Below are 288,358 nucleotides of genomic sequence, written 5' to 3' on the forward strand. Positions count from 1 at the left end.
TAAACTTTTCTAAACTGTAAGTAAATATGCAATAAACACTTTTATGCAGTTAATAAGAAGAAATCTATAAATTTGTCCTCAGAAAAAGTATTGCTGTAGGGTCAGTGGGCCGAGCTGGGGGGGTGATCCCTATTCTTACCGCGCAAAGATGACACAGAGACAAGATGGAGGCAGGTACTGGGTGCAACAGGTCCAAGTTTATTTCTTTACTTGCCGTCCGCCTGACGGCCTCCGCAGCACACCGCACGTTTCTTCACTTATTGGCCCTCCGTTTCTAGAGCCGTTTACACACCGTACTTTTACAATAGGGACGTACATATGCGTACCGTCCCTCCTTCACTTGTTTGACGCTCCTGACAGGTCCGCCACTGTGGCCGCCCTAGGCCCAATAACCAACAGCGCTTTCACTGGTCAGTCGTCGTGTCAAATACGGTATATAGCACTCACTGCCTCGTCTCTTCTGCGGTATCTTCCTGTCAGGACCACCCCCCTGACGTTCTCTCTCCTCAGTCCCCCTGGTAAGATTCTCCTCAGAGCGCAAAGACTGTCACAGTCCTCCTGTCACCTGAGCTCCCCCTGGGGACTGGAACTTTCTGGAACCCTCCCTCAATATTTATAGCTCTCCCGGTTCCTTGAAACTGTCACTCCAACTGTCACTCCGCCCCCCATGACCAACGGTTTCTAAAGCCCTAAGCTGATGTCACGTCCTTTGCTCACACTCCACCCTGCCATCTAATGGTCATCCCAAGGTACTGCACGTCACCTACACTTTCCTAGCTGTTTCCCACTATATTACTGACACCTACCTAAACTGTGCAAACCTATCTTTCTCCATTCTGACACGTCCGCCCGTACGTCAGGTCACCTTCCCCACACTCTCCCTTCCTTTGTCCATTGTCGTCCTCGACAATCGTCATCCCTGCCTTCATCGTTCTGAAGCTACACCTACATTCTGTTGTCGGACCAGCTCTTGAGCCAAACCCACTATCTGTGGGGGCCGAACCATACTGGGAGCACTATGCTCTGAGCAGCCTACTGCTACTCACCAGCGCGCACGCCACATGACAACGTCTTTCAAATTGGGCTAGGTACACCCATATTCTCTCTATGGCATGTACCTTCCCCTACTCTCACCTTCCACCATTCGGTACGCCATGATCGAGGTCTCTTACCTTCCAGATCATTACCAGCGCCCGCCTTCCTCCTTCAGGGGTGTCCGTGGTGTTGGGGACCTGACCTAGGACGGCTGTCTTCCTCACGTCTTCCAACTCATTTTCCTTTCTTTCAATAACATGTCATGGTCGGCGTCCCGGTCTCCCAGACCTCCTCAACTCTAAGATCCCTACCGGATCTCACACTTTCCTTTGGTCCCGCAGACCTTCCCTTACCCGGACTTGTTGCATTTTACTTTGGCATATTATACATTAAACAACTTTTATAATAGCACAAGTACCCATTTTTATATTCTTTTTTTTTCATTTTCTTTTGCTTCTAAAACCAACATATAACAAAAAACATTGCATGTCTTCTTTCTCCCCCCTTCCTTGGACCTGAACACTCCTCCACTTTTCCGTATCCCCGTTCTGTCAAGTTTCAAATCAGTAAATAACATCCTGTAAGAGGAACATACTAAAAACAAACTCAGCACATAAAACATTTTTTTTTTTTTAAACTAGAACTGTTCTCCAGAACCTGCACTACAGTGCACCGAACTCTCAACAGTCTACTTCACTACGCAGTGGCTAGTAGTGAGGGACCCCACAGCCGTGGAGCCCCGGGGATACTGAGGGTGTCCATTCAAGTCCTCTTCTTTTCCATGCCGGCCTCTCCTTGAGTGTGGAGCAGGTTCCACACTTCCTGCTCCCGGGCCTTCTTCTTCCTGATCACCACCGCTACCCACACGGAGGAAACAGCACGGGCCCTGGAGTCCGGTGGGCGGGACTCCGCTGAAAAAGACCGCAAGACAGAAACGGCTGAAGATTTCTGTGGCCCAGCAGCCGCTGGGGTCAGGTGGCAAATGGGGACAACCGGGTCCTCGGGGGCTGGAATCACAGGGCCCGCTAAGTCAGCCGCAGCCGACTCCAGCAGCGGCATAACCGCGGCCTCAGGACAGGCCGCATCCACTACTTCCAACGGAGCCGGAGTAACGGCCGATTTCAACGATGCAGCTGCTATTAGCAGGGAAAGCACAGACTCCGGGCGGGGTAGTTCGGGGACATGAGCGGGGTCCTCACTCAGCTCCGCATACACCACGGGGCCCGTGGTAACTAGGCCTTCCGGTGCGCAGGGGGCTGCGTGCTGCAGCAGAAAGGTAGGGGCCGCTTGCGGAGGCACAGGTAGGGCCGGGGGTACTCTCACCTTCCCCGGCGCTGCGGCCTCCGTCCCATCATCACGCGGTTTCCCCCGCAGCCTCCGTTCCTTGCTCCACTGTCCCGCGGGTTTTTCCCCTAAACTCGGGGGCTCCGCTGAGAAGTCCTCTGCTGGTATTGGTGGTGGCCGTTCTCGCTGACTCCGCTCCCCAGCTCAGCATCCCGCTGCTCTCCCGTGGCTCTGAGGGCGACTTCTGGCACAGCTCCATCCCCTGCCGCCACTGCCACTCTAGGCGGCCGATGCCCCGACACCTGCAGAGTCTCATACCGTCCGTTGGGCAGCACTCGAATGGCATCAGACAGCCTCAGCCAAGTTTTTCTTCTGTGCCACTCCCTCTGTGAGGTGAGGTGTCAGGGTCAGGGTCCAATATATGGAAGCGTCGATTTCCAGGCACATACTGCTTCCTTTTGGGGTACGCTGGAGGGGGTCCCAGTCCATTCAACACGTCTGCAAACACCCGGACCTCTCCTCTGCGCTGAAGCAACACCGCCATACTGCACAGTACCTGGTACCGCCCCGGATCCTCTGCTGGCCACACAGATCCGCCACAGCGCTTCCCATTTGTATTCCACAGGTAGGTCATTTGTAATCCACAGGTAATTGTAATTCAAACAGAGTAGTCCAAGTCCTTTTCCATTCTTTGAGGCAGGTCTGCCGCAGAAGATGGGGTATTAGCGGCGGCGATCCTGCCGACTACGCCAAATGTAGGGTCGGTGGGCCGAGCTGGGGGGGTGATCCCTATTCTTACCGCGCAAAGATGACACAGAGACAAGATGGAGGCAGGTACTGGGTGCAAGAGATCCAAGTTTATTTCTTTACTTGCCGTCCGCCTGACGGCCTCCGCAGCACACCGCACGTTTCTTCACTTATCGGCCCTCCGTTTCTAGAGCCGTTTACACACCGTACTTTTACAATAGGGACGTACATATGCGTACCGTCCCTCCTTCACTTGTTTGATGCTCCTGACAGGTCTGCCACTGTGGCCGCCCTAGGCCCAATAACCAACAGCGCTTTCACTGGTCAGTCGTCGTGTCAAATACGGTATATAGCACTCACTGCCTCGTCTCTTCTGCGGTATCTTCCTGTCAGGACCACCCCCCTGACGTTCTCTCTCCTCAGTCCCCCTGGTAAGATTCTCCTCAGAGCGCAAAGACTGTCACAGTCCTCCTGTCACCTGAGCTCCCCCTGGGGACTGGAACTTTCTGGAACCCTCCCTCAATATTTATAGCTCTCCCGGTTCCTTGAAACTGTCACTCCAACTGTCACTCCGCCCCCCATGACCAACGGTTTCTAAAGCCCTAAGCTGATGTCACGTCCTTTGCTCACACTCCACCCTGCCATCTAATGGTCATCCCAAGGTACTGCACGTCACCTACACTTTCCTAGCTGTTTCCCACTATATTACTGACACCTACCTAAACTGTGCAAACCTATCTTTCTCCATTCTGACACGTCCGCCCGTACGTCAGGTCACCTTCCCCACATTGCCTCTGTCAGATCCTCCTTCATGGATGCCCTCAAATCTGATCTAATTATTTTGAGAGCAGAGAACAACCTCTCTACACTAACTTGTGTTGGTGGCAAAGCAGTAACCACTTGGGCAACATCTCTGACAATGTCAGGATACAGAGGAATCGCTTGTTGCACTGTTATTTTTGATGAACGGTCAAATTTCTCAATTTCTTTTAGTGCACATGAAAAATTCTGCTGAAATGTACTGGCTGTGTTCCTTGATGGGGATGACTCTTCTTCTATGCGGGAACGCTTTGTACGGTCCTTGTGATCCAAATATTTTTCGAAATTAAATTCTTCATCAGTTGATGATGAGGGTGAAGATGTGGCAGGACGACCAAATTCTTCTTGTTCCTCCTGACTGTTCTGCAACCCTTTCATCCTTACTGCTATTTCAAACAGAGCTTCTTTTCCTTTACTTAGCTGTTGATCATCTAGAAGAATCCGATGCATTGGGTCTACATAAACCGCTGCCAAAAGAATGTTATTTTGTAATAGTAGCTCCTCTCTCCGTTTCATTGATGTAGCAATGCCACTTGCAATTAACCCTCCTCTTTGGGACAGGCGAAACATCAGGTTCTTCCACTCCTTTAAGAAAATACCTGGAGTTAAGTCCTCTGCTTGTAATTTTTTAGTCACTGTAAATGGGTGCTCTAGCAATTTTTCCAGCTCAGTCACCTGATTCCACTGACTTTCATTTAGCGTCAGTTGAGGGTTAGCCATGTCTACAAGAAAGGTTTTCAGTTCAACCAAGCGATGAATCATTAAGTAAGTACTGCCCCATCGTGTGGCTTGATCAATAATTGCCCCTTTTCCAGCACGTCTCTTCAAAATTGAGTCAGCTTTAGGGGTTCTGGCAACAGTAGCCAATTTTCTCACCTTGCCATTCAGTGCAGCAGCATGTCCTTCTTGCAGACTGTCTCTTATAGCCAGCTGTAGCGTATGCACAACACAGCGCACGTGATGAATGAAAGAACATATTGACACAGTTTCAACAAGATCATCTAAACTATCATGTTGCTGTTCATCTAAAGCAACTTCAGTTTGCTCCTCAGTTACAATACTGTGTTCCTCTATTTCAAACATTTCTGTGTCTGTGGACCCAGAATGTTCTTCTAGCTGCTGGTCACCATCATTACTCTCATTCATTAGCTTAATAGTACTTATCATATTTGAAGCATTGTCAGTTATGACAGAAAGAACTTGCGCTTTTTTAAGTTCATAGTCTTGCAGAACCTTTTCCACCAAGACCTGGAGAAACTCACTGGTGTGATGAGCTTTGGTGTCTTGTACTGCCAATGTCTTGGTAACTATTTCATTTTTGTCACAAACAAATCGGACATTGATGGTAAAATAGTTCACTCTGTGACGTGTGCAGGCATCCATTTTAAGAAACAGAAAGTGTCCCTTGAGAGTTTTTTTAAGTTCTTCCTTTTGTTTAAAAGCTTCTTCAATTACTAATTTTCTAATACTCGCTCTCTCCAGAGAAACACCAAGCTTGCGGGCCATTTCCCCATTCAGACACATAAAAGCTGGTCGTGAAAATAATGAAATAGGCACACTATCCTTTACAACAAGCTCTATGATCTGTTTTTTAAATGTATCTACTGTCATTGTCACAGTAACTTTGTCACTGACAAAATATCTTGCAACTGATGGCTGCAAAGTTCTCTGCTCCTTTGTTTGGCTGGAAGAGCTGGGCACTGGTTCATTGGTTTGGATGCAGTCTTTCTCATCCACTGCTTTCAGTACTTCTGGATGAAAGCGCTGTAAATGTCTCTTTAGATTAGAAGCTCTGGTAGGAGCATTTTTATCTTTGCCTGAATATGCACTCATCTTGGCTTCACAGCATTTGTTTTCGTCTGGATCATTTGTCATACACTGACAGACATAATGTTTTCTATCTTGAGTGATGGTGAAATGTTCAAATACAGCTGATTTAATGTGATGCTTCTTTGACATTCTCAGGTTTTTAATTCTGCATTCACAATCCAAATGACAATTGTTTTTCCTAAAAACAATTGTACAAAATTATTGCCAGGTCGTACAACTGATATAGTGGTCAGTAATACTGTTATTATTCCTCATGTACTCACAGTTAACTGATGCAAAGTTTGTTGAAAGGATAATACTTCTTACAGTCTTCCTCTTCTGAGTAGCAGGCAGCTGTGAGATGCTAGGAAGATGCACACCTAGTATGATCTAGTCTAGAGGAGGAGCTTTACTACTAAGAATTTGCAACACATTTTCACTTTCAGTTTCATACATTGTAAGTAGGGGGGTTGGGGCAGCATGAGGTTAACCAAGTATAAGATTAGATAAGGGCAGTGGAGAACAGTGACACACAAGAAGTAAGAAATGTCTCTATCTCCAGCAGAACTGCTTATCACTGTTGTTCATAGTTTGATAGAACATATATATTTGAGTAACATTTATAAAATTCATATGAAAGTTCAGTTATGAAATATTAATACATTTTTTTTAAAGCTGGAGTCGGAGTCGGTACATTTCTACCGACTCCAACCAAAACTGACTCCGACTCCGACTCCACAGCCCTGGTTTGGAGAACCCCTGTTGTGCCAAAAAAGTGGAAACCCCCTAAGTGACTCCATTTTAGGAACTTATCTAGATCTGTGGTGAGTACCTTGGACCCCAGGTGCTTCATAGAAGTTTATAACATTGAGAAGTGAAAGTTTAAAAAAAACAACAATAAAAAAACAATTTCCCCAGCCTGAACTTCCTCTTCATGATTGATTTGTCCGAAAGCAGAAACAGTGACGCCAGCGCTGATTGGGCGCCGGCGTCATATGTCGCAACACCGCATGAGAGTCCTGGGGAGAGCGAGTGCTTGACCTTGGAGGGGAGTATAGACTTCATTATTTTATCGGGGCCATTTTGATCAAGAAGGGGTTGTCCTAGTAATGGACAATTCCTTTAAAGAGAATAAAAAGAAATAGGCCTAACACAATCCTTGTGGTCTCCACTCTTTGCTTAGCCCATTTAGAGAATGTACCATTTATAACGACTGTTTTCTGCCTCTTAACCATGAGCTTAGTTCTTGCAACCAGTGGAAACCAGATTGGAGAAGTATGGCCAGAAGTAGTTTGTGGAAGAATTGTGGCCAAAAAGGCATACTATCAACATGAAAACAAGGCCAAGTGACACAACTATGCAAGAAAATATGGGAACTGGGATGCAGAAAACTTGCAGTAGCTGCCCTGAATTCGTAAGTCAAAGTGTGAAATATTTGACTGTAAAGCCATGTTCACCCCTTCAATATTTAGTGAGTATTTTACTTTAGTATAGTCCCAGCAGAAAAGCCAGCAGATGAACGGCAAACTAGGGCACACAAATCACCACTATTAACAGACGGAGCTATTTATCTGAAGTAATGCGGTATGCAGTTCAGTCAAAAAACGGAGGTGCTTGCATGAACAAACATCCAATGCATCCAATGTATAGTAGAAGAAATGCAGCACTCACCAGTTAAACTGAAAAATTGTGCATCTTTTTTCACATAAATTCCATCAACAGGTTTATGGACAAGCAGAACTTAGAGGAATGCTAGGGGAGAGAGGTGCCAGACAACGTCCGTTTCGCAATTACTTGCTTCTACGGGTCCAGGTGAGGGACTTCAGTAAGCCAAAACCACTAATGGAACAATCAGATGAAAAGTATAATACAAACACATCACCACTTCTCTATTTATCACCCACTCCTGGTATTGGATTATAAACGCTGATATAAAAAACTCACAAAATATTCAACGTAGTCTAACAGAAAGCAGTTTGTTTATGAAGGGCTGGAGAGCAGTACAATAATGAGTGTCTGCAGGCAACAGTGAAGTATGGGTGAGGGTTCTTGCACGTTTGGGTCTGCATTTTAGTCAGTTGAGCTGTGGATTTGGTCAGAATCAATGGTGTACTAAATCCATAGAAATAGAGGCAGATACTTATCCAACATGCAATATCATCAGGGAGACTTTGATTGTCCTCTTGCAGAATAAATTTGGTTGCAATGACAACAAACATACTGCCAATGTCATAGACAGCGCAAGAAAAAGGTGTGAAAAATGCTCCGAAGTAAGACTGCTTTAAAAATATAGAATAGTTTATATAAAGTTTTTTAAATTTAGTATTTAAAAAAATATTGTTTTTAGTTGCCATGTTCTGAAAGCCATCAACAATTTATTTATTCATCTATAGACATGTATAAGGGCTTGTTTTTTATGTGGGATGAGCTAGCTTTTATTGGTACCATTTTGGGGTATGGCTTTCTGAACTGTTTTTAATCCAAGTGTAATGCAAGTGATTGAGAGAGACCCCTTACATAGACCCATGGACAAAAAACTTGTTGCAATAGATTCCCCTCCAGACATCTACTAGGAGGTCGGTCCCTTGTTTGTTAGAGGTTGGATGATCAGTATGAGTGATATTATCCATAAAGGATACCCAGGACACGTAGAGAAACACAATCAGAAAAAAAAGAAACTTCATTGATCAATTACTCTTTCTTACAATGACAGACACCAAAGTTTTATGAAGGAGAATCCCTTTTATTATAACTTATAAAGAACAAAGAAATCACACGGCATCCATCATACAAAATCCACTGGCCTATTTTGTGTAACAAGTGCTGGAATTTAAATTGCCTTCTTCCTTAATACATAGTCAGTTAAGAAATCAAAGGGACCATTTAGTGAGATTAAACATGTCCCAAAATCATTGGATAGACAGATTTTGGCTCATATAGGAAAGGTTGGTATACAAAGAGTGATCTATGGAATTGTGCAAGTGGTCCACCAATATTGAAGGAAAAAATCCCCAACGCAATTTTTTCACCACACTTATAAAATATCAACCATTTTTCTGAGCTGTAAATCCTTGTTTTGTGATATATCTGTGATTGTGTTCTCACAAAATTTGTACAGTATGTGGGCAAAACTTTAGAATTAACCCCTTAAGCCCCAAGGGTGGTTTGCACGTTAATGACCAGGTCAATTTTTACAATTCTGACCACTGTCCCTTTATGAGGTAATAACTCTGAAACGCTTTCATGGATCCCGGTGATTCTGACATTGTTTTCTCGTGACATATTGTACTTCATGTTAGTGGTAAAATTTCATTCAAATAACGTGCGTTTATTTGTGAAAAAAATGGAACTTGGGAGAAAATTTTGAAATTTTCCAACTTTGAACTTTTATGCCCTTAAATCACAAAGATACGGCACACAAAAAACTTAATAAATAACATTTCCCACATGTTTACTTTACATCAGCACAATTTTGGAACCAAAATTTTTTTTTGTTAGGAAGTTATAAGGGTTAAAAATTGACCAGCGATTTCTCATTTTTGCAACACCATTTTATTTTTAGGGACCGCATCACATTTGAAGCCACTTTGAGGGGTCTATATGATAGAAAATACCCAAAAGTGACACCATTCTAAAAACTGCCCCCTTAAGGTGCTCAAAACCACATTCAAGAAGTTTATTAACCCTTTAGGTGCGTCACAGGAATTTTTTGAATATTTAAAAAAAAATTAACATTTAACTTTTTTTCACTAAAAAAATAATTCAGGTTCAATTTTTTTTATTTTACTAAGGCTAACAGGAGAAATTGGACTGCAAAAGTTAATGTGCAATTTGTCCTGAGTACGCTGATACCTGATATGTGGGGGGGAACCACTGTTTCGGCGCATGGCAGACCTCAGTAGGGAAGGAGCGCCGCTTGACTTTTTCAATGCAAAATTGGCTGGAATTCAGATTGGATGCCATGTCGCGTTTGGAGAGCCCCTGATGTACCTAAACAGTGGAAACCCCCCCAAGTGACCCCATTTTGGAAACTCGACCCCCCAAGGAACTTATCTAGATATGTGGTGAGAACTTTGAACCCACAAGGGCTTCACAGAAGTTTATAACGTACAGCGGTACAATTAAAAAATCATATTTTTTCCACAAAAATGATCTTTTCACCCCCAATTTTTAATTTTCCAAGGGTAACAGGACCCTAAACGTTATTGTGCAATTTGTCCTGAGTACGCTGATACCCCATATGTGGGTGTAAATGACTATTTGGGCGCATAGCAGAGCTCGGAAGGGAAGCAGCGCCAATTGACGTTTTTGGAGGAATTGAGATCGGACACCATGTCGCGATTGGAAAACCCCTGATGTACCAAAACAGTGGAAACCCCCCACAAATGACACCATTTTGGAATCTAGACCCCCAAGGAACTTATCTAGATGTGTGGTGAGAACTTTGAACCCCCAAGGGCTTCACAGAAGTTTATAACATACAGCCGTACAATTAAAAAATCATTTTTTCCACAAAAATGATCTTTTCACCCTCAATTCTTATTTTTCCAAGAGTAACAGGACCCTAAAAGATATTGTGCAATTTGTCCTGAGTGCGCTGATACCCCACATGTGGGGGTAAACCACTATTTGGGCGCATGGCAGAGCTCGGAAGGGAAGCAGCGCCATTTGACGTTTTTGGCTGGAATTGAGATCGGACACCATGTCGCGTTTGGAAAGCCCCTGATGTGCCAAAACAGTAGAAACCCCCCTCCAAATGACACCATTTTGGAAACTAGACCCCCCAAGGAACTTATCTAGATGTGTGGTGAGCACTTTGAACCCCCAGTGCTTCACAGAAGTTTATAACGCCCGGGTGTGAAAATAAAAAAATTGTATTTTTTCCACAAACATGATCTTTTAGTCACCAATTTTTTCAGTTTCCCAAGGGTACCAGGAGAAATTGGACCCCAAAAGTTGTTGTCCAATTTGTCCTGAGTACGCTGACACCCCATATGTCAGAGAAAACTAATGTATGGGGACACGTCGGGGCTCGGAAGGGAAGTAGTGACGTTTTGGAATGCAGACTTTGATGGAATGGTCTGCGGGTGTCAATTTGCCTTTGGAGAGCCCCTAATGTACCTAAACAGTGGAAACCCCCACAAGTGACCTCATTTTGGAAACTAGACCCCCTAAGGAACTTATCTAGATGTGTGGTGAGCACTTTGAACCCACAAGGGCTTCACAGAAGTTTATAATGCCCAGGCATGAAAATAAAAAATCGTATTTTTTCCACAAACATGATCAATTAGTCTCCAAATTTTTTATTTTCCCAAGGGTAACAGGAGAAATTGGACCCCAAAAGTTGTTGTCCAATTTGTCCTGAGTACGCTGATACCTCATATGTGGGAGAAAACTACTGTATGGGCACACGTCGGGGCTCGGAAGGGAAGTAGTGACGTTTTGGAATGCAGACTTTGATGGATTGGTCTGCGGGTGTCATGTGCGTTTGGAGAGCCCCTGATGTACCTAAACTATTGAAACTCCCCACAATTGACCCCATTTTGGAAACTAGACCCCCCACGGAACTTATCTAGATGTGTGGTGAGCACTTTGAACCCCCAAGTGCTTCACAGAAGTTTATAACGCCTGGGCGTGAAAATAAAAAAAACATTATTTTTCCACAAAAATGATATTTTTGCCCCCAATTTTTTATTTTCCTAAGGGTAACAGGAGAAATTGGACCCCAAAAGTTGTTTTGTAATTTGTCCTGAGTAGGCTGACACCCCATATGTGGGGGTAAAACACTGTTTGGGCGCATGGCAGAGCTTGGAAGGGAAGGAGCATCATTTGACTTTTTCAACGCAGAATTGGCTGGAATTGAGATCAGACGCCATGTTGCATTTGGAGAGCACCTGATGTGCCCAAACAGTGGAAACCCCCCAATTATAACACCAACCCTAACCCCAACACACCCCTAACCCTAACCCTAGCCCTAACCCTAACGGGAAAATGGAAATAAATACATTTTCTTTTAGTTTTATTATTTTTCCCTAACTAAGGGGGTGATAACGGGGGGTTTGATTTACTATTTATGCCGGTTTTTATATTTGGCAGCTGTCATACGCTAAAAGACGCTTTTTATTGTAAAAATAGTTTTTGTATCACCACATATTGAGAGCTATAATTTTTCCGTATTTTGACCCACCGAGTCATGTGAGGTCTTATTCTTTGCAGGACGAGTTGACGTTTTTATTGTTACCATTTTCGGGCACGTGACATTTTTTGATCACTTTTTATTCCGATTTTTGGGACGCAGAATGAACAAAAACCAGCGTTTCATGAATTTCTTTTGGGGGGGTGCGTTTACACCGTTCCGCGTGCGGTAAAATTGATAAAGCGGTTTTCTTCTTCGGGTCGCTACGGTTACAGCGATACCTCATTTTAGGTCTTTTTTTATGTTTTGTCGGTTTTTTGCAATGAAAACAATTTTGTATAAAAAATAATTATTTTTGCATCGCTTTATTCTGCGAGCTATAACTTTTTTATTTTTTTGCGGATGACGCTGTATGGCAGCTTGTTTTTTGCGGGACAAGATGATGTTTTCAGCGGTACCATGGATATTTATATGCGTCTTTTTGATCGCGCGTTATTGCATTTTTTGTTCGGTGGTATGATAATAAATCATTATTTTTTGCTTTGTTTTTTATTTTTTAAGGGGTTTGCTAAAGGGGTTAACTAATGGGACAGTTTTATAGGACGGGTCGCTACGGACGCGGCGATACCAAATATGTCTACCTTTATTGTTCGTTTTTTTTATTTTGAAAAAATGGGTTTATTGGGGAATATTTTTTTTAAATTATTTTTAACTTTTTTTTTTTTTTTTTTTTAACTTTATTACATAGTCCCTTGTGGGACCATCCACCGTCCTGTGACAGATCGCTGATCTGTCATGTCACAGATCACTGTGACAGATCAGCAATCTGTCACAGGCAGTTCTGCAGACTTCCTCATGCCTGCGCTTTGCAGGCAGTGAGGAAGTCAGCTCCCTACAGGCCCCCGTCGCCATCTTGGATCCGGAGGCCTGTAGGGAAGGAGTCCCCCGCAGCAGCGCTGCACATTGCACTGCCGTGGGGGGCTCAGGGAAGCCCGGAGGGAGCCCCCTCCCTGCCGATGCTTCCCTTTAACCCCGGTACACCGCGATCGTGTTTGACCACGGTGTACAAGGGGTTAACGTGTCGGGGGCGGTCCGTGACCGCCCCTGACACATTGTGCCGGGTGTCAGCTGTGATAATCAGCTGACACCCGGACGCGATCAGCGGCGCTCACCACGTGGGCGCCGCTGATCTCATTAGACGTACTATCCCGTCCCTGGGGATTAAGTCCCAGGGCACATGGACGGGATAGTACGTCTAATGGCAGAAAGGGGTTAAAGACATAAAATTACTGATACATGATTCATACTAAGTGAGTGTATGTTGTTGTCTTCAATATCCAGAAGCATGGCATATGGAGCAACTACTGGATCTCTAGATCGTTGATTTGTACCACCACTATCTTGAAGCAGAGTGGGTGACTATACTGTAGGCGATGTTACTAGAAGGTCTCTTATAGAATTGTGCACTTACACAGAATTTTCTCTTTAATTTTTTTTAATTGATTACAGGAGATTATTGCAGCTAAACAAGAACATTGAGTTTCCTTTTATTATACTTAACCCTTTTCTGCCAAATATTTATATATATATATATATATATATATATATATATATATATACACACACACACTACCGTTTAAAAGTTTGGGGTCACCCAGACAATTTTGTTTTCCATGAAAACTTATACTTTTATTAATCAAATGAGCTGCCAAATTAATTTAACTCCCACAAGTTGGTTTGGCTTGATGGGCACTTTTTGGGTACCATACGGTCAAGCTGCTCCCACAACAGCTCAATGGGGATGAGATCTGGTGACTGCGCTGGCCACTCCATTACAGATAGAATACCAGCTGCCTTCTTCTTCCCTAAATAGTTCTTGCAGAATTTGAAGGTGTGCTTTGGGTCATTGTCCTGTTCTAGGATGAAATTGGCTTCAATCAAGCCCTGTCCACAGGTTATGGCATAGCTTTGCAAAATGGAGTGATGGCCTTCCTTATTCAAAATCCCTTTTACCTTGTACAAATCTTCCACTTTACCAGCACCAAAGCAACCCCAGACCATCACATTACCTCCACCATGCTTGACAGATGGCATCAGGCACTCTTTCAGCATCTTTTCAGTTATTCTGTGTCTCATAAATGTTCTTCTACGTGATCCAAACACCTCAAACTTGGATTTGCCTGTTCATAACACACTTTACCAATCTTCCTCTGTCCAATGTCTGTGTTCTTTTGTCCATATTAATCTTTTACTTTTATTAGCCAGTCTCAGATATGGCTTTTTCTTTGTCACTGGGTCCTGAAGGCCAGCATCCCGGAGTCGCCCCTTCACTGTTGACACTGGCGTTTTGCGTGTACTATTTAACGAAGCTCCCAGTTGAGGACCTGTGAGGCGTCGATTTCTCATACAGACTCTAATGTACTTGTCTTGTTGCTCAGTTGTGCAGCGGGGCCTCCCACTTCTTTCTACTCTGGTTAAAGCCTTCAAATAGAGAAACCCAAGATCACCTCCAATTGAAGTACAGATCAACACCAGAGCATTCAAATAGTTAAATATTATTTCTTTTATTAGTACAAAAGTCAAACATTTAAAAGACATACATGTTCCCAAGATCAGTGCAAGAAAAGGGACCAACAACTCCCATTATATATATATTTTGCTGCATAGTATTGAACCTCATAGCTGGTAAGCAATCCATTTGTATATGCTGCTAGAAACCTATACTAAAGTGTCTGCTGTTCAATAAAACGTGCACAGTATATTCACTACACAGCACAAGCCCATAGGCTAAGATAAACACTAGCCTGGGCTATCCAAATGCTAGACCAAAAATCAGTTTATAATTTGTAACAACATAGAAGGTATATCTATGTTAACTAATTAGCGTTAAAGCTACTGAGGCCATTACCTGGATCCTGGCAGCGTTAGTAAGAGTCACATGGGAGACAGATCCCTCCACCCCGACGTGCACGTTTCGCCCAGCTTCCTCGGGGGGCGTGTCTAGGCCGTGGGTGTGTGAAGTTAAAATACCAGCCTCAGCCAATCAGAAGGAATCTATCTCCCACGCTTCAACCAATGAGCCAGGCTCTTTCAAAAAGCACTATAGGGATGGTTGTATGGCGCATGCGCCGATCGCGCTCCACTCCACTTAACTAATATGACATCCTGCCGCGGTCACAATGAATGGCCTCCTATCCCCCATCATATAACCAATGCTGCGGGACGAGCACCATCAGTGTAAATGCCCACGGCACGCATGTCAGGAGGGTGCCGATCCGTGCATGCGCACTCCAACCCTGAGCTGCTCATATTTTAGGCCCACATAACTAAACGGCTGAAGCAAAGATCGGTAAACTAATCATTCTAAAGCCTAAATGACCTTTGTATGTGTACACAATACATCTATAATAATCCGAACAAAAGGATTTTCTAATATAAACGTGTTTGATATAAATGTACAATTCATAGATGTCACGGGAAATAAACCAATCACCTTTCTTTGCTATGTTTATGGATAAGGGATTGCAAGAGGCAAATATACTTTATCAATAAATAGCACATCACATTAAATATCTATCAAAGTATGCCCCATGCTAAATATTAACAATTATTACAACAGTTGTGCAAAATTAACCAATCACCAAATAAGACAATGGAATCTTGGGATGATGTGGTGTTTAAGATGGCGGACAAAGGGGGTAATATAGTGATCTGGCCAAATTGCATGTATATCATGCAGGTGGAGAAACTATTGAACAACAAGGACTGTTATAGACAGCTAACGTTTAATCCCTCAGTGAAGTTTCAACAGGAGTTAATTGAGATCTTGGAAACCGCACTTGAACACCACATCATTCCCAAAAGATTGGTTGACATTTTTTAAGACAATGAAACCTAAGTTGCCAACCTTCTACTTGATTCCCAAAGTCCACAAGGATATTCAAAATCCCCCCCGGAAGACCAATTGTTTCTAGTAATGATGGTCTTTGTGAAATCATTTGTGATGTTGTGGATTATTTTCTGAAGCCATTGGTCCAGGAGTTGCCTTCATGTATTAGAGATACAACAGCGGCTTTAAACCATTTCAATCAGGTTCAATTGAGTGATGATATGTTACTCGTAACAGCCGATGTGGAGGCGCTTTATTTTTCTATTCGACATGAAGATGGTATTAGAGCAGTCCAATGGTTTCTTAAATCGAGCAACATACCGAAATCTATGGCTGAATTGCTTATCCAATTATTGGATTTTGTACTTAAACACAATGTTTTTACATTTAATAAAAAAATCTATTTACAAATACAGGGGACTGCGATGGGGGCCTCTTGTGCCCCCTCGTACGCTAATTTATTTTTGGGGTTTTGGGAGCGGGAGATATTTCTTGATGATGCTATCTATACCAGGGATGAAGCAGATCCATAATTGGATCAGGTTCATTGATGACGTACTGTTTATTTGGGAGGGTTCGATGGATGAACTGAATGAGACAATGAAGGTCCTTAATGTTAATCCGTACAATATTCGTCTGACACATAAGTTTGGTCGAAGTATTGAATTTTTGGATATTCTCATTTCAGCATCTGATGATGGAGTTCTTTCCACGACTGTATTTCGTAAAAAAACAGCTACTAATTCCCTCTTGCATGCGGAATCCTTTCATCCGAAAACTTTGATACAAGGAATTCCGATTGGCCAGTTTTTACGCATTAAACGCATTTGCTCAGATGACCATCAGTTTGAATTACAAGCCAAGGAATTATCACAACGTTTCAAAGAACGCAATTATAGTCATAGGAGTATTCGCAAAGGTTACAATAGAGCAAAACAGATGCCGAGGGATTCTCTATTGTGCAGGGCACAGAATAATCACTCATTTGGGAATAAGGTGAGGTTTATAACTACGTTCCATGATCAATGGAGCGAATGTAGGAATATTCTAAACAAACATTGGAATGTGCTATTGAGTGATCCGACTTTAAGTAAAATTCTGGATCCATATCCTTCAATGGTAGCAAGACGTTCGCGGACATTACGTGATTGTCTGGTGCATAGCCACTACGAATTTAATAAAAGGATAAAATCTACGATGTGTGACAATCCTGGCTTTTTTCCATATGGGGTCTGCAAGGCTTGTGCTAATTTGATCAGGGCAAACACTTTTAAGAATTTCAATGGCTCCAAATCTTTTGAAATTCGAAGACTTTTAACATGTTCAAGCAAAGGGGTGATATATCATGCCACGTGCCGGTGCAATAAAGTGTATGTGGGCCTAACCACTCGCGAATTGAAAATTCGCACAAGAGAACATTGCTTAGACATAGAAAAGGCCAAAACAGTTGAGGATGAGAGTGCTCTCAAAACATTACCGAGACATTTTAAGAGATATCATGAATGCAAGGCACATTTGTTGAAAATTAAAGGTATTGACTGCATTGTATTAAATTCTAGAGGAGGAGATTTAGGTAAAGAACTTGCCAAATTAGAGTGTAGGTGGATATTTAAATTGGGTACACTGCAACCACAAGGTCTTAATGAGAATGCTGGTTTTGGTGCGTTTCTATAGGACATTATTGGGTTTTCTCCTGATTAATTTTAGGGTTGGGGTGTTTTTATTGTTTATGTTGTAGTTGTACTTACCCTTTTTTTCTGTTTTAATTTTTGGGTTTTGTGGTACGAGCCTCATTCAAGATGAAAGGAGAGTTTTGGGAAAAGCCTATAAGCAAGATGTCGGAATCCATCTGAGTGAAGCCATATTGAAAATGGATTGATACAGGATCATCTACGTAGGATTTTTTCCTGCTTTTCGTATTTGGTGGACCTTGCTCGTTTATCGGAACATTGTGGCTTCAGAATTTAGTATTTTGGGATGCTTCGATATTTTTTCCAATATTTTGGTGATTGGTTAATTTTGCACAACTGTTGTAATAATTGTTAATATTTAGCATGAGGCATACTTTGATAGATATTTAATGTGATGTGCTATTTATTGATAAAGTATATTTGCCTCTTGCAATCCCTTATCCATAAACATAGCAAAGAAAGCTGATTGGTTTATTTCCCGTGACATCTATGAATTGTACATTTATATCAAACACGTTTATATTAGAAAATCCTTTTGTTCGGATTATTATAGATGTATTGTGTACACATACAAAGGTCATTTAGGCTTTAGAATGATTAGTTTACCGATCTTTGCTTCAGCCGTTTAGTTATGTGGGCCTAAAATATGAGTTCAGGGTTGGAGTGCACATGCGCAGATCGGCACCCTCCTGACATGCGTGCCATGGGCATTTACACTGATGGTGCTCGTCCCGCAGCATTGGTTATATGACGGGGGATAGGAGGCCATTCATTGTGACCGCGGCAGGATGTCATATTAGTTAAGTGGAGTGGAGCGCGATCGGCGCATGCGCCATACAACCATCCCTATAGTGCTTTTTGAAAGAGCCTGGCTCATTGGTTGAAGCGTGGGAGATAGATTCCTTCTGATTGGCTGAGGCTGGTATTTTAACTTCACACACCCACGGCCTAGACACGCCCCCCGAGGAAGCTGGGCGAAACGTGCACGTCGGGGTGGAGGGATCTGTCTCCTATGTGACTCTTACTAACGCTGCCAGGATCCAGGTAATGGCCTCAGTAGCTTTAACGCTAATTAGTTAACATAGATATACCTTCTATGTTGTTACAAATTATAAACTGATTTTTGGTCTAGCATTTGGATAGCCCAGGCTAGTGTTTATCTTAGCCTATGGGCTTGTGCTGTGTAGTGAATATACTGTGCACGTTTTATTGAACAGCAGACACTTTAGTATAGGTTTCTAGCAGCATATACAAATGGATTGCTTACCAGCTATGAGGTTCAATACTATGCAGCATAATATATATAATGGGAGTTGTTGGTCCCTTTTCTTGCACTGATCTTGGGAACATGTATGTTTTTTAAATGTTTGACTTTTGTACTAATAAAAGAAATAATATTTTACTATTTGAATGCTCTGGTGTTGATCTGTACTTCAATTGGAGGTGATCTTGGGTTTCTCTATTTGATTGCTTTGTGAGCATTACTTTCGATAATTGTTGGCTGGTTTAGCATTATCTGGTTAAAGCCTGTTTGTGCTCTCCTTTGAAGGGAGTAGTGCACACCGTTGTAGGAAATCTTCAGTTTCTTGGCAATCTCTCGCATGGAATAACCTTAATTTCTAAAAAGAATAGACTGTTGAGTTTCTCATGAAAGTTCTTTTTTTCTGGCCCTTTTGGGAGTTTAATGGAACCAACAAATGTAATACTCCAGATTCTCAACTAGCTCAAAGGAAGGTCAGGTTTATAGCTTCTCTAATCAGCCAAAATATTTTAAGCTGTCCTAACATACTTGCACAAGGGTTTTCAAGAGTATTCTAAAAATCCATTAGCCTTCTTACACAGTTAGCAAACACAAAGTACCATAAGAACACTAGAGTGATGGTTGTGGGAAATGGGCCTCTATACACCTATGAAGATATTGCATTACAAACCAGACATTTGCAGCTAGAATAGTCATTTACCACATTAACAGTATGTTTCTGAATCATTTAATGTTAGCTTCATTGGAAAAAAAACTGCTTTTCTTTCAAAAATAAGTAAATTTTTAAGTGACTCTAAACTTTTGAACGGTAGTGTATATCTATAATATAACGGGCTAAGCGTCACTCTGTCCGAAGCCTTTATAGATTGCGCAAGCGTGATGCGCCTGCGCAGTCTGGCTCCAGATAGTGATGCACCCCCCCAGGAGATCGCGGAAGACGCCCCCCCTGCCGGCACGGCACCTTACCGATTCGATGTGGCCGCGGGGTCTTGTGTCTTGCTGTGATGACAGGAGGGCGGGCTGTTGCTTTGGAAGCGGCGCATGCGCAGTCCGTGCTTTCCGCCGCCATTCTGGGGAAGGCACTGCAGTGTCTTCAAGGCAATGGCACCGGAAAGAGAGGAATGCGCAGGCGCCAATTCCGGAGTAACAACTCGCCCTCTCCTGTCATCACAGCAGGCACAAAAGATTACCGGGGTATTCGCCGTGAAGTCGAGACGGCGGTTTGTGGCGCCGAAATCGGGCGCCAATTACGGCCGCACAATCCCACACTCCTAAGACCTGGATCGGGGGATGAGGGAGCACCATGCATACCAGGATAGGGTATGAGGGGACCATGCATACCAGGATGGGGGGTGAGAGGACCATGAATATCAGGATAGGGATGAAGTACCATGCATACCAGGATTGGGGGAGGAGGGGTACCCTGCATACCAGGATAGGGGGTGAGGGGACCATACATACCAGGATAGGGATGAGGGAGTATCATGCATGCCAGGATTGGGGGAAGAGAGGTACCATGCATACCAAGATAGGGGGTGAGGGTGATATGAATGATATTGATATGGCACACAGAATGCGTGTCTTCATCTTAATTGTTCTGCTTCCAAACTGAATGTGGGGTCTTACGGCCAGAGAAATCGGGACAAATGCAAGCAATTGTCTCTCAAATGATTTCTGATTTATTTCCAGAAGTGTACATTTTATAGCAAAAATCGAGCTGTCTCATTGCATTACATCATGGGTTCTTTCCAAATTACTGATTTCCCCAAATAGCAAATTATTACTGATCTCATATGTCCTATATCTACTATATAATCATTATGCAACTGATTATTGTTTCTGGCCTAGCCTAACCCAGTTTTGATGAGACTAGGTGGATACAGAAATACAGAAATAAGTCTTAGAGAATCAGAAGTATCTTAAAGCTATATGATTCTAATATTTGAGCAAAGCGTCCATATAGTGGTATAATTTTGATTCTTGTATATGGGTCGCCCTCGCACACACAGGGCAGCGGGATACTCGGTACCGGGCCGGTGTCAGGCGGGAATGTGTCACAGCAGCGGTGACCCGGTCCGTGGCCCTGGGCGCCCAATATCAATGGCGGTGATGTTAATGGTGTTAAAGTTTATTAGATTAGCTCGTGACGCCACCCGTGGTGTTTGGCAAGTAAGGTGTTGAGCCAACGCTGCATGCAGATCTGCTGGGACTGATGGTGTGGTGCAGCAACGATGGTGTAGCTCCCCACAGGTGGAGCTGTAGTCCCAGGGCAGTGTAGGTGCAATGGATGAGGAGAGGCACAGAATGGTATGGATGCTGGTTACCAGGTGTAGTGGTGCGGGAATAACTGGAGGACACCAGAGTGTGCGGTTCCAAAGCTTTACTCTCTGTTTGCAGTTCACACAACTGCCTGCCTCCGTACTGTGTTCTCCAGGTCAGGGCTCCAGCCAACCTCCAGGCAGGATAGGATTCTCCCTTCCACACTCCGCCAACATGTACCTTACTGAACGACTCCTCCAATGCGCCTGTAGGTGCGAAGCACTCCAGTACTTAGTTACCCTGGAATGCCTCTCTCTAGGTGTTCCTAGTCTTTACTTGTATGACAGACAGCTGTAGCCTGCTTCGGGGACTCCACTCTGCGTCCCGGCTCTCTATTCAGTTGCTGTTGTGTCCCAAGCCTATGATGGGAGCAAGGCGTTAGCGGCTCACTACTCCTCCGGTGTCTGTTGCCGGACATAAAGATCCAATCAACCTCGGGGACCGGGCCCCGGCCTTTGCGCTCTCTGGACTGGAAGGGTTCTCTATCTTTCTTCAACCAGCTTCCCACCGTCCTTCTATTCTCATTCGTTCCGATCTGTTCTCTCTCTTATGGAAGGTTAGGTTATTAATCTTATCAGTCTCTATCTCTGGTCTTTCTTGTGCCAGCAGCCCAGATCACTGGGACCTGCTGCAGCACGTCCCTCAGACACCCATCTTCTCTCTCCTCTAACCAACTACCCAACTGTCCAACTGCTCTCTAACTTTCACTCTTCCCACTTTTATATATCATCTCACTCCACCCGCCTCCCAGCACATCTCGTGTTACGAAGCAGGGTTCCACGAGGGGTGCTCTGCTAACCCCCAGCCTGAAGCTGTTGGTGGCCCCACTGAACTATCCTTTGTGTGGAATGCAGGTGTGGAGCGTGGTCAGGAGTTCCCACCTTACCTGGATGGTGGGGCACTACACCTTAGGAGAAGGTGCAGTACCTCTGTGGAGACTGAAGCCTCAGGGGCGCCACATATACATTCATATGCCATATATTCTCCCCTTAACAGTCCCTCCTTTGGAAATATGCAAAATCAAAATCCTAATCTCGTCGAACCTATCGATCTTTCCTCCCGGCCTACCTATCTCAACAATGCTGGAACCTAATTAACTAATCTTCACCATATACACGAGACAACCCATCTCTAGTAGATGAACCCCCTCCTAACGGACTTTGCACAGGAGGAAGTCAGATCCTGGACTATCCCTTGTTAGTTTGCTTCAGGCAGGCATATTCCGGAGGTGGATATGGCATTCTTCTCATGGGTTCATAGGAGTATCTTTCATATAGGGGATCTTCAAAGTCGGCATGCATAGTCATTACTGTGGTTTCCATGGTCATCGTCATCATTTTCTTAAGGCATGGAGCTATGCAGCATAGAATTAAGGAAAATATGATCAAAGGACATAAAATAACTATTGCAAACTTAATGGGTCAATAATTGCCTTTATGGCATCCCCAGTGTATTTTACAAACCATTGTTGATTATTGTATAAATAGTTTATCCACTTTGCATTCTTATTTATGGGGATGGTGGGTTTAAACACATGTATTGTCTCGTTTTCGACTTTGAATTTGTCAGGTGCTCCCTGTGTGCCCCCACTAATATCTATACTTCTTAGCCAAAATTTACCTTTTGTGTCACCATTTTCCCTCCCAAGTTTAGTACTTGAGCCTAGTACATATAACCCTTGGTTATTCTCTGAGGGGTTCTCAATGATGAGGTACACAACTATACACCCCTTCTTGGGGCAGTGGGTGGCAGGGAAGGGTAGGCCTGGAAGGGCTGTCTGGTCTTTAAAAGGGGCTTTGGACAGAGTCATGCAGCTTAATAGGCTTATTACCAATTTGTCCCTTTGCTGTAGGTCCTGGACTGGTTGATGTCTCCAGTCACATTCACCAGTGTGCCACCCAACAAGTGACCAATCCTCACAGTTTGTCACTACTACTGAAACAGGGGAAGGTTCACAGATGAATTGTGTACTTAACCCGATATCAAACTGTACCATGGGGCCTGGACATTCTACTATGAGACAGTAGTCAAATTGATATGTTACTCTTGGGGTGGAGACATTATACCAGAATGTCAGTATACCCTTCTCATGAGTGACTACCCCTTGGTGACTGACTACCCCTTGAGCTAGGAAAAGGATAAGTGCCAGACGGATGAAGAGTGGCAGCCGCTACTGGACTCTGGATCTGGCATCTCCTTGCAGTGGGAAGCGTGGACACATGGACTGCTGTGATAGTTGACAGGACTTGGAACGGGCTGTCATCTCTAGGCTCAAGGGTACGTCTGTTGAACCTCTTGGTGATGAGGGCTCAGTCATTGGGCAGAATCTGGTGGGATCCTAGGTCCTGTGGATCTGGGATGGATAAAAAACTCAAAAATCTATTTTAGTCACATGTTTTTAAACTTAGTCTGCATATAAACAAACAAAATATAATCCTAAACTGTGAATATTTACAGGTAGGATCTTATAGGGCTGAGTTTTGTTGGACCTGCTATTATGTGTGTGTATTTGTGCATGTGTGTGACCCAAGGGAAAGACTAAACTCTTATGCTATGACTCCCCTGTTTCCTGTATAGCATCAAGTATGTAGAGTTTTGTTCGAGACCTTAAATTTTCCTTGTTCATTCTTAGACGTATTTCATCCTGTGTGACTTCATCTTAGGTCCATTTCTTCTTTTCTTCCTTGGATACTTGTTTCTGGAGTGTCAGAACATCTTTTTCCAGGGTTATCCCTTTTCCTCTGTTTCTGTGTCAAGCAGTATTACTGCTGCTTCTTTTGCTGTTACTTCAACTAGTCTGTTGCCCACTGCTTCCCTTGAAGTGTCTCCAGTGTGTGTGCTTTTACCACCGCAACTCTTCCTGGCATCAACAAGGACTCCATTAGTTCTTGTATGGCTTTGTGGTGTCTGACCGGCGTTCCGTAAGCCATGATGAATTCTTTTCCCCTCCAGATTGGTCATATCTTCATGTTGAGTGGACCTCTTGTATGCTTCTGCCAAGGCCCGCAGTCCTGCCTTTTGGTGTAGGCAGTGGTTTTGCTGGCAGCACGTATCTTCTGTGGCTATTGCTATACCAGTGTGCAAACGGCCTTTTTGGTCTGCATACCTTGGTATATCCACAAAGAGCATCAGGTCAGGATCTTCCAGGTGTTCTCTTGCCTCATGACAGCGAGACAATCGCGTTGAGCCATTTCAGAGGCAACTACCTCTTCCACTAATGTGTCAGAGATGTGGTTTTCATCCTCCATCTTCCACCCCCCTTTGGCAGAGATAGGAGAGTAGCTGGACAGCACATCTGGAGATGGTGACGTTGTCTGGGAGCAGAGTAGGGCATTGCAGACAGGTGCTTTGGGCCAGCATCTTCAATTGGCGACCCATAAAAATATCAGAAGCTTTGTCCAGCACAGGTGGGTTGCAAACACGGCTCTCATGCAGGTTGGGACTCCACGAGCCACTGGGTCAAATCTTGGAGAGTAGTAATCAGGAGGGCATTGTTTTCCTCCGTGAAGCTGTGTCAGGACTCCAGTTGCATGGTTAGGTTTCTTCATGACAAACAGACAAAACAGTTCGGTATAGCCTGGCAGTCCTAGAGCTGTGAAAATGTGATTGCAGTTTAGCATTTAAAACCCATTGATGCCTTCTTTGGTTAACCTTAAAATAGTTATAAAAAGGTTGCATGTGTAGAAGAGCAGTATTGGCTTTGCTGTCTTCAGTCAGGGGAAGAGGTCATCCATGTACTGTAAGAGAGTGGCAGTGGGATGTGTCCTCTTCCAGGGCTCCAGGACCGTGGTCATGGCTCAGGTGAACATAGAGGGGCTATGTTGTGTCCCTTAAGACATCATAGTCCAAGTATATTGCTGGCCCTCATGTGTGAAAACAAACAGGTAGTGGCTTGCATCATGTAGAGGTAAACTGAAGAAAGCATTGGCCAGGTCAATCACCGTAAACCATCGAAAAATAAATAGAATTGATTAAAACAGAGTGTGTGGGTTTGGCACCATAGATGTGTCCAGTACTATAACTTCATTGACAGCACATAAGTCATGTATCATCCATAACTTCATAAAAATAATTGCAGATTGTGAAAGGAAAAATGAGTATTGCAATTTCCTTGGTAGCAGGGCTACTGACTTCAGCCCCACCTTTACAAACTGGATTTTCAGCCTGCCAATATTTAGTCTGGGATTAGTCCCATAAGTTCAACGCCCACATGATCTACAGATGTGTCCTGTAAAGAGGAGGGACTGCGTACTTCAGCAGCAGATAGATCAATGTCCCTGATTACACTTCTGATTGCATCGGGACCCACCAGGAATTTGAGCGGAATATCGTCAACCTCTGTCTGGGTGAGAGATGTTGTTTCTCTATTGTATTTTTGTGGGGGGGGCTGTAAGAGTATACGTACTTTCATGGGTTGTGGACTCAGTATGCCAGTACCCTATTAAAATCTAAAACTCAATATTGGTGGGCGTCAAAGTTTCTTCCAACTGGTGACTAATTTGCATTTGAAATCTGAGATCCAGAAACTTTTTGTTACATCAGTGGAAGAAACTATCCACAGGTTCTCCTTTTCCCTGCATGACATCCTGGAGAATGGGGGTCTGGCAAGCTGCTTACTAGGGTATCTGTCTCCTGGTATTTCCGGGAGTCCTTGCGTGGAGTAGATTGTGTACAAAAGTATGAACTTTGAGGCTTAAAAGATGATGATGATGATGATGATTATGTCCCCACACCATATAGCGATACTGTAGATTATCAGTCTGAGCTATTTATTTCCTGTCTTCTCCTGTTCTGTTTCATTATATACCTCCATGTCATATTCATCTTTTTCTTCATTATTCTTTTCATAAACTACATTAATTAATGGAACTATAATAGATGCTGGACAGGATGTAACATAAGGCGTGCCGTCTATATAAATAGTTGGACAGAGAGTAAGACTACTTGGATTGGTCATCTGACAGTCAGAACAAGTCTCATAATATTCTGAATTCTGCATTTGACAGCTGGCACACGTCCAGTCATCGGGAATGTATATAGAAGTATAAATGATGTTGCAACTGACACATCTTCCTGTGTAAATATTTGTTTTGCATAAAATTCAGCAATCTTGTTATATTCCTTCCCTCATGCCTTTTTTTCCTAACTTTCTCTGCCATCTTATAAAATGCTTCAGGGTCCTGTAACACCTCATAATACCTGAGGCTGGGACGCTGCTCTCTACTCATTAACACATTCTTCCATGCCTTCTTATCTAATGCTCCTCCCCTCGTGATCAGAGGGTTTCTTAACATACATTTTCTTTCCTCAATCCACCATGGGTCATATCCGTCTTATAGATATCAACTGACTGCTCCCACCCATTCTATTATCTGAATTCTGAATGCGTCTGAGGGACATGTGTGTGCGTCTTGAGACAAATTCTCACGGGATTATAAACAGTTGGATATGTGACTGTAAAGGCTGTATGTACTCCTTATGTCCGAGTAAAGGGGTCTTCAGTGAACATAGTGATGTCTAGCTATCTTGAACACAGTAATAAGGTGGCCACTTGCAAGTAGTTCTCCTATTTGATTCTCCTATGAAGAGTGGCATCATGGGCTCCTGAAAACAACAAAATGATCTGAAAACAAAGATTATTCAACATAGCTTTTCAGGGGAAGGATTCAAAAAGTTGTCTCAGAGATTTAACCTGTCAGTTTCCACTGTGAGGAACATAGTAAGGAAATGGAAGAACACAGGTACAGTTCTTGTTAAGCCCAGAAGTGGCAGGCCAAGAAAAATATCAGAAAGGCAGAGAAGAATGGTGAGAACAGTCAAGGACAATCCACAGACCACCTCCAAAGACCTGCAGCATCATCTTGCTGCAGATGGTGTCACTGTGCATCGGTCAACAATACAGCGCACTTTGCACAAGGAGAAGCTGTATGGGAGAGTGATGCGAAAGAAGCCGTTTCTGCAAGCACGCCACAAACAGAGTCGCCTGAGGTATGCAAAAGCACATTTGGACAAGCCAGTTACATTTTGGAAGAAGGTCCTGTGGACTGATGAAACAAAGATTGAGTTGTTTGGTCATACAAAAAGGCGCTATGCATGGAGGCTAAAAAACACAGCATTCCAAGAAAAACACTTGCTACCCACAGTAAAATTTGGTGGAGGTTCCATCATGCTTTGGGGCTGTGTGGCCAATGCCGGCACCGGGAATCTTGTTAAAGTTGAGGGTCGCATGGATTCAACTCAGTATCAGCAGATTCTTGACAATAATGTGCAAGAATCTGTGATGAAGTTGAAGTTACACAGGGGATGGATATTTCAGCAAGACAATGATCCAAAACACCGCTCCAAATCTACTCAGGCATTCATGCAGAGGAACATTTACAATGTTCTGGAATGGCCATCCCAGTCCCCAGACCTGAATATCATTGAACATCTGTGGGATGATTTGAATCGGGCTGTCCATGCTCGGTGACCATCAAACTTAACTGAACTAGAATTGTTTTGTAAACAGGAATTGTCACAAATACCTTCATCCAGGATCCAGGAACTCATTAATAGCTACAGGAAGCGACTAGAGGCTGTTATTTTTGCAAAAGGAGGACCTACGAAATATTAATGTCACTTTTATGTTGAGGTGCCCATACTTTTGCACCGGTCAAATTTTGTTTAAATACAGATTGCACATTTTCTGTTAGTACAATAAACCTCATTTGAATCCAGAAATATAACTGAGTCCATCAGTTATTAGATACATGAAACTGAAATAGCTGTTGCAAAAACCAAAATTGTTATAAAGAAAAAAGGTTAACATTAATAGGGGTGCCCAAACTTTAGCATATGACTGTATATACATATATAAAATGCATTCAAAAATTTTAACCACATGCTAGTATGCCTCCTGCCGGCAAATCATAAACACTACAAAAGACAGAATGAATTTAAAACTGGCACTGACATCAAATACTGCGAATCTTTGACACCAAAACACTTCACAATTTACCTATCTATATGCCAGCCTGATTTGTAGAGATTAAAAATCTACACCTGGGCAAACCATACTTTTCAGGGAGAGAGCAATCACTCAGTCACATCAACACGGTAATTGAAATTACCCTTCCACCCGTTTAGAATAAAACCTATAAACCTATGCTGCAGCTAAAACACCATCATCTTAGCTAGATGATGTCCGGTGGGAAACCTGCAAGAAGTCACCAACCACTTAGAGGTTGGAAAATCACTCACAGTAATCAAGCCCCTACTCCCACTTACTCACTGGGAGAGACACAGTTCAGACTTCTGCGATCATCGGTCAAACCGAGAGCAGGACCGGAACCAGAGTGACAGTGAATTTGCTCAATACGTCTCCCTATCTTTTTCTTTCTCTTTTCCTTTCCAGGCTGGCTGAGGTAACAATCACATATGCAAACAACCAAAACAGCAAAGCAGAGAGGCAAAGCAGATAGGGCAGACAATTAAGGAAATCGTGACCAGGGTGGGTTTTTGGTGCTAGGACTTGTCAGATTGGTCACTATGTCCGAATCTGACAGCCGACTAACCTTTATCTCAGCACAGAAACACTGGAGGGTTATAGGTAAGATAAATGATTTTCTTACCTAGTAGGAGGTGCACATCTCCACCCTCGAGTGGTCCAGTCCAAGATTGGAGGTCTTCTTTGCAGTTGGTCAGGTTCGAACTTTCGTCCTAGCCCCTCGTTGGACGTCAAATGATATGAATGATATTGATATGGCACACAGAATGCGTGTTTCTTCATCTTAATTGTTCTGCTTCCAAATTGAATGTGGGGTCTTACGGCCAGAGAAATCGGGACAAATGCAAGCAATTGTCTCTCAAATGATTTCTGATATATTTCCAGAAGTGTACAACATTTTATAGCAAAAATCGAGCTGTCTCATTGCATTACATCATGGGTTCTTTCCAAATTACTGATTACCCCAAATAGCAAATTATTACTGATCTCATATGATCTCATATGTCCTATATCTACTATATAATCATTATGCAACTGATTATTGTTTCTGGCCTAGCCTAACCCAGTTTCGATGAGACTAGGTGGATACAGAAATAAGTCTTAGAGAATCAGAAGTATCTTATAGCTATATGATTCTAATATTTGAGCAAAGCGTCCACATAGTGGTATAATTTTGATTCTTGTATATATTCATATGCTATATATTCTCCCCTTAACAAGGGGACCATGCATACCAGGATAGGGATGAGGGAGTGCCATGCATACCAGGATTGGGGGGTGAGAGGACTATGCATACCAGGATTGGGGGATGAGAGGACCATGCATACCAGGATAAGGGGTGAGGGGGCCATGCATACCAGGATTGGGGGATGAGGGGTACCATGCATACCAGGATAGGGGGGTGAGAGGACCATGCATACCAGGATTGGGGGATGAGGGGGATCATGCATACCAGGATAAGGGGTGAGGGGGCCATGCATACCAGGATAGGGGGTGAGGGGACCATACATACCAGGATTGGGGGTGAGGGGACCGTGCATACCAGGATAAGGGGTGAGGGGGCCGTGCATACCAGGATAGGTGGTGAGGGGACCATACATACCAGGATAGGGGGGTGAGAGGACCATGCATACCGGGATTGGGGAATGAGGGGTACCATGCATACCAGGATTGGGGGATGAGGGGAATATGCATATCAGGATAAGGGGTGAGGGAGCCATGCATACCAGGATAGGGGGTGAGGGGACCATATATACCAGGATAGGGGGTGAGGGGACCATGCATACCAGGATAGGGGGTGAGGGGACCATGCATACCAGGATAGGGATGAGGGAGTACCATGCATACCAGGATTGGGGGGTGAGGGGACCATGCATACCAGGATGAAGAATGGGGAGCCATGCATACCAGGATTGGGGGGTGAGGGTACCATGCATACCAGGATAGGAATGAGGGGTGCCATGCATGCCAGGATGGGAGACCATATACCAATAAAAAATGCTCGCCACCCGGGCGTAGAACGGGTTCATGGCTAATGTGTATATATATATATATATATATATATACATACACACACACACATACACACACACACACACACACACACACACACACACATATATTTTATTTTTTTTCAAAACTCAGTTGTATGAAGTGGGCTCAGGATCATAGCTCGCTCCATATGCAGTGTGACTTGGCTGCAATATGTAGCTGCGCTCCTGCTGCAATAGCATTAGAAAGACTTCCAATCCTGCTTTCTAGATGCCAAACTATTGACTGTGGAATCTAAAAGATTAGACCAAGGTATGGGGTTCCCAGTTGCTTCCTCAAAACATAATTGAGAGGGATGATGGGTTGTCATGATAGCTGATTTTTTTACCATGATTTTGGGAGGTGGTAATTTGCAGTAAAACCAAGTTTGTACACTACTGCCCCTCAGCCAGAACATGTAGACACCCTAGTGATTTATTTACACTTGAAGCTTTGCAAATATGGGTATGTATGGACAGATGGGTTTGAATCCTTCATCATGACAACAGTGCTTTTTCTGGATTTATACACTTCAAAAAATAAGTAACTTTGCCTTCACTTTAGCTTATTTATGGTTCGTTTCCATTTATATTCCTCGTCTACAAATTGTGTGTGTAAATACGACTTTCTAGCTGATTATTCATATATAATGACACTACAGAACACTAATGATATCTGAGTGGGCTTGTTGGATTTGAGCAAGTCCAAGTCCTTTGTTTCACCAAGGCTGTGAAAAAAGCTCATTTTAGTATCCAAAAACATTTTTCAGAAAAGCGCAAATACAAATACAACATATTCATTTGTAACATGGTTTAGGAAAATAAGCAAGTGAAAAAAAAGTCGGCTTTTTGTATGGTGTGAATTTAAACTACAAACTTCAGTGTTGCGATTTCTTTATATATTTTATACAGCATCTTCTAATGTAAACAATGTATAAGTAGGTGTCCATACACTCTTTCATTCATAATTACAGCTCCTATTGATTTGTATAGGCCCAGACTGAATCTATGTAGTGTCCAATATATTGAGGCACATTAACATTTTTCATATATATATATATATATATATATATATATATATATATATATATATATATATATATATATATATATATATATATAATCTCATTCTAGGCTCCAGTTACTGCCTCATGTAGGCACCATACAGTAGCACAACAAGTCTATTATTACAGTCCGTACTGTGGAACTGCAGGAACTTATTAAGCTATTGAAGAGGATGCTCCAGCATGCGGCTTATTACACAGCAATGCAAGATAACCACAAGCATGGGCATTGAACATGGGTCAGACAAGGGAATTTAAGACTAAAACTTGGATATTGTTATAATGGTATTCAAATTTTTTATGGGATTTTTATGAAGTTCACAGCAAATTAAACAAAGATCATCAATTCTATCATGTACAACTGTAAATTAGGATTTGTCTAAAGTTCTCGACCACTACGTACAAATGTAAAAGCAGTTTATATACACTCCTTTTTACTAGAATAAGACTAGGGTTTCATAGCTTTGCTTCTGAGTCAAGGTAAGGTAGGACTGAACCTCATTGCTTCTCTGTGAGAACTGCGCAAGTTACCTTGCAGACATGCATCACAAACTGACCATGTAATTTGCATTTTTTTCCATAGGTAAAAAAACAATTAAAGTCTTGTTGCCTTGACTTTTGGCTGACGTCACAGGAACAGGCGATCGGTTATCATTCCTCTGATGCAGCAGGTTCTACTAGGTACTTGTACGATAGGACAACCATTACCTAAGAAAGAGAAGCACAAAAGATGCAACGATAAAGTTATGTTTTTCGTCAGATGAATTTCCTAAATTGCTCTCTTTGCTAGGTTTTCTTGTTCTAATTTATTTTTTTTTTTCACAATATATTGTAGTTTGTCTTGGAAATTGCTATTCAAGGGGTGCAATTTCCACAGTGTCAGGATTTCACTTTGCTGGCAGCTTCAGCGACTACCAACTTCCCTTCCTGCTTTTCGTAGCGTTCTATTGAAAGACATGAACAAGCAGCTAGTTGCCACGTTACCGCAACTTTACAAATCGCATACTTGTGGTCATGTCATAACTGCTACAGAGTGGAATGCAGATAGTGTGCAAGTCGAAACTTTAACTTTGTTTGTAACCGTACAACTCATTTAGTTTCCTTAGATGCTGCTGCAGATGCCGAGCTACCCCAGGTGACGCCGCTTCTGGAAAACGCTGGTGCTCATTTCCCTGGAGCAGCTTTGCCATCATTCTTGTGACAGAGCTTTTACTCTATACTGTCAAGTATTGACAGCAGATGGCTCCCACTACGATGAGCATGTCACTTTTTAATCACTTCATGGTTTCCAAACCCTGGATCGGTTAAAAGATAGGACATGTGTTGGAACATGTACACAGCAATGTTGTCCAGACAATGCTTGTTCATTTTATGGGGCACTTTCGCTGTGTGCACATAACCTTAAAAGTGTTGATTTTCAGACTTTCTGGATTATAACTTGCTAGATTAAATCAAGATATGCCCACTAATATTTGACTTCCAGACAGTGAAATTGGTTTATAATAAACTATTAAAACAAAATTAAAAAATCTAAATGAAGGGAAATATAACGATTTGCTCACCGAACCAAAATAAAATGCAATATTTTTGTTACTTACACTGATTAAAAGAAGCAGACCCATCATAGTTCCCAGCATAATATACAAATTTTGTGTTAAACCTGCTGCCCAGAGTGGTCCCAAAATAGTAGCCACACCCCCAACTGATCGTCGTAGCCCATGATTGAACCCTACAAAGCCATGAGAAAATACAAAAATGGAAAATACCTGTCATTGTCATTTCCAACTGAGTCCATCTTATACAAGCACAGCCTACAGTATAAATCCATAATAAACATTAGATAATATACTGCCGCGTTCTGAATCTTATAGGAGATATTTATGTAAATGAAAATGTGATATTCCTTAATACACACCAAAATAAAGGATACGTAGTAGTTTACCATGCCATTATATGCAGCTAAAAGTTAGAACAAGCAGGATGTGATGCAAACTGGACCTTTTTCTGTATGCAACTTGTACATGCAGTGTGTAGAAGGACGTTCACACTGTTGCCATTTCACAGATGAAACCCAAGAAAAAAACAAAATGAGCAAATACCCTATAGTAAGTGAAGAATATTGGAGACATTTCCATGTCAATCATCTGTATCCTATTTGGCATAGAATTGTGGAGACCCCGTCAGCACGTGCTGTGGTGACATGACACCTGGCCAGCTTCAAACAAAGGGATTCACATCCCCTACCAACTGGCTGGTATGCATCCTTCTACAGGAAGACCCCCTGTGAATCCAAGCCATGCAGCCTGATTCCTTTGTTCATCCAACTAAGATTTCATGAAGGAGTTATGGAACTACTATACATCCTAGCTATAAATCGTGTATATTTCCGAGATCACAAGCGCCTGCCTGGGTCTCGATTCATTCTAACACGCACGGGAAGGGAGATACATAGGACAGCCACTAGCAGCTAGGTAGCAAAATTGTGTTTAGTCTCTAAGTAGTAGAGGCCCAGTCGGATCCGATGGAGCCAGAACCACTGCTCTAGGACCAACTAGAAAAAAAGTTATCTTTCATAGATTTTGGGAGATTTTTGTCACAGTAAGTATATAGTAATAGTACATGTAAACAACATACTGTACTTAGTTAACATTATTTTGACTATAAAGCTTCCAATGGGCAGGTGTCTGAACAGTCAGGTCTGTATCCTGTTCCACCCTTATCTATATTGAGGTTGGCTGACAAGGTGAGGTTTTAATACTAGAGATAAAAATGGGATCATCCTGATTGTGTACACCTTATCACAGTGGGATGGCTTTTATGCTTTTTGTTTTAATCAAAATTATGTTAGCTAAGTACTTTATTATTTACATGTACTATTAACTTACTGGAGGGTATATACTAATTCTTTTTTCTTGGATTCTGTCTGTGAAATGGCCATCGTGTAAACTACACAATGCATGTATATCAACTTATGCTCGGACTCATTTCTTTGGTTATGCTTCATACAGGACCGTGTAGCTCCTATCCTCTGTCCTACTTTGTGATAGAGAATATATTACTCATGAAGAGACGTGTGAGACCCACACCATCTAATAGCACCAGTCAAGATTCAACAGTCATTATTAAATACCAATGAAAAAGATTAGAAAAGGATAATGATAGGTACAGTGAAATGAAAACTTAAAAGGGGTCTGTTTTCCTACTTTTATATCGAACTAGAACAGACAAGTGGCATAACATTGAGCTCCAAGGTACCTCCTATTGAGTTTACCATCAGGAATCTATTACTTGACTACCATTACAAATGCATTAAGGGGGGTTCGTTGAGCAAATTATATTGATGATGTACTGTATCTTCAAGATAGGTCATCAATAAGAGATTGGTGTAGGTCCTTGCCACCTTGTCGCTTTTCAATGTATTGTGTATAATGGCGATTGAGATTGAATGCATCCATGTAAAAAATAGCATATACATAGAAATTCCATAAGTTCACGAATATAAAATACAATTACGCTACAAATACAGATTTAGCTTATACTTGTACCCCCACTTCGGAATTCATTGGATCTTTTGATACATCAAATATATAGTGATGTTTTAGTTTGTGAGAAAGCATTGTTTATCAAATAGGATATGGAAGCAATGAGGTTATGCAGGAGTCTATGTAGGTTACCATGTTGGACGCAAGCCGCAGTTTGTTTCCCCCACTCATGTACAGTAGATGTGGAATCCATAAGATATAACGTACTGTATAGGACTACACTGGTTGCTGCCATGTGTGAAAGCAATCTGCTAACAAACGGTATTTGTTATATGTGAGGACAGCTTGAAACATAATAGTAGAGAAAATAAAAATCAATAGTAATATGAATACACAGAATATTCATAAAAAGATTACCATGAAAGGAATAATGGATCTTTATCTGAAGACTAAGCTTCAAGGTCCTGAAGCAGATCCTTTATCACTAATCTGTACACACAAAACCTTGTTCAGTCATCTCATAAGTCTTTCATGTTTTAGTATGACTTCACATTTACACCATTTACTTATAGTACTACTTAATGTTTTACAGATATTCCACCATAAAATGTTAATATTTTCCTTGCCCACGATAAATTCCATTTCAGCAATCTACTTACTGTACATATTTTAACTGAAAGCACTCTATGTAAGGAAAATATCTAACAATTATACTTGTGACCGTTAAATCATACAGTGCAAAGATCACTCATACAATGAAGATCGCCCCTCTCTGGGAAGATAAACCACAAAAGCACTTCTATAAAACTTTATACTCTGACCCTTGGCTGAGTGTGTCTGACCCTGTTGTGCCTGTGATATTGTCTGCTAGTCTGGTTCTGATCTGGTTCCGTCCCCGTTGTGATTCTTGCCTGCCATTTCTGTACCATTTATTGCCAGTCCTGGTTAACTCATCTCTTGCTACGTTCTGACTACCCTTCTGACTGCCCCTGTGTACTGCGCCGACCTCTCTGTGTTTTGACCTTGGCGTGTGTGACTACGTTATCTCTGCTTCCCCTTTAACATCCCTGGGACCTCCGCTCCTTCCCGAAGGTGCCCGCGGAGCCACAGCAAGCCTGCACTGTCTCCCCTCACAGCGGCGCTAGGCTCCACCCATCTCCTCTGACTCTGTCACGTGACGCAGGTCCTGTCTGCCCTCTCCCGCGAGCAGCTAGCTGCCTCTGCACCGCTAATACCGCTCGCATCCGCTGCTACCCGGGGTGCCACGGGCTTACCCCTGGCACCAGACGTCCACGTCAGCCTCCTGCATTGCCGCCGGTGAGTTCCCGTCGGGCAGCGGGTCCTGACACTTTGAAGGGGGTGGGAGTCGGATGTGGCTCGCGACACTCTCTCAGTGCTGAATGTGGTTTGTGACCCACTCTCTAAACTGAATGTTGCTCTAAAGGTCAGAAAGGTTGGGGACCGCTGGTCTAGCAGATTCTCTTATCATGGATTAATTACCACATGTATAAAAGTCTCAGTTTCTTTAGGCAGAAGAAAACTGAACACAGTCCCTACAATAAAAATATTCATTGAGAATTTGGATTTTCCTAAGACTTTGTTAAAATATCTAGAAGTATGCAGAAACTGAGGTGCTTTATTGTAAGGAAAAGCAAAATGTTCACCCGCATCTTCAAAAAAGGTGGTGTTCAGATATGTGCATACACCATTTATCAGCTTACACAAAAGACTTTGCAAGTCATTCATCAATATCCAAAAGGATCCCAATCAATCAGCACTATATAACACAAATATGTTGCATAAGGGTCATAAAGGCCATTAGCACATATATGTAATTATAAAATAAGTGCTAATCTAAGTGCAAGATTTAGGTCAAAGAAATACAAAATGCCATATACCAATTACACCTCAAAGACATATTAATAGTGAATTTAGATTGTGAGCCCCAATGGGGACAGTGATGAGGTCTGTAAAGCGCTGTGGAATAAATGGTGTTATATAATGGCGCTATATAAGTGAGTAAAATAATAATTAATACCCTGATCACAGTGTTGCCATGATGTCTGTCTTCATAGTGGGAGTTGCGCTTTTGCTCTTTTAGACACAGTAGGCATCCCTGGTCCAGATACTCTCGTAGCAGAGCGATCGCTTCCTGTTATTGGAGCGCATGCGTTGGCATTCAGCATGGTGCTCAGCATTTGCTTTGATCATAATGCCGTGTACCTACCTCCTCCTGAACATTTTGACAACCGCTGGTAATTCACTACTTTTTAATTACAGTACTTGGTATATATACAGTTGTGGCCAAAAGTATTGACACCCCTGTAATTTTGTCAGATAATACTCAGTTTCTTCCTGAAAATGATTGCAAACACAAATTCTTTGGTATTATTATCTTCATTTATTTTGTCTTAAATGAAAAAACACAAAAGAGAATGAAGAAAAAAGCAAAACATTGATCATTTCACACAAAACTCCAAAAAATGGGCCAGACAAAAGTATTGGCACCCTCAGCCTAATACTTGGTTGCACAACCTTTAGCCAAAATAACTGCGACCAACCGCTTCCGGTAACCATCAATGAGTTTCTTACAATGCTGTGCTGGAATTTTAGACCATTCTTCTTTGGCAAACTGCTCCAGGTCCCTGATATTAGAAGGGTGCCTTCTCCAAACTGCCATTTTTAGATCTCTCCACAGGTATTCTATGGGATTCAGGTCTGGACTCATTGCTGGCCACCTTAGAAGTCTCCAGTGCTTTCTCTCAAACCATTTTCTAGTGCTTTTTGAAGTGTGTTTTGGGTCATTGTCCTGCTGGAAGACCCATGACCTCTGAGGGAGACCCAGCTTTCTCACACTGTGCCCTACATTATGCTGCAAAATTTGTTGGCAGTCTTCTGACTTCATAAAGCCATGCACACGGTCAAGCAGTCCAGTGCCAGAGGCAGCAAAGCAACCCCAAAACATCAGGGAACCTCCGCCATGTTTGACTGTAGGGACTGTGTTCTTTTCTTTGAATGCCTCCTTTTTACTCCTGTAATCTCTATGTTGATGCCTTTGCCCAAAAAGCTCTACTTTTGTCTCATCTGACCAGAGAACTGTTAATTACACAAATTAGAGAAGCATCACATGACTTTTCGAACAGTGCCAATACTTTTTTCCACCCTCTTTTTTATGTTTGGTGTGGAATTATATCCAACTTGGCTTTAGGACAATTCTTTTTGTGTTTTTTCATTTAAGACAAATTAAATGAAGATAATAATACCAAAGAATTTGTGTTTGCAATCATTTTCAGGAAGAAACTGAGTATTATCTGACAGAATTGCAGGGGTGTCAATACTTTTGGCCACAACTGTAGTTTGCTGGCACTGTGTTTCTCAAGCACTTTCCCTGATGAAGCTGTGTTCCACACACGTGGGCTGTCTGGAATAATCTGTACCATGGCTCCTTATGGGTGACATTATTTGTCTCTAGCATCTCTTTATTTCATCTTTCCATGCATTATTCTAGTGTTGGATTATGATAATAGTGGATGAGAGGAATTTAAGTATTTTATACCCTTAGTGACCAGGGCATTTTTTTTTTTTTAATTGTGACTAGTTTCACTTTATGTGGTAATAACTCTGGAACGCTTCAAAAAATCATAGTGATTTTGAGATTATTTTTTGTGGCACATTATATTGGATGATAATGGTACATTTAGGTTGATAAGTGTTAGTGTGTATTTATAGAAAATAATGTCATTCATATAACTTGCATTTATTTGTGAAAAAAACGGAAATTTTGCAAAAATTTTGAAAATTTCGCAATTTTCCAACTTTGAATTTTTATGCTCTTAAATCACAGAGATATGGCACACAAAAAACTTAATAAGTAACATTTCCCATATGTTTGCTTTACATCAGCACAATTTGGGAACCAAAATTTTTTTGTTAGGAAGTTATAAGGGTTAAAAATTGACCAGCGATTTCTCATTTTTACAACACCATATTATTTTTAGGGACATCACATTTGAAGTCACTTTGAGGGGTCTATATGATAGAAAATACCCAAAAGAGACACCATTCTAAAAACTGCACTCCTCAAGGTGCTCAAAACCACATTCAAGAAGTTTATTAACCCTTCAGGTGCTTCACAGGAATTTTTTGAATGTTTAAAAAACAAAAATGAAAATGTAACTTTTTTTTTTTTTTAAATTACTTCAGGTTCAATTTTTTATTTTACCAAGGGTAACAGGAGAAATTGGACTGGAAAAGTTAGTGTGCAATTTGTCCTGAGTACGCCGATACCTGATATGTGGAGGGAACCACTGTTTCGGCGCATGGCAGAGCTCTGAAGGAAGCAGCGCCATTTGACTTTTTCACTGCAAAATGGGCTGGAATTCAGATCGGATGGCATGTCAAGTTTGTTTGGACAGCTCCTGATGTGCCTAAACAGTGGAAACCCCCCACAAGTGACCCCATTTTGGAAACTAGACCCCCCAAGGAACTTATCTAGATATGTGGTGAGCACTTTGAACCCCCAAGGGCTTCACACAAGTTTATAACGTACAGCCGTACAATTAAAAAATCATTTTTTCCACAAAAATGATCTTTTCACCCCCAATTTTTATTTTCCCAAGAGTAACAGGACCCCAAGTTATTGTGCAATTTGTCCTGAGTACACTGATACCCCATATGTGGGGGTAAACCACTATTTGGGCGCATGGCAGAGCTCGGAAGGAAGCAGCGCCATTTGACTTTTTTGGCTGGAATTGAGATTGGACACCATGTCATGTTTGGAAAGCCCCTGATGTGCCAAATCAGTGGAAACTCCCCAATTCTAACTCCAACCCTAACCCCAACACACCCCTAACCCTAATCTCAGCCCTAACCCTAGCCCTAACCCTAGCCCTACCCCTAATAGGAAAATGGAAATAAATACTTTTTTTTATTTTATTATTTTTCCCTAACTAAGGGGGTGATAAAGGAGGGTTTGATTTACTATTTATAGCGGGTTTTTATTTTTGGCTATTGTAAAAATAGTTTATGCATCACCACATTTTGAGAGCTATAATTTTTCCATATTTTGACCCACCGAGTCATGTGAGGTTTTATTTTTTGCCGGTCGAGTTGACGTTTTTATTGGTACCATTTTCGGGCACGTGACATTTTTTGATCACCTTTTATTCCGATTTTTGGAACGCAGAATGAACAAAAAACAGTGTTTCATGAATTTCTTTTGGGGGGTGCGTTTACACCGTTCCGAGTGCGGTAAAATTGATAAAGTGGTTTTATTCTTCTGGTCAGTACGGTTACAGCGATACCTCATTTATGTCTTTTTTTTATGTTTTGGGGTTTTTATGCAATGAAAACAATTTTATATAAAAAATTATTTTTGCATTGCTTTATTCTGCGAGCTATAACTTTTTAATTTTTTCGCTGATGACGCTGTGTGGTGGCTCGTTTTTTGCGAGACAAGATGATGTTTTCAGCGGTACCATGGTTATTTATATCCGTCTTTTTGATTGCACGTTATTGCACTTTTTGTTCGGCGGTATGATGATTAAGCTTTATTTTTTGCTTCTTTTTTTATTTTTATTTTTTAAGGGGTTAACTAGGGACAGTTTTATAGGGTGGGTCGTTACGGACGCGGCGATACCAAATATGTGTACTTTTATTGTTTTTTTTATTTTCAAAAAATGAATTTATTAGGGAATTTTTTTTTAATTTAGCGATTTTTTTTATAAATTATTTTTACACTTTTTTTAACTTTATTACATTGTCACATCACAGATCGCTGTGACAGATCAGCGATCTGTCACAGGCAGTGCTGCAGGCTTCCTCATGCCGGCGCTTTGCAGGCATGAGGAAGCCGGCTCCCTGAGCCCCCAAAGGTCCCTGCCACCATATTGGATCCGGGGACCTGCAGGGAAGGAGGCCCTCGCAGCAGCGCTGCACATTGCGCTGCTGCGGGGGTCTCAGGGAAGCACGGAGGGAGCCCCCTCCCTCCCGATGCTTCCCTTAACCCCCGGTACACTGCGATCATGTTTGATCGCAGTGTGCCAGGGGTTAACGTGTCGGGGGCAGTCCGTGACCGCCCCTGACACATAGTGCCGGTTGTCAGCTGTGATAATCAGCTGACACTCGGCCGCGATCAGCTGCGCTCCCCCCGTGAGCGCAGCTGATCGCGCTAGACATACTATTCCGTCCTTGGGACTTAGGTCCCAGGTCACATGGACGGAATAGTACGTCTAATGTAGGAAAGGGGTTAATCCAGATAGTCATACCACAGCAAAACATTAATAAACAACATTTCCCACATGTGTGCTTTACATCAGCACCATTTGTAAAATGTTATTTTATTTTGTTGGCCTTTTAGGAGGTTTAAAAATGTAGTAATAATTTTTATCTGTTTTCAAGGAAATTTACACAATTTATTTTTTGAGGGACATATCCAGGTTTGATGTGACTTTGGGGATCTTAAATATTGGCAAAGCTCCAAAAATGATACCATTTTAAAAACAGTCACATATTGAAAACTGATTTTGCCGGTTATTTTATTAACCCTTGAGGTGATTTTCAGGAGTTAATGCAAAGTGGCAGAACAGGAATGAAAAAGTGTATTTTTACCACCTAAATGTCGCTAACTTCTGAACTGGTCACTATAGCCGGCAGACTCTAAGGCCACTATTTGGCTGTGACTTGCCATGGCAAACATGAGGACTAGTGATGAGAGAGTATACTCGTTGCTCGGGTTTTCCCAAGCATGCTCGGGTGATTCCCGAGTATTTGGATGTGCTCGGAGATTTAGTTTCTGCCGATGCTGCTGCATGATTTGTGGCTGCTGGACAGCCTGAATACATGTGAGGAATGCCTGTTTGTTAAAGAATCCCTGCATGTATTCAGGCTGTCCAGCAGCCAGAAATCATGCAGTGTTGTCGTCGACAGAAACTAAATCTCTAAGCACGCCAAAATACTCAGAGGACACCCAAGCATCACTAATCAGGACCACACAATCATGATCTTGGGGTGCCGATGAGGTTATAGAGGGAGCCCCCACACTCTGGTAACCATTTATATGATGTATTCACTATTGACAGCAGCATCTAAGGAGTTAAACAGATATGGCCGTGCCAACACTGATCGAGGTTGATGCAGCAAGTTATCAGATATAGTGTACAGCAGATAGCGGCCAGCTTGTCACCTGTATGGGGATGCTATTCTCTTATATCTCAGGTCAGTAAAAAGACGTACTGGTGGTAATTAAGGGGTTAATATTGACAGAGTTATAGCCTTTACATATATATATATATTAGATATAGATATATATATTTATTCTTCCAATCACCCCTCTAATTCCACCATTGTGTATTTAGTGCTTGATGGATATACTGTATAGGATAACGCTTTTTGGATAGAGATGTTTTTATCTGCCATATCCTGTGATATTGTTGGAGGACACAATTATTATTATATAATGATCTGCATTATCTATATGCTTCACTGTTTCCTGACATATCATTCCCAAAGTCTCAGGTATGTATAAGGGTACGTTCCCATGGTCAGTAACCGGCAGTGCTCGCAGCTCCGTCCAAAGCGCTCCTGGCTTTTGAACGCCGGTGATTCCACATGTGGTCATTGAATTGTGCGGAATCACCGCGTTCTATACATTGCACTGGTGATATTTATCTTGCGGAAACTTGTGTCTCCACTAGATAGACATGCTGCGGTCTGGAAAGACGCACCGCATGTCCGTCTCCGCAGGGAAGCCAAAGGTGGCCGTGCACGCGTAGAGGACATGAGATTTCTTGAAATCCCTTCCACTATGCTATAACATCTAGATGCTGCGGGTTGGATGCTGTGGATGTACGCAGCTCCCAACCTGCAGCGTTTTCTGACCGTGAGAACATACCCCAACTGTTGAGCATTTACAGTATGCATTGCCGCTAGTAGTGGTATTAAACATGCACAATACATCACCATGCGATAATGATATCACAATTGGTCTGCTTCTGCCCTTTACTGTAGTGGTGTCAGGTTAGTCCAGTTGGTTTTAGTGTTTTATGTGTGATGTTTCAATAAAAATTCTACTTTTATACATAATCTTTTTATATTGAGGCGTGCGGATCATTCTTGTATCACTATCTTTTGTTTCTCTTTTTACAATCGCTTGCTTTGATACATGATGACGCACCCTATGTTGTCATAGAGGCTGCACATCAGTATTGTGGTTTTGTATGTCTGTCTTCATAACTAATATATCCAAAGGGAATTCGTAGTTATATTCCGCGCTGTCGCTGAGACAAATTCCAGGAGAATGCTACACAATTGCAGTGGTTTTATTCAACGTGTTTCAGGGGTCTCATGCCCCCTTCATCAGGAAATACCACACAGTACATACAGTCATGGCCAAAAGTTTTGAGAATGACACAAATATCATATTTTCACATGATCTGCTGGCCTCTGGTTTTTATGGGTTTGTCAGATGTTTTTATCACATACAGAAATATAATTGCAATCATATTATGAGTGACAAAAGGTTATACTGACAGTTAGAATGAGTTAATGCAGCAAGTCAATATTTGCAGTGTTGACCCTTCTTCTTCAGGACCTCAGCAATTCTCCCTGGCATGCTCTCAATCAACTTCTGGATCAAATCCTGACTGATAGCAGTCCATTCATGCAAAATCAATGCTTTTATTTTGTCTGAATTTGAAGGTTTTTGTTTGTCCACCCGTCTCTTGATGATTGACCACAAGTTCTCAATGGGATTAAGATCTGGGGAGTTTCCAGGCCATGGTCCCAAAATCTCTATGTTTTGTTCCCTGAGCCATTTAGTTATCACCTTTGCTTTATGGCAAGGTGCTCCATCATGTTGAAAAAGGCATTGTTGATCGCCAAACTGCTCTTGGACGGTTGGGAGAAGTTGCTCTTGGAGGACATTCTGGTACCATTCTTTATTCATGGCTGTGTTTTTAGGCAAGACAGAGAGAGCCCATTCCCTTGGCTGAGAAGCAACCCCACACATGAATGGTTTCAGGATGCTTGACAGTTGGCATGAGACAAGACTGGTGGTAGCGCTCACCTGGTCTTCTCCGAATAAGCCGTTTTCCAGATGTCCCAAACAATCGAAAAGGGGATTCAGCAGAAAAAATGACTTTACCCCAGTCCTCAGCAGTTCACTCCCTGTACCTCTTGTAGAATATCAGTCTGTCCATGATGTTTTTTCTGGAGAGAAGTGGCTTCTTTGCTGCCCTCCTTGAGACCAGGCCTTGCTCCAAGAGTCTCCGCCTCACAGTGCGTGCAGATGCACTCACACCTGCCTGCTGCCATTCCTGAGCAAGCTCTGCACTGCTGGTAGCCCGATCCCGCAGCTGAAACACTTTTAAGAGACGGTCCTGGCGCTTGCTGGTCTTTCTTGGGCGCCCTGGAGCCTTTTTGGCAACAAGGGAACCTCTCTCCTTGAAGTTCTTGATGATGCGATAGATTGTGGACTGAGGTGCAATCTTTCTAGCTGCGATACTCTTCCCTGTTAGGCCATTTTTGTGCAGTGCAATGATGACTGCACGTGTTTCTTTAGAGATAACCATGGTTAACAGAAGAGAAACAATGATGCTAAGCACCAGCCTCCTTTTAAAGTGTCCAGTGGTGTCATTCTTACTTAATCATGACAGATTGATCTCCAGCCCTGTCCTCATCAACACCCACACCTGTGTTAATGGAGCAATCACTGAAACGATGTTAGCTGGTCCATTTAAGGCAGGGCTGCAATGATGTTGAAATGTGTTTTGGGGGATAAAGTTAATTTTCTAGGCAAATATTGACTTTGCAAGTAATTGCTGTTAAGCTGATCACTCTTTATAACATTCTGGAGTATATGCAAATTGCCATTAGAAAAAATGAAGCAGTAGACTTTGTAAAAATTAATATGTGTGTCATTCTCAAAACTTTTGGCCATGACTGTACAGGTATCACAGATATAAATAGTTTTGAGAGGACGCTGGATTTAAAAAAAATGAGCGCCAACAAGTCAGATGATGCAGTGTCAAAGTTCAATGACATCACGTTGTTAACAATTCAAGTGGAATATATTTACAACGATAGGCATAGCATAAAAGACTGATGATTTATCTTGCATTTCCAGGAAATAAGTCCGGTTTACGGTTTTACCAGAGAAAAAGAAAACAGAAAAAAGAGGAGAAAAAAAAAAAAAAGGAAAGACCGGATATCTACTTGAATGGACAAGAACCTGTAAAAAAACAGATTATTCCAGTTCAAAGGCGGATGTCTTACAAATGGACTATCATGTGGAACCAGCAGGCTACTTTTTCACAGAACAAAACATTGCAATCTTTATAGAAAAAAGTGAAACAAAAACAATTTTAATTCTTTGTCAATAAAAAAAAAGATATAAAATAATTTAGGTTGAACTGTGATGATTTAATAAATATATAATTATTTTTATATATGAAAAAAGAGTGGGTTAAAAAATATATATTGTAAGGTAGCGCTGTTATTCAAGTAGGGGATATTCGCTTAGCCGCCACAAAACCAGATCCGGCACGGGTTTCCACAAAACAATTATAGTCCATGCGGTTTATTCAGCATCATAAACCCACAGCAGTAACATACAGTTCATAGAATCAGCATAGCGTCCATGACAGAGTTCAGCTCTGTAATCCCTGTGGTCACACAGGTCATGCATACACAGGCTCTTCAGCCTCAGATATCTCACCCACGTCAGGGTTTCCTCATAGTGCCTTCATCATGCTACAGACATCCATTCCCTCCAGGGAATCATCAGGCACATGCAGCCATTCAACTCAGCATTCATGTGCTGTCAGGAAAGGAGACACATCTCCCAGCGGGACCTTCCACAACGGACCAACCGGGTCCCAGCATTCACCACATGTGACCTACCCTGGCCACCTTATATGGTCCGTAGCCACGCCCACCGGGTCACATGGCTATGACCTCATCACAGGTCCTTGAACCATTCACACACACATTGCAATAGCGTTCTTAAACACACACCCTGGGTGGGTTTGTAGGTAACTGGGTCCGCCCTACCTGGAGACTTCTCCCTGACACATTGAAACAGCACTTCAGCAGTATCACTGCTGATCAACACACACATAAGTCTCCATCTCAAGGCCACCCACCTTGAGATACATAACAGTCATTCAGGACTCTGCCATTCATCCTCTCATCTAGGACATCCACACAGCGCCCCCTAGCGGATACAGTGCTCACTACACCAAAATATATTATAAAAGGATCTAAGGTGGATCTGCAGCAGCCGCTACCTACATGCTCTTATCTCATCCTAACCAGGTGAGCAAATTTCATGATATACTTTATCCTTTGTAACGTGGATAAGACCATATTGCAATTTTTGTCTCCCCCCTTTTTTTTTGCAATTGTCTTCATAACTACGCATATGTCGCAATCTGTAAACCTTTTTTCTTATTAAATTTCATTGTGACATGCATGCGCTGTTTTCAGTAGCAGCCTCTAGCTCCTTATTGAGTGCAGGCAGGCACAAGACTTACTACCTCGGACATGTATTATATTATATTTTCACAGTAGGTGCATGGTATGTTATCCAAGACCTACCAATCCACCTGATGTAGTTTCCCAATTTGTGCAGCAAATCTGCCAATGGTGCCAACACCAGACAAGCACCATGGCAGCACTGTGATCAGTGTACATTTGTGATTATATATGGAACTGGATGCTCCAACAGAGAACAGCGGATATGTGCCCTTAGTGTGTCAGCTGTGCACTCTACTATAGAACTAGAACAGCTGTGAAATAAGATTACAAATGCCGACACATGAGTATCAATGAAGACCGGGGCCATGGCAGCAATGTGTTTGGGCATTTATGTTTGTGGTTGTTATATGGCATTTTGTATTTGCACATAAATTAGCATGTATAATATATTTATATACTAATAAGCGTCAGGCATACGCAACATATCTGTGTAACATAAGCAAACAAGCTAGACCCTTTTATATACAAGGATTATAGGTATTGTTTAAACCCTTAAAAACCGAGTCACTTTGTACGTTAGTGACAGAGTCTCATTTCTGAATTCTGACCTGTGTTAATTTAGGTGGCAATAATTCTGGAACGCTTCAATGGATCCCACTTATTCGGGGACTTTTTTTTCGTGACATCTTGTACTTCATGATTGTGGTAAATTTTGGTTGATAAAATTTGCATTTATTTATGAAATTTTTTTTTGCAATTTTAAGTTTGAAATTTCATTCCCTTAACACGTTCCTGACATGCACTGTATATACACAGTGCTGCATTCCCACAAACTGCTGTATATATACGGCGCCATGATAGTCCGGGTTCACGCTGAGTGCCGGCAACATCAAGTGTGGTTGTCAGCTCTATATGAAAGCTGACACCCTGCAGCAATGCCCACAATTGGTGCTAGTACCAATCGCGGGCATTTAATCCCTCTGACGCCGCTGTCAATAGTGACAGCAACATCGCTAGGCATCAGAGTGAAGGAGCGCTCTCTGTGCTCCAATTGGCACAATGTGATTGCGATTGCATTGTGCTGATGGTCTCCAAGGTCACCCCGGGCCAAAAGATGGCAGTGGGCTCACCTAGGAATGGAGGCTTGTCAGCTAATGCTCAGAGCAGTAGCTGACACGCCTCATGCCTGTGTGAGAGACACGGATCTAAAGCTCTGCAATGCAAACTGCCAAACAAAACTCAACCAAAAAAGACAAACAAACACAAATGGTATCCCTGAAAACGTCACCTTGTCCTGCAAAAAATTAGCTGTCATACAGCTACGTCAGAGCTGGAAAAATAAAAGGGTTACAGCTCTCCGAATAAAGCGATGCAAAAATAGTTTTTCCTATAAAATAGTATAGTAATAGTAAAAGCGCCAAAACAAAAAAAACTATATAAATGTGGTATCGCTGTAATTGTACTTATTCGAAGTATAAAGCTGCCTTATCTATTTTACCACACGCGAAACATCATAAAAAAAAAAAACTTTCTGAAGTTTGCTAGTTTTTGTTCATTCTTCATCCCAGAAAACGGAATTGAATATGATCAAACAATGTAATTTGTCTGAAAATGGTACCAATAAAAAATTCAACTCGTCCCACTAAAAACAAGCCCTCACTTGGCTCTGTTGGCCGAACATGAAAAAATTATAACTATTTATATGTGGGGATGCAAAAACTTGCTTTTGCAATAAAAAGTTTTTAGTGTGTGACAGCAGCCGTTCAGAAAAAAAATGCTGTAAATCTGGTATAGATGTAATTGTAACCGACCTGAAGAATGAAGTCGTCCAATCACTTATACCTCACGAAGAATGGCGTAAAAAGTAAATAAAACCAATTCTTCACCTGCTGATTTTTTTTTCATTCTGCCTCCTAAAGATCACAGTAAGACTCGGCTCACATTTATAATGCACACTTACATCGGGGTTTCCGATTCTCTGAAATATGTGATTCAGACGGAAACCCCAGTGGAAGGTTCCCTATAACAAGGCAGATGGAGGCACTGTGGATGCCATCTGACCTGTTATCTGGTGGGGTCCATCTTTTTAGGTGTGCATAAAAGCACAGTCCACCACAATTTTGTGCACTTCTGAAAAGAAAGACACTGCTGAACAGAGGCCAGACTAAGTCCATAGTAACTCTGCTGCCTCATTATAGTGAGTGGCTTCCTTGGGCGTTTCATCCGAATCATGTCACTCACAGATTTACATGTAAATCCCGATGCAAGTGCTCAGCGTAGAGAGTAGGATAAATGTGATTCCAAATGCTATGTAAAATGTTCCCAACAAAAGCTTCAAGTTAATCCACAAAAAAAAGCAAGACCCCACTCAGTTCCATCATCTGTCAGTGCAAATATAGGGGGCTTCCACGCTACTGGTAGTACAAAGAATCTGTAAAAGTGCTGTGGCTCCTCATACCCCAAAAAATTCAGCAAATTCTGCACCTCCAAATCCAAATTCCCTCCTCCCTTCAGAGCCCCAGAGTGTGTCCAAATGACATTTACAGTCCACATGTTTGGCATTTCAGTAGCGATGACAGCCCACCTAATTTATGGGTGTGTGTCTCCAGAAGCATAAACTGGGCACCACAACATACTGGGGACTACAACGTACTGGGCACTGCAATGGCAGTTTGAAATTTTCACTCCGCAACATCCACTACTTCTTGTTTCTGGAAAACACCCATGGAGTCATAATCGTCACTACACCTGTAGGTAAACTCCAAAAGGGGTATGATTTGCAAAATTGGGTCACTTGAAGGGGGATTCTGGGCACTTTGGGGCTCTGTATACGAAGTCTGCAAACTATTCTAGCAAAATCTGATCAGGATGCAAATAGCACTCTTGTACCTCCCAAGACTTGGTGTGTGGCTAAGCAGTGCGGTACAGTCACATATTGGGCATTTCTACATTCAGCAAAAATTGTGGAACAAATTTTGCTGCCATTTTTACCCATTTCCCAGTGTGAAAATGTAAAATCTGGGGCTAAAACAAAATTTTGGTGGTAAAAATGTAATTATTTTTATTCACTGCCTAATGGTATAAAATTATGTAACACATCTGTGGTGTCAATATAATAACTGCATTTCTAAATGAATTTATTGAAAGGTGAAGTTTGTAAAATGGGATCACTTATGGTGGGTTTTGCTATTCTGGCACCTCAGGGGCTCTACCAATGTCACATGGCACCCTTAAACCAGTCAAGCAAAATCTGAACTCCAATATGGTGCTTATTCCCTTCTGAGCTTTGCACTTTTCCTTGAAAGGTAATTTTCCAAACACATAGGGGGTATTGGTGTATTCGAGAGAAATTACATAACAATTGTTGGGGTCCATTTTCTTCTGTTACCCATATGAAAGTAAAAATGTGGGGCTAAAAACATTTTTGGAGGGAAAATTTGATTTTTTTTTTATTTTCATGACTTAACGTTATAAACTTCTGTGAAGCACTTCGGGATTCAAGGTGCTCACCGCACATCTAGATAAATTCCTTGAGGAGGTCTAGTTTCCAAAAATGGGGTCACTTGTGGGGGATTTTCACTGTTTAGGCACATCAAGGGCCTCAAAACGTGACAGGACACACTCTTAAAATTCCATCAAAATTTGTGTTCCAAAAGGTCACTTCATCTATTTTGATCCCAGCTGTGCACTGCACCCAAACAGTTTTCCCCCACACATGGAGTATCAGCATACTCAGAAGAAATTGCACAACAAATTTTTTAGGGTCCATGTACTCCTGTTACCCTTGCCTTGTGAAAATAAAAAAAATTGGGCTAAAAACATTTTTTGTGGGGAAAATGTTTTTTTTTTTTTTTTAATTTTTATTTTCACGGCTCAAGGTTATAAATTTCTATGAAGCATTTTTTGTTCTATTTTTCTCCTCTAAAACTTAGGTGCGTCTTATAGTCCGGTCCGTCTTCTAGTCTGAAACATAAGATATATATTGTTTCTAGTGAATAAGTAGGGACTTGCTGGTGAGGAAGCGATTAACCTTTCTCTGGAACTTCTCTGTAATCTTTTGTATCTTAGATAAAACTCAGCTGATGCATTGGCAGTCATGTCTGACGTATCCATGGTGGACTGGTTCAGAGGTAGGGAATCCCCGAATGGCAGGAGTGAGTGCGCGTCAGAGATGGTAGGCGGGGTGTTCTCTATAAATTTTCAGCGTCCGTGCCGAGAGTATGAATTCCAGTGCTCATATACCTTGTGGATAGTACCATATATTTGTATAATATAAGCTTTATGAACCTCCTGATGTGCCCATCAATTATAGAGGAATAGGTGAAACATGTTGAGGTGTGAATGAGATGTGAATTTAATGCAGTGCATTGATTTCAGAAACAAAGAACCCTGAATATGTAGTAAACTTTCTAAACAGTGTTAGCTATCATCATAATAGTGATAGTAAAGGAAGTATGAGCAAATATCCGTGATATTCATTAGCTCAAGTAGGGACATAGAATCTTCATAATAAACTGTATAGCATTGAATTATAGCTAAGAAAGGTCAAATACCCGCTTCTGGAAGATCATAGGAGTGTATGTAAATCTCTCATTATTAAGGGGAACTACAGCTTTAATCTAAAGTGCTAACAAATATCATCAATTAAAAATTAAGCATTTGAATACATGCTATAGGGTGAAATTGAGGGAAAAGTGCAATACTAGTCATAATATGAATATAGTGATAATAATTTAATGATACATTGAGAACAAATATGTGTGTGTCAGGATAATTGTTCTCTGAGAAAGAAGTATGAGATATAATTGTCACTAGGAAGACCAATGTGCTGTTTTAACTGTATATTAGTATCCACAATATGATCTATATGTCAGTTGATGGAATCATAGTGGAGAGACTGTAAAATGCATGATGGAGATGAAATTAATACGATTTTTAACATTACTGATGAAAGGTTATATTTTATATTGTTTGTCCTCTTCAGTCAGTGAATATACAGTGGGGCAAAAAAGTATTTAGTCAGTCAGCAATAGTGCAAGTTCCACCACTTAAAAAGATGAGAGGCGTCTGTAATTTACATCATAGGTAGACCTCAACTATGGGAGACAAACTGAGAAAAAAAAATCCAGAAAATCACATTGTCTGTTTTTTTTTCATTTTATTTGCATATTATGGTGGAAAATAAGTATTTGGTCAGAAACAAGCAAACAAGATTTCTGGCTCTCACAGACCTGTAACTTCTTCTTTACGAGTCTCCTCTTTCCTCCACTCATTACCTGTAGTAATGGCACCTGTTTAAACTTGTTATCAGTATAAAAAGACACCTGTGCACACCCTCAAACAGTCTGACTCCAAACTCCACTATGGTGAAGACCAAACAGCTGTCAAAGGACACCAGAAACAAAATTGTAGCCCTGCACCAGGCTGGGAAGACTGAATCTGCAATAGCCAACCAGCTTGGAGTGAAGAAATCAACTGTGGGAGCAATAATTAGAAAATGGAAGACATACAAGACCACTGATAATCTCCCTCGATCTGGTGCTCCACGCAAAATCCCACCCCGTGGGGTCAGAATGATCACAAGAACGGTGAGCAAAAATCCCAGAACCACGCGGGGGGACCTAGTGAATGAACTGCAGAGAGCTGGGACCAATGTAACAAGGCCTACCATAAGTAACACACTACGCCACCATGGACTCAGATCCTGCAGTGCCAGACGTGTCCCACTGCTTAAGCCTGTACATGTCCGGGCCCGTCTGAAGTTTGCTAGAGAGCATTTGGATGATCCAGAGGAGTTTTGGGAGAATGTCCTATGGTCTGATGAAACCAAACTGGAACTGTTTGGTAGAAACACAACTTGTCGTGTTTGGAGGAAAAAGAATACTGAGTTGCATCCATCAAACACCATACCTACTGTAAAGCATGGTGGTGGAAACATCATGCTTTGGGGCTGTTTCTCTGCAAAGGGGCCAGGACGACTGATCCGGGTACATGAAAGAATGAATGGGGCCATGTATCGTGAGATTTTGAGTGCAAACCTCCTTCCATCAGCAAGGGCATTGAAGATGAAACGTGGCTGGGTCTTTCAACATGACAATGATCCAAAGCACACCGCCAGGGCAACGAAGGAGTGGCTTCGTAAGAATCATTTCAAGGTCCTGGAGTGGCCTAGCCAGTCTCCAGATCTCAACCCTATAGAAAACCTTTGGAGGGAGTTGAAAGTCCGTGTTGCCAAGCGAAAAGCCAAAAACATCACTGCTCTAGAGGAGATCTGCATGGAGAAATGGGCCAACATACCAACAACAGTGTGTGGCAACCTTGTGAAGACTTACAGAAAACGTTTGACCTCTGTCATTGCCAACAAAGGATATATCACAAAGTATTGAGATGAAATTTTGTTTCTGACCAAATACTTATTTTCCACCATAATATGCAAATAAAATGAAAAAAAAAAACAGACAATGTGATTTTCTGGATTTTTTTTTTCTCAGTTTGTCTCCCATAGTTGAGGTCTACCTATGATGTAAATTACAGACGCCTCTCATCTTTTTAAGTGGTGGAACTTGCACTATTGCTGACTGACTAAATACTTTTTTGCCCCACTGTATCTCCATCTACCTCATTATAGGCAATCTTCTGCTGGGGTTTCAGTCTGAATCATGTATTTCAGACATTTACAAGGATCCCCGGTATAAGCGCTCAGCGTAGAGCGCAGGATAAATATGAGCCGAGCCTTACAGAGATCTATAAGTCTTAGAATGAACAAATCAAATCATTCAACAGTAGGTTAACAATATGTTTTTCATTTACTTTTTTTTTTTTTTTTTTTTTTTTTTTACACACAGTTTCTCTTCTGGTATAAGTGATAAGACAATTTTATTCTTCGGATCGGTGTGATTACAGCGATACCGGATTTATATAGGTTTTGAGGGGTTTGCTACTATCGCACTCTTAACAACTTTTTTCTACATAAACAAGTTTTTGCATTTGAGAGCTATAATTTTTTATATTTATGCTGGCTTGTTTTTTTGTGAGGTGAGTTGTGATTTTATTGGTACCATTTTGGGGCACAACATTTTTTGATTGCTTTGTATTCCAATTTTTGGAAGGCAGAATGAACAAAAGCCAGGAACTCAGATTGGTTTTTGCTTTTTTTTTATGCCATTCACAGTGTGGTAAAAGTGATAAGGCAGCTAGTTTGACAGTTTTATAGATCAGGTCATTCAGGAAGTGACAATACCAAAACATGTGTATTTTTTTTCTTAATTTTTATTTTTATATAAATAATGCGTATTTATTGGTGCAAGATTTTTTGTTCTTTATTTTGTTTTGTTCTTTTTTTAAATGACCTTTTCAATCTTCTTCTTAACATTTTTTTCCCCTTAGTCCCTCTATGGGAATTTAACCTTTATTAGTCTGATCACTGGTTTCATGCATTGCAATGCACCAACACTACATAAGACCTGTGAGATTACACAGGCAGAATGTCTGTTAGATCCTGCCTATGTCAGCTGAGCCAAGCTCCCAGTGGTGGTCATGCAGGGAAGTACTAATATTTCAGCACTTCCCACCGATTACAAGCTGTGATCGGTTAGTCAGATTGAATGACCGATCACAGCAATCAAGAGGGTGAGGACAGCCGAAATGTTTCCCCGCATCTCTAGCTGTGTCGGTCAGCTGTCAGGGACCTCTGTCCATGATGGGTATAGCACGGCATGATGATGGAACTTACGCCCGATCGTGACATATTATACCAGTCACTGGTCGTTAAGGGGTTAACGCACATGACAAAGGTTCAGACGTTGTGCATGTAATGTCAGGTCTTCAATAAATTCATTACTTTTTTTTTTTTTTGAAGGTGCCAGTGAATGCTTTGATTTTCATCTGACATAAATGTAGCTGGGTTATCTCTTGAATTGACTTACCATTGCAGTTGGTCACAATGTTGACCACGGCCTGGAGTACTCTTACCCTTTGCATTTTATTTTGAGAATTCAGTGCTAACTTACCTTGAGTTTTTTCAGCAGTTACTTTTGAGAATAAAGAAACCTGTGACACGGACACAAAGGGCAGTCCAAGTACTTGGAGAAAAACGCCAATCACAAATTCTGCCAGGAGAAAGCTATAACTTCCTGTTACAAACAGTAACAGAAGGAAAATGAGGGGTCTATTAAACACAACACTAATGCAGTATTATGGCTCCTTCACACAAATGTATTTTCGGTCCATATATTTAAAACATAACATTTCAAATGCCAGCAGTTGCCATTTAAAGGGATATTTTCATCTCCAAGATCCTATCCCAATAAGCAGCAGTAGGTGTACTAATAATAATATTAGCAAATAGCTCAACTTAGAAATATTGTATAATTCTTCTGAGCTTAGGTAGCCATGGTTAAGACCACTTATAAGTGACAGTTAGTTGATATTAGTGGGAACTATGAATACCTAATCTACAGCAATGCCGTGCACATGGGATGGGGTAAGTGGTCTTGGAGATGGGAATACCCTTTTAACCCAATTTACTACACACCAAGTTTTCATTGAGATTTAAAGGTGTTCAGATATCCTCTGTTAATAATAAAAAAGGAAATATCATTATAAATTCATTTAATTGGCAAATCACGAATGCTTTGCTTAGGGACGTAATCACTATAAAATAAAAACGGCCACCATTCTGTTACAATGACAGAAGCCTGTCTGACAAGGTTAGGAGAGTTGAAAAAGCATGTGCAGTAGGAACCGCCAGTGCTGTGATCTGGGTATTGCTATCTCATATAAACGCAAGTATATTATTTCAGAAACACAAAGTGGACAGCAGTGTGAGCAGCCTCTTCTGACCTCAGCACACATGAGCAGAAAAATAAGGTAAACGCAGTGTAATTAGCCTCTTCTCACCTGGTATCTTCAGTATTAGATCACAGAGACAGGGTAGACAAAACTATTGTAATTTGCTAATTGAAGGTATTTAGGAATTCATTTTTTTATTTCTGGAGAACCCCGTTAATGTACAGTTGTGACCAAAAGTATTGACACCCCTGCAATTCTGTCAGATAATACTCAGTTTCTTCCTGAAAATGATTGCAAACACAAAATTCTTTGGTATTATCTTCATTTAATTTGTCTTAAATGAAAAAACACAAAAGAGAATGAAGCAAAAAGCAAAACATTGATAATTTCACACAAAACTCCAAAAAATGGGCCAGACAAAAGTAGTGGCACCCTCAGCCTAATACTTGGTTGCACAACCTTTAGCCAAAATAACTGCGACCAACCACTTCCGGTAACCATCAATGAGTTTCTTGCAATGCTCTGCTGGAATTTTAGACCATTCTTCTTTGGCAAACTGCTCCAGGTCCCTGATATTTGAAGGGTGCCTTCTCCAAACTGCCATTTTTAGATCTCTCCACAGGTGTTCTATGGGATTCAGGTCTGGACTCATTGCTGGCCACCTTAGAAGTCTCCAGTGCTTTCTCTCAAACCATTTTCTAGTGCTTTTTAAAGTGTGTTTTGGGTCATTGTCCTGCTGGAAGACCCATGACCTCTGAGGGAGACCCAGCTTTCTCACACTGGGCCCCACATTATGCTGCAAAATTTGTTGGTAGTCTTCTGACTTCATAATGCCATGCACACGGTCAAGCAGTCCAGTGCCAGAGGCAGCAAAACAACCCCAAATCATCAGGGAACCTCCGCCATGTTTGACTGTAGGGACCGTGTTCTTTTCTTTGAATGCCTCTTTTTTCTCCTGTAAGGCTGGTTTCACATTTGCGTTTTTTTTCGCGGTAATTTTGCGCTAAATAGCGCATGCGTTTTTTTTTCCTATACTTTGCATGGGATGCGCTTATGTGCGCATACACATGCGTTTGTACGCGTTTTACCGCGCATGCGTTTTTTTGCGGTATGCGCTCGGGCGCACAAAATGCAACTTGTTGCATTTTTTGTGCGTCCGATTTGCCTCAAAAAAACGCATGCGCGCGCAATGCGTTTTTTTACAGCAAGACACCCATTATAAGTCTATGGTGAGCATATGTGCGCATTGGCATGCTTATGTATGCGTTTTTTTGCACATGCGGTTTTTTTTTTTACCATTAGTTTAGACAATGGAATTTAGGGGTTTGGGTAAAGTTAGGGTTAGTTAAGGGGGTTTAGGGTTAGGGTTAGGGTCAGGGTTAGGGTCAGGGTTAAGTATGGTTTGGTTAAGGGTTAGGGTCAGGGTTAGGGTTAAGTATGGTTTGGTTAAGGGTTAGGGTCAGGGTTAGGGTCAGGGTTAGGGTCAAGTATGGTTTGGTTAAGGGTTAGGGTCAGGGTTAGGGTTAAGTATGGTTTGGTTAAGGGTTAGGGTCAGGGTTAGGGTTAAGTATGGTTTGGTTAAGGGTTAGGGTTAGGGTTATGGTCAGGGTTAGGGTTAGGGTCAGGGTTAGGGTTAAGTATGGTTTGGTTAAGGGTTAGGGTCAGGGTTAGGGTTAGGGTTAAGTATGGTTTGGTTAAGGGTTAGGGTCAGGGTTAAGGTTAAGTATGGTTTGGTTAAGGGTTAGGGTTAGGGTCAGGGTTATGGTCAGGGTTAGGGTCAGGGTCAGGGTTAGGGTTAAGTATGGTTTGGTTAAGGGTTAGGGTCAGGGTTAGGGTCAGGGTTAGGGTTAAGGGTTAGGGTCAGGGTTAGGGTCAGGGTTAGGGTTAAGGTTAGTTAGGGTTTGGGTTAGGGTTAAGTATGGTTTGGTTAAGGGTTAGGGTCAGGGTTAGGGTTAAGTATGGTTTGGTTAAGGGTTAGGGTTAGGGTCAGGGTTAGGATTAGGGTTAGGGTCAGGGTTAGGGTTAGTAAAGTCATGGTTTGGGTTAGTGTGAGGGGCCACCTAATGTTGGAAAAAAACGCAAACGCGGTAAAAACGCACTAAAAACGCATACAAACGCATAAAAACGCTGCGTTTTTTTCATGCATGCTCATAAAAATGCTTGAAAAAAACGCAGCAGTTGTATGCGTTTTTCAATGCGTTTTTTTGCAGGAAAAACGCGCTGCAAAAAAAAGCAAGTGTGAAACAGGCCTAAACTCTATGTTGATGCCTTTGCCCAAAAAGCTCTACTTTTGTCTCATCTGACCAGAGAACATTCTTCCAAAACGTTTTAGGCTTTTTCAGGTAAGTTTTGGCAAACTCCAGCCTGGCTTTTTTATGTCTCGGGGTAAGAAGTGGGGTCTTCCTGGGTCTCCTACCATACAGTCCCTTTTCATTCAGACGCCGACGGATAGTACGGGTTGACACTGTTGTACCCTCGGACTGCAGGGCAGCTTGAACTTGTTTGGATGTTAGTTGAGGTTCTTTATCCAACATCCGCACAATCTTGCATTGAAATCTCTTGTCAATTTTTCTTTTCCGTCCACATCTAGGGAGGTTAGCCACAGTGCCATGGGCTTTAAACTTCTTTATGACACTGCGCACGGTAGACACAGGAACATTTAGGTCTTTGGAGATGGACTTGTAGCCTTGAGATTGCTCATGCTTCCTCACAATTTGGTTTCTCAAGTCCTCAGACAGTTCTTTGGTCTTCTTTCTTTTCTCCATGCTCAATGTGGTACACACAAGGACACAGGACAGAGGTTGAGTCAACTTTAATCCATGTCAACTGGCTGAAAGTGTGATTTAGTTATTGCCAACACCTGTTAGGTGCCACAGGTAAGTTACAGGTGCTGTTAATTACACAAATTAGAGAAGCATCACATGATTTTTTGAACAGTGCCAATACTTTTGTCCACCCTCTTTTTTATGTTTGGTGTGGAATTATATCCAATTTGGCTTTAGGACAATTCTTTTTGTGTTTTTTCATTTAAGACAAATTAAATGAAGATAATAATACCAAAGAATTTGTGTTTGCAATCATTTTCAGGAAGAAACTGAGTATTATCTGACAGAATTGCAGGGGTGTCAATAATTTGGCCACAACTGTATAACGGTATGTAGAAATAGGTAATAATGGTGGTTTAATTAGGTGAACAAACAAAACTAAAATTTGCATGGGAATTTTAAGACTTAAAGACCAAAAACAAATAATATACATAGAATAAAAAAATATCAACATTGAATGTGACCAGCTAACCTTTGGGTTTTGCCAAGAACAGGAGGCACCAAATGCAGGATATGTTACAGATAAAAAGTCCAAATACCAGGAGGAGGCGATCTGACCAACAGCGGCTGAGGGTACGCACTACAAGGAAACCAAACAACATCTGCAGACAGAGAAACTTAGTAAAAATACAAGAAAAGAAATGTAAATACATGTACTCTAGATCAGAAGAGGTTGCTTTAAATGCAAGCATGTTGTAATAGAGAAAAGAATACAAATGTGAAGACTGTTATTACCATTTTAGCATAGAACAATCACAAAAAAGTGGTGCACAATTTTCACAACAAACTTTATGAAAAAGAGAGTTACAAAATCTCTATCCTGAACTTTGCAGCTACTTTGGCTCATTAACCCTTCAGAGAATGTTTTGTTTCTGTTCTCTCTGTCCACATAGCCATACAAGGGTCTTTTTTGAGGAACTAGTAGTTTTGAACGACACCTTTCACTTTATATGAGAAAATGTACTTGAAAAGAGGAGAAACAGATTCCAAATGCTTATGTTCTGTCTGTTTTTACATTTTTGTGTATAAAACCTAGTTTTAACCTCAATGTTTTAATGTATTTTAAAAAATAAATTATGTGAAGGAGGACATGATAGTCAATATAATGTTGTATCATGACAAGAGTTCTGCTTTCAGAAAATATATAGGGTGTAAGGGTGCACTTACATTTAAACGGATGTTTGGACATGTTTTAAACCAAATTTTGGGTCTCTTCTGGCAAATTCATGAAGAGCTCAGACTTTAGATATTGTGCATCTAACTTTCTGCTTGAGGGTCAGATTGCTTGATAGTAATATCAATCACCTTAGTTATACATGATTTCTTTTAAGAAACTTTAATCCCTCCACTCCCAGGCCATTTTCCGCTTTTCTTTTTCACTCGCCTTCTTCCAAGAGCCATACCTTTTTCATTTTTCTGTCAATATAGCCTTTTAAGGGCTTGTTTTTTGTGGGACGAGTTGCATTTTTGAATGACTCCATTGAATTTACCATACAGTGTACTACAAAACGGGGATAGAAATTCCAAGTGCGGTGAAACTGAAAAAAAAAGTGCAATCCCACAATTGTTTTATTTCCTTTTTTTACCATGTTCACTAAATGCTAAAACTGACCTGCCATTATGATTCCCAGGTCATTACAAGTTCGCAGATATCAAATATGGATAGGTTCTTTTTTTATTTAAGTGGTGAAAAAAAATAGTTTGTTAAAAAAAAAAAATAATAAAATGGCGCCATTTTCCAAGACCCATAAAGTCTCCGCTTTTCCGGATCTGAGGCTGGGTGAGGGCTTATTTTTTTTCTCTCCAAGCTGACTTTTATTGATACCATTTTTGGGGTAGATACGATTTTTTGATCGTTTTATTTCAATGTTGCAGCAACATTGTACTTCTGGCGTTAATTAATCCAATCATTAAACAGTGTAACAAGAAAAAAATTATTTTTATATTTTGAAAGGTCGGGCATTTCTGAACGCGGCGATACCAAATATGTGTATGGGTGGAGCTGGTGATGCACTCCAGGCGTGATCATGTTAAATGCCGATGTCAGAGACAGAGGCATTTAATATGTTAAAGGGAACCGGTCACCAGTTTTGGCAGATATAACTTAGGGCCATCACCTTTCAGGGCTGATATACAGCATTCTATAATGCTGTATATCTGCCCCCAACCCGACCTTTAAAAGAAAAATAACTTACTATACTCACCTACAGGGAGGTTCGGTCAGATGGATGTCGCTCTTCTTGGTCCGGCGCCTTACATCTTCTTGTGATGCCGTCCTCCTGCTTGCTTCGTGTGGATGACGCATCCCTGCATCATCCACAGACTCCTCGGCATCGTGCTCCTACGCAGGCATACTTCTCTGCCCTGTTGAGGGCAGAGCAAAGTACTGGTGCGCAGGTGCCGGGAAAGGTCAAAGATTATATTGTACAGGAGATTTGAGAAATATCATGCTTTAGCTTTGCAATTCAAAAACAATGGACTTTTACAAACATGATATCAAAGCTTTTCCTTTTTTTATTTACATATGTTTATTTTTATGGCTTTTCTTTATTTTTGAACTGGGAACAGCGGGCAATTTAAACTTTTTAAAATTGACTTGGGACGTGACCATGCGATTGTTTCTTCATATGTACTATGTACTGCAATACAGTGGCATTTAATTGGGTAAACAACAGCCATTGGGGATAGCTCCAGTCGCTGCTGTTGGTGGCAGATGTCATCTGTAAAGGCCCCATTACATTTAGCGATGCACCAGCAATCCCGACCAGCGATATGACACAGTCAGGATCGCTGGTGCATCGCTAAATGATCGCTAGTGAGCTTCCACACAGGAAGATCTCACAGCGATACAGCAGCGACACAGAGGACAATACTTACCTTTAAGACACGGCGATCCTGACGTCCTCCCGCCCGCGTCCACGTGTCGCTCGTCGGCGCCAGCAGGAAGCGCCCGACGAGAAATGGAGCCAGCCGATCTCGCGCGATCAGCGATGGACAGCGGGGGAGCCAGTCGGAGGTAAGTATCACATGTAGCGATATCGCTGCTGCGTCACCAAATCGGTGATGCTTTAGCGATATCGCTATGTGTAAAACCCCCTTAACACTGCCGGTACCTGCCTGGAATATTGCCGGTTGTGTCATACTTTCATCATAGAATCATAGAATCGTAGAGTTGGAAGGGACCTCCTGGGCCATCTGGTCCAACCCCCTGCTCAAAGCAGGATTCGCTAAATCATCCCAGTCAGATGTCTGTCCAGCCTCTGTTTGAAGACTTCCATTGAAGGAGAACTCACCACTTCTCGTGGCAGCCTGTTCCACTCATTGATCACTCTAACTGTCAAAAAGTTTTTTCTAATATCTAATCTGTGTCTCCTCCCATTCAGTTTCATCCCATTGCTTCTAGTCTTTCCTTGTGCAAATGAGAATAAAGTTGATCCTTCTACAATGTGACAGCCCTTTAGATATTTGTAGACAGCTATTAAGTCTCCTCTCAGTCTTCTCCAGAGTACTGAAGGAGATAGCAGAAGAAATTTCTGAACCACTCTCCATAATCTTTGAAAATTCTTGGAGAACAGGAGAAGTGCCAGAAGACTGGAGAAGAGCAAATGTTGTTCCTATCTTCAAAAAGGGGAAGAAGGTGGACCCAGGTAACTATAGGCCGGTGAGTCTGACTTCTATACCAGGAAAGATCTTTGAACAAATTATTAAACAACATGTAAGTCAATACCTGGATAAGAATGAAGTGATCAAACAGAGTCAGCATGGGTTTGTAACTAATAAGTCATGTCAGACTAACTTAATTTCCTTCTATGACGGTATCACTGATTGGGTGGATCAAGGAAATGCTGTAGATATAGTATATCTTGACTTCAGCAAAGCATTTGACAAAGTCTCTCATACAATCCTTATTGAAAAAATGACTAAGTATGGAATGGACAAGGCAACTGTTAGGTGGATTCATAGCTGGCTTAGTGATCGGACCCAAAGAGTGGTCGTAAATGGCTGCACATCCAGTTGGAAGAATGTCTCAAGTGGGGTACCACAGGGCTCTGTCCTGGGCCCTGTATTGTTCAACATCTTTATCAACGATTTAGATGAAGGAATTGAGGGTAAACTGATTAAATTTGCTGATGACACAAAGCTAGGAGGGATAGCTAATACTAGAGAAGAGAGAGAGAGGATTCAAAAAGATTTAAATAAACTGGAGAAGTGGGCAGTAACTAACAGAATGGTTTTTAACAGGGAGAAATGCAAAGTACTACATCTGGGCAATAAAAATGAAAAAAGCATATATAGAATGGGAGGAATAGGGCTAAGTGACAGCACATGTGAAAAAGACTTGGGTATACTAATAGATCACAGACTGAATATGAGTCAACAGTGTGATGCAGCAGCAAAAAAGGCAAATGCAGTTCTAGGATGTATTAACAGAAGCATACAGTCTAGATCACGTGAAGTCATTATTTCCCTCTACTCCTCTTTGGTCAGACCTCATCTGGAATATTGTGTCCAGTTTTGGGCACCACATTTTAAAAAAGACATCAACAAACTGGAGCAAGTTCAGAAAAGAGCGACCAGAATGGTGACCGGTCTGCAAACCCTGTCTTATGAGGAAAGGTTGCAGGATTTGGGAATGTTTAGTTTGCAAAAGAGAAGACAGAGGAGACTTAATTGCTGTCTACAAATATCTAAAGGGCTGTCACATTGTAGAAGGATCAACTTTATTCTCATTTGCACAAGGAAAGACTAGAAGCAATGGGATGAAACTGAATGGGAGGAGACACAGATTAGATATTAGAAAAAACTTTTTGACAGTTAGAGTGATCAATGAGTGGAACAGGCTGCCACGAGAAGTGGTGAGTTCTCCTTCAATGGAAGTCTTCAAACAGAGGCTGGACAGACATCTGACTGGGATGATTTAGCGAATCCTGCTTTGAGCAGGGGGTTGGACCAGATGGCCCAGGCAGGGCTGTGGAGTCGGTAAGCCAAACCTGCAACTCCGACTCCGACTCCGACTCCTCAATTTCTCTTACACCGACTCCAACTCCGACTCCACGACTCCGACTCCGACTCCCACACATATTGCTTATATTTAAGTGAAAAATTTATTGTAGTACAATGTGAACCTCAGACATTTAATCATTTTTATGATCCCATAATCAAGATATTTAGATAGAACAGAATATATATTGGTGTACTACCCGGTTTTCATTCTTTTTGGTACAGATACGATATGGATAGACAGATATGGATAAATGGATAGATAGAGCAGATTTCTAATCTGCTTTTGCTATTGAAAACATTATCTATGAGCTCAAAAACCTTTCAGGTGATGCGGTTTTTTAAAAAGATGATCAGCTTTTGCAGCTGAAAAACGTATCCTCAAAAAACACAGGAAAAACGCTGTGTGTGAACGTAGCCTTAGATCACGAATAGAACAGCCATTTATAGGACATTTCATAACTTTCCCAAATTCCTATGAAAAAATATTCAGCACATCCTGCATTGAATTACTGTACCCAATTTATTATATATTTTAGGAGTCGGAGTCGGTCCATTTTATACCGACTCCAACTCCGACTCCGACTCCACCAAAATGAGCACCGACTCCGACTCCACGACTCCGACTCCACAGCCCTGGGCCCAGGAGGTCCCTTCCAACTCTACGATTCTATGATTCTATGATTCTCTTTTGCAAACTAAACATTCCCAAATCCTGCAACCTTTCCTCATAAGACAGGGTTTGCAGACCGGTCACCATTCTGGTCGCTCTTTTCTGAACTTGCTCCAGTTTGTTGATGTCTTTTTTAAAATGTGGTGCCCAAAACTGGACACAATATTCCAGATGAGGTCTGACCAAAGAGGAGTAGAGGGAAATAATGACTTCACGTGATCTAGACTGTATGCTTCTGTTAATACATCCTAGAACTGCATTTGCCTTTTTTGCTGCTGCATCACACTGTTGACTCATATTCAGTCTGTGATCTATTAGTATACCCAAGTCTTTTTCACATGTGCTGTCACTTAGCCCTATTCCTCCCATTCTATATATGCTTTTTTCATTTTTATTGCCCAGATGTAGTACTTTGCATTTCTCCCTGTTAAAAACCATTCTGTTAGTTACTGCCCACTTCTCCAGTTTATTTAAATCTTTTTGAATCCTCTCTCTCTCTTCTCTAGTATTAGCTATCCCTCCTAGCTTTGTGTCATCAGCAAATTTAATCAGTTTACCCTCAATTCCTTCATCTAAATCGTTGATAAAGATGTTGAACAATACAGGGCCCAGGACAGAGCCCTGTGGTACCCCACTTGAGACATTCTTCCAACTGGATGTGCAGCCATTTACGACCACTCTTTGGGTCCGATCACTAAGCCAGCTATGAATCCACCTAACAGTTGCCTTGTCCATTCCATACTTAGTCATTTTTTCAATAAGGATTGTATGAGAGACTTTGTCAAATGCTTTGCTGAAGTCAAGATATACTATATCTACAGCATTTCCTTGATCCACCCAATCAGTGATACCGTCATAGAAGGAAATTAAGTTAGTCTGACATGACTTATTAGTTACAAACCCATGCTGACTCTGTTTGATCACTTCATTCTTATCCAGGTATTGACTTACATGTTGTTTAATAATTTGTTCAAAGATCTTTCCTGGTATAGAAGTCAGACTCACCGGCCTATAGTTGCCTGGGTCCACCTTCTTCCCCTTTTTGAAGATAGGAACAACATTTGCTCTTCTCCAGTCTTCTGGCACTTCTCCTGTTCTCCAAGAATTTTCAAAGATTATGGAGAGTGGTTCAGAAATTTCTTCTGCTATCTCCTTCAGTACTCTGGGGTGTAATTCATCTGGACCTGGAGACTTGAATTCATTTAGGTTAGCTAAGTGTTTCCTCACTATCTTTCTGTTTATAGATATCCTGGATTCTTCTATTCCCTTAATAGGACAGTGAATAACAGTTGGTGTTACATTTCCTTTCTGAGAGAAAACAGATGCAAAATAGGAATTTAAAAGTTCAGCCTTCTCAACATCCTGTCTTACCATTTCATCATTTTCATCCTGTAAAAATCCTATAGCATCTTTGACTTTTCTTTTACTTTTGACATATCCCCAAAATCCTTTATTATTGCTTTTGACAATGTTTCGAGAAGGGTTAAATACATTTTTAATAAAATATTGGATGCAACTTCATTTCCTAACTCAAAATGGATGCTTTAAATAAATGTAAGAATACTTTACACATTTTTTATAATTCGATGCTATTTCATATCTTCAACATGATCACAATGAGTAACAAGAAATTAATTATGCAGTCCAATTTTATAAACTATTATTACTAGTATGTATGTAAAGTGTCAAACTACAAATTTCATCCTCACAGTGATAGACATGTTATTGTGAAACTATGTTCACAAGAACCCAACCCTTGCAGCCCTGCCCTACATCCTAGAGACACTAAAATGCTCTATATATAATATCATCAGTGTCATGTGAACCATATTGTGATAAAGAACCATGAGCAAAACTGCTAATCTTTGAACTCAGCTACATGTGACAAGTTAAAAAAACACATTCTGTGTGATAGTTGTCACATCTGCTGCATTGGAGGGGTGGGGTGAAATAAATCCATAATATCTATCTTTTGCACGTAGGCAACAAGTTCATTTTCCAGGATCAAGTTAATGAGATTGTGTCAGTAATATCTTGCTATCTTAATGGCAGGCAGCATTACATAATGACAGGCCTCATATGTGTACAGGAGACCCACTGAGTAGTACCTTCTCTCCAAGACCAGCACCCAACACTGGTCATGACCCAGTCATAAAACCAGGTGTTCTCAATAGCAGTTTATTAGGATTGTGGGCTCTTTTTACTTTATCACCTTACTAATTATTATGCTAAATGTCTGGACATTTATTTATAGGAAATGTATTTTAATATTAAACATTTTATATACATTTTTTTCAGATTTTCCATGCCATTATCTGTAAAAACCCTATAATCCTGAAATCTTGTAGTTTTAATTCTCCCTTTTTAGAAATCACTTTTCCAAAGTCATCTCATTATCATAAAAGGCAAGGTTACAGTAACAGTTAAATGGAATGGCACAGCAGGATTTCAATCCCCAAATTTTTTATATGTTCATGTAGCGCTTTCAAAGACTGAGAAATCAGCATTTGAACTGATGGACCATGTTAGATCACTCCACCTCTATCCCCCCGCCGACACTTCTGTATGACCAATGGTTTCTTTGCCTCAAATCACACAGCATAGAGGCCAACAGTCCAGAAAGAGGAGGTTTAGCTAGGCAGGGAATAGAGCTGGACTGATGGAGGCGTCAGATCTAACAGTGATTCAGCATCATTTGTATAACAATTCCATCACGGATTGCCCAGTAATGGAGGAATGGACTGACCAATAAAGGGATTTGTCTTTGAAAGGGCCACATGACCATATAAATAGTCCTAGGGGTGGGGGTGAAATCCTGCTGATGGATTCCCTTTAACATTCTTATTGTAAAGCTGACCGTGAGCCTTACAATATGAAACAATAGGTGATGGTTATGGCTCATTTTCTCTCCAGTTCTGAACATTGACCTTTGCATAGTGTGTGCCTATAAAACTCTCCCATAGAAGTCAAAGACCATCTCCAGACTGTTCCTAGGCAGCAGATTTTGACCCACTCACCATGTTATCAAGTCCCCAAGGGTGCGATAACATTATCTGCAAGAGCCAGCATCATCACCTGCAGTCTGAAAATTTTGTGTACTCGTATGTGCGTGACTTTCTTTCCCACAGGTCATAGCACCCCTGAAACCAAGTACCGCATAGGTTTCTTGGCTTAAGAGATGCACTGCACATGTCCAGAAGCAAAAAATGTCAAGAGAGGGGCCAAAGATAAAGCTTCTTCTTTGCTTCCGGACATGCACAATGTGACTCTGAAGCCAGAAGCCATACACTCAGGTTCAGTGGTGCAATGACCTGTGAGAAACAAAGCGGCATGATAACTAGGGATGAGCGAGTAGTGAAATACTCGGACTCGCTGTACTCGTTACGAGTAGCTCCTAATACTCGGGTACTCGTAACGAGTAGCGAGTCCAATGTAGGTCTATGGGAAATGCGAGTAACGGGCTGTGTGTGTGTGCTGGGCGGTGACTGTGCGAAGACTGTGTCGGGCTGTGCGGGGACTGTGCGGGGCTGTGCCGAATATTGCGAGGCGAGTAGTGAAATACTCGCCAGGATTCGAGTACTGCATTACTCACCAAGTACCGAATCCTAACGAGTATACTCGCTCATCCCTAGTGATAACATACTGAGTGGGACGACTAATCTGGGGAAACAAACGCCCCATTGACTAGACAAAAGACTTATTTGCATATCAAAAAAAGATTGTGAAAATATATTTGTTAAAAAGATCTGTTAATGTCAAACACTAAACACTGCCTATCAAGCCCTTTATAAAGGAATTGAGAAATGCTGGTGGTTTGGAAGGTATGGGGGACCCTTTAAAAAACACCTATAGAAATTAAAAAACAGATCAGAAGAAAAAAAAATAAATTCTGTACAACAAGCAGAAGCCTAAAACAAGACCAATTTTTAAGCTTTTTATCACGATGATGTCTAGATTTTAATTTTTAAAGAATCCACCTTTTAACATTTTTCTAATCAAATAATTCTATATACAACCCCAAAGTGTTGAAGATACCCATATACTCAAATAAGCACATTTCCAATGGCCACACCGATACTAATAATCAACAACTAAAAGCCTATATTCAGAAGACATACCTCAATCCCACAAAGGAAGTACAGCAAGGAGTTTTGCAGATCCTCAAATCCAAGGTATGTTTGAGCTAGGGGGGTGACTAAGGTCTAAAGAAGAATATGGAAACATATGAGACCAAGTTCGGACAAGTCGTGTTACCTGTTAATACACCTTTATACTCACCTCCAGCGCAGTCTGGTTAAACAATGTAACAAATTGAGCAGTCAAAAGCACCACAATCTCCTCCCTTACTAACCCTGTAAGAAGCAATGGAGAGTGAAAGAGATTAAGCACAAAAAATAATTATATCTACAATAATTATAAAGTATGGAAAACATGAATACCAAAAATTAAACTTAAAAAGGTATTTTGCAACAAACAAAGTTACTTTTAAGGTTAATTTTAATCAATACATCTTGGAAAAATAATAAGTTCTACAATTGGAATGTGTTTAAAAAAATGTTCCTGCACCGAGATAATCTTATAAATGTGCCCCTGCTGTGTGCTGTGTAATGGCTGCGCTGACTGTGCAGGAACATGGTCTGATCATACCACAGCTCCTGGGTGGAAGCAAAAGAGTATACTGACATTGCAAAATGGGATCACAGCTGATTCTTTTTGTTAGGTAAAATATTTCCCTGCCCATTTTTACCTCAAAGAAATACTGTAATTATTTGCGATCTCGTGCTTTAATTTCTGTAAAACTTTTTTGCTTCCTCCCATACCCAGGAGCTGTAGTATGATCAGACCATATTCCTGCATGGTAAGATACTGCATTACACAGTACAAAGCAGGGGCACATTTATAAGATTATCTCAGCACAGGAACATTTTTTATTTTTTTAAACACATTCAATTGTGGAAACTATTATTATTCCTACAAGATATATTGATTAAAATCAACTTTGTTCATGGGACAACCTTCTAAAAAAAATCTCTTTCAACAAACATGCTATACCATAACTTTTTATACATGTGTATGCTATGTCCGGTATTTTTTTTCCCTTCTAGGTCACGTGACAGCTCCTCTAAGAAGCTCTGAAAAAGGACAAAAGTGTAACACCACCTGGTAAATGATGAGTATAAGTGATGGCAGCGCTCACCTGAAGGTGACACAGCAGGCACAACACCTATACAAGTGTGGAAACCCGCTGCTGCTGCCCCGTGGCTGGAGGAAGGCAATGGTTCATCCAGATGTGTAATAGCAGAAATTGAAACTGCCACATTTGGGCGGGCTGCTCTACGGAATGAAGATCCTTGGGATTCCAAAGAGTTTTTTATACATTCCAAAGCGTTTTAGTGCCAGTGTGACACTTGACTTTTATACCATGAGAAAGTCGCTGATCCATTGCAGAAACATATAATAATAAAAAACTATTTGGAATCCCAAAGCTCCTCTTGGCTCACGCAGGGTCTATTAAGGCAGATGCTGCTTCCACCAATATAACTCTGGGGAGCATCTGAATGAGGCTCAATAAGATTTACCGGTGCACTGTAAAAGCAATTTCCGGTCCACACAAAATCCTGTGTGATCCAGCAATGTTTAATTTGAAATCACCTGATCCAGTATAAGACCAGAGCGAAACTGAGAAATCTGGTGATCAGTGAGTATTGTAATGTACCTACACTACAATACAGACACAATGAGAGGGATTAGATCACAACTGTTTTGCTGGGAGCGCGTCCTTAGTTAAATTCTCTCTCTGACTGCAACAGATGACAGAAGCCGCAAGTAGCTACCGTAAATCAAATGCAGACCCACAGCGCTGCAAACATCGAAGTAGTAAATGTTTGTTATTATTTTCAATAAGTAAATTAGCAAGGAGAGCAAGAAAGGGGACTGTATGAAGATGAAGCATTCTAAAATAATACTTAGATATGAAAGGCACAAAGAACTGCAACTAAATGTAGAATTCAAAGGTGTTTGTCCACATTTTGGGGCATTTTTTTTCTTACTGAATTGCATGTAAAGTTTTGAATCATTTGACTTTGAGGTGGTCCGTGGACATAAAGTAGCTGAGTGGAGCTCAGAAAAGTTATAAATTCTATTGAGTACAAATACATACATTTAAACAAGAAAAATAACTCAAACTGTCGCCAAATGTGAAAAAAATCCTTGGAAGTACCCAAGCTTTTAATACAGGTACTAGCATACTTAAAATAGACCAAGCAGCTCTCTAGTTTTCCCCATGGCTAAACATATTTAAAGGGAAATCTGTCACCCCCCTTGGATGTAATTAAGCTATTAAAATGGGCATACAGGTACTATAATACTTAAAATAGTCATAACTGTATGCCTCATGTCTGCAGTCTTATTCTTCGAAATCATCTTTAATCCTTTATGTTAATCCGGTCTTCCAGACTCCAGGGCGTGCAGTACCTGGAAGGAAACGCCGCTTCCAGCCTTCCTTTGCGTGCCTGCCATCAGCATCATAGGGCCCTTTGAAATCTAGTGGTTGTTCCGGACCTGCGCCCTGCAATTGCAATATTCTGCCCTTCTATGAGCATTTGCTTCTTGTTTCTTCTGCGCAGGTGAAGCTGATAGGAAGCGACAGGCACGCTAATGAAAACTGTTATGATTGGGTCACCGAGGAGGGAGAGGTTGGTAACTAAGCAGATTGCAGACCCCTGATCCTATCCACACAACTAGCAGTAGCTGTGGAGTGTACCAACGATGATCCTAGATGCCTCGACACAGCCGGAGAGCTAAATAAGTCTAAAGCAAGAAAGGGGAAATCTAAACTGCCCTGGAGCAGACCCCAAAGGAATAGATAGCCCCCAAACATATATTGTCGATGAAACAAGATGAAAACACAAACGCAGGTAGGAAAATAGACTGAGCAAACGATGGGGTCCACACTAACTAGACAAGACAGGAAAGGAAAGACACTGTCTGCAATCACGCAAAAACCCTGCAAAAAATGTCCAACACGTCTGATAGAAAAATACTCAAGTCGCACGACTTCGCCCACTATATCAGCACTCTGGAATATTCTGAAAGCAGATAAAAAAGAGGCCAATCTAATAAGGGACAAAAACAAACTGGCACAAGCAGTAACATATGGATGGAGATTCAGTACAGCCCCAGCCAGAGGTGGCTGACCACACAAAACTGAAATAGACAATAACAGATCAAATGTGAACAATAGCAAAAGAACACTTAGCTGAGCATGTAGGGACTGAGCTGGAAAATAAGAACTCAGGAGGCAGGAAAAAATCACCAGCAGGGATAGAGGGAGTCGGCTGTCTTAAATCCAGTCAGAAACTCCAGATATCCAATCGTCCTCCTCATTATCAGGTGGCAAGCCTCTGTTAATCAGATCAGCTCCATTACCTCCAATAACCACCAGACGGAGCCCAGAAAGAGAACTCGCGACCCCTCTGTCAATATAACCAGCTCCACTACCTTCACCAGTAACCAGAGGTAGGCCAGAAAGCGAATTCACAACAGTACCCCCCCTTGAGGAGGGGTCAGCGAACCCTCATCCACGCCACCAGGCAGATCAGGATGGACCCGGTGAAAAGCACGAACCAATCTATCGGCATGAATGTCAGAAGCAGAGACCCAAGATTTATCCTCCTGGCCATAACACTTCCATTTGACCAAGTACTGGAGTCTCCGTCTAGCCAAACGAGAATCCAATATTTTCTCTACCTCATATTCCACATTGCCTTTAACCAATAGAGGGTCAGGAGGCGCCGCCATAGGAACTACTGGCTCCACAAACTTCTTCAACGGAGATTTATGAAACACGTTATGGATTTTAAACGTAATTGGAAGAGCCAATCGAAAAGAAACAGGATTAAGAATCTACAAAATCTTATAAGGTCCAATGAATCTTGGCTTGAACTTTGGAGACGCAACCTTCAAAGGAATATTCTTTGACGACAACCAAACCATATCACCCACTTTAAACTGGGGACCAATGGTCCTATGCCGGTTGGAAAACCGTTGGGCTTTTTCCTGAGAGAGGGACAACTTATCCACCACTTGGTCTCAAATCTGCTGCATTCTCTCTACCACAGTGTCCAGACTTGGGCAGGTCAAAGATTCCACTTGCCCTGAAGAAAATCGAGGATGAAACCCAAAGTTACAGAAAAAGGGCGACATCAAAGTGGCAGAACTAGCTCTATTGTTTAGCGTGAATTCTATCTGATCAGCAGATATAAAACATCTCAAATAGGACTCCAAAGTCTGGTTTGTTCTCTCAGTTTGCCCATTGATCTGAGGATGAAATGCAAAGGAGAAAGATAACTAAATTCCCAGTTTGGAACAAAAAGCTCTCCAAAATCTGGAGACAAACTGGACTCCTCTGTCCGACACAATGTTCTCAGGAATCCCGTGCAACCGAACCACCTGTTGTAAAAACAAGGGCACCAACTCTGAAGAAGATGGCAACTTTGGGAGTGGTACAACATGGATCATCTTAGAAAATCTATCACAAATCACCCAGATAACAGTCATTCTCTGAGAGACAGGAAGATCGGAAATAAAATCCATTGAGATATGGGTCCACGGCCTCTTGGGCACCGGCAGGTGCATCAACAACCCACTAGTACGAGAGCAGGGTTTGGACGGAGAACAAGTCCCACAGGACTGCATAAAATTCCTGACATCACAAGATAAGGCAGGCCACCAAAAAGAGCGACTCACCAAATCTCTGGTACCAAAAATACCTGGATGACCAGTCAACGTGGAGCAATGAACTTCAGACATTACTCTCTTCCTCCACTGGTCAGGGACATACAACTTTCCCATAGGGCAACGTTCAGGTTTGTCCTCCTGAAATTCCTCCAGAGCATGTCTCAAATCGGGTGAGATGGCGGAAAGAACTACACCCTCATTTAGAATGGTAGTAGGCTCGGTCACAATAAGAGAATCCGCAAAGAAACTCCTAGAAAGGGCGTCCGCCTTAACATTCTTAGTGCCCGGAAGAAAAGAGACCACAAAATTAAAACGCGTAAAAAACAAGGCCCACCTAGCCTGTCTAGGATTCAAGTGTTTGGCTGATTCAAGATAAATCAAATTCTTGTGGTCGGTGAGGACCACAACTTGATGTCTAGCTCGCTCGCTCCAACCAATGTCTCCACTCTTCAAATGCCCATTTCATGGCCAACAATTCCCGATTCCCCACGTCATAGTTACATTCAGATGGGGAGAATTTTCAAGAAAAGAAGGCACATAGATTCATTTTAGAAGTCACCGAATCTTTTTGGGACAAAACGGCTCCTGCACCAATCTCAGAAGCATCTGCCTCCACCTGAATTGGGAGTGAGACATCATGTTGCCGTAGAACAGGAGCAGAAGTGAATCTCCGCTTAAGCTCCTGAAATGCAGAGACTGCCTCTGGAGACCAAGTCACAATATCAGCGCCCTTTTTGGTCAGATCAGTCAGTGGTTTGACAATACCAGAAAAATTACTTATAAATTTACGATAGAAATTAGCAAAACCCCAAAACTTCTGGAGAGCCTTCAAGAAGTGGGCTGAACCCAATTATAAATGGCCTGTACCTTGGCCGGGTCCATTTCAATAGCCGACGGGGACAAAATGAATCACAAAAATGAAATCCTCTGGACACCAAAGAGGCACTTCGATCCCTTAACATACAGGGAATTTTCCCTCAGAATCCGGAACACAGTCCGCACATGTTCCACATGAGAATCCCAATCACTGGAAAAGATCAAAATATCATCCAGATAAATGATCAAAAACTTATCCACAAAGTCCTGGAAAATATCATTCATAAAAGATTGAAAGACAGAAGGGGCATTAGTGAGCCCAAAAGGCATCACCAGGTACTCAAAATGTCCCGCCGGAGTATTAAATGCCGTCTTCCATTCATCCCCGTGCTTGATGCGAATAAAATTATACGCCACCCTGAGGTCAAATTTGGTAAACCAGCAGGCACTTTTAACTCTGGAAAATAAATCAGAAATTAGGGGTAACGGGTACTGATATTTAACAGTGATTTTGTTAAGGGAACAATAGTTAATACAAGGCCTTAATGAACCATCTTTCTTGGCCACAAAAAAACCCCCAGCACCTAAAGGTGAAGAGGATGGTCTAATATGACCCTTCTCCAACGACTCCTTGATATAAGATCGCATAGCATCGTGTTCAGGTACCGATAAGTTGAAAAGCCAACCCTTGGGAAATTTACACCCGGGCATTAACTCAATTGCACAGTCATAACTCCTATGAGTCAAAGACGCAAACTTAATCTCACTAAATACATCAGAAAAATCAGCCAAATAATCAGGAATATCATGAGACTGGGGAGAGGTGGAGAAAACAGGAGTATCACTAAGAACACACTGACAACCCCAACTCACCACAGACACAGATTTCCAATCCAAAACAGGATTATTAGTTTGCAACCAGGGAAAACCCAGAACAATAGTATCATGCAAATTGTGCAATACCAAAAATTTACAATTTTCTTGGTGGCCCGGGGCGACCCACGTTATCACCTGGGTCCAAAACTAGGGTTTATTCTCTGCCAAAGGAGTAGCATCAATACCTCTCAAAGGGATGTGTTATGAATGGGTGACCAAGGAGGAAAAAAAAAAAGACAACAAGCTAAGTCTCAGAAAACCAGAGAAGTCGGTAACTATGCAGATTGCAGATCCCTGATCTTAACCGCACAACTAGCAGCAGTCGTGGAGCGTTCCTACGATGGTTCTAGATGCCTCGTCACAACCGGAGAACTACATAAGCCTAAAGCAGGAAGAAAGGAAAACTAACTGCCCCAGACCAGACCCCAAAGGAAAGACAGCCCACCACATGTATTGACGGTGAAAAAAGATGAAAATACAAACAAAGGCAGGAAAATAGGCTGAGCAAATGATGGGGCCCGGCTAACTAAAAAGGACAGGAAAGGAAAGACACTGTCTGCAATCTGCCAAAAAGAACCTACAAAAATATTGTCCAACACTTCTGATAGCAAAATAAACCCTGAAGTCACTAGACTTCTGAACCTATATCAGCACTCTGAAATATTCTGAGACAGAGCAAAAAAGAGGCCAATCTAATAAGGAACAAAAAGCAGAATGGCAAATACTGATTAATAGGAGTGGAAATTCAGCATAGCCCCAGCAGGGGCAGGCTGATTACACAAAAAACTGAATTGACCAACAAGTGCAAGTGTGAACATTAGCAAAAAACAAACTTAACTTGAGAAGACTGGAAGAGAGCTGAAGTCCAGGACCTGAGAAGCAGACTGAATCACTAGCAACAGGATAGGGCGTTGGCTGTCTTATATCCAGTCTGATACTCCAGAGATCCAATTGTTATCTTCCTCATCAGGTAGCAGATCACTACCACTTAAGCCAACCGCAGTACCTCCTGTCACCACCAGAGGGAGAATGGAAGGGGAACTCTAAACTGGTGGAGCAGAAAATGAGTTCATGACAGGGATGAGTCCGCAGGGGTATCATGGGAAAACCACAACGTTTAGCAAAGTCTAAATCCATCAAATTCAAAGCTGCTCCTGAATCTACAAAAGCCTTAGCGGAAAATGTAGACAAGGAGCAGATCAGGGTAATTCCCAAAAGGAACTTAGGCTGTACACTGCCCACGGCAAATGTGTGCGCAAAACGTTTTTCTCGCTTAGGGCAGACAGAAATAGTATGAAAGGCGTCTCCACAGAAAAAACACAGCTTATTACGCCTTCTAAACTCCTGACGTTGCGCCCTAGACAAAACCCTATCACATTGCATGGGTTCATATGTTCGTTCAAAAGGCGGCAACGCCTCTCGTGTAGTTTTACGTTCACGTAAACGCCGATCAACTTGAATGGCTAATGACACAGAATCGTCAAGACCAGCGGGAACAGGAAATCCCACCATATTTTACGGTTTCTGCCAAACCCTTCCAAAAGAGAGCTGCTAGGGCATCGTCACTCCATTTAGTAAGGACAGACCACTTTTGGAATTTTTGACAGTATAACTCTGCAGAATCCTGACCCTGGTTCAATGCCAATAAGGTTTTCTCAGCTTGATCAATAGCATTAGGTTCATCATACAACAACCCCAAGGCTTGAAAAAATGCATCCACATTAGTCAGAATAGGATCTCCAGGTGTCAGAGAAAAAGCACAATCCTGGGGATTGCCGCGCAGGAAGGAGATGACAATTTTAACCTGCTGCACAGAGCTCCCCGATGAGTTAGGCTTCAAGGCAAGAAGTAATTTACAATTATTCTTAAAATTCAAAAATTTAGATCGATCCCCAGAAAACACATCAGGAGTAGGGATTTTTGGTTCAACAGCAGATGATTGAGCGAGATAGGTGGAAATTCCCCGCACTTCAGCAGCGAGCTGCTCAACACGATCAGACAATTGCTTAATCCTCCTATGGCCCCAGAGAAAAAGAGGAAAAAAATATATAAAAAAAATTCTGATCCTTTTTTTTTTTTTTTTTTACAATTCTTTCCTGCTTTTGAGTACCCTAGAATCTGTGGTTTAGGCTGGTGATTCTGTTATGATTGGGTCACCGAGGAGAACAAGTCCAAGCTAAGCCACAGATTCCCAGAGAGGTTGGTAACTAAGTGGATTGCAGACCCCTGATCCTATCCACACAACTAGCAGTAGCCGTGGAGAGTACCTACGATGATCCTATACGCCTCAACACAGCCGGAGAGCTAAATACGTCTAAAGCAAGAAAGGGAAAATCTAAACTGCCCTGGAGCAGACCCCAAAGGAATAGATAGCCCCCAAATATATATTGTCGGTGAGACAAGATGAAAACACAAAGGCAGGTAGGAAAATAGACTGAGCAAACGATGTGGCCCTCACTAACTAGACAGGACAGGAATGGAAAGACACTGTCTGCAATCACGCAAAAACCCTGCAAAAAATGTCCAACACGTCTGATAGAAAAACACTGAAGTCGCACGACTTCGCCCACTATATCAGCACTCTGGTATATTCTGAAAGCAGAGCAAAAAGAGGCCAATCTAATAAGGGACAAAAACAAACTGGCACAAGCAGTAACATATGGATGGAGATTCAGCACAACCCCAGCCGGAGCTGGCTGACCACACAAAACTGAAATAGACAAAAACAAATCAAATGTGAACAATAGCAAAAGAACACTTAGCTGAGCATGCAGGGACTGAGCTGGAAACTAAGACCTCAGGAGGCAGGAAAAAATCACCAGCAGGGATAGAGGGAGTTGGCTGTCTTAAATCCAGTCAGAAACTCCAGATCTCCAATCGTCCTCCTCATTATCAGGTGGCAAGCCTCTGTTAATCAGATCAGCTCCATTACCTCCAATAACCACCAGAGGGAGCCCAGAAAGAGAACTCGCGACCCCTCTGTCAATATAGCCAGATCCACTACCTTCACCAGTAACCAGAGGTAGGCCAGAAAGCGAATTCACAACAGAAAACCAAAGGCCGATTTTCTTTCCAGGCACCACACGCCCCGGAGCCTGAGAGACCGGATTAAACAAAGGATTAAAAAAAAGGATTTCTGAAGAACAAGACTGCAGATATGAGACATACAGGTATGACTATTTTAAGTATTTTAGTACCTGTATGCCCATATTAATAGCTTACCTACATCCAAGGGCGGTGACAGATTCCCTTGAAATATGTTTAACCAAGGGGGAAACTAGAGGGCTGCTTGGTCTTATTCAGATGTGAAAATGATTTGCATTCATTTAGCGTAAAGTAGTAGAACTACTACTGCCTTCAATTTTTGATAAATAGCTTAAAGATTTATTATCATTGAATACTCTTACCAACCAATGACTCCTTACTGGTTCCATTTCTCTCCAAATCTTGAGAACAAATCTGATTATTTGTTATAGGCAAAACTGAGGAAGTATTTGGGTTTTCTAAGCTTGAAAATTCATCCTGGTTGGATGATTGGTCATGTACACAGTTAATAGCACCAAATAAAGAACTTTGACTGTCGGCCTGCTTCAATAGTGGTTCACGCTCTAGATGTGGCAGCTCCAGTGGGCTTGGTGTAAGATCATAAAACATAAAAATCACCACAAGCTGCATTAATGTCCAAAGAGCACACATAAAAATCTGGGAAAAGAGGAAAGAAAAAGTAAAACAAAAAACACTGAAATTGCTCAACACTAGTATAAAATATTTAAAATCATTCTAAAACTGGATGGAAAAGGAGCGCCTTCTTCTGCTCGATTGTCTGCTCCTTTGCACGAAATCACAATCACAAAGCATGAAGGCAGTCAGTCAATTGGAGGAGCAGGACAGGAAATAGAGCTGGTGTGAGAGAGGCTTCAGATCCACAGCCTCATTTGTATATCAATTCAAATGATTTCTCAGTAATGCATGAACAGACTGGCCATGTAAAGCTATTGCTGGACTTGTCTTTGAAAGAGCTACCTTCACATATAAATGGGGGGTAAGGGTGATGGTGAAATACTGCTAAGAGATTCCCTTTAAGCTAGAATATAAATTGAATTGCACATTGAACAGAATATGCCCAAAATCTGCAGCATATGCACTTCAGGAATGAAACCTATTAAGGAATGCATTGAATTTTTTATTGGATGTACTGAAAATAAGCATTTATAAAACCCAAATCATGTTCCTTTAACACCTTGACCCCGAAACCGCCTGTTTTCACCTTCCTAACCATGCCAGTTTTTTCTCAATTCTGACCAGTGTCACTTTATTACAACGATGGGCACAGAAAGATCACTAGTAAATCAATCTGTTCCTATACAGTATCATGTTAGCAACAGCATATCGCAGTTTTCCCCGGGTGAGGTGCTGCTGAGAAATGATTTCTGTTTTGGCATAAACAATTCAATCACTCGTTTAGTATAATGCATCCCACAGTGCTCGATAAAGTAGAATACATTCCCCACAGACCTCCATATAGTGTACTACACTCCCCATAGTCCTCCATATAGTAAAATATACTCCCCATAGTGATCCATACAGTATAATACACTTCCCATAGTCATCCATACAGTATAATGCATCCCACAGACCCTCCACATAGTATAATGCACCCAATAGTCTCCCATATAGTATAATGCACCCCATAGTTCTCCATACATTATAATGCACTCTCCATACTCAATATAGTATAATGAATCCCATAGTCCTCATAATTGTATAATGCACCTCCCATAGTTGCTCATATGGTACAATAGACTCCCTATAGCCCTTGATAGAGTATATCGCAGCCCCCATATGGTATAATGCAGCCACAAATAGTATAATATACACCTCACATTACTCTAGTATTATGGCCACCACATACTCACCAATTTAAAAATAAATAAACACATAACTATCTCTCTCGTCCCCTTCCCCTGGTTCCGGTCTCTGCAGCGCATCTCCTCAGAGGCTCCACTACTCGGCACAGCAGTTGATTTCAACTATGATGCCGATACAGCTGCATGCGTGGAGGGAGGGCGGAACTGGTGCTGCTACCAGACCCCCTGCCTCATGGGCCCCATAGTGGCCGTAAGGTGTGCCACTATTAGCGGAACTCCACTGGCTGGGGTCCCTGGGGGAGTGGTGCCCTAAGCAAACGCCTCATTTGCCTGTCACTAACACCAGCCCTGCATTTTGGATCACATTTATCCTGTGCTCCATGCTGAGCACTAATATCAGGGTTTCCATCTAAATCTTAGAATGACATGATTCACATGAAATTCCCCAAGGGAACCACTCACTATGATGAGGCAGCAGAGTTACTATGGACTCCGTATGGCCTCTGTTCAGCAGTGTCAGTTGTGAATTCTCTTTTTGGGCTCCCTCTGGTGGTTACTGAAGGTAGTGGAGCTGGTCAGATTGACAGAGGCTTGCCACCTGATAATGATGATGACGATTGGAGATCTGGGGTTTCTGACTGGAGTATTTAAGACAGCAGACTTCCTTCAATCCTTGCTGGTGATTTTCTTCCTGTGCCTTCTGAGGTCTGATGTCTCCTGCCCTGTTCCTGCATGGTTCAGCTAAGTGTTCATTGCTAATCTTTTTGCATTTGATCTGGTTTTGTCTATCTTTGCTTTTTGCGGGTCAGCTTGCTCCTGCTGGGGCTGTGCTGGATCACCGCCCATATGTTACTGCTTGTGTCAGTTTGTTCTGTCCCCTGTTATATTGGTCTCTATTTGCTTTGCTTTCAGTATATACCAGAGTGCTAATATAGTAGGGGCGAAGTCGTGTGACTTCAGTGTTTTTTGTACATCAGACGTGTTGGATTTTTCAAGTTTTTTTGCGTGATTGCAGACAGTGTCTTTCCTTTCCTGTCCTGTCTAGTCAGTTTGGGCCCCATCATTTGCTCAGTCTATTTCTCTGCCTGCGTTTGTGTTTTCATCTTGTCTCACCGACAATATATGTTTGGGGGCTATCTATTCCTTTGGGGTCTGCTCCGGGGCAGTTTAGATTTCACCTTTCTTGCTTTAGGCTGAGTTAGCTCTCCGGCTGTGCCGAGGCGTCTAGGGCATCGTAGATACGCTCCACGGCTACTGCTAGTTGTGTGGATAGGATCAGGGTCTGCAATCCACTTAGTTACCAACCTCTCTCGTTTTCTGGTGGCTTAGCCTGGTCCTGCTATTCTCCTCGGTGACCCATTCATAACAAGTGTCCTTTTCAGAATTGCACAAAACTGTCAGACAGCACATTTATGCAAGTGCTGGATGCCTCATTATAGGGAATCTTCTGTAGGGGTTTCCGTCTGAATCACTTATTTCAGAAATTTACAAAAACTCCGATGCAAGCGCTCAGCTTAGAGTGCAGGATAAATGCAAACCAAGTCTTAATTCAATATTGGGAGGCAGAATAAACAAATCAACAGCAGGTAAACAATTTGTTCTATTTACTTTTTACACAGTTTGTGTGCGGTATAAGTGATTAGACGACTATTCTTCAGGTTGATGTGATCAGAGCGATACCAGACTTATATCAGTTTTTATGTTATGTTCGGTTGCTGCAACACACTAACAGATGCTTTTTTGTTTTGCAAAAACAAGTTTTTTTGCGTTGCAATTATTTTAAGAGCTATAATTTTCCTATATATCTATTGACAGAATGATGCGCGGGCTTGCTCTTTCTGGGACAAATTGACATTTATATTGGTACCATTTTCAGGCACATAACGTTTTTAGATGAATTTCTGTTCAGATATTTGGGAGGCAGAGTGAACAAAAACATGCAATTCATTAAGTTTTTTCTTTAATGCCGTTCAGCGCATTGTAAAATTGATAAGGCAGCTCAATTCTTGGGGCTATGACTACAGCAATGCCACATTTATATAATTTTTTAGGTTTTGGTACTTGTACTCAAAAACTTCTACAGAAAAAAGAATGATTTTTGAATCAATGTATTCTGAGAGCTGTAACTTTTTTATTTTTCTTCTGATTGAGCAGTATGGCAGCTTGTTTCTTTGTGGGACAAGATGGTGTTTTCAGCTATTGCATTTTTATTTGCATTCATCTTTTTTATTACGTTTTATACCACTTTTTGTTCGGCGGTATGATGAAAAAGCAGAGGTTTTTTACCTTTTTTTCTTTTTTTTTATGGTGTTCACTGAATAGGTTAATGAGTGTGACAGTTTAATAGATCATGTCTTTCAGGGTGTGGCAATATCAAATATGTGTACTTTTTTGTTTTTTACAGAAATATACCGGTTTATTGGTATAATGTGTATAGATATATCCCACTGATCAATGGTATAATGCATTGCAATGCACCAGAACTGCAATGCATTATGCCTGTCAGTGAGACACTGACAGAAGCCTCTTAGCTGGCAGACACAAAGGTCGTCAGATTGGGTTGCCATGATAATGATCGCAGGGGGCATCGATTGGATGGGAGAGAGAGCCCCTCTCTCTCCCAGCCTCCTAGATGTTGCAATCGATATCATTTGCAGCATTAAGATGGCTAAACAGCTTGTGAGGCAGCGCGGACATCAAACCTGCCTGTGAAAGCTGGGGCTCGGCTATCCCGTAAGCCGAGCTCCCGATGATAGCGCGAGCACTGCTCCTGTGTCGCACATGATCAACACGTTGTACCTATACGTCATTGGTCAGGAACCCCTATCCGACCATGACGTATAGGTACGTCATATGTTGTTAAGGGGTTAATAGTGGTTGCAAAACCTGTATATAAATACACTGAATCATTTTATGAAGCTGCTAGCAGCTAAGGCCTGTTACACACTTCCGTTTTCTGGCGTCAGTCTAAATCCGCCAAAGTGTTGAAAAATGGATCCGTTACATATTTTGCAAAAACTGATGCAACGCATCAGTTTTTATGACAGATCCCTCACAGCAGTTAGTGTAGGAAAATTAAAGTTAGAGAATGAGAAAGAGAGAGAGAAAGAGAGAGAGAAAAAGAAAGAAACAAACAAACAAACAAACAAACAAACAAACAAACAAACAAACAAACAAACAAACAAACAGACTTTTCTGTGCCAGAATGGATTTTGGGGTTAAATTTTTGGAAGGGAAATTCTTCCGGGCATGCTGTTTGTAAAAATGGAAACAGTCAACGGATTCCATCCTGCGACAGATCCGCCTCCCATGGGCATCCATTATACCACACGGCGGATGGCGACGGATCCGTCACCAGCCGTCTTTTCGACGCAGACAAAAAAAAGGATCCTAGGGATGTTTTTTCTGGCTGACGGACGCCAATTTTATGACAGATCCGTCGCAAGACGGACCCAACGGATGGCCATCCGTCACAATCCGCCGCCAATACAAGTCTATGGGGAAAAAGACGGATCCGCCAAGCAAATCCGTCAGATCCGTTTTTTTCCCCAAAAGGCGGATTTTGACTGACACCAAAAAGCGGAATTGTGAAAGAGGCCAACAAAGAACAGTTTCCTATCTTGAAAGTCTGCATAGCACAGAAAAGAGTTGGTGTATGGCAACTACCCTTTGATGCTTTAATACAGAGCTTTGCTCCCAGTGGACAATCCTTTTTAACCCTGATGGGTTCATTTTGTTCTTTGTACTTACACCAGGAGCAGAGAACTTATCCACATGGAATGGTCCGATGTGAAAGGTGCAGTATCTTAGGAAGACATTAAACGCAGGGCCTGTAATGAGCCAGAAGAAGAAAAGGTGAATATATAAAATCTATATTAAAGGGGTTGTTCACTACTTTGACAGCCCCTTCTCATTTATCAAGGTGGGCGCCAGTAAAAGAACACTTACACTCACTTTTGATGCCAACATGGCTGGAACAGCGCCGGCACTGGCTCTCACATCACATTGGGAGCATGGCTCCTCTGACAATCAGTGCTCCACGCCTTTGAATGTATCAGTTCAACTGGATGTGAAAAAGCAGCCACAGCTCTGACTTCCTCTTGTTATGAGAGCTCTGCGCCCAATGTGTCGTGAGCCCTGGGAGAGAACGGGTTGTCCCAGTAGTATACAACCTCTTAAAATGAAAGTTCCTCTACAGAACACAATAACTACACACAAGCTACAGGCAATTCTTCTGCGTGAATGATTGGTTAATGATTTACACATCACATTCAGTTGCTGTCTGCAGTCAGCTTCTGCACTCATCTGGGATCACATTTATAAGGCTATGTTCATATTACATTTTAGGCTACTATCAGCGGCTCTGTCAGTCAAGTCTGAAATCATGGAAAATGTGATTCAGATGTTACTTAATGATGCAGATGGAGTCACATTATGGTCTGTTGGACAGGATATTCAGCACTTTCCTTCTATTTGTATATCTCTCAAATAGGCAAGTACTGCCAAAACTTACTGTAGTGGCCAAAAGTATTGACACCCCTGCAATTCTGTCAGATAATACTCAGTTTCTTCCTGAAAATGATTGCAAACACAAATTCATTGGTATTATTATCTTCATTTAATTTGTCTTAAATGAAAAAAACACAAAAGAGAATGAAGCAAAAAGCAAAACATTGATCATTTCACACAAAACTCCAAAAATGAGCCAGACAAAAGTATTGGCACCCTCAGCCTAATACTTGGTTGCACAACCTTTAGCCAAAATAACTGCGACCAACCGCTTCCGGTAACCATCAATGAGTTTCTTACAATGCTCTGCTGGAATTTTAGACCATTCTTCTTTGGCAAACTGCTCCAGGTCCCTGATATTTGAAGGGTGCCTTCTCCAAACTGCCATTTTTAGATCTCTCCACAGGTCTTTTATGGGATTCAGGTCTGGACTCATTGCTGGCCACCTTAGAAGTCTCCAGTGCTTTCTCTCAAACCATTTTCTAGTGCTTTTTGAAGTGTGTTTTGGGTCATTGTCCTGCTGGAAGACCCATGACCTCTGAGGGAGACCCAGCTTTCTCACACTGGGCCCTACATTATGCTGCAAAATTTGTTGGTAGTCTTCAGACTTCATAATGCCATGCACACGGTCAAGCAGTCCAGTGCCAGAGGCAGCTAGGCAACCCCAAAACATCAGGGAACCTCCGCCATGTTTGACTGTAGGGACCGTGTTCTTTTCTTTGAATGCCTCTTTTTTTCTCCTGTAAACTCTATGTTGATGCCTTTGCCCAAAAAGCTCTACTTTTGTCTCATCTGACCAGAGAACATTCTTCCAAAACGTTTTAGGCTTTTTCAGGTAAGTTTTGGCAAACTCCAGCCTGGCTTTTTTTATGTCTCGGGGTAAGAAGTGGGGTCTTCCTGGGTCTCCTACCATACAGTCCCTTTTCATTCAGACGCCAACAGATAGTACGGGTTGACACTGTTGTACCCTCGGACTGCAGGGCAGCTTGAACTTGTTTGGATGTTAGTCGAGGTTCTTTATCCAACATCCGCACAATCTTGCATTGAAATCTCTTGTCAATTTTTCTTTTCCGGCCACATCTAGGGAGGTTAGCCACAGTGCCATGGGCTTTAAACCTCTTGATGACACTGCGCACGGAAGACACAGGAACATTCAGGTCTTTAGAGATGGACTTGTAGCCTTGAGATTGCTCATGCTTCCTCACAATTTGGTTTCTCAACTCCTCAGACAGTTCTTTGGTCTTCTTTCTTTTCTCCATGCTCAATGTGGTACACACAAGGACACAGGACAGAGGTTGAGTCAATTTTAATCCATGTCAACTGGCTTCAAGTGTGATTTAGTTATTGCCAACACCTGTTAGGTGCCACAGGTAAGTTACAGGTGCTGTTAATTACACAAATTAGAGAAGCATCACATGATTTTTCAAACAGTGCCAATACTTTTGTCCACCCTCTTTTTTATGTTTGGTGTGGAATTATATCCAATTTGGCTTTAGGACAATTTTTTTTGTGTTTTTTCATTTAAGACAAATTAAATGAAGATAATAATACCAAAGAATTTGTTTTTGCAATCATTTTCAGGAAGAAACTGAGTATTATCTGACAGAATTGCAGGGGTGTCAATACTTTTGGCCAGAACTGTATGTCTAACAGAGCACAAAGTGACTCTGCATTAGTAAAGTCAATGGTCTCCTCAGCGCCATCATGCAAGTCTATTTTCCAGGGTTTCAGAAGCAAGCTCCAACTGAGCCACAAACAGTATGCTAAAACTCAATCGGAACATAGCCTAAGACTCATAGGATGATCAGATGATGCGATGAAAGATTGGAAGGAAAACGTGTGGCTAGGACCTTATAAGTAAAGCGTATGCTTTTTACTATGGACAGTAAAGAGACTTTCACAGTGGTATAGTATTCAAGGCACAAAAAGAGAAAGGAGCAATCAAATTGTGAAGTTTGAATGACTGTAGAAGCCACAAAAATATGTTCAAGTAGTAAAGTTGGACAGGAGAACTATTTGGATTTGCATTTTTGACATCTCTTATGAAGAAGCGTTGAAATTGTAACTGTTTCTAAGATCAACGTACCAAGTTGTGGTATGTGTGGATGTTAAGAACTAGAGAGTTGAATTTTGAAGGGGTTTATTTTTTTTTCTTAAAACCAGAATATGAGGCTAAAAGTCATTTTTGAAACCCTGTTTCATTAAAACATTTTGCAATGTTTGGTCTTTGTAGACAATTTGTCTCCAGACCCATTTAACTTTGATTTGGTCTGTAGTCCTAAAATCATCTGAGAGAAGCTAAAAAAAAAAAATCTACAAATAAAAAGTTACAAACTTGCTGCTACACTGTCAGAACACCTCACTGATGGATGTTCAGTTAACCCATTCTACAGCCAAGAATAGATAATTCAACACAAATGTTAAAAAAGGCAACAATTATAATGAAGCCTAATTACAAAATTTGTTTAAGCAAAAATACATGCATTTATGTAACAAAAAAAAAAAGTTTCCAAAAGTATATACAACCCCTTTAATTACTGACACCTTGCTTACAAAGATGGGGTAAATGACCAGAAAGGGTTACTAAGCCTGTGAACCTTAAAAAATGACACAGTAGATACAGGCTTAGGATAGTTTAGGAAGTATTTAGGCTTGTATGCTTTGATTCAGTATTTGAGGCCAAAGCCAGTAGTGGATCATATACAAAATCATATACGGAAAACACTTGTAAGGCTGGGTTCTGTGAGAAAAGTTGATACAAAATTGTCAGTTTTTCATTTGGAAAAAAAAACAATTTTTCATCTGTATTGTCATTCATATGATATCTAGCTGTCACATGGACAATTTAACCCCTTAGTGATGGAGCCAATTTGTACATGACCAGGCCAATTTTTACAATTCTGATCACTGTCACTTTATGAGGTTATAACTCTGGAACGGTTTAACGGATCCTGCTGATTCTGAGAATGTTTTTTCGTGACATATTGTACTTTATGTTAGTGGTAAAATTTCTTCGATATGACTTGTATTTATTTATGAAAACAACGGAAATATGACCAAAATTTTTAAAATTTAGCAATTTTCAAACTTAATTTTTATGCTCTTAAATCAGAGAGATATGTCACACAAAATACTTAATAAATAGCATTTCACACATTTACTTTACATCAGCACAATTTTGGAAACAAATTTTTTTTTGTTAGGAATTTATAAGGGTTAAAAGTTGACCAGTGATTTCTCATTTTTACAACAACATTTAAAAACCATTTTTTTTGGGACCACATCACATTTGAAGTCACTTTGAGGGGTCAATATGACATAAAATACCCAAAAGTGACACCATTCTAAAAACTGCTCAAAATCACATTCAAGAAAGTTTATTAACCCTTTGTGCTTCACAGGAACTGAAGCAATGTAGAAGGAAAATTTTTTTTTTTTTACAAACATTTTACTTCAGAACCAATTTTTTTTTTTATTTTCACAAGTGTAAAAAGAGAAAATGAACCACAAAATTTGTTGTGCAATTTCTCTTGAATACGCCAATAACCCATATGTCGGGGTAAACCACTATTTGGGTGCACGGCAGAGCTTGGAAGGGAAGGAGCGCCGTTTGACTTTTTCAATGCAGAATTGGCTAGAATTGAGATCAGACGCCATGCTGCGTTTGGAGAGCCCTTGATGTGCCTAAAAAGTAGAAAACCCCCAACAAGTAACAACATTTTGGAAACTAGACCCCTTAAGGAACTTATCTAGATGTGTGGTGAGCACTTTGAACTTCCAAGTATTTCACAGAAGTTTATAACGCAGAGCCGTGAAAAAAAAATGATTTTTTCCACAAAAAATATCTTTTCGCCCCCAAATTTTTAATTTCACAAGGGTAACAGGAGAAATTAGACACCCAGAGTTGCTGTGCAATTTGTCCTGAGAATGCCGATACCCCATATGTTGGGGTAAACCACTGTCTGTGTGTACGGCAGAGCTCGGAAGGGAAGGAGCGCCATTTTGGAATGCAGACTTTGATGGAATGGTCTGCGGGCATCATGTTGCGTTTGGAGAGCCCCTGATGTGCCTAAACAGTAGAAACCCCCCACAAGTGACCCCATTTTGGAAACTCGACCCCCCAAGGAGCTTTTCTAGATGTGTGGTGAGTTCTTTGAACCCCCAAGTGCTTCACAGAAGTTTGTAACATAGAGCCATGAAAATTAAAAATCATATTTTTTCCACAAAAATGTTTTCACTCCCAAATTTTTACTTTCACAAGGGTAACAGGACAAATTGCACAGCATCTTTTGTGGTTCAATTTCTCCTGAGTACGCTGATGCCCCATATGTTGGGGTAAACCACTGTTTGGGCACACATCGGGGCTCGGAAGGGAGGGAGCACCGTTTGACGTTTTGAATGCAAAATTGGCTGGAATCAATGGTGGTGCCATGTTGCCTTTGTAGACCCCCTGCTGTGCCTAAACAGTGGAAACCCCTCAATTCTAACTACATCCCTAACCCCAACACATCCCAACCCTAACCATAACCCTAACCACAACCCTATCCCTAGTTTCAACCCTAACATAACCCTAACCACAAACCTAACCTCAACACACCCATATCCCTAGTCCCAACCCTAACCCCAACACACCCCTATCCTTAATTCCAACCCTAAGGGTATGTGCACACACTGCGGATTCTGCTGCGGATCCGCAGCGGTTTTGGCCCTGCGGATCCGCAGCAGTTTCTGCTGCATTGTACAGTACCATTAAAATCAATGGAAAACAAAAAACACTGTGCACATGCTGCAGATTTTTCCACGCGAATTTGCTGCGGTTTCAAATCCGCAGCATGTCAATTCTTTGTGCGAAATCTGCAGCGTTTTTACACCTGCTCCATTGTACAGGTGTCAAACTGCAGGGCAAAACCGCAGGCTAATCCGCAGATAAACAGCAGGGCTATTGACCTGCGGATTTACCTGCGCATTTTGCCAAATCCGCGTGGAAAAATCCGCAGCACAATCCACAGCATGTGCACATACCCTTACCCTAATCCTAACTTTGCCATCAATGTCCGATTTGTTTGTGACAAAAATGAAATAGTTACCAAGACATTGGCAGTACAAGACACCAAAGCTCATCACACCAGTGAGTTTCTCCAGGTCTTGGTGGAAAAGGTTCTGCAAGACTATGAACTTAAAAAAGAGCAAGTTCTTTCTGTCGTAACTGACAATGCTTCAAATATGATAAGTACTATTAAGCTAATGAATGAGAGTAATGGTGGTGACCAGCAGCTAGAAGAACATTCTGGGTCCACAGACACAGAAATGTTTGAAATAGAGGAACACAGTATTGTAACTGAGGAGCAAACTGAAGTTGCTTCAGATGAACAGCAACATGATAGTTTAGATGATCTTGTTGAAACTGTGTCAATATGTTCTTTCATTCATCACATGCGCTGTGTTGTGCATACGCTACAGCTGGCTATAAGAGACAGTCTGCAAGAAGGACATGCTGCTGCACTGAATGGCAAGGTGAGAAAATTGGCTACTGTTGCCAGAACCCCTAAAGTTGACTCAATTTTGAAGAGACGTGCTGGAAAAGGGGCAATTATTGATCAAGCCACACGATGGGGCAGTACTTACTTAATGATTCAGCGCTTGGTTGAACTGAAAACCTTTCTTGTAGACATGGCTAACCCTCAACTGACGCTAAATGAAAGTCAGTGGAATCAGGTGACTGAGCTGGAAAAATTGCTAGAGCACCCATTTACAGTGACTAAAAAATTACAAGCAGAGGACTTAACTCCAGGTATTTTCTTAAAGGAGTGGAAGAACCTGATGTTTCGCCTGTCCCAAAGAGGAGGGTTAATTGCAAGTGGCATTGCTACATCAATGAAACGGAGAGAGGAGCTACTATTACAAAATAACATTCTTTTGGCAGCTGTTTATGTAGACCCAATGCATCGGATTCTTCTAGATGATCAACAGCTAAGTAAAGGAAAAGAAGCTCTGTTTGAAATAGCAGTAAGGATGAAAGGGTTGCAGAACAGTCAGGAGGAACAAGAAGAATTTGGTCGTCCTGCCACATCTTCACCCTCATCATCAACTGATGAAGAATTTAATTTCGAAAAATATTTGGATCACAAGGACCGTGCAAAGCGTTCCCGCATAGAAGAAGAGTCATCCCCATCAAGGAACACAGCCAGTACATTTCAGCAGAATTTTTCATGTGCACTAAAAGAAATTGAGAAATTTGACCGTTCATCAAAAATAACAGTGCAACAAGCGATTCCTCTGTATCCTGACATTGTCAGAGATGTTGCCCGAGTGGTTACTGCTTTGCCACCAACACAAGTTAGTGTAGAGAGGTTGTTCTCTGCTCTCAAAATAATTAGATCAGATTTGAGGGCATCCATGAAGGAGGATCTGACAGAGGCAATACTTTTTCTGAGGACAAATTTATAGATTTCTTCTTATTAACTGCATAAAAGTGTTTATTGCATATTTACTTATAGTTTAGAAAAGTTTATAAAAGTTATTTGCTATATTCTAATTGTATTCTAATAAATGTAGTTTTTGCTCTAAGTGGTCTGATTACTTATATGATGGTGAGAAACTGAATAAGCACGATGTTTAATATTTTACAACAGTAAATTTGTTGTTATGAATTGGCCATTTATGAAGGAGCCGGAGTCGGAGCCGGAGTCGGAGCCTGATAAAATCCAGGAGTCGGAGTCGCAACTGTGGCTTACCGACTCCACAGCCCTGGTTTCGGCGCATGGCAGAGCTCAGAATGGAAGGAGCGCCGTTTGACTTTTTCAATGCAAAATTGGCTGGAATTCAGATCGGACGCCATGTCACGTTTGGAGAGTCCCTGATGTACCTAAACAGTGGAAACCCCCTACAAGTGACCCCATTTTGGAAACTAGACCCCCTAAGGAACTTATCTAGATGTGTGGTGAGAACTTTGAACCCCCAAGGGCTTCACAGAAGTTTATAACATAAATCTGTACAATTAAAAAATCATATTTTTTCCACGAAAATGATCTTTTCACCCTCAATTCTTATTTTTCCAAGGGTAACAGGACCCTAAAAGTTATTGTGCAATTTGTCCTGAGTACGCTGATACCCCACATGTGGGGGTAAACCACTATTTGGGTGCATGGCAGAGCTCGGAAGGGAAGCAGCGCCATTGACGTTTTTGGCTGGAATTGAGATCGGACACCATGTCGCGATTGGAAAACCCCTGATGTACCTAAACAATGGAAACCCCCCACAAATGACACCATTTTGTAAACTAGACCCCCCAAGGAACTTATCTAGATGTGTGGTGAGCACTTTGAACCCCCAAGGGCTTCACAGAAGTTTATAATGCCCGGGCATGAAAATAAAAAAAATCGTATTTTTTCCACAAACATGATCAATTAGTCCCCAATTTTTTTATTTTCCCAAGGGTAACAGGAGAAATTGGACCCCAAAAGTTGTTGTCCAATTTGTCATGAGTATGCTGACACCCCATATGTGGGAGAAAACTACTGTATGGACACACGTCGGGGCTCGGAAGGGAAGCAGTGACATTTTGGAATGCAGACTTTGATGGAATGGTCTGCGGGTGTCATGTGCGTTTGGAGAGCCCCTGATGTACCTAAACTATTGAAACTCCCCACAAGTGACCCCGTTTTCGACACTAGGCCCCCCACGGAAGTTATCTAGATGTGTGGTGAGCACTTTGAACCCCCAAGTGCTTCACATAAGTTTATAACGCTCGGGCGTGAAAATAAAAAAACATTTTTTTCCACAAAAATGATATTTTTGCCCCCAATTTTTTATTTTCCCAAGGGTAACAGGAGAAATTGGACCCCAAAAATTGCTTTGCAATTTGACCTGAGTAGGCTGATACCCTACATGTGGGGGTAAAACACTGTTTGGGCGCATGGCAGAGCTTGGAAGGGAAGGAGCACCATTTGACTTTTTCAACTCAGAATTGGCTGGAATTGAGATCAGACGCCATGTTGCATTTGGCGAGCCCCTGATGTGCCCAAACAGTGGAAACCCCCAATTCTAACTCCAACCTGAACCCCAACACACCCCTAACCCTAATCTCAGCCCTAACCCTAACCCTAGCCCTAACCCTAACGGAAAAATGGAAATACATTTTTTTTATTTTATTATTTTTCCCTAACTAAGGGGGTGATAACGGGGGGTTTGATTTACTATTTATGGCGGTTTTTATGTTTGGCGGCTGTCACACGCTAAAAGACGCTTTTTATTGTAAAAATAGTTTTTGCATCACCACATATTGAGAGCTCTAATTTTTCCGTATTTTGACCCACCGAGTCATGTGAGGTCTTATTTTTTGCGGGATGAGTTGACGTTTTTATTGGTAGCATTTTCGGGCACGTGACATTTTTTGATCGCTTTTTATTCCGATTTTTGGGACGCAGAATGAACAAAAACCAGCGTTTCATGAATTTCTTTTAGGGGGGTGCGTTTACACCGTTCCGCGTGCGATCAAATTGATAAAGCGGTTTTATTCTTCGGGTCAGTGCAGTTACAGCGATACCTCATTTAGGTAGTTTTTTATGTTTTGGCGCTTTTATGCAATAAAAACTATTTTATATAAAAAATAATTATTTTTGCATCGCTTTATTCTGCGAGCTATAACTTTTTTTATTTTTTTGCGGATGATGCTGTGTGGCGGCTCGTTTTTTGCGGGACAAGATGACGTTTTCAGCGGTACCATGGATATTTATATGCGTCTTTTTGATCGTGCGTTATTACACTTTTTGTTTGGCGGAATGATAATAAATCATTATTTTTTGCTTCGTTTTTTATTTTTATTTTTTAAGGGGTTCGCTAAAGGGGTTAACTAATGGGACAGTTTTATAGGGCGGGTCGTTACGGACGCGGCGATCCCCAATATGTGTACTTTTATTGTTTTGGGTTTTTTTTTATTTCTAAAAAATGGATTTATTTGGGGGAATATTTTTTTTTTTCTAATTTATTTGGCGATTTTTTTTAATTTATTTTAACACTTTTTATTTTTTTTTTTACTTTATTAAATAGTCCCAGGTGGGACATCACTGTCCTGTGACAGATCGCTGATCTGTCACATCACAGATCACTGTGACAGATCAGCGATCTGTCACAGGCACTGCAGAAGGCTTCCTCATGCCTGCGCTTTGCAGGCACTGAGGAAGCCAGCTTCCTGCAGGCCCCCGTCGCCATCTTGGATTCGGGGGCCTGCAGGAAAGGAGCCCCCGGCAGCAGCGCTGCACATTGCGCTGCCGTGGGGGGCTCAGGGAAGCACGGAGGGAGCCCCCTCCCTGCCGATGCTTCCCTATAACCCCCGGTACACCGCGATCATGTTTGATCGCGGTGTGCAAGGGGTTAACGTGTCGGGGGCGGTCCGTGACCGCCCCTGACACATTGTGCCGGGTGTCAGCTGTGATAATCAGCTGACACCCGGCCGCGATCAGCGGCGCTCACCACGTGGGCGCCGCTGATCGCGGTAGACGTACTATCCCGTCCATGGGCATAGGGGCCCGGGGCCCATGGACGGGATAGTACGTCTCATGTCAGGAAGGGGTTAAACTACCATTTTCTTTGATAAATTTAGGCGAATGCCTTTAGTAACGCCCTCTGTGTACCCTGTTATAGGGCAGGATAAGATTTAACCCTTTTACCCCCAAGGATGGTGTGCATGTTAATGACCGGGCCAATTTTTTCAATTCTGACCACTGTCCCTTTATGAGGTAATAACTCTGGAACGCTTCCATGGATCCTGGTGATTCCGACATTGTTTTCTCGTGAAATATTGTACTTCATGTTAGTTGTAAAATTTCATTCATATAACTTGCGTTTATTTGTGAAAAAAACAGAAATTTAGCGAAAAATTTTGAAAATATCACAATTTTCCAACTTTGAATTTTTATGCCCTTAAACCACAGAGTTATGGCACACAAAAAACTTAATAAAGTAACATTTCCCACATGTTTACTTTACATCAGCACAATTTTGGAACCAAAATTTTAATTTATTATTAGGAAGTTATAAGGGTTAAAAGTTTACTAGCGATTTCTCATTTTTACAACACCATTTTTTTTTTTTTTTTAGGGACCACATCACATTTGAAGTCACTTTGAGGGGTCTATATGATAGAAAATACCCAAAAGTGACACCATTCTAAAAACTGCACCCCTGACGGTACTCAAAACCACATTCAAGAAGTTCATTAACCCTTACGGTGCTTCACAGGAATTTTTTTAAATGTTTAAAAAAAAAAAAATGAACATTTAACGTTGACAAAAAATTACTTCAAGTCCAATTTTTTTTATTTCACCAAGGGTAACAGGAGAAAAGTTATTGTGCAATTTATCCTGAGTACGCAGATACCTGATATGTGGGGGGGAACCACTGTTTCGGCGCATGGCAGAGCTAGGAAGGGAAGGAGCACCGTTTGACTTTTTCAACGCAAATTTGGCTGGAATTGAAATCGGACGCCATGTCACGTTTGGAGAGCCCCTGATGTGCCTAAACAGTGGAAACCCCCGACAAGTGACCCCATTTTGGAAACTAGACCCCCCCAAGGAACTTATCTAGATATGTGGTGAGAACTTTGAACCCGCAAGGGCTTCACAGAAGTTTATAACGTACAGCCGTACAATTAAAAAATCTTATTTTTTCCACAAAAATCTTTTCACCCCCAATTTTTATTTTCCCAAGGGAAACAGGACCCCAAAAGTTATTGTACAATTTGTCCTGAGTATGCTGATACCCGATATGTGGGGGTAAACCACTGATTGGGCGCATGGCAGAGCTCGGAAGGGAAGGAACGCCGTTTGATGCAAAATTGGCTGGAATTGAGATCGGGCGCCATGTCGCCTAAACAGTGAAACCATCCCACAAATGACCCCATTTTGGAAACTAAACCCCCCAAGGAACTTATCTAGATATGTGGTGAGCACTTTGAACCCCCAAGTGCTTCACAGAAGTTTATAACGCCCGGGCGTGAAAATAAAAAAATCATTTTTTCCACAAACATGATCTTTTAGTGCTTTATTCTGCGAGCTATAACTTTATTTTTTCCCTGATGATGCTGTATGGTGGCTCGTTTTTTGCGGGACAAGATGACATTTTCAGCGGTACCATGTTCATTTATATCTGTCTTTTTGTTCGCTTGTTATTGCACTTTTTGATCAGCGGTATGATGGTGAAGCATTGTTTTTTGCTTTCTTTTCTGAATGGATTCACTAAAAGGGGTTAACTAGTGGGACAGTTTTATAGGGCAGGTTGTTACGGATGCGGTGATACTAAATATGTGTACTTTTATTGGTTTTTTTGTATTTACAAAAATAAAGAATTTATTAGGGAATATGTTTTTCTTTATTTATTTAGGAATTTAAAAATTATTTTTACACTTTTTTTTAACTTTATTATATTGTCCCAGTGTGGGACATTACTATAAAGTGTCAGATCGCTGATCTGACACTTTGCAGTGCACTGTGTCAGATCAGCGATCTGACAGGCACTACAGAGGCTTTCTCAGTGCCTGCTCTCAGCAGGCACTGAGAAAGCCGCCTCCGTGCAGGACCCCAAATGCCCCTGCGGGCATACTGGATCCGGGGCCTGCAGAGAGGAGGCCCTCGGAGCAATGCGAGCACATCGCGCTGCTCGAAGGGTCTCAGGGAAGCATGCAGGGAGCCCCCTCCGTGATTCTTCCCTACGCCCCCAGAACACTGCGATCATGTTTGATCGCAGTGTGCCAGGGGTTAATGTGCTGGAGGCAGTCCGTGACCGCTCCTGACACATAGTGCCGTGTGTCAGCTGTGTTATCAGCTGACACCTGGCCACGATCAGCTGCGCTCCAACGTGAGCGCAGCTGATCGCTGTGACGTACTATCCCGTCCACGGTCATACGGGCCCGGGTCCCGTGGATGGGATAGTACGTCCAATGTCAGAAAGGGGTTAAAGGAGTTTTCCCCACAGAGAAAAGTTCAATTTAGCCAATAGATCTTGGAGTAATAATAACTTCCACAATTGGAAGTCTTTAAATGAAATGTTCCTGTGCTGAGATAATCTTATAACTGTCCCCTGCTGTGTACTGTGTAATGGCGGTGTCTGATCATGCAGGAACATGGTCTGATCATACCACAGCTCAGGGGGGAGTGGGAGGGGAGAAAAAGAGAAAAAAAAAACCAAAAAAAAAAACACAACAACAACAACAACTATACAGACATTGCAGCAAATCAGCTGTGATCCCGTGCTGTAATGTATGCATACTCTTTTGCATCCTCCTCTGCCCAGGAGATGTGGTATGATCAGACACAATTTAACTTAACATGGCAATACCCCATATGTGGCAATACAGTACTGTTTAACCATACAGCGAGACTCGGGAGGGACAAAGCGCTATTTGCCTCCTGGAGCACAGATTTTCATAGACTAGTTTGCGGATTCCATATACAGAGCCACTAATTGCTAGAAGAGCAGAATCCATCCCTCAAGTGATCTCATTTTGGAAATTATACACCTTCGGGAATTTACGGACAGGTGACGTGACGATTTTGACTCCATGGGTGTTTTCCAGAAATAAGAAGCAATGGATGTTGCCCAGTGAAAATTTCAACCTGTCGTTGTAGTGACAAGTACGTTGCAGTGACCAGTATGTTATGCCCAGCTCATGCTTCTGGACACATGCACCCATAAATTAGGCATCAGAAATGCCAGACATGTGGATGCTGTATGTGGTTTAGGTACACTGAGGGGCTCAAAAGGGAGGAGTGCATTTGGATTTGGGAGCTCAGAATTTGGTGAATTTCTTCAGGTGGGTGAGGAGCCATTTCGCTTTTCAGGAGCCTTTGTCCTACCAGTAAAGTGGAAGCCCCCTATATTTCCGTTAACAGATGACAGCCCCGAGTGGGGACTTGCTTTCTTTTGTGGATTGTGTTGAAGATTTTATTAGGACCATTTTACATAACGTTTGGGATCACATTTATCCAGCGCTCTATGCTGAGCACTTACTTTGGGGTTTCCATCTAAATCTCTGAGTGACATGATTCAGATGAAACCCCTGATGGATTCATTCACTATAGTGAGGCAGCAGAGTTACTCTGGACTCTGTTCAGCAGGGTCCTCCTTTTCAGAAGTGCCCAAAACTGTGGCCGATGGCACTTTTATGCTTTCCTACAGACAGACACCGCTGGATCACAGATCCTATGGTATCCACAGTGTCTCCATCTGCCTCAATATAGGGAATCTTCCAATGAGGGTTCCGTCTGAATCACGTATTTCAAAGATTTACACGGAAACCCCGATGTAAGCGGTCAGCGTAGAGCGCAGGATAAATATGCACCGAGCCTTATTGCAATCTTTGGGAGGCAGAATGAACAAAAAAAATCAGGTGTCTAAAGACATACTAATAGGGAATTTAGATTGTGAAACCCATCGGGACAGTGATGATAATGTGTGCAAACTGTAAAGCGCTGCGGAATATGTTAGCGCTATATAAAAATAAAGATTATTATTATTATTATTATTATTATTATTAGGTGAAGAATTAGTTTTATTTATTTATTTTTTACGCTGTTTCTCGTGCAGTATAAATGATTAGGTGACTTTATTCTTCGGGTCGGTGCGATTACAGCAATACCAGATTTATATCGGGTTTTTATGTTTGGCTGCTGTCACACACTAAAAACTGTTTTTTATTGCAGAAACTAGTTTATGCATCACCATATTTTGAGAGCTATAATTTTTCCATATTTTGGCACACAGTCACGTGAGGGCTTGTCATTTGCAGGACAAGTTGTCGTTTTTATTGGTACCATTTTCAGACATATGACAATTGTTTTGATTGCTTTCTATTCCATGTTTTGGTAGGCAGAATGAACGTAAAAATAAAAGAAAATCCTGAATTGCTGGTTTATGTCGTTCCACTTGTAGTAAAATTGATAAGGCAGTTTTATTCTCTGGGTCAGCGATACCACATTTATCTTTGTTTATGTTTTGGTGCTTTTACACAATAAAAACTATTTATAGAAAAAGTAATTAAGGTATTTGTGCATCGTTTTATTCTGAGAGCTATAACTTATTTTTGTGCTGATGGAGCTGTATGATGGCTTGTCTTTGGCGGGACAAGGTGACGTTTTCAGCAGTACCATGTTTATTTATATTTGTCTTTTTGATCGCGTTTTATTCCACTTTTCGTTCAGCAATATAAAGCAATTGTGGGATGACTTATTATTCAAAGATCTATTTATTAAAATGAACTTTTGTGCGAACTTAGTGCACTCAACCTGCAGCCTGATGTTACGAGCGGAAAGCCACACCAAGTCGCCGGGAGCAAAGGTGGGAGAAGGATGCCGGTGTGCGTCAGCGGAGGACCTCATTCTCTCCTTGGAGGCCCGGATGGCATCCTGGGTGCGGTCCCAAATGTCACGTGCCACCACCGCCCAGTCTACCACCCTAGAGTCGGTGGATGACACGGGCATGGGCACAGGAACGCTCAGATGCGGGCCGTAATTGAGGAAAAATGGTGTCTGGCCAGTGGAGTCGGCCACAGCGTTGTTCAAAGCGAACTCCGCCCACGGCAGCAAGGATTGACAGTCATCCTGCCTGTCCGAGACAAAATGTCATAGATATGTGACCAGGGTCTGGTTGGCTCTCTCCACCAACCCGTTCGTCTCGGGATGATAGGCCGAGGAGAGATTTAGCTGAATGCTGATCAGACTACAGCGCTCTCTCCAGAACCAAGAGGCAAACTAGGGACCCTGGTCACTGACAATCTTGTCCGGAATGCCGTGCAGATGGAAAACGTGTTTAATGAACAATGCTGCCAGGCCTCGTGCAGAAGGTAACCGGGAGAGAGGTACCAGGAGCACCGTCTTGGAGAAATGGTCAGTGACAACCCAAATGACGGTGCTGCCACTGGACTTTGGCAGTCCCACCACGAAGTTTATACCGACCATTTTCCAAGGCCTGTCCGCTGCTGGCAGGGAGTAAATAAAAAACAAACATTTTTTTTTACTTTTAGTTCAGGATATTTGTGTTTTTTGCTTTTTGTTTTCTCTGGTTAATGGTCATGTGTTGATATGCACTTGCATTGTGCATACACATTAACTTACTTTTCTCAGTTCAGATTTGTTTTTTATTCATTTCATTGTGCATTCAGTGCATATATGGGTGTGACTGCCCTCTTTCTGAGCTGGGAAAGCCATCCAGTCTGGCCTAAGCTGTTACTAGTGGTTCAGCCGCTCGACCCTTATTCACATTCACGCCACTTGGCAAGTGAAAAGGTTTTAAATACTAGAGTAGGGACTGTCCCACAAGGGTTGCCGTGACGTGGCGGGATGGCTTGTTCATTATTTTGATCAAAATTATGTTTACTAAATACCCTTATTATTATTATTTTTACCTTTATGCATTATTTGCAGTATATTTTTTTTACTTTTAGTTCAGGATATTTGTGTTTTTTGCTTTTTGTTTTCTCTGGTTAATGGTCATGTGTTGATATGCACTTGCATTGTGCATACACATTAACTTACTTTTCTCAGTTCAGATTTGTTTTTTATTCATTTCATTGTGCATTCAGTGCATATATGGGTGTGACTGCCCTCTTTCTGAGCTGGGAAAGCCATCCAGTCTGGCCTAAGCTGTTACTAGTGGTTCAGCCGCTCGACCCTTATTCACATTCACGCCACTTGGCAAGTGAAAAGGTTTTAAATACTAGAGTAGGGACTGTCCCACAAGGGTTGCCGTGACGTGGCGGGATGACTTGTTCATTATTTTGATCAAAATTATGTTTACTAAATACCCTTATTATTATTATTTTTACCTTTATGCATTATTTGCAGTATATTTTTTTTACTTTTAGTTCAGGATATTTGTGTTTTTTGCTTTTTGTTTTCTCTGGCAGGGAGTAAAGTAGCCCAGCTGGCCGCTGCCGAGGAGACCTATTCTGGGCGCAAGAGAAGCACGCCCGAATATAGTCCCTGACGTCACGGGCCATATGCGGCCACCAGTACGTCCTCCCCTGAAGCTCAGAAGTCAGTTTTGTCCTGAAATGTCCACCCACCCTGGACGAGTGAGCCCAAGAGAGGACATCCGGTCACAGACGGGCAGGAACAAATGTTTTGCCTGGAGGTACTAACTCAAGGGCGACCAGAGCCATGGTCCTCAGGCTCTCGGACGGGACGATCAGTCGAGGAGCCTCCTCCTCCTCCGATGACACCACGGAGCAGGAGAGAACATAGGCCCAGACGTTCCTCTCACCGGAGAGAAAATGGAGGTTGAAGTGGAACCGGGAGAAGAACAAGGACCATCTGGCCTGGCGAGATTTTAGCCGCTGGGCTGTCTGCAAATACACCAAGTTCTTGTGGTCAGTGAACACCTGGAAAAGGTGGCGAGCCCCCTCCAGGAGGTGTCTCCACTCCGAGAAGGCCAACTTCATCGCTAGCAACTCCCTGTTAGGGACGGCGGAACGCGCTAAATATAAAATAATAGAAAGTGCGTTCGCCGCCCGGGGTCCACCGTGCAGAGGTGTTAAACTGCTGCTATATACACTGTGTTCCATATTATTATGCAAATGATATTTTTCTATGATTTTCCTAAATAGTCAGTACAAATGACAGTCAGTCTAATAAAAGTCATCACCCGTTAGAGTATGCATCAAATTTTATTGAAGAAACCTCCCATTGACAACAGTATAATCTCCAAAATGAATAAAAACTCAAATTGCACTGTTCCAAATTATTAGGCACATTAGAATTTCTAAACATTTGATATGTTTTAAAGAACTGAAAATGTTCATTTGTGGAATTTCCAGTATTAGGAGGTCACATTCACTGAACAAAAAAGCTATTTAACTCCAAAACATCCTAACAGGCCAAGTTATATGTTAACATAGGAACCCTTCTTTGATATCACCTTCACAATTCTTGCATCCATTGAACTTATGTGTTTTTGGAGAGTTTCTGCTTGTATTTCTTTGCATGAAGTCGGAATAGCCTCCCAGAGCTGCTGTTTTGATGTGAACTGCCTCCCACCCTCATAGATCTTTTGCTTGATGATACTCCAAAGGTTGTCTATAGGGTTGAGGTCAGGGGAAGATGGTGGCCACACCATGAGTTTATCTCCTTTTATGCCCATAGCAGCCATTGACTCAGAGGTATTCTTTGCAGCATGAGATGGTGCATTGTCATGCATGAAGATGATTTTGCTCCTGAAGGCACATTTCTGCTTTTTATACCTTGGAAGACAGCCGTCAGTAAGAAACTCTATATACTTTGCAGGGGTCATTTTCACACCTTCAGGAACCTTAAAGAGCCCTACCAGCTGTTTCCCCATGATTCCGGCCCAAAACATGACTCCTCCACCTCCTTGCTGAAGTCGCAGCCTTGTTGGGACATACTGGCCATCCACCAACCATCCATCTGGACCATCCAGGGTTGCTCGACACTCATCAGTAAACAAGACTGTATGAAAAATAGTCTTCATGTATGTCTGGGCCCACTGCTACCATTTCTGCTTGTGAACACTGTTTAGGGGTGGCCGAATAGTAGGTTTATGCACCACAGCAAGCCTTTGAAGGATCCTACACCTTGAGGTTCGAGGGGCTCCAGAGGCACCAGCAGCTTTAAATATCTGTTTGCTGGTTTGTAATGGCTTTTTAGCAGCTGCTCTCTTAATCCGATGAACTTGCCTGGCAGAAACCTTCCTCATTCTGCCTTTATCAGCACAAACATGTCTGTGCTCAGAATCAACCACAAATCTCTTAACAGTACGATGGTCACGTTTAAATTTTTGGGAAATATCTAATGTTTTCATCTCTTGACCAAGGCATTGCACTATTTGATGCTTTTCAGCAGCAGATAGGTCCTTTTTCTTTCCTAAATTCCTTGAAACCTGTGCCCTGCTTAATAATGTGGAACATCATTCTTAAGTAGTTTTCCTTTAATTGGGCTCACCTGGTAAACTAATTATCACAGGAATTTGAGATTGATTTCAGTGATCCAGAGAGCCCTGATACACAATACCATCTATGAGTTTATTTGATAAACAAAAAATTACATCTTTATGACACTTAAATCCAATTTGCATAATAATTTGGAACGCAGTGTAATGGCAGACGCACAATATGGCGGTATATCGCACACGGGTTGAACGTCACCCGGTGTGCACTGGGCGTACTCTGTTAGCTTCACAGAGACGCCTTAGACATAAACATAAGTACTGAGCCTGTTGGACTCACAGGTCTCAGAGAAATGCACGCACGGTATATGATCACAGAAGCTGAGCCCAAGGCAGAGGGACAGAGTCCGTCTAGATCTACCGTGCATGCAGCGTCGCTACCGCAGACGCCCACAGGTGCTGCAGACTGTAGCGCGGTGACAGACACAGCCGCTATGCGACAGTGCCCAGGAGGGGCGCACTGTCGGACGCTAGTTAGGTGATGATATGCACTGTGACCTGTAGCGTGCCACTGACTGGCGCTGACTCTATGACTAAGTCCCTATCCACACACGTAAATCAGAGGGAGGGGAGTCTTAATGAGTCATTTGCAGGTTCATGCATCCGTCATCATTCACACATGTAGCAAGTAAAGTCTATACTAGCGCATGGCCGAGCGGCCATGCGGACCTTGTATAGCCGTGCGCTTCCGGGACCTTCCAGATCTCTGAGATGGACCAATGAGATCAGGAGAAGGACCGGAGCGTGTGACTCCCGATATACAATGGGAGATCATCTTGTGAGCATGCCCAGAAGCACGACGAGAGGACTTAGCCTCTGAAGCGTTTTGCTGCAAAGCAGCCTGCATTGCTATTGCTGACCCAAAGGTGGCAGCAACAGCCAGACCCACAGAGCAGGTCTAGGCAAAGCGTCTGCTCAGCAGTCTCAGCGTCCCAATCTCCTCTGCGGTCGATAGACAATGAGAGACCGCAGAATGTGAGGCTCTGGATTCCTGCTGAGCCACTGCAGGAACCCGACGCCTAACACTCCTTGTCCCCGATGGAATAATTCCTCTCCGCCGGTGTGAAGGTCTTGGAGAAAAAGAAACATGAGTGCTTTCAACCTTGCGTGTCCTTCTGGAACAGGACCGCTCCAGCACCGACGGAAGAGGCATCCACCTCTAGAAAGAAGGGTTTATCTACATAGGGGCGATGTAGAATGGGAGAGCTAGCGAAATGGGACTTAATGGAGGAGAAGGCCCTGGAGACAGGTTCCGACCACAACTTGGGATTTGCACCCTTCTTGGTGAGGGCCACCAAGGGGGCTACCAAAGTCGAGAAGTGGGGGATGAATTGGCGATAATTTATGAACCCCATAAAGCGCTGCATTGCTTTGAGAGAATGGGGCTCCTGCCAATTCATTACCGCCTGTAGCTTGGCAGGATCCATGGCCAATCCCTGGGCGGAGATGATATAGCCCAGGAAAGGCAAGGAGTCCTGCTCAAACACACACTTCTCCAACTTGGCGTAGAGGGAGTTTGCCCATAGGAGGTTAATGGTCATGTGTTAATATGCACTTACATTGTGCATACACATTAACTTACTTTCTCAGTTCAGACTCCAGTTTTTTATTAATTTCATTGTGCATTCTGTGCATATATGGGTGTGACCGCCCTCTTTCTAAGCTGGGAAAACTATCCTGTCTGGCCTATGCTTTTACTAGTGGTTCAGTCCCTTGATCCTTGTTCACATTCACGTCACTTGGCAAGTGAAAATGTTTTAAATACTAGAGGTAGGACTGTCCCACAAGGGTTGCCTTGACGTGGCGAGATGGCTTGTACATTATTTTGATCAAAATTATGTTTACTAAATACCCTATTATCTTTATGCATTATTTGCAGTTTTTTTACTTTTTTATTTTTGGATATTTGTGTTTTTTGTTTTAACTGAGGTGGTGAGCATACCCCGGAAGATGTCTTTCACAAAGTCCTGGAAGACGGCTGGAGCATTACAGAGCCCGAAGGACATCACCAGGTATTCATAGTGCCCATCCCTGGTGTTAAAAGCAGTCTTCCATTCATCCCCCTCACGGATGCGAATAAGGTTGTAAGTCCCCCGCAGATCAAGTTTAGTAAACAATCTCGCTCTCCATAGCCTGTCGAACAGTTTGGATATCAGGGGCAGAGGATACTTATTCTTACCGGTGATAGCGTTAAGACCCCTGTAATTGATGCAGGGACATAGTTCTCCATTCTACTTCTGGACGAAGAAGAATCCCGCCCCCTCTGGTGACATCGACTTCCTAATGAATCCCCTTGCAAGATTCTCCCTGATATACTGAGACATGTCTTCTGTCTCCGGGAGAGATAGGGGATAGACTCGACCCCGGGGAGGCTCAGCACCAGGCAAGAGGTCAATAGGACAGTCGTAGGGGTGGTGAGGCGGAAGGGTCTCCGCCGCCTTCTTGGAGAACACGTCTGCATACTGTCGATGGTATTTGGGGAGAGAGGAGAGATCTGCGGGGACTTCAGTGGAGGAAACCTGAACGCACTCCCTCTGACATCTACCCTCACAGGATCTACTCCACCCGAGAATTCTCCCCAAGGACCACTCTATATGGGGAGAGTGATTACGCAACCAAGGGACCCCTAAGAGGACCTGGTCGATACCCTCAGGCATGACAAGGAGAGATAGCGTTTCCTGATGGGAACGAGACAGCGAGAGTATCAGCGGGGGTGGTCTGAGAGGGTAATGTCGCTCCATTCACCACTCTGATGGTGACTGGCTGAGGTAGTAAAACCAGAGGAATTGCGTGCCGCTGGGCGAAGGCAGACGCCATGAATGTGCCCTCCGCCCCGGAGTCCATGCAAATGTCCACGGCCAGAGTGGGAGAGCCAAACTCAAGCATCCCCTCAAAGGACAGCTTGGAGGAAAATATTGCAGTATCTAGTAGGCCTACTCCAACAGCCACTAGACGTGAGCGGTTTCCTGGCCGCTGTGGGCACCTGTTGGCAGGGTGACCAGACTGCTGGCAAATGTGACAGACCTCGGGTGCTCACGCGGACCAGGACCTGGATCCCGTGCGAGAATCCCCCATGGCTTCTTGGAGCTCATATGCCCGATCGGGAGGTTCCGGAGGTTTAGCAAACCAGGGTGCCAACCTAAACCTCTGCCTACACTAGGACCGCTCCAAATTTCGCTCCGGAAAAAGAAAGTCTATGCGGGTGGAGATGGTGATAAGCTCCTCCAGTGTGGCGGGAATCTCCCTAGTGGCCAGGGCGTCCTTCACGTTGTCAGCCAGACCTCCCCGGAACGAGGGTCTTATCTGACCACCTCAGTTCTGAGGCCAGCATCCGGCAATGGGAGGCGGGACAAAGTCGGGGCAGGGATGGCAGGGAACACACGGGAGACAACCTCCGTGACTGCCTGAACAGTGACCGCGGTAACATCCACAGCTAAGGCTAGCCACCAACCTGCCCTCCAGCTGCTGGATGTACCGCTGCAGACGCTGTTCGTCCGCCATTACTAGCCAGACCCTGGCGCTAGTATAAGGTTAGGAACTGGCGGAACGAACCAAATAATGATGGTATAAGGTGCGTTCTCAGCCCGGGGTCCACCGAGCAGAGATGGTATCCTGATGCTCGGTAATGGCGGAGTACTAACTGAACACCGACAGGTAACCACTGACCCGGTGTGTACTGGAGCGAACACTGTTACTTCACAGAGCCGCTGAGAACATACGCCGGTGCCTGTTAACCTCACAGGACTCGGCAGTGGGAGCGCAAGTAAACAGTCACAGGACTCTGTCCCAGAGACAAAGGAGAGAGTCCCTCTAGACCACCAGCGCTTGGCGCTGCAGCTGTTGTGCCAGCAAGAGAGTAATAGCGGCCATGCACCTCTTTTATTGCGGCGTCCTTCCGGAACCTTCCCAGTGGACCAGTCCGAGCAGGAACGGGACCTGCGCATGTGACCTCTGACCTCTAATGAGGTCATCCCACGGGCATGCTCAGTAGGGAAAAAGCAGGACTTAGTCCCAGGAGCGTCTACTTGCTACTGACTCACGCATGATACAATAGCAGAGCCAGGAGGAGCAACCAGACGCCTAGCATTAGCCTGGGCAAGGCGCTGGGACTTATGTCTCTGCTGAGCTGCCTCTTCTCCAGCTGGAGAGGAATGGGAGACCGCAGAGAACATGGCTTGAGATTCCCCCTGTGCAGTGGGGGAAACTCTACGCCTAATACACATACTGCTTAGAATTATCACCAAAAAGTTCTATCTTCGTCTCATCAGACCAGAGAATCTTATTTCTTATAGCCTGGGAGTCCTTCATGTGTTTTTTTTAGCAAACTCTATGCGGGTTTTCATATGTCATGCACTGAGGAGAGGTTTCCGTCGGGCCACTCTGCCATAAAGGCCCGACTGGTGGAGGGATGCAGTGATAGTTGTCTTTGTGGAACTTTCTCCCATCTCCCTACTGCATCTGTGGAGCTCAGCCACAGTGACCTTGGGGTTCTTCTTTACCTCAGCACGCATTAAGCAAAGCATCGCATTAGCTAAGCATCTAGCAAGACAGTTACTCCATGACAAGGAATTAACATCCACCTTCTCTCTTCACACAGGTAACCATATTATTCAACTTCTGATCTGCACCAGCCTGCATGTATCTCCATTCAATGTTAGCAAGCAGTGTGAATGGTAACCATATTATCCAACTTCTTTGCTATAATTCATCTGTTACATTGTTCTCAGGACTTAAGGGGGTTTTACACTAAGCAATATCGCTAGCAATATCACTAAAACGTCACTGGTTTTGTGACGTTATAGCGATATTGCTAGCGATATCGCTATGTGTGATACTTACCAGCGACCGGCTCCCCCGCTGCTCATCGCTGATCGCGCGAGAATGTCCGGCTCCATTTCTCGTCGGGCGCTTCCTGCTGAGACTTCCTGCTGTGACGTCCAGCGACGCGTGGAGGCGGGCGGGAGGACGCAGGATCGCTGTGTGTGAATGGTAAGTATCGTGCGCTGCGTCGCTGCTGCATCGCTGTGAGATCTTTCTGTATGAAAGCTCACTAGCGATCATTTAGCGATGCACCAGCGATCCTGACTGGGTCGGATCGCTGGTTGGATCGCTGGTGCATCGCTAAATGTAAAAGGGCCTTTACTGCTGTATATCCATGGGGGGGGGAATCACTGGAGATGTTATCTCAGGAGAAGTGTTTTAGCATAGAGATGGAATCAGGACTGGCTCTTTGATCATCTTTTGCACACCAAGAGGTGCTGAGCAGCTGTTGCAAATTTATAACTAAGCAGCTCCCACAATCCCTCTCTCTTGGCCCTGTAGTGGGGTGTATAAATGTAGACTAATTCTAAGGGGCACGCAAGAGAGGGGTCAGCATGCATTAAGCAAAGCATCGCATTAGCTAAGAATCTAGCAAGACAGTTGCTCCATGACAGGCAGTCAGGACAGGAGTCAGGTAACCCACACTTTGCTGTATTTTTAGCCATGTGCTTTATTTTTATCCTCCTGTGTTCCCTTGCCATCCACATTCACCGCCCCATCCCTCCCCCATCATCACTCATACACATCAGCCCCTCTATACTTTCCTCTCCCATGTACAGCTCCCATGCACTTCTCACCTTCCTGAAAAACCTCAGTCCATCTTGCCCAAACACATTCAACAAAAAAACTGCTAACATTTCAAATAACTACCTGCTCTTTATGTTCTTACTCCTACTGATTTCAGGGGACATCTCCCCCAACCCTGGTCCACCATCCTCCAACCTCAACCCCTACCCTACCCCATATCAAAACCAAAATAATCTAATTAATATTACTTGCACTCCCTCATCTCCATCTTTCAATTGTGCCCTCTGGAATCCACGGTCTGTATGTAACAAGCTTCCTTTCCTGCATAACTACTTTCTGAACAACTCTCTTAATCTGTTGGCCCTCACTGAAACCTGGATTCAGGATTCTGACACTGTCTCTCCTGCTGCCATTTCCTATGGTGGCTTACAATTCACTCACTCCGAGACCCACAAACAGACCTGGTGGTGGAGTCGGCATACTCCTGTTCGCACAATGCACTTTCCAGGTCATCCCCCCAGTTCCATCACTCTCATTCCCTTCTTTTGAGGTCCATACCATCAGGCTCCTCCGTCCCCTCTCCCTCAGAGTAGCGGTCATATACCGGCCCCCAGGCTCACCCACCCACTTCCTTGACCACTTTTCAGCCTGGCTGCCGCACTTCATGTCCTCAGAACTACCAACTCTTATCCTGGGAGATTTCAACATCCCCATTAACAGCCCTACTTACACATCTGCATCCCAGCTTCTATCACTAACCACCTCTCTCGGCCTCTCACAGCTCTCAACCTCTGCGACACACAAAGACGGTAACACCCTTGACCTGGTCTTTGTCCGGCTTTGCTCAATGTCCTAATTAAATAACTCACTGCTTCCCCTCTCTGACCACAACATTCTCTCCTTCACGCTCACAAATCCTCGCCCACCCCAGCACACTCCTACTTATCACACAGTCAGAAATCTACAAGCCATTAACCCTCAAACACTTTCAGACTCCCTACAATCTTCCCTGTCCCCAATCTCCTCTTTTTCCTGTCCTGATCTGGCTGTTCATCACTACAACAACACTCTTACAACCACCCATGACCAGGTAGCGCCCCTCAATCTCAGAACCTCCAAACACAGAGTAAAACAGCCCTGGCTCACATCGCAAACTCAATTTCTCCAAAGATGCTCTAGGAGTGCTGAACGCCGATGGAGAAAAACCCGCACACCAGAAGACTTCATCCACTTCAAATTTATGCTAAGAACCTACAACTCTGCCCTTCACCTCGCCAAACAGACCTACTTCACCACCCTGATCTCCTCACTAGCCAACAATCCCAAGAAACTTTTTGACACCTTTCACTCCCTCCTCAGGCCAAAAGCACAAGCTCCTATCTCAGACATTTTGTGCAAATGACCTGGCCTCCCATTTTATAGAGAAAATAGATAAAATCCATCAGGAAATCCGGTCCCAACCACCAAGTGCTGTGACTCCCATCCCTTCCTGCATGTCCCATGGCTCACTTTCCACATTTGATCCCATCACAGAAGAAGTCTCCAGACTCCTCTCTTCTTCTCGCCCAACTACATGCACTACCGACGCCATTCCCTCACAACTACTCCAGTCTCTCTCTCCAGTCAACACAACTCACCTAACTACAATCTTTAATCTCTCCCTCTCCTCAGGCATCTTCCCATCCTCCTTCAAACACTCTATCATTACTCCATTATTAAAGAAACCCGCTCTCGACCCATCCTGCACAAACAACTACAGACCAGTCTCCAATCTCCCCTTCATCTCTAAACTCTTGGAGCGCCTAGTCTACTGCCGCCTTACCCGTTACCTCTCCACTCACTCCCTCCTAGACCCTTCACAGTCTGGCTTCCGACCCCTACATTCGACTGAAACTGCACTCAAAGTGACCAATGACCTTCTGACAGCAAAATGTAATGGTGAACACTCTCTTCTCATTCTTCTCGACCTTTCTGCAGCTTTCGACACTGTTGACCACCGCCTCCTACTCCATAGGCTCCAGTCACTAGGCATTAAGGACACTGCTCTCTCCTGGTTCACTTCCTATCTCTCTGACCGCTCCTTCAGTGTTTTGTTCGCTGGCTCCACATCATCTCCTCTTCCTCTCGCTGTCGGGGTACCTCAGGGCTCAGTTCTTGGCCCCCTTCTCTTCTCTCTCTACACGGCCCCAAATGGACAGACTATCAGCAGATCTGGCTTTCAGTACCATCTTTATGCTGATGATACACAACTATATAAGTCATCCCCCGACCTTACCCCCGCTGTACTACAGAACGCCAGTGACTGTCTGTCCGCAGTCTCCGTCATGTCCGCTATCTGAAACTTAACCTCTCAAAAACTGAACTTCTTCTGCTCCCGCCATCTACTAACCTCCCTAAATCTGACATTTCCCTCTCCGTGGGTGGCACCATAATAACACCCCGGCAGCAGGCATGCTGTCTGGGTGTTGTTTGACACCATCCTCTCCTTCACATCCCATATACAATGTCTTGCCCGCTCTTGCCGCCTACACCTAAAGAACATCTCCAGAATTCGCCCTTTTCTCACCATGGAAACAACAAAAACCCTCATTGTAGCATTGTTCCACTCCCGCCTGGATTACTGCGACGCTCTATTAATTGGCCTCCCCACTACTCGACTTTCCCCCTCCAGTCTATACTTAATGCAGCAGCCAGGGTCATCTACCTGGCTAATCGGTACTCGGACGCGTCCGCTCTTCGCCAGTCCTTACATTGGCTGCCCATTCATTGTAGGGTCCAATTCAAAGTACTTGTTCTCACACACAAAGCTCTCCATAGTGCAGCACCCCCCTATATCTCCTCCCTCATTTCTGTCTATCGGCCTAGCCGACCGCTGCGCTCTGCAAAAGGCTTTCAACTAACCTCTGCACTAATCGCACCTCCCACTTCCGACTCCAAGACTTTTCCCGCTCTGCGCCAATCCTCTGGAATGCCCTACCCCAAGAAATTAGGACTATCCACAATTTGCACAGTTTTAGGCACTCTCTCAAAACACATCTATTCAGAGCAGCCTATCACGTTCACTAATCAGTCATTTTATGTGCAAGTGTGAGTATGTAGCCCATTCACTATCTCTGTCCCCCACCTTCTCAAGATGGCTGGACCATCATTGTAAATACATCATTGTAAATACACACCTGTACTTTGTATCTCCCCCACCTCATTGTAGATTGTAAGCTCTGACGAGCAGGGTCCTCATATTTTACTTCGATTACTGTATTGTTAACGTTGTTACTTATGACTTGTGTTTTGAAACTGTTAAACTGTAAAGCGCTGCGGAATATGTTGGCGCTATATAAATAAAGATTATTATTATTACCTCTCACACCAAGGCTCTTCTCCCATGATTGCTCAGTTTGGCTGGATGGCCAGGTCTAGGAAGACTTCTGGTGGTCCCAAACTTCTTCCATTTAAGGATTATGGAGGCTACTGTGCTCTTAGGAACCTTGAGTACTGCAGAAATTCTTTTGTAACCTTGGCTACATGTGTGCCTTGCCACAGTTCTCTCTGAGCTCCTTGGCAAGTTCCTTTGACCTCATGATTCTCATTTGGTCTGACATGTACTGTGAGCTGTGAGGTTTTATATAGACAGGTGTGTGTCTTTCCAAATTAAGTCCTATCAATTTAATTAAACACAGCTGGACTCCAATGAAGGAGTAGAACCATCTCAAGGAGGATCACAAGGAAATGGACAGCATGTGACTTAAATACGAGTGTCTGAGTAAAGGGTCTGAATACTTATGACCATGTGATATTTCAGTGTTTTTTCATATATTTTCAAAAATTTCTACATTTCTGTTTTTTTTCAGTCAAGATGGGGAACAGAGTATACATTAATGAGAAAAAAAATTAACTTTTTTGAATTTACCAAATGGCTGCAATGAAACAATGAGTGAAAAATTTAAAGGTGCCTGAATACTTTCCTTACCCACTGTACGTTAAGGGGTACTCCAGGGAGATAAAAAATTATTCTATTTGCAGTGAAAGATGAAGGGGCTTAACTTTATTGTTTATTAAGGCATGGTCATTAGAATATTTTTTAATGTCCCTAGAGTATTCCTTTAACATTGCAGCCTATGGACAAGTATCTAACCAGGACTGCGGTCTTAGAAATATTTTTCAACACCACAAAATTTAATGTAAGTTATGGAACTAATATTTTCAAATATGGTATTCACAGAATGACTATAAACTCAATATGTGCATTTCTACATAAAAAGTATAACCCATGTAGTCTAAGTTAAAGTGTATCATAGTGATACGACAAAAGTTTTGATCCGTAGAGGTCCAGCTGCTAAAACCTATATGAATCCATAAAAGAAGGAGCAGAAGCCTGCAGCTTAGTGCTAAACCACTTTGGCTCTGATCATTTTTGTGAAGATCTCTATGTAGATGTAAGCAGGTGTATGGACTCATACTTTCTATAGATTTTTACAAAACTTTGATTTCACTCATCTTTCTTCAGAGAAGCAGACAATCAGATCCAAAATGGGTACTGAACTAAGCTGAGCACCTCTATCTTTTAAAATTGAATAGTACATATAACATGAAAGGGGTTTTCACTTTTCAGCTATGCACAGTTCATGTGCTTCTGGGGAATGTAGATGTCATGCTAACTGTATGACAGGGAATCTTACCTATTAAAAGTCCTGCTTGACGGCATGCCATGGCCATTGCAAACACTGGTACACGATCTTTCGAGCTCGAGCATCGGGTCAAATATCCAAAAATTGAAGCACCAGCGCCTGCGCCAACACCTGAAAATATTATATATAAAAAAAATAACTAAAGTAGAAGTAGGAGTCTGGTAAAAATGCTGCAATGCAGTATACACAAGCAACTGTCCCAGACAATAGACCTGAAATACCATTACAATTTAGGCACCAAGCATCAGGATTTACATCAAATTATGGCCATTACCTGCTACTAGTCGACTGCCCAGAAGAAACCACTTAGAGATTCCAACAAAATACATAAAGTTGCCTAATTAAACAGAAAATAAGAAAGTTAATATTCTTAGTATAAATCACAAGACTGATCATTGATCTTGATATTACTGATCAATTTGTAACCCAATCACAAAGTTTCACAGCTTTCCAGCACTTTCTTTTAGTAATAGCTTTACAATAATGGTGATTTATCACTGTATATCAAAGTGTAATATATTCTTTATAGAGTGATCGCCAGTAAATTAGCACACGAATACTGCAGAGATGTTGTGTAGCCTAGGCTATGGCTACAGCAAAAAATTGTAAATTCTGAAGGTAAAGGAAAGAAGGATTTTTCCAAAATAAACAACTGCATAACTATAGAGTGGGATATTCAGACATAGCAAGCTGACTTAGGCTACAAGGACAAACAACCGTTGTTGTCTTCAGTGCATGTGCTGCTAGCCTTCAAAGATGATGTGAACACAGACTGAATAATACTATGGGCGGTTTCACACTGCATTTTGGTACCCGTCCGTTGGTCCCATTGGGTCTAGGCTCCAGACCCTTGCAAATCAAGATTCGGGCATACTTCGTCAAAGTGCACCTCTCCAGTAGGCGTACACGTGTGAAAACGATGACCAACAAAGCACACGTCCACTCTGTTGGCATCATTCTAGTCTATGGCCCCATTGGGCAATATGCCTGGATTCCGTTTTGAGGGGGAGGTGGGGTTCAGATGCAAACCCCAACAGGACCAATGAACAGGTGCCAAAATGCAGTGTGAAAGCACTCTAAACCATTGCCTCAATTTTGGGACATCCTTATAAAACATATTATCAGATTATTTACAGCTACATATAGTACTAATATACACAAGAAAAAAAATTAAAAAAAAAAAACACACAAATACACTTGAAAAATGGAAACTGCGTGCTAAAAATTGAGATACATTTCTGGAGTGTCATTTATTGTTAGTCCTGCTGATGTGCACTAAATTAAGACATCCACATACTGAAGTTTTATTTTGCCTCTTCCAAAAATTTTTAAGCAGTAAAAATAAAATGCATTCATCTCTTGCCTGCAATCTCAAAACAGTTGCTTAATAAGATGACATTCTTCGTTTTTCCTGTACGATCTGTCCAATAACCAAACACTGGACCAGACAAGAGTTCCGTAAGGCTGAAAGCAGAGAGAACAAGACCCAGGAAGAAAGGCTGAGCATCGAGTGACTGCAGATACAGCCATACTGTAGGTAAGATCACAGCTAGAAGGATAAAGATAAGACATACATGAGTAGCACATCATCACTACTTCAAAGAGAAAATGGATTATTAAGTAGACCGCTGCTTTGACACGTTTAAAAAATTATACTAACAAAAAAACCCTGCTGGACCAGTGCCGTGCAAATGTACTGCGGCTTTTATATCCTACCCTCTTGGCTTCCGGTTTGGGTGAGGAAGATGATGCTTAAGGTGACCCAGTCAGTCAGTCAGTCAGTCAGTCAGTCAATCAGCACCACTAATTGGTGGCAGTGGTCACATTTTGTCTGAGCTGGATGAAATACTCTCTAGCGCTTTCCTTTTCCTCCATCATTGTAACCAATTGAAAACCACCTGATGCTCCCAACCCAACACACAACACTAGAATAGGAAGTCAGTACAGAAAAGCGCAACACTAGCATCAGTTTTGAAGGAACAAATGGGTAGGTTTTGATTTTTTGTGCTAGAACTACCATGGCTCTATTTTTTAATCGTTTCAAAGTAGTGGATAACTTCATATGTAGTACCACACAGTGAAGTAGATACATACGGTCAATATCTAATGTTTATGAAATTAGATGTGTTTGGAAAATGCTTCCCCTTAGGATTGTCCAATATATCAGTCAAACCAGCCATGAAGACATTGAAAAACTGAACAGCATAAGTCGTTCATGGTTGACAGCATTCAATTCCAAACAACGTCGCTTGACGTTACTCTACTTGAATCTTGTTAGACAGCGATAGCGGTAAAGATATTCACCACTGCATGGGTGATAATTATTAGTTAAGGGAATCTCTGTTTTGGCCAGCTAAGTTGTCAAAATGCCTTAATAAATGAGCAGACGGTGTTTCCATGCATGACCCTGTATGTTTTTAAGAAACAAAAACATCTATGAAGTAAATACAAAAAAAAAAAAAATTGCACTAGATTGATATAATTTTTCTCCATTGATTATTGCACATATACTTCATGCCTAAAACTTTTTCTTAGGATACTTTCACACTTGCGTTTTTTTTGCGCTGCGTTTTTGCGCATACGTTTCTTTTTCCTATACTTAACATGGGTGCGCATTGTCATGCGTTTGTACCCGTTTGTATGCGCATGCGTTTTTTTGTAGTGTGCGCCCGGGCGCACAAAATGCATCCTGTTGCATTTTTTGTGCGTCCGACCTGTCAAAAAAAAAACGCATGCGCACGCAATGCGCACAAAATTCACACAAGACCCATTAAAGTCTATGGGAGAGCTGACGTGCGCATGGTCATGCGCACGTCAGCGCAAAAAAACGCATGCGTTTTGTTGCAAAAACCATGCGCAAAAAAAGCAAGAAAACGCATGATGCGTTTTTATGCGCGTTTGCACTGCGCACGCAGCGCAAAAAAACGCAAGTGTGAAAGTAGCCTTAGTTATTAGAGTAGAGCTATAGAGGCATTTGAAAATGTGAGAAACCTTATCCATGAGTTGAATGATTTTGCATAGGGAATATTAATACATTTTTGTAATATGAATGCTGGGTTCATTCCTATGTCTTCTGTTGTTATTTAGAATAATTCACATAAAAAGTTGTGTAACTTTGATTTAACCACATTGCATTACTTCTCTTATACAGATTCTAAGTACACTGAATATTATAGCTCACGGCTGCATTCATAATTCTGAAGATTTCAAAGCTGAAATCATGAGCATGTCTGGCTAGGTTATGTGGTCTGTGACTTGTCCGCTTTCCACCAGGCCATCCATTAATCCAATTTCGGAAGAATTATAAATTGTACTACTGCCTTATTTAAGCCAAGATGTTAGTGGTGAGTGTTGCTAAAAACTGGTTGCTTCCATCAGTAACCAGTAATTTTATAAATGCAACTCTGTATTACCCATCTCCTATGTAGCTTCTTTTCATGTTACTTCTGCTTGTGAGCCATTCACAAAGATTAGTGGTGGTTCCTTTGGTTAGACTCCTCTAAAAACTGTACTGACTTATGATATAGCCATCATATATTTAACAGTTAGTCCATTTTCATTGATTTGCAGTTGTTCACTCTATAGGACATCCTCAAATCATATCCTAGAGTAGAGATACATCTTATTAGCTATCCACAGGACTGTTGACTAGTGTGAGGGATCCAAATTCTAGGACACCCGCTGATTAGCAGTAGAGATGAGCGAACTTGTTCGGAAAATGTTTGCCAATCTCAAATTCAGCACAAACTTAGCACATTCAGATTCGTGTTTGGTTTCACAAGCATTTTTACTCAAAGTCGTCAAAAATCAGTAAATCATTGTGTTTCTGCTAATACTTTTGTTATTACTTTGGCTAGGATAATGGTGCTGATGAGGGGAGCAGGTGTGGAGAGGTTAGAGGAGCAGCGTGCTCTATTTTTTTTACCCTTAAACTTTATGTGTTGATTTCGGCAACCAATCAGGGCGCAGAAACTATCCACAATGTCATGACACAAGGTCTTCTGTGATTGGCTGCCAAAGTCACATGTCCCTGGCCATATAAAATGTGGACACCTTGCTTTCCTGGCACCATTTTCTCAGTGTCACAGTGCAGAGAAGCCGCTTCTGCTAGTGAATTTGTCAGTTAGCTAGATAGGATACTGTCCTGTGTGAAATCCGTCTTCCTGCATCTAACTAGATGGTATAAAACTTGGTTTCAGTCTCAGGAGGCCCAATTTGCTAATCCAAATACTTTGTGATAAAAATGTGTGGCAGTGAGAAATCACTGAAAAATCGTTAGGTATAAGAGTGTTGTTCAGGCACACTAAGAAAACAAATACTGATTGTTTGTTTAGTGACAGGTGACTGACAAGTGTAGGTTTAAGGTTGTGAAACAGCAGGTTACAAGATGGGAAGGGTATATACAACATGAGTGGGGAAAAAGCGAGGTCGTAGTGGAAGAGGGAATAGGCTTTGTGTTCGACGTGTATGTGGATTAGGTGTTAATGAAAGCTCAACTGAACAAACACTGTCTCATCCTATCCAAAGACCACTGACAACATCTATTACCGGAAGGGCTACTCCACTCCCTTTCTTTAGCAGCCGCACAGCGGTACGCCTATTAGATGAGAACTAGAAAGAGCTCTAGAAGATGGAAAGCACTGTATCAGGTGACCTCTCCTTGGGGGTGGAGGTGATCTTGATGAGACTCAGATACCAGAGGCGCACACGGACTGTACTGTGGTGTCAGGGCAGGAAGAAGAGGAAGGTGACTCTCAGGGTGAGGAATGTGAGAACAGAGAGGATGATGATGAGGTTGTAGATCCCACTTGGTGTGAACCCAGAGTCACGCAGCCGAGTAGCTCACCAGATGAGGTGGAGGAGGAAGACGAGGAGTTTACATGTCGACTTCCCGCACAGACAAGAAGTAATGCAACCATAACAAGCACTGCATCATCAGCTCCAACTTTGGCTCTGGCTGTGGCCATCACCAGTCACGAGTGTGCAATTCACACGGGTGGATGGACAAACATGGGCAGGGGTGTTACATCTCACTGACTGGGCACTGGGTGACTCTGGTGGCTGTGGGAGCAGGCAGTAAAGGGGCTGCTCCACAAGTCTTTGAATCCCCAAGGCTTGTGGAACAAACCTCTGTATCTAACACTTCCTCCACTGCTTCTTGCTCCTCCACCTGCTCTAGGGCCTCAACCTGTGCCCTCATCCTCTCCCTTAGGCTAGTTTCACACTAGCGTATGGAGGAGCTGCGGGCTTCCTCCATGAAGCTCAGCCCATGGCCACACCTTCTCCAGTCCGCTCCGCCTCTGTCGGGCATTCTATCTTTAGCATTAGGTACGCAGGCCGTGCCGATGTGTTATGAATAGTTCACCGAGGAGGATAGCAGGAATAAGCTAGGCCACCAGGAAACCAGAAAGGTTGGTAACTTAATGGATTGCAGTCCCCTAATCCTAACAACAACACAACTAGCAGTAGCCGAGGGGCATACCTACGATGCCCTAGATGCCTCGGCACAGCCGGAGAACTAACTAAGCTTAAAGTAAGAAAGGTGAAATCTAAACTGCCCCGGAGTAGAACCCCAAAGAAATAAATAGCTCCCAAACATATATTGTCGATGAGACAAGATGAGGCACAAACACAGGAGGAAAAAAAATAGACTGAGCAAATGATGGGGCCCAAACTGTCTAGATAGGATAGGAAAGGAAAGATACTCTCTGCAATCACGCAAAAACCCTAAAAAATCCAACACGCCTGATGTACAAAAAACACTGAGGTCTCACGACCTCTCCCCCACTATATCAGCATTCTGGTGTGAACTGGCAGCAAAGCAAAAGAGACTAATATAACAGGGGACTGAACAAACTGACACAAGCTGTAACACTTGGAGCGGGGTCCAGCACTGCCCCAGCAGGGAGCACGCTGAACCCTCACAGCAAAGCAGAAAGAGGCAAAACAAGATCAGATGCAAAGGATTAGCAAATGAACAACTTAACTGAAAAATGGAGGATCAGGCAGGAGACAACAGACCTCAAAATGTACAGGAAGAAACTAATCACCAGCAGCAACTGAGGGAAGCCGGCTTAATTATATCCTCCCAGTCAGTAACCCCTGATTTCCAATCATAGTCGTCAGGTGGCAGACTTCTGTCAACCCGGCCAGCCACTACCTGCAGTAACAACCAGAGGGAGCCCCGACTCAGAAGTCAGATCAAGAGAATTCACAACACCGATGTATGCGGATGCCTCCGCATGCGTCATGTTAACGGTTCGGCGACGGCACCAAAATGCAACATGCTGCATTCGGCGCAGGTCGCCACACCGTCAAAACGATGCATGCGGAGGCATATGCATACATCGGCACGGCCTGCGTACCTAATGCTAAAGATAGGGTACTCAGGCCGCATGCCGACAGAGCTGACCGGAGGAGCGGCCGTGGGCGGAGCTACTCCATACGCTAGTGTGAAACTAGCCTTAATCTGACATGCATTCCAACAGTGCAGATAGAATCTCCCCCACCTCAGTACTGTTCAGCCATGGTTCACCGCAATCAGGCAGTGTTCAAATTAACATGCCTTGGAGATCGTAGTCACACAGATCAAGAGTTGTTGACAGCTATCCAGGCCAAGTTAGAGCAATAGCTGTCTCCACTGAAACTGGAGTCAGGGAAGGCCGTGCGATAATGGAGCAAACCTAGTGGGGGCCCTACGCCGGGGCAACCTCACATACATTCCTTGCATGGATGCAAGCCTGGATGCACTGCTGCAGAAAGCACGGTCACTGTGTGATCACTTTTGATGATCGCACTCCGGAGGTCATCGACTTGGATCGCTACAGAGGTCTTTCAGCCTACCGGTTAACCATTTTGAGTTGCGATGTTCTGACACGGTGGAATTCCACTATGCACATTTTTCAGCGGCTGTGGTAGCAGCGGCGAAACATGGTGCAGTATGTCCTTTTGATTAGTCTGGGCCAACACAGTATGGACGTGGTGCAAATCACACTAGCGAAGTGGACACAGATGAATGACAACTGCACAGTTTTGAAATGGCTACTAAGATGGTTAGCACTGACGATGCCATCATCAGCATCACTATTCCAGTCATCTACATGCTGGAGCATACTTTGAATAGTCTGAGTGAGGAGGTAGTGGTCCCAGAGGAAGAGGTGGAAGAAGAGGATGCAGAAGGGATAACAATGTCTCAAATTTCCGGACTGTCGTCGCACAGGCAGGTGCCATGGAAGGGTGGCTGTCCCCTGTAAGTGTAGGCCATCTAATTTTCATCAAGATGAAAAAGTCATGGATCTCCAATGACTTTCGCACCCCAGTCGCAGACATTTTTAGTGTCTTGCATTGATTACGCATTATTACAGTCTGTCCCACCTTTGTGGTGGCTTCTGTGCTTGCTGCTGCTGCTGATGTTACAATCATTTTTTTAAATGTGGAGATTCCAAGTTGGGTCTTCATGTGGTGGGTTGCTTGTGTAAGTAGGGATTCCAGACAGGCAGGCCTGCTCTTACTTTCAGTCAACTACCTGTGTTACTTTCCTTACATTTTTCTACCAATAGTACTGTATGAAACTGATGTTTGTGCTATCCGAGCATGACTGTAAAAAAAAAAATAAATAATAATGGAGGTGTTGCATTAGGTATTAGGGCTCCAAACCAAGAAGGCTTACACAGCTCCCTTAACCATCAGGTCCTCATTGAAACTTCAGTTCAAAGCTGTAAATGCTGGTCCGGAATCTGATAATTCATGCAAGGCCCATGGCTGACTGCTGCTGTGCCATTTGCACATTTCTACTGTGGGTCAATTGATGCCAATTTTAATGGTATCTGCCCCTAATTTTATGTGTTGTGTATATGTTTGGTTTGGTTTCCCATTGGATTTAATGGGGTTTGAGTACATTCGTCTAACTGAACGTCTAAATGTTAAGCGAATTGCACCGAACCTTAAGGCTATGTGCACACGTATGCAGATAATTTCTGCATGAAAACCGGACTCCTTCCCAGAAAACGTGCATTTTTTTCTGCGCATTTTCTGCGGATTTTTCCGGAGCGTCCCCAGGCTCATAGAAAATAGCTAGAAATGTGGAATTTTCCGCAAAATTAATGAGCGTGCTGCGTTTTTTCCGCGATGCGTTTTTTTTCACAGAGAAAAATGCATCAATATGCACAAAAAGTGAGGAATTCATTAAAATGAATGGGATGCTTCTTTAAGGCTATGGGCCCACGTAGCGTTTTAAAACGCACACTAAAAACCGGACTCCTTCCCAGAAATCGCAAGTTTTTTTCCACGCGATTTCACCGCGATTTTCTCAAGCACTTTCCAAGCGATTTGAAGCATTGCTTGGAAAGTGATTGACAGGTTGGTCACACTCATCAAACATAGTGTTTGACAAGTGTGAGCAGCTTTTTACTATTGAGGCCGCCTATGCAGCATCAATAGTAAAAGATAAAATGTTAAAAATGATTTAAAAAATTAAAAATCGGGGTATATTTACCTTCCGACGTCCCGCGCTGCCATCCCGGGCGACAGCGTTCCCAGTAATGCCTTGCGAGACCTGTGATGACGTTGGTCTCGCGTTACTATAGCGATCTCGCGAGATCGCTAGAGTCACGCGAGACTACGTCATCACAGGACCTTGCCGCAAGGCATTACTGGGAACGCTGTCGCCCGGGATGGCAGCGCGGGACGTCGGAAGGTAAATATACCCCGATTTTTTATTCTTTTTTTACAGGGGTATGGTACCCAGGGCCTGGAGGACAGTCTCCTCTCCTCCACACCGTGGGTACCAACCGCACATGAGACGATTAACTTCCCGCATGGTGGGCATAGCCACATGTGGTAAGTAAGCAATTCTCATGCATTCCTATGGGTGCGGAATCGCGGCAATTCTTTGCGATTCCGCACAAAAGAATGATCATGCTGCGATTTTTTCACGCGATGCGTTTCCGCCGCGGAAAAAAGCGCAGCATTAGCACAGCATGTGCGGAATGCCATAGGAATGCATGGGGGGCGTTCTGTACACAATTTTTAAACGTTTTCGCGTCGAAAATCGCGGCAAAAACGCTTAAAAATCGCATCGTGGGTACACAGCCTTAAGCGCTTTTTTAAGCGTTTTATTTGGAAAAAAAACGTGTAAAAAATGCTTACGTATGCATATACCCTAAAAGGTTTGCTCATCTCTAATTAGGAGCACATGAAAGCCACTGCTTCATTTGTTTATGGGACTTGCAGAGTTGGTTTAGCACCTCTTTAATGATCAGAGCTTGCAAATAAGAGACTCGAGAAATAAAATACAAACCATATTCAATGCCGCTGAGCAAAAAGATTAATCCTATGGCAGCATTTGTCAGTTTCTGCTTCCTCCGTATCAAAACTGAAAAAAAGGAAAATATACCATTTCAGTGCAGAGGAGGGAAACATTGTGAAAGGAATAGATTGCATAGTTTTTAAAAATGTATGCATTCTGCAATGATTTCAAGCATAAATATCCATCATTACATATTAGCCATTACTCGAAAGGAAATATCTTGTTTTATAAAAATAAATAATTTTGCTCTCGGCACAAGTTAAAATAAAAACTAAAATCAGCTACTAGGGATCCTCACTTTTTTCCTACATAGAACAGAATATAACACTTTCGGAAACTCAGAACTCATTCACAATAACAAGTGCTTCTCTCTAAATTAGAATATCATCAAAAAGTTAATTTCTTTCAGCTCTTCAATACAGTGAAGTGAAATTCACTTATTAGATAGAGTCATTACACACAGAGTGATCTATTTCTAGTGTTTACTTCTGTTATTGTTGATGATTATGGCTTACAGCCAATGAAAACCCAAGAGTCATTATCTCAATAAATTAGAATAATTAACAAAGATCCTATAGATGGTACTGCGCAGGCGCCAAAGATGCCATCTTGCTGGAGAAAAAAATTGTCTCCACTAAGATGACGCCAACGGTGCCTGCAAAGTAGCATCTATTGGCGGTCAGGCCGCTGGCCGATGCCATTTTGAGACAGGATTTTTTCTATTTTTCTAAATAAATTTGTACCCGCAAATAAAACAACTTAATGCGATCATGCTGCAGCACAGGCACCTGCCTGCTGAATGTGATTTTTTTTTTTCCAATACATATAATATTAATATTCAGTATGTAAAATAGGGGGCAGGTCAGTGACGGATCAGTAACCTGTCATAAGCCACCAGCATGAATAGATAAGCAGAGCCCCACATGAAGACCCCCACAGGCCGCCCTGGAGCATGAGCATATCATTAACTGAAAATAAAGATTAACCCCTTCATGACCCAGCCTATTATGACCTTAATGACCTGGCCATTTTTTGCAATTCTGACCAGCGTCCCTTTATGAGGTAATAACTCAGGAACGCTTCAACACATCCTAACGATTCCGAGACTGTTTTTTCGTGACATATTGGGATTCATGTTAGTGGTAAATTTAGGCCGAAAATGTTTGCGTTTGTGAAAAAAAATGAAAATTTGGCAATTTTCAAATTTTGAATTTTTATTCTGTTAAACCAGAGAGTTACAGGACACAAAATAGTTAATAAATAACATTTCCCACATGTCTACTTTACATCAGCACAAATTTTTTTTTGTTAGGAAGTTATAAGGGTTAAAAGTTGACCAGCAATTTCTCATTTTTACAACAAAATTTACAAAACCATTTTTTTTTTTAGGGACCACCTCACATTTGAAGTCACTTAGAGGGGTCTATATGGCAGAAAATACCCAAAAGTGACACCATTCTAAAAACTTCACCCCTCAAGCTACTCAAAACTACATTCTAGAAGATTATTAACCCTTCAGGTGCTTCACAGGAACTAAAGCAACGTGGAAGGAAAAAATGGACATTTTAATTTTTCCAACACAAATTTTCTTTTAGCATCAGTTTTTTCATTATCACATGGGTAACAGGATAAAATGGATCCTAAAATTTGTTGGGCATTTTCTCCTGAGTACACCGATACCTCATATGTGGTCATAAACCACTGTTTGGGTGCACGGCAGGGCTCAGAAGGGAAGGAGCGCCATTTGATTTTTTGAATGGAAAATATGCTTGAATATTTAGCGGTTGCCATGTCGTGTTTGGAGAGCCACTGTGTGCCTAAACATTGGAGCTCCCCGACAAGTGACCTCATTTTGGAAACTAGACCCTCCAACGAACTTATCTAGATGCATAGTGAGCACTTTGCACCCCCAGGTACTTCACAAATTGATCCGTTAAAAAAAAAAAAAAGTACTTTTTTTTTTTAAATTTTATTTAGCCTGTTTTTTCATTTTCACATGGGCAACAGGATAAAATGGATTCTACATTTTGTTGGGCAATTTCTCCTGAGTACACAGATACCTCAAATGTGGTCATAAACCACTGTTTTGGCGCATGGCAGGGCCGGGAAGGGAAGGAGGGCCATTTGACTTAGCGGACACCATATCATGTTTGGAGAGCCCCTGTGTGCCTAAACATTGGAGCTTATTTTCACAAGGCTAACAGGAGAAATTGAAGCACAAAAGTTGTTGTCCAATTTGTCCTGAGTACACAGATACCCGATATGTGGGGGAGAACCACTGTTTGGGAGCATGGGGAGCTCAGAAGGGAAGGAGCGCCAATTTGGAATGCAGACTTTGATGGAATGTTCTGTGGGAGTCATGTTGCGTTTGCAGAGCCCCTGATGTGCCTAAACAGTAGAAACCCCCACAAGTGACCCCATTTTGGAAACTAGAACCCACAAGGAGCTTATCTAGATGTGTAGTGAGCACTTTGAACCCCCAAGTGCTTCACAGAAGTTTATAACCGCTGAACCAAAAAAATAAAAATTTTTCCACAAAAATGATTTTTTAGCCCGCTATTTTTTTATTTTCCCTAGGGTAACAGGATAAATTGGACCCCAAAAGTTGTTGTCCAGTTTGTCCTGAGTACGTTGGTACCCCATATGTGGGGGTAACCACTGCTTCGGTGCACGGCAGGGCTCAGAAGGGAAGGAGCGTCATTTGACTTTTTGAATGGAAAATTAGCTCCAATCGTTAGCGGACACCATGTCGTGTTTGCAGAGCCCCTGTGTGCCTAAACTTTGGAGCTCCCCCACAAATGACCCCATTTTGGAAACTAGACCCCCTATGGAACTTATCTAGATGCATAGTGAGCACTTTGAACCCCCAGGTGCTTCACAGAAGTTTATAACGCAGAGCCGTAAAAATAAAAAAAAAAATTTTCCTCAAAAAATGATTTTTTAGCCCGCTATTTTTTATATTCACAATGGTAACAGGATAAATTGAACCCCAAAAGTTGTTGTCCAGTTTGTCCTGAGTATGCTGGTATCCCATATGTGGGGGAGGACCACTGTTTGGGCACAAGTTGGGGCTCGGAAGGGAGTAGTGACGTTTTGAAATGCCGACTTGATGGAATGGTCTGCGGGCATCATGTTACGTTTGCAGAGTCCCTGATGTACCTAAACAGTGGAAACCCCCCACAAGTGACCTCATTTTGGAAACTAGACCACCCAGGGAACTAATCTAGATGTGTGGTGAGCACTTTGAACCCCCAAGTGCTTCACAGAAGTTTATAACGCAGAGCCGTGAAAATAAAAAAAATCATTTTTTTCCACAAAAAAAATTATTTTAGTCCCCAATTTTTTATTTTCCCAAGGGCAACAGGAGAAATTAGACCCCCAAAGTTGTTGTGCAATTTTTCCTGAGTACGCTGATACCCCATATGTGGGGGTAAACCACTGTTTGGGCACACGTCAGGGCTCGAAATGGAGGGAGCACTGTTTGACTTTTTGAATGCAAAATTGGCTGGAACAAATAGTAGTGCCATGTCACGTTTGGAGACCCCGTGATATGCCTAAACAGTGGAAACCCCTCAATTCTATCTCCAACCCTAACCCCAACAGACCCCTAACCCTAATCCCAACCCTAATTATAACCCTAACCCTAATCCCAACCCCAACCCACCCCTAACCCTAATCCCAACCCTAACCCTAATTCCAACCCTAACCCTATTTCTAACCCTAACCCTAGCGGAAAAATAAAAAAATATATATTTTCTTTATTTTATTATTTGTCCCTACCTATGGGGGTGATAAGGGGGGCGGTGATTTACTTTTTTTTTATTTTGATCACTGTGAAAGTCTATCATAGTGATCAAAATAAATGAATCTGCAGCGTTGCAGATTCGATTTGGCGCACTGCACATGTGCCCGCCATTTTCCAAGATGGCGGCGCCCATGATCCTGGACGGCGGGACACCGGGATGGCCAGAGGGAGTTCGGAGGCACCGTGGAGGGTGAGAGAGGGTGATCGGAGGGCGGGGGGAGCGGAGGGAAGGCGGGGGAGCAGATTATGACGGCGGCTGCAGATCGGTGCCGCCAGTCGGTGGCGGCAGCCAGTCGGCGCTGTCAAATCGGTGTGGGGGGGGGTCGGATCACAGTCTCCAGCCATGTCCGATGCTATTTCAGCATCGGCCATGGCTGGATTGTAATATTTCACCAAATATAATTGATGAAATATTACAATCGCTCTGATTGGCTGTTAAAAGTGAAACAGCCAATCATAGCGATCGTAGGCATGTGGGGGCTTAGCCACGGCCCCTGGGATTAACTATCAAGTGTCCAGTGTGTGCAGGTTGGGTGACCTTTTAGTGACCCCAGTCACCCGACCAGCAGGAGGGCAATTAATTCATGACGCCACATAGGCGTCATGTGTTGTGAGCTCTCTTGATCTGACTTTTGAGGCAAGGCTCCCTCTGGTGGCTACTGCTGGTAGTGGTGCTGGTCAACATGATGTTAACCCAACAGCTGCAGAAGATAATTGGAGGAGTGGTGGTAGTGACTGAGACTACATAAGCGAGCAGACTTCTCTCAGTGACTGCCGGTGATACTCCTTTCTTTGCTTACTGAGGATTTCTGTCTGCTGCCTGATCCTGCATTTTTTCAGCTAAGTGTCATGTGCTAAACCCTTTGCATCTGTTTTTGCCTTGCTGTCAGGGGTCAGCTTGCTCCCCCTGGGGCTTCTGGCTCCTGCCCTGTATTTTTGTATCTTGTGTTTGTTTGCTCAGTCCCCTGCTGTATTAGCCTGTTGCTAGCCGCCAGTTCACACCTGAGTGCTGATATAGTGGGGGCGAGGTTGTTCAAACCTATTTTTTGTACATCAGTCGTGTGGGAATTATTAGGGTTTTTGCGTGATTGCAGACAGTGCTTTTTCTGTCCTGTCCTATCTAGTCAGTGTGGGCCCCATCATTTGCTCAGTCTATTTTCTGTCTGTGTTTGTGCTTCATCTTGTCTCACCGACAATATATGTTTGGGGGCTGTCTATTCCTTTGGGGATCAGCTCCGGGGCAGTTTAGATTTCACCTTTCTGTCTTTAGGCTTAGTTAGTCCTCCGGCTGTGACGAGGCTTCTAGGGCAACGTAGGAATGCTCCACGCCTACTGCTGAGCGACCAACCTCTCTGGTGTTCTGGTGGCATAGCCTATTGCGTTCGCCTCCTGGGTGACCCATTCATAACAGTCATGGGTCGTATTGGCACGACTTTTCATGACGCCTGCGTTGCGTCAAAGGTCGGGAAGGGGTTAAACAACAATCACAAGACGGATTTCATCAACCAATTAGTATAACGGTGCCAACTAGTGATGAGCGAGCATGCTTGGTACTCGCCCGAGCATCGCTGTACTCGAGGTGCTCGGCGAGCGCCAAGCATTTCCAGGATTAATCGGCGTGAGCTCGAGTCCCCGCCCTACATGTTTGGCACTCTTTAGAGCGCCAATCAACATGCAGGGATTGTCTGCCACGCACTGTAATGTCACAACCATGTTGGTTGTGACATTACAGCGATTGGCTGGCCGCACAGCGTCACCAGGTCTATATCAGACCTGGCGCCGCCCTGCTCGTCCCAGTCAGCTCCGGAGTCACTAGTGCAGGGAGAGTTGCTGCAGCGATAGTGACAGAATAGGTAGGGTATCAGTTACTGTGGGTATACCATAATTGAATACACAAATCCAACTAAATCAACAGTCCTTCTAAGGACAAATTACAGGGTATATAGATCACAGTGCTAGGTAGGCAGGGAATGTATGTGGGTATATACATATCAGTGTAAGGAATGCAGCCACTGCATGTGGGTATATAGGTAACACTGCTAGTCAGGCAGGCATTGTATGTGGCATACTTCATTGCATACATCAAGAGGGTCCATTCCATTACTCAAGAGAAAATAGGCTAAAAAGCCTCAGCCAGCTCACCGACAGCCACAGGTGCACGGAACTTCGTTTTGACAGGACGTGAAGGAATCAGGAAAAAAGAAAAAGGGTATTCTAGCTCCTTAAAAATAGTCACCTTTATCCATTAAAATATATGGATTAGCAAAATCCTCAATTTTTATTTTTAAGGAGCTGGAACGTCCTTTTTCTTTTTTCCTGATCCATTCCATTACTGCCTGCTCCTGTTGCCCATTACATATATTGACCGTATATACATAGCCCCAGGTATCAGTGGCTAGGAATAATTTTTTTTTGCATCATAATCCTGATTATTTTATTCAAAAGCAATCCAGAGCACACTTATTTTTCTCCATTTGCTTGTTGACACTGCAGAATACAGACAGATCCTTTTCATAGTACAGCGTGAAAATCCAGCTATTTTAAACAGGTTTGCCCATCCCAGCAATCACATCTGAGTGATCAGAAAATTCTGCCACTTTTGTGGTACTGTAAAATCGTTTTGGAGTGTCTTATATAATTTCTTGACACCATTTTGCTGCTAAAAAACATTTAGCTGCCAAAAAAATATTTAGCTACAGGGCAGGTATTTTCCACAGGGTTTTGTCCGCCACACGGATTGCATATCATTGCGGTCAAAACTGTGCCATTTCAGGCCCAATTTTACTGGCCCAAAAAACAAAAAAAACAGGCCAGATATTTGAAAATGTGGTATATACGACACATACCTCATCTATCTGTGGGCTACAAATTGTGGCGTTTGAGGCTTCCATTCAACTGTTTTTGCTGTGTCTTACCCCAATTCTTGACAATATTTTGCTGAAAAATAAATTGTTACCTACAGGCCAGATATTTTAAACTGTGGTTTTCCTGCACACAGATCACATAAGTTCGCTCCAAATTCAGCCATTTGTAGTGAACATGGAAAATACTGTAGTCCATTTAAAATGTGAAAGTGGACGTGATGGTGCATGCAGAGGCTGAGGCCGTGGGCAAGCTGAAATTGTGTCACAATAAACACCCACACCTTCTCACCCGACCTTCCTGTCCGAATTACTAGGGAACCGCAGAACACCACTATTGAACCCAGGGCAGTGTCAAAAGGTTGTTGGTTGGATAGCAGATAAAGCTTCCAGTCACTTTGCCACCACCACCTCCCTGTCTTTCACACGATCAAGTCTGAGTAGCCATCAGTCTGGACTTCATATTCCTCACCCTGATCCTCCTTCCTCCCACCATGCCGAGTGCTCAGAGACAACTGATCCTACACTTGGACACTCCGAAGAACTGTTCACTTTTTCCATTTATAGATTCGGACCTCTCGCCCGGTCCACTTGAAGCAGGGCAAGAGGAGATCGCATGTAGTGATGCCCAAATATTTGAGCAGCCACGGTCACACGAAGGCGACGGTGGGAACGTATCACAAGAGGTGGACGATGATGAGACAATTGCCAGAAAGTCAGGAGGAGGACCAGGGTGTGGAAGTGGAAAAGGAAGTGGTGGATGATATAGTAACTGACCCAACCTGGCAGGAGGACATGTAGAGCGAGAACAGCTGCACAAAGGGGGAGGGAGGCTTAGCACCCCAACAGGCAGGAAGAAGCAGTGTGGTAGCCACAGACAGAACACGGGCAACCATTCCCCGTAACACTAACACGACGGAAGTTGCCAGTACAAGTGTTATGTCTTCCTGAGTCTGGTTGGTTTTTAAAGACTCTGTCGATAATCCCAAAACAAGCCATTTGCACCACCTGCCATGTCCGCATCAGCAGGGGTAGCAAAACTACCAGCCTGACCACCACCAGCATGATCAGGCACATGGCAGCAAAGCACCCGACTTTGTGGGCCGATCCCCAGGGTCCAGGAACACTGTCTGCGGGTGACACCACTGCTTCTTCCGCTGTTGTGCGTGGAAGCCAGTCCCCTTGTCCATGATGCCTGCGAAGATGCCTCCTGCCCTGCACCTGTCATTGCACACACTCAATTAGCACCATCATCAAGCACATCCATGTCCTTGTCCCAGCGCAGCGTTCAGTTGAACATACCCAAGTCCTTGGAAAGCAAGCAGAAACACGCTCCCAAAGGTCACCCTACTAAATTCACATATTTCTCGTCTGCTTGTGCTTTAAATGTTGCCTTTAGGCTCGTGGAGCTTTCTGCAACCTGGTGGCGGCAGCCGTCCCAAGGTACTCGGTCCCCAGCCGACACTTTCTCCCGGTGTGCCGTCCCCGCATTGCATAAGCACGTGTCCCACAACATTAGCCGTGCCCTCAACAATGCTGTTACTGGGGAAGTCCACCTAACCACGGACACGTGGACAAGTGCTTGCGGGCAGGGAAGAACATCTCGCTGACAGCACACTGGGTTAACATAGTGGAAGACGGGACCCAGTCGGACCTTGGGATGGAACACGTCCTCCCGACTCAGAGGATTGCGGGCCCTTCATCAATCAGGGTTGCCCCCACAGTCTACAGCTCAAGCACCTCCTCCATCTCCAAAATGACCACATCAGTCACAAGCTGGAAGCACTGCCTCAGCCAAGCGGCAACAGGCTGTGCTGAAGCGAATATGCTTAATTGACAAACCGCACAATGCTGAAGGGTTGTGGACAACTCTGAAAGAGAAGGCAGATCTGTGGCCGACACCGCTGAACCTACAGCCAGGCATGGTCGTGTGTGACAATTGCCGAAACCTGGTGGTGGCTCTGACACAAGATGAGCTCACACACGTACCATGTCTGGCCCATGTGCTTAAAGGGAATCTGTCAGCTACTTTTGGCGGGCTATTTAAATGAGGTCGGTCCAGTCCGATGGGCGGTGTTTCCCATCTTTACCGCCTCCCCATCCTTGGCCGCCGTCCGCAGTTTTTTCATGAATAGGAGTAGGTGTCCGCCATCTTTCGCGCGTGCGCTAAGCATTCTTGGCTCTCGCACGGGCAGTATGCTTTGCCCAACTGTGGGCAAAGCCGAAAAGCCTGACTGCGCATGAGCCGGTTAACTAGGCCCCGGAACACAGCAAAATACTTCCGGGGCTTAGTTAACCGACGCGTGCGGAGAGAAGATCACGGGCCGTCAGAAGGTGAGAATATCTTTTTACATTTTTTTAATTATTTTTTACATTCTTTTACTATTGATGCTGCATAGGCAATAGTAAAAAGTTGATCACAATTGTCAAACACTATGTTTAACAAGTGTGACCAACCTGTCAATCACATTCCAAGCGATGCTTCAGATCGCTTGGAACGCGTTTGAATTCCGCACGTGAAAATCGCGTGAAAAACTGTTTTCCATGGGAAAATGCATGCGAACTCGCAAGCGTTTTTCCCACGGCAGGAGTTGCGGAAATGCTGCGGAAATTTCTGCAGCATTTCCGCAACGTGGGTACTTAGCCTCAGTGTGACACGCAGCAGCGACCAGGCCCCCACTGTGAGATCGCTAACAGTATGGCAGTACCAAATGAAAAAAAAAAATGGGAACTTTGGTTTCAGGTGGCCATCCAGGACGTCTGTTCCAAGTGTTATTGGGGTGAGTGTAACTTGTGGCAAGGCGGATCTTGCATTCAATGCATGGGCAAAGAGTGTGGCAGTACCAAATAAATAATAATGGGAACTTTGGTTTCATGTAGTCATCCAGGACGTGTTCCAAGTGTTATTGGTGTGCGTGTAACTTTGGGGCACAGCAGGCCTTGAATTCAATGCATAGGCAAACACTATGGGAGACCTACTTTCTTATGGGAACATTTTTTCATGAGGCCCTCCTGTACCTCTCGTCAAAGGGGTATTGAGGTGCGTCCTAATTTTTTGCAATCCAGCAACTCACTGCATAGGCAATAACGGTATAGGAGACCCACTGTTTAATAATGGGAACAACAAAGCATAGCCGGCCGATGGCCCTTTAAGAATATTAACCCCTTCACCACCAAGGGTGGTTTGCACGTTCATGACCGGGCCAATTTTTACAATTCTGACCACTGTACCTTTATGAGGTCATAACTCTGGAACGCTTCTATGGATCCCGGTGATTCTGACATTGTTTTCTCGTGACATATTGTACTTCATGTTAGTGGTAAAATTTCATTCAAATAACTTGCGTTTATTTGTGAAAAAAACAGAAATTTGGCAAAAATTTTGAAAATTTCACAATTTTCCAACTTTGAATTTTTATGCCCTTAAATCACAGAGATACGGCACACAAAAAACTTGATAACTAACATTTCCCACATGTTTACTTTACATCAGCACAATTTTGGAACCAAAATTTTTTTTTGTTAGGAAGTTATAAGGGTTAAAAGTTGACCAGCGATTTCTCATTTTTACAACACCATTTTATTTTTAGGACCAAATCACATTTGAAGCCACTTTGAGGGGTCTATATGATAGAAAATACCCAAAAGTGACACCATTCTAAAAACTGCACCCCTTAAGGTGCTCAAAGCCACATTCAAGAAGTTTATTAACCCTTTAGGTGCGTCACAGGAATTTTTTTGAATATTTAAAAAAAAATGAACATCTAACTTTTTTTCACAAAAAAAATACTTCAGGTTCAATTTTTTTTTATTTTACCAAGGGTAACAGGAAAAATTGGACTGCAAAAGTTATTGTGCAATTTGTCCTGAGTACGCTGATACCTGATTTGTGGGGGGGGAACGACTGTTTCGGCGCATGGCAGAGCTCAGAATGGAAGGAGCGCCGTTTGACTTTTTCAATGCAAAATTGTCTGGAATTCAGATCGGACGCCATGTCACGTTTGGAGAGTCCCTGATGTACCTAAACAGTGGAAACCCCCTACAAGTGACCCCATTTTGGAAACTAGACCCCCCAAGGAACTTATCTAGATATGTGGTGAGAACTTTGAACCCCCAAGGGCTTCACAGAAGTTTATAACATAAAGCAGTACAATTAAAAAAAATCATATTTTTTCCACAAAAATGATCTTTTCACCCTCAATTCTTATTTTTCCAAGGGTAACAGCACCCTAAAAGTTATTGTGCAATTTGTCCTGAGTACGCTGATACCCCACATGTGGGGGTAAACCACTATTTGGGCGCATGGCAGAGCTCGGAAGGGAAGCAGCGCCATTTGACGTTTTTGGCTGGAATTGAGATCGGACACCATGTCGCGATTGGAAAACCCCTGATGTACCTAAACAGTGGAAACCCCCCACAAATGACACCATTTTGGAAACTAGACCCCCCAAGGAACTTATCTAGATGTGTGGTGAGCACTTTGAACCCCCCAGTACTTCACAGAAGTTTATAACGCCCGGGCGTGAAAATAAAAAATTCGTATTTTTTCCACAAACATGATCTTTTAGTCACCATTTTTTTTATTTTCCCAAGGGTAACAGGAGAAATTGGACCCCAAAAGTTGTTGTCCAATTTGTCCTGAGTAAGCTGACACCCCATATGTGGGAGAAAACTACTGTTTGGACAAACGTCAGGGCTCGGAAGGGAAGTAGTGACGTTTTGGAATGCAGACATTGATGGAATGGTCTGCGGGTGTCATGTTGCCTTTGGAGAGCCCCTAATGTACCTAAACAGTGGAAACCCCCCACAAATGACCCCATTTTGAAAACTAGACCCCATAAGGAACTTATCTAGATGTGAGGTGAGCACTTTGAACCCCCAAGGGCTTCACAGAAGTTTATAATGCCAGGGCATGAAGATAAAAAAATCGTATTTTTCCCACAAACATAATTATTCCCCAATTTTTTTATTTTCCCAAGGGTAACAGGAGAAATTGAACCCCAAAAGTTGTTGTCCAATTTGTCCTGAGTACGCTGACACCCCATATGTGGGAGAAAACTACTGTATGGACACACGTCGGGGCTCGGAAGGGAAGCAGTGCCATTTTGGAATGCAGACTTTGATGGAATGGTCTGCGGGTGTCATGTGCGTTTGGAGAGCCCCTGATGTACCTAAACTATTGAAACTCCCAACAAGTGACCCCATTTTGGACACTAGACCCCCCCACGGAACTTATCTAGATGTGTGGTGAGCACTTTGAATTCCCAAGTGCTTCACAGAAGTTTATAACGCTCTGACGTGAAAATAAAAAAATCATTTTTTTCCACAAAAATGATATTTTTGGCCCCAATTTTTTATTTTCCTAAGGGTAACAGGAGAAATTGGACCCCAAAAATTGTTTTGCAATTTGTCCTGAGTAGGCTGATACCCTACATGTGGGGGTAAAACACTGTTTGGGCGCATGGCAGAGCTTGGAAGGGAAGGAGCACCATGTGACTTTTTCAACTCAGAATTGGCTGGAATTCAGATCAGACGCAATGTTGCATTTGGAGAGCCCCTGATGTGCCCAAACAGTGGAAACCCCCAATTCTAACTCCAACCCGAACCCCAACACACCCCTAACCCTAATCTCAGCCCTAACCCAAGCCCTAACCCAAGCCCTAACGGAAAAATGGAAATAAATACATTTTTTTAATTTTATTATTTTTCCCTAACTAAGGGGGTGATAACGGGGGGGTTTGATTTACTATTTATGGCGGTTTTTATTTTTGGCAGCTGTCGCACGCTAAAAGACGCTTTTTATTGTAAAAATAGTTTTTGCATCACCACATATTGAGAGCTATAATTTTTCCGTATTTTGACCCACCGAGTCATGTGAGGTCTTATTTTTTGCGGGACGAGTTGACGTTTTTATTGGTACCATTTTCGGGCATGTGACATTTTTTGATCGCTTTTTATTCCGATTTTTGGGACGCAGAATGAACAAAAACCAGCGTTTCATGAATTTCTTTTGGGGGAGTGCGTTTACACCGTTTCACGTGCGGTAAAATTGATAAAGCGGTTTTATTCTTCGGGTCGGTATGGTTACAGCGATACCTCATTTAGGTCGTTTTTTTATGTTTTGTCGGTTTTATGCAATGAAAACTATTTTATATAAAAAATAATTATTTTTGCATCGCTTTATTCTGCGAGCTATAACTTTTTTATTTTTTCGCTGATGATGCTGTGTGGCGGCTCGTTTTTTGCGGAACAAGATGACGTTTTCAGCGGTACCATGGATATTTATATGCGTCTTTTTGATCGCGCGTTATTACACTTTTTGTTTGACGGTATGATAATAAATCATTATTTTTTGCTTCGTTTTTTATTTTTATTTTTTAAGGGGTTCGCTAAAGGGGTTAACTAATGGGACAGTTTTATAGGGCGGGTCGTTACGGACGCGGTGATACCCAATATGTGTACTTTTATTGTTTTGGTTTTTTTTATTTTCAAAAAATGAATTTATTGGGGAATTTTTTTTTTTTTTTTTTTACCAATTTATTTGGCGATTTTTTAAAAATTATTTTTACACTTTTTTTTTATTTTTTTTTTACTTTATTACATAGTCCCAGGTGGGACATCACTGTCCTGTGACAGATCGCTGATCTGTCACATCACAGATCACTGTGACAGATCAGCAATCTGTCACAGGCAGTGCACAAGGCTTCCTCATGCCTGCGCTTTGCAGGCACTGAGGAAGCCAGCTTCCTCCAGGCCCCCGAAGGCCCCCGTCGCCATCTTGGATCCGGGGGCCTGGAGGAAAGGAGTCCCCCGCAGCAGCGCTGCACATTGCGCTGCTGTGGGGGGCTCAGGGAAGCACGGAGGGAGCCCCCTCCCTGCCGATGCTTCCCTTTAACTCCCGGTACACCGCGATCATGTTTGATCGCGGTGTGCAAGGGGTTAACGTGTCGGGGGCGGTCCGTGACCGCCCCTGACACATAGTGCCGGGTGTCAGCTGTGATAATCAGCTGACACCCGGCCGCGATCAGCGGCGCTCACCACGTGGGCGCCGCTGATCGCGCTAGACGTACTGTCCCGTCCATGGGCATAGGGGCCCGGGTCCCATGGACGGGATAGTACGTCTGATGTCAGGAAGGGGTTAATGCTGCCTGATGCCTCTATAAAAATAGGCTTTGTGACTTTCAGGGAATGTTTCCACAATCATTAAACGCTGTGGAATCGACGCTGCATACAGCCGCAGCGTCAAATCCGCAGTGTCCAGATGTTACAGCATAGTGGAGGGGATTTTATGAAATCCCAGCTCCACTATGTGTTCAAACATGCAGGTGGCACACCCGCGTATACGCACATGCGGCGCGTCTTTATGGACCGCAGCATGTCTATTTATCTTGCGGAGATGCTTCAATGAACACATGCGGAATCACCGCGCGTACAAAAGGGGACAGCACTTTGGGCGGAGCTCATCCAAAGCGCTGCCAATACGCTCAGTGGAAACATACCCTCAGAGTCCCTCCTTCATAAATGAAACAGGATGTGTCTGATGATGTGTCACACACCACATGGCCAGCTATTGTTAAATGTTAAAATGACATTTCCTAGTGAATACATTTGTATTGGTTGAAAGCAATGCTAAAGTTGAAAAACGCATCAAAAACGCTACGTGTGAACAGAGCCCAAGTGGTGGAGGTACATTTTTTTATTGGGTTATTTCTTTTGCCTTACATACAAATCATTACCATGGAAAGGATGTACCTTAACATATTTCCCAGGAAAGTCCATTTTGTTATCACTTTTGTATGTTTTATTGTGCGCCTGTAAAAGTGGCATAACACTGACAACATTGTTCACAACAGTGACCTAGGAGTCAGAAATGCTTCCAGGGGTCTTCCCCATGATATTCCCATGTCATTTGAGCACTGTTCCTATCGATTTCAGACGTTTTAGACCCTAAAAGGCAAAAATGCTCGGGTTTCCCCATAGACTTACATTGGGCTCGTTGCTTGGGTCAAGAACCCGAGCATTCCAATTTGCTCGACCCGAGCAACGAGCCCCCAAGCATTTTAGTGCTCGCTCATCACTACTGCTAACCTGTAGGTTACTCAGTGTAACTTGTAGGTTACTCAGCACAATTCTGCTGACAGGTTCCCTTTAATTTGCATTAAAAAAAAAACAAACAAAACTTTAATGGCATAAGAAAAGTTGCAGATGTTTGAAAAAACGTGGTTGAGCAAAAAGAAGAAAAAAAAATCAATTTTTAGGTGCTTGCTTATACATTGTCCCACTATTCTTAAAATGAGTGGGCCTTAGAGGGAAAGAGCGTGGCCAACATTGGTCTTCAGGATTCACTATAATTTATTCCAGAAAATTACCGTAATTTACACAAAAAAAAAAAAAAAAATCTACGTCACCCCATACAGGCACCAAATTGCTTAAGAAGCGTGCACCTTTAAATGAATTTAGCACATCTTCAGCTGGTGTTAAACAAGACTGACACATACCATTCTTGATGAATTCCTCACCTACTGGATTTATCATATGGCATCTCTTATTAGTACTTCAGCTGCTGCAGGACCTCTTTTGTGAAAATAAGAAGTTTCATTTCCATCAATATAGGACCACCCCTTTATTCATTAGAAAAAAATCATTAGGGGGTATATCAGATAGTTACTGGAGAAGTCCTTTTTCATAGATTTCCTATCTTCGCAGGTTTAAAACGTGCTGCATAGCACAGAATCAGAAGCTGCAGAATGTGTGTTTGTTTGTTGTTTTTTTTTGAGGAAGGGAATAGGGTCCAGAAGTGATTGAAATAAAGATTTTTAGTCTATCTGCACACACAGTAAATTCTCAAAAGCACTTACATAAAAGGGGTAGCATTTGCTTAAAGGGGCTGTACAGGATGAAATGTAGAGTCTATAGTCACTGACAAAATGGGGCATGTCATGCACACACTGTCACAATTCCCCAGAATTCCCTGTGAGGGAGTGCAATCACGTGACCATACATATGTGATTTGCATACTTGCGGACTAGACTCCTGCACTCTTCAGAGAAGTTGGATGAGTTTAGTCGACAAGTGACCACAAGTGTATCAATTGAACACATACGTGACCTCCCATTCCCACATGGACAACAGTCCTGTAAGGACCAAGATTTGATATATATATTTTCTAACTTGGTCCTTACAGAGTGGTGCTGTGTCTTTTTTTTTGTATGCTATGCAGCCTGTTCACACCATATGGAGGTACTGGTAAGGTTCTTTTTTGCAACCCCTTCAAGCATATCTTCAGGGGATTTTCGGGGATTAACACGATCTGTTGAACACCAGTCTCTTCCATGTATTCTGAATAATAGCTCTCTCATATAAAACGTTTTTTACTCTGTTCATAAAAGATGAAGCAAAGCCCAAACAACAACAAATATTTGTATTGCGCTTTTTTCACAATGGACTCCAAGCGCAAACAAGTCATATTCACGCCAACTAAGATCCTCTTCATTTTCGCTGATTTCCATTACACGGGTAATTGAATTACGTTCTTCACTTCGTTTACCCATGGATTATTATAATACCATAGCGCCTAGATATTCATTGTCCATGGTAAGTCGCTGATCCACTGTGTCCTGTTTCTTAGCATTGGATTCTAATATTTGACTTGGATCACTGTGATCTTACATTTGCAACTGCTAATATTGAAATACAAACCACACATTTCATGTGCCAGACACAGCCATCATAGCCGTAGACATTTATTACTCATATTTTAATTCAATTTTTATAAATCCACCATACATTTCCGAAGGCATAATACTTTTTATTTAGGGGGTGCTGCTCACAAGTATGCATGCAGAGCAGCCTACAGACATACCCCCAAAGAATTCTGTGAGACACATCCCCTTGGTAAAAAAACATAAAACTTAGCATCAAAACAAAAAGGGATATACAGTACAGACCAAAAGTTTGGACACACCTTCTCATTCAAAGAGTTTTCTTTATTTTCATGACTATGAAAATTGTAGATTCACTCTGAAGGCATCAAGACTATGAATTAACACATGTGAAATTATATAGCTAACAAAAAAGTGTGAAACAACTGAAAATATGTCTTATATTCTAGGTTCTTCAAAGTAGCCACCTTTTGCTTTGATTACTGCTTTGCACACTCTTGGCATTCTCTTGATGAGCTTCAAAAGCTAGTCACGGGAAATGGTCTTCCAACAGTCTTGAAGGAGTTCCCAGAGATGCTTAGCACTTGTTGGCCCTTTTGCCTTCACTCTGCGGTCCAGCTCACCCCAAACCATCTCGATAGGGTTCAGGTCTGGTGACTGTGGAGGCCAGGCCATCTGGCGTAGCACCCCATCACTCTCCTTCTTGGTCAAATAGTCCTTACACAGCCTGGAGGTGTGTTTGGGGTCATTGTCCTGTTGAAAAATAAATGATGGTCCAACTAAACACAAATTGGATGGAATAGCATGCCACTGCAAGATGCTGTGGTAGCCATGCTGGTTCAGTATGCCTTCAATTTTGAATAAATCCCCAACAATGTCACCAGCAAAGCACCCCCACACCATCACACCTCCTCCTCCATGCTTCACGGTGGGAACCAGGCATGTAGAGTCCATCCGTTCAACTTTTCTGCATCGCACAAAGACACGGTGGTTGGAACCAAAGATCTCAAATTTGGACTCATCAGACCAAAGCACAGATTTCCACTGGTCTAATGTCCATTCCTTGTGTTCTTTAGCCCAAACAAGTCTCTTCTGCTTGTTGCCTGTCCTTAGCAGTGGTTTCCTAGCAGCTATTTTACCATGAATGCCTGCTGCACAAAGTCTCCTCTTAACAGTTGTTGTAGAGATGTGTCTGCTGCTAGAACTCTGTGTGGCATTGACCTGGACTCTAATCTGAGCTGCTGTTAACCTGTGATTTCTGAGGCTGGTGACTCGGATGAACTTATCCTCCGCAGCAGAGGTGACTCTTGGTCTTCCTTTCCTGGGGCGGTCCTCATGAGAGCCAGTTTCTTTGTAGCGCTTGATGGTTTTTGCCAATGCACTTGGGGACACTTTCAAAGTTTTCCCAATTTTCCGGACTGACTGACCTTCATTTCTTAAAGTAATGATGGCCACTCATTTTTCTTTACTTAGCTGCTTTTTTCTTGCCATAATACAAATTCTAACGGTCTATTCAGTAGGACTATCAGCTGTGTATCCACCAGACTTCTGCACAACACAACTGATGGTCTCAACCCCATTTATAAGGCAAAAAATCCCACTTATTAAACCTGACAGGGCACACCTGTGAAGTGAAAACCATTTCCGGTGACTACCTCTTGAAGCTCATCAAGAGAATGCCACGAGGGTGCAAAGCAGTAATCAAAGCAAAAGGTGGTTACTTTGAAGAACCTAGAATATAAGACACACAGTATTTTCAGTTGTTTCACACTTTTTTGTTATATTATTCCACATGTGTTAATTCATAGTTTTGATGCCTTCAGAGTGAATCTACAATTTTTCATAGTCATGAAAATAAAGAAAACTCTTTGAATGAGGTGTGTCCAAACTTTTGGTCTGCACTGTATATCTGGAACTGTATGGCAGACTGATCTAAAATATATATATATATATATATATATATATATATATATTTTTTTTTTTTTATCAGGGCATGCTCGGGTGCTAACCGAGTGTCTTTGGTGTTCTCAGAAAAAAAAAGCCCCTGCAGCTGCATGATTCCCGGCTGTTATGCAATCCATGCATGTGTTGCGGCTGTCTAGAATGAGTGCACTCTACCAGAGGGGATTGGTCTCAGATGTCCTGTATCCTATAGACCTCATGCCATGCATCAACATCTCTAACCTCAGCTAAATCAATTGTTTACACTGTCATCTCACTCCTGATGAACCTCAAAAGGGGAAACGCGTCGAGCCTCCGCAAGATAACATATCACCCGTACACTCTATTAGGGTGTGTGCAGACGCTGTGGAATCCGCTGCGGATTAATCTGCACGGATTTTGCAAAAACCGCAGATAATCCGCAGGTCAAAAGACCTGCGGATTATCTGCGGTTTTGACTGTGGTTTGGTCCTGCGGATTCACCATCTCCACAATGGAGGAGATAGGAACCCGCTGCGGATTCCACAGAAAGAATTGACATGTCAATTCTTTCTGCGGTTTCAAAACCGCAGCAAATCCGCGCGGATTTTTCCGCAGCGTCGGCACAGCAGTTTTTTTTTACCATTTATTTGAATGGTACTGTACACCGCAGCTAAAACTGCTGCGGGTCCGCAGCGGCCGAAAACGCAGCGTGTGCACATACCCTTAGACGCGGTGAATCTGCACGGTTCAGTGATCACATGTGGATTCACCTGCGTTCAATATCTGGCAGTGTTTTAGACTCAGCGAACGTCTGCTGCGTCCAAAGTGCTGCCAGGCCGGGGTCAGACTTGGGAGAAACTCAGACGAGTCTCGCACATCAATACCCGGCACTCGGATCGGAGCGTTCAGCTCCATCGAAATACATGCAGCCGCACACTCCAGTCCCGAGTGGCAGTGCCGGGTACTGATGTGCGAGAATCGTCCGAGTTTCTCCCAAGTCGGACCCCAGACTAATACTGACCGTGTGCACCTACCCTAATGGCTACATGTTCTGTACATGAGTCAGAATGAGGCCTTATAGGGGATGTATAATGGGATGGCCTATGTGCTTGCTCGGATGAGCGTATAATACCGCCATACACGCACGGTCCTTGTGCACGCGATCTGAGCCCACGGAGACGACAAGCTGTGGCCCAATCGCTAATCTTTAGCTCATAATACTAGCCCTTCAGGTGCAATCCCAGGTCATACAGCAGACAAGCATGAAGGAGTGCCACATTCCAGAAGCCAGTCACTGCAGATCAATGCACCATGACACCTGTACACACACTCCACCACCAAGGACGCGGCGTCTTACTGTCAGGCTGTGCCTCGGTCTCCATGGAGGCCGTCAGGTGCTTCTGTACACACTTATCTCCCGCAGCAGCCTGACTATGCAGTGGCGGCCATTATCCCTGACCACAGGCAGCGCCGGCATATAAAGCTGCGCTCACTCAGGGCGCGGCGCCGCCATTCTGCCTCCGCTCACTGCCGGCCACTCTCGGTGCGTGCACCGCCTCACAGTGACGATACGTCCCCTGCTGCCTCCACACTTGCCCTTTTCCCCCAGAGTCTCAAGTCCTTGGCTCTGGTTTTTGAAGGAGGAAAGCTTTATTAGTCCCTGCGCTGAGACAAGTGATCCCCGGGTCCTGCGGCTCTGGAGGCAGCAGGGAACAGCAGCCATGAGGAGAGATGTGGTCAGAGCTCTGCACACTCCTATTCATTGATGTGTATGGGTCAGTTTTCTGTAAATGCAGTGAAGAGCCATAGCAAACACTACATTTGGTAACTGCAGATCAGAACCGTGCATCGAGATCAGAACCGTGCATCCAGATCAGAACCGTGCATCCAGATCAGAACCGTGCATCCAGATCAGAACCGTGCGTCCAGATCAGAACCGTGCGTCCAGATCAGAACCGTGCAACCAGATCAGAACCGTGCATCCAGATCAGAACCGTGCATCCAGATCAGAACCGTGCATCCAGATCAGAACCGTGCGTCCAGATCAGAACCGTGCAACCAGATCAGAACCGTGCATCCAGATCAGAACCGTGCGTCCAGATCAGAACCGTGCATCCAGATCAGAACCGTGCGTCCAGATCAGAACCGTGCGTCCAGATCAGAACCGTGCAACCAGATCAGAACCGTGCATCCAGATCAGAACCGTGCATCCAGATCAGAACCGTGCATCCAGATCAGAACCGTGCATCCAGATCAGAACCGTGCGTCCAGATCAGAACCGTGCGTCCAGATCAGAACCGTGCAACCAGATCAGAACCGTGCATCCAGATCAGAACCGTGCATCCAGATCAGAACCGTGCATCCAGATCAGAACCGTGCGTCCAGATCAGAACCGTGCAACCAGATCAGAACCGTGCATCCAGATCAGAACCGTGCGTCCAGATCAGAACCGTGCGTCCAGATCAGAACCGTGCGTCCAGATCAGAACCGTGCGTCCAGATCAGAACCGTGCGTCCAGATCAGAACCGTGCAACCAGATCAGAACCGTGCATCCAGATCAGAACCGTGCATCCAGATCAGAACCGTGCGTCCAGATCAGAACCGTGCGTCCAGATCAGAACCGTGCAACCAGATCAGAACCGTGCATCCAGATCAGAACCCTGCATCCAGATCAGAGCCGTGCAACCAGATCAGAGCCGTGCAACCAGATCAGAGCCGTGCAACCAGATCAGAGCCGTGCAACTAGATCAGAGCCCTGCAACTAGATCAGAGCCCTGCAACCAGATCAGAACCGTGCATCCAGATCAGAACCCTACAACCAGATCAGAACCGTGCAGCCAGTTCAGAACCGTGCAACCAGATCAGAACCCTGCAACCAGATCAGAACCGTGCAACCAGTTCAGAACCCTGCAACCCGCCGCCGTCATGTGTCCGTCACGCTGCAATAGTGACGTTGCGTCTGGCAGAGGAAGCAGAAGTGGCACCGCGATGCCAGGTGGTAGGCGGCTGCAGGCAACAATCTGGAAGCCACAGGCTATCAATGTGGCCGCTGTAGATCTTTTTGGTCATCGCTATGCGCCAGTCTTCTGCCCCTATTAGAATGGGTATCCTGCCTGGACCATCTCTCTTTCTCATTTTTTTGTTACATTCTCTAAGAACCTTAGTTTATTTTATTTTTTACTGGATACCAACAAACAAGGCCTTGTTTTTAAGTTGGATGAGATGTAGATTTGAATGCCATAATTTGAAAATGGTGGAAAAAAAATGCAGTTCAATTTCCACCATTGATTCTAGAGTTTCCTTTTACAGCATTCATTGCGGTCACTTTAATTTGCAGGTCAATATGCGACCGACGTATCAAACTATTGGATGATCCCATAAGGGTGATTTTCCGCTCCGCCCAAAGCACCACCCTCTTCTGTCCACGTGGTGATTCTGGATGCGCTCATTGAAAACATCCGGAATCACCGCATTGTATACATAGACCGGGTTATTTACCTTGCGGAGACGAAGCGTCTCCGCAAGGTAAACCGACATGCTGCGGTCTAAAAAGACGCGCCGCATGTCCGGAAACGCAGGGCCGCCGGATGCATGTTCGCATGCATAGTGAAGATGGGATTTCATAAAATCACCTCCACTATGCTGTAACATCTGGCCGCTGCGGAATAAACGCTGCGGCTGTACGCATCATTCAACCCGCAGCTAATCCGGATGTAATCTGGCAAGTGGAAACATACCCTTACTTCTGTCATACATGCCAGTCTTATTTTAGCTTTTGTTTTGACCCCACGGGCCTCACCAGAGATACTACTCCAGTCAGGGACTGAAGTAACATGGTGTAAAATTCAATGCCGCTATTGTATATGATGGGTGGCATTGCCACACCTGTCCTGCCCCAACTCCTTCCAGCTCCACCTACTTTGGCAGTGCCGCCCAAGCCTAGTGTGATGAAAACTAATTCTTGATTTTTTTTTTTTATTTTGTTTGGGGGGGGGGAGTTAACTTTTTAAACAGTTTTTAATCAACAGTCTTTTCATTCTCCCTAGTGCAATAGAGCATCTTAATGTAGAAGCAGTGACCCTGATTCCAGCAACGTGTCACTAACTGGGCTATTTAGTGTAGTTTTAATAAAATCACCATTTTATCAGCAGGAGATTATCACTAGAGGACTAGTAAGCCTGCTGCCATGTAGTCCTCCATATTCATAAGCTCTGTATAACCCTGCCCCCACCTCTGATTGGCAGCTTTCTGTGTACACTGTACCTGGGCAGAAAGCTGCCAATTTTCTGCCATTCAGAGAACTGTTAGATCTGAAGCAAATAAAACAGTGATTTTATCAAAATGACAGCAAGCAGCTCAATGAGTGACACTGGAATCAGGGTCTCTGCCCCTACATCATGCTGCTCAGATTATATAGGAAACACCTGCTGACAGATTCCCTTTACATTGACAAAAGGAACTCTGTTCCTCTTGTTAGGGTGCTTTCACATTGGACTTTTCTCCACATTTGTGGGTCTTGTCAGGGTTTGTGTCCAAAAACCCTCGCAAAAGGAGATTAGGACATATATGCCGAAGGGGCCATGCACTATAATGGTGCTGGCAGAGCAAAATTTCACTCTGTCGTCCATCATTTTTGTGCGTATACACATACTGGATGCCTACAACCACATGCAGTCTATTACGTCTAATTGTCCAGGATCCACGAACGTGGAGAAAAGCGCAAAGTCAGAGCACCCTCCGGCAGACAGAGAAGGAGCAAAAGTGTAGCCAGACCTGATGGTCATAGATGAGATGGCCAGACTGGGTAATAGGGAGCGAAGATGCAGTGGCACACCAAGAAGCGTGTGGCCCTCATCCAGTCCTCACACTAAGTTGGAGGGTCCCATAGTGGTTTTGCTGATGTTATGTAACAGAAGTAATGTACCGACACATGTAACGATTAAGTTCCTGCCTCTGGATTGTGCAGAAATGTTCTTTAAGTGTTGTGCCTGCTATCCGGGTTTGGCGTCATAACCCAGCGCACCCAGGCAAGTTCCGGGGGCCCTGAGCAGGCGGGGGGACCACACGCCGTCAGAGACACCGGTGCACTTTGAGGACCCTGTGCCAGTGCTAGCGCCCATGAGTAGGCCCCCCCGTCCACTTGCTCAGGACCCCGACACTTGTGATACTTACCTCTCGCAATTCCACCACTGCGGTGTCTCCTGAGAGTGACGTTTCAGGTCAGAGGGTGCGATGACGTGACTAGTGTGCTCCCTCTGCCTGAACAGTCACAGTGCAGAGAGCTGGGAGACTGCGACGCTGAGGAGTCAGGAGCAGAGCAGTGGCCAGTGAGGAGAAGGGAGGATTTCGGGTTTTTTTTATACGTTTGGAGCAATATATGGGGCCCATTATATATGGAGCATTATATGGGGCCCATCATACACTGGAGCATTATATATGGGCCCCATTATATATGGAATTATATTGGGCCCATCGTATACTGGAGCATCACATGGGGCCCGTTATATAGAGCATTATATGGAAGTTATTCTGTTTGGAACAATATATGGGGTCCATCATATACTGAAGCATTATATGAGGCCCAATTGGCATGGAGGATTATATAGGGCCCATCATATACTGTATGGAACATTATGTGGGACCTATTATGTATGGAACATTGTATGGGGCCCATCATATACTGTATGCAGCATTATATGGGGCCAATAATGTATGGGGCTCATTATACTCTATGAAGCAATATATGGGGCCTAGTATATACTGTATGGAGTAATACATGGGGATCATTATACTGTATGGAGCAGTATATGGGGCTCATTATTTTGTATGGAGCACTGAGTGGTGCCCATAATACTATATGGAGCAATATATGGGGCTCATTATGCTGTATGGAGTAATATATGGGGCTCATTATACTGTATGGAGTAATATGTGGGGCTCATTATACTGTATCGAGCCCATCCTATACTGTATTGGGCAATATACCATATGGGGATCATTATTCTGTATGGAGCACTATGTGGTGCCCATAATACTGTATGAAGGACTATATTGTCTGGTTTCTGAGCTATTGTAGACTTTACAATAGATATCACTCATGTAATGTAAGAAATAAGTGAAATCTTTGGCATTGTACTATAACATATTTCTTAACTGTGCATCATGAATCGTGGTATGTGTTAGAGGGGCCCACTGATACTCTTTCGCCCGGGACCCACAAAAAAGTGAAGCCAGCCCTGCTGCTATATGATGAATTTAATCACCAGTTTGTTCATTGAAGAAAAGTTTATTTTTGGACTCTGGTCTCCCTCATTCATCACTACCTCATCACGTCCTGCAGTTTGCGGTCTGCAGTGGTGTATTGCTAAGGTAAATGCACACACTCAGACATAACACACAATTTGATGTAGTGTGGCGGGTCACAGATACAACTCTCAGGCACCGTTGCCTTGCCCACTACAGCAGCATGATGTAGGGAAAGAATCCCTGATTCCAGCAATGTGTCACCTGCAGTGCAGCAGTTATAATAGAATCACAGTTTTCTCTGTTGCAGATTTAGCAGAGCCGAGAGGTTGAGCTATATATAAGCCCAACAACACCACAACTTTCTGTGTACATTGTATAGTGGCAGAAAGATGCTAATCAGTCCTGGCGGTGTAGCTGGACTAACAGGCAGAAGGAAGCTTGTCCGGTAATGATAATCGCTGTCTGGCTGTGCAATTGCAGCCGGTATATTATTCTTTTTAATGCTCCAATGTTACAGAGAAAGTATGCTTTAAAGATTCGGCTGAGGATGATAGGTGGAGATTAAACCAGTTTGACCTGCCCCAGGCCACCTCTTCCCAGGTGATTGACAGGTCTCTCCCTACAAGGAAAAGACCTGTCATTCACCTGCAGCAGCGCTAGGATAGCAGACCCAGGTCAGCACTGGACCAGTCCGGTCTCCGGCTATGGTTCCCAGACGGATATTTAAAGTTTATTCTCTCTGAAACACCAAAGTTTTTGGAAATTTATTAGGCATCGGGTTCCTGTTGCTGCACAGCAGGAATCCCAAGCCTTGCCTTCGGCGGTCTCCCATTCCTCTTTGGCTGCAGAGGAGGCTGCGCAGCAGACTCGTCAATCCCGGCGATTGCTCAGACTAGCACTGTGGGTTTGGTTGCTGCTGCTACCTCTGGTCCAGCTATAGCAACGCATGCTGGTCAGCAGCGAGCTACTCCAGGGGCTAAGTCCTCCTTTCGGTCTACTGAGCATGCCCGTGGGACGATCTCTCATTGGAGATCGGAGGACACATGCTCAGGTCCTTCTCCAGCTCGGATTGGACCATCAGGAAGGTCCCGGAAGGACGCTGCTATAAAAGGCTCGCATGGCCGCTCGACCATGCGCTAGTATACACAGTACTTGGTAGAGGTGTGTGTTGATGGATGGGTTGCCCTCCCAGGGCTGTGGGGTACTCGGTCCCGGGCCGGTGTCGGGAATGTGTCACAGCAGCGGTGACCTGGTCCGTGGCCCTGGGCGCCCAAGCAATGGGAGATGTAGTTAATGGTAGAATAGTTTGTGACGCCACCCATGGTGTTTGGCAAGTATGGTGTTAGGCCAACGCTGCATACAGATCCACTGAGACTGATGGTAGGGTGCAGCGGAGATGTAAAAGCTCCCCACAGGTGGAGCTGTAGTCCCAGGGCAGTGTAGATGTAACCAGCACGGGGATGTAGCAGTGCTGAAAGCGTAGGGAACAGACAAGACACAGCGGTTGCAGTTTCTGTACCTTTACTTAGTATATGCAGTCCAGAGTCCTGATTACAGATGGTGTTGGAGCAGGTTAGCCTGGAAGCAGATCAGGATTCTCTTTCAGCAGAAGGGCTGTGCAGTCTCCTTCCTAGCGCCTTTTGGTGTGAAGCACCCCAGTACTTAGTTACTCTGAAATGCCTCTCTTCAGATGTTCCTAGAACTATACTTGTATGACAGACAGCTGTAGCCTCTCTCGGGGACTCTTCTCCTGAGTCCTGGTTCTCTATTCAATTGCTATTGTGTCCCAAGTCTCTGATGGGAGCAGGGCATTTACAGCCTCCTACTCCTCTGGTATTTGCTGTAGGACCTTTAGTATCCGTACAGCCGTGGAGACCAGGCTCCAGTTTGTGGGCTCTCAAGCTGAGGGAGCTCTCTTTCCTAGCTCAACCACCTCCAGCTTCTTTCCACACGTCTGCAGACTATCTGACCCCTCCTTCCTCTTGGCCCTCAGGAAGCACCCCCTCCCCTACATCCTGGTTCAGAGTTCCCCCTGTTGGCCTGGAGTGGAACTGTGTTGCATGCATTAGGTTAACTGCTGGAGAGACCCATCACTGCTTCCAAGCCTGGCATTACCCTCCCCTGGAGGAAGGCAAAGCCACTGTGGCGACCATACCCCTGGGGGCGCCACAATGGATGCTTGTGAAACGCTGACTGACTTATTATGAATCCCCTTCACTTTGATACGCATGTAGTTAGGGTTTGAGTTTACAGTCAGCGCCGAGTTGCGGCACTGCCTAGCGCCGCAGTGCTCCCTGCTCCTCACCCATGCCAGCGCCAGTGGGCGCCAAGCTATAAGGCATCACTGTACCGCCTCAAGTAGCTGCAACCGCCAGTAGTGGCGCCGTACGCAAGTTGTGCGCTTTCCTTGGCCTAATCAGGGAGGTTAGTGGCGTCCGCAAGAGCGGTGCAGCGTACACCTAGCGTGCTTATATTTCTATTGCTCTCTCCAGCACCGCAGCGCCGAGCGCTAGTGGTCTAGAGGGACTCTAACCCTGTGCCTCTGGGGCAGAGTCCTGTGACCGTATTCTAGCGCCCATCCGACCGAGGCCTGTGAGTTTTAACAGGCTTCGGTAGTTATACTCTGCGGCAAGGCGGTTCTGTGAAGCAACAGAACTCGCCACTGTACACACCGGGTGATTGTAAGCCACATGTGTTTATCTATTACTTTGCCGTATAGTCTCCGCTGTTACTGAGCAGCAGTTTGCCATCTCTGCACGGTGGACCCCAGGCTGCGAACGCACCTCATTATCATTTTATTATTTGGTGCGTTCCGCCAGCCTAACAGAATTATATACCTGGCTGCTTTTACAGATTCCTTTAAACAGCTGAGATTTGTTTTATACCATTTTCTGCTGTTAGAATTTTTTAACATTTTTTTTTCTCGGATAACCCTAATCTGCTACAAATACCGAATACTGATGTGCTGGCAGGAAAAATGCAACATAAAATATCATAAAATATTTTGTATGCTATTTGACACGTTTTTGATGCATCTTTTTTCCCAATTAATTTGAATAGGTTAAAAATTCCTGAAAGTAGTGACATGCTGAATATTTCAAACATTATCCTGTAGACTGTACGCCCCCAAGGGCAGGGCCCTCTCCCCTCTGTACCAGTCTGTCACTGTTAGGCTACTTTCACATTAGCGTTTTTTAGTGCAGCACTTCGTGCGCAATAGATACGCATGCAAAAAACGCATCTTGTGTTTTGCATGCGTTTGCGTTTTTTAGGCGCAACCATTTTAACCAGTTTCAAGCCATGTTAACTCTTAAAACGCATGCGTTTTGTAACGCAAGCGTGCGCATGTCCATACGCACGCCTGCGTCCCCATAGACTGTAATGCGTTATTTTGTCGCATTCCGTGCGCAAGTGCGCGCATGCGTTTTTTTGCCGCCGTTGGACAGACCCAAAAATGCAACAGGTTGCGTCTGGCGCGCCTAGGCGCACACCTTACAAAAACACATGAACGCGTGCAAACGTAAGACCATGCGCCCCCCCATGTTAAACATAGGTGCGCATGGCGCATACGACCAATAGCGCACAATGCGCTGCGCTAAAAAACGCTAATGTGAAACCAGCCTTAGTTTGCTCACAGTGATTTATATCTGTATTATGTATGTAATCCCTTCTTATGTACAGCACCATGGAATCAATGGAGCTCTAAAAACAAATAATAAGGGTATGTGCACACCTTGCAGATTAGCCTGCAGAATTTTCTGCAGAGAATCCGCAACTCTTGGCAGAAAACGCAGGGAAAAACACTTGCGGTTTTCATGCGGAATTGATGCAGATTTCTTGCGTATTTTAATGCGTTTTTGCTGTGCAGATATGTTTGGTGGTACTGGGAATGGATTTGGTCTGTGAACTTTTGTGAGAGAGATGGAGATGAAGATATATGTGCCAGACTGAAAACGCTGCTGCGGATCCGCAAAAAGAATTGACATGATGCAGAAAAAAAAACGCTGCAAACCTGCACAGATTTTTCCGCAGCATGTGCACAGCAATTCTTAATTTACCATTCACTAACATTGCCTGTGCACAACACTGCGGATTTCATGCAATTCCATGTGTCCAAAAACGCTGCGGAAACACATCAAAATCTGCAACGTGTGCACATACCCTAACAATTTGAAAGTGCTTCAAATTTACAAGGTGAAATTACAGGGAACGTGTCACCTGTTTTGGCCACTATAAGATGCGGCCGCTGCCATTCAGGGCTTATCTACAGCATTCTAAAATGCTGTAGATAAGCCCCCGATCTGACCTGAAAGATGAGAAAACTAAGTTTTCCAGGACGTCCCTCCTGACAGCACCACAAGGAGGTTGTCCTTATCCTTGATAGGGACAGGAACACAGAAGAGGTTAAATAGCCCCTCCCCACCAACACCCTTCAGTGTTTTTCCTGTCCCTATCAAGGACAGATGCTGAAGAGCGCAACGGTGCGTGTACCTGTGAGTCCCAGTGGCAGGAGCTACCGGGAGCGGTGCCCTCTAGGGGTGCCCTGGCGGCGATCCCGCTGCAGCAGCGCTGAGACCGCAGGAGGTCCCTCAGCGCTGGGGTCGAGCTAGCTGCTCCCCGTCGGCGCGCATCCCCTCGAAGGGTTCAGCGCCACAGCAGCTGCTGGTCCTGGCTGCAGGACGCCGGCGCCTCGGGTTCCGGATATCAGGCGCGCCGCGTCATCGACGACTTCCGGGGGCGGGGCCAGGAAACATGGCGCCCAGTGCGATGCGGCCCAGGCAGCAAGGTATCCCACAGGGCCGGCGTCACGGAGATCCTGGCGCCCTGTACATGGAACGGCATCAGTAGGGGGTGGAGAACATACCCACACAGATCCTCACACAGAAGGGGCGCAGCAGGCATCAGCAGCAGCAGCTGGGCTCGGAAGGAGGACGAATCAGATGTCTTGAAGCCGGGTAAGGCGACTTCTTAAGACACACTGATGGACAGCACATTGACTCAGTAGAGATGGAAGGTGGTAGCCGTCCAGACGTCCAGTCCCTTGAGCCAGATCCGGACCATGCCAAAGAGGCACCTAAGCAGTCCACCTCAACCACCAGGAAAAAACCTAGCAAATGCCCCCTATGCTCGGACAAGCTCCCGTCAGTACATACAAAAAAGTTATGTGAGGACTGTATATCAGGACTCCTAAGACAAGGAGAGTCCTCTCTCCTGGACAATATGAGATCCGTAATACGAGAGGAGGTGCAGTCCACAGTCGTAGCACTGGTACCGGCACAATCCCTACGCCCAAAGAGGCCCAGATGGGAGCTAGAACAGAGTTCGGAGGAAGGAGAGGTGTCAGACTACTCTGATCCTGACTCCGGTGAAGGTTCCTCGGCAGTTCGCCCGGAAGAAAGAAAGAGATACCTCTTTTCTGCGGAGGATGCAGACACACTCCTACAGGCAGTCCAAGATACAATGAAGGTAGAAGATTCTACTGAACCACGAACAACCCAAGATGAGCTGTTCGGAGGGCTGAGAGCCCGTAGAAATACAGTATTCCTCAAGAAAGCCTGGGAAGCATCAGCAGCCGTTATGAAGGCTAACATAGCAGCCACCTCGGTAGCCAGATCAATGAGCTTATGGGTGGGGGAACTAGAAGATCAGATTAGAGACAAAACCCCCAGAGAGGAGATCCTAAAATCACTACCTCTCCTAAGAATGGCTACCGACTTCATGGCGGACGCTTCGGCAGAATCAGTCCGTTTTGCCGCAAGAAATAATGCCTTATCTAATGCAGCAAGACGGGCGCTGTGGCTGAGATCCTGGTCAGGAGACACTCAGTCGAAGAACAAGCTGTGTTCTATACCCTTCTCTGGGCTCCACATCTTCAGGCCCGTATTAGATGAGCTACTCGAGAAAGCTTCCGACAAAAAGAAAGGCTTTCCGGAAGAAAAGCCTAAACGAGCGCTCCCATCCCAGGCAGGACTAAAGGGGAAAAGGAAAGTCCGGCAGGTGGAGCTACCCGAAAGGAGGAAGAGAAAGAAGTTCTCTTCAGGAGCAGAAGGCAAGACCTACCAGAGAATGACGCCAGGAAGATAGGAGGGAGACTCCGTTACTTCCAAAACATCTGGAAGGATATTGCCCAAAACCAGTGGGTTCGGAATACGGTCGCAGATGGTTACAAAATAGAGTTCACAGAGCGACCGCCCAGCAGATACTGTGTAACTCAGACCCAGTCTCAGGTGACCCACCAAAGACTGTTAAAAGGCGTACAGGACCTGATAGAGATAGGGGCCATAACCAGAGTTCCCCATGCTCAGAGATTTCAAGGTCACTACTCAACACTATTCTCCATAAAAAACCAGGAGGAGAATACCGGACCATAATAAATCTAAAGCCGTTAAATCAGTGGGTGACGTACAAAAGATTCAAAATGGAATCTCTGAAAGCAGTCATACCATTAATAAAGAAGGACTCAATCATGTGCACCATAGACCTAAAAAATGCCTATTATCATGTGCCCATCCACTTATCTCACCAAAAATTCCTCAGGTTCGCGATAAAAGATCAGGGGAAAATACAGCATTACCAGCTCCGTTGCTTGCCATTCGGACTCGCCTCGGCGCCCCGGATCTTTACAAAACTCAAAGCAGAGATCATGGCCTAAGGGAAATAGATACCCTTATCATACCATACTTGGACGACCTGCTGCTAGTGGCGGACTCTCCACAACAAATGGAGCAAGACCTTACATCCACCATATCGGTCCTACAGAGCCTAGGGTGGGTAATAAATTGGAAGAAGTCCAGCCTAAGACCAGAAAGAGAAAAGATGTTTCTCGGAGTCATACTGAACTCGGGAAAAGAATGTTCCTTCCTTCCCCTGCACAAACAGCAGGAAATCACACAAGAGGTCCAGTGGGTCCAGAGATGCAAGTACATCGCCATAAGGAAAGCCATGAGAGTCCTGGGTCTCATGACTTCATGGATCTCCAGTGTACAGTGGAGTCAGTTCCACTCAAGAATCCTACAAATAGAAGTCTTGGTGACCTGGGACGGCAGAGAAATATCGCTAGACAAGAACATGAGACTCTCCGAGGAAGGAAAGCAGTCCCTTTCCTGGTGGACAACACACAAAACCTCGGAAAAGGAAGACCCTGGAGACTGTTGCCATGTACAAACATCACTACAGACGCCTGTCTCAGAGGCTGGGGGGCTCACATGGAAGGTCGCTACCTCCAGGGGACAGGGGACCCATCAGTACGCAACCGGTCCTCGAATTACAGAGAGCTCAGGGCAGTCTGGGAATCGCTAAAAGCATGTCAAGAAGAACTGAAGGGTCAGAATGTCAGGATCTTCTCCGACAACTCGACTACAGTTGCCTTCCTTCAACATCAGGGAGGCCCCACATACCGTCACCTCCAAGACCTAGCGCACAAGATCTTTTGCTGGGCAGAACAGACCTCAGTTACGGCAGTCCACTTGAAGGGATCCAGAAATCAGGTTGCCAACTTCCTGAGCAGAGAAACGATCCAGTCTTCAGAGTAGTCGCTAAGCGAGGAGGTCTTCACACAGCTATCCCAATGCTGGGGGACACCAGAGGTCAACTTATTCGCCACAAGAAAGAATTCAAAAACGAAGAGATTCTTTTCACTTCACTCGGCAGACAACCCAACAGGAGTAGACGCGTTAGCCCAGGAATGGAACATGGAGCTCGCTTACGCCTTCCCGCCGCTCCCTCTTATACCAAGGGTCCTAAGAAAGATCCAGGAAAGCAGAGCATTAGTAATATTGATTGTTCCTTACTGGCCCAAAAGAAGCTGGTTCTCCTTACTAAAATGGATGGCACGGGAAGACCCGATACTATTACCGGCGAGACGCGACCTGTTAACTCAGGGTCCCTTAGTTCATCAGAAACCCGAAATGCTACAACTATCGGCCTGGATACTGAGGTGGAGATCCTAAAATCAAAAGGACTCTCTAACTTAGTAATATCTACTATGCAGAATAGTAGACAGCCGGTAACCTCGGCTATATACCAAAAGATCTGGAAGACATTCTGTTCTCAATGTGAGGGGCCAGTATCAGTCATCCGGGGTCTGGATATCCCGCAGATTCTCGACTTACTCCAGGCGGGCTTTGACAAAGGACTAAGGCCTAGTACGCTGAAAGTACAGGTGTCAGCCTTAAGTTCATACTTCGACTTCCCCCCTGGCCAAACATCCCTGGGTAGTGAGGTTCATAAAAGCCACTCAGCGGATGAGACCCACAATCCGTAGCTCGATACCACCTTGGGATCTTAGCTTGGTCCTAAATGAGCTGCGCAAAGACCCGTATGAACCACTAGAGCAGGCCCCCTTAAAATCAGTGACATTTAAAGCCCTATTTCTAGTAGCAATAACTACTGCTAGGCGCATAGGGGAGATTCAGGCCCTGTCTATAGAACATCCATATTTGAAGATCCAGGAAGACGGCATCATCTTAAAACTAAATCCAGCCTTTCTTCCCAAAGTGGTTACAGACTTCCACCGGAGTCAAGAAATTGTACTACCGGCCTTCTGCCAGAATTACAACAATGAGAAGGAACGCTCTCTCCACCTCTTGGACGTTAAAAGAACTGTCCTCCAATACTTAGATGTTACAAAAGACTGGAGAGTAGACTCTAACCTCTTCATCCAGATGGCAGGCAAAAACAAAGTGAAGAAGGCATCGAAAGCTACCCTGGCTAGATGGTTGAAGTCAACTATTAGTGCAGCATAGGTGTCGGCAGGAGAGACTCCGCCAGGAAACCTTAGAGCCCATTCTCTAAGAGCAGTTTCTGCCTCATTGGCAGAGAGTGCAAGAGCATCTATGGACCCGATATGCAGGGCCGCAACCTGGTCTAGATTTAATACCTTTTGCAGACATTATAAATTAAATGTTATGGCAAATCCTCAGACAGCCTTTGGGAGAAAAGTCCTCCAAGCTGTAATCCCGCCCTAGTTGGAGTATTTTGGTATTTCTCCTGGTGATGCTGTCAGGAGGGATGTCCTGGAAAGTAGGAATTAGTCCTACCGGTAATAGTGTTTCCAGGAGTCCATCATGACAGCACCCCTTATATACTATCCCTGGAATTTCCTATCTGATATGTGATGTAACATGTATGGTAGGAAGTTCAATAAAATTGCGTTGCATCTATCCTGGTGTGGTACTTAGAAAATCACTGAAGGGTGTTGGTGGGGAGGGGCTATTTAACCTCTTCTGTGTTCCTGTCCCTATCAAGGATAAGAAGGACAACCTCCTGGTTGTACTGTCATGATGGACTCCTGGAAACACTATTACCGGTAGGACTAATTCCTACTTTACTATACTACTTTTGTCGGGTCTGATGGGTGTTGCAGGTCCTGCTCTGGCGCCTCCCATCTTCTTGCGATGCTGCGCTCCTGCTTGATTCACAGCTCCCCGACATCACGCTCCTACGCTGGCATACTTATCTGTCCTGTTGAGGGCAAAGCAAAGTAATGCAGTGTGCAGGCGCTGGGCCTCTCTGACCTTTCCCGGGGCCTCTCCGACCTTTCCCGGCGCCTGATGGGAGGCGCCGGACCCTGACCTGCGACACCCAGCAGACCGGACCGCCCCCTGGGTGAGTATAATAAAACTTATTTTTCTTATCTTTCAGGTCAGATCGGGGCTTATCTACAGCATTATAGAATGCTGTAGATAAGCCCTGAAAGGCAGTGGCCGCATCTTATAGCGGCCAAAACAGGTGACAGGTGCTCTTTAAGCATCGTGTGTATGAGTCTTCAGGGATCTCATTCACTTTGCTGTTACTAGGAAATAATTCAGTTTGTGACTAATCTGTGTGGGAAAAAAGCAAATATAACAAAGCCACATATAAGCACAGAGAGGAAACCACTACAAAACAACATGCTAGTACAGCTCTAATTAAAAGTTTGCACAACATAAGGAAGGCGGAAAAACACTTGGTGATTCACACACACATAGACCATAGCCGGAGCCCAGACTAGTCCAGCACCGCTCCCATCTGACTTCTTCCAGTGCCGCAGCTGGTGATTGACAGATCTGTCCCTCGAGTGTTCGCAGGGAGAGACCTGTCAATCACCAGCAGCGGCATTGGGGAGAGTCAGACAAGTCTTGGCTATGTTCCTTCAAACTATATGTTCTCTAAAACAATGGAGTGTTTCAGAGAATAATATACCTGACGGTGACCAGGCAGCTAACCTGCAATTCAAGCTGCCCACGGTTTGAGCATCATGAATCAAGTGACATCAATCAATCACCTCTGCTACATTTTTTGCTGCTTATTTGGATATGCGATCTTTTCACTAGTGAGCTGCTTGGTTAAGACCGTGCCCACGATTAGGAATAGTAGCGCCTTGGACGCAGTGTATTTTCGCTGTGTTCTACATTACATACTTGTCTTTTAGAACTATGCGGATTTACTGCATCTAATGGTAGTCTATTCAGGGACAGTACACAGAGGAGACAAGCGTCTCCGCTACAGGAAATTGACATGCTGCGGCTCGGAAACCCACGCCGCGGGTGAGTTTACACAGCGTTAAAAAGAAGCACAGTATAACACAGGGATCATAAAAGGAAAAGCATGCAATAAAGACCAAAAATAATAATGTCAATAAAAACACAATTTTATTAATAATGATGAATAATAAAATCAATCAATAAAAGCTGGATAAAGTAGTGGAGCACATAACCTAATAATAATAAATATATTAAAATTTCACTATGCCCATGAGTAGGTTTATACAAGCTTAATATTGCATAATGCCCAATATATAAATAACATGATAGCACCTTAATAATATAACAAATGTCAAAGAAACAAAAGTAAATCACGGTGAACATTGAAAAAATGTGCAATGAAAATCCTACAGATAATGCAGTATAGGCTGTGTGAGCCAAGATAAAGTGCTGAGAGTAGGAGAGATTAATATGACAATGTTAAAAGTGATATATTAATAATAAAAATAAGGTGAATCACTAAAGAGTACCAAAAAAAGGGTCAGTAGGGCATCAATTACCAGAGGGAAGCGTGCTACCAAGTTCCCTACATGCGTTTCAGCGCTGTACCTTCATCAATGAGAAGCAAAGGAGAGCCAGGCTGAAGTGGCCAAAGACCATAAGGATTGGACCATAGAGGACTGGAGTAAGGTAATCTTCTCTGATTAGTCTAATTTTCAGATTTGCCCAACACCTGGTCGTCTAATGGTTAGACGGAGACCTGGAGAGGCGTACAAGCCACAGTGTCTTGCACCCACTGTGAAATTTGGTGGAGGATCGGTGATGATCTGGGGATGCTTCAGCAAGGCTGGAATTGGGCAGGTTAATCTTTGCAAAGGATGTATGAATCAAGCCGCATATTGGAAAAACAGTTGATTCCTTCTGCTCAGGCAATGTTCCCCCACTCTGAGGACTGGTTTTTCCAGCAGGACAATGTGCCATGCCCAGAGGCGTAGCTAGGGGTTCAGCTTAGGAGGGGGGGCGAAAAATCTGAGTGGGCCCCTAACCGGTAACCCTGATTACAACTCAGGTGGTGCACTCTAGTCGTGAGTATAGGAGAACCTCAGCAGATGACCGCGCTGTAACTGAAACAAATCTCTATACATAAAACAATACTGATATTACCGCCATATGGTGACCTCATAGTGGTAGATGCCAGTCCTGCAGAATATACAAGAGTTTACTATACAGTTGCAGATGATAACTTACAGGAGACGTTCTTTCTGATAATCGTTCACTTTTGCATCTTACTCAGACCGACATGATGACTTCTCCAGCAGGACTCATCTGCAGAGAATACAACAAAGACACATCTGACTTCTCACATTTCCAGATTAGTACCCATCTATCTCCAACGTGCACAAACTACTCACCCCAATACTGAGCCGCTGCTGCTGCTGTATGTGTCCCTACTATTGTACCTGCTGTGTGGTACTAAAGCAGAGCTCCTCTAACTGCCTCACATAATAATGCCACCATTGTGCCCTATACATAGCAGAATGTCTCTTTTGTGCCCTCACAATAGCTTCCATACTGTATATAGGCCCCCATACTGTATGATGGACCCAACACTAGCCTTGAAACTGTACTGTATAATGACCCCTACATTTGCTCCCATGCTGTACAATGACCCCTGCATACACTAGCCCCACATTAGCGCCTATACTCTATAATGACCCCCGCATTAGCTCATCAGCTGTGTAATGGCCCCCAAATTAGCTCTAACACTGTATAATGACCCCTGCATTAGCTCCCATACTGTATAATGACCCCTGCATACACTGGCCCCACATGAGCTCCTATACTCTATAATGACCCCTGCATTAGCTCCCATACTGTATAATGACCCCTGCATACACTGGCCCCACATTAGCTCCTATACTCTATAATGACCCCTGCATTAGCTCCCATACTGTATAATGACCCCTGCATACACTGGCCCCACATTAGCTCCTATACTCTATAATGGCCCCTGCATTAGCTCCCATACTGTATTATGACCCCTGCATACACTGGCCCCACATTAGCTCCTATACTCTATAATGGCCCCTGCATTAGCTCCCATACTGTATAATGACCCCTGCATACACTGGCCCCACATTAGCTCCTATACTCTATAATGGCCCCTGCATTAGCTCCCATACTGTATAATGACCCCTGCATACACTGGCCCCACATTAGCTCCTATACTCTATAATGGCCCCTGCATTAGCTCCCATACTGTATTATGACCCCTGCATACACTGGCCCCACATTAGCTCCTATACTCTATAATGACCCCTGCATTAGCTCCCATACTGTATAATGACCCCTGCATACACTGGCCCCACATTAGCTCCTATACTCTATAATGGCCCCTGCATTAGCTCCCATACTGTATTATGACCCCTGCATACACTGGCCCCACATTAGCTCCTATACTCTATAATGACCCCTGCATTAGCTCCCATACTGTATAATGACCCCTGCATACACTGGCCCCACATTAGCTCCTATACTCTATAATGGCCCCTGCATTAGCTCCCATACTGTATTATGACCCCTGCATACACTGGCCCCACATTAGCTCCTATACTCTATAATGGCCCCTGCATTAGCTCCCATACTGTATAATGACCCCTGCATACACTGGCCCCACATTAGCTCCTATACTCTATAATGGCCCCTGCATTAGCTCCCATACTGTATTATGACCCCTGCATACACTGGCCCCACATTAGCTCCTATACTCTATAATGGCCCCTGCATTAGCTCCCATACTGTATAATGACCCCTGCATACACTGGCCCCACATTAGCTCCTATACTCTATAATGACCCCTGCATTAGCTCCCATACTGTATAATGACCCCTGCATACACTGGCCCCACATTAGCTCCTATACTCTATAATGGCCCCTGCATTAGCTCCCATACTGTATTATGACCCCTGCATACACTGGCCCCACATTAGCTCCTATACTCTATAATGACCCCTGCATTAGCTCCCATACTGTATAATGACCCCTGCATACACTGGCCCCACATTAGCTCCTATACTCTATAATGGCCCCTGCATTAGCTCCCATACTGTATTATGACCCCTGCATACACTGGCCCCACATTAGCTCCTATACTCTATAATGACCCCTGCATTAGCTCCCATACTGTATAATGACCCCTGCATACACTGGCCCCACATTAGCTCCTATACTCTATAATGGCCCCTGCATTAGCTCCCATACTGTATTATGACCCCTGCATACACTGGCCCCACATTAGCTCCTATACTCTATAATGGCCCCTGCATTAGCTCCCATACTGTATAATGACCCCTGCATACACTGGCCCCACATTAGCTCCTATACTCTATAATGGCCCCTGCATTAGCTCCCATACTGTATTATGACCCCTGCATACACTGGCCCCACATTAGCTCCTATACTCTATAATGACCCCTGCATTAGCTCTCACGCTTTATATTGGCTCTCGCATTCGCTCATCCATTGTACAATGACCCCCAAATTAGCTCTAGCACTGTATAATGGCCCCCGCTGTAGCTCCCATTCCTTTGATTCTGGTCTCTGTCGGTCCCTGTCTGTGGGCTACAACTTGCACAGCTCAGATATATAAGACAAAGAACTAAATAGAGGAAACTAGAAACAGCCAGTGGGTGCGTATAGAGGCCAGCGTATGGGTATAGCTTCCTGAATGTGTCCAGGTGACCCTAAAAGAAATACTCTTGTCTGGACAAGACCCCAAAGAGGGAATCGGAAAGAAAGAGGGAATTAGAAGAGAGGGAGGTAAAATATTACTCATGTAAAGAAGAAGCTGCACCCCCTGGTACGTCTTCTCTTTTATTCCCTTTTCTGCCTTTGGGGGGGGTCTTGTCCAGACTAAGTATAAGTTCAGGGGTCAATATGTGATCAGCTATACGCACCTGCTGGCTGTTTGTATTTTCTTCTAGTTGGCTCTTTATCATATATATATTCATCCTTATTTGTGGGATTATTTTTTTTAATAAAAAGTTATATATCGTAATTGGGTTTTCATGCTTGCCACCCTGGATTTACAATATGAGATGATAGGACCCTCACCCCGGCTACAGGACCAAGTCACAGGGTGTGTGTGTGTGTGTATATATGTGTGTATATATATTGTATATGTAGAGATATATGAAATATACTGCTGCCAAACATAACAGGCATTTACCGATCTTCAATATAGCAGCAAAAAAATGAAGGCGGCTCACCATGTATACAAAATGAAAAAAAATGAGTTTTGGTTCTCCTGGAAAAAGGTTCTCAGTAGAACCAAAACATTGCTGAGCCCCAATGAGCTATTAAAACACTATTTTTTAATTTTGTCAATGGTGCTCTGCCTTCTTTTTTTTTTTGCTACTATAGATTTTTACATTTACCTGTGTGTAATATATATGAAGAGGGAAAGTCACATATTCTTCTCTGTGCTGTCCTGCAGCCGAGGTGACATCTATTAGGCCAGTGCATGATACTGACCTCTCATGTCAGTCGCTCTGAGGCACAGTGAGATTTATGGCAGCTGATTTGCACTGACAGAGACATCTTCTGAGCTGTATAAAAGTTCAAGCAGCCGCCACAAATCTACTGTGCCTCAGATACAACCACAAACACAAACAATAAACCATCCAGGACTTGTAAGGAGGGGATCAGCGTCCTGCCCCTCATCACTTCACAGACACCTCAGGGCCCCCGAGTTCTTACTCGCAGCTCCATCTAATGTCTTGCTCTGTCTGTGGTGACCTCCCTCCTGCAGTCACACAGGGAGCAGTGTGGGCATGTCTGCAGTTTGCTGGAGGAAGCTTAAAGGTATAGTGTCCCTGCACTATACAGAGAAGCTTAATTACATCGGTGAGCTGAACACGCTGACATGTTTAACAGTGGCAGAAGCTCTGGGTGTGGGTGGGCCCTGTCAGAGCAAGGGGCCCGGGGCGACTGCCCCCTCTGCCCCCCTGCTAGCTACGCTACTGGTCATGCCACACAGCTAGGTCTATCAATGTGTGGATGAAGGACCACCATATCAAATACCTGTCATGGCCAGCCCAATCTCCAGACCTGAACCCCATTGAAAACCTCTGGAATGTAATCAAGAGGAAGATGGATAGTCACAAGCCATCAAACAAAGAAGAACTGCTTACATTTGTGTACCAGGAGTGGCATAAGGTCACCCATAAGCAGTGTGAAAGACTGGTGGAAAGCAGGCCAAGACGCATGAAAGCTGTGATTAAAAATCATGGTTATTCCACAAAATATTGATTTCTGATCTCTTCCTGAGTTAAAACATTAGTATTGTTGTTTCTAAATGATTGTGAACTTGTTTTCTTAGCATTATTTGAGGTCTGCAAGCACTGCATTTTTTGTTATTATGACCCTTTCTCATTTTCTGAAAATTAATGCAAAATTTAGTACTTGGAAATTCAGAGACATGTCAGTAGTTTATAGAATAAAAGAACAATTTACATTTTACTTAAAAATATACCTATAAAGAGAAAAATCAGACAAACTGAAAATTTTGCAGTGGTCTCTTAATTTTTGCCAGAGCTGTATGTGTGCTTGACTTTTTATTTTTATACAATTTATTCTCTCTTTGATAATAAAATAGAACGCTGCGTTTTGGGCACAGCGAAAATACGCTGCATCCAAAACGCTACTGTTCCTGATCGTGTGCACGCAGCCTTAACCTTTGTTTTATTTCTGTTTTGATGAGATTAAATCAGCTCGGTGATGTTTTCTGCCTTATCATTCATTTATGTGGGTAAAGGTACTGTCACACTTAGCGATGTACCAGCGATCCCGACCAGCGATATGACGCGGTCAGGATCGCTGGTACATCGCTAAGTGGTCGCTAGTGAGCTGCCACACAGGCAGATCTCACCAGCGACATCGCTGGGGACGGGAGTTGCTACTTACCTGTCACACTAGGCGATCCTGCGTCCTCCCGCCCGGCTCCACGCGTCGCTCGTCCTCACAGCAGGAAGCGCCGCAGGAAGCTGACGACGAGAAACAGTCCTGAACGTTCTCGCGCGATCAGCGATAACCAGCGGGGGAGCCGGTCGTAGGTAAGTATCAGACACAGAGATATCGCTAGCAACATCGCTATAACGTCACTAGTTATAGCGATATTGCTTGCGATATCTCTTAGTGTGACATGCCCTTAAGTGTTTCACAATACTTTTCAGTACGAAGAAATGTACAGTCTAGTTATCCTGGCATGTGTCATTAAAAAAAAAGCAGTTCAGCGTAACATAATAAAAATGCATTTTTCCTAAGGGTTCGGTCATCCGAGTTTATGGCTAATTTCTCCTTTCACCTACTACCTGTATTTTAGTTATGGGTTGAACCTTGGCTGCTGGAAATCTACTTATTGTGCTATTTAAAGAAGAATGAGTAAGTGTTTTTACTAAGGTACAACCTCAATGCGACATATTATCATTAAATATTTCAAGGTAAAATGCTTTCCTAATGGTAAAAATGTTTTTTCAAAATCCACAGGTAAGTGTCTGGTCTTTTGCGGTCTACCACCCCCCCAGTTGAAAAGTAGAAGGATCTCATGATTTCACCTGATTAAAGTGGTGGTTGTGCGTGCACACTGCCACTCCATTGAAAATCTTTGTGAATAAGGCTAGGTTCACATCGCATTAGTGGCATCCGTTTAACGGTTGCGTTAAACGGATGCGCTAACGCTGGTGTCCTTTTTGACATCTTTTTACCAATAGCGCTAACGCATGGAAGCATTGCGTTACCATACTTTAGCAATACAGGTCTATGCACAGCGAATGCGTCCGTTCGCTATGCGTTAGATCTAACGCACCCGCAAACACGGTAGACCGCGTTCGAAGGTGCGTCACAACGTAACGCATCATCGATAACGCATGCCGATTTGGACATGCTTTAGGATGCGTTACCGTAATAGATGCCAATAGGTGCGTTAACATATCCGTTACATAGCGTTAGTGCCGCTTGTAACGGATGCGTTCAACGCATGGCACCTAATGCAATGGGAACCCAGCCTAATAGAGATGGCTGAGCACTGTACTTGGTCATCTCTATTAGTAATATAGAATTTGGCCCAAATTCATCAAGACCAGCATTTTGCACATCAGTCTTGATGAACAATGTGCTGGAGTAAGATGCGCCAATCTCATTAATCATGTTTATGCATTCTTTCAGCTAATGTGCGCCACAGCAAGAAATGTTGTACTCCAGTCTAGGGCCAAATTTCTCTTTTGAAATTTGCACCACTTTTGTTGCATAGATTATGATGAATTTGCCAGCTTTGCTTTGATAGTTTACCAGTGACGCTCCATCTACTCTTCAAATATTTTGCGGAGCGCTCCATAAATGGCGGGAGACAAGATCTCGGTGACGAGATTTCCACCCTGTGGATTCACTGCCTTCAGCAGCCATATTCCTAGATTCCACTGCATTGAAAAGCATGGAAAGTGCAGGGGTTTCAGACTTTTACAAAATGTCGGCAGAGCCCCAGCATCGCTGAACACCCCTCCTACCAGCCTGGCACCCTCAGCATCGGCCCACTCCAGCTGCCGTCAGAAGGTTTCTGCAGGAGCGACCCTGCACTACCGCAGCCAGTAGGCTACATTCAGATTATGAGATACAACCCCATTTTCCCCCAAAAAAGGTTGGGGAAATAACTGCGTCTTATGATCTGAAAAATACAGTAAGTCCCGTGGACCGATGAGGTTAAAATAGAACTCTTTGGCCACAATGATCAAAGGTATGTGTGGAGAAAAAAGGGCACAGAATTTAAGGGAAAGAACATCTCGCCAACCATTAAGCATGGGGGTGGATCAATCATGCTGTAGGGTTGTGTTGCAACTGGGGCTGGCTTTAGGGGCAGGCAGACCAGGCAGCTGCCTAGAGCCCCCACTCCTCCAGGGGCCCCCACTCCTCCAGGGGCCCCCAGCCAGTGGCATGCCGCTAATGGCACACCACACGGCTGCTATGGGGCCTGTGAGTAAGAGGGGCTCAGCGCCTCCTCCTGCATCGCACATTCAACTTATCGGCATCACAGATGCTGATACAGTTAAAAGCAATGATGGAGGAGAGAGTGTCAGATGATGTTACCTCTCCAATCATTCCCCCTCTGTCTCTGACTCAGCGTGTGCCAGCAGTGGAGTTTATGAGATGCTCTGTAGAAGCCAGATCAGCGGGGGAATGAGAGGTAAGTATTGTGTGTATATGTGTGTGGTGTGGGGGGGCTACATTATACTGTGGGGGACTGCATTATACTGTGTGTGGGGGGGACTGTACTATATTGTGTATGTTTGGAGGCTGCATTATACTGTGTGGGAGGGCTAGATTATACTGTATGTGTGGGGAATGCACCATACTGTATATGTCGGGAGACTGCATTATAATGTGTGTGAGGGACTGCACTATACTGTGTATGTGGGGAGGCTGCATTATACTGTGTGTGAGGGCTGCATTATACTTTGTATGTGGGGAGGCTGCATTATACTGTGTGGGGGACTGCACTATACTGTATATGTCAGGAGACTGCATTATACTGTGTGTGGGGACTGCACTATACTGTGTATGTGGGGAGGCTGCATTATACTGTGGGTGGGGGCTGCATTATACTGTGTGTGGGGTGACTGCATTATACTGTATATGTCAGGAGACTGCATTAAACTGTGTGTGTGGGGACTGCACTATACTTTTTATGTGGGTGACTGCATTATACTTTGTATGTGGGGAGGCTGCATTGTACTGTGTGTGGGGGGCTGCATTATACTGAGTGGGGAGCTGCATTATACCGTGTGTGGGGGGCTGCATTATACTGAGTGGAGAGCTGCATTATACTGTGTGTGGGGGGCTGCACTATACTGTGTGTGAGGGGGTTGCACTAAACTGTGGGAGGACTGCACTAAACTGTGTGGGGGCTGCATTATACTGTGTGGGAGGGGCTGTACTATACTGTGTGGGAGGGCTGCATTGTTCTCTGTGTGGAGCAACTGCACTGCACTGTGTTTGTGGGGACTGCATTATACTGTGTGTGAGGAGCTGTAATATACTCTGAAGGGGCTGCATTATGCTCTTTGAGAGGGCTACATTGTACTCTATGAGGGGGCTACATCATACTGTGTGTGGGGCTGCATTATACTCTATAATGGGGCTGCATTATACTCTGAGGGGGGACTGCATTGTACTCTATGATGGGGTCTGCATTATACTCTGAGGGTGGCTGCAGTATACTCTGAGGGGGGTTGCAGTATATTCTATGAGGGGGGCTGCATTATACTCTGAAGGGGGCTGTATTATACTCTGAGGGGGCTGCATTATATACTCTATGAGGGGGCTGCAGTATACTCTAAGGGGGGCTGCGGTATACTCTATAAGGAGGCTGTATTATACACTGAGGGGGCTGTAATATACTCTGAGGGGGCTGCATTATACTCTGAGGGGACTGCATTATACACTATGAGGGGACTACATTATACTCTATGAGGGGGGCTGCATTATACTGTGTGTGTGTGGCTGCATTATACTCTATGAGGGGGACTGTAGTATACTCTTTGAGGGGGGCTGCAGTATACTCTGAGAGGAGATACATTATAGTCTATCAAGGACCATGGTCAATGCATTATACTATGTGCTATATGGGACCTACATTATACTGTATCGAGGGCTATCTGTATCCATCATTCTTTCTCAACTTCAATATTGTCAATTACACTCGTTTAGCGGCCTGAACTCAGCGCATGTAAATACAACAGAAATGTTTCTGTGTGATGTGGCAATGTATGAGCATTTGGGTCTCCACTTTAAACTTTTGCGCAGGGCCCCACTTTGTCTAAAACCGGCCCTGGTTGCAGCCAATGGCACGGCGAACAGTAAAGGAAGACAGGATTCAATGAAATTTTAACAAACAAAACGCCATCTGTAAAAAAGCTGAAGTTGAAAAATGGATGGCTTCTACTAATGGATAATGATCAATATCCACAATAGACAACCTCAAAAGGAGCAAGCTGAAGGTTTTACAATGACCCTCACAGTCCCCTGATCTGAACATCATTGAAAATCTGTGACTAAACCTCAAAATAGCAGTGCATGCAAGACGACCCAGGAATCTCACAGAGCTGGGAAAATTTTCCAAAGAAGAATGGATGAAAATCCCTGAAACAAAAATTGAAAGACTCTCGGTAGTCTATAAAACATGTTTACAAGCTGTGATACTTGGAAAAGGTGGAGTTACTATTTACTAACCATGGAGGGTGCCCAAACATTTGCATCAATCCATTTTCCCTTTTGTAATTTTGAAAATGTAAAAAATGAAATCATATATTTTCTTTTATTTTGCCTAAAAAAACAAAGGAAATGTGTCATCTTTTAACCTTAGTCCTTTAGAGATCATTTCATTTTCAACATGCTTAACTGTTCACAATTACAGTAATTTTCACAAGGGGTATCTAAACTTTTACATGACACTGTAAATATAGATATTCTACCAAATCTCTTTAAAGCATTATTTTCCAGAAAAACACCCTTTTACCCGTCTACGGATATGTGTACATGGCGCCATTTAGACACCGGTACAACTACCAAGTTTTCCCAGATGTAGCAGCTTCAGAAAAATGCTGGCGGTCATCTTCCTGAGACGGCTTTGCCTTTCACGCTATACTTTAGGTATAGAAAGCAGATGACTTCCTAGTGTTGTTAAGATTGAGTATCTCAATTATTTTATGGGTAGGTTCACACGAGCGTATAAAAAAAAATAGTTCAGTTTTTCATCCAGAAAACGGGGATGATTATTAATTTCTCACTTGTTATCCGTATGCAGTCCATTTTTTTACAGCAGCAGGAATTAATAATTTAAAAAACTATTTACAGTGTCCTATGCTACAGAATTGTAATGTAGCCATAAAAAGCAGATTTTATACTGTGGGTTTGTGTGGTATCTGATTTATTTTGCACACGCATAGACTTGGAGTGTCATCCAATTTACGGTAAAAAGTTGTGCATGCTGTGATTTTTTTCACACGCAGATTCGGTCAGTAAAACCAATTGTTCATCTGCACTGCCCCATGTAATATCATTGGTATGAGTGTTGGTCTTTTCACGGACAGCACTCAGGCTGAAAATACGGTCGTGTGAGCGAGCCTTTACTATTTCTTGGTTTCTCAACCTTGAAGCAATTAAAAGACGTGACATAAGCCGGAACATGGGCACAACAACGCTGTTTTACATTTTTCTGCTCCATACTTTACAGTCAATGGGAAGGCTAAAAAAAACACCACAAACACAACAGTGTCTTTTCGAGCGTATTTGTGAAATCCTTGCCTCAAAAAATACTAGTGTTTTATTCGTTGCTTAATGCAGGGGGGAAACCTTTTTTTCTGCTAATGGCCATTTGGATATTATACCATCCTTCGAAGACCGTGCAAAATTACTGTATCAATTTGAATTATAGAATGCTGTAGATAAGCCCTGAAAGGCAGTGGCTGCATCTTATAGCAGCCAAAACAGGTGACCGGTTCCCTTTAATATTTGTTTGCACACCCTTTGGAATAAATAACAGCAATCAATCAATTCCTGTACCCATCAAAAAGCTTCTTACACCTCTCAAATGAAATGTTGGACCACTGTTCTTTTACAAAATGCTCCAGGTCTCTCATATTTGAAGGGTGTCTTTTCCCAACAGCAATTTTAAATCTCTCCACAGGTGTCCAATGGGATTTAGATTCTGACTCTTTGCTGGCCACTTCAGAACTCTCAGGCACTTTGTTTCCATTTATTTCTGGGTGCTTCTTGTTGTATTTTTGGAGTATTGATCTGCTGGAAGGACCATGACCTAGGATGCAAACCCAGCTTTCTGACACTGAACACTACATTGCTACCCAAAAACCTTTGGTAATCTTCAGATTTTATGATGCCTTGCACATAGTCAAGGCAGCATGTGCAAGGGGCAGCAGTAAAACCACTCCAAAATGTCTTGGAACCTCCACAATATTTGACTGTAGGTACTATGTTCTTTTCTTTGTAGGCCTCATTCCATTTTCGGTAAACAGTAAACTGATGTGCTTTACCAAATACAGTTGTGGCCAAAAGTATTGACACCCCTGCAATTTTGTCAGATAATACTCAGTTTCTTCCTGAAAATGATTGCAATCACAAATTCTTTGGTATTATTATCTTCATTTAATTTGTCTTAAATGAAAAAACACAAAAGAGAATGAAGCAAAAAGCAAAACATTGATCATTTCACACAAAACTCCAAAAATGGGCCAGACAAAAGTACTGGCACCCTCAGCCTAATACTTGGTTGCAAAATCTTTAGCCAAAATAACTGCGACCAACCGCTTCCGGTAACCATCAATGAGTTTCTTACAATGCTCTGCTGGAATTTTAGACCATTCTTCTTTGGCAAACTGCTCCAGGTCCCTGATATTTGAAGGGTGCCTTCTCCAAACTGCCATTTTTAGATTTCTCCACAGGTGTTCTATGGGATTCAGGTCTGGACTCATTGCTGGCCACCTTAGAAGTGTCCAGTGCCTTCTCTCAAACCATTTTCTAGTGCTTTTTGAAGTGTGTTTGGGGTCATTGTCCTGCTGGAAGACCCATGACCTCTGAGGGAGACCCAGCTTTCTTACACTGGGCCCTATATTATGCTGCAAAATTTGTTGGTAGTCTTCAGACTTCATAATGCCAAGCACACGATCAAGCAGTCCAGTGCCAGAGGCAGCAAAGCAACCCCAAAACATCAGGGAACCTCCGCCATGTTTGACTGTAGGGACCATGTTTTTTTCTTTGAATGCCTCTTTTTTTCTCCTGTAAACTCCATGTTGATGCCTTTGCCCAAAAAGCTCTACTTTTGTCTCATCTGTCCAGAGAACATTCTTCCAAAACGTTTTAGGCTTTTTCAGGTAAGTTTTGGCAAACTCCAGCCTAGCTTTTTTATGTCTCAGGGTAAGAAGTGGGGTCTTTCTGGGTCTCCTACCATACAGTCCCTTTTCATTCAGACGCCGACGGATAGTACGGGTTGACACTGTTGTACCCTCGGACTGCAGGGCAGCTTGAACTTGTTTGGATGTTATTCGAGGTTCTTTATCCAACATCCGCACAATCTTGCGTTGAAATCTCTTGTCAATTTTTCTTTTCCGTCCACATCTAGGGAGGTTAGCCACAGTGCCATGAGCTTTAAACTTCTTGATGACACTGCGCACGGTAGACACAGGAACATTCAGGTCTTTGGAGATGGACTTGTAGCCTTGAGATTGCTCATGCTTCCTCACAATTTGGTTACTCAAGTCCTCAGACAGTTCTTTGGTCTTCTTTCTTTTCTCCATGCTCAATGTGGTACACACAAGGACACAGGACAGAGGTTGAGTCAACTTTAATCCATGTCAACTGGCTGCAAGTGTGATTTAGCTATTGCCAACACCTGTTAGGTGCCACAGGTAAGTTACAGGTGCTGTTAATTACACAAATTAGAGAAGCATCACATGATTTTTCGAACAGTGCCAATACTTTTGTCCACCCTCTTTTTTATGTTTGGTGTGGAATTATATCCAATTTGGCTTTAGGACAATTCTTTTGGTGTTTTTTCATTTAAGACAAATTAAATGAAGATAATAATAACAAAGAATTTGTGCTTGCAATCATTTTCAGGAAGAAACTGAGTATTATCTGACAGAATTGCAGGGGTGTCAATACTTTTGGCCACAACTGTAGCTCTATGTTAGTTTCATCTGTCTACAAGATGCTTTTCAAGAAAGATTTTGACTTACATACATTTTGGCAAACTGCAGTCTAGCTTTTTTATGTCTCTGTGTCAGCAGTTGGGTCCTCCTGGGTCTCTTGCCATAGCGCTTCATTTTATTCAAATGTCAAAGGACAGTTTGTGCTGACACTGATGCACACTGAGCCTGCAGGACAGATTGAATTTCTTTTAAACTTGATTTGGATTGCTTATTCACTATCCAGACCAGGGGTGTCAAACCCGCAGGCCGTATGGGGCCCCAGAGGCTGCTTCATGCGGTCCGCAGGTACTGTAGACCCATTGGCATCACTGCCTGGATCAAGGGGCCGCCAACGGCAGTGTTTTATTTCAGCTCAATGTGTGTTCTTAGATGCACATTCAATTGAAATGATGTACCTGCTGTGGTGGGGAGGTGAGAGAGTGGCAGCAGCAGAGCTGCGGGTCAAAGGAGGTAGGAGACGGCTGCCGCAGCTAACCCCTGTTCCCACTGCTAAAGAGAAATTAATATTCAGGAGTCTCCATGCCCATGGGAGTGGAGAGCAGTGAATATTCATTTCTCTTTAACCCCTTTACCCCCAAGGGTGGTTTGCACGTTCATGACAAGGCCAATTTTTACTATTCTGACCACTGTCCCTTTAACTCTGAAACGCTTCCATGGATCCTGGTGATTCTGACATTTTTTTCTCATGACATATTGTACTTCATGGTAAAGGTAAAATTTCATTGATATAACTTGCGTTTATTTGTGAAAAAAATGGAAATTTGGCGAAAATGTTTTTCACAACTTTCCAACTTTGAATTTTTATGCCCTTAAATCACAGAGATATGGCACACAAAAAAAACTTAATAAATAACATTTCCCATATGTTTACTTTACATCAGCACAATTTTGGAATCAAATTTTTTTTTTGTTATGAAGGTATAAGGGTTAAAAGCTGACCAGCGATTTCTCATTTTTGCAATACCATATTATTTTTACGGACCATATCACATTTGAAGTCACTTTGAGGGGTCTATATGATAGAAAATGCCCAAAGTGATACCATTCTAAGAACTGCACCCCTCATGGTGCTCAAAACCACATTCAAGAAGTTTATTAACCCTTCAGGTGCATCACAGGAATTTTTTGAATGTTTTTTTAAAAAAAAAATGAACATTTAACTTTTTTTCACTAAAAAATTACTTCAGGTCCAATTTTTTTTATTTTACTAAGGGTAACAGGAGAAATTGGACTGCAAAAGTTATTGTGCAATTTGTCTTGAGTACGTTGATACCTGATATGTGGGGGGGAACCACTGTTTTGGCGTATGGCAGAGCTCAGAAGGGAAGGAGTGCCGTTTGACGTTTTCAATGCAAAATTGGCTGGAATTCAGATCTGACGCCATGTCACTTTTGGAGAGCCGCTGATGTGCCTAAACAGTGGAAACCCCACAGAAGTGACCCTATTTTGGAAACTAAACCCCCCAAGAAACTTATCTAGATATGTGGTGAGAACTTTGAACCCCCAAGGGCTTCACAGAAGTTTATAACGTACAGCCGTACACTTAAAAAATCATATTTTTTCCACAAAAATGATCTTTTAACCCCCAATTTTTATTTTCCCAAGGGTAACAGGACCCCAAAAGTTATTCTGCAATTTGTCCTGAGTACGTTGATACCCCATATATGGGGGTAAACGACTATTTGGGCGCATGGCAGAGCCCCGAAGGGAAGCAGCGCCATTTGACTTTTTTGGCTGGAATTGACATTGGACACCATGTTGCATTTGGAAAGCCCTTGATGTGCCAAAACAGTGGAAGCCCCCCACAAATTACACCATTTTGGAAACTAGCCCTCACAAGGAACTTATCTAGATGTGTGGTGAGAACTTTGAACCCCCAAGGGCTTCACAGAAGTTTATAACGTACAGCCGTACAATTAAAAAATATTTTTTCCACAAAAATGATCTTTTCACCCTCAATTTTTATTTTCCCAAGGGTAACATGACTCCAAAAGTTATTTTGCAATTTGTCCTGAGTACGCTGATATCCCACATGTGGGGGTAAACCACTATTTCGGTGCATGGCAGAGCTCGGAAGGGAAGCAGCGCCATTTGACTTTTTTGGCTGGAATTGGGATCGGATGCCATGCCGCGTTTGAAAAGCCCCAGATGTGCCTAAACACTGGAAACCCCCCACAAGTGACACCATTTTGAAAACTAGACCCCCAAGGAACTTATTTAAATGTGTGGTGAGCACTTTGAACCCCCAAGGGCGTCACAGAAGTTTATAATGCCCTGGTGTGAAGGTAAATAAATCATATTTTTTCCACAAACATGATCTTTTAGTCCCCAATTTTTTTATTTTGCCAAGGGTAACAGGAGAAACTGGACTCCAAAAGTTGTTGTCCAATTTGTCCTGAGTATGCTGATACCCCATATGTTGGAGAAAACTACTGTATGGGCACACGACGGTTCTCGTAAGGGAAGTAGTGACGTTTTGGAATGCAGACTTTGATTTAATGGTTTGCGGGTGTCATGTTGCCTTTGGAGAGCGCCTGATGTGCCTAAACTGTGGAAACTCCCCACAAGTGACCCCATTTTGGAAACTAGACCACCCAAGGAACTTATTTAGATGTGTGGTGAGCACTTTGAACCCCCAAGGGCTTCACAGAAGTTTATAATGCCCGGGTGTGAAGGTAAAAAAATCATATTTTTTCAACAAACATGTTCTTTTAGACCCCAATTTTTTTTATTTTCCCAAGGGTAACAGGAGAAATTGGACCCCAAAATTTGTTGTACAATTTGACCTGAGTACACTGATACCCCGTATGTGGGAGAAAACTACTGTATGGGCACACGTCGGGGTACGGAAGGGAAGTAGTGATGTTTTGGAATGCAGACTTTGATGGAATGATCAGCGGGCATCATGTTGCCTTTGGAGAGCCTCTGATGTGCCTAAACTGTTGAAACCCCCACTAGTGACCCCATTTTGGAAACTGGACCCACCAAGGAACTTATTTAGATGTGTGGTGAGCACTTTGAACCCCCAGTGCTTCACAGAATTTATAACGCCCAGGCGTGAAAAGGACAAAATCATAGTTTTTCCACAAACATGATCTTTTAATCCCCAATTTTTTTATTTTCCCAAAGGCAACAGGAGAAATTGGACCCAGAAGTTGTTGTCCAATTTGTCTTGAGTACGCTGATATCCCATATGTGGGAAAAAACTACTGTATGGGCACACGTCGGGGCTTGGAAGGGAAGTAGTGATGTTTTGGAATGCAGACTTTGATGGAATGGTCTGCGGGTGTCAAGTGGCGTTTGGAGAGCCTCTGATGTGCCTGTTGAAACTCCCCACAAGTGACCCCATTTTGGAAACTAGACCCCCCCAAGGAACTTATCTAGATGTGTGGTGAGCACTTTGAACCCCCAAGGGCTTCATAGAAGTTTATAACGCCCGGGCATGAAAATAAAAAAATCATATTTTTTTTTCCACAAAAATGATATTTTTGCCCCCAATTTTTTATCTTCCTAAGGGTAACAGGTGAAATTGGTCCCCAAAAGTTGTCTTGCAATTTGTTCTGAGTAGGCTGATACCCCATATGTGGGGGTAAACCTCTGTTTGAGCGCATGGCAGAGCTTGAAAGGGAAGGAGTGCCGTTTGACTTTTTCAACGCAGAATTGACTGGAATTGAGATCAGACACCATGTTGTGTTTGGAGAACCCCTGATGTGCCTAAACAGTGGAAACCCCCCAATTCTAACTCCAACCCTAACCCCAACACACCCCTAACCCTAATCACAGCCCTAACCCTAACCCTAGACCTAACCCCAACCCTAATGGGAAAATGGAAATAAATACATTTTTTTATTTTATTTTTTTTCCCTAACTAAGGGGTGATAAAGGGGGGTTTGATTTGCTATTTATGGTGGGTTTTTATGTTTGGCAGCTGTCGCACACTAAAAGACGCTTTTTATTGTAAAAATAGTTTTTGCATCACCACATTTTGAGAGCTATAATTTTTCCATATTTTGACCCACCGAGTCATGTGAGGTCTTATTTTTTGTGGGATGAGTTGACGTTTTTATTGGTACCATTTTCGGGCACGTGACATTTTTTGATTGCTTTTTATTCCGATTTTTGGGACGCAGAATGAACAAAAACCAGCATTTCATGAATTTCTTTTGGGGGGTGCGTTTACACCATTCCGCGTGTGGTAAAATTGATAAAGCTGTTTTATTCTTCAGGTCAGTACGATTAAAGTGATACCTCATTTATGTCTTTTTTTATGTTTTGGCGCTTTTATGCAATGAAAACAATTTTATATAAAAAATAATTATTTTTGCATCACTTTATTCTGCAAGCTATAACTTTTTTATTTTTTCACTGATGATGCTGCATGGCAGCTCATTTTTTGTGGGACAAGATGACGTTTTCAGCGGTACCATGGTTATTTATATCTCTCTTTTTGATCGCGCGTTATTGCACTTTTTGTTCGGCGGTATGATAAAAAAGCATTGTTTTATGCTTTGTTTTTTATTTTTATTTTTTAAGAGGTTCGCTAAAGGGGTTAACTAATGGGACATTTTTATAGGGCGGGTCATTACGGACACGGTGATACTAAATTTGTGTACTCTTATTGGTTTTGTTTTTTTATTTGCAAAAAATGAATTTATTAGGGAATATTTTTTTTTTATTTTTTATAAATTATTTTTACACTTTTTTTTTTTACTTTATTACATTGTCCCAGGGGGGGACATCACTTTCATGTATCAGATCGCTGATCTGACACATCACACAGCGCTGTAACAGATCAGTGATCTGACACAGGCACTGCAGCAGGCTTCCTCAGGCCTGCACTCTGCAGGCACTGATGAAGCCGCTTTCCTGCAGGCCCCCGCGGCCATATTGGATCCGGGCACCTGCAGGGAAGGAGGTCCCCACAGTACCGCTGCACATCGCGCTGCTGCGGGGGTCTCAGGGAAGCACAGAGGGAGCCCCCTCCCTGCCGATGCTTCCCTAATCCCCCGGTACACTGCGATCATGCTTGATCGCAGTGTCCTAGGGGTTAACATGCCGGGGCGGTTCGTGGCCGCCCCTGACATATAGAGTCGGGTGTCAGCTGTGATAATCAGCTGACACCTGGCCACAATCAGCGGCGCTCCCCCCGTAAGCGCCGCTGATCGCTATGATGTACTATCCCGTCCATGGGCATAGGGGCCTGGGTCCCGTGGATGGGATAGTACGTCAGATGTCAGGAAGGGGTTAATAGCGGGCACAGTAAGTGCGGACGCCGGCTTCCTGCAACGGCCGGGCGATCACGTGTGCCCGCTACTAAAGAGAATGAATATTCACTGCTCTCAACGCCGGGACTATAGGAGTGGAAAGTGGTGCATATTCATTCTCTTAATTAGCGGGCACATGTGAGTGCCTGGCGCAGGAAGCCGGCTAGTGTGGACTGGGATGGGGACATATATATATATATATACATATATATATGTTCTGTCTCTGACAAAATCAATGACTCTTAACTGCCTGTTCTGATAACATACAATGATTGCTGTATGTATATAATGCTCAGTTTACCACACATTTAATGTTTATTGTTTCCAGCTCCATCTAGTGGTCAAAAGTTATAACTGCATTATATTAGGCATTGCATTTCCTGTATTATTTCCCTCCAATTCCTAATGTATTCTGGGTAACTTTGCAAGGTACCATGGTCTATCCCAGCCCCCTTTCTTTCTTCAGTCAGCCATTTCTTTCAAGTCTGCATATTGGAAGCACCGCATCGCTTTACTCCCCTTGTGTCAGCATTGGTGGTATGTAATCACCCTCTCTGTATATGATTTCTGTCTTATGTTAGCTAACTTAGTTACACCCCCCACTCAGCTAGTAGTCCAGATTGTATGTTATGTATATTGTATATTTCAATGAACCCAATACTGATCCTATGTATCTGTTTCTGTTTGTAGTTTTACCACATCTATATACCTACGTTCAATAAACCACAGATTCAACTACAGTCTCCCTTATTGGACCCGTATAGCGGTTTAGCTGCTTGTTAAGCTATATGAATCCCATTCATTTAGTGAGGACATGACAGTAAAACACCGGCTCTCCAGCTAGTGGGAATACAGAGCGAACAGCCTTCCATCCTGCAGAGGCCAGTTACACAGCGCTATCCAGATAATGCAATTCAGGGAAAAGACACCCTTCATCCAGCTTGCAGAAACTAGTGATGCTGCAGAAATCCATCTAGTGAGATTCAAGTCACTGGCTACACAGAGACTAACACAGCTACAGCAATCTCTGCACAGCCAAGCATCCCTCTAAGACACCATGTCCCAAAAATCACACAGGACAAAATCTGCTACATCCATCTCCTCAAAGACTGTATCTATCAGCAGCGCGGTCGCCATTGCCCGCACAAATGCGGAAGCCGCTAAAATGCGAGCACGCTATGCTGAAGAAGAGATACAACTTAAATTAGAGAAAGCACGCCTAGAAGACCAAGAGAGAAGGTCGCGCAGAGTGAGAGAAGACCAAGAGAGAAGTCACGCATAGAAACAGAGGTCACGCTTAGAAAGAGAGGAGCAGGAGAGAAGGTTATGCCTAGAAAGAGATGAGCAACAGAGAAAGATGCAGTTAGAGAAGGCGCATGTGGATGCCGCCTTAGAGAGCCTAGCAGTAATAAGAGAGGCTGCTGCCGCATTGGCCGAGGCAGAAGCACTGGAAGCCGCACACAACCCTGAGCTGCATAGTCGCAGCAGTATGTCAAGTCTGAAGTTGCCACTGCAAGATTCACCACAACACACATCTCAATATGTTAATGAACTTCCTGATCCAAACTATAACCAAGATCACAACACATCCAGTGAAACGAGTGAGAGTCATCATGAGGCTCAGCTCCAGGGAAACGTGAAGCAAAGCAACTCTCCTGTCTTCCTTGCCCCTCACCAGGTAACCAACGTAAATCACCTTGCTGACACACCGCATGTCAGACCAAAGCAATATGATACTGGCCGGCGCCACCCTGAGGATACTGACAGGTATGAACGCACCTCACATCACTATCAGGGTGACCCATCACCTGTATACTCTGCTGACAACCGGTTCACATCAGAACTTGCTAGGATCTTAATCAATGTGATCTAGTTGCAAGGGACTCATGAAATTCACTGACCACGCTGAAGGTTACAGAGTTTGGAAAGCTTCCTTCCAAAATATTACTAGAGACTTTGGGCTAAAAAACAGGGAAGAGATAGAGCTCTTAGTCAAATACCTGGGAGAAGAGTCAGTCAAACACGCAGTAAGGATCAGAGACATTAATATAAACCACCCTCAAATAGGCCTTTAAAGAGATCTGGAAGTGGCTAGATGAGTGTTACGGCTCTGCAGAGGCAATAGAGAGATCCTTTTTCAAAATAATCGATGACTTTCCTAAAATATCTAACAAAGGTCTCCCAAAACTTAGAGAGCTAGGTGACCTGCTACAAGAGGTCCTAGTTGCCAAATGTGAAGTTGACCTACCAGGACTTGCATACCTCGACACAGCCAAAGGTGTTAACCCTATAGTCCAAAAGTTGCCCTACAATCTACAGGAAAGGTGGCTCATACGTGGCTCCACGTACAAATACAAACAGTGTTTCATTCCCTCCCTTCTCCGTTTTTGTAGACTTTATACACGAACAAGCGGCAATCAGAAATGATCCCATCTTTGACTTTGCAATGTCATATGCCGCACCACCACCAGCTGAAACCCATGCAGAACATCTGTGGCAGTGCACAAGACTAATGTTTCTTCTCCAAGTTCCAATTACAGGTCTGGTGGCTGCTCTCAATCAGAGACAAAGGTACAAGAACCTGACAAGCAGTGCCTGCTTCATCAGAAGCCTCATCCTCTCCTGAAATGCAGAGCCTTCAGAGGAAAATCTATGCCGGATCGCAAAAGCTTCCTGAAAGAGAACGGTATCTGCTACAAGTGCTGCTCATCCACCACTCATCTCGCCAAGGATTGTAAGGTCAGAGTAAAATGCACAGAATGTGGTACCACAGATCATAACACCGCCCTACACCCTGGCCCAGCTCCATGGCATGCACAAAACACGCCAGCTGACAGTGAGCATGGCGGGGAGGAAAAGAGCACTGATGCAGCTACGTCAGAGATCACTTCACAATGTACTGAAGTCTGTAAAGGGACAATAGACAGTAGGTCTTGTTCAAAAATATGCCTCCTCAGAGTGTACCCAAAGGGCCATAGAGACAAATCTGTGAGACTGTATGCTATCTTGGATGATCAAAGTAATCGATCCCTGGCTAGATCAACATTCTTTGACCTATTCAACATTAAAGGACCAAGCACTCCTTACTCATTAAAGACATGTGCAGGTACTGTTACAACAGCGGGCAGGAAAGCCACTGACTACCAAATTGAGTCCTTAGACGGACAATTCTGCCTGCCACTACCTACAATCATCGAGTGTAATCAGATCCCAGACAACAGGTCTGAAATTCCTACACCAGATGTGGCAATCCATCATGCTCACTTAAAATGCATAGCACACCTCATACCGGAACTCGACCCTCAGGCACAGATAATACTGCTGTTGGGAAGAGATATCCTGCAGGTTCATAAAGTGAGAAGTCATATCAATGGACTCAACAATGCTCCCTATGCCCAAAGGCTAGATCTAGGATGGGTCATAATTAGTGTTGAGCATTCCGATGCCGCAAATATTGGGTATCGACCAATATTCGCGGTATCGGAATTCCGATACCGAGTACCGATATTTTTACAATATTGAATACCGGAATCGGAAATTCCCATAATGCTATCAGCCAGTTAGTTAGCCATGTTAACTAATGGCATGGCTGTGATTGGCTGCTGAAATGATGTCATCATGATGCGTGGTCTGTGCGGGCCTTCCGGGGGTCTGTGCGGGCCTGCCGGGGGTCTGTATGGGCCTGCCGGGGGTCTGTGCGGGCCTGCCGGGGGTCTGTGCGGGCCTGCCGGGGGTCTGTGCGGGCCTGCCGGGGGTCTGTGCGGGCCTGCCGGGGGTCTGTGCGGGCCTGCCGGGGGTCTGTACGGGCCTGCCGGGGGCCTGTGCGGGCCTGCCGGGGGTCTGTGCGGGCCTGCCGGGGGTCTGTGCGGGCCTGCCGGGGGTCTGTGCGGGCCTGCCGGGGGTCTGTGCGGGCCTGCCGGGGGTCTGTGCGGGCCTGCCGGGGGTCTGTGCGGGCTGCCAGGGGTCTGTGCGGGCCAGCCGGGAGTCTGTGCTGGCCTGCCGGGGGTCTGTGCGGGCTGCCGGGGGTCTTTGTGTCTGTGTGCAGGCATCTTCCGATGGGACTACTACAAGTCCCATCGGGCTATGCCTGCTACAATGACAATGATTGACACATTAGCCAACGATGGGACAGTAGTAGTCCCATCATCCGGCTAATGCGTTGAATGTAAAAAAAACCAAAAACATACATACTACATACATACATACTACATACATACTACATTCATACAACATACATACATACTACATACATACTTCATATATACTACATTCATACAACATACATACATACTACATTCATACAGCATACATACATACTACATACATACTACATATATACTACATTTATACATACATACATACATACATACTACATTCATACAGCATACATACATAAATACTACATACATACTACATATATACTAAATTCATACAGCATACTACATATATACTACATTCATACAACATACATACATACTACATACATACTACATATATACTACATTCATACAACATACATACTACATATATACTACATTCATACCACATACATACATACTACATATATACTAAATTCATACAACATACATACATACTACATACTACATATATACTACATTCATACAACATACATACTACATAATACATACATACTACATATATACTACAAACATACACACATACTACATATATGCTACATTCATAAAACATACATACATACTACATTCATACATACATACTACATATATACTACATTCATACAACATACATGCATACTACATACATACAACATGCTACATACATACAACATACATACAACATGCTACATACATACAACATACCTACAATATACATACTACATACATTCTACATACAATACATTCATACATTCATACAATACATACAAATAGACATACAGTACATATAACATAGAGTACATACTCACCATCACTTGTCACTTTGATCCCCAAAGCCAGTGTCATCTCACTGTAAAAAATATTAAAATAACAAGCAAGCAATATACTCCCTGATCCGCAGAAATCCACGAGTGTCCCACGACGATCTCCTGCAGTGCATCACTGAGAGGTTACTATAGTTCACTGGTCTCACTTTATGGCAAAAGCTGCGTGGGAACTTTCTCACACAGCAATGCCAAAAGTGAGACTAGGGACAATTTTTTTATAGTGGCGGAGGAATACAGTGCGGAAGGATACCTACCTCCCGTCATTGTATTCCTGGGGCCCCTAGAGAGAGGTCGCATCAGCTGATGCTGCTGTTCTCCACGGGAGATCGTCGTGGGACACTTGTGGATTTCTGCGGATCAGGGAGTATATTGCTTGTTTGTTATTTTAATATTTTTTACAGATGACACTGGCTTCGGGGATCAAAGTGACAAGTGATGGTGAGTATGTACTCTATGTTGTATGTACTGTATGTCTATATGTATGTATTGCATGAATGTATGAATGTATTGTATGTAGTATGTAGCATGTTTTATGTATGTTGTATGTATGTAGTATGTATGTAGTGTATATGTATGTATGTTGTCTGTATGTAGTATATATGTAGTATGTATGTTGTATGTATGTATGTTGTATGAATGTAGTATTTATGTAGTATGTATGTATGTTGTATGAATGTAGTATGTATGTATGTATGTTGTATCAATGTAGTATATATGTAGTATGTATGTATGTTGTATGAATGTAGTATATATGTAGTATGTATGTATGTTGTATGAATGTAGTATATATGTAGTATGTATGTAGTATGTATGTATGTTGTATGAATGTAGTATGTATGTTGTATGAATGTAGTATATATGTAGTATGTATGTATGCTGTATGAATGTAGTATATATGAAGTATGTATGTAGTATGTATGTATGTTGTATATATGTAGTATGTATGTAGTATGTATGCAGTATGTATGTTTTTTTTTGTTTTTTTACTTTCAACACATTAGCCGTATGATGGGACTACTCTTGTCCCTTCATTGGCTAATGTGTCAATCACTGTCATTGTAGCAGGCATAGCCCGATGGGACTTGTAGTCCCATCGGACGATGCCTGCACACACACACAACCCCGGGAAGGCCCGCACAGACCCCCGGCAGGCCCATACAGACCCCCGGCAGGCCCGCACAGACCCTCGGCAGGCCCACACAGACCCCCGGCAGGCCCGCACAGACCCCCGGCAGGACCGCACAGACCCCCGGCAGGCCCGCACAAACCCCCGGCAGGCCCGCACAGACCCCCGAGAGACCCGTACAGACCCTGCCCGCACACACAGACATGCACAGTGTCCGCCCACGCACCGCCCACACTCTTCCCCCCCTCCCGAACTGGATGTGCAAGTAAAGAAAGGGTTTTTTTAATTCCGATATTTGTGCCCCATTGACTTGCATGGGTTTCCGGTATCCGAAACGGCGATACCCAATACTTTTTGGGTATCGGTCCGATCTAATCCGATCCAATACTTCACGATATCGGATGGTATCGCTCAACACTAGTCATAATAGGAAACGTATGCTTGGGACACATGCACGCCCCATCTTCTGTGACAAGCATGGTAACAAATACATTGGAGAAAGGGAGCCCATCTCTGTTTCAACCTTGCAACAACGAGTTCCATGTCAAGGAACTGCCACACAGCATCCAACTACCCAACCATTTAGTAGACTTTACTCATGACAGCAGTATGGGGTCAGGAAGCTGTGAGGATCAGTTGGGGTGCACAGTCTTCCTGAGAACTAAGCAAGCTAACCAGGTAGCAATGTCAGTAGAGGATAAGCTGTTCTTAGAGGAAATGGACAAAGGGCTCTTAAAAGATGAGACCAACAGCTGGGTCGCACCTCTTCCCTTCAGAACCCACAGACCACATCTACCAAACAACAGAGAACAGGCATTCAAACGTTTCTCCTCTCTCAAACATAATCTGCAAAAGAAGCCAGAGATGAGAGATCACTTCTTCTCCTTCATGTCAAAGATATTTGAGAACTGTAATGCAGAACTAGCTCCCAATCTCAAAGACTCTGAAGAATGCTGGTTCCAACCCATGTTTGGAGTATACCACCCTAAGAAACCGGGCCAGATTAGAGTGGTGTTCGACTCCAGTGCTAAGTTTGATGATGTCTCCCTGAATGATGTTCTTCTGACAGGACCAGATCTCAATAACAAACTACTGGGAGTACTTATGCGCTTCCGTAAGGATTCCATTGCCTTCATCGCTGACATCCAGCAAATGTTCCATTGTTTCCTTGTAAGAGAGAGAGACAGGAACTTCCTAAGATTCTTCTGGTACAGAGACAATGATCCTACTAAAGAAGTCACAGAGTACCGCATGAGAGTGCACATCTTTGGCAATAGCCCTTCTCCTGCAGTGTACAGCCCTCGCGAAGCAGGGACTCACCAGTGCTGTAGGGGTCCCGGGGACAGTAACAGCTGGAAAGTACAGATGCACAGGACCTGAACGCTGAAGTATTAGCAAGCAGGCACGGGACCTACTGTCATGTGACCACAAGGGGGCGGGGCTTAGCGTCCTGCTTGCTAAGATGGAAGAACACTCAGAGTTGGGCAAACCAGAGATCATACACAATACGGGCGAATGAGGTACAGGAGGAACAAGCAGATGGGAGGTCAGACGAAGCCAAAGGTCATACACAAGAGGGCGGTGTGGTACAAAAGGGACGAGCAGAGAGCAGTCTAGTCACAAGCAGAGGGTCATACACGAGAGGACGGTGTGTTACAAGAGGGTCAGGCAGAACTCGTAACAGGGACAGAACCAGATCACAACCAAACAAGCAACAAGTTATCAGGCACAAGGCACACGTATACAAGAGGTCACTTAACTCAGCCGAGGGCAGGAGTATAACTGACACCGGACCCAGGTCCAGTGAGCATTAAATAGCCGCCCTCTGCCAGAGAGAGGCAGAAACAATTAACCCCCTGTCTGACCAGGACGGGCCAAAGCGAAACCCCGTCCTGGATCATGACAACAGGTGCCTGGGGCACACACGTCACAGGAGACACAAGCCTGGGGCACACACGTCACAGGAGACACAGGCCTGAAGCACACACGTTACAGGAGACACGGGCCTGGGGCACACACGTCACAGGAGACACGGGCCTGGGGCACACACGTCACAAGAGTCTCGGGCCTGGGGCACACACATCACTGGAGACACGGCCTGGGACACACATCACTGGAGACACGGGCCTGAGGCACACACATCACTGGAGACACGGGCCTGGGGCACATACATCGCTGGAGACATGGGCCTGGGGCACACACATTGCTGGAGACACGGGCCTGGGGCACACTCATCGCTGGAGACCTGGACCTGGGGCAAACACATCGCTGGAGACCTGGACCTGGGGCAAACACATCGCTGGAGACTCAGACCTGGGGCACATCGCTGGAGACACGGGCCTGGAGCACACACATCACTGGAGACATATGTCTGGGAATACACATCACAAGAGATATGTGGCATACATTATAAGGGCAGTCTCACACGTCCAGATAATTCCGGTACCGGAAAAAATGGTACCGGAGCTATCTGTGTCCGTGTGGATACGTGGTAGATCCGTGTGCCGCATGTGTGCCGCATCAGGACTACATGGACGGCCACCGGGGATGAACCGCTACAGTAAGCGCTGTTCCCCGGCGGCTGGTGCTGAGCGCGACTGTCATTCTTCTCTCCTGCGCTGCCGGCAACAGCAAGCAGGAGAGAAAGAATGAATGAAAACCCAACGTGGGGTCCCCCTCTGTTTGTGAACCAACCCGGAAAAACTAACAGCTGGAGGCTGCTATTTTCAGGTTGGTAAGGGGCTATTGATCTTGCCTCCCCCAGCCTAAAAAAAGCAGCCCCCAGCCGCCCAGAAAAGGCGCATCTATTAGATGCGCCTATTCTGGAGCTTTGCCCGGTTCTTCCCACTGCCCTGTAGTGGTGGCAAGTGGGGTTAATAAGGGGTTAATGTCACTTTTCTATTGTAAGGTGACATTAAGCCCGGATTAGTAATGGAGAGGTGTCAATGAGACACCTATCCATTACTATTTCTAGAGTCATTCAAGGGTTACATAAACACACACATAATAAGGACAAAGTCTTTTAATGAAAGAATACACTACACACACTGTTTAAAGCTTTATTATACTCAGTGGCGTAGCATGGGGGGGCGGTCCACCCCAGGCGGCACCTGTGTGGGGGCGGCACGGCAGCAGCAGCAGCAATTCCTCTCTGTGGGAGAAGCGCGGAGGCACAGTGCAGTGCAGCGGCGGGCAGGGAGCAATCACAGCAGGAGCGGAGCTGCAAGGGTCCGTCCTGCTTCCTGCCCGGAGGCCGCGCTTCCTGTTTGACACAGAGGAGCGCCGCTGAATGATGTCATCATTCATCCGGCCGCTGCTGTGTGAGCGAGGATGCGCGGGCAATGCTGCGGACAGGTGAGAAGAGAGGTGGTGTCTGTGTGTATGTATGTATGTCTGTGTGTGTGTGTATGTCTGTGTGTGTGTATGTATGTATGTCTGTGTGTGTGTGTGTGTGTGTGTATGTCTGTGTGTGTGTATGTCTGTGTGTATGTCTGTGTGTGTGTCTGTAGGTTAGCCTGGTCCTGGAGGAGATGGGGACATGAGAAGACCGTGTTGGGGAGAGAAGGCCATGATGCCTGGGGTGACGGAAGAAGGTCATGAGGGGGTAATGGGAGAAGGCCATGAGGGGGTAATGGGAGAAGGCCATGATGGGGGTAATGGGAGAAGGCCATGAGGGAGTAATGGGAGAAGGCCATGATGGGGGTAATGGGAGAAGGCCTTGAGGGGGTAATGGGAGAAGGCCTTGAGGGGGTAATGGGAGAAGGCCATGTGGGGGTAATGGTAATGGGAGAAGGCCATGATGGGAGTGATGCAGAGAAGGCAATGATGGGAGTGATGGAGTGATGGAGCAGGCAATGATGGGGGTGATGGAGCAGACAATGATGGGAGTGATGGGGTGATGGAGCAGGCAATGATGGGAGTGATGGGGAGAAGGCAGTGATGGGGTGATGGAGAAGGCAATGATGGGAGTGATGGGGAGAAGACAATGATGGGGTGATGGAGCAGGGAATGATGGGAGTGATGGGGAGAAGGCAGTGATAGGGTAAAGGAGAAGGCAATGATGGGAGTGATGGGGAGAAGGCAATGATGGGGGTGATGGAGAGGGCAATGATGGGGTGGTGGGGGAAAAATAAATGATGATGGGGTGGTGGGGGAGAATGCAATGATGTTGGTGGTGGAAAGGGCAATAAATGGTGGTGGAGGAGGAGGAGGAAATGATGGAGGAGGAGGAAATGATGGAGGTGGTGGAATGGGCAATGATGGGAGTGGTGGGGGAGAAAGCAAAGATAGTGGTGGGGGAGAAGAAAACGATGGAGGTGGTGAAGAGGGCAATGATGGGGTGGGGGAGAGGACAATAAAGGGATGCGAGGGGAGGAGGACAATGAGGGGTGTGGGGAATTGGGATGGGAGGAAGGGGGACTTATAATGGCCTTAGGAACAGGGGGAGGTGGAGGAAGACATTATCGCTTATTATGTCTAACACAGTCCCTTAGTATATAGTGTACTCACTATGTCTAACACAGTCCCTTAGTATATAGTGTACTCACTATGTCTAACACAGTCCCTTAGTATATAGTGTACTCACTAATTCTGTATAACACCATCCTTAGTTACATAGTTTCCTCTTTAATTATGTATAACACCATCCCTTATTACGTACCATCCTCTCTAGTTATATACGTATGATGCCGTCCCTTATTATATCGCTCCCTCTGCAGTTATGTATAGTGCTGTCTCTTACATAGTGTATTCTTTTTAATTTTGTTATTTACAGTGCCCTCTTTTATTACATAGTCCCCTCTCTTTTTAGATATAAAATGACTGCTGATCGAGGAGCCGGTGACCAAACTACCAGTCCATCAGCTCCTCCATTAGAAAGGAAGCTTTCCCATGCTCCATCAGCCATCATTGCATTATACAGCCAACAAGACATGACGGTATGTAATAAAAAACAGGGCTCTATATAATCCAATATGTAAGGGATGGTACTGTACATAACAAGAGAGGGCACAGTGTAAGGGACAGCAATATACATAATAAAGGAGACTATGTAATATATATACCTGTTTGTGTGTGTGTGGCTATATAATATCAATATCTATCTATATCTATCTATCTATATGTATATATACATACACACACACACACACACGTAGCTTTGACGCCATAAAGGAGGGGGGCCCAGACACATTTCTTGCACAGGGGCCCCAAGCTGTCAGTGTCCGCCCCCTGTCCGCCAAAATAATTTGTACTTTCTGTTTTTTTTTCTGTCACATTATTAAAAATTATTATTAAAAAAGCCATTAGGTCTCCATCCAGCATCATCAAGCTAATACATACACTCACTGGCCACTTTATTAGGTACACCTGTCCAACTGTGTGTTAAGACTTAATTTCTAATCAGCCAATCACATGGCGGCAACTCAGTGCATTTAGGCATGTAGACATGGTCAAGACAATCTCCTGCAGTTCAAACCGAGCATCAGTATGGGGAAGAAAGGTGATTTGAGTGCCTTTGAACGTGGCATGATTGTTGGTGCCAGAAGGGCTGGTCTGAGAATTTCAGAAACTGCTGATCTACTGGGATTTTCACGCACAACCATCTCTAGGGTTTACAGAGAATGGTCCGAAAAAGAAAAAAAATCCAGTGAGCGGCAGTTCTGTGGCCGGAAATGCCATGTTGATGCCAGAGGTCAGAGGAGAATGGGCAGACTGGTTCGAGCTGATAGAAAGGCAACAGTGACTCAAATTGCCACCCGTTACAACCAAGGTAGGCAGAAGAGCATCTCTGAACGCACAGTGCGTCGAACTTTGAGGCAGATGGGCTACAGCAGCAGAAGACCACACTGGGTACCACTCCTCTCAGCTAAGAACAGGAAACTGAGGCTACAATTTGCACAAGCTCATCGAAATTGGACAGTAGAAGATTGGAAAAACGTTGCCTGGTCTGATGAGTCTCGATTTCTGCTGCGACATTCGGATGGTAGGGTCAGAATTTGGCGTAAACAACATGAAAGCATGGATCCATCCTGCCTTGTATCAACGGTTCAGGCTGGTGGTGGTGGTGTCATGGTGTGGGGAATTTTTTCTGGGCACTCTTTGGGCCCCTTGGTACCAACTGAGCATCGTTGCAACGCCACAGCCTACCTGAGTATTGTTGCTGACCATGTCCATCCCTTTATGACCACAATGTACCCAACATCTGATGGCTACTTTCAGCAGGATAATGCGCCATGTCATAAAGCTCGAATCATCTCAGATTGGTTTCTTGAACATGACAATGAGTTTACTGTACTCAAATGGCCTCCTCAGTCACCAGATCTCAATCCAATAGAGCATCTTTGGGATGAGGTGGAACGGGAGATTCGCATCAGGGATGTGCAGCCGACAAATCTGCGCCAACTGTGTGATGCCATCATGTCAATATGGTCCAAAATCTCTGAGGAATGCTTCCAGCACCTTGTTGAATCTCTGCCACGAAGAATTGAGGCAGTTCTGAAGGCAAAAGGGGGTCCAACCCGTTACTAGCATGGTGTACCTAATAAAGTGGCCAGTGAGTGTACATATACAGTGGGGAAAAAAAGTATTTAGTCAGTCAGCAATAGTGCAAGTTCCACCACTTAAAAAGATGAGAGGCGTCTGTAATTTACATCATAGGTAGACCTCAACTATGGGAGACAAACTGAGAAAAAAAAATCCAGAAAATCACATTGTCTGTTTTTTTTTTTCATTTTATTTGCATATTATGGTGGAAAATAAGTATTTGGTCAGAAACAAAATTTCATCTCAATACTTTGTGATATATCCTTTGTTGGCAATGACAGAGGTCAAACGTTTTCTGTAAGTCTTCACAAGGTTGCCACACACTGTTGTTGGTATGGTGGCCCATTCCTCCATGCAGATCTCCTCTAGAGCAGTGATGTTTTTGGCTTTTCGCTTGGCAACACGGACTTTCAACTCCCTCCAAAGGTTTTCTATAGGGTTGAGATCTGGAGACTGGCTAGGCCACTCCAGGACCTTGAAATGCTTCTTACGAAGCCACTCCTTCGTTGCCCTGGCGGTGTGCTTTGGATCATTGTCATGTTGAAAGACCCAGCCACGTTTCATCTTCAATGCCCTTGCTGATGGAAGGAGGTTTGCACTCAAAATCTCACGATACATGGCCCCATTCATTCTTTCATGTACCCGGATCAGTCGTCCTGGCCCCTTTGCAGAGAAACAGCCCCAAAGCATGATGTTTCCACCACCATGCTTTACAGTAGGTATGGTGTTTGATGGATGCAACTCAGTATTCTTTTTCCTCCAAACACGACAAGTTGTGTTTCTACCAAACAGTTCCAGTTTGGTTTCATCAGACCATAGGACATTCTCCCAAAACTCCTCTGGATCATCCAAATGCTCTCTAGCAAACTTCAGAAGGGCCCGGACATGTACAGGCTTAAGCAGTGGGACACGTCTGGCACTGCAGGATCTGAGTCCATGGTGGCGTAGTGTGTTACTTATGGTAGGCCTTGTTACATTGGTCCCAGCTCTCTGCAGTTCATTCACTAGGTCCCCCCGCGTGGTTCTGGGATTTTTGCTTACCGTTCTTGTGATCATTCTGACCCCACGGGGTGGGATTTTGCGTGGAGCACCAGATCGAGGGAGATTATCAGTGGTCTTGTATGTCTTCCATTTTCTAATTATTGCTCCCACAGTTGATTTCTTCACTCCAAGCTGGTTGGCTATTGCAGATTCAGTCTTCCCAGCCTGGTGCAGGGCTACAATTTTGTTTCTGGTGTCCTTTGACAGCTCTTTGGTCTTCACCATAGTGGAGTTTGGAGTCAGACTGTTTATGGGTGTGCACAGGTGTCTTTTTATACTGATAACAAGTTTAAACAGGTGCCATTACTACAGGTAATGAGTGGAGGAAAGAGGAGACTCTTAAAGAAGAAGTTACAGGTCTGTGAGAGCCAGAAATCTTGATTGCTTCTTTCTGACCAAATACTTATTTTCCACCATAATATGCAAATAAAATGAAAAAAAAACAGACAATGTGATTTTCTGGATTTTTTTTTTCTCAGTTTGTCTCCCATAGTTGAGGTCTACCTATGATGTAAATTACAGACGCCTCTCATCTTTTTAAGTGGTGGAACTTGCACTATTGCTGACTGACTAAATACTTTTTTTCCCCACTGTATATAGAGAACTGCAAGAAGATGAAAGTCTAGAAATTTAGAAATAATAACAACAGAGTTAGTAGCAGACTAAAAATTACATCTTTGAGTGTAGTGTGGGCTCTTCGATGCTTCCGAATTATCAACGACTAAAGGGGCGTCAAATTTTTTGACCGCCCCGGGCGCCACAAACAGTTGCTATGCCACTGATTATACTCCTATATCCAAATCGATGCTGTTGTTTTCCTGTAAAAAATTATAAAATAATCAACAAAATCCATACCTGTCCGGAGATCAGTCAAGTCCCATGATGTAATCCATTTCGGGGGGTTAATCAGTTACAGCTGGAGCGCTGCTAATGCGACCGCTCCGACTGTAAACTACCGGGGAATGAATGGAAGCAGAGTGCAGACTCAGTGATGAGCGGTGACGTCACCACTAGTTACTGAGCATGCTATTGGAACTGGATTCAGATAAGTAACCTATTATGGTCTTTTCTGGGCAAGCCTTTTTTTTGTGGTCTTGGAATTGACTGTACCAAAGACCAAAACTGTGGTATAGGATTCCTGTATTTGATAAGGACTATAAATTACTAAGCATGTGCAGACATTTACTTGCTGAGTAGCCAGAGCATGTTTGTACATCAAGCTTATGTGCATTTCATTATAAGAGCCCGTTTTCTTTATTGCTTGAGGGAAAGTTTCTAGACTAGGCATATTACATCCAGGTAGTGGAATTCTTGGCCATCTAGTACTTTATATGGCCCAGTCTACGAGATGACTAGCTGACGAAGAATACCTCTTATTGAGGGTTAGTTTTTTTACGGGCATTTTTTGAGACAATGTTTTCACCAAGTTTAGTGAGCTATACTATAGTTCACACTGCTTTTCCATTTAGGAGCAGATGCTCGTTTCCTCAAAGACATGTAAACTCTACTGGCTGTTCAGCTGTTTTTTTGTGTGTTTGTGGTTGGGTGGTGATAGGTTGGTTTTGTTTTTTTGTAATATACTATTAATTTATGTTGTCTTTGTAGCCCTCTATTGCAATAGGACTACTTTTATATATTTTTGTCAAATAAAAATATTGTTTTTATTGGTATTCAAGACGGCTTATATCTGATATTCCCCTCTTTTTCTGAGATTATCTGTTTCGTTTTTTCAAAACCTATCTTGTTCTGTCAGTTATAATTGTCTACATATATTTACTCTATTGTATCAAGAAATTTTTTTTTTAAAAAAAGGCCTTGGGTTTTCTTTATGGTGGTTCAACTGAGTATACCCATATATTAGCAAATGCTTTAGGTGTTCTAATAGAACACAGACCCCACCAGAGAACATCATTCTTGGGGCCCACCATTCGTTTACTATAGAAATAAGGAACATTAAAGTCTATGACAAAAAGGAGGACAGTGTGGTGTACTTGTGAAACTACCGTATATACTGGGGTATAAGCTGAGTTTTTCTGCATATTTTTTGTGCTGAAAATGTCCCCCTCGGCTTATGAATGAGTCATTGTCCCAGAAGACGGCGGGGGAGGGGAAGCAGCGGATCACAGGAGGCAGGAGCCGGCGGCTGCGGCTAAGTCCTGTGCCCGCTGCTGAAGAGAAATGAATTTTCACTGCACTGGCAGTGAATATTCATTTATCTTATAGCGTTCACAGTGTCAGCTGCAGCCATCGGCTTGGAGAGAGAGGCGTGGAGAGAGGCGAATATTCATTACCTTAATCAGCGAGGACACGTGATCGCTCGGTCGCAGATGCTGCTGGCACATGAACAAGATGCTGCGAGGGCGCACAGGGAAGATAAGTGGGATTTATTTGCTTTTTTTTAATGCTTTTCTCATGGGGCCATACATGCAAGGATAGGGATGAGGAACCATGCATACCAGGACAGGGATGAGGAGCCATGCAGACAAGGATGGGGATAAGGAGCCATGCATACAAGGATGGGGATAAGGAGCCATGTATACAAGGATGGGGATAAGGAGCCATGCAGGCAAGGATGAGGAATCATGCATACCAGAATAGGGATTAGAGGACACTGTATACCCAGCTTATACTTGAGTCAATAAGTTTTCCCAGTTTTTCGAGGCAAAATTAGGTGGCTCAGCTTATACTCGGGTCGGCTTATACACAAGTATATATGGTAAATTTCAGAGATTTCTTTAATTTTTCTCATCGCTATTTGGACTACATTGGATTTGATGGACTACATTGGACCAAAATGAGATCAGGTTGGTTAATACAATGATCAAAGGCGGATGGTGTAGGTGAGTTTTTTTGTTTTTTTAATGAAATATTTATGTTTTGTTTGTAACACTTTATTATAGCATTAGCGAGATACCTTTAAATTATTTTCTCTGCAGCTTAGTGTCAGCCAGCATTGTTTTGTTGCCTCACAAATTGACACCCCCCACTATTAATTCACTGCCTAATGCCAGGAGAATTGGGTAGAAGTTGGATACCCCAAAAACAGACCACCCAATATGATAGTTTGTGCCTGGGACGGCTGGAAGCGATTGTTCAATGGACCTTTCCATCCCGAGAGGATCAGTTTGTTGATGTTCATTTTGCGTTGACTGGCTATGAAAATATGCAGACCCACAAAAAAAGTGAGTAACCGAATTAAGTTGCTTTACACGTCAACATTTGACCTGTGTTAGCTTGAAAACGTGACCAAGGGCTCAAGAACGCAAACATTACCTGCTTCTATTCAAAAAACATATAATTGGCCTCTGTATTGTGGATACAGATGGCTCAATTCTGCATATATTGAGAGTTAGAAAACAAAAATAACATAGAATCATAGAATGCTAAGTGTTGGAAGGGACCTCCAGGGTCATCGTGTCCAACCCCCTGCTCAATGCAGCAGTCACTAAACCATCTCAGACAGATGTCTGTCCAGTCTCTGTTTGAAGAATTCCATTGAAGAAGAAACTCACCTCCTCTTGTGGTAGCCTGTTCCACTAATTGATCACCCTGTCAAATAGTTTTTTCACTCTACACCATGACATCCCTTCAGATACAGTATCTGTAGACAGTTATTAAGTCTCCTCTTAGCTTTCTTTATTGCAAGCTAAAGATTTCCAGACCCATTAACCGTTCCTCATAGGACATACTTTGCAGTCCAGTCACCATTCTGGTAAAACGGAAAAAAAGGAACACTCTCACCCGGTCAGATGTACAGGACTGTCAGATTGTCTTGTATCCTAAGACCACTAAGTGGTGCAGTGCAGAGTGAAGCTGTATTGCACCACTTAGTGGTCTTAATATACAGGGCCGGACTGGGACTAAAATTCAGCCCTGGCATTTGAAGTTACACAGGCCCACTAGTCACATGGTGACTATATAATATCTTTGTACACTTGGTAATAAACAACTTGATGATCCCTCATATCCAAAGTCTTCACCTGATGGACTAACTCTGACACTTCTGCACATTTGACTGATTGAGAGTGTTCCTTTTTGTCCGTATGATGTTCACTTTCTTTAAGCGAATGGGGATATTTGTATGACCTGTAGATCAGTTTTTATGTCAGTATCTGTGATTGCTGTTTATTACCAGTAACAAGCATATGATACATGACTATCTGGCATTTATTTCTAGGTCTATGATCAAATTTTTACATTTTGTTGCTAGTTTTATAGTGCCAAGATCCACAGTTCTATATGTTTGTCAGTACTTTTGACATGCTATATGTAGCCGTTTATGATTAGGTTTTGTTTTGTAGTGTTTCACTGTTTCTGCACTTTCAGTCCTGCGGGACTGTATCTGTTATATGGTTTTATTTGTATTTTTAAAAGCTAAGTTTTACAGAACTACCAGTACAGTAATAAAATACTAGGTCAGTATACAGAGAAGTACAATGGCAATAAATACAGGGTGGGCCATTTATATGAATACACCTAAATAAAATGGTAATGGTTGGTGATATCAACTTTCTGTTTGTGGCACATTAGTATATGGGAGGGAGAAAACTTTTCAAGATGGGTGGTGACCATGGCAGCCGTTTTGAAGTCGGCCATTTTGGATCCAACTTTATTTTTTCCAATGGGAAGAGGGTCATGTGACACATCAAACTTATTCAGAATTTCACTAGAAAAACAATGGTATGGTTGGTTTTAACGTACTGTAACTTTATTCTTTCATGAGTTATTTACAGGTTTATGACCACTTATAAAATGTGTTCAAAGTGCTGCCCATTGTGTTGGATTGTTAATGCAACTCTCTTCTCCCACTCTTGACACACTGATAGCAACACCACAGAAGAAATGCTAGCGCAGGCTTCCAGTATCCGTTGTTTCAGATGCTGCACATCTCATATCTTCACAGCATAGACAATTGCCTTCAGATGACCCCAAAAATAAAAGTCTAAAGGGGTCAGATCGGGAGACCTTGGTGGCCATTCAACTGGCCCACAACGACTAATCCACTTTCCAAGAAACTGTTCATGTAGGAATGCTCGGACCTGACACTCATAATGTGGTGGTGCACCATCTTGCTGGAAAAACGTGCCCTCTTCAGTGCATAAAGAGAGCAACACATCATCATGTAGCAGTTTCAGATATCCAGTGGCAATGAGGTTTCCTTTGATGAAGAATGGCCCCAATATCTTTGTACACCATATACCACACCTGTGCAGCACTTTCAGTAGAAATTGTGGGACAAATTATGGTGCCATTTTTACCCACTACTTGTGTGAAAATAAAATTTTGGTGGTAAAAATGTAGTTATTTTATCTTCAGTGCCAATGGTATAAAATTCTGAGACACAGCCGTGGTGTCAATATGATCACTGCACTCCTAGATGAATTCATTGAGATGTGTAGTTTGTAAAATTTGTCACTTATGGGGGGGGTTATGCTGATCTGGCACCTCATGGGCTCTCCCAGTGGGTCATGGCACCTGCAAGCCATAGCTGTAATATCTGGCGCTCCTTGCCTTCTGAGCTTTGTACTGTGCCTGAAAAATATTTCCTAATTACATGTAGGGTATTGGCGCACTCAGGAAAAAATGGACCTCAGTTTCATATAGATGGCTTCTGTTGTTTTGGCACCTCAGGGGCTCTGCCAAAGTGGAATGTTACCATCAAACCATTCCAGCAAAATCTGAATTCCAATATGGTGCCTCTTCCCTTCTGAGCATTACACTGTTCCTCAAAAGTACTATTCCCCCGCATATTGGTGTAATCAGGAGAAATTACACTACAAATTGTAAGCAATCTCTTCTGTTACCCTTATGAAAATGCAAAATTTGGGGCCTAAAATAACATTTTTGTGGGGAAAATGATTTTTTTTTTAATTATTTTCACGGCACAATGTTATAAACTTCTGTGAGGCACCTATCGGTTCAAAGTTCTCACCACACATCTAAATAAATCTATAAGGGTTCTAATTTCCAAAATGGGGTAACGTGTGGGAGTTTTCACTGTTTAGGCACATCAGGGGCTCTCCAAATGGGACATGACATCTGCTAATGATTCCAGGAAATTTTATGTTCAAAAAGTCAAATGACCCTCCTTCCATTCCGAGCCCTGCCGTGCGCCCAAAGAGTAGTTTTCTCCCTCATAGCGTGTTTAGGAGATATTGCACTACAAATTGTATGGTGCAATTTCTCCTGTTACTCTTATGAAAGTGCAACATTTGGGGATAAAAACATATTTATGGGGGAAAATTTTAACTTTCTTTTCTTTTTTTTTTTTTTTTTAATTTTCACAGTTTAACATTATATACTTCTGTGAAGCACCTGAGGGTTCAGTGTGCTCACCACATATCTAGATCAGTTCCCTGAGGGACCTAGTTTTCAAAATCGTGTCACTTGTCTACTGTTTAGGCACATCGGAGGCTCCCAAACGTGACATGACGTCCGCCAATTGTTAGAGGAAATTTTACATTCAAAAAGTGAAATGGCGCTCTTTCCCTTCTGAGCTCTGCAATGCGCTCAAACAGTGGATTTCTCCCTCTTATGGGGTATCAGCATGCTCAGCAGAAATTAAGCAACAAATTTTGGGGTCCACTTTTTCCTGTTACCCTTGTCAAAATAAAAAAATTATACCTGAAGTAAATTTCTGTGAAAAAAGTTAAATGTTTCTTTTTTTTTCCACATTCTAAAAATTCCTGTGAAGCACCTGAAGGGTTAATAAACTTCTTGAATGTGGTTTTGAGCACCTTGAGGGGTGCAATTTTTAGAATGGTTTCACTTTGGGGTATTTTCGATCATATAGACCCCTCAAAGTGACTTCAAATGTGATGCGGTCTCTAAAAAATGGTTTTGTAAATTTTGTTAGAAAAATGAAAAATCGCTGGTCAACTTTTAACCCTTATAACTTCCTAACAAAAAAATGTTGTTCCAAAATTGTGCTGATGTAAAGTAGACATGTGGGAAATGTTAGTTATTAACTATTTTCTGTGACATATCTCTGTGATTTAAGGGCATGAAAATTCAAAGTTTGAAAATTGCAAAATTTTTGCCCAATTTCTATTTTTTTTCCACAAATAAATGCAAGTCATATCAAATAAATTTTACCACTATTATGAAGTACAGTATTTCACGAATAAACAGCCTAAGAATCAGCAGGATCTGTTGAAGCGTTCCAGAGCTATAACCTCATAAAGTGACAGTGGTCAGAATTGTAAAAATTGGCCTGGTCATTAACATGCAAACCACTTTTCAGGGGTGAAGGGGTTAAACAACTGAGACTTGTTTTATACCATTTTCTGCTGTTAGAATTTAAAAAAAAATATATTTCTCGGATAAACCTAATCTGCTACAAATACCGAATGCTGATGTGTTGGCAGGAAAACTGCAACATAGGATAAAAAATATTTTATTTCACATGTTTTTGATGCATTTTTTCCCCCCCATTAATTTGAATTGGTGCAAAAATCTGGAAAATAGTGACATGCTAAAGACTTGAAACATTATCCTGTAGACTGTAAGCCCCCAAGGGCAGGGCCCTCTCCTCTCTGTACCAGTCGGTCACTGTTAGTTTGTTCACGGTGATTTATCGCATTGGGAGGGCAGTAACATCACGATGGGGGCAGCTTTGTGGCGCTGGGGGTGGCGGCCCACACACTTCCGTGCAGTCACAACCATTAGGAAAGACGGTGTTTTGCGGCCTGTGCTGGAGATGGTGTGTGGCGCCACCAGAGGGTGGCTGCACCCAATCTCCAGCACAGGCCTCAAGCCACTGTCTTTATTTTGTATGTAACCCTAACCCCTCCTCATGTATAGCACCATGGAATCAATGGAGCTCTAAAAACAAGTAATAATAATTTGAAAGTGCTTTAAATTTACAAGGAGAAGTTAAGCATCGTGTGTGTGAGTCTTCAGGGAACTCATTCACTTTGCTGGTACTTGGAAATCCTTCAGTTTGTGGCTAATCTGTGTGGGGAAAAAGCAAATATAACAAAGCCATATATAATCACAGAGAAGAAACCACTAGAAAACAACATGCTAGTACAGCTCTAATTAAAAATTTGCACAACATGAGGAAGGAGGAAAAACATTTGGGGACTCTCATACACACACATAGACCATAGCCAGAGACCAGACTTGTCCAGCACTGCCCCATCTGGTTTCTTCTGGTGTCGCAGCTGGTGATTGACAGATCTGTCCCTTGTGTATTCGCAGGGAGAGACCTGTCAATCACCAGCAGCTGCATTGTGGAAAGTCAGACTAGTCTTTTTTCTGGCTATGTTTCTTTAAATTATATTTTCTCTAAAACAACGGAGCGTTTCAGAGAATAATATACCTGACAGTGACCAGGCAGCTAACCTGCAATTCAAGCTGCCCACGGTTTGAGCATCATGAATCAAGTGACGTCAATCAATCACCTCTGCTACATTTTTTGTTGCTTATTTGGATATGCGATCTTTTCACTAGTGAGCTGCTTGGTTAAGACCGTGCCCACGATTAAGAATAGTAGCTCTTTGGAAGCAGTGTATGTTCGCTGCATTCTACATTACACACTTGTCTTTTAGAACTATGCGGATTTACTGCATGTAATGATAGTCTGTTCAGGGAAAGTACGCAGAGGAGACGAGCGTCTCCGCTACAGGAAATTGACATGCTGCGGCTCAGAAACCCGCGCCGCGGGTGAGTGTACGCAGCGTTAAAAAGATTCACAGTGGGCATGGGACTTCTATAAATCCCATCACTGTGCTTCTAATGTAGAACGTGACATTTTGGGCACAGCGAAATTACGCTGCATCCAAAACGCTACTGTTCCTGATCGTGTGCACGCAGCCTTAACCTTTGTTTTATTTCTGTTTTGATGAGATTACATCAGCTCGGTGATGTTTTCTGCCTTATCATTCATTTATCTGGGTGTTTCACAATACTTTTCAGTACGAAGGAATGTACAGCCTAGTTATCCTGGCATGTGTCATAAAAAGAAAGCAGTTCAGCGTAACATAATAAAAATGCATTTTGCATAATGCTTCAGTCATTCGAGTTTATGGCTAATTTCTCCTTTTACCTACTACCTGTATCTTAGTTATGGGTTGAACCTTGGCTGCTGGCCATCTACCTATTGTGCAATATAAAGAAGAATGAGTAAGTGTTTTTACTAAAGTACGACCTCAATGCGACAACTTCTCATTAAATATTTCAAGGTAAAATGCTTTCCTAAAGGTAAAAATGTTTTTTCAGAATCCACGTGTCATAAGTGTCTGGTCTTTTGGGCTCTATCACTCCCTCATTGAAAAGTAGAATAAAGGTTCCATGATTTCACCAGATTAAAGTGGTGGTTGTGCGTGCTCGCTGCCGCTCTATTGAAAGTCTGTGTGAATAACAAAGATGGCTGAGCACTGTACTTGTCCATCTCTATTAGTCCTACATAATTTGGCCCAGATTCAGCAATATCGGCATTTTGTACATCAGTCTTGGTTAACAATGTACTTGAGTAAGATGCGCCAAATTCATTTTTCACTTTTCTGCATTCTTTCAGCTACATGGCGCCACATGAAGAACTGTACTACAGTCTAGGGCCAGGAGTTCCTCTTTTCACAATGTGCACGAGTTTTGTCGCATAGATTATGATGAATTTGCCAGCTTTGCTTTGACAGTTTCCCATTAACGCTTCATCTACTCTTCAAATATTTTGCGTAGCACTCCATAAATGGCGGGAGATGAGATATCAATGCAGAGAGCTCAACTTGCGGATGCAACGCCTTCGCAGAGTCCACCGCATTGAAAAGCATGGAAAGTGCGGGGGCTCCGGGCTTTTACAAAATGTTGGCGGAATCGTTGAACAACCCCTCCTACTAGCTTGGGACCCACAGCATTGCCCCATTCCTGCCGCTGGCGCTAGAAGCTTCCTACAGCAGCAACCCTGGGACTCCGCTCCACCGCAGTCAGTAGGCTACATTATGATTATAAGATGCAACCCCACTTTTCCCTTCAAATTTTGGGGTGAAAAAACGGCGTGTTATAATCCGGAAAATAAGGTGAGTTCTGTGGACCAATGAGGTTAAAATAGAATTCTTTGGCCACAATGGTTAAAGGTATGTGTGGAGAAAAAAAAGTACAAAATTTAAGGAAAAGAACATCTCGCCAACCATTAAGAATGGGGGTGGATCAATCAAGCTTTGGGGTTGTGTTGCAGCCAATGGCACGGGGAACATTTCATGGGTAGCAAGGGTTCAATGAAATTTCAACAAGTTCTTGATGCAAACATAATACCATCGGTAAAAAAGCTGAAATTGAAAACAGGATGGCTTCTACTAATGGATAATGATCAAAATACATATTTTACTATCTCAAAATGCACAAGCTAAAGGTTTTGCAATGGCCCTCATAGTCCCCTGATCTGAACATCATTGAAAATCTGTGACTAGACCTCAAAATAGCAATGCATGCAAGACGACCCAAGAATCTCACAGAACTGGAAGTATTTTCTAAGGAAGAATGGAAGAAAATCCCCGAGACAAGAATTGAAAGACTCTCGGTAGTCTACAAAACGTGTTTGCAAAATGTGATGCTTGAAAAAGCAAGTGCTTTTTCCATTTTCCTTTTTGTAATTTTTAAAATGTAAAAGAAGAAATTTGGGGGGGGGCATAAAATACAAAGGAAATGTGTCATCTTTAACTTTAGACCTTTTAGAGATCATTTAATCTTCAACTTGCTTAACTGTTCACAATAACAGTAATTTTTACCAGGGGTGCCCAAACTTTTACATGCGGCTGTAAATATGAATATTCTACCAAATCTCTTTAAAGCATTATTTTCCAGAAAAACACCCTTTTACTCATCTACGGGTATGTGTACATGGCACCATTTAGACACCGGCACAACCACCAAGTTTTCCCAGATGTAGCCGCTACAGAAAAATGCTGGCGGTCAGCTTCCTGAGACGGCTTAGCCTTTCACGTTATATTTTAGGTATAGAGAGCAGATGACTTCTTAGTGTTAGTCACCCGAAGGTCTCATACTCACACGCGAGAAACCCAGACGAGTCTCACACGTCAATACCCGGCACTCGGATCAGAGCCTTCAGCTGCAGGTATTTCTATGCAGCCGCACGTTCTGATCCGAGTGCTAGTGGCAGTGCCGGGTATTGACGTGCAACATTTGACCGAGTTTCTCGCATGTCAGTATGAGCCCGAAGATTGAGTATGTCACTTATTTTATGGGTAGGTTCACATGAGCATATAAAAACATAGTTCAGTGTTTCATCCAGAAAACGGGGATGATTATTAATTTCTCACTTGTTATCTGAATGCAGTCCATTTTTTTACAGCAGCAGGAATTAATTATTTACAAAACTATTTACAGTGTCCTATGCTACAGAATTGTAATGTAGCCATAAAAAGCAGATTTTATACTGTGGCTTCGTGTGGTATCTGATTTATTTTGCACACGCATAGACTTGGAGTGTCATCCAATTTACGGTAAAAAGTTGTGCATGCTGTGATTTTTTTCACACGCAGATTCTGTCAGTAAAAACAAATTGTTTATCTGCACTGCCCCATGTAATATTATTGGTACGAGTGTTGGTCTTTTCACGGACAGCACTCAGGCTGAAAATACGGTTGTGTGAGCGAGCCTTTACTATTTCATGGTTTCTGAACCTTGAAGAAATTAAAAGACGTGACATAAGCCGGCACATGGGCACAACAACACTGTTTTACATTTTTCTGCTCCATACTTTACAGTAGAAGTCAATGGGAAGGCTAAAAAAACACCACAAAGACAACAGTGTCTTTTTGAGCGCTTTTGTGAAATCTTCCCCACAAAAAATACGAGTTTTTTATTCATTGCTTAAGGCAGGGTTGGGGAACCTTTTTTCTGCTAAGGGCTATTATATCATTATATTATATTGATTATACCATCCTTCGAGGGCCGTACAAAATTACTGTATCAACTTGAAAATCACCCCGCTATATTTGATCAAACATTTAATTAACGCACCCCTAATGTGATGGCTAGAATTGCGTCTCTTTGGTGCGGGTGTGATGTTAGGTGGTATCGATGATGTTGCTACTCGTCACTGCTTTCAAGGTTTCATCAGTCTGGAGCGAAGGCAACTTTTTGCGATAAGTTTTCTAAAGAATTCACAGCAGTAAGTTGTACCGAACAAAGATGTATATTACACTGCAGGTCTAGTTATATTGGGAACCATCACTGCTCATGTTACATTTATAGACCTCATGCAGTGGGAGATCTGCAGTATATACATCACATACAGTCATGGCCGAGAGTCATGGCACTGTTGAAATTGTTCCAGAAATTGATGTATTTCTCCTGGAAAATTATTCCAATTACACATTTTGCTATACACATGTTTATATCCTTGTATTGGAACAACAAAAAAACTGAAAAACAAAAGTAAATTGGACATAATTTCACAAAAAAAAGAAAAAAAGTGGGCTGAACAAAATTGTTGTCACCTTCAACTTAATATTTGGTTGCACACCCTTTGGAATAAATAACTGCAATCAATTACTTCCTAAAACAATCACAAGCTTCTTACACCTCTCAACTGGAATTTTGGACCACTCTTCTTTTACAAACTGGTCCAGGTCTCTCATATTTGAAGGGTGCCTACTCCCAACAGTGATTTTAAGATCTCTCCACAGGTGTTCAGTGGGATTTAGATTCCGACTCATTGTTGGCCACTTCAGAACTCTCCAGCACTTTGTTTCAATCCATTTTTGGGTGCTTCTTGAAGTGTGTTTGGGGTTATTGCCCTGCTGGAAGACCGATGACCTAGGATGCAAACTCAGCCTTCTGACACTGGGCACTACATTGCTACCCAAAATCCTTGGTAATCTTCATATTTCATGATGCATTGCATACAATCAAGGCAGCTTGTGCCAGAGGCAGAGCAGAAAAACAACCCAAAACATCTTTGATCCTCCACCATTTGACTGTATGTACTGTTATTTTCTTTGTAGGCCTCATTCCATTTTCGGTAAACAGTAGAATGATGTGCTTTACCAAAAATCTCTATCTTAGTCTTATCTGTCTACAAAATGCTTTTCCAGAAGGATTTTGGCTTAATCACGTACATTTTGGCAAACTGCATTCTAGCTTTTTTATGTCTGTGTCAGCAGTTGGGTCCTCCTGGGTCTCCTGATGTAGCGTTTCATTTCATTCAAATGTGGACAGACAGTTTGCACTGACACTGATGCACCCTGAACCTGCGGGACAGCTTAAACTTCTTTTGAAGTTTATCCGCTTATCCGCAATTCGGACTATCCTGCATTGCAACTTTTAATAAATTTTTCTCTGGCGTCCACATCCAGAGAGATTAGCTACACAACAATGGGTGGTAAACTGCTTGATTATGTATTGCACCATGGACTGAAGATGGACTTGTAACCTTGATATTGTTGATATTTTTCAACAATTTTGATTTTCAAGTCCTCAGACAGTTCTCTTCTCCTCTTTCTGTTTTCAATGCAAAGATTGAATCAACTTCTCCCCTTTTTTGTCTGGTTTCAGGTGTAATTTTCATGCTACCCACACCTGTTACTTGCCACAGGTGAGTTTGAACGACGAGCATCACATGCTTGAAACAAAGTTGTTTACCCACATTTTTAGAAAAGTCCCAACAATTTTGTCCGGCCCATTTTGGGGGTTTTGTATTAAATTATGTCCAATTTGCCCTTTTTTCTCCGTTTTGTTTTGTGTTGTTCCAATACACATAAAGGAAATAAACATATAACAAAATGTGTAACTGCAATAATTTTGTTGGAGAAATACTTCATTCTCTGGAACAGTGAGGGTGCAAACACTTTTGGCCATGACTATAGGAGACACCAGTACTACTGTATATACATCACATAGGAGGCACCAAGACAGCAGAATATACATTACTGGAGACACGGGGCTGGGGCATACACATCACAGGAGATATGGGCCTGGGGTATACACATCACAGGAGACATGGGCCTGGGGTATACACATCACAGGAGACATGGGCCTGTGGCATACACATCACTGGAGACACAAGCCTGGCAAATGCACATCACTGAAACTTATTATTATTATTATCACTGGAGACACGGGCCTCGGGCATACAGATCACTGGAAACACGGGCCTGGGGCATACACATCACTGGAGACTCGGACCTGGGCATACACGTCACTGGAGACACTGGCCTGTGGCATACACATCACTGGAGACACAAGCCTGGCAAATGCACATCACTGAAACTTAACCTCTCAAAAACTGAACTTCTTCTGCTCCCGCCGTCTACTAACCTCCCTAAATCTGACATTTACCACTCCGTGGGAGGCACCAAAATAACACCCCGGCAGCAGGCGTGCTGTCTGGGCATGATGTTTGACACCAATCTCTCCTTCACATCCCATATACAATCTCTTGCCTGCTCTTGCTGCTTACACCTAAAGAACATCTCTAGAATCCGCCCTTACCATGGAATCAACAAAAACCCTTACTGTCGCATTGATCCACTCCCACTTGGACTACTGCAATGCTCTATTAATTGGCCTCCCCGTTACTCGACTTTCCCCTCTCCAGTCCATACTTAATGCAGCAGCCAGGGACATCCATCTGGCTAATCGGTACTCGGACGCGTCCGCTCTTCGCCAATCGTTACACTGGCTGCCCCTTCATTATAGGATCCAATTCAAAGTACTTGTTCTCACCCACAAAGCTCTCCACAGTGCGGCACCCCCCTACATCTCCTCCCTCATTTCTGTCTATCGGCCTAGCCGACCGCTGCGCTCTGCAAAAGACTTTCGACTAACCTCTGCACTAATCCGCACCTCCCACTCCCGACTCCAAGACTTCTCCCATGCCGCGCCAATCCTCTGGTAATGCTCTACCCCAAGAAATTAGGACTATCCACAATTTGCATAGTTTTAGGCGCTCCCTCAAAGCACATCTGTTCAGAGCAGCCTATCACGTTCACTAATCAAAGTCATTTTATGTGTAAGTGTGCGTGTGTAGCCCATTCACTATCTCTATCCCCCACCTTCTCAAGATGGCTGGACCTTCATTGTAAATACATCATTGTAAATACACCCCTGTACTTTGTATCTCCCCCACCTCATTGTAGATTGTAAGCTCTCACATGCAGGGTCGTCTTATTTTACTTTAATTATTGTATTGTTAACGTTGTTACTTATGACTTATGTTTTGAAACTGTTAAACTGTAAATCGTTGCGGAATATGTTGGCGCTATATAAATAAAGATTATTATTATTATTACTACTGGAGACCCAGGCTTGGGGCATACGCTTCACTGGAGACCTGTGCCGGAGGCATGCACATCTCTGGAAACCCGGGCCTGGGGCATACACATTACTGAAGACATGGGTCTGGGGCATAGAAATCACAGGAGACCTGCAAAAAATAAAAGAACTGGACAAAACATGACAATACCAAGAGTGAAAGAAATCTCTTATATTGCAGTACTAAAAATGTTCGGAGAACAGTGAGCAGTCATCAATGTAGGTGCTGAAACTGAACTCCACTCCTCAAAACAGAACCACATATACTAAACAAGAAATATAGGGAATCATTAATGAAATCAAATGAAATCTCCAGAATATCTTCATAAAATGTAATAATATATATCAGAACAGGAAAAGACACAAATAAAACATATGAACATCGCACAGGTTCTAGCTAATAAAATGAGGTCACAGTCCCCTACTTATCCAATAATGCAGCAGAAGTGCCAGTATACTGTAATAATAATATACTAGGTCAGTATACAGAGACGTACAATGGCAATAAATACTTATACAGGGGATCTTGATCTATGACTTGGATAAAAAATTGACACATATCCCTAATTATTTTGCAGTGCAGACGCACGGTCCGCATGGAAAAAAAGATATATGAATAGCGCCATAAAATATAATGGATACAGGCTCTATCTGTGAAAAAATGTATAGGATGCATATGGGAAACCCCATTAGCGCTAGTAGGGGGAGGACATGGGGGCACAGGTCCTTCCTTTCCCTCATTTAATTTGTTGTTCTTGTAATAAATTTGGTCAAACGTATATATCTAATTAGGGGATTTTGGGGTATGTTATTAACATAAAGATGGTGTTATTATAATTCTGAGGACTGTTAATAACGTCTTCATATTTGTGTTTGACCGAGTAATGTATTTCAGGAACAAGGATAATGGTTGTGAATGGTTTCTTCCACCCTGTGTGACCATTGGTGATTGGTCATTTGAAAAAGGGCGGGAAAGTGAACTATATAAACAGCTGTTTTCAGTCAGCTGCCTCATTCCAGCTGTGGAGAAACTGACACCCGTCCTCCCTCCCTGTTGATGTCATTGATCTTCATGCATTCGTCGAGGTTGAGAATAGTCGCCTGATGGTATCAGGTGGATTGTTCTTGTTGGATTAAAGTCTCCTTGGGTAAAATCACCCGCTTAGGTTGGGTCGATTGTTTCTTGAAGTTAAGAAGATATTAACTTATTCTTATTAAATTAATTTATTTTTGGTTTATTATTTTATTTACATTTATTATTTATGTAAACTCACAAGGCCTGTTTCACCCATCAGTTTTTTGTGTCGGTTAAATTGCGCCAAAATGGCGGAAAGCGGATCCGTTGTTAACTGATGAGAGAGAGAGAGAATTATTTCTGTCTGCCAGAAATGATTTCAGGGTTAAATTTCCGCCTGACATCATTCCTCCGGGCATGCGCACTATAAAAATGCGGATCCTGCAGCACAAAAAACATTACATGGTCCGTCCAGGCATCTCGGCGGATGCAAAAAAATTGACGGATCCACAAAAAAACGGATCCAACGGATGGCCATCCGTCAAGATCTGCCGGTAATGCAAATCAATGGGGAAAAAAACGGATCCGCCAAAAAAAATGGCGGATCCTTTTTTTGCAAAAACGGCGGATTTTGACTGATGGTCAAAAACGGAAGTGTGAAACAGGCCTAATAAAGCACCTTGGCCATTGTTTTTACCATTAAGAAGTGTCCTGTGTCCTTTATTTATATATACCATGATGTTCTATTTTGGGGATAGCTAATGGGCATTGTGCCCCCATGTGAAAATGGACGTATGAATGAGGCCGTAGGTATGTATGGGACCACAGGAGCACCTTGTCTATCACAGTCCCTGTTTTTTCAGGGTAGATTGTCTACTGAAGGTTTGGCCTTATTAAATAATGAATTTGGACATAGTAATAATGCACTCAATTTTTTCATCAAGTAACTAATAACCCGCTGTGATTCTCACCCAGTATACCTTGGTCTCATGGTGAACTGCACAAGGAATCAGCGCTTACAAGCATCAGATTTCCATCGCACACAGCATTTCAAATAATTACCGTGTGATGTGGAAATTCCACTTTGCGTCAATTCCTTGTGATGATTTTCACTCTGGATTTAACCCATTGTCCAAGTAGTGAACAACTTCTTTAATATGTTTTCTTCATTAATTAATGTGTTTTTGTTGCATATTTATCCTGTAAATTGTGAATATCATACAATTCTTAAATCTGTAACACATTCCACAACCAGCCCCACATGATCTCACCAATGTGTTTGTTGATTTGTAGGTTCTGGAAGATAAAGCTTGCTGTAGTTCTGTCCTTCTCTAGGGAATACCTCCCTCCGCCAAGCTTTGAGCCATTTCCGTGACATCAGGTTTATTTATTTGTCTGACCACAACAATAACACTCATGCTAGACAGCGAATTTGGCTGCGACACATGTCATGCAGGTGTATGGACTCAGTGCGAACATGAGGGTACCGCAACAAGCAAATTACAAAAATTTGAAACCTGTTGGAATATTGTAACTTATTTGTCGCGGTGCCCTAGGGATTGAAATGCGATCCCATTGACTGGTATACCACTGTGAAAGCAGTAGCGATGCACAATTTTTGTCTTTGTAGCCAAAGTCATTGTCTAATCCAAGCTTAAAGTCTTTTATGAGACTAGTGAGCCTGAATGTATTGTCCCTTGAATGACTAATGCACACAGGTGTAGCTAATGTTATTTTAACACTGAACTTTATTTTAACACTGAACTTTTGGCCTTAAAGTGTGTTTTCAAAGAAAATCCCTTATTTGTTATTTTAGAAGAGATTGCCCTTACCGTTGTTGCATTGTAACTCCCTTTACCATTACTTAATGAAAGTGGAGTGTCTAGAATATTTTGTTGCTTTATCATTTCTTTATTATGTTACTGTAACCTTTTCTGATTGCCGTGCATTATCCCCAACCTCAGGAATGATGAAGATTAATTTTCTACTTTATTATGATTTGCCAGCACACAAATTAACTGCTTGTTTAAGCTTTTTTTTTTTTATATTTTACTGTTATTACTTGTATCTATACTAAATATAATTTACCTGTTATCACTGCTATAAAAAAAGGCTCTAGTTACACATTAACAATACAAAATCTAAAATCTTGGATTCTTTATTGTTTAGTATACAGGTGAGTGAACTGATAACACTGTTGGTTCAAGGCAAAAAAAAAAAAGATTTTGGTGTAAGCATTTCAGTATTTCAGTGTAATACTAGTTTAAGTGGCTTATTTACACAATGTTTATTCAAATCAAATCAATCAAATCAATCAAATCAAATCAAATTTATTATCGCCAAGTACATACAGTGGGGCAAAAAAGTATTTAGTCAGTCAGCAATAGTGCAAGTTCCACCACTTAAAAAGATGAGAGGCGTCTGTAATTTACATCATAGGTAGACCTCAACTATGGGAGACAAACTGAGAAAAAAAAATCCAGAAAATCACATTGTCTGTTTTTTTTTCATTTTATTTGCATATTATGGTGGAAAATAAGTATTTGGTCAGAAACAAAATTTCATCTCAATACTTTGTGATATATCCTTTGTTGGCAATGACAGAGGTCAAACATTTTCTGTAAGTCTTCACAAGGTTGCCACACACTGTTGTTGGTATGTTGGCCCATTCCTCCATGCAGATCTCCTCTAGAGCAGTGATGTTTTTGGCTTTTCGCTTGGCAACACGGACTTTCAACTCCCTCCAAAGGTTTTCTATAGGGTTGAGATCTGGAGACTGGCTAGGCCACTCCAGGACCTTGAAATGCTTCTTACGAAGCCACTCCTTCGTTGCCCTGGCGGTGTGCTTTGGATCATTGTCATGTTGAAAGACCCAGCCACGTTTCATCTTCAATGCCCTTGCTGATGGAAGGAGGTTTGCACTCAAAATCTCAAGATACATGGCCCCATTCATTCTTTCATGTACCCGGATCAGTCGTCCTGGCCCCTTTGCAGAGAAACAGCCCCAAAGCATGATGTTTCCACCACCATGCTTTACAGTAGGTATGGTGTTTGATGGATGCAACTCAGTATTCTTTTTCCTCCAAACACGACAAGTTGTGTTTCTACCAAACAGTTCCAGTTTGGTTTCATCAGACCATAGGACATTCTCCCAAAACTCCTCTGGATCATCCAAATGCTCTCTAGCAAACTTCAGACGGGCCCGGACATGTACAGGCTTAAGCAGTGGGACACGTCTGGCACTGCAGGATCTGAGTCCATGGTGGCGTAGTGTGTTACTTATGGTAGGCCTTGTTACATTGGTCCCAGCTCTCTGCAGTTCATTCACTAGGTCCCCCCACGTGGTTCTGGGATTTTTGCTCACCATTCTTGTGATCATTCTGACCCCACGGGGTGGGATTTTGCGTGGAGCACCAGATCGAGGGAGATTATCAGTGGTCTTGTATGTCTTCCATTTTCTAATTATTGCTCCCACAGTTGATTTCTTCACTCCAAGCTGGTTGGCTATTGCAGATTCAGTCTTCCCAGCCTGGTGCAGGGCTACAATTTTGTTTCTGGTGTCCTTTGACAGCTCTTTGGTCTTCACCATAGTGGAGTTTGGAGTCAGACTGTTTGAGGGTGTGCACAGGTGTCTTTTTATACTGATAACAAGTTTAAACAGGTGGTGCCATTACTACAGGTAATGAGTGGAGGAAAGAGGAGACTCTTAAAGAAGAAGTTACAGGTCTGTGAGAGCCAGAAATCTTGATTGCTTGTTTCTGACCAAATACTTATTTTCCACCATAATATGCAAATAAAATGAAAAAAAAACAGACAATGTGATTTTCTGTATTTTTTTTTCTCAGTTTGTCTCCCATAGTTGAGGTCTACCTATGACGTAAATTACAGACGCCTCTCATCTTTTTAAGTGGTGGAACTTGCACTATTGCTGACTGACTAAATACTTTTTTGCCCCACTGTATTACATATATACAAGGAATTCTTTGTGGAAAGAGGCAACATAATATATAACAACAGATACAACAAGTAACATCTAACAAGACAGATACAGTATATAGTCTACATATGACGATTTAATTGTTGAACAGAGAGTGGATAGAAGCTGTTCATATGGCGGTTGGTGCTGCATTTGGGGACTCTGAAGTGACGTCCTGAAGGGAGTAGTTGGAATGAGGAGTGTCCCGGGTGAGAGGGATCGGATGAAATTTTCAATGCGTGGGATCGAATACTCTTATCATAAAGATCCTGGATTTTAGGCAGGGGGGAACCTATAATTCTCTCTGCTGTTCTGAAAGTCCTTTGTAAGCGGAGTTTGTCATGCGCAATGGCTCGCCCATACCAGACTATCAGAGAGGAACAAATCACAGATCTGATGACAGCATTAAAGAATAAGATCAGCAGATTCTTAGACAAGCCATATCTTTTCAGCTGACGCAGGAAGAACATCCTCTGTTGTGCTTTTCTTATAACAGCATCCACGTTTTTCCCTCATTTAAGATCATGAGAGATGATAACACCAAGGAATTTGGTCTCTGTGACCCTAAGAACCACTTCGTCATGGATGTAGATTGGAAGTATCTCATGTTGATCTTTCCTAAAATCCACAACCATCTCAGCAGTTTTTTTAGTGTTGAGTACAAGATTATTGGCTTTACACCAGTCACATATTCTTTTCACCTCACTCCGATACAAGTCTTCAGCATTTCCCCTGATGAGACCAATCAGTGTCATATCATGGGCAAATTTCAAGATTTTTACTGAGTCTGCTGAAGAGATGCAATCATTCGTATAGAGAGAAAACAGTAACGTGGACAAAACACACCCCTGAGGTGCCCCGATGTTTGTGACCAAGGTGTCCAAAGTGAATGGTCCAACTTTTACACTATGTATCCTGGCTGTCAGGAAGTTATAAATCCACAAGCATAAGTTGAGAGGGACTCCAAGAGCTACCATTTTCTTATGAAGTAAATTCGGATCAATGGTATTGAACGCTGAGCTAAAGTCCATGAAAAGAAACCGGACATATGAGTGCAGTTCATCTGTATGATCCAAAATGTACTTCAGTGCCAGATTGACAGTGTCGTTTGCCGAACGATTCTCCTTATAGGCAAACTGAAGCGGGTCCCATAGCTTCTGCGTGAATTTTATCAGGTGGGACATCATAATTCTTTCGAAGACTTTCATAGCTACAGATGTGAGTGCTACTGGTCTATAGTCGTTCAATTCAGAGGATCCCACTTTCTTGGGGACAGGGATAATTGTGGAACTTTTCCAACACTGAGGTACAACGCACTCTTTCAGTGGCACATTGTATATATTTGTCAGTATAGGGGCAAGCTGGGTAGCACATACTTTCAGACACATTGGAGATACACCATCAGGGCCAGGTGCCTTTTTGACCTTAAGTCCCTTCAGGATGCGTATCACCTCTGCCTCGGAGATCACTACTTGGGTGTTGCACAATGAATGATCTTTATATGATCAGACTGAGGAGCTTAGAACCAACCTGCAAGTGAAGAAAAATAAGTTTTATTATACTCACCCGGGGGGAGGGTCGTCCGGTCCGATGGGTGTTGCAGGTCGGGGTCTGGTGCTTCCCATCTTCTTGCGATGACGCACTCCTGCTTGATTCGTGGCTCCCCGACATTGCACTCCAGCACAGGCTTACTTATCCTACCTGTTGAGGGCAGAACAAAGTACTGCAGTGCACAGGCGCTGGACCTCTCTGAGCTTTCCCGGCAACTGCTCACTACATTACTTTGCTCTGCCCTCAACAGGGAGATAAGTACGCCTGCACAGGAGTGCGATGCCGGGGAGCCATGAAGCAAGCAGGAGGGCGGCATCGCAAGAAGATGTGAGGCGCCGGACCCAGACCAGCAAGAGCCTTCAGACTGGACCGCCTCCCCAGGTGAGTATAATAAAACTTATTTTTCTTATCTTTCAGGTGGGATCGGGAGCTTATCTACAGCATTCTATAATGCTGTAGATAAGCCCTGAAAGGCCGTGACCACATCTTATAGTGGCCAAAACAGGTGACAGGTTTCCTTTCACACAGTCCCTTAGTATATAGTGTACTCGCTTATTATGTGTAGCGCCATCCCTCAGTATATAGTGTAGTCACTTTTTAGGTATAGCACAGTCCTTTAGTATATAGTGTACTCACTTATTATGCATAACGCTTTCCTTGGTTACATATTTTCCTTTATTGTTATTTATAACACCGTCCTCTCTAGTTATATATATATATATATATCCCTTATTATATAGCTTCCTATGCTGTTAGGTACAGTGCTGTCTCTTACATAGTGTATTCTTGTTATTCACAGTGCCCTCTTATTACATAGTCCGCTCTCTTGTAAATGACTGCTGATCAAGGAGCTGGTGACCAGACTACCAGTTCATTATCTTCTCCATTAGAAAAGCTTTCCCATGCTCCATCAGCCATCATTGCATTATATATCTAACAAGAGAGGACAGTATGTAATAAAATACAGGGCTCTATGTAATCCAATATGTAAGGGACGGTGCTGTACATAGCAAGAGGGCACTGTATAAGGGGCCGCAATATACATAGTAACGGAGACTATGTAATATATATACATATATGTGTGTGGCTATATATATATTTATATATATATATATATATCTCTTTGTCACCATAAGAGGGGGCCCAGACACATTATTTGCACAGGGGCCCCAAGCTGTCAGTGTCCGCCACTGGTCCACACACAGGTCTCCCTTCCTTCTATCCAGTATGAGCCCATACACATTCATACATATAAAAAAAAAACACATACCTCACTCCCATTCCATCGATGCTTTGCTCTGGCCTTTGTTGTGTGCATGAACGTAGACACACAGCAGACGCGATGTTAGTGACATCATCACTTCTGCTACGTCAGTTGCACACACTGAATGGTGGAAAAAGGAGCCGGTGGTACCCTCCTCTACTATTATATCCAGCACTATTTGCATCCTGAAGAAGCAGTTAATGGTGATATTGAGAAACTGGGCAGAGAAGGGCGGCCTGTGGGCCAGCATTGTCATCCAGCATCAGCTGTCTCGACCTACAGGCTGGACTGGAACAATGAAAGGGCTGGTTGTGGCCCACTGACTACATTTTGCCCAGGTCTGCTTAAAGGGGTTCCATGGCGAATCAGCTGATCATAGTGTGTGTTCCCAGCCCCACTAGACAACCTGTGCTTTTGAACAAGAAAAATTATGTTACAAAAGAAAGTGGCCTGATAACAAGCGAAGAGAAAGTTTTTCAGTTCTTTCAATGGAGTGTGGATTTTACCAATTGAATGCCAAGGTCACAATTCCCAAAATATTCACAAATACAGTACTGTGCAAATTAATTGGGACAAAGCATTTTTTTTTAAGTAAAATCGTAAGTTGGTTACCAGTCAGTGATTCAAACCAGTTTTAACTGCTTTGAACAGGCACTCACACCTGTTCAAAGAAGTTAAAACTGGTTTGAATCACTGACTGGTAACCAACTTAAGATTTTACTTAAAAAAATACTTTGTTCCAATTAATTTGCACAGCACTGTATATGGTCAGTTTTCAGGCTTGGTTAAAGACTTGGATGATAACAGGCAGATGGTGTCAGATCAAGAAATCATTAGCTGGAGACAGTGTCAGGAGGTTTGGCAAAAGTTTGGTACACTAGAGCTTAGATCAAGCCAAGTCAAGGTAGCAGGGTGAAAGCATGGAGAATTCACAGGAATAATGAAGAAAATGTGAGGAGCTGAGGCTGATGGTCAAGTAAGAAAATTCTTGCGCAGTTTCCCGTTAAAGGTCTATAGAAAATATGATTGGCACTATGTTCAGTACTGTGTAAGGAGCAGTGCCACAGTTCTTTCTACTTTGTACCTAACTTCCTTTCTTCACTGTTCTGCCTGCCATATAAACTAGAAGTCCCAAAAAAGTCACAAAGCCTATTAAAAATGTTTGGCCAAAACAGTCGCTAAGCAGGCTAAATGCTGACAGGTTATACTTGATGATTCTCTAGGTAAGCTACCGTTGGAATGATTTATTAGCAGTAGCTTTGGTCAACACATAAAACCTTTAATTATGGACTTTACACTTCCACCTTGTAAACCATACCAATACAATCTTCGCATACAAAGTATTTGTACAAGCACACCTTGAAAGAAGAAATGCCTGGGCTATAGCTTTAGCCAGACGTGGAAAAAAAATGTTGCGAACAAAGAATACTTTCAAAAATAGAAGTGTTGATAGTTCATTTATAAAAAAAATAAACATAATGCAAAGTGAATAAAAGAGAAATCTAAATCAAAATTTTGTGGGACCACCCTTTGCCTTCAAAGCTACACCAAAGCATTAATTCTTCTAGGTACACTTGCACACGCTTTTTGAAGGGGGTCAGGGAAAACAGCTTGGAGAACTAACCACAGATCTTTTGTGGATCTAGTCTTGCTGAATGAAGTTAGGCACACTAATCATCCAAGATCCGCTGCTAGGTGCTGACCAATGACATCCCAGATGTGCTCAGTGCTACCTTGGAATGCAGGTCTGGTTTAATCAGACCTCTAAGGCAGCTCACAGTAGCATGACTTTGTGTTGAAAAATATCTGATGGGACATACCATTGGTTCAATGACAAAATCAATGCAACACCAAGCTGGTAGTGTATCTGGAATGAAGACTAGAGTGGTTCAGCTACTATATGCCACGCTATGCCATAATCCCAGGAGTAGGCTTAGCATGATGTTCCCTTGCGAAGATCTCTTTATGGCACTGCCCACAAGGGATCCAGACCAATCTTCGACTGTCACTTCCAAGACAAAAGTGGGACTCATCACCGAAGAGGGTATTCCTTCATTACAGATTACGGTCTTCATTTGGAGACCACGTGAGAAACACCATGAATAGGCCTTAACAAGGCAATGTCAGAATGGTCCTACTCTCGAGATCATGGTGCAGGGTCGCATAATGTTCGATAAGTAGCTGGACCCCTCTAGTCTTCCTCCCAGGTAAACAAATAGCTCAGTATTAGAACTCGTACAGAAGACCATAGTTTCGGTCCCAGTGTGATCCAGCAAAACAACAGATCGTACTCGGATCAATATTGTGCTGTAGAGCCATAGACATGTCAGATTTTTTCCCCAGGCACGGTTTGTCTAAGAACAAATCGCAGCATGCATGATTTGCATCCGAAATTTGGATCGCAGTTGGTCATGCAAGTGAGTTGGTGAAAGCCATCGGACTGCACTCAGATGTCTGTGTGTGATTTTCACAGACTGACAGAATGGATACATTATTTTTTCCATCTTCTCATCAGAGAGAATCAGATCACACTGTTCACACTCCCATGAGAGAATATACAGCTCTGGCAAAAATTAAGAGACCACTGTAAAATTTTCAGTTTGTCTGATTTGGTCGTGGAACCAGTGGTATGGCAATTCTTGCCATTTGTACTACTGTCTGAACAGGCTACAGTGGCCTGCATCCTCTACAGCAGTGTTTCTCAACTCCAGTCCTCAAGACCCACCAACAGGTCATGTTTTCTGGATTTCCATAGTATTGCACAGGTGATGGAATTAATGCTTGAGCAGGTGTTGAAATCACCTGTGCAATGCTAAGGATATCCTGAAAACTTGACCTGTTGGTGGGTCTTGAGGACTGGAGTTGAGAAACACTGCTCTACAGACTTGTCTCCCATTGGCACATCTGGGACATCATTCGTTGACAATTCCCCACAGCGGACCTTTATGGTTTGCATGCACAAGTGTATTTATTGAGGCAGAATGTCACGTACATGACCTGACTGGTGGGTGTGAGCCAGGGGATTGTGGCCCCACTGTGCCACAAACCAGACTAGCCTGGAAGTCTGCCTTGGTTTTCACTGGAGCCTCTGATGGTGAGGTCAAGCTTGTGCGGCAGGCAGCTGCCAGGTGCCAATCAAGGGTGGTGTCTGGCTGTGGCTGCTGATCCCACTTGGGGAGACGGTGGCACGGCTGAGACACTAGCATGCAGGCATGGCAGAGGTACGAGCAGGCAAGTAAGGCTGAGACACTGGAAGGCGGGCACAGCAGAGACAGGGCAGTCAGGCACGGCCAAGACACAGGGCAAGCAGGTGTGGTGTATGAAGGAACAGGTAGAGACCTGTTCACACAGGGGGTGCTAGTACAGAGTTGCAAGAGAGCAGAGCACGAGCAGAGCCACAAGACTGCGGAGAAGAGTAGCAGAGCAGCAAGAGGTTCTGCAGCAGCAGAACTGCAAGAGTACGGAGCAAAGGCAAAGCCTAAAGAGTACAGTTTAGGTAGAGTTGCAAGATAGCGGAGCATGAACAGAGCCGCAAGAGTGCTGACCACAAGCAGACAGGGAGGACACAAGGAAAGACACAGCAGGGAAAGACGCCAAAGACAAGGAGACAAGACAGACAAAGGTAAGACAGAGTTCAGACAGGGCAACAGTACAGTATACACAGGTACAAAGCAAGGCAAGAACAAAGACACAGCGATCAGGATATTCTGACCCTGGAAGGCAGACAGATAAGTAGCAAGCAAAGCTAGGAGTAAAGCCTCCAGAGGAGGAACACAGAGCAAGACCTGGCAGCTCAGTAGCAAGACACTAAGGCTAGGGTCACACTGCGTTAAAGCATAGCGTTGACAGAGTGCGTTGTTATAGCATAACGTGATCGTGTTATGCTATACTGCTAGCGCAGATGCTTCATCTGCGCTAGCGGTGACGGAGCCTCGGACGCTGCAGCCCGTGTCCGAGGCTCAGTCACAGAATGACGGCACATCGCGAACGCGTGCTGCTTTATGGCATGCGTTGTGATGCGCCCGATAATGTGAATGGCAGCGTTAATGGACTGCGTTATGCTACAGTGTAGCGCAGTCTAATGGACTGCCATAACACAGTGTCACCCCCGCCTTACTGAGTTAACACATTGCACAGGCAAGGTTCCACTGGGTGGAACTGCCCTAAGTACTAGAGGACTCCTGGTAATTGGTCAGGGACACATTAGACAGGTGCTCCCTGACTCCATAAGAACCAGAGAATTCTGGCGCCGCCCCCCTATTCACACAGCCAGGAAACATGCACAGAGCAGATAGGAGACAAGCGGCACAGAGCTTGGAGCTGGCAGCAAACAGAAATCATAGCATGGCCTGGAGCAGTGAGTAAGTTGGTGTGTGGGGGATGGGTGGCCAGGCAGCAATGCCAAGCAGGGTTGTTACATAGAACATTCCCCCAAACACCAATAACATCATTCATAACATGCCAAAACATGTAGTGTATTTTGGTGGGGCAATGATATTCAATACTGAATAAATTCAGATGTTTTTAAAATGGTTTCAATTTTTCATTACTTAAATATCATTGACATTTATAGATCTGTGATTTTCATAACTGAGGTCATATTGAGGGTTGAGGAGTGTATATAATACTGATAGTGTCCCTCGCAAATGACTTTCAGATGAATTTCCAGTAGGTCTTTTTTTATCAGCAGGTTATCCTCATAGGGAGAGGGGAACATTCCAAGAGAAAATGTAATCAAAACATGTACAAGGGAAGGTATCTCCAAAAGTCATGTGAACAAGGCCTTACACTAATTTAAGCAAGTTGGTCAATAGTAACATTATTTCACCAATCCCAAAGAGTTTAATAGAACTTACTGTGAGTTAAATGACCAAACTCTAGTCATTAAAAGGACTCGATCAGCACAGAACGACTGTTCAAACCAAATACAGGAGCTCGCTGCATGGAAGTGCACCTTCCACCTACTTTTTTTCATCTATTTCCCCCCTACTTTGGCTCTGTAAGGCCAGAGCTGTTACTCAAGGAAAAAGAGGGGTGGAGGAATGACGATATTTGGGAAACAAGCAGGTGGGAAGCGGCAGAGTGCCTGTACTTGGTTTCCACAATCATTGTGTGCTGGCAGAGTTCCTTAGAATAATGTATAATGACAGCTAGCGCCTCATTGACAGCAGTCTTGCATATTGTCTGATTCCTATGGTATGGCGGGAAGAGGCTTACCACTTGTAGTATAAGGGCTCATACTCACTTGCGAGAGACTCGCACGATTCTCTCGCATGAACACCCGGCACTGGGACCGGCGCGTGCAGCTGCATAGAAATACATGTAGCCGCACACTCCGGTCTCGAGTGCCGGCGGCAGTGCCAGGTTTTGATGTACGAGAATCATGCGAGTCTCTCGCAAGGGAATATTAGCCCTAACCTTTGACTTCAGGTGGAAAGACACCGCTGATTGTCTTACGCTTCATTTTAAAACTTCAGGGAGGTTGAACTGTAGTTTGTTTTTCCCACTGCTGAAATTAATTGGAAGCATGGAACTGCAAATGTGTAAAGGTTACAGGTTTCCAGTACAAAGATTTATTTTCCCACAAGACAGTCAACTGTTAAAGAGATAGCTGTGACAAACATGGGAAAAATAACCTTTTTTTTTCCCAACTCCACACGCTATGAATTCCATTTCTTTATACTGCACAGTTAGCATTGTCATTCTATAGTTAGGACTGATGTTATTAACTAAAATACTTACAGTAAAGTTGTTTTCTGTAGCTCAAAAGAGTGGAGATTGTAGATGAGCTATACGATTAGAGCTCGTTCACACTGGCGAGTAGCATCCGATGCGATACGCTAATGACACTCGGCACAACCTCCGCTGCGAGAGTCAGCAGACTGTCTTGCTACTGTGATCCGATTGTCTCTCAAGAGAGAATTGCATTGCAGATGCGGAGGAGACATAGAAAGTAATTTCTCCATCTCCTCCATTGATGGCGTTCACAGGACTCAGACTGCACTTGGATGACATCCGAGTGCAGTCTGATGTTTCACATGCACCATAGACTTCCATGGGTGGATGCGTGTGATCTGATTCTCATGCCGATTCATCGCAGATCTGCACTGCCTCATAGTATAACAATGGGCTGAGCGCTATCAAATAAAACATTGTGTTACATGCTCCTATGAGTGAACCCTTAGACACATTCCCTTCCCTCTCAGCAACTGAATTCCCCCTCTTTTTGTTTGCATGGCCAAGCATGCGTATTTACAAGGAAATCATGACACGTTAACCCATTGATAATCCAAAACACAGGAAGCATATAATGCCCATCTTTGACTTCATTGTATGTTAAGATATGTATACACACACTATGGCAAAAATAAATTATGTGGTCTCCCCAATATCACTTCTATGAGTGCTTGAGCCCAAGGTTAGTAAAACGGATGTCACACGGTGCTAACACTTTCACATTTTAGTCTCTGCACAGTTTACCATACCCAAGCTGTCCAGTATGGTGATCTATATATGGGTCAAAGGAACCATGAAAGATCCAGATATTGCGGTCACAATTGTACCGTAGAAACGTGGCTCCTGCAAACATTAACTCACCTTTGTGCCAATCAAATTTTTTTTTTCACACAAATGAACAAATGGTTTTCACAAATTCTCATCCACTTTACTGGTACAGTAACATATGACAGATTTTCAGAACAGAAAACCCACAACGTGTCCGTCCATTGTGAACATACCCTTAATTCCTCTGATGTGTTACTATCACATCTGTTTTAATAATTGAAGTTCTCATGTACATATATGAAATAAATGGATTCTTTTAGGGACAGGTATTTAAACAACAAAACAATCCACTTTTGTTCAGCCTGAAACAACTGATAGAGAAGAGCCACTGAACTCAGTGATTGGCTGCAGCGATGACGTAAACTGTAGTCGTGGCATAAATGCTGCAGCCAAAACACAGAGATGTAAACAACGGCGGAGAGGCAGTGCTGGACTTGGAGTTCAGTACCTTCTGTATTATTTTATATCTATACGAGTATTTGAGGTCATTATGTATTGAAGATGAAAAACCCCTTGTAAACCTGAAGTATAATAAAAATAATGCTTTAATTTACAGATGGCACGTTAGTAGTACTACACACTTCAAGTGGAGGGCTGACCACAAAGAATCAACCAGTCTTAATAATGGGGAGGTGTTGGAATAGTCTTGTACACAGTGAAGTAGTGTCTGTGATGTTATGTTAATAAAGTTAGGCGTTTACAAATACTTTAAAAGTTTTTTTTCTTATTAGAAAGGTTGCTGTATTAGTCAAACTTTTATGTATATAAAAAAAAAAACAACAATTTCCTGCTACTTTTTGTCACAAAATAGCAAACAATAAAAAAAATATATATTTTTTTAATTAAATACAAACAAAATATACACGGTAGGAAAGTTGCTACCACTTATTGGAGCCTTGATTGAGGAGTTAATATGGAAGCACAATACTGAGCAGTAACATCTATGTATCCGGATCAGAAGGCTAATTTCTTCATCATAAGGTAAATGCGGGAATCGACCTCAAACCCATGCAGGTTATTAGCGTCCCCCTGTAGCCTCATTAGCAAACCACCATATGATACATATGCCGACCTAGAAAAGAGAAAAAAAAAAAAGACAAAACAACATTTACCAGATTTATTTATGCAACATTTTAAATATGAAGCAATGGAAAGTTCATAGGATTCCTTACAAACGAGTGGCAGCTTCGGTGGATGTTTCATCTCCTTCTATCCGATATACTTTTCCATACATAACGTATTCAAACTGGTCAGCTCTATAAAGACGACAAAATAGATCAGCAGACCGACATGGAATAAAGGATCCCGAAGGTTACCCATCTTCACTGCAGCTTTAAAATATAGGCACCTGGAAGGACGGTCATCATTAGGATTGTACTCGCCATCATCAAGTGTCCCATCTTCATATAGGGTGTTGGCAATAACCAAACGGAATTTATCACCTAAAGAAAAGATGTGCCATGTATGAATATAAAAGTATATGCTAATATACCACTTGTAATCATAACTGATAGCATAAATTCTCTTTTATAAAACCCTCCTTGAATATTAGAGAATAAAAGCACATCTAACATACTCCTGTATGTAGGGGAGGCACTAAAGAGGGATGGGGAACAGTTTTTCTTCCAGAGGCCATGTGGTTGTTTATTACATAATTTGGGGGCAGTACAAGATTATTAACTTGAAATTTATCCTGATATACGGTATTTGGTCAAATATTTAACCAACTCACCACTAAAGCGACTTCTGTTTGGTGCAGCTGTGATGTTAGGTGGGATTGATGATAGTATTCATAACTGATTTTCCAGGCTCTCATTGGTCTGGATCACAGGCGATTCCTTGGCAATGAATTTTGAAAAGTTCATACACAGCACCGGAGGGGCTAGGCCGCGCACCCCCCCCCCCCCCAGTGAGGATCCGAGAATGAAAGGTAGTGTGGTGTTGGGCAATAAATTAAAGGGCATATAAATTAGTTTGGTGAGCAATCAATTGAAGGACATCAGGGGTAATGAAAATTTGGAAAAAAAATCAAAGGGGGGCAAAATTGGCTACATCAAGTTTTATACCAGGGGCCGTTAAATAAGGTGGAATTTGTGGGGAAAAGGAACTGTTGTGATTCCACAGTGGTGGGGGACTGCGGTACTTGGTCCTGCCTCTGAAGCTTAAGCAGTGATGATAGACTCCGCGCTACAATCAGGCTGTGGGATCCCATGGAGGAAGAGTCCTGGTCACGGTCTGAAAATTGCTCTATTTTCAGAGGTAGATTCAGTTTCACTACCAGAGCAAAGCAGGCTGTATGCTTGCTCAAAGCTGAATGTTCTGATAACAAAAACTAAATCTAATCTGACACTACTAGACCTAAATCTTATAATATATATATTTTGGTTTTTTTCTCCTCAGGAACGCACTGCTCCCCATCCTCCTGACAGTTCAGGACAGCCCATACTATGCACTGCGGATGCTACTATGAAGCAAATTTCCCTCTGAAGAGGTATCAGTAATGCATTGGAACTGAAGTTAACCACGATCTGGCGCAAACATTGCATTCCAGAGGTCTCAGCCTGCCTCAGTGCAGAGCCTACAAGATCAATTCCATAGTAAAAACAAAGAAAAAAAAAAAAAAAAAAAAGATTTGGGAAGAATGGAGATAACTTTGCAATGTGCTAATTAAAATCTGTTTAGTTGCTTTACTTTGAAGTATTAAAAGAAAAAAAGAACATATCCTCACCTTCCAGACCCCTGTCAATCTCCTGCCTTCTTCTTCCAGTGAGGACGTCATATGACCGCTGCAGCCAATTACCAGGCACTGAATGGCTGCAGCAGACACACGACATCATCTGCCAGAAAAAGTAAGCCAAGAAACTGGCAGAGACATAGGCAGAAGAATGGCAGGAATTCTGTATGTGAGTAATCATTCTTTATCGGTAGAATATCCCATGTGCTTACCGTAATTTGATTATTGGGGAATCATATTGATAAGTCAGTTTTACCATATAGTGAACATGATAAATTTAAAAAAAAATAAAGTTTAGGAATTGCGCTTTTTCTGCAATTTCCCTGCACTTGGATTTTTTTTTCCCGTTTTACTATATGGTAAAATCAATACTGTTATTCAAAAGTACAACTTGTCCCGCAAAAACAAGTCCTCACACAACTATATGGAGAGAAAAATAAAAAAAAAGTAATGGCTCTTTGAAATAAGGGGTGGAAAAAAATAAACGAAAAAATGAAGGGGTTAAAATAACACAAGGCAAATCCAAACTTACCCAAATCCACAGGATAAATCTGTATATTTACATCAAGAATTAGATCCATCTTAAAGGACTCGCTTTCACAATGTAGCCTTGAAACTGAAAAAAAAAGTTATACAAATTTTAATCATTTGATTGCAATAGAAGTATTAAATGTCACACCTTTATATAATTACCGAACCTAAAATATAATACCTGATATTAAGGGGTAAAAATTCCATAATTTAGCTTTTGAATCACAGGATTAAAGCTCCAGAAGCAATAATCAAGGTGCTGCAATTTTTAACCCACAGCTTCGGTGTCTGTGTGACGGGAGGATGAGGCTGCAAGTGACGTCCCGAAGGAAGATCACAGTATTTTACAGTCATGTTTACCCTGTACATCTTCCAGTGACTCTGGGGGAAGTCAATGGGAAGCCAATGCACAGCTTTTAGTTTAGTCTTTTTTTTTTCTTCCTATACCTAAACAAACATATACCATTTGTCGACTTTGTGACTCAAACGTTTACCCACTTTTCAGACATTTTTGGTCTTTTTAGTTTTAGTGAATATATGTGCATGCAATCAAAGACATAGATAACATGCAATAACTCTGCATATTTTGAACTTTTTTTGGAGATGCGTCTCGTAATTGAATTAGACCTTGAACCACATTGTGGTAATTGTGTACGCATTTCTTTAAAATATTTCACTTTCATGCAACATTACGATAGCATGTTTTCAGGTGTCTTATTTCTGAAAATATATGGATTCAAGGGTTTTACATGATTTATTTTAATAGAAGAATAGTTCACCTACTTCTCCATCCTTCCAGCAACGCAAAATACCCCATTATAAATGTGCGGTCGTCTGAGTCTGCTGTGCAAAGGAGCCAACATTGTGGACCCAGTTCATCAAGACCAGCTATTTTCTCGCCAGTCTGGATGAGGGGACGTGCAGGAGTTGGATGCTCCTAATTCATGAAGAGGTACATGCCTCTCCATGAAACTGAAGCATTTGACAAGTGGCGTGCGACTCCATGTGCCACCACAGAAATCTCACTCCAGTCTTCAACTGGAGTAAGATTTCTGGCGGGGGGGGGGGGAAAAATCACCACAGCTTATCATGAATATTTGGGCATAGGAGCTTTTTATACCCACTTTTTGGGCATAAAAGCTCTAAAGAATGAGGGCCGATGTGCTTTCCAATTGCATTAGAAACCACACAATCCAGTCAGCAAATGATCTACTGAAAAAAAAACAAAACAAAACTTAGATCCGATATGTATGCAATTCTACATAGCTTACTAATACTACATGTCATTGGCAAAGCTCCACCAATGCCTCAGGCTGACAAGCTCTGTCTTGGCTGTTCTAATTCTGAATTTGTGTTATACACAGGAAGGGGTTTCCTGTTTCAGTACATAGACAATGCTGACTGCTCGTATCTATATGTAAACCATTCCTCTCTGTGTGTATGCATAGGCCATGGCAGAGAAGCGCTACACTTAGCTATCAAAATGAGTAGTTAGCCAGCCCCTTCACAGCCAACACAATGCATACTCACCTGTATCAAGCACAGAACTAAAAGAGCAGCTACTACAGCCTGAGACCATGGTAGAAATTGGGGAATCAGTGGAACTTTGCTAACTAAAATAGATTTGAAAATTATACAAAGTTGCATCAAAAGAGTAGACATATCTTCAAATGGAATCGGTCACTAGGATCAACCCTCCAGCATGATCATAGGAAGATGAATAAAATTATACCTTGATATCTGTGATCTCATGACTTATTCAAGAGAAATCCACATTTTTCTTAAAGTGCACCTGTCAGCAGTTTTGGCCGATATAAGTTATGGCCATCACCTTTCAGGGCTTACATACAGTATTCTATCATGCTGTATATAAGCCCCCAACCCAACATGGAAGAACTGAAAAACAAGTTTTATTATACTCACCATAGGGGCGGTCCGGTTCCAATGGGTGTCGCTGGTCTTGATCCGGCGCCTCCCTTCGTCTTCTGATCGTCGCCCTCCTGCTTGCTTCTTATGGATGATTCGACCCTGCATCATCCACACAGGCTCCCCGGCATCACACTCCTGTGCAGGCGTACTTTGCTCTGCCCTGTTGAGGGCAGAGCAAAGTACTGCAGTGTGCAGGTACCGTAAAAGGTCAAAGCGCTCCGGAACATGCCCATTTCAGCACTTTGCTCTGCCTTCAACAGGGCAGAGCAAAGTACACCTGCACAGGAGTGTGATGCCAGGGAGCCTGTGTGGATGATGCAGGGTCGCGTCACCCACAAGAAGCAAGCAGGAGTACAGAGATCACAACAAAATAGGAGGTGCCAGACCAAAACCAGCGACACCCATCGAACCAGACTGCTCCACAGATGAGTACAATAAAACTTATTTTTCAGTTCTTTCAGGTCGGGATGGGGGCTTATATACAGCATAATGCTGTTTATAAGCCAGCCCTGAAAGGTGATGGCCGCATCTTATATCAGCGAAACCTGCTGACAGGTTCCCTTTAATATATAAATAAGCTAAGATATATGGGCCGGACACAGGTCTTAATGAGATTCTGCCTCCAGAGCTTATTTGAATAAAAGGGGATGGTACAGATGTGAGACATGTAATGACCGACATTCTGCTCTCCTGATCTCACTGCAGAGCTGTGTGTGATTATAACTAATAATATAGCGGAGCTGAACATTGTCCCATTACAAACACATTTGCAGCTGCAGTTGTCCTTTCATAGTGTTTCCGCTTCCATCTCACAAGCTGCTACTATGGGAGGAAGGCAGTACTGCAGAGCTGAAAGTACTGTGAGAAGTTGCTGCTGCATATGTGTTTCTAATGAGACAAAGTTTGCCGTATTGTGTTAGTTATCATTAGGCAGCAGAGCTGACAGAATTATGAAGATGTGTTTGTTAACGAAACAAAGCTAAGCTCTGCTGTACCATGTTAGTTATTATCATACACAGCTCTGTATTGAGAAACTGGTAATGCCCCCCTTTTATTTAAAATAAGCATTGGTGGCAGAGTCTCCTGGAGATCCAGGGCTGTGGAGTCGGAGTAGTGGAGTCGGAGTCGGTAGAAATGTACCGACTCCAGCTTTAAAAAAAAAAATGTATTAATATTTCATAATTGAACTTTCATATGAATTTTATAAATGTTACTCAAATATATATGTTCTATCAAACTATGAACAACAGTGATAAGCAGTTCTGCTGGAGATAGAGACATTTCTTACTTCTTGTGTGTCACTGTTCTCCACTGCCCTTATCTAATCTTATACATGGTTAACCTCATGCTGCCCCAACCCCCCTACTTACAATGTATGAAACTGAAAATGTGTTGCAAATTCTTAGTAGTAAAGCTCCTCCTCTAGACTAGATCATACTAGGTGTGCGTCTTCCAAGCATCTCACAGCTGCCTGCTACTCAGAAGAGGAAGACTGTAAGAAGTATTATCCTTTCAACAAACTTTGCATCAGTTAACTGTGAGTACATGAGGAATAATAACAGTATTACTGACCACTATATCAGTTGTACGACCTGGCAATAATTTTGTACAATTGTTTTTAGGAAAAACAATTGTCATTTGGATTGTGAATGCAGAATTAAAAACCTGAGAATGTCAAAGAAGCATCACATTAAATCAGCTGTATTTGAACATTTCACCATCACTCAAGATAGAAAACATTATGTCTGTCAGTGTATGACAAATGATCCAGACGAAAACAAATGCTGTGAAGCCAAGATGAGTGCATATTCAGGCAAAGATAAAAATGCTCCTACCAGAGCTTCTAATCTAAAGAGAAATTTACAGCGCTTTCATCCAGAAGTACTGAAATCAGTGGATGAGAAAGACTGCATCCAAACCAATGAACCAGTGCCCAGCTCTTCCAGCCAAACAAAGGAGCAGAGAACTTTGCAGCCATCAGTTGCAAGATATTTTGTCAGTGACAAAGTTACTGTGACAATGACAGTAGATACATTTAAAAAACAGATCATAGAGCTTGTTGTAAAGGATAGTGTGCCTATTTCATTATTTTCACGACCAGCTTTTATGTGTCTGAATGGGGAAATGGCCCGCAAGCTTGGTGTTTCTCTGGAGAGAGAGAGTATTAGAAAATTAGTAATCGAAGAAGCTTTTAAACAAAAGGAAGAACTTAAAAAAACTCTCAAGGGACGCTTTCTGTTTCTTAAAATGAATGCCTGCACACGTCACAGAGTGAACTATTTTGCCATCAATGTCCGATTTGTTTGTGACAGAAATGAAATAGTTACCAAGACATTGGCAGTAAAAGACACCAAAGCTCATCACACCAGTGAGTTTCTCCAGGTCTTGGTGGAAAAGGTTCTGCAAGACTATGAACTTAAAAAAAAGAGCAAGTTCTGTCGTAACTGACAATGCTTCAAATATGATAAGTACTATTAAGCTAATGAATGAGAGTAATGATGGTGACCAGCAGCTAGAAGAACATTCTGGGTCCACAGACACAGAAATGTTTGAAATAGAGGAACACAGTATTGTAACTGAGGAGCAAACTGAAGTTGCTTCAGATGAACAGCAACATGATAGTTTAGATGATCTTGTTGAAACTGTGTCAATATGTTCTTTCATTCATCACATGCGCTGTGTTGTGCATACGCTACAGCTGGCTATAAGAGACAGTCTGCAAGAAGGACATGCTGCTGCACTGATTGGCAAGGTGAGAAAATTGGCTACTGTTGCCAGAACCCCTAAAGTTGACTCAATTTTGAAGAGACGTGCTGGAAAAAGGGCAATTATTGATCAAGCCACACGATGGGGCAGTACTTACTTAATGATTCAGCGCTTGGTTGAACTGAAAACCTTTCTTGTAGACATGGCTAACCCTCAACTGACGCTAAATTAAAGTCAGTGGAATCAGGTGACTGAGCTGGAAAAATTGCTAGAGCAACCATTTACAGTGACTAAAAAATTACAAGCAGAGGACTTAACTCCAGGTATTTTCTTAAAGGAGTGGAAGAACCTGATGTTTCACCTGTCCCAAAGAGGAGGGTTAATTGCAAGTGGCATTGCTACATCAATGAAACGGAGAGAGGAGCTACTATTACAAAATAACATTCTTTTGGCAGCGGTTTATGTAGACCCAATGCATCGGATTCTTCTAGATGATCAACAGCTAAGTAAAGGAAAAGAAGCTCTGTTTGAAATAGCAGTAAGGATGAAAGGGTTGCAGAACAGTCAGGAGGAACAAGAAGAATTTGGTCGTCCTGCCACATCTTCACCCTCATCATAAACTGATGAAGAATTTAATTTTGAAAAATATTTGGATCACAAGGACCGTGCAAAGCGTTCCCGCATAGAAGAGTCATCCCCATCAAGGAACACAGCCAGTACATTTCAGCAGAATTTTTCATGTGCACTAAAAGAAATTGAGAAATTTGACCGTTCATCAAAAATAACAGTGCAACAAGCGATTCCTCTGTATCCTGACATTGTCAGAGATGTTGCCCGAGTGGTTACTGCTTTGCCACCAACACAAGTTAGTGTAGAGAGGTTGTTCTCTGCTCTCAAAATAATTAGATCAGATTTGAGGGCATCCATGAAGGAGGATCTGACAGAGGCAATACTTTTTCTGAGGACAAATTTATAGATTTCTTCTTATTAACTGCATAAAAGTGTTTATTGCATATTTACTTACAGTTTAGAAAAGTTTATAAAAGTTATTTGCTATATTCTAATTGTATTCTAATAAATGTAGTTTTTGCTCTAAGTGGTCTGATTACTTATATGATGGTGAGAAACTGAATAAGCATGATGTTTAATATTTTACAACAGTAAATTTGTTGTTATGAATTGGCCATTTATGAAGGAGTCGGAGCCTGATAAAATCCAGGAGTCGGAGTCGCAACTGTGGCTTACCGACTCCACAGCCCTGTGGAGATCTATGTACTGCCCATAGATCTTAACAGCCCATATACATATCAAGAAAACCATGGATATCTCTGGAATAAAACATTAGAACACAGATGTTAAGGTATCATTTTATTGAACTTTCTACGACCTGCATATGCCCATGTAGACGGCTTAGGAAGGTTGCTTCAACTAACAGATTCCTTTTAAAGCAGATTACACCATATTGAATAACAAAGGATAATATTTACCTCGATCAAACTTTCGTCCTTCAGGATCAATATCCTTCACATCAAAGATATCTTCAAACAAAATTCCCGCCATATTTTATAGTATTCTAAAAGTAAAGATAAGACAGATCAGTCTAGGACTATCTTTTCCCATGGAGAATAAGAATATAGCAAAGAGGACTAAATTATATGTTACAAAAGAGAAATTTTAACCCACTGTTTAGAAGGGTTTCTTAACAATACACTGATCACAAAATGTTCCCCTGTTGGTTTTCCAATGGATCATTACAACCCCTCCCAGCAAAAAAAAAAAAAAAAATAGAGTTACAAAAAGCTACGTGGGAATCTAGCCTGAGCAAGCACTCTCACATATGGGAAGTTTTGTTATATTATCCCCACCTTTACTAATTAGAAAAGATGAGAGGATGATGACGACCTACTAAGGGAGTTTGCGACTTCATTGTTTATCACCATCTGAATAGTGTTTTCTTACTCTCTGTAGCTCTGCAGTAAAGGTGCTGTCACACTTAGCAATGTACCAGCGATCCCGACCAGCAATATGACGCGGTCAGGATCGCTGGTACATCGCTAAGTGGTCGCTAGTGAGCTGCCACACAGGCAGATCTCACCAGCGACATAGCAGGGGTCGGGGGTTGCTACTTACCTGTCACACTAGGCGATCCTGCATCCTCCCGCCCGGCTCAGCTCCACACGTCGCTCGTCTTCACAGCAGGAAGCGCCACAGGAAGCTGACGACGAGAAACAGTCCTGAACGTTCTCGCGCGATCAGCGATGACCAGCGGGGGAGCAGGTCGTAGGTAAGTATCAGACATAGCGATATCGCTAGCAATATCGCTATAACGTCACTAGTTATAGCGATATTGCTAGCGATATCTCTTAGGCTGGTTTCACATTTGCGTTAAAACAACGCTGCGCCCTGCGTCGTTAAGCCCCGCCCCGAGCCGGCTCCCTGCCCGCCCCATCCGGGATCACCGCCTACTTTCGCATTTGCACGCATGCGATCGGCGCACCCTATCTTTAGCATAGGGTGCGCAGATCATGCGCTGCCAGTGTGAAAGTAGCGTGCTGCGCACTTTTGACGGTGCGCCGTGCGTGCCAAAATGCAGGCATGCGTGCAAATGCGAAAGTAGGCGGTAATCCCGGATGGGGCGGGCAGGGAGCCGGCTCGGGGTGGGGCTTAACGACGCAGGGCGCAGCGTTGTTTTAACGCAAATGTGAAACCAGCCTTAGTGTGACAGGCCCTTTACACTATAGCATGCAAACATTAAATAAATGAAATTGCATTACTGCTCTAGAAATTAGAAAAAAAAAATGAATCTACTTGGCGCATAAATTGGCCAATTCATGTGTACCCAGCAGCCATGGCTAGGCTCTCTCCTGCCAGATGGCAGGCACACAGCTCTCCTATCTGCAAGACACTCACGTACCGCTCCGTGCCTCAGCAATCAGTTTCATGCACACGTGTATGTGCACACATTGCAGATTTGGTGCGCATTTTCCACGCGGAATCGCTGCAGATCCGCAAGTGATTTACAGTACAATGTAAATTAATGGTGAAAAAAATTGCTGTGCACATGCTGCGGAAAATACCGCACGGAATCCGCAGCGGTTTATTTTAAGCAGCATGTCAATTCTTTTTGCAGATCCGCATGCGTTCTTACACCCATTCCATTATAGAAATCCGCAGAGTTAAAAACAAAATCCGCAAAAGAAACGCACAGATTTTGACCTGCAGATTCTGTCAAGAGATGCAGATTCCGTGCAGAAAATTGTGAAGGTAAATCTGCAACGTGTGCACATACCCTTAGTGGTCACAGATCGGTGTAGGACAGTTATTACGACCTAAAGTGCTGAGTAGCAACTTTACAAGTGTCTGCTTTTAGAAAGTGCATAGATTACAGCAGAAGTGGGCAATTCATCTTTCCAAGGAGGCAATGTTGCAAACTGGGACTGTTTTGGAGGGTCAAACCAATCACCTGAGCTTAATTATGCTCAATAATTTTTTACGCTTTACAACAAGCAGAAAGTTCTATGGTTCGGATTAACTGCTATTGCTAATACATGTTACAATAAGCCCCATCATGTATTAGCAGAACCAGCCAATCAGCAAATGTTACCCATGCAAGTCACCGTAGCAGCCGTTAAAGCAGTGGTGGCGACACATCGCTGGAGCTGTTAAAGAACTGCTCACATAGTTATTTTCACGTGTACACATGAAAATGACTAATATTGGTCACATATGCATGAGGCCCAAATGTCTTTTCACCTGGCGGTAACAAGATATTTTAGTCATTCAATGAAACATCAGTTTACATACTTCCTTTGCATGGATCTGCCACCAGGTCCTTTGCTAGATTTTGTTCACAGACAGGGCGTTAAAGCACTTTTTGCTCAGGTAGCAGAGTAGGAACTTTACTGCGTGTAAGTTATAGATCGGTGGGGATCTGACCGCTGGGCTCTTTCATCCCTGCCTGATCGCTGCTCCACTGATTTCCTATTGGTCTGCTAAGTCAGTAATGGTGGAGGTGGTGTACTGCCGCTCCACAGAGCCCTCTTCTGCCACTACACTGGAGAGTGACTGCCTATCTCCACGAGAGCTACAGGAAAACCTTACACAACACATGGCCTTACTAAAAGCCGCACACCCCGCACTGAGCGCAGGACACACACGGCCGAGCGCAGCTCATACGAGCGGCTTCCTGCACATCTACCCGAGCCGCAGAGACGGCCCTGCAGGTGGCCGGGAGGACAGCCGGGTGTAAAAACACGCGTCTTACTAGGTACAGCGCACTCTTCTCCGCCGCATCCACGCTGCTTCACATTCACTTCCGGATCCGGCCCATGACGTCACTTCCTTTCTGCCCGGCGCCCGTTCCCAGAATCCCTAACGTTTGTCAGATTTGAGCGTCATGTGCTTCACATAATGGCTGCGTTTAGTGTGGGCCGGTGTGCAGTCCTGTATCCGCCCATGGCCACCAGATTCCTACATGTAGTAGCCCAGACCTGAGTAGACTATACAATTCTTTGTTTGTGGTTAAGCACGAGTTTCTTTCTCGTGGAGAAATGAGGAAACAAAAAAGCCTCCACTAGAGCTAAAAAAACGCCAAAGCGTTGGGGTATGTGCTCAGGGCCGGACTGGGACTAAAATTCAGCCCTGGCATTTGAAGTTACACAGGGCCACTAGTCACATGGTGACTATATAATATCTTTGTACACTTGTAGGTTACAAGAAGTGAGAGGAGATTAACACGACTATATAACATGTAGTCAGAGCTGTGCCCAGTATTTCAGCTCAGTCCTATTTATTGCTTTTAGGTACAGTACTCCTCCCAAATCTCTGTCCCCTTTTGTATGCATGATTACAGAATTCCTGGCAGAACTGCTCTCTATTGGGCAACCAGACCCCCCCTGGTCATAGCCGCCCCTATCATACCTCCCAACTTTTGAGGAAGGGAAAGATGGACAAAGACTGCGGCGCGCTCAGCGCGCCGCTGCAAATTTTAGGCCACGCCCGGCCACACCCATTCTGCAACTAGTCACACCCATGTCCACACCTAATTGCACCCATTTAACACTGCTGATCACACTGACTGGTACTGAGGGCACAGTGGCTGGCATTATGGGCACACTGACTGGCACTAAGGAAGAGAGAAAACAGAAAGAGAGAGAAAAAAGAAAGAAAGGGGAAAGAAAGAAAAGAAAAGAGAGACAGAAAAAGAACAGAGAGAGAAAGAAAGGGGAAAGAAAGAACAGAGAGACAGAAAGAATAGAGAGAGAAAGAAAAGTAAAGAAAGAACAGAGAGAAAGAAAGAGAGGAAAGAAAGAAAGGGGAAAGAAAGAACAGAGAGAGAAAGAAAAAACAGATTAGAGAGAGAAAGAACAGAGAGAAAGAAAATGAGGGAAAGACAGAACAGAGAATGAGAAAGAAAGAAAAAGAGAGAAAGAAATAAAGAAAGATTCTACAAAGATACTATAGCAGCCTGGCTCCCATTGTAGTGCCCACCTGAGCCTCCCGATGCAGGACATATCATGATCCGCTCACATGGCCGGCATCCCCGATTCCAAGGCGATCCTGCTGTCTGCGCTGTCGGAGGACACGGTGATGGTTCTGAAGCATTCCTGGTTCTGTTACAATCTCCTCAAGAAATTATCTCATTTCCGGTCAGCTTCAAGCACATCACTTCAGGTGGAACGTCATGTGTGTGTTTTAAAATGCTCCTCGGGGCTCCGCCGTGTACTCCTGTGTCCGTGGGAAAAGCACGCTTTGTATGCTTCGTACACACTTGGTTCCACTCCGTATATCCAGTATACATATGTCTCCACGCCTCACACACACGGCTCCGCTCCGTATACCCCATACACACGCGGCTCCGCTCCGTACACCAAGTACACACGCGGCTCCGCTCCGTACACCAAGTACACACGCGGCTCCGCTCCGTACACCTCGTACACACGGCTCCGCTTCGAACACCTCGTACACGCGGCTCCGTTCCATACACCTCATACACACACGGCTCCTCTCCTTACACCTCGTACACACGCGGCTCTGCTCCGTACACCTCGTACACACACGGCTCTGCTCCATACACCTCGTACACACGGCTCCACTTCGTACACCTCGTACTCATGCGTCTCCGCTCCGTACACCTCGTACACGCGGCTCCGTTCCGTACACGCGGCTCTGTTTCGTACACCTCGTACACACGCGGCTCCGCTCTGTACACCTTGTACACACACGGCTCCGCTCCGTACACCTCGTACACACGGCTCCGCTCCGTACACCTCGTACACACACGGCTCCTCTCCGTACACCTCGTACACACAAGGCTCCGCTCCGTACACCTCGCACACACACGGCTCCGCTCCTTACACCTCGTACACACACGGCTCCGCTCCGTACACCTCGTACACACACGGCTCCGCACCGTACACCTCGTACACACACGGCTCCGCTCCGTACACCTCGCACACACACGACTCCGCTCCGTACACCTCGTACACACACGGCTCCGCTCCGTACACACGCGGCTCCGCTCCGTACACCTCGTACACACGCGGCTCCACTCAGTACACCTCATACACACGGCTCCGCTCAGTACACGCCATACACATACAGCTCTGCTACATCTACCCTGTAAACCCCTCCTGACCCCACACATACTTATCTCATCCAGCACCATGACAACAGCCAACAGCACCGCAGACACCAAGAGGCAAGGCTGAGCGCACAGGACCTGTGATGAGGTCACAGGAGGGGTGGAGTCAGGGGTCACATGATCAGGGGTCTGGACAAAGGCTCCTGATCATGTGACCCCTGACTCCTCCCCTCCTGTGACCTCATCACAGGTCCTGCGAACAGAGAAGGCAAGCGACACTGTGAGTGGCTGCGGGGGGGGTGTCTCATGCTACGGCGAGGATGGGGTGCGTGGGGGGGCGTGGTAGCTTATCTCCCTGCAGTGCGGGAGGAACTTGGAAACTATCACCGCCGTGCCACAGAGGGCCGGCCGCCGGCGGCAGGAGCAACAGTGGCCGCAGCAGCTGGCAAGCGGCCAGATGATCGGGCGCTGCCACCCGCGGCCCACATGACAGCGGCCCAGCGGGAAAATGCCCGGTTGGTTATATTGCCAATCCGGGCCTGTATGTGCACATGTTGAGTAGTTCCTGAAAATATGCAGTTTTGCTGCGTTTTTTTTTATGCGTGTTAGGCTAAGTTCACACATACCGGAATTCCCGCAGAAGTTACCTCGAGAATTCCGGAATTCCATTCCGCGGGAAAATTGCATTTTTAATTCCCGCAATTTTCCCGTGGAAAAACTAGCGATTTGCAAGCGTAATTAGCTTGCAGAATACTAGCGTTTTCCAAGCGATCTGTAGCATCGCTTGGAGAACTGATTGACAGGTTGGTCACACTCGCCAAACATAATGCTTGACGAGTGTGACCAACTTTTTACTATTGAGGCCGCCTATGCAGCATCAGTAGTACAAAGATCTAATGTTAAAAAAAAATCATCATTCTCACCTTCCGACGTCCCTCGCAGCGTCCCCAGGCCTCCGCGATGCTCCAGCAGGTCCCGTTCCCAGTGATGCATTGCGGCAATGACCTTTGATGATGTCGCGGTCTCGCGAGACCGCTACAGCATCGCAAGATGCGACGTCAGCAAAGGTCATTGCCGCAAAGCATCACTGGGAACGGGACCTGCCACGTGTATCGCTGAAGCCTGGGGACACTGCGCGGGACGTCGGAAGGTGAATATTACCCGATTTTTTTTTATTTTAATTCTATTTTTTACAGGGATATGGTACCCACAGCCTGGAGGACAGTCTCCTCTCCTCCGGACCGTGGGTACCATCCGCAAATGTTCTTACTTTTCGCATGGTCCGCACAGCCACATGCGGAAAGTAAGCAGAACAATGCATTCCTATGTGGGCGGAATCGCCGCGATTCCGCAGATTAATGAGCATGCTGCGGATTTTTCCGCAATGAGATTCCGCTGCGGGAAAATCCGCAGCATTAGCACAGCATTTCAAAATCCCATAGGATTGCATGGGATGCTGTTTTTGCGTTTTCGCAGCAAAATTGAGCGGTAAAAACTCGCAAAAATGCGAAAAAACCTGAACGTGTGAACGCAGCCTTATACTTTTTGGCGCTAAATAAAGATATTTGATAAAAGTACAAAAATAAGTTTTGTGATGTAATTTCCTTGCTCTAACCTTTTTCAAGCTTATTTACCCTGTCCCAGGCTAAAAATCCCAGTCCTCAGGTTCCCTAGAAATGGCACTTCATATTTGAAGCGCCAGGTCTTGCACTTAGCCCAGACTACTCCTGATGTCCTGGTGTAGTCACATCAGAGTAATGAGATTAACCCTTTCGCGCCTGAGCCTGTTTTTGCCTTCGTGACCAGGCCAATTTTTTCAATTCTGACCAGTGTCACTTTATGAGGCCATAACTCTAGAACGCTTCAACGGATCCTGCTGATTCTGACATTGTTTTCTCATGACATATTGTACTTCAGGATAGTGGTAAAATTTCTTAGATATGAACTGCGCTTATATGTTAAAAAAAATCGAAATTTGGCAAAAATTTTGAAAATTTTGCAATTTTCAAACTTTTAATTTTTATGCCCTTAAATCAGAGAGTGATATCGCACAAAATAGTTAATAAATAACATTTCCCACATGTCTACTTTACATCTGCACAATTTTGGAAACATAATTTTTTTTTTTTTGGAAGTTATAAGGGTTAAAAGTTGACCAGCGATTTCTCATTTTTACAACAAAATTTACAACACCATTTTTTTTAGGGACCACCTCACATTTGAAGTGAGTTTGGGGGGTCAATATGACAGAAAATACCCAAAAGTGACACCATTCTAATAACTGCACCTCTCAATGTACTCAAAACCACATTCAAGAAGTTTATTAACCCTTCAGGTGCTTCACATGAATGAATGGAATGTGGAAGGAAAAAATAAACATTTAACTTTTTTTCACAAACATTTTACTTCAGAACCATTTTTTTTATTTTCACAAGTGTAAAAACAGAAAATGAACCACAAAATTTTTTGTGCAATTTCTCCCAAATACGCCGATACCCCGTATGTGGGGCTAAACCACTGTTTGAGCACACGGCAGAGCTCAGAAAGGAAGGAGTGCCGTTTGACTTTTTCAATGCAGAATTGGCTGGAATTGAGATAGGACGCCATGTCGCATTTGGAGAGCCCCTAATGTGCCTAAACAGTGGAAACCCCCACAAGTGACCCCATTTTGGAAACTAGACCCCTTAAAGAACTTATCTAGATGTGTGGTGAGCACTTTGAACCCCCAAGTGCTTCACAGAAGTTTATAACGTAGAGCCATGAAAATAAAAAATCATTTTTGTTCCACAAACATGATCTTTTAGCCCCCAATTTTTTATTTTCACAAGGGTAACAGGAGAAATTGGACCCCAAAAGTTGTTGTCCAATTTGTCCTGAGTACACTGGTACCCCATATGTGGAAGAAAACTACTGTTTGGGCACACGGTGGGGATCGGAAGGGAAGTAGTGACGTTTTGGAATGCAGACTTTGATGGAATGGTCTGCGGGTGTCATGTCGCGTTTGCAGAGCCCCTGATGTGCCTAAACAGTGGAAATCCTCCACAAGTGACCCCTTTTTGGAAACTAGACCCCCCCCAAGGAACTTATCTAGATGTGTGGTGAGCACTTTGAACCACCAAGTGTTTCACTAAAGTTTATAATGTAGAGCCGTGAAAATAAAAAAATCATTTTTTTTCCACAAAAATGATCTTTTAGCTCCCAATTTTTATTTTCACAAGGGTAACAGGAGAAATTGGACCCTAAGAGTTGTTGTCCAATTTGTCCTGAGTACGCTGGTACCCCACATGTGGGGGGGGACCACTGTTTGGGCACACGGTGGGGCTCGGAAGGGAAGTAGTGACGTTTTGGAATGCAGACTTTGATGGAATGGTCTGCGGGTGTCATGTCGCGTTTGCAGAGCCCCTGATGTGCCTAAACAGTGGAAATCCTCCACAAGTGACCCCTTTTTGGAAACTAGACCCCCCCAAGGAACTTATCTAGATGTGTGGTGAGCACTTTGAACCCCCAAGTGTTTCACTAAAGTTTATAATATAGAGCCGTGAAAATAAAAAAATCATTTTTTTTCCACAAAAATGATCTTTTAGCTCCCAATTTTTATTTTCACAAGGGTAACAGGAGAAATTGGACCCTAAGAGTTGTTGTCCAATTTGTCCTGAGTACGCTGGTACCCCACATGTGGGGGGGGACCACTGTTTGGGCACACGGTGGGGCTCGGAAGGGAAGTAGTGACGTTCTGTAATGCAGACTTTGATGGAATGGTCTGCGGGCGTCATATTGCATTTACAGAGCCCCTGATGTACCTAAACAGTGGAAACCCCCAATTCGAATTCCAACCCTAACCCCAATACACCCCTAACCCTAGCCCTAGCCCTAACCCTAGCCCTAACCCTAGCCCTAGCCCTAACCCTAACCCTAACCCTAGCCCTAACCCTAGCCCTGACCCTAGCCCTAACCCTAGCCCTAACCCTAGCCCTAACCCTAGACATAGCCCTAGCCTGCCTACCTGCTTTTTTTTTCTTTACTTTTTTTTTTATTTTTGTGTTTTTTATTTTTTGTATTTTTGACTCATAGTAACGCCACTTCTCCTCTGATCTCACACTGGCAGATGATCAGAGGAGAAGCAGCGTTACTGTGTGACAAGATCGCTGCCCGGCACATAGTAACGCCACTTCTCCTCTGATCTCACACTGACAGATGATCAGAGGAGAAGCAGCGTTACTGTGTGACAAGATCGCTGCCTGACACAGCTGTGCCAGGCAGCAATCAGCTGTGCCAGGCAGCGATCTAGTCACACAGTAACGCTGCTTCACCTCTGCTCATCTGTCAGCATGAGCTCAGAGGAGAAGTCGCGTTATAATGAGGGAGATCGCCGGGAAACAAGCAGCTTTCCCAGCGAGCTCTCTCATTGGCTGCTGTGACGCGACGTCATCAGGACCTGAACCAATCAGGTCTCGATGACGTCGGGGGTCCCAGCATGCATTGTGCACCGGGATCCCCGCGTTATAAGGTATGAGGGGGTCCCGGGGGGCACAAAACCGCCGACAGTAGATAAACGTCGGCGCTGCACAAAGCCCAGCAAGCGCCAACGTTTATCTACTGTGGGCGGTCGGGAAGAGGTTAAGGGATGGTGTCAGCAGATGTCCCTGACACAAAGCTATGAGTTTGGTAATGAAGAGGTGTCAGCCAGACACCCTCATTACTAAACCCACACACACAATCTTTAGTCTGACTGTAAAGCAAGGGTTGAAGCGATGTCCCACAGTGTCACCAGCCTATGTAGGTGCGTTCACAGAATAAACCTATATAGGCTGTAACCAAACAGCAACTGGCAGAACTCGGTGCGCACAGCAATACCTGGTGAATGTGATGCGTGTGGTGTTATTCCAGTTCATATCGGCGGGCTCCCACATTGACATTTTCTTAATTTGTTTAAAAAATTGCGGGGGCTCCCGCATAATTTTCAGAGCCAGCAGAAGGAAAGCTGACAGCTGATGTTAATATTCTGCCCATAGTCATAAAAGTTCCCAAGCTATTAATATCAGCTAATAGATGTTTGCTTAGCCTTTACTGGCTACTTTACAGGGGGGATCCCATAAAAAAAAATTGACATAGGGTCCCCCTATAAATTCTAACCAGCAAAGGCTAGGCAGACAGCTGCGGGCTGATATTAATAGCCTGGGAAGGGGCCATGGATATTGCCCCCCCCAGGCTAAAAACATCAGTTCTTAGCCACTCCAGAAATGGCGCATCAATAAGATGCGCCAAATCTGGTTGCTCGCTCTTCCCACTTGCCCTGATGCGATGACAAGTGGGGTAATAGGGTTGGGAAGGGATTCATGTCAGCCAAGTATTGGCAGCTCAGGGATTAGTAATGGAGAGGCATCTATAAGACTTCCCCATTACTAAGCTCAGTCAAAATTTAAAGTCCTTTATTTGAAATAAATGACCACACAGTTTTACACATTTAAAATGAGGTAATCGCTCCTGCAGTGTGTAGTGGTGAGAAAATTCACCGGAGTTTAATAGCTGATGAACACCGATGAACTTACTGATGGGGCTGCTGCATGAGAATTTTCTCATGCAGTGGTGGTTCCGTAAATGAGATCAGTGGGGCTTATCAGCTGATGAATTCCGATGAATTTTCTCACCATAGCTCAACACTACACACCGCAGGAGCGATTACAGGCTCCTGTCAGTGTATGTAGCCAGGTAGAGCAGTCACATCAGCTGATGTGACTGCTCTACAAGTGATCTGAATAGTCCTGGGACAGTATGGATTAGGGTGAGTGCACACAGGGCGGATTGAGCTGCGGATTTTTCCGCGCAGATTTGCAGGTAAAACTGCAGGTAAAGTGACCTGCGGATTCCCCCTGAGGTTTGACACCTGGACAATGAAACAGGTGCAACAAAAATAAAATAAACCACAATATTTCTCACCTGTCCGCAGAGAAGATAATCCATAATGTCCCACAATGATCCTGATATCTTTGAGAGCAGTCACTGATGTGACTTCTCTTAAGACAGCTGGCACATATAGCCATACTGACCCACAGAATAGTGCAAGAATAAAGTAACATTTTTACAGTATAGTAAGTGTAAAATCAAAAACCAATAGCAGAATATCTATTTTGTTTCTATTTCACTCTTTGAATACATTTTTTTACAAAATATTTATTAGACTTTGTTTTTAGAAAAAATGTTTAAAAAAGACTGAACAAATGTTAAGATGTACCGTAAATAAAAATAAACAGTTAAAAAAACTGGCAAAACATACAAAATACAGTGAGGCTGTGTTCACACACAGCGTTTTTTTAGCGGTTTTTACAGCGGTTTTCACTATAAAACCGCTAAAAATAAGATGCACAGTCATTTCTATGCATTTTGCACTTTTTGTGCACATTGATGCGTTTTTTACCGCGAAAAAACCGCATCGCGGTAAAAACCGCAGCATGCACATTAATTTTGCGTTTTTTTCCGCGGTTTAGGCTTCTCCCATGCTTTTAGAAACCACTGCGGTAAAAAACGCATCAAAAACGCATCAAAACCGCGCAAAAAACGCACAAAAACCGCCGCGGAAAAATAGGTGCGGTTTCTGGGAAGGGATTCAGGTTTTTGTGCAGAAATTTTCTGCAACGTGTGCACTTAGCCTAAATGTTTTATTTTTTAAATTTTTTTGAAGACCGTCACAAAAGAGACATATTATATATCCTAAATTCACATTGACCAGTGCAATAAATATATCCTCATCAGAAGACTTCATCATCGAGGGTACATCAGTTAAATGGCTTAAAAAAAATACCGTATATATCGCAAGCCACAAGATGGTAATTGCTGCACCACCTTACTAAAATGAGAAGGGGGTTGCCAATCATAACTGTATATTTTTCCATATCTTATGTCAAAAATGAACACAAATTATAACAGAAATCTATGCCAACTCTCATCAGTCGTAGATTTCTGATTAAAGTGTATGGACGGACAAATTAAATTTGTTAAAGGGGGTTCTGTCACCCCCCAAAGCTTGATTAAAAGCTCCTATACAATCCAAAAGTGGTCTTAGCCTCTTTAGAACTCAGACCTGCATTATAGATTGGCCATTTTTAGATTTTTTTGGAAAAAAAAGGAAAACAAGGGCTCAGTGCACCATCTCCTCAATGATCATGAGGCACACCTTCCATTACTTGAATTGAATCCTAGTCCACACACATTACACTGCAGGAGCCGAACAGGCGCGCGCACTCAGTATCAGTGTGTGTGCTGTCTAATTCGGATCACCTCTATATACACTGATAGCTGCCATTGTGCAGGCGCGGCGGGCGCCATTTTCAAATGGATATTGCTTTTTAAATATTAGGTTAACCTCAACCATAATAATTATATGCCCATTACACAAGCGATTATGCTGCAAAGCAGGAGCCACGGCCGGTGCCTGCCTGCACAAGGGTTTTTTTATTTTACAATGTATATATAATATTCATTATGTAAACTACGGGGCAGAGCAGTGAGTGATCAGTGACCGGTCAGAAATCATATACAGAATACCTAAGCAGAGCACCACATGAAGCCCCTCCACAGGCCACCCCGAAGCACGGGCATATCATTAACACAAAACTCAAAATAAAGATTAAACAACAACCACAAGACAGATTTCACCCAGGTATCATTGTAATCAGTATAACAGCGCCGATCTGATATAATTCTGCTGACAGGTTCCCTTTATAGAATAGTAGCAGAATGGGGGACATATACCAGGATGAGGCCAGGATGAGGGACATACTGTACAAGTGCTTCTCATTAAATTAGAATATCATCAAAAAGATAATTTATTTCAGTTCTTCAATACAAAAAGTGAAACTCATAGAGTCATTGTCACAATCCATTTTTGGATCTGTGTCAGATTCTGGATTCTCTGATATAAACTTTTTTCCTTTCTGGCCATCGGGGGTTAATATTAGTTTTTGCCCACGGTGGCTGCTGGTGTTACTACAAGTTTAGTTACTCTGCTGGTGGGTTTTTGCCCCCGGTGGCCACTGGTGTTACTACAAGTTTAGTTAGTCTGCTGGTGGGTTTTTCCCCCGGTGGCCGCTGGTGGTACTACATGTTTAGTTAGTCTGCTGGTGAAGACCACTCCCACCTTATATAAGGTCACCTGGTACACCAGCTGACTGTTGGTAATACAGGTCCTTTGGAAACCAACCGTTCTAAAGAGATGAGTTATCTGGAGCAGTGGTGTTAGCAACTTAGCTGGTGCAGTGAAAGTGCTGAAAGTGGTGTTCGGGTGCCTTACTCTGCTGTCCGGTGCATGACAGCAGAGGAAGCTAAGTGCTGTTTGTTTTTCCCTGTCAGTTATTTTTCCTTGCTGTTTTATTAATACAGCGGTGGGACGAGTGTCCGCACTTGCCAGTTCCCTAGTAAGGGATAGGTGCAGGGTAAGTGAGGGACCAAGGTATCCTGGTCGGCGACAGGTTGAAAGAACCTGTACTGTATAGGGAACATCAGGAGAGTTCAGGGCACTTCCTGAGTAGAGTGCAGGAGGTGTCCATTTCCCCAGTCCTTATTGCAGGGCCCACCGTTGTAATTGTCTCCCCGGTGTCCCTTTGTTTGTCTTTGTTGGTTTGGTGACCGACCGATGGTCGGGTCGCGTCACGCAGGGCCAGTCACTTCGTGACAGTCATTACATACAGAGTGATCTATTTCAAGAAATAAACACTTGAAATAGATCACTCTCTTTGTCATCTATAGGAGTTTGTCATCTATAGGAGTTTCATTTTTTGCATTGAAGAACTTAAAAGGAATCTGTCACCCCATTTTCGCTCTATGAGCTGCGGCCACCACCATCAGGGGCTTATCTACAGCATTCTGTAATGTTGTAGATAAGCCCCAGATGTAACCTGAAAGATAAGAAAAACAAGTTAGATTATACTCATCAGGGGTCGGGGCGGTGGGTGTCGCGGTCCGGTCCGGTGCCTCCCATCTTCTAGAGATGACATCCTCCTCCTTGCATCATGTTGTGCTCCTGCGCAGTACTTTCTCTGACCTGTTGAGGGCAGAGTAAAGTACTGCAGTGCGCAGGCGCCAGGAAAGATCAGAGAGGTCAGATAAATGGCAGATAAAGTACGCCTGTGCAGGAGCCGCAGCAGAAGTAAGGAGGACGACATCGCTAGAAGATGGGAGGCGCCGGACCGGACCACGACATCCATTGGACTGGTCCAGACCCCCGGGTGAGTATAATCTAACTCGTTTTTCTTATCTTTCAGGTTACATCGGGGGCTTATTGACAGCATTACACAATGCTGTAAATAAGCCCTTGATGGCGGAGGCCACAGCTCATAGAGCAAAAATGGGGTGACAGATTCCCTTTAAATAAATTAACTTTTTGATGATATTCTAATTTTAGTGATAAGTACTTGCATATACCAGGATGGAGGGCACATACACCATGTGCAGAATTATTAGGCAAGTTGTATTTGAGAGGATTCTTTTCATTATTGAATAACAACTATGTTCTCAATCAACCCAAAAGACTCATAGATATCAAAGCATAATATTTTTCTAAGTTGGAGTGTTTTTTTTTTTTTAGATTTGGCTATCTTAGGAGGATATCTGTTTGTGCAGGTAATTATTACAGTGCAGAATTATTAAGCAACTTAATAAAAACCAAATATATATCCATCTCACTTGTTTATTTTCACCAGGTAAACCAACAGAGCAACACAAAATTTAGAAATAAACATTTCTGATATTCAAAAACAAAACAAAAAAAATCAGTGACCAATATAGCCACCTTTCTTTACGATGACACTCAAAAGCCTTCCATCCATAGATTCTGTCAGTTGCTTGATCTGTTTATGATCAACATTGCGCGCCGCAGCCACCACAGCCCCCAGACACTGTTCCGAGAGGTGTAATGTTTTCACTCCCTGTAGATCTCACATTTTATGAGGGACCACAGGTTCTCTATGGGGTTCAGATCAGGTGAACAAGGGGGCCATGTCATTATTTTTTCTTCTTTTAGACCTTTACTGGCCAGCCATGCTGTGGAGTATTTGGATGCATGTGATGGAGCATTGTCCTGCATGAAAATCATGTTTTTCTTGAACGATACCGACTTCTTCCTGTACCATTGCTTGAAGAAGGTGTCTTCCAGAAATTGCCTGTAGGTCTGGGAGTTGAGCTTCACTCCATCCTCAACCCGAAATGGTCCCACAAGTTCATCTTTGATGATACCAGCCCATACTAGTACCCCACCTCCACCTTGCTGGTGTCTGAGTAGGAGTTGAGCTCTCTTCCCTTTACTGATCCAGCCTTGGGCCCATCCATCTGGCCAATCAAGAGTCGCTCTCATTTCATCAGTCCATAAAACCTTAGAAAAATCATTCTTAAGATATTTCTTGGCTCAGTCTTGACGTTTTATCTTATGTTTCTTGTTGAAAGGTGGTCGTTTTTCAGCCTTCCTTAGCTTGGCCATGTCCCTGAGTATGGCACACCTTGAGCTTTTTGATACTCCAGTAACGTTGCAGCTCTGAAATATGGCAAAACTGGTGGCAAATGGCATCTTGGCAGCTTCACGCTTGATTTTCTTCAATTCATGGGCAGTTATTTTGCGTCTTTTTTTATCAACACTCTTCTTGCGACCCTGTTGGATATTTGCCATGAAACGCTTGATTGTTCGGTGAACACGCTTCAAAAGTTTGGCAATTTCAAGACTGCTGCATCCCTCTGCAAGACATCTCACAATTTTTGACTTTTCAGAGTCCGTCAAATCTTTCTTCGGACCCATTTTGCCAAAGGAAAGGAAGTTGCCTAATAATTAAGCACACCTTATATAGGGTGTTGATGTCATTAGACCACACCCCTCCTCATTACAGAGATGCAAATCACCTGATTACATAATTGGCAGTTGGCTTTCAAGCCTATACAGCTTGGAGTAGGACAACATGTATAAAAAGGATGATGTGATCAAAATACTCATTTGCCTAATAATTCTGCACCCAGTGTATATGTATATCTATATAATTTATTCAGGGTGGGGGGGCTCAATCTTGCACAGGGCCGATCAGACTCTAGTTACGACGCTGGCGACCAGAGCAGTGTTCATCAAGATTTTTCGATTTTCCAAGGTTTTTTTCAGTGTCTTCAATGGAAAATGAGACATTCTGTGTAATGTAGTAACAAATACACATTATTCTATATACATATTTACATCATAACAAGTTACTACAGGAGGTCTCATAAAGAATAACAGAAATTCTTATAGGAAAGGCCAATAATATCTCATGAATAACCATGAGGATAATTACATGGGGATAATTGGGTTAATAGCTACTGACTTAAAAATAATAGCCAAGGCAGAGATTAAAAACAGCAATAAATATATGTATAATTGCCTAATCAGTTAGATCAATAGTGTATAAAGATTAAATAGTCAAGTAACATTTAGGTCAATTACAGTGAACTGCAAATTCATAGAGTACAGAGCATCCACAAAAATATGATATCAAAAATCAATTATATAAATGAACTCCCTTGTATAACTCCTCAACACTGAAATTGCAACACCAAGAAGGAAAAGTTCTAATACAGGTTCTCAGAAACAGAAACCATATTATTGAAAAACACTCCAAAGCCTATCTATCAGGACTGTTGTAAGCAAAGAGCCATTGGAGCTCCTTATAGAATCACAGTATAAACAGAAACACACGGAGCATATAATCCAAAAGAAGATTAAGAAAATATTTTAATACATAATTCATAGCATACAAGGCAATACATAAATCAGAAAAACATGTCAATGACAGAGCTATTTAAATCAGATCTCAGGTATACTGTATGTGGTGTAGCACCACAGACACAAGATAGTGAAAGAGAGCCTATTTATTCAGGTAAGTAGCTAAATAAAGTGACAGTGCTGCTAATTAGAAAGAAAAAAGTGTACTGGCAGATTCCTGAAACCACACCAAAGAAAAACAACTCAAGGTATATATTGTCAGGTCAACTAGTCATATAAGCAATAACATTGATAATGGTGACATGAATCATACCATTAGATGGATCTTACCCATATTCATGTCTGCGGTGCCACACGCACCCCAACGCACGTTTCGTGTCGGCTTCCTCAGGGGGCCAAGATAAGATATCAACAATGCCACTCTTATACAGTAGGTCCCAATATCAGGTGTTGGTACTTTCGGTTAATCTCAATGGCAATGACTCACGTCGGAGACATGCGCACCAGTACCCATACCGGTCTGTATAATGTTGTCAGTTGGGAGCCACACCCCTCTCATATTAGTCCACCATATTACATTTGGGCAAGCTAACGGGCAGGCACCCAGCTATAACATCACATTTGTTACAGGATGCACAGATTTTCAAAAAATGTGCCGAAACACCCCAAAATCATATATCGCCAACATTACAGTATAAAGCATACATAGAAATACAAAAGATCAATTGTTAAAGTGCAAGTGCATGAGATAACAAGATAAGTTCTACTATTATATCTCAGCATACACTAAGCCATATGTAAATACAAATAGTATCCTAACACATACGGTATTTAAAATACATCTTTAATTGATGTATTGGCACATTTGTTATGGTAAAATCTGTACACGGTTCTTTTTCACTATTTTCAATTGGCAGAAGTTTAACTCTGTCAATGCTTTGCAATTTTTCATTTTTGATCTTTAGTTTTTTTGCCTCTTCTTTCAAAAGCCATACAATTTTTATTTCTCTCCACTAACAGAAGTATTAGGGCATCTTTTATGCAACACAAAGTGTAGTTTCCAATGACACATTTTATTTTACTATGTAATGTACTGATAAATGGGAAAACAATTCTATGTGGGATGAAATGGTGAAAAAAGCTGCAATTCTGCCATTTTTTACAGAATTTATTGTGTAGTATACAGTGCCTTGCGAAAGTATTCGGCCCCCTGGAACTTTTCAACCTTTTCCCACATATGCTTCAAACATAAAGATACCAAATGTACATTTTTGGTGAAGAATCAACAACAAGTGGAACACAATTGTGAAGTTGAACAAAATTTATTGGTTATTTTAAATTTTTGTGGAAAGTCAAAAACTGAAAAAGTGGGGCGTGCAATATTATTCGGCCCCTTTACTTTCAATGCAGCAAAGTCATTCTAGAAGTTCATTGTGGATCTCTGAATGATCCAATGTTGTCCTAAATGACTAATGATGATAAATATAATCCACCTGTGTGTAGTCAAGTCTCCGTATAAACGCACCTGCTCTGTGATAGTCTCAAGGTTCTGTTTGAAGCACAGAGAGCATCATGAAGACCAAGGAACACAACAGGCAGGTCCGTGATACTGTTGTGAAGAAGTTTAAAGCCGGATTTGGATACAAAATGATATCCAAAACATTAAACATTCCATGGAGCACTGTGCAAGCGATCATATTGAAATGGAAGGAGTATCATACCACTGCAAATCTACCAAGACCCAGCCATCCCTCTAAACTTTCATCTCAAACAAGGAGAAGACTGATCAGAGATGCAGACAAGAGGCCCATGATCACTCTGGATGAACTGCAGAGATCTACAGCTGAGGTGGGACAGTCTATCCATAGGACAACAATCAGTCACACACTGCACAAATCTGGCCTTTATGGAAGAGTGGCAAGAAGAAAGCCATTTCTCAAAGATATCCATAAAAAGTGTTGTTTAACCCCTTAAGCCCCAAGGGTGGTTTGCACTTTCATGACCGGTCCAATTTGTACAATTCTGTCCACTGTCCCTTTATGAGGTAATAACTCTGAAATGCTTCCATGGATCCCGGTGATTCTGACACTGTTTTCTCGTGACATATTGTACTTCATGTTAGTGGTAAAATTTCATTCAAATAACTTGCGTTTATTTGTGAAAAAAACGGAAATTTGGCGAAAATGTTCAAATTTCGCAATTTTCCAACTTTGAATTTTTATGCCCTTAAAATCACAGAGATACGGCACACAAAAAACTCGATAAGTAACATTTCCCACATGTTTACTTTACATCAGCACAATTTTGGAACCAAAATCTTTTTTGTTAGGAAGTTATAAGGGTTAAAAATTGACCAGCGATTTCTCATTTTTGCAACACCATTTTATTTTTACGGACCACATCACCACCGCAGCAAAAGGTGGCGCAACAAAGTATTAAGTTAAAGGGGCCGAATAATATTGCACGTCCCACTTTTCAACTTCACAGTTGTGTCCCACTTGTTGTTGATTCTACACCAAAAATTTGGTATCTTTACGTTTGAAGTATGATATGTGGGAAAATATTGAAAAGTTCCAGGGGCCGAATACTTTCGCAAGGCACTGTATATGGCCTTGCAATGTTATTCTACAGGTCAGTCCAATTACAGTGATACCAAAATGTTATTTTTTTCATATTTTAATTGTTTAAAAATTGTGAATCGTGTGAAAAAAATTTGTGTTGCAAATTCTATTTTACCTTCAATGCTGCTGTGTGAGTGTTTTTTTGGGGTGCTAAGTAGACATAAGAAGATCAGACAAAACTCACATTCTCCTATTCGCACAGATTTTCAGAGAAATTAATGTCCCTTCTTATACTCACCCTGGTCTGCATGAAAAATTTGCATCATTCACTAGTTTACGCACTTGACCTTTGCATGTATATAGCAGGCAGCTGCGGCACTTGTCCACTAAGCGAACAAGTATACAGAGCCAGTCAGGCCTGTAATTTGCAGACATGGCTGAACCACAAAGTTCAATGCTGGTTTGAACATAGCAAACATGTGAATCAGGCTCGAACCCTTTCTTATGTATTTTGATATTTGTTTAAAGAATTTTCCACTACTTGACAACCCATTATGAATAGCTTGACCGTGCAGCATAAAATAAAAAAAAATTGCATACTGTACTTACTTTTCAGACTTTCAACTATTCGACACTGACAGTGGTGTGTCCCCCGGTGGTTACATAACATTTTTATGTAAATTAAAGGAAAAAAGTTGTGCTGGATCCTTGAATTAAAAATATCCTTGTTTTTATTAGAAAATCATTTTAAAAAAATCACATCAGGGTAGACAGTAAAGCCCCCGTTACACACTGCGATATCGCTAGCAATATCGCTGTAAAGTCACCAATTTTGTGACGTTACAGCGATATTACTAGCGATATCGCTGCATGTGATACTTACCTCCGACTGGCTCCCCCGCTGGTTATCACTGATCGCGCGAGAAGCTGCTGGATCATTTCTCGTCGTCCACTTCCTGCGGCGCTTCCCGCTGTGACGACGAGCGACGCGTGGAGCCGGGCGGGAGGACGTCAGGATCGCCGCGTCTGACAGGTAAGTAGCGATCCCCGTCCCCAGCGATGTCGCTGGTGAGATCTGCCTGAGTGGCAGCTCACTAGCGACCACCCAGCGATTCACCAGCGATCCTGACCGCGTCATATCGCTGGTCGGGATCGCTGGTGAGTCGCTAGGTGTAACGGTACCCTAACTGGTTGACGGTTTCTGCGGAAGCCTTAAGGGCCTTTTACACATAGCGAGATCGCTAGCGATATCGCTAAAGCGTCACCGATTTTGTGAAGCAACAAGCGATATCGCTAGCGATCTCGCTACATGTGACACTTACCTCCGACCGGCCCCCCCGTTGGATGTTGCTGATTGCGTTCGAGCGTCCTGGGCCATTTTCTCCTCGCTGGCGTCCCGCTGGCGCCGACTAGCGACGCAGGCGGAAGTCGTCATCATAGCTGCCGTCTGACAGGTAAGAGCGACCGCCGAGCATCACTGGATCGTTGCTGCGTTGCTCGTGAGATCTGCCTGTTTGGCAGCTCACTAGCGACCATTTAGCGATGCACCAGCGATCCTGACCAGGTCGTATCGTTGTTGGGATCGCTGGTTCATCGCTAAATGTAAATCCTGACCTTTAGTCGTAACAAATTACAGAATCTGGTGCAATTGCTTAACCCCTTTACCCCCAAGGCTGGTTTGCACGTTCATGATCGGGCCTATTTTTACAATTCTGACCACTGTCCCTTTATGAGGTAATAACTCTGGAACGCTTCCATCGATCCCGATGATACTGACATTGTTTTCTCCTGACATATTGTACTTCATGTTAGTGGTAAAATTTAATTCATACAACTTGCGTTTATTTGTGAAAAAAAATGGAAATTTGGCGAAAATTTTTACAATTTTTAAAATTTTGCAATTTTCCCACCTTGAATTTTTATGCCCTTAAATCACAGAGATATGGCACACAAAAAAATTAATAAATAACATTTCCCACATATTTACTTTACATCAGCACAATTTGGGAACCAAAATTTATTTTTGTTAGGAAGTTATAAGGGTTAAAAATTGACCAACGATTTCTAATTTTTACAACACCATTTTATTTTTAGGGACCACATCACATGTGAACTCTCTTTTAGGGGTCTATATGATAGAAAATACCCAAAAGTGACACCATTCTAAAAACTGCACCCCTCAAGGTACACAAAACCAGATTCAAGAAGTTTATTAACCCTTCAGGTGCTTCACAGGAATTTTTTGAATGTTTAAAAAAAAATGAACATTTAACTTTTTTTCACAAAAAAAATTACTTCAGGTCCAATTTTTTTATTTTACCAAGGGAAACAGGAGAAATTGGACTGCAAAAGTTATTGTTCAATTTGTCCTGAGTACGCTGATACCTGATATGTGAGGGGAACCACTGTTTCGGTGCATGGCAGAGCTCAGAAGGGAAGGAGCGCCGTTTGACTTTTTCACTGCAAAATTGGCTGGAATTCAGATCGGATGCTATGTCACGTTTGGAGAGCTCCTGATGTGCCTAAACAGTGGAAACCCCCCACAAGTTACACCATTTTGGAAACTAGAACCCCCAAGGAACTTATCTAGATATGTGGTGAGAACTTTGAACCCACAAGGGCTTCACAGAAGTTTATAACGTACAGCCGTACAATTAAAAAATCACATTTTTTCCACAAAAATGATCTTTTCACCCCCAATTTTTATTTTCCCAAGGGTAACAGGACCTCAAAGGTTATTGTGCAATTTGTCCTGAGTACTCAGATACCTCACATGTGGGGGTAAACCACTATTTGGGCGCATGGCAGAGCTCGGAAGGGAAGCAGCGCCATTTGACTTTTTTGGCTGGAATTGAGATCGGACGCCATGTTGCGTTTGGAAAGCCCCTGATGTGCCAAAACAGTGGAAACCCCCCAAAAATGACATGATTTTGGAAACTAGACCCCCCAAGGAACTTATCTAGATGTGTGGTGAGCACTTTGAACCCCCAAGTGCTTCACAGAGGTTTATAACGCCCGGGCGTGAAAATAAAAAAATCATATTTTTTCCACAAACATGATCTTTTAGTGCCCAATTTTTTTGTTTTCCCAAGGGTTAGAGGAGAAATTGGACCCCAAAAGTTGTTGTCCAATTTGTCCTGAGTACGCTAATATCCCATATGTGGGAGAAAACTACTGTATGGGCACACGTCAGGACTCGGAAGGGAAGTAGTGATGTTTTGGAATGCAGACTTTGATGGAATGGTTTGCGGGTGTCATGTTGCCTTTGGAGAGCCCCTGATGTGCCAAAACTGTGGACAACTCCCACAAGTGACACCATTTTGGAAACTAGACACCCCAAGGAACTTATCTAGATGTGTGGTGAGCACTTTGAACCCCCAAGTGCTTCACAGAAGTTTATAATGCCTGGGCGTGAAAATAAAAAAATCATATTTTTTCCACAAACATGATCATTTAGTCCCCAATTTGTTTATTTTCCCAAGGGTAAGAGGAGAAATTGGACCACAAAAGTTGTTGTCCAATTTGTCTTGAGTATGCTGATACCCCATATGTGGGAGAAAACTACTGTATGGACACACGTCGGGGCTCGGAAGGGAAGTAGTAATGTTTTGGAATGCAGACTTTGATGGAATGGTCTGCGCCTCTGATGTGCCTAATTTGTTGAAACCCCCACAAGTGACCCCATTTTGGAAACTAGACCCCTAAGGGAACTTATTTAGATGTGTGTTGAGCACTTTGAACCCCCAAGTGGATCACAGATGTTTATAACGTAGAGCCATAAAAATAAAAAAATATTTTTTTTCCACAAAAATTATATTTTTGCCCCCAATTTTTTATTTTCCTAAGGGTAACAGTAGAAATTGGATCCCAAAAGTTGTTGTACAATTTGTCCTGAGTAGGCTGATACCCCATATGTGGGGGTAAACCACTGTTTGGGCGCATGGCAGAGCTTGGGAGGGAAGGAGCACCGTTTGACTTTTTCAATGCAGAATTGGCTAGAATTGAAATCAGACGCCATGTTGCATTTGGAGAGCACCTGATGTGCCCAAACAGTGGAAACCCCCAATTCTAACTCCAACCCTATCCCCAACACACCCCTAACCCTAATCTCAGCCCTAACCCTAGCTCTAACCCTAGCCCTAGCTCTAACCCTAGCAGTAACCCTAATGAGAAAATGGAAATAGATACATTTTTCTTAATTTTATTATTTTTCCCTAACTAAGGGGGTGATAAAGGGGGGTTTGATTTACTATTTATAGCAGGTTTTTATGTTTGGCAGCTGTCACAAGCTAAAAGACGTTTTTTATTGTAAAAATGTGATTTTGCATCACCACATTTTCAGAGCTATAATTTTTCCATATTTTGACCCACCGAGTCATGTGATGTCTAATTTTTTGCGGGACGAGTTGACGTTTTTAATGGTACCATTTTCGGGCACGTGACATTCTTTGATTGCTTTTTATTCTGATTTTTGGGAAGCAGAATGAACAAAAACCAGCGTTTCATGAATTTCTTTTGGGGGGTGCGTTTACACCGCCGTTCCGCATGTGGTAAAATTGATAAAGCTGTTTTATTCTTTGGATCATTACGATTACAGCGATACTTCATTTATATCATATTTTTATGTTTTGGTGCTTTTATACAATAAAAACATTTTTATATAAAAAATAATTATTTTTGCATCTCTTTATTGCATCTCTTTATTTTGCGAGCTATAACGTTTTGTTTTTTTTGCTGATGATGCTGTGTGGTGGCTTTTTTTTTGTGGGACAAGATGTTTTCAGCGGTACCATAGTTATTTATATCTGTTTTTTTGATCACGCGTTATTGCACTTTTTGTTCGGCAGCATGATGATAAAACATTATTTTTTGCTTTGTTTTTATTTTTATTTTTTAAAGGGTTCACTAAAGGGGTTAACTAGTGGGACAGTTTTTAGGGCGGGTCGTTACGGAGGCGGCGATACTAATTATGTGTACTTTTATTGTTTTTTTTTTCCAAAAAATGAACTTATTAGGGAATATTTTTTTTTTAAATTTATTTAGCAATTTTTTATAAATTAATTTTACACTTTTTTTTAAACTTTATTACATTGTCCCAGGGGAACCATCACTGTCATGTGTCAGATTGCTGATCTGACATGTCACACAGCGCTGTGTCAGATCAGCGATCTGATAGGCGCTGCACAAGGCTTCCTCATGCCTGCGCTCTGCATGCACTGAGGAAGCCACCTCCCTGCAGGCCCCCGCGGCCATATTGGATCCAGTGACCTGCAGGGAAGGAGACCCTAGAGCAGCGCAGCACATCGCGCTGTGCTGGGGGTCTCAGGGAAGCACGGAGGGAGCCCCCTCCCTGCCGATGCTTCCCTGATCCTCCGGTACACTGCGATCATGTTTGATCGCAGTGTGCCAGGGGTTAACGTGCCAGGGGCTGTCCGTGACCGCCTCTGACACATAGTGCCGGGTGTCAGCTGTGATAATCAGCTGACACTCAGCCGCGATCAGCGGCGCTTCCCGTAGGGGGCGCCGCTGATTGCTATGACGTACTATCCCATCCTTGGGAATTAAGTCCTAGGGCACTTGGATGGGATAGTACGTCATGTCAGAAAGGGGTTAAAAACAATACCACTCCCATTTAGTGAGATCATACCCATGATTGTTTACAAGGAACATATGTGAGAAGCCATGAAATTGAGAGGAAACTGTCTTAAGCCACAATGGCATAACAAATGAAACAGAATAAATATAAAAATATACATATCAGAGTTTCATGAATGAAGAGTACAATTGTTTTGCAAGAAAACAAAAACACAATACATTGAGGGAGTTCATCAAGGCATTATTTAAATATTGGCAATTTAAGTTAATCAAGATTGTAAAACACTTCTTTCCTTTCCCTATTTTGGCTATGATTGGCTATGGCAGTCAAGTGACATTGTTTGTGTCACGTAACTACTGGTGAACAGACTGCCAACATGGGAGCAAGTAGTGCAGTAGTGAACGGGCCCTTTAAATTATGTGTCACGTGACTACTGGTGAACAGACTGCCAACACGGGAGCAAGTAGTGAATGGCCCCTTTAAAATGTCCTCTTTACTTCTTAAAGGGAATCTGTCACCTATTTTTTCGACTACAAGCTGCGGCCACCGCCATCAGGGGCTTATCTACAGCATTCTGTAATGCTGTAGATAAGCCCCCGATGTAACCTGAAAGAGAAGAAAAATGAGTTATATTATACTCACCCAGGGGCGGTCCGAGTCCGGTCTTGGTCCGATGGGTGTCGCGGTCTGGTCCAGCGCCTCCCATCTTCTAGCGATGACGTCCTCTTGTTTGCTTCCCGTCGCGGCGCAGGCGCACTGCTCTGCCCTATTGAGGGCAGAGCAGATTCCTGCAGTGCGCAGGCGCCGGACCTCTCTGACCTTTCCTGGTGCCTGCGCACTGCAGGACTCTGCCCTGCCCTCAACAGGGCAATGCGCCGGAGCCATGACGGGAAACAAAGAAAAGGACGTCATCGCTAGAAGATGGGAGGCGCTGGACCGGACTGCGACACCCATTGGACCAAGACCAGACCTGGACCGCCCCTGGGTGAGTATAATATAACTCGTTTTTCTTCTCTTTCAGGTTACATAGGGGGCTTATCTACAGCATTACAGAATGCTGTAGATAAGCCACTGATGGCGGTGGCCGCAGCTTATAGTAAAAAAAATAGGTGACAGATCCCCTTTAATGTTTTTTGACACATGGCCTTGTGTAGGCTCACAATATTTATTGTATTCCCAGACAAAAGCACAACAGGTGACAGTGCCTTCTGTCACATACACAGACTTTATCAAGTTTCCATTTACAGCAATAAAACTATATTTCCATCATAAACACATTTATCTTTCCTACATGCAAGAAAACTGTTTGTATGATTTATTTAAATGTACAGGTGATGTCAGTTTTACAGCTTGATTACCTTACCTTCCTAGTAATTCCTATCTCAGTATAGTAAGCACGTGGTTTTCGACATAATTGCCCTTTATTATAATACGGTAGATGGCTCAATATGGGTGTGTACAATATGTGTACAATCTAGAAGTATTTGACTTACTGTATTACTAAATGTAAAGTTGTCTTATTACTATGCTGGAAACACCATATTCATCTTTAATTAATGGTTAACAAGACATTTGTTCTTAAAAAGAATCCGTGACCAGGTTTTTAATCTGAGAGCAGCATGATGTAGGGGCTGAGGCACTAATTCTAACAATGTATCATTTACTATGTTATTTACCTTATAGGCCAATTTATAATAAGAGGTAACAAATATAATTAAAAAAATATATATATATTAAGATCTTGTCTCTCACAGTTGAAGTGCACCTACGATAAAAATTACAGACTCCTCCATTCTTTGTAGGTGGGAAAGCTTGCAAAATAGTCAGTGTGAGAAACTGGGTCTGAGCTGAAAAAGTAATTTAATGTGTATGCAAAATGTAATTGCATATGAACACATGACCTTTACACAGAGAAAACCAAAAACAAAACACGTAACAAATATCCTAAAATAAAAAAGTAAAAAATAAAATTGCAAAAATTGCATGAAGGTAGTAATAATAATAAGGGTATTTAGTTAACATAATTTTGATCAAAATAGTCAGTGTATCAAATACTCCCCACTGTATATAAAACATATTAATTAATTATGTATATTGTAGCAAAGTAAGGTAGGCTCTGATAAATCCTAGCTCCGCAGGAGTATCAGTGGTCGCAATGAACAATAACTTTTGTTTGACCCAGCTGGGGCTATCTCACCCATGTATGAGGAGCCAGGGTCTGTTCTGTTAAGTTAGCGCCTGCTCAAGGCTAGGGATTTATGTTTATGAGTTTGTTTTGGTTATGTCCAATCCATCCAATCCGCACAGGCCAAGAAATCAAATCATAGATGTCCACAAATTAAGTTGTGTGTAATAATGGGAAATAACATAGGAAATTTTTTTAAAAACATAAAGAGAAATGCAAAAGCTATAGAAAATCAAGGCACCAGTTGAAATCTATCAGTAATTAAAAAGCAATCCTGCCACTTAGTGAAATATAATATCATTAGGTTCAACTGATGGCCTATAGAAAGGTGTCTCATTATCAAGGTGCCACACAAGAAACATCTCATGATGGGTAACACCAGTGAGTGGTCTCAAGACCATGGTAACCTTATATGCCATACTGATGGCATTGACAGAAGAATTTCTAAACTTCTGAAGATTCCAGTGAGCACTATTAGGGTGATAATCCATAAGTGGAATGAAAATCATTTTACCATAAACCGGCCACAACCAGGTGCTCCCCACAAAATTTCAGACAGAGGAATGAAAAGAATTATCAGTAGAGTTGTCCAAGACCCAAGAACCACCTTTGGAAAGCCAAAGAAAGACCTGTAATCGGTAGGTACAATTGTTTAAAAGAAAATAGTAAGCAATGCACTCAACCTCCATGGCCTGTATTCATCACGCTAGACTGCATTGCTGAACAAAAAGCATGTTCAAGCATTTTTAAAGTTTGTTCAACAACTTTAGCAAGCCTGTGAAACACAGACATAATATAATCTAGTCAGATGAGACTGAAATTTAACTCTTTGGATGCCATAATGCACACGATGCTAAAACACCAAACCGACAGTGAAGTTTGGAGTGAGAAATATCATGAGCTGGGGCTGTTTTCCAGCATACATCACTGGCAAATTTCATGAAATTGAAGGAAGGATGAATGGACAGATGCACTGAGACATTTTAAAAAAAAATCTATTGCAATCTCCCAGGTTGATGAAACTGAAACGAGAGTGGACATTTCAGTAAGACAATAATCCCAAACACACAGACAACTTTCAGTTGGTTTCAAATGAAGAAAATAAAGCTGCCATTTTGCCCAACCTGACCTGAATCCAATAGAACATTTATGGAATGAATTAAAGCTCTTGAGTTCATAGAAGGAGCCTACGAAACCTTGACATCGAGACGTGGTGCAAAGAAAGTCTGGAACAAATAAGAAACAAAGTAATAGAGATTTATCAGTCTGGAAAATGTTATAAAGCCATTTCTCAAGCTCTGGGACTCCAGTGAACCATAGCGAGAGCCATTATCCACAAACTACAAAAACATTAAACAGTGGTGAACCTTTCCAGGAGTGGCAAGCCAACTAAAATTAACACAAGAGGTTACAAAAGACCCCACAACAACATGCAAAGAACTGCATGACTCACTTGCCTCAGTTAAAGTCAGTGTTCATGACACCACCATAAGAAAGAGACTGGGCAAAAATGGCATGCATGGCAAAGTTCCAAGAACAAAACCACTGCTGAGCAATAAGAACATAAAGGCTTGTTTCTGTTTTGCCGGAAAACATATTGATGATCCTCAAGACTTTTGAGATAATACTCTGTGGATTGATGAGATAAAAGTTGAACTTTTTGGAAAGTGTATGTCCATTACTTCTGGTCTAGAAGTAACACAGCCATTCAGAAAAAGAACACCATACTAACAGTAAAATATGGTGGTGGTAGTGTGATGTCTGGGGCTGTTTTGCTGCTTCAAGTCCTAGAAGACTTGCTGTGGTAAATGGAACCATGAATTCTGCTGTCTAGCAAAGAATCCTGAAGGAGAATGTCCATCCATTTCTTCGTGACCTCAAGCTGAAGCACACTTGGGTTATGCAGCAGGACAATGATCCAAAACACACCAGCAAGTCCACCTATTAATGACTTAAGAAAAACAAAATTAAGACTTTGGAGTGGCCTAGTCAAAGTCCTGACCTTAATTCAATTGAACAAAAGGTTTCTGTACCAAATATTAAATTCTGTTTATTGTCTCAAATAATCATTTCATGCAATAACATGCAAATAAATTATGTAAAGATCATACAATATGATTTTCTGGATTTTTGTTCAAGATTCTGTCTTTCACAGGTGGGAAAACTTTCTAAATTGGTAGTGTATCAAATACTATTTTCCACATATATATACACACACACACAGGGGAGGACATAACACTGGTACAGCGTTTGAAACTTTACAACTGCATTGGGACTCGGAGGTGGAAGGGGCCATTGCAGGCAGAGACGTACTGCTCACAGCAGCAGACCATGCAGATGCTATGAGGCCACTCAAGCAGCATTGGGCCCCTCTCACTCCCACCCGTAATCATTCTGATACCCAGAACTGAGGAGAGAGTGGTGCACAGAGTACAGGAATTGAAAAGGGGGATGTGTCATGCTGAGAGAGAGCCCACTTGCCAATGAACGCTTTCCAGTGAGAATGCTCACTGTCTGCTGTTTATGGCTTTCTGCATGGCCTGTTCCAATGATGAGTTTTCACCTGTAGTCAGGGGGCCCGGCCGTACAGCACACTGGAGACAATAGCGGAGGAAGAGCAGGACTTACAGTGGGTCTTTTGCTCCCTCCACTGTTCCATATCCAGCAACATCCGCTCACAGAGAAGCAGTCAGGGGAGGAGAGTTTACTACTCGGCTACAGCAGGGGGCTGAAATCAGTCCGCACTGCTGTGTCCCCATCCCCATCATTGGTTTCTGCAGCCCTCTCCACCTGATCTCTCAACTATGTGGCTAACCTCCTCCACGAGTCATCTGAAATCCTGATATCATTGATTAGTACCTGTGTTTGTATATGTATGTTTGTGTGTGTGTGTATATGTATATGTGTTTATGTATCTATGTGTGTGCTTGTTTGTATGTTTTTATGTATGTGTGTATATGTGTATATGAATATGTGTATTTATGTTTATATGTGTGTATTTACAGTATATGTGTGTATCTGCAATTTATTTTTTACTTTTTTATTTTAGGATATTTGTTTTTTGTTTTTGGTTTTCTCTGTGTAAAGGTCATGTGTTTATATGCATTTACATTTTGCATACACATTAATTTACTTTTTCAGCTCAGATCTAGTTTTTCATTTAGTTCAATGTGCATTCTGTGCATATAAAGGTGTGACCGCCCTGCTATGGAGTTGGAAAATCCATCCTGTCTGGCCTATGCTTTACTGGTGGTTCAGTCCCTCAGTCCTTGTTCACATTTTCGTCACTTGACAAGTGGAAAGGTTTTAAATACGAGAGTTAGGACTGTCCCACAAGAGTTGCCTTGATGTGGTGGCTTGTACATTCTTTTGATCAAAATTATGTTTACTAAATACCCTTATTATTATTACTACCTTCATGCAATTTTTGCAATTTATTTTTTCATTTTTTATTTTAGGATATTTGTTTTTTTGTTTTCTCTGTGTAAAGGTCATGTGTTTATATGCATTTACATTTTGCATACACATTAATTTACTTTTTCAGCTCAGACCTAGTTTTTCATGTATGTGTATGTATGTACGGTATATGTGTATGTATATGTGTGTATATGTATGTACGGTGTTTGTGTATGTATGTATGATATATGTGTGTGTGTACCGTATTTTTCGGACTGTAAGACATACTTTTTTCCTCCCAAAATGTGGAGGAAAATGGGGGGTGCGTTTTATAGTCCAGATGTACCGTCTCTGGCTGTGGTGAGGAGGTGGGGGAGTGGTTGGTTTCGGCAGAACAGCGGGTCACAGAGGCAGGAGCCGGTGGCTCCAGCTAACTCCTGTGCCTGCTGCTAAAAAGAAATGAATATGCACTGCATTCCACGCCCATGCATGTGTAGGGCAATGAATATTAATTTCTTTCTGGCATCCTGGTATGATTGGCTCCATCCCGCTGCTGGTATGATTGGTCCCATCCTTATTCTGGTATGATTGGCCCCATCTCGTTCCTGGTATTCATGGCCCCATCAGAAAAGATTTAAGCAAAAACATTACACTTACCTTCCTGGGCTCCCTCGCAGTCGCAGCATCCTGCTCTGGTGCCAGCAGCTGCTTAATGCTTCTAAGCAGCACATGGCAAGAATGTCATGCACTGCTGGCAAGGCGAATCTCTACGATTCTATGACGGAATACTCACCGGGACTGTTTATCGGAGATCGCGGTGAGTATTCATTCCTCTTCAGTAGCGCGCAGTGTCAGCTACTGACTTCCTGCTTCTGCCAGTGGTCACATGTGCCAATACTTAAGAGAAATGAATATTCTGATATTCATTTCTCTTAAGTATTGGCACACCTGACTCCACAGCAGCAGGAAGCCAGTGGCTGACAATGCACGCTACTGAAGAGGAATGAATACTCACCGCTCTCTGCGATGAACAGTCCTGGTGAGTATTCCAACAGCTGTGCTCTGCTTGTGAGCAGCGCATGATGTCCCTGCCATTCACTGCTTACAAGCATTAATCAGCTGCTGGCACCGGAGCAGGACACTGCGAGGGAGCTGAGAAAGGTAAGTGTAATGGATTTTTAAAAAATCTTTTTACAATTTCTGATGGGGACATGCATATCAGGAACGGGATGTGGCCACTCATACCAGAATAAAGATGGGACCAATCATTCAAGGAACAGGATGGGGCCAATCATACCCGAATAAGGATGGGATCAATCATACCAGCAACAGGATGGGGCCAATCATACCAGGATAAAAATGGGACCAATCATACCAGGACCAGGATGGGGCCAATCATACCAGAATAAGGATGGGACCAATCATACCAGGAATGGGATGGGATCTTGCATACCAGGACTGGGATGGGGCCAATCATACCAGGATAAGGATGGGGCCATGCATACCATGACTAGGATGGGGGCCAATCATACAAGGATAAGAATGGGGCCATGCATACCAGGACTGGGATGGGGTCATGCAAACCAGGACAGGGATGGGAGCCAATCATACCATAATAAGAATGGGGCCATGCATACCAGGACTGGGATGGGGCCAATCATACCAGCATAAGGATGAGGCCATGAATACCAAGACTGGGATGGGGTCAATCATATCAGGACAAGGATGGAGCCATGCATACCAGGACTGGGATGGGGCCATGCATACCAGGAAAAGGATGGGCCCCTGCATACCAGGATAGGGATGGGGCCATGCATACTTAAATGAGATGGGGATGCTGCACACCAGTATAGTGATCAGAGAAATCAGTCCTGCCAGGATAAGGATGAGGGGGACCATTCCTACCAGAATAGAGATGAGGGGACCATGTATACCAGGCTAGGGATGAGGGCCATGCATTTCAGGATAGGGATAAGGGGGCTATTCATACCAGGATAGGAATGAGGGGCCATGTGTATCAGGATGGGGATGACAGGACCATATTTACCAGGATAGGTGATATTAAGTACAGAATTGACCTAATTTTTTGCTTTAATTTTTTAATCCTAATTTCCTCCTTTAAAACCTAGGTGCGTCTTATGGTCCGGTGCGCCTTATAGTCCGAAAAATATGTGTTTATGTGCACGCACTGTATATGTATATGCGCGTGTGTATGTATGTACGGTAAATGTGTATGTATATGTGTGTAAATGTATGTACAGTGTTTGTGTATATATGTACGGTATATGTGTGTGTATATGTGTGCATGTATGGTATATGTGTTATGTATGTACGGTGTGTGTGAGTATGTGTGTGTGCATGTACTGTATAGGTATATGTGCGTGTGTATGAATGTACGGTATATATGAATGTATTGTAGGCAGCTGACAGGGAAGATACTGTATGGAGTGTATATCTCATGAATATTGAAACTGAGTAGTAGTGGTTGGTGCAGCACATTACGTGCTGAGCTCTTTTATTTATGATTGTTCTGTGCCGGGTTTTATAGAAGTGATAATGAGGATCAGTGGTGGGGCTTATCACTCCCACTCCTGCTTTAGTGTGGGTTTTTGAACCCACATGTAATAAACAGAATTTGCTAAAATTAGGTAATATGGAAAATTTTTATTTTTTTCACAAAATTTAGTAATTTTCACACTTGATAATAGGTGAAAACGTATTTTGTTATGCAATTTCTCCCGAACAAGATGATACCCCATATGTGGTCAAAAACCTCTGGTTGGGCACAGCTGGGCTAGCAAAGGAATGAGCGCTATTTGTCTGGAATAAATTCTGAATGCCATGTCACATTTGGAGAGCCCCTGACATGCGAAAACAGCTGAAACATCCCACAAGTGACCCTATTTTGGAAACTAGACCCCTCAAGGAATCATCTAGGGGTTTAGTGAGTATTTTGAACCTATAGGTGCCTCACAGATTTTATAACATTGAGACATGGAAATATGACGTTTTAGTGGTAAAAATGTAATTATTGTATTTGCTGCAAATTTGTCAAGTACACAAAGATTAATAATTGAAACTGGACCTCATAATTTATTGCACAATTTCTCCCAAACGTGTTGATGCCCCATATGCCGTCAGAATTGACTGTTTGGCCACACGTCAGGGGTGAAAAGGAAGGAGCGCTATTTAGCTTCTGGAGCACAGATTTTGTTAGAATTGTTTTCGGGTGACATTTGCGGTGCCCCGAAGGTGCCAAAACAGCAGAAACACCCCAAAAGAGATCCCATTGTAGAAATTGCACCTCTCAGTGAGCTAACCTACAGCTACAGTGACTATTTTGTAACATCCACACTAGGTTTTTTTTTTATGGAGAATTGTAAATATGTTAGTTTGGTGCTGCTCATACATTGCACCCCTATACACTGTAGTGCCCCCATATATTGTAGCATTCCCATATATTGTGCCCAGCTTGTGCTTCTGGCAACACACACCCTGTAAATTGTTAAGTGCTCTCTCCCCACTATAATAATACCAAACATGTGGCTGCCTACTGTGGTTTAGGCACAGTGGTGCTCAAAGGGGGGCAATTGTGTTTGGGAATAAATTAGGGTTTTTATTGGTAACATTTTGGGGTACATAATATTTTTCAATCTCTTTGAGAATAAGGCAGGGATCACATTCTTGTGTTTAGGTTGATCAGTTACGTTGGGGTTTCCGTGTAAACCCCACAAAAATGCGATTCAGAAGAAACCCCAAGCAGAATCACCCACCATAATGAGGCAATGGAGACACTTTCGCACCCTGTTTAGCATCTTATTAGGCGTGCACAGATCTGTGGTCACCCACACTTGTGCACTAAAAAAGACAAAAAAGACAAATAAAATGATGGCACAGTGCCAGAACAGAGACCAGTCCAAAGTGACTTCATCTGCCTCATAAGTGAGTGGTTTCGTAGGAGTTTTGTCTGAATCACAGTTTTGGGGGAATATACAGAGATACCAAATATGTGTACGTTTTTGTTTATTTTTGTTTTACCAGAAACGCTGCGTTTCAAGTGGCAAAACGGCTTTTCGTGATTTCAGTGTGCTTTTTTTCTGTTATTTTTTGTTTTTACTTTGTTACATATTTTAATTTTACTTTATTTTTACTTTTTCACTGTGGGATATGTATAATTTTTATTTTGATTGATGGTCTCATACACTGTAGTACTCATGTACTGCAGTGCATGAGACTGTCAGTGTCTTAATGACTCTGCCTGTGAGACTTGGCTTATGGCCGGGATCACACTACCGTGTGTCCTGAGTGCCGGCGGCAGCGCCGCATGTTGATGCGACACGGGTAGTGTGATCCAGGCTTATAGCTGGATCTTACAGGCCGGTGTCATCACGTGAACTCAGGCTACCATGGTGAGCATCAGGACCAGGGATTCTCATCGCGGGAGTCCGATGGTTACTAAGGGGGTCTTGTGACCCCGTTACAATCACCTAAATGCCACTGTCACAATTGACAGCGGTTTTGAAGTGGTTAAATAGGCCAAAATCGGTCACAATAATGGCCAGAGCCGATACTGCAGGGTGTCAGTCAGGGCTGGGGTCAGCACCTGGTGCACCCAGGGAAATGCCGGGTCCTGAGCAGGCAGTGGGGCCTACTTGCCATGGAGGACACCAATGCGCTTTAGGGGCCCCCTACTTGCTCAGGGCCCCGGTACTTCCAATACTTACCTCCCCCGTACCTCCACTGTGGCATCTTCCATGTCTTAAGCAACGGGGAAGGCACCATCATATGGTAAACGGGATCAAACCTTAAGCAGATCAAAAACAAGAGATAAGTACCAAAGATGGAAAAAAGACATGCATGGATACAGGGATTACCGTAAAAATGCAATATTTTATTCACTTAATGTATACAACAGCCAAAGTTAATTAAAAATATTTAAAAGGCAAAATTGTAGTTCAAATCCATGTAGAGCAAATGATCCAACAAACCAACTGACACCTACAAATAAAAAGACCCTATGCATATGAATGTGGTAGGGGCCGGGATTGGGGGGTGTCCACTGCTTACAATGACCGGACAATGCAAAGACGAGACAGAGGCAGAATTCAGTTATAACAGATCCGGATTTATTGGCCGTCCTCCTGACGACCATAGCCATGCACCGCAGTTCCTTTACAGCTCTCCGTTTGCAGGCCCGGGTACCTTTCACCTTTCCTTTAGTCGTGATGACGTCCCTCGCGTATCTTTCGCTGGGGCTGTCCTAGATCAATCTACCGCCAGCACTTCACCTGCCCGAGGTCGTCGTCCAATCGGTATCCCCGGGGCCTCATCTGTCCTGCGGTACGTCGTGTCAGGGCTACCCCCCTGACTGTCTTCTCCTGTCAGTCCCCTGGTCGAGCTCTTCACCATTCTCCGTCTCCTGTCCTGAGTCTTGCACTGCTGAGCTCCTCCCGGGACAAAACTCTCTGGAACCCCAACCAGTCCTTTTATCCCCTCTCGCACCTGAAATTCCCCTCCTAGGTTCCTATCTCCCCGCCCCCATGACTAAGCAGTTTCTATAGCGTAAGCTGATGTTAAGTCCTGAACTACACTCCCCCTGCCATCTTGTGGTCAAATATCGGTACTGCACTCCCTTTTCTGTCTTTCCCTGCTGTTTCCTTTCGGTCATTACCAATCCCCGTCTGTAGTGCACACATCGTCCCCTCCTACTTCCAGTCAAGTCTGTCCGTCAAGTCACCTTCCCCACATGAGTATAGATAACACAATAATACTAAGATCTTAAGTTCTGATAATGAAGGTAAATTAATAGTTTGACACCCAGTATAGAACCCTATTGACACTTATTGAAAGTAGACCTAAGAAGGAGTGAGTTGGGATTATCTCACAATACTGGACAACAGCAAAGCTGGTGCATCGGTAGTAGTTGTCTTTATTCCTAATGTAGGTGCCTTATGTAAACTCTTTTCAAAAATTATAAACTATAATTTATATAAAACTGTAGCACAATTGTGAAAGAGACAAATCTCCTGTGTAAGAGAGAATTGATGCAAGAAATAACAGCGACTAGCACAATTGTAAAATAGGCAAATCTCCTATGTTTGGGAGAGGTAATGCAAGACTGCCATAAATACAAGTTAGAAATGTGGCCGCAAGACAGGGTAAAAAAATGCCAAAAAAATATATGTGATACCCAACCAAATAATATAGAAAATAGAATGTTTATTAACACAATACTGTATATATTTGGAGAATTTAACAAAGGAAAGACCACCAGGTGGCGAAAGAGTAGAGGACAAAGCAATGGGGTGTACAAATACACATAAGTTCAAATAATAGAATATGCACCTACAGTTGTGGCCAAAAGTATTGACACCCCTGCAATTCTGTCAGATAATACTCAGTTTCTTCCTGAAAATGATAGCAAACACAAATTCTTTGGTATTATTATCTTCATTTAATTTGTCTTAAATGAAAAAACACAAAAGAGAATGAAGCAAAAAGTAAAACATTGATCATTTCACACAAAACTCCAAAAATGGGCCAGACAAAAGTATTGGCACCCTCAGCCTAATACTTGGTTGCACAACCTTTAGCCAAAATAACTGCGATCAACCGCTTCCAGTAACCATCAATGAGTTTCTTACAATGCTCTGCTGGAATTTTAGACCATTCTTCTTTGGCAAACTGCTCTAGGTCCCTGATATTTGAAGGGTGCCTTCTCCAAACTGCCATTTTTAGATCTCTCCACAGGTGTTCTATGGGATTCAGGTCTGGACTCATTGCTGGCCACCTTAGAAGTCTCCAGTGCTTTCTCTCAAACAATTTTCTAGTGCTTTTTGAAGTGTGATTTGGGTCATTGTCCTGCTGGAAGACCCATGACCTCTGAGGGAGACCCAGCTTTCTCACACTGGGCCCTACATTATACTGCAAAATTTGTTGGTAGTCTTCAGACTTCATTATGCCATGCACACGGTCAAGCAGTCCAGTGACAGAGGCAGCAAAGCAACCCCAAAACATCAGGGAACCTCCACCATGTTTGACTGTAGGGACCGTGTTCTTTTCTTTGAATGCCTATTTTTTACTCCTGTAAACTCTATGTTGATGCCTTTGCCCAAAAAGCTCTACTTTTGTCTCATCTGACCAGAGAACATTCTTCCAAAATGTTTTAGGCTTTTTCAGGTAAATTTTGGCAAACTCCAGCCTGGCTTTTTTATGTCTCGGGGTAAGAAGTGGGGTCTTCCTGGGTCTCCTACCATACAGTCCCTTTTCATTCAGATGCCGACGGATAGTACGGGTTGACACTGTTGTACCCTCGGACTGCAGGGCAGCTTGAACTTGTTTGGATGTTATTCGAGGTTCTTTATCCAACATTCGCACAATCTTGCGTTGAAATCTCTTGTCAATTTTTCTTTTCTGTCCACATGTAGGGAGGGTAGCCACAGTGCCATGGGCTTTAAACTTCTTGATGACACTGCGCACGGTAGACACAGGAACATTCTGGTCTTTGGAGATGGACTTGTAGCCTTGAGATTGCTCATGCTTCCTCACAATTTGGTTTCTCAAGTCCTCAGACAGTTCTTTGGTCTTCTTTCTTTTCTCCATGCTCAATGTGGTACACACAAGGACACAGGACAGAGGTTGAGTCAACTTTAATCCATGTCAACTGGCTGCAAGTATGATTTAGTTATTGCCAACACCTGTTAGGTGCCACAGGTAAGTTACAGGTGCTGTTAATTACGCAAATTAGAGAAGCATCACATGATTTTTCTAACAGTGCCAATACTTTTGTCCACCCTCTTTTTTATGTTTGGTGTGGAATTATATCCAATTTGGCTTTAGGACAATTCTTTTTGTGTTTTTTCATTTAAGACAAATTAAATGAAGATAATAATACAAAAAAATTTGTGTTTGCAATCATTTTCAGGAAGAAACTGAGTATTATCTGACAGAATTGCAGGGGTGTCAATACTTTTGGCCACAACTGTAAATCAGACAGGCATACAATATGAGTAAGGCCGGAGTCACACTGGCGAGGAATACGGCCGAGTGAGAGGCGCTAAAAGCACGCATTAGACACGGACAAATGATTCTCTATGGGGTCACTCGCACCAGGCGTATATTTCTCATCCGTATCCTACGCTCCGTGCCAATCGCAGCATGCTGCGATTATCAGCGTACTACGCCCGTAGTACGCCAATGCAAGTCTATGGGTGCGCAAAAAATACGGATTACACATGGACCAGACGTGTGACCTGCGAGAAATACGCAGGTCTTTTGGCTGGTGACAGGAAATGGGCCAATCCATCATCAGGAAGCCTAGACATGCAAATGAGCTCAAAAAGCGCTCCAGACATCCTGGAAGTACGCCTCCACGGAGTACAGCAGCCGCATGGCGTCCACTTACATAAATGTGGAGATGCTCATTGTCCTGGTGCAGGAGCGTCCCGAAATCTGGGACCAACGCGATGCAAATTATGCAAACTGGGCAAGAAAGGAGGCATCATGGAGGCGCATCTGTCGCCAGATGTACCATGACTTTGGTGACCGACCACGTGAGGAGCAGCATAAAATAAGTACAACGCAAAACATGAGTAACCTTAGCGCGCAACAAAAAATCAATATAGAATCAGCACCCCCCCTTCCTGTGCATGTACTTTTTGCCTCATTAGGCCGTTGGATTTGGATGTGACACGTGGATTCACACAGCCATAATTTGGGGTTAGGCCACAAGCTCCTCATCCTCCTAGACAAAACAATTATTAAGTGTAGCTAAAGAGACCCTGTGTATCTGCCCAATTACATATGCCACCATGGGTAGAAAGCACACCCCAGAAGGCCCCATGCCTAGACTACTGGCAGCAAATGTGACCTCTCAAATATGTGAATTTGACAATATTTCCTGTCACATTGCAGTGGAAGATGTGATGAAACACTGGCGAAGCATCCGGGACCAGTACCGCCGGGAACGCCAGCAGCGGTCCAGGAGTGGGGATGCTGGATATGTAAAAAGAAAATACATCTATTATGACCGGCTCTCCTTCCTCGCCCCAATTCTGGATCTGAGACCGTAAGTAGATACCTCACACCACATTGCACAAATACTTTACAGGGCCAAAAGTATTGATGTATTTTTGCCTCTGTTCTATTTCATAACAGAACGCAATCCAACCTTACGGATCGAGGAACGGCCTCAGAGACAGAGCCCATAATAGATCCTGTAGGGGATGAGGTGGCTGGCCCATCTTCTCCCCCTACAAGAAGGATGGCAGAAGATGAGGCATCACAGGACAACCCATTGGCTGCCCAACACACAACACCACCAGGACGGTCTGCTGCTGCCCCATCACCCATCCTGGAAGAGCCGGGCAACTTGAGCAGCAGCCCAACTGGCCATATCAGGGGATCCCCACAGGCTGCTGTTACATCCCGGCGAACACGAAGAAGGCGCCAGGTCACTATTCAAGAGAGCAGGACCAATGTGGACACAGGGGTGCTCAATTATTTATCAAGAGTAACTACAGATGATGGGGAGGAGGCCTACTCACGTAGCCTCACCCTTTATCTCCGTGCCCTTACCCGTGAGGTCAGGCTCCGTATTAGGGGATGTTTTCAGATCCTGCTTGATGCAAGCACCCCCCCCAATACCCCATATGAGCTTTTCGAATATCTGGAGAGGTGGCAGCTCTCCCCCCGAAATCTAATGCGCATGAGACCATCCACACAGATGCTTGCTCAAGCAGGGTCCGAACATCCTCTAATACGTGGGCCTACACCTCAACCCCTTCCTCCCACTATCCAACCTTCTATTCAGCAGCTACAAATGTCAGCCTCTAGCCAACCCCACCAATATGGCCACTTGTACCCACCCAGTGTTGGAGGCTGGTCCCAACCTGGTTGGGGATGATCTGGCTATCTTGGTGGGTATGAGCCACGTACCTACCATAGCAAACAAGATGCCCCTCACCATCATCATTACTCTGGCCAGTATCCCCAACAGTCCCAGGAGGCAGGACAATTCCAACATCATGGGCAACAGTATGGCCCCACACAGGGCGATGTTGGCCACAGTGTCCAGCAGCACCCACAGGCTGCTCTTCCACGTTCCCCTTCCCCAACCTATGAGGATTTATAAGTCTGATGGCCGTAGATGTCCAGTGCGGTTTAACTGGTGCTCCAAATAAAAAGGAGAAAACAGGTGTTCTCCATCACCAAACGTTGTTACCTAATTTTACATTCTAATTTTTTAACAATGTTTTCCAATCATATTAAAGAATCCATCATGACAGGCAAGGCTACCTCACGCCTTTCAGACAGATATTACATGTGTGTACAAAAGAGAATATTTAAACACGCTATACTGTAAAGTCAAAGGATGAAAATACACTACTCACTTGCTAATGCTTAGGAAAGGCGTGCTGGCCTTAGTGAAGTAGTCACCTTTTTTACTAGCAATCTATAGTAACAAATCAAGGCGACCAGCCTTCAGAATATCACGCTCTCTCTATATCTTAACAAGTGAGTTTTGTTTTTTCCTCCTTTCCAGTATAGCATGGTTAAATATTCTCTGTTCTACAGACAGGTAATATCTGTCTGAAAGCCGTGAGGTAGCCTTGCCTGTCATGGTGGAATATTTCTATGATTGGAAAACATTTTGAAGAAATGTGAGTGTTATCTTTTAGCATTAATTTGTTGATGGAGCTCACCTATTTTTTCCTTTCTAGTTTAATATTCTCATGCAGCAATGTTGTTATTGCCTAATGTTTTTTTGGGTTATGTTATGCAATGTTACTTTTCAAAAAAGTTTAAGAAGGCACAAAGGGCCATTTTGCCCATTGCCAAAATGTTCATATGGCAATATTATGTTTGCCTTTAAGAAACAAAAAAAAAAAGGCAAAACTAAAAATTTGTCTACCATAGTTAACATCTCTGTGTGATTTTTCAAAAACCCTGTCAACATACTAACATACACTAACCAATGCAATGAAACAGTCATAGAATCATAAGGGGTTGAGTAATATATATTTAGACACACTTAAAGAAACAAATTATAACATAGACACAGCATGCTCTTGCCAAGAAGTTGCCCCCTCAGGTGAGATAAAGTAATTAGTGAAAATATCACGCACTTTGAGGCCAGAGAGCGGTCTACGTTGAGGGTTCATAGGTGGTCTCACCCTGAGCACATTGTCCGGCCTACGCCCAACACCATCAGAGGAGGAACAATCATGTATCCTGGTAAAGTTATGCAGAACAACACAGGCTTTCACAACTTCATTCACATTTTGTTCACTCAATTGAATGGCAGACTGGAGTACCCGCCATTTGGCACAAAGAATCTCAAAGGAACACTCCACCAGTCGCCTAGCACGTGATAGGCGCAAGTTAAAAATTCTGCGCCTGTGGTCAAGGTTGCGCCGGGGATATGGCCTCATGACATTGCGCGATAACTGAAACGCCTCATCTGCCACAAGGATATAAGGGACTGATTCTTCAGGGGAGCCTGGTAGCTGGCGTGGTGGTGGTAGATCCAACTGGTTGGTGCGTAGCCGCCGAGCCATTATGGAAGTATTGAAGACTCTAGAGTCTCCCGTCCTTCCATAGGCCCCAATGTCAACAATTATAAACTTGTATTGAGGGTCTACCAGAGCCAACAATACAACAGAAAAGTATTGTTTATAATTGAAGAATTGGGAGCCAGAATTCGGTGGCTTACGCACCCTGATATGTTTGCCATCCAGGGCCCCAATACAATTTGGAAACTGGCAGTCCTCCTCAAAGTCCCTTGATATCCTCAACCAGTCTTCCATCCTGGGCTCGGGCATGACCACTTGATGGAGTCTTGTCCAGATTTCTGTACATGTAGACCTCACTATGCCTGAAATGGTTGATCTTCCAATGAGAAACTCATGGTGGAGGGCGGCATAAGACAGGCCAGTGGACAGGAAGCTGTAGAACAACATAAATTGATAAGTTTAGAATGCATAAAGTCCAAAAACATCAGTTACATGCCGACCAAACTTGGTAGGAACTGAGATAGAATAACACACACATATTTGGTTGCACAATGACTAAGTGATATGCAGGACATATTAGAGCTAACATTCTGGTGTGTAAGTTGAAACATATTTGGAGTAAGATGAGGGCATTAAACTTTGTCCAAGAAGGCAAAAAAACATACTTTAGCACACACATTATGAACATAGAGAATGTGGTTGTGTAGTACATACCGTATTGTGAGTAGAAGTCGCTCCTCTGCAGATATCGCTTTGCGCATCCTTGTGTCCTGAAAGGTGATCCCAGGGCGCACTGTCTCCAAGAGTCGATCAAATGTGGAAATGCTCATGCGACAGTACTGGTAAAATTTCTCCGGATGCTCCCGCAGAGAAGAATAGAGGCGGTGAAAATGACCTCTTGTGAGTCGTTGCCTCAAAAGTGGATGGACCCACATGCGTCTCCTCCGCGGATCCACTATCACTGGGTATGGTTGCCCAAAGCGCCATGACAAAAGCCAGTTAAAGAGAACCTGCTCAGTTGTATTGAATCTCAGACCCTCTGCCATGTTGCACAAAGAACACCAACACACCTCATGAAAGCAAGCTCACAAATGGACAGAATGTAGGCATCCACCTGTTTCAGAGCGTATAAATAGGGTGCAGGCTAATGATTTAAATTGTTAGCAGGCCTCAAAACCGTTAAATGTCCATTTTGCAAGGCTGCGAGAAAATCTCGCCATACGGATTGCATACGGATGCCATACGGATTACATACGGATGCAGACATGCGCAAAATACGCGACCGCACCTGGCTTACGGATGACCTACGGAGCACTATTTAGGGGTCATTCATCCGTATTACGCATGTAAACTACGGACCGTATTTTGCTCTGGTTAGTGTGACTCCAGTCTAAATAACTAAATAGTACAATCTCATACACAGAAAAGATTGGTTAGCACAACAAAATAATAATAATGATAAATAAATAATGTAGAACCAAGTAAATTACCGTGTATTAAAAAGAATAAATAGTATATAGGTGCAAAGAAGTGTCTTGATAAAGTTCTATAGTCATATCATACATATTTATATCAATTGAATAGTAATGATGGCATGGTCAGCTGCTAAATTCATGCACAAAAAAGAAATTACCACAGCATGCAGTGGTATTAGTGATAGGGATTATAGATGTAAGTCAGGTTAACATCAAGTATAATAGTAGACAAGTGTCATACATCGTAAGAGAAAAGTAGCCAGCATACTAAAGAGCAAATGAATGAAAAAGTGCTGCTGCATAAAAAAGGTACTAATGCATAATAGTAAATAAGGTGCTGACCAAGCTGTACAAACCCTTGTTTGACCCACACGTTCCTGACGCGGTTTCACCTTGGCTTTGACGAGGGAGATAAGGAGGGACTGTATAGCAGAGTATTTAACCTCCTAACGACCAGGGGCATTTTTGGTTTTGCATTTTCATTATTTGCTCCCTTCTTCCCAAAGTCATAACTTTTTTATTGTTTGGTCAAAATGACCATGTGAGGGTTTGTTTTTTGTGGGACAACTTTTACTCTTGACCGACACCATTGATTTTACCATGTTGTGTAACAGAAAATGGGAAAAAAAGTTCCAAGTGCGGTGAAATTGTAAAAAAAGTGAAAGTGCAATCCCATACTTGTTTTTTTGTTTTGTTTCTTTACTAGGCTCACTAACTGCTAAAACTGACCAGCCATTATGATTCTCCAGGTCATTACGCGTTCATAGACACAAAACATGTCTAGGTTCATTTTTATCTAAGTGGTGAAAAAACATTCCAAAGTTTGTAAAAACAAAACAAAAAAAAAATAGTGTCTCCATTTTTCGGGATCTGGGGCAGGGTGATGGCTTATTTTTTGTGCGCCGATCTGACATTTTTATTGATACCATTCTGGTGCAGATACGTTCTTTTGGTCGCCCGTTATTGTATTTTATTGCAATGTTGCAGTTACCAAAAAACATAATTCTGGGGTTTCGATTTTTTTTCCCACTACGTCATTTACCGATTGGATTAATTATTTTTATATATTGATAGATCGGGCGATTTTGAATGTGGCGATACCAAATATGTGTATGTTTGATTTTTTTTTATTGTTTTATTTTGAATGGGGCGACAGAGGGGTTATTTGAACTTTTATATTTTTTATTTTTTTAATATTTTGAAAAACCTTTTTTTTTACATTTTACTTGCTTCAATAGTCTCCATGGGAGACTTGAAGCTGCAGTTGTCCGATCGCCTCTGCTACAAAGAGCAGGGCTGCAGCCCTGCTTTATGTAGCAGATATGCTCACTTGCTATGAGCGCCAAACACTAGCGATCCAGCAATGGCAACCACAGGGGTCTTCTCCTGACCCCGGTTTGTCATGCCAACCCATCAGCAACCCGAGGTCATGTGACATGGGCGCCGATGGGCTGAGGTAATGACACGCTTTCTGCACGTGCCTGTTAAATTCCGCTGTTAGAGTTTCACAGCGGCATTTAACATGTTAACAGCCGTGGGTACAGTCATGGCCAAAAGTATTGACACCCCTGCAATTCTGTCAAATAATATTCAGTTTCTTCCTGAAAATGATTGCAAACACAAATTCTTTGGTATTATTATCTTCATTTAATTTGTCTTAAATGAAAAAACACAAAAGAGAATAAAGCAAAAAGCAAAACATTGATCATTTTACACAAAACTCCAAAAATGGGCCGGACAAAAGTATTGGCACCCTCAGCCTAATACTTGGTTGCACAACCTTTAGCTAAAATAACTGAGACCAACCGCTTCCGGTAACCATCAATGAGTTTCTTACAATGCTCTCCTGGAATTTTAGACCATTCTTCTTTGGCAAACTACTCCAGGTCCCTGATATTTGAAGGTTGCCTTCTCCAAACTGCCATTTTTAGATTTCTCCACAGGTGTTCTATGGGATTCAGGTCTGGACTCATTGCTGGCCACCTTAGAAGTCTCCAGTGCTTTCTCTCAAACCATTTTCTAGTGCTTTTTGAAGTGTGTTTTGGGTTATTGTCCTGCTGGAAGACCCATGACCTCTGAGGGAGACCCAGCTTTCTCACACTGGGCCCTAAATTATGCTGCAAAATTTGTTGATAGTCTTCTGACTTCATAATGCCATGCACACGGTCAAGCAGTCCAGTGCCAGAGGCAGCAAAGCAACCCCAAAACATCAGGGAACCTCCGCCATGTTTGACTGTAGGGACCGTGTACTTTTCTTTGAATGCCTCTTTTTTCTCCTGTAAACTCTATGTTGATGCTTTTGCCCTAAAAGCTCTACTTTTGTCTCATCTGACCAGAGAACATTCTTCCAAAATGTTTTAGGCTTTTTCAGGTAAGTTTTGGCAAACTCCAGCCTGGCTTTTTTATGTCTCGGGGTAAGAAGTGGAGTCTTTCTGGGTCTCCTACCATACAGTCCCTTTTCATTCAGATGCCGACGGATAGTACGGGTTGACACCGTTGTACCCTCGGACTGCAGGGCAGCTTGAACTTGTTTGGATGTTAGTGGAGGTTCTTTATCCAACATCCGCACAATCTTGCGTTGAAATCTCTTGTCAATTTTTCTTTTCCGGCCACATCTAGGGAGGTTAGCCACAGTGCCATGGGCTTTAAACTTCTTGATGACATTGCACACGGTAGACACAGGAACATTCAGGTCTTTGGAGATGGACTTGTAGCCTTGAGATTGCTCATGCTTCCTCACAATTTGGTTTCTCAAGTCCTCAGACAGTTCTTTGGTCTTCTTTCTTTTCTCCATGCTCAATGTGGTACACACAAGGACACAGGACAGAGGTTGAGTCAACTTTAATCCATGTCAACTGGCTGCAAGTGTGATTTAGTTATTGCCAACACCTGTTAGGTGCCACAGGTAAGTTATAGGTGCTGTTAATTACACAAATTAGAGAAGCATCACAAGATTTTTCGAACAGTGCCAATACTTTTGTCCACCCTCTTTGTTATGTTTGGTGTGGAATTATATCCAATTTGGCTTTAGGACAATTCTTTTTGTGTTTTTTCATTTAAGACAAATTAATTGAAGATAATAATACCAAAGAATTTGTGTTTGCAATCATTTTCAGGAAGAAACTGAGTATTATCTGACAGAATTGCAGGGGTGTCAATACTTTTGGCCATGACTGTAAATCGCGATTCCACTCATGGCTGTTCCGGGCACATGTCAGCTGTCCAGATCAGCTGTCATGTCACGGAAAACTTGTGGGTTCCTCACCAGAGGCCGCACCAAACAGGGGAAAAAGACTCAATCATGCGGTGTGTTGCAATTACTGATCACATACAGGTGGCGCCGACAGAGTGGAATACCATGCATGGTATTACTGATGTCACATCCAGTCCACAGAACGCGTCTCCATGGAGCACCTCTCATGGACAGAAGTGATGGCGGTATACGCTCCAAGTTGGAACGCAAAGAGACCGGAAGGACTTGATGCAGAGGCAATACTGTGAAATGTGTATATGGAAAGTGACTGAGGTGGGCTTGTGTGATTACCCATGTGACTAAAGTGGGTGTGAATGCTCATGCATGTACAGGAAAGGTATGATTCACTGTGCCTGTGCAGAATTTGCGCAGGCACAGTAAATTAGACTGCCGCCATCTTTGTGCACACAGATAGTGGTGGTCACATTAAAACTGCGCATGTGCTCCTCCTGTACAAAGATGGCGGTGGTCAGTGAATCATTTGGCTGATCCTAGCGGTGGCATGTTCGCAACGGTGTTCCACATAGTGTGTGTGTGTGGTGCATACAGCATATTCAGAGTGTGTTTGTGTGGTGCGTACGGCGTATACAGTGTGTGTGGTGCATACGGCGTATACAGTGTGTGTGGCGCGTACGGCGTATACAGTGTGTGTGGCGCGTACGGCGTATACAGTGTGTGTGTACGGCATGTACAGTGTGTGTGTGTATGCGTGTGGTGTGTACGGCATATACAGTGTGTGTGTGGTGCGTACGGCATATACAGTGTGTGTGTGATGCGTATGGCATAGTGTGTTTGTGTGTGTGGTGCGTATGGTGTATACAGTGTGTGTGTGTGTGTGTGTGTGTGCGTGTGGTGCGACGTTGAATGTTTAAAAAAACATGAACATTTAACTTTTTTTCCCAAAAAAATTACTTCAGGTCCAATTTTTTTATTTTACCTAGGTTAACAGGAGAAATTGGACCATATCAGTTATTGTGCAATTTGTCCTGAGTACGCTGATACCTGATATGTGGGGGAAACCACTGTTTCGGCGCTTGGCAGAGCTCAGAAAGGGAGGAGCGCCATTTGACTTTTTCAACGCAAAATTGGCTGGAATTGAGACCGGACAACATGTCACATTTGGAGAGCCCCTGATGTGCCTAAACAGTGGAAACTCCCCACAAGTGACCTCATGTTGGAAACTAGACCCCCCCCAAGGAACTTATTTAGATATGTGGTGAGAACTTTGAACTCCCAAGGGCTTCACAGAAGTTTATAACGTACAGTCGTACAATTAAAAAAATCAGATTTTTTCCACAAAAATGATCTTTTCACCCCCAATTTTTATTTTCCCAAGGGAAACAGGACCCCAAAAGTTATTATGCAATTTGTCCTGAGTACTCCGATACCCCATATTTGGGGGTAAACCACTGTTTGGGCGTATGGCAGAACTCGGAAGGGAATGAGCGCCGTTTGACTTTTTCAACGCAGAATTGGCTTGACACCATATCGCATTTGGAGAGCCTCTGATGTGCCTAAACAGTAGAAAACCCCACAAATAACACCATTTTTTAAATTAACCCCCCCAAGGAACTTATCTAGATGTGTGGTGAGAACTTTGAACCCCCAAGTGCTTCACAGAAGTTTATAATGCCCTTGCGTGAAAATAAAAAAAATCATATTTTTTCCAAAAACAAGATCTTTTAGTCACCATTTTTTTTTTCCAGGGGTATCAGGAGAAATTGGACAACAAAAGTTGTTGTCCAATTTGTCCTGAGTACGCTGACACCCCATATGTGGGAGAAAACTACTGTATGGGGATACGTCGGGGCTCGGAAGGGAAGTAGTGATGTTTTGGAATTCAGACTTTGATGGAATGGTCTGCGGGTGTCATGTCGCCTTTGGAGAGCCCCTGATGTGCCTAAACTGTGGAAACCCCCTAGCAAGTGACCATATTTTGGAAACTAGACCCCCCCATGGAACTTATCTAGATGTGTGGTGAGCACTTTGATCCCCCAAGTGCTTCACAGAAGTTTATAACGTCTGGGCGCTAAAATAAAAAAATCATATTTTTTCCACAAACATGATCTTTTAGTCCCCAATTTTTTATTTTCCCAAGGGTTTTCCCAAGGGTAACATGAGAAATTGGTTCCCAAATGTTGTCCAATTTGCCCGGAGTACGCTGATACCCCATATGTGGGAGAAAACTACTGTTTGGGCATACGTTGGGGCTCGGAAGGGAAGTAGTGACATTTTGGAATGCAGACTTTGATGGAATGGTCTGTATCTGTCATGTCGCGTTTGGAGAGCCCTTGATGTGCCTAAACTGTGGAAACCCCCCAAGTGACCCCATTTTGGAAACTAGACCCACCAAGGAACTTATAGTAGATGTGTAGTGAGCACTTTTAACCCCCAAGTGCTTCACAGAAGTTTATAACGCCCGGGCCTGAAAATAAAAAAATCATATTTTTTTCCACAAATATGATCTTTTAGTCCCCATTTTTTTATTTTACCAAGGGTAACAGGAGAAAATGGACCCCAAATATTGTTGTCCAATTTGTCCTGAGTACACTGATACACCATATGTGGGAGAAAACTACTGTATAGGCACACGTTGGGGATCGGAAGGGAAGTAGTGACGTTTTGGAATGCAGACTTTGATGGAATGGTCTGTGTGTGTCATGTTGCATTTGGAGAGCCCATGATGTGCCTAAACTGTGGAAACCCCACATAAGTGACCCCATTTTGGAAACTAGACCCCCCAAGGAACTTATCTAGATGTGTGGTGAGCACTTTGAACCCCCAAGTGCTTCGCAGAAGTTTATAACTTAGAGCCATAAAAATAAAAAAAATCATATTTTTTCCACAAAAATCATATTTTTGCCCCCAATTTTTTATTTTCCCAAGGGTAACAGGAGAAATTGGACCTCAACAGTTGTTCTGCAATTTGTCCTGAGTAGGCTGATACCCCATATGTGGGGGTAAACCACTGTTTGGGTGCATGGCAGAGCTTGGAAGGGAAGGAGCACCGTTTGACTTTTCAACGCAGAATTGGCTGGAATTGAGATCAGATGCCATGTTGCGTTTGGAAAGCCCCTGATGTGCCTAAACAGTGGAGACCCCCCCATTTCTAATTCCAACCCTAACCCCAACACACCCCTAGCCCTAATACAGCCCTAACCTTAGCCCTAACCCTATCCCTAACCTTAGCCCTAACTCTAACCCAATGGGAAAATGGAAATAAATACATTTTTTTTAATTTCATTATTTTGCCCAACTAAGGGGGTGATAAAGGGGGGTTTGATTTACTATTTTTTGCAGGTTTTTATGTTTGGCCGCTGTCACAAGCTACAAGACACTTTTTATTGTAAAAATAGTTTTTGCATCACCACATTTTGGAGCTATAATTTTTCCGTATTTTGACCCACAGAGTCATGTGAGGTCTTATTTTTTCGGGACAAGTTGACGTTTTTATTGGTACCATTTTCGGGCACATGACATTTTTTGATCGCTTTTTATTCTGATTTATGTGACGCAGAATGAACAAAAACCAGCATTTCATGAATTTCTTTTGGGGGGAGCGTTTACACCGTTCCATGTGTGGTAAAATTGATAAAGCGGTTTTATTCTTCGGGTCCGTACGATTACAGCGATACCTGATTTATTTTTTTTAATGTTTGGCTCTTTTATACAATAAAAACAATTTTATATAAAAAAATAATTATTTATGCATCGCTTTATTCTGCGAGCTATAACTATTTTAATTTTTCTGCTGATGACACTGTATGGTGGCTCGTTTTTGGTGGGGCAAGATGATGTTTTCAGCGGTACCATGTTTATTTATATACATCTTTTTGATTGCGTGTTATTGCACTTTTTGTTTGGCGGTATGATGATAAAGCATTGTTTTTTGACTTGTTTTTTTTCTTTTTGAAGGGGTTCACTAAAGGGGTTAACTAGAGGGATAGTTTCATAGGGCGGGTCGTTACGGACGTGGTGATACTAAATTTGTGCATTTTTTTGTTTTTCTATTTACAAAAAAAACAAATTTATTAGGGATTTTTTAAATTTATTTAGGATTTTGTAAAAAATTATTTTTGCACATTTTTTTTTACTTCATTATGTTGTCCCAGGTGGGAACATCACTGTATAGTGTCAGATCACTGATCTGACACTTTGCAGTGCACTGTGTCAGATCAGCGATCTCAGACAGGCACTGCAGAAGGCTTTCTCAGCGCCTGCTCTCAGCAGGCACTGAGTAAGTCACCTCCCTGCAGGACCCCGAAGGCTCCTGTGGCCATATTGGATCCAGGGGCCGGCAGGGAGGAGGCCCTCGGAGCAACGAGAGCGCCCTCCTTGCGTGATTCTTCCCTATGCCCCCGGTACACTGCGATCATGTTTGATCGCAGTGTGCCAGGGGTTAATGTGCCAGGAGCGGTCCATGACCACCCCTGGAACATATTGTCGGGTGAGAGCTATGATAATCAGCTGACACCCTGCCACGATCAGCGGTGCTCACGCATATGACGTACTATCCCGTCCATGGGAATTAAGTCCCAGGGCACATGGACGGGATAGTAGATCATATGGCAGAAAGGTGTTAAAGACATAAATAATCCAGGAGAGACAGAAGCGCTGGGAGATGGAGAGAGACACAATCGGCTTCCATCCGACCAGTAGATCATCTCTAATACCCGCTAGCTACAGCCATGGAAGAGCAAGAGGATCTAGTGTACCAGGCTAAGCTGGCTGAGCAAGCTGAGCGATATGAAGCAATGGTTGAGTCAATGAAGAAAGTGGCCTGGATGGACGTGGAATTGACGGTAGAAGAAAGGAACTTGTTGTCTGTTGTATATAAGAATGTGATTGGAGCTAGAAGAGCGTCTTGGAGGCAAATCAGCTGCATTGAACAGAAGGAAGAGAACAAAGGCGGCGAAGATAAACTTAAAATGATCAAGGATTATCGGACAACGGTTGAGACTGAACTGAAATCTATCTGTAATGACATTCTGGATGTACTGGACAAGCACCTCATTCCAGCTGCAAGCAGTGGAGAGTCTAAGGTTTTTTATTATAAAATGAAAGGAAACTACCACCGATATCTGGCAGAGTTTGCCGTAGGCAATGACCGAAAGGAGGCTACAGAGAACAGCTTGGTAGCCTATAAAGCTGCAAGTAATATCGCAATGACAGAACTTCCTCCAACACATCCTATTCCTTTAGGTCTCTCAATTTCTCTGTGTTCTATTATGAAATTCTTAATTCCCCTGATCGTGCATGCAGGTTGGCAAAAGCAGCATTCGATGATGCTATTGCAGAACTGGATACACTGAGCGAAGAAAGTTACAAGGACTCCACTCTTATCATGTAATTGTTACGTGATAATCTGACACTATGGACTTCAGATATGCAAGGTGATGGTGATGAACAGAATAAAGAAGCACTGCAGGACATGGAAGATGAAAATCAGTGAGACCTTAAAAGCCAAGAAGAGACCCTCTCTAACCAACTGCCCCTTCCCTCCAAATATCCCGTCTCACTCTGAGGACCATCAAAATTTAACTTTTACACTGGTTCTCAGGATTTAGGTTCCTGCCAAATTGGGTGTATCATTTTTACACAGTTTAAGATTTCTTAAAGGCAGGAGTGAATGACTGTGGATTTTGCTGCTGCCAGCCATCCTAGGTTCTTTAACTACAGGACTGCATAGAGGCTTTTTTCAGCATTAGATTGTCTCCGTGCCATCCAGCACTATAACCTCTTAGAAACCCGTAGAATGAAGACGTTACTCTTTAGGGCAGACCAGAGTCAATTGCACCGTAGAATTAGTGTGGTGGCTTTTCTTAGATTTTTTTTTTTAATCTCTCCCCCCCTTTTTTTTTTTTCCTTTTGTTTTTAATTTTTAAATGTTTTGAAACTGAATTTAATTCAATTGTTTAACTGTGGTTAGAGCTTGACGTCACAGATCGCTTCAGAATGTCCTTGTAGTGGTTTTGCTGTAAAAGTGTTTTCAAACTGTGCAAAAAATTTTGCTGAAAATTCTGGTGCTGGTATCGCGTCACAATCCGTGTTTATTCATTCTTGCCTCCTTTTTACCCCCCCCTTCGGAGCAGGTTAGCATTGGAGCCAGTGTTGGAATAGCCTGCGTGTGTGTTTAAAAAAATAAAATATTTTTCATTTTTCTCTCTTCCACCCCACCCCCTCTTTCCCTCCTCCGCCCATTTTTTCTCTTAATCAACCTATCTTTCGTTCAGTATGTGTAACTTGAAGCTAATTTATACTACTGGATATCTGACTGGAGTCACAGATACAGAATCTGTCATTGTTCTTACTGAAACTGTTAGGAACGGCGGAACGCACTAAATAAAAATGAATAATAAAGTGCGTTCGCCGCTCGGGGTCCACCGTGCAGTAGGTGTTACACCGCTGCTAGGTAATGACAGAGGAGCAATATGACGGTATAATGCGCACAGGTTCAACTTTACCCGAAGTGAGCAGAGCCGGCCCTGTTCACACACAGAGGCGCCGCAACATAAACATACAAAAACGATGAGCCTGTTAGTGACACAGGCCTCAGGTAAATGCACACACGGTATCTGGTCACAGGAGCAGAACCTTAAGATAGAGGAGCTGCGTCCCTCTAGACCTACCGTGTGTGCGGCGTCGCTACTGCGAGCGCCAAGAAGGGCTGCAACTGCGGAGCGGCGTAGGACACTGCCACTCGACGACAAAGCTAGAAAGCAAGCGCAATGTCGGACGCAAGCGTAGCGGTGTGGTGTGCACAGTGGCCTAAGGCTTGCCACTGACTGGCGCTGACTGCTGATCTAATTCCCTATCCACATACGTAATATCAGAGGGAAGGGGTTTTATAATGAGTCAGTCACCAGAACCATACGTCCATCACCATTCACACATAGCAAGTATAGTCTATACTAGCGCATGGCGGAACGGCCATGCGCGCTTTTTTTAGCCGTGCGGGACCTTCCAGATCTCCGAGATGGACCAATGAGATCTGGAACAGGACCTGGGCACATGACTCCCGATCTCCAATGGGAGATCGTCTCGTGAGCATGCCCAGTAGGAGCACAGAGCGACTTAGTCTCTGGAGCGGTCTGCTGCAAAGTAATCTCCTCTGCAGTAGAAAGACAGCAGGAGACCGCAGAATGTGAGGCTCTGGATTCCTGCAGAGCAGACGCAGAAACATGACACCTAACATTACCCTCCCTCCTAGGGCCCCCTCCTCTCTGAGCCTTCCAATCCACCACCCTGTGCCCATCAGAGGCATAGGCCTCGGACTCGTCCGAAGGCAAGTCTGATGTCCGGCAGGTGACACGGAAAACCGGGACACGTGGAAGGTATCAGAGGCGGCAAGATCGCCAAGTTTAAGAAGGGACATGCGGTAGACAACAGGAGTGGCAAAACCGCGGCAAAACCGCCCGGAGCATAAGTTGAAGTGGGACACCGCGGTGTGTCGGCGGACGTCTCCACTCTCTGTTTAAGAAGGCTTACCCGAGCACAAGAGGCGCATGCCTGAATATATTTTTTAATGTCCCGAGCCCTGTGCGGTCACCAATACGACCCTGCCAGGAGATTTGTGGTCTGCATGTAGCCACAGTGACCACCTGCCCTGGATGCGTGTGCCCACGCGAGAACCTTCGGCCGAAGGCGAGGGGGGACAAAGGTCTTGCCCAGCGGCACAGAGTTTGTCCATTGCGGATCCCCGTTATCCTGGGGAACAGAGTGCTGACAGTAGCAGCCGCAAGTGGAGCTTAGTGCCCGATGCGCCTCGAGGCTGGCGCGAGACACCTCCATGGGCTCTGGGAGTGAACACTCTGGCTCGGGTGATTCCAGTGGTTCAAAGAGGTTGGGAGCCGGAGTAACCTTCCGTCTGGATTGAGCACACTCCAGCCCGCGCTCTGAGAAACGGAGATCAATACGGGTGGCAATGGCAATCAGCTCCTACAGACTTGCAGGAACCTTTCTGGTAGAAAGAGCATCCTTAACATGCTCAGCTAAACCTCTCTAAAACACAGGGATGAGGGCTTTGTCAGACCACTCCAGCTCAGAAGCCAGTGTCCGAAAATGAACGGCATACTGACTAACCGAGAGGGATCCCTGAGTCAAAGCAAGTAGCTGAAGAGAGGTGTCGTGCATGACCCGTGGTCCCAGGAAGACCTGCTTAATAGCTGTTAAAAACGGAGCAGCGGTCCGATCCTCTGGGTCACCACGCTCCCATAGTGGCGTAGCCCACTCCAACGCCTTGCCCGACAGAAGGGAAACAATAAACCCCACCTTGGCACGTTCCATAGGGAATCACACAGCCAGTAACTCCAGCTGGATAGAGCACTGGCTGATGAAACCTCAACAGGAGGCGCCATCGCCAGAAAATTTATCGGGCAATGGGAGGCGGGTAACTGTCGGCGCGTGGGAGGACGTGGACATATGTGAAACCGCGTCTGTGATTGCCTGTACAGCAGCTTCAGTGGTTTTCGCAGCTGAGATAGCACTCTCAAGAGTAGCCAACCGGCCCTCCAGCTGCCGAATATACTGTAAGAGTTGCTGCTGTTCTGCCATCACTAGCCAGACCCTGGCGCTAGTATAATGTTAGGAACGGCGGAACGCACTAAATAAAAATGAATAATAAAGTGCCTTTGCCGCTCGGGGTCCACCGTGCAGTAGGTGTTACACCGCTGCTAGGTAATGACAGAGGAGCAATATGACGCTATAATGCGCACGGGTTCAACTTCACCCGAAGTGCGCAGAGCGGGCCCTGTTCACACACAGAGGCGCCGCAACATAAACATACAAAAACGATGAGCCTGTTAGTGACACAGATGGTATCGGGTCACAGGAGCAGAACCAAAGCAGAGGAGCTATGTCCCTCTAGACCTAGCGTCGCTACTGCGAGCGCCAAGAAGGGCTGCAACTGCAGCGCGGCGTAGGACACTGCCGCTAGACGACAAAGCTAGAAAGCAAGTGGAATGTCGGACGCTAGCGGTGAGGTGCGGTGTGTACAGTGGCCTAAGGCTTGCCACTGACTGGCGCTGACTGCTGAACTAATTCCCTATCCACATACGTAATATCAGAGGGAAGGGGTTTCATAATGAGTCAGTCACCAGAATCATACGTGCAGGACCTTCCAGATCTCCGAGATGGACCAATGAGATCTGGAACAGAACCTGGGCACATGACTCCCGATCTCCAATGGGAGATCGTGTCATGCCCAGTAGGAGCACAGAGGGACTTAGTCTCTGGAGCGGTCTGCTGCAAAGTAATCTCCTCTGCAGTAGAAAGACAGCAGGAGACCGCAGAATGTGAGGCTCTGGATTCCTGCAGAGCAGATGCAGAAACCTGACGCCTAACAGAAACACAGCATGGAATTAACATTAAACTTAAATAAACAAAACTTAAATTAAAAAAATGCCAAATATTACTCACTTGACCTCTTCTTGTCTGTGTAAGGATATTCTATTGGTAGTCCAAGTAGCCTTTAAGGACCAGCTTTCTCTCCATAAATAGGATCCAAAAATTGCCATTAAATTGGCCCGGTCACCTGAATAAATGGAGGCAGCAATTTTGTCTGAAGCCGTTGCTCCCAATGATACGGTGACATCCGTGAGGCTGGCGTGGTGCATTGATGTCTCTAACACTTTTGCACAAGATTGCAGTGTTATAATGGTCAATCCTCCACCTTTGCAGGAGTTGGGTCTATGTCCACACACATTACTCTTCAGAAGACTCGTCTTGTGTGTGACTGTGTCATTAGCTAGACATAAACTGGAGGTACATACCCTGCTTGCTATATGAGTATTTAAAGTTTCATGAGGATTTGCCAAAACCTGTAATTTTATTGAAGTTTTGAGTTTGTCGCATTGGGGTACTATTGGTCAGTATAATAATGGTTTAGCTTTTAGTCTCAATGGTGTGTTTTTTTGTTTTGTCTTTTTTTGCTTTGCAAGAGAAAATGTTGCCCAAGTGTAATTGGCTTCATTAAAATAAAGGCATCCGTATAAAGCGAAAAAAAAAAAGACATAAATAAGCCAGAAGAACAATATGTTAAATGGCGAAAAATCTATAAAAAGAAAAAAGGAAGTTGATTAAAATTGAGTTAAAAACAATAAATATTTAAAAACAACAACTAAGATCCAACAAAAGTAAATAAAAAACTATTAGAGAAACGGGACAAAGCTAAGTGCTTCATTAAGGCCTTTCGGTGACACAGTATCTAGTATAGTAATCCTTTTCGCCCCAAATGCTAACATATTGCACATCACACAGAAGCATTTGGTTGTATGTACATGCGCTGAGTTCAGGCCCCTAAATGAGTGTGATCAACAATATTGAAGTCGTTCAACACTTGTTCCTGGCCTCTTTCCACCGTCTGAGAAAGAATGATGGGGACAGAACGATCACTAATGGATCACGAACAGATCACCATACAGTATCATGTTATCAGCAGCACATCTACAGTTTACACCCCTTAGTACTCCATATAATATAATATCCCCCATAGTCCTCCATATAGTATAATACACTCCTCATAGTCCTCCATATAGTATAATACACTCCTCAGTCCTCCATATAGTATAATACACTCCTCATAGTTCTCCATATAGTATAATGCACAGCCATAGTCATCCATGTAGTTCAATTCACTTCCCATAGTATAATGTACCCCATAGTTTTTCATAAAATGTTTTCCCCATAGTCCTCGATACAGTATAATGCAGCCCACATATAGTATAATGCAGCCACCCCACAGAGTATAATGCAGCCCCGCCATACAATATAATGTAACCCCCCATAGAATATAATGCAGCCACTCCACAGAATATAATGTAACCCCCCCATAGAATATAATGCAGTCCCCCCATATAGTATAATGTAGCCCCTCCATAGAATATATGGCAACCCCTCATAGGATATAATGCAGCCCCTTATATAGTATAATGTAGCCCCTCCATAGAATACAATGTAGCCCTCGTCATATAGTATAATGCAGCCCCCATAGAATATAATGTAGCTCCCTCATAGTACAATGAAGCCCCCATACAATATAATCTAGCCCCTTATAGAATATAATGCAGACCCCCATAGAATACAATGTAGCCTCCTCATATAGTATAATGTAGCCCCCTCATAAAGTATGATGCAATCACCCCCCATAGAATATAATGTAGCCCCAAATAGAATATAATAAAGCCCACCTCCCCATAGAATATAATGTAGCCCCCCATATTATATACCACAGCCTTCCCCATAAACTATAATGCAAAATGTACCCCCCATGATATATAACACAGCCACACAGTATATAGCCCAGTACCACATGGTATATAGCCCAGCACCAAATGGTATATAGCACAGCCCCACATGGTATATATAGCACAGCCCCACATGGTAGATAGCACAGCACCACACATTATCTAGCACAGTACCACACATTATCTAGCACAGCACAACACATTATCTAGCACAGCCCACCATGGTATATAGCACAGCACCACATGGTATATAGTACAGCCCAGCATGGTATACAGCCCAGCATAGTATACAGCCCAGCAGGGTATATAGCCCAGCATGGTATACAGCCCACCATGGTATATAGCCCAGCATGGTATACAGCCCAGCCCCACATGGTATATAGCACAGCCCAGCATGGTATACAGCCCAGCATAGTATACAGCCCAGCAGGGTATATAGCTCAGCATGGTATACAGCCCACCATGGTATATAGCCCAGCATGGTATATAGCCCAGCATGGTATACAGGCTGCTCAGCATGGTATTCAGCCCAGCATGGTATATTGCCCAGCATGGTATACAGCCCAGCATGGTATATAGCCCAGCATGGTATATAGCCCAGCCCCACATGGTATATAACCCAGCCCCACATGGTATATAGCCCAGCCCCACATGGTATATAGCACAGCACCACCTGGTATATTGCCCAGCCCCACATGGTATATAGCATGGCTCAGCATGGTATACAGCCCAACATGGTATACAGCCCAGCATAGTATATAGCCCAGCATGGTATACAGCCCAGCATGGTATATAGTCCAGCATGGTATACAGCCCAGCATGGTATATAGCCCAGCATAGTATACAGCCCAGCATGGTATATAGCCCAGCATGGTATACATCCCAGCATGGTATATAGCCCAGCATAGTATACCGCCCAGCATGGTATATAGCCCAGCATTGTATACAGCCCAGCATGGTATATAGCCCAGCATGGTATACAGCCCAGCATAGTATACAGCCCAGCATAGTATACAGCCCAGCATGGTATACAGCCCAGCATGGTATAGAGCCCAGCATGGTATAGAGCCCAGCATGGTATATAGCCCAGCATGGTATACAGCCCAGCATGTTATACAGCCCAGCATGGTATATAGCCCAGTATGGTATACAGCCCAGCATGGTATACAGCCCAGCATGGTATATAGCCCAGCATAGTATACAGCCCAGCATAGTATATAGCCCAGCATAGTATACAGCTCATCATGGTATATAGCCAAGCATGGTATACAGCCCCAGCATGGTATATAACTGAGCATGGTATATAGCTCCCCCAGAATGGCCCCACAGTCCAGTACTCACACTAATTAAAAAAACAAAAAAACACTCCTCATCTTCTCCTCGTGCCTGCGCTGCTCCCGGCTCCTATCTCCTGCACTGCCTTGCACACAGTGAGTGAGCGATGACGTCATCGCGCACCCGCTGTGTCAGAGGCAGAGCGGGGAATGATGGGAGAGGGAGCGTCAGCAGACGCTCTCTCCTCCATTGCCTCCTTCAATGCGGCGGCGGGGGGAGTCGGCGCTGGGGGGCAGGCGGGCCCCCCTGCCTCACAGGGGCCCCATAGCGGCGGCATGATGTGCCTCTAGCTGGGGGAGCGGGGGCCCTAGGCAGCTGCCTGGTCTGCCTGCCCCTAACGCCGGCTCTGGGTACCTGCAGCCGCTAAGGCAACGTGCGGCCTCAATGCACATTATAAAGGGGGCAATTGCTTTCCTTGGAGTGCCGAGCAGCGGCGGACATATCATTGGTGCAACCTGTGCGCCCACACAGGAGCCCGAGAGGCAAGAGAGACTATTTCTACCTCCAAAGCAGGTGAAATTTTGCATTTTAGGTGCTTTTGGGCTCCAAGGGGCCCATATATTTTTCTTGCACAGGGGACCTTCTCTTTCTGTATACGCCTGTGGTGCCGAGTACCATTCAGTAGCACAGATTGCCTTCATTATAATCTGCCTCTGCTTCTTATGCTCACATAAAGTCATGTGGCAGAATAGTTCTGACCCTATAGCCGCAGAATTGATCTATTCTTACACATATGTAAAAAACAACAGACAAAGGTATTCTAGGAGTGATACCTATATTCGATAGCAAGAAAAATTGTATTTGCAAGTTTTTAGAGCACAGAGGCCCCTTCATCAGGTAGTGATTCCTGTACAGGGAAAACCAGTACGTACCAGTATGTGACATCTGTGTGACGTCCGTGTATCCATTTGCTGTCCCTGTGTCACATTTGTGCGGCATCAGTGTGCAACGTGCGGGCACCTTGGAAAATTAGTACAAATCAGCATCAAAGGATTATAGGCATAAAGGTGAGTATAAATTTATTATTTGTTTTTTAACCTCTTCCCGACCGCCCACAGTAGATAAACGTTGGCGCTTGCTGGGCTTTGTGCAGCGCCGACGTTTATCTACTGTCGGCGGTTTTGTGCCCCCCCGGGACCCCCTCATACCTTATAACGCGGGGATCCCGGTGCACAATGCATGCTGGGACCCCCGACGTCATCGAGACCTGATTGGTTCAGGTCCTGATGACGTCGCGTCACAGCAGCCAATGAGAGAGCTCGCTGGGAAAGCTGCTTGTTTCCCGGCGATCTCCCTCATTATAACGCGACTTCTCCTCTGAGCTCATGCTGACAGATGAGCAGAGGTGAAGCAGCGTTACAGTGTGACTAGATCGCTGCCTGGCACAGCTGATCGCTGCCTGGCACAGCTGTGTCAGGCAGCGATCTTGTCACACAGTAACGCTGCTTCTCCTCTGATCATCTGTCAGTGTGAGATCAGAGGAGAAGTGGCGTTACTATGTGCCGGGCAGCGATCTTGTCACATAGTAACGCTGCTTCTCCTCTGATCATCTGCCAGTGTGAGATCAGAGGAGAAGTGGCGTTACTATGAGTCAAAAATACAAAAAATAAAAAACACAAAAATAAAAAAAAAGTAAA

At 43.3% G+C, this 288,358-nt stretch overlaps 2 protein-coding genes, 1 long non-coding RNA gene and 1 pseudogene across 7 annotated transcripts; 2 read left to right on the forward strand and 2 right to left on the reverse strand.

Annotated features, from left to right (window-relative positions):
* Nucleotides 1-20,327: 20,327 nt before the first annotated feature.
* On the reverse strand, nt 20,328-140,805 carry LOC141100619 (major facilitator superfamily domain-containing protein 8-like). Of its 3 annotated transcripts, XM_073589216.1 has the most exons (14): nt 140,244-140,794; nt 120,627-120,701; nt 112,692-112,877; nt 111,603-111,665; nt 111,320-111,439; nt 82,365-82,444; nt 77,154-77,448; nt 67,594-67,667; nt 67,434-67,517; nt 58,114-58,243; nt 54,036-54,158; nt 32,668-32,798; nt 28,601-31,777; nt 20,328-22,344 (listed from the first exon to the last, which is right to left on the reverse strand). In XM_073589216.1, exons 1-13 carry the CDS (start codon nt 140,266-140,268, stop codon nt 31,721-31,723), a joined length of 1,443 nt encoding a protein of 480 aa, XP_073445317.1. In that variant the 5' UTR covers nt 140,269-140,794; the 3' UTR covers nt 20,328-22,344; nt 28,601-31,720. The 3 variants fall into 3 exon arrangements, with proteins under 3 accessions (XP_073445317.1, XP_073445319.1, XP_073445318.1); XM_073589218.1 differs by lacking the exon at nt 54,036-54,158 and having other exon boundaries at nt 140,244-140,805; XM_073589217.1 differs by lacking the exon at nt 32,668-32,798 and having other exon boundaries at nt 140,244-140,805.
* On the forward strand, nt 25,227-44,949 carry LOC141100620 (uncharacterized). Its single transcript, XR_012234726.1, has 2 exons — nt 25,227-25,336; nt 44,675-44,949. It is a non-coding gene; the product is annotated as an uncharacterized lncRNA (long non-coding RNA).
* A 77,970-nt stretch (nt 140,806-218,775) lies between the features above and the next one.
* POLR2H (RNA polymerase II, I and III subunit H) lies at nt 218,776-230,276 on the reverse strand. Of its 3 annotated transcripts, XM_073589220.1 has the most exons (7): nt 230,118-230,276; nt 227,984-228,068; nt 227,341-227,426; nt 221,220-221,303; nt 219,302-219,395; nt 219,126-219,209; nt 218,776-219,025 (listed from the first exon to the last, which is right to left on the reverse strand). In XM_073589220.1, the coding sequence occupies exons 3-7, from the start codon at nt 227,411-227,413 to the stop codon at nt 218,908-218,910; spliced, it is 453 nt and encodes a 150-aa protein (XP_073445321.1). In that variant the 5' UTR covers nt 227,414-227,426; nt 227,984-228,068; nt 230,118-230,276; the 3' UTR covers nt 218,776-218,907. The 3 variants fall into 3 exon arrangements, with proteins under 3 accessions (XP_073445321.1, XP_073445320.1, XP_073445322.1); XM_073589219.1 differs by lacking the exon at nt 227,984-228,068 and having other exon boundaries at nt 230,118-230,275; XM_073589221.1 differs by lacking the exons at nt 227,984-228,068; nt 230,118-230,276 and adding an exon at nt 229,658-230,092.
* Nucleotides 230,277-278,789: 48,513 nt separating this feature from the next.
* Nucleotides 278,790-279,810, forward strand: LOC141100622 (14-3-3 protein epsilon pseudogene; annotated as a pseudogene).
* Nucleotides 279,811-288,358: the final 8,548 nt, after the last annotated feature.

Source organism: Dendrobates tinctorius, unplaced genomic scaffold (genome assembly GCF_039654945.1).
Source record: "Dendrobates tinctorius isolate UK_male_01 unplaced genomic scaffold, ASM3965494v1 ptg000107l, whole genome shotgun sequence".
NCBI lineage: Eukaryota > Metazoa > Chordata > Amphibia > Anura > Dendrobatidae > Dendrobates > Dendrobates tinctorius.

Excerpts from the sequence above, each read along its gene's own strand:
- POLR2H (XM_073589220.1), bottom strand. The coding sequence starts at position 227,413 with ATGGCGGGAATTTTGTTTGAAGATATCTTTGATGTGAAGGATATTGAT. Across the intron at positions 221,304-227,340 it reads AGGACGAAAGTTTGATCGAG|TTTCAAGGCTACATTGTGAA; the intron begins GTAAATATTATC and ends TTTTTTTTTCAG. Across the intron at positions 219,396-221,219 it reads GATTTATCCTGTGGATTTGG|GTGATAAATTCCGTTTGGTT; the intron begins GTAAGTTTGGAT and ends TCTTTTCTTTAG.
- LOC141100619 (XM_073589216.1), bottom strand. The coding sequence starts at position 140,268 with ATGGAGACCGAGGCACAGCCTGACA. Across the intron at positions 111,666-112,691 it reads CAACTGTTTTGAGATTGCAG|GCAACTTTATGTATTTTGTT; the intron begins GCAAGAGATGAA and ends CTGTTTAATTAG. Across the intron at positions 31,778-32,667 it reads GTCTGCTTCTTTTAATCAGT|GTAATGGTTGTCCTATCGTA; the intron begins GTAAGTAACAAA and ends TCTCTTTCTTAG.